The following is a 288358-nucleotide window of genomic DNA, read 5'->3' on the forward strand; positions in this document are numbered from 1 at the left end:
ATTATTCTACAACGTAGAAAATAGTAAAAATAAAGAAAAATCCTTGAAAGAGTAGGTGTGTCCAAACCTTTGACTGGTAGTGTATGTGTTGTTATAATTACATTGTTTGCTCTATCACCTGTTAGTTCATATGCCTTGTGACCTCGATGTATGCCTAAGGTCGAGACAATAAGAAGACACAGTGGCAGAATAAATTCAACCACACCTTTGTTTCATCACAAAACCGAAGAGCAACCTCTGTCCCGTGAAGTCAACAAAGCATAGGCCTTATTGCATGTAACAAACAGTTACATGACCTACAGCATGGTCAAGAAAGTTCATGTTTCCGACATCTTCGGAATTTTAAACAACTATTGATTTCAAAACACGCAAAAAAAACAGGAGCTGCCTCCACTATTCCAGCACAATTTCAACTTCAACATTTAAACATCATCAAATCCCCTATGCTTAGTCTAATACAGTGACAACTAAAAGATACCAAAAACAATGTAGTCCAATCAACATAAATATGATGTGGCTTTCTATGGTTCTGATTTGTGTATGTGTTCGTTCGTGCAAGTAGAAAAACATGTTGACTCCCCCTACTTGTAGAGAAATGCCGATGCCATCCTCCTCGCTTTCATGTTGACAAAATTGTCTATGAATCTGTCATACAGTACACGCTTACATGTTTTGTTGTCCTAGGCTAGCTGGCTAAAATGCTTGCTCGCTAGCCTTACTTCCTTTCATGGGTAACGTTAGCTAGTTAGCATTAGCCTTCTACATCTAGCTACATATTGAACTTCCGTCCTCTCAGTCCAGGGGCACAATGTATTTTATGGTTGGATCAGAATAGCCGTTATAATCATTGGCCAGTACAGAGAATTAAGTAAAACCACAAGTACAAATCCCTATCTCCATCCATGGTTAATTTAGGAAAAGGACAATTTAGCTAGCTAGCTTGCCACATAAGGACAAGAACACAACGAGATACAATATTTCAAGTTGTTTCTATCGATTACATATTTCTCTGTGATAGGAGTGAAGCCAAATCCAAACTGGCTTCCCTTGACACTTTTTTTTGGTGCGCCAGGACCATTCACAGTTGAGCTCACTCAACTGATTGGCTATTATTTTATACTTTTGTTATCAAGGGAGGCCAAATGCGAGATTGTTTCCCTTGCATTCCTTGCTAGGAGCAGCAACAATGTCATACTCGTTACGACAAGACCGCATCAGATAGATGGCCTAAACATACAGAGACAGAGGGGCGCTGTTTCTATTGATCGGATGCTTTCTCTGGTGAGATACATTCAGCCTCGTGCGAATTGAAGAAAAATTCTGAAAACACAGAGAGAGAAAGATACATTTTTTAATGTTTTTTTCTTGGTCCATTTTTTGGGGAAGCCTGGCTTCCCTTGGCATCCATGAGTACACACCACTGGAAAGGACAGCAACGGTAATACCAGTGCACTCATGTAGGAGAATGCACTTTTTGTAAAACACAAAGGGCAAGTGGTGTTTTGGAGGCTATATGCATGTATTCGCCGTATACCCACAGTGGACATTGCGTATGCTCACTTCTTAATCCCCACTGATGCTTATTAAAGTAGTGTAGTGTAGGTATACGACTTACCAATTATGTAGTACAATAGTGAAATCCAGTGGTGGAAAAAGTACCCAATTTTCATACTTGAGTAAAAGTAAAGATACCTTAAAAGAAAATGACTCAAGTAAAAGTAAAAGTCACCCAGTAAAATACTACTTGAGTAAAAGTCTAAAAGTATTTGGTTTAAAATATACTTAAGTGTCAAAAGTAAAAGTATAAATCATTTCAAATGTCTTATATTTAGCAAATCAGACAACACGATTTTCTTGTTTTTTTATTTACGGATAGCCAGGGTCACAGTTCAACACTCAGACATAATTTACAAACGAAGCATTTGTGTTTAGTGAGTCCACCAGATCAGAGGCAGTAGGGATGACCAGGGATGTTCTCTGTTTAGTGAGTCCACCAGATCAGAGGCAGTAGGGATGACCAGGGATGTTCTCTGTTTAGTGAGTCCACCAGATCAGAGGCAGTAGGGATGACCAGGGATGTTCTCTTGATAAGTGCATGAATTAGACAATTTCCCTGTCCTGCTAAGCATTCAAAATGTAACGAGTACTTTTGGGTGTCAGGGAAAATGTAAGGAGTAAAAAGTACATTATTTTCTTTAGGAATGTAGTGGAGTAAAAGTAAAAGTTGTCAAACAAATAAATAGTAAAATAAAGTACAGATACCCCAAAAAACTACTTACTTTACACCACTGGTGAAATCATGCACAAAGTAGCCTACAAAATCGCAAAGCACATGACATATACTCACATGCGCGCTACACACCTAGTTTGAACGGAATATAATCTGTAGGCAGCAAGAACACACAGCTCTCAACTGGTTTTGGCATGGAGCAGCTCACAGAACAATGTAATCAGTAGCCGGTAGGTAGGAAAGACGTTTCAACATATGATCTAGTAGTAAATGCTAGCTAAGGCAACAATGGGTATGCAAACCAGGTATTGAAAAAGTTTGGTCCGAAGTCTTGGTTTAGTAGGCTATTTGTGATGTGCAATTCAGTCAACATGTGCTGTTTGCATCAGGGGCGTAGACATGGATGGGCCTGGTTGGACAAAGGCCCACCCACTGGGGAGCCAGGCCCTGCCAGGCCCACCCAATCAGATTGAGAAAAACCAAAAAATAATACATTATTATTACAAAAAACACAGTTCCTCTCACCAGATGAGGGTAATGACCAAAACCCCCCTTGGCCTCATGAGTAGAATATATTCATATTTTTTAAAATAATTAATCAAGTTTTTTTTAAATTATGAAAATGTGTTATTTCTATGTCAAACAGTTTTGTTTTATTTCAGTCTTCTGAGATATATGAAGTGTAATATTGGGATGCTAAGTAAACAACAGTACAGGGCTTGCTCACTGAATTAAAGGGCAACAAACTACAGAATCTGAATTTCTTTGATTTTTCCCAGACCTCAAAAGTCATCCCCTGATGTGGTTTAAGCATTGTTGTGAACACAGAACATCCAATTTAGTTGTTTTTCTATTAAAAAAGTGTGAAAAAATGGGGTGAACCAGAAGTAACGGGGGGAAATCCGAAACCTGGAAAAAGAAAATAACAAGAAAATGGAATTTGTGAAAAAACAGCAGTAGTCAAAAAATACAAACAGATTCTAAAAGGCCCTACCAAATTAACCCTTTATAAAGCAACGTATACGGTTATAGATTATTTGTAACACATTTATCTAGTGTTTATGAAGGCTTTATGAAGCCTTTATAAGCTGTATGTCATTTAAAGCCGGACTGTTTATCAAACACAGAAGTGTTTTGTCAGCACAGGACCTTATGTATTTCTATATTTATTTTAAATATTTGTCGCTCTGTCCTTGAGCTGTTCTTAGTCTATTGTTGTTCTATATTATGTCACGTTTTGTGTGGACCCCAGGAAGGATAGTTGCTGCTTGTGTGTGTGTGCGTGAGAGAGAGAGAGAGAGAGAGAGAGAGAGAGAGAGAGAGAGAGAGAGAGAGAGAGAGAGAGAGAGAGAGAGAGAGAGAGAGAGAGAGAGAGAGAGAGAGAGAGAGAGAGAGAGAGAGAGAGAGAGAGAGAAAGGTAAGGCACGTAGGCGGTATGTATGGGCCTCAGAAGAACAGGTAGAGGGACATGAATGATAACGACTCTCAACTTGAGCTTCTCCAACTTGATACTGTCTGGATGATTAGATGATCAATTTTCCAATCATTGTGTACTAGTGAGGAATATTACAAATGTGTGTTTATTCTTGCACATAAGAGTTGACAGGGATAATAATTGAATTACTGTCATTCTGGTTATACTGCTGTTTAAGCGCAGTTGCCACAGCAACCTTTTACGCTCATCATCTAGATCCTTACTTTTCCGATTCAGTCTTTTCCGATTCAGTCTTTTCCGATTCAGTCTTCTTAGAAATGAATAAGGAGGGTTTGAATACAGTACATTTATGTATGTTTGCTCAGGGATCCAAGATGGCGTAACAGTCAGACGTCTTTGTCCTTCATCTTGTCGTGTCCCATGTATATATTTTTTGATATATTTTTCTTTGCATACGTTTTTTAAATATTTTTCTAAACCTCAACTTCAAAATACTCTCCTGCAACCCGCCTCACCCAATGTGGTGTGGATCTGCTTTTTTCTAAATTATTTTTCTTTACCTCTGAATCGGAATCCCCCAACAGAGGCTAGCCAGCTAACTAGCTACTAGCTAGTAGTCAGCTAACCACTGCTAGCGGTCATCAGCTACCTTTAGCTCAGACGCGATTCAAACCAGAGCATACCGGACCTATTTTCTCTCCATATCCCCGGATTCCTACCGCAAGCTCTGAACCTTCTCACCTGGATCATCGCAGCTAGCTAGCTGCAATCTGAGTGACTACTCCTGGCTAACGTTTATGTCCCGAAGCAAGCACCAATTTGCCTGGAGCTAGCCCATGCTAGGCCCATCTCCCGGCTAGCTGAAGAGGTCCATCAGCCACTCCTGGACCCCTTTTACTGCCGGTACGATGTACGGAAACCCGCCGATTCTTCACGACTGGACTACCGACGTAATCTGCTCGAGGGGGTTACTCAACTGGCTCCTACGTCACGACGTCCCCTGAATGCCCATCTGCTAGCCTGCTAGCCGCAGCCCGCTAGCTGTCTAGAGCATATCGGACTGTTAGCTAATAGGTTCATCGGCCAATTTCTCGTGCCACTATTCCTATTTTGCTAATCGGCCTGGGCCCCTTTTACCACACGAAGCCCTGCTTATCCATCACGACTGGACTACCGACATAATCTGCCCAAGTGTTTTTTTTCCAACAGGCCCCTGCGTCGCGACGTCGCCTGAATGCCCATGTGCTAGCTGGACTGTTAGCTGAATAGATCCATTTGCCAATTGGACTGGAACCCTCTGCTACACAGAACCCTACTAATCCGTCATGACTGGTCTATCGACGGAACCACACGAGGAGGCTAAAACAAACTTTCCTCCGTCGCGACATCCCTCTAAGGCCCTTCTGCTAGCTTGCTATCCCTGGCCTATTAGCTGTCTGAATCGCCGTGTCTCCAGACAGCCCAACCATTCACTGGACCCCTATAATCACCTGGCTATGCTTGCCTCTTCCGAATGTCAATATGCCATGTTCAGTACTGTTCTGGTTATTGTTTATTGTTTTATTTCACTGTAGATCCTTTAGCCCTGCTCAATATGCCTTAACCACCCATTTAGTTCCACCTCCCACATATGCGATGACATCACCTGGTTAAATGTTTCTATAGACAATATCTCTCTCATCATCACTCAATGCCTAGGTTTACCTCCAATGTACTCACATCCTACCATACCTTTGTCTGTACATTATGCCTTGAATCTATTCTATCGCGCCCAGAAACCTGCTCCTTTTACTCTCTGTTCTGAACGTACTAGACGACCAGTTCTTATAGCCTTTAGCCGTACCCTTATCCTACTCCTCCTCTGTTCCTCTGGTGATGTAGAGGTTAATCAAATCAAATCAAATATAGCCCTTTTTAAATCAGCTGATATATCAAAGTGCTGCCTAAAACCCCAAACAGCAAGCAATGCAGGTGTAGAAGCACGGTGGCTAGGAAAAACTCCCTAGAAAGGCTAAAATCTAGGAAGAAACCTAGAGAGGAACCAGGCTATGAGGGGTGGCCAGTCCTCTTCTGGCTGTGCCGGGTGGAGATTATAACAGAACATGGCCAAGATGTTCAAATGTTCATAAATGACCAGCATGGTCAAATAATAGTAATCACAGTGAACAGGTCAGGGTTCCATAGCCGCAGGCAGAACAGTTGAAACTGGAGCAGCAGCACGGCCAGGTGGACTGGGGACAACAAGGAGTCATCAGGCCAGGTAGTCCTGAGGCATGGTCCTAGAGCTCAGGTCCTCCGAGAGAGAGAAAGAAAGAAAGAAAGAAAGAGAGAAAGAGAGAATTAGAGCATAATTAAATTCAGACAGGACACTGGACAAGACAAAATAAATACTCCAGATATAACAGACTGACCCTAGACCCCGACACATAAACTACTGCAGCATAAATACTGGAGGCTGAGACAAGAGGGGTCAGGAGACACTGTGGCCCCATTCGATGATACCCCCGGATAGGACCGAACAGGCAGGATAAGGTTAATCCAGGACCTGCAGTGCCTAGTTCCACTCCTATTCCCCAGGTGCTCTCAGTTGTTGACTTTTGTAACCGTAAAAGCCTTGGTTTCATGCATGTTAACATTAGAAGCCTCCTCCCTAAGTTTGTTTTATTCACTGTTTTAGCACACTCTGCCAACCTTAGCCGTATCTGAATCCTGGCTTAGGAAGACCACCAAAACCCCTGAAATTTCCATCCATAACTATAACATTTTCCGCCAAGATAGAACTGCCAAAGGGGGCAGAGTTGCAATCTACTGCAGAGATAACCTGCAGAGTTCTGTCTTACTATCCAGGTCTTTACCCAAACAATTCGAGCTTTTAAAAATCCACCTTTCCAGAAACAAGTCTCTCACCGTTGCCGCTTGCTATAAACCACCCTCTGCCCCCAGCTGTGCCCCGGACACCATATGTGAATTGATTGCCCACCATCTATCATCAGAGCTCGTGCTGCTACGTGACCTAAACTGGGACATGCTTAACACCCCGGCCATCCTACAATCTAAGCTTGATGCCCACAAATTATCAATGAACCTACCAGGTACAACCCCAAATCTGTTAACACGGGCACCCTCATTGATATCACCCTAACCAACCTGCCCTCCAAATACACCTCTGCTGTTTTCAACCAAGATCTCAGCGATCACTGTCTCATTGCCTGCATCCGTAATGGTGGTCAAACCACCACCCCTCTGTTGTCTGTGGTCAAACAACCACCCCTCATCACTGTCAAAAGCTCCCTAAAACACTTCAGCGAGCAGGCCTTTATAATTGACCTGGCTGGGGTATCCTGGAATGATATTGACCTCATCCCGTCAGTAGAGGATGCCTGGTTATTCTTTAAAAGTGCCTTCCTCGTCATCTTAATTAAATAAGCATACTCCATTCAAAAATAATTGAACCAAGAACAGATATAGCCCCCGCGATATGCAACTTTTAAGGGAAGTTAGGAACCAATGACAGGCATTTAAGAAAACTAAGGCTAGCTTTTTCAAAAAGAAATTTGCATCCTGTAGCACAAAGCAAAAAAGTTCTGGGACACTGTAAAGTCCATGGAGAATAAGAGCACCTCCTCCCAGCTGCCCACTATACTGAGGCTAGGAAACACTGTCACCACCGATAAATCCACTATAATTGGAAATTTCAATAAGCCTTTTTCTATTGCTTGCCATGCTTTCCACCTGGCTACCCCTACCCCGGTCAACTGCCAGGCACCCCGCACAGCAACTCGCCTAAGCCTCCCCATTTCTCCTTCACCCAAATCCAGATAGCTGATGTTCTGAAATAGCTGCAAAATCTGGACCCGTACAAATCAGCCGGGCTAGATAATCTGGACCCTTTCTTTTTAAAATTATCTGCCGAAATTGTTGCAACCCCTGTTACTAGCCTGTTCAACCTCTCTTTCGTATTGTCTGAATTTCACAAAGATTGGAAAGCTGCCGTGATCATCCCCCTCTTCAAAGGGAAAGACTTTAGACCCAAACTGCTTCAGACCTATATCTATCCTACCCTGCCTTTCTAAGGTCTTCGAAAGCAAACAGATTACCGACCATTTCAAATCCCACCGTACTTTCTCCGCTTTGCAATCTGGTTTCAGAGTTGGTCATGGGTGCACCTCAGCCACGCTCAAGGTCCTAAACGATATCATAACCACCATCGATAAGAGCCATTACTGTGCAGCCGTATTCATTGTTCTGGTCCAAGGCGTTCGACTCTGTCAATCACCACATTCTAATCGGCAGACTAAACAGCCTTGGTTTCTCAAATGACTGCCTCGCCTGGTTCACCAACTACTTCTCTGATAGAGTTCAGTGTGTCAAATCGGAGGGCCTGTTCTCTGGACCCCTGGCAGTCTCTATGGGGGTGCCACAGGGTTCAATTCTCGGGCCGACTCTCTTCTCTCTATACATCAATGATGTCGCTCTTGCTGCTGGTGATTCTCTGATCCACCTATACGCAGACGACACCATTCTGTATACTTCTGGCCCTTCTTCGGACACTGTGTTAACTAACCTCCTGATGAGCTTCAATAACATACAACTCTCCTTCCGATGCCTCCAACTGCTCTGAAATGCAAGTAAAACTAAATGCATGCTCTTCAACCGATCGCTGCCCGCACCTACCCGCCCGTCCAGCATCACTACTCTGGACGGTTCTGACTGGGCAACTACAAATACCTAGGTGTCTAGTTAGACTATAAACTCTCCTTCCAGACTCACATCAAACATCTCCAATCCAAAATTAAATCTAGAATTGGCTTCCTATTTCGCAACAAAGCATCCTTCAATCATGCTTGCTAACATACCCTCATAAAACTGACCATCCTACCGATCATCGACTTCGGCGATGTAATTTACAAAATAGCCACCAACACTCTACTCAACAAATTGGATGCAGTCTATCACAGTGCCATCTGTTTTGTCACCAAAGCCCCATATACTACCCACCATTGCGACCTGTATGCTCTCGTTTGCTGGCCCTCTCTTCATACTCGTCGCCAAACCCACTGGCTTCAGGTCATCTACAAGTCTCTGCTAGGTAAAGCCCCACCTTATCTCAGCTCACTGGTCACTATAGCAGCACCCACTCGTAGCACACGCTCCAGCAGGTATATCTCACTAGTCACACCCAAAGCCAATTCTTCCTTTGGCCGCCTTTGCTTCCAGTTCTCTGCTGCCAATGACTGGAACGAACTGCAAAAATCACTGAAGCTGGAGACTCATATCTCTCTCACTAGCTTTAAGCACCAGCTGTCAGAGCAGCTCACAGATCACTGCACCTGTACATAGCCCATCTGTAATGTAGCCCATCCAATTACCTCATCCCCATACTGCATTTATTTATTTATCTTGCTCCTCTGCACCCCAGTATCTCTACTTGCACATTTAGCTTCTGCACATCAATCACTCCAGTGTTTAATTGGTATATTGTAATTACTTTGCCACCATGACCTATTTATTGCCTTACCTCTCTTATCTTACCTCATTTGCACACACTGTATATAGATTCTTTCTACTGTATTATTGACTGTATGTTTGTTTATTCCATGTGTAACTCTGTGTTGTTGTATGTGTCGAACTGCTTTGCTTTATTCTAGGCCAGGTCGCAGTTGTAAACTTGTTCTCAATTAGCCTACCTGGTTAAATAAAGGTGAAATAAAATAAACAAAAATCAAATAGAGCAGCTGAGAGCTTTATGAGTGGGACTGGTGCCGAGTGTTCAGATAGGGTTTACAGTGTAATACGTGGCTGTGTAATTAGAGTGTGTTTATGTTTGTCTGTCTGTGTCTGTGTGTGCAAGCGTGTGAGTGTGTGTGTGTGTGTTTTTGTGTCAGACAATCAGACATTCAGCTCTCCCGTGAAGCAGAGAGAGGGGAGATGCTGCCCTGTCCTGTCACTTCAGAAGAGGTACTGGCTAACTGGGAGGGAGGTGGTAGGTCGATTGGTTGGTTGGTCGTGTGGGTGATTGAATAACAACCTCCAGTATTGTACCGTACAGCCTCTCACAATACATCCCCCTCAGGCCAACTCCCGCGCTACGTCTCAAATGCATCCTATTCCCTATACTACACTTCGTAGACATTTCATAATTTTAACACGTCACTTCACACTGGGCACACATTTCAACATACATTATCTCTTTATTTAGGTTGACAGCATGACATTGAAACAATGACGTTGATTCAAACATACAATTCTACTATCAACATTGAAACAAGGTGTCACGCCCTGACTTTAGTTATATTTGCTTTCTTTATTATTTGGTTAGATCAGGGTGTGACAAGGGTGGTTTGTTTAGTTTTTGTATTGTCTAGGGTTTTTTGGTTATCTATGGGGATTTTGTATTGTCTAGGGGTATGTAGGTATATGGTGGCCTGAATGGGTTCCCAATCAGAGACAGCTGTTTATCGTTGTCTCTGATTGGGGAGCCTATTTAGGTTGCCATTTTCCATGTTGGTTTTGTGGGTAGTTGTCCATGTTTAGTTGCCTGTGAGCACTACGTTGGCGTCACGTGTCGGTCGGTTGGTTGTTTATTGTTTTGTTGGCGACATCGTTAAATAAACAAGTATGTACGCTCAAAACGCTGTGCCTTGGTCCACTCCTTTAAACGGCCGTGACACAAGGTCAAATAAAATATGTCTAATCAAATATAAAAATCTATGTAATTTCAACCACCCAACAAGATATCTTGAATATTGAAAGTTTTTTTTGTTTTTATGTGGAATGATCTATGAAATTTAAATGTATGTTGAATTTAGATTGATATAACAACCTGTTATTCAGGTTAAGTCAATGTAGTTTCAAATCCAATGTATTTTCCGCGTTGATTCCATGTCACAATATGATGACAAATTACGTTGAAACAACATTAATTCAACCAGTGTGTGCCCAGTGGGTTATCATTTGGCACAAAAGCCCTGAAATTATTAGACACTTTTCTGTTCACTACTCTGTCAATAATGCCTTTAATGGAAAAAGGCTCTTCAGAATGACTAGCAGTGAATGGCATGCTAATTCAGAATTAAACAGGGTTGTGTCCAAAATGGTGCCCTATTCCTTATATAGTGCACTACTTTTGACCAGGGCCTATGTAGGGGATAGGGTGCCATTTTGGATATAGCGAGGCTTTCACATTCATACACTTGGCTTCCGCAGTGTGTTCAGCCTGCTTTAAATGAGCCACTTTATTGATAAAACGTTAAATTCACTAAAGTGAGAGGGATGGAAATCCATCTCGGTCCTGATTGCTTCATCTGGGAGAATGCACAAATGTATAGCTGTGTGTTGTGTGAGAGGAATCCCAATGAGGTGATGATGGAGGACAGAAGCTCTCGTCCCTCAAATGCCAAATTAGATGCCTTTTTTCCAAAATTATGTTTGTTTTATTTCCCTTCTGGGATAAATAAAGTATATCAAGCTATTTTCCTTTTGGAGAGAATACTGTGTGTAAAAGCAGTTCAGAAGAGGCAGTACATCTCCTTGACTCAAGAGTGAGAGGTCCACTGGACACTGGGTAGGCTTGCAAAATTGCGGTAACTTTCCGAAAAATCCAAGCTTTTTCAAAAATCCAGAAAGTTACCGGAATTTTGCAACCCCACTGCGATGTCAAACAATACTTTAACAGAGCAATATTCAATGTGGGTGACAGGCTATGGCTGCCCTTCCCATTGTCCCCAAGTGGATGTTTTGTGCCCACAGACAGATAGACAGAGTTAAACCTTTCTTCTGTAGATAGACAAGTGGAGGAGTGATGTGACCTTTCCATCTGCCCCTGGGGACAGGAAAATGAGGATCTTTCCCTGACAAAAGATTGAAAAACGGCAGCCGGTAGGCTTCTGTTGCTAGGCAGCAAGGCCTCATAGTGACAGTGTGTCAACAATAAAAGACAAATGAAAAATAGGTTGCATTTCAGTGCATTTGAGAATGGACACAATGGAATCAGCGATGTCGAGGCTCGTACTGTATGTATGACTGCATGACTTTGTAACCATTTTGTAACCATGGTTGCAACATAGCTTTTTAGAAGACATGAGAGCTGGTAGTAAAGGCTAAGGATGCATCCCAAATGGCAGCCTATTCCCTATTCCCTATGTAGTGCACTACATTGGGAACAGGGTGCTATTTGGGAAGCACAACCGTTAGAACATGGCTATACACATCATGGCAAGACAGCAGCCAATTGTCACCTTTGGTATGCGTCAATAGACAGACATTATTATATCTGACTCATACATCCAGCAGTCAAAGGCAATGTTAGGATTGGAATCAAATACTAGGGATACCTCCCAAATGGCAAACCTATTCCCTATTATACTGTGTCACACCCTGATCTGCAATTCCGCGGGTTGTCTGTCAGGTAGCCTACCACGATGGTAACGTCCCAGCCCCTCAGTAACCCGGTGTTAAGGCTGTCGCTTTCCTCATCCTCAGATGAGGTGAGGAGAGAAGGATCTTCAGACCAAAATGCGGAGTCAGGGAAATAAGCCATCTTTATTACAAATACGACGTCGACTAAACAAAACAAAACACTTTCAAAACTTACAAAATAACAAAACGTAACGAACGGAACCTGAACATAAACTTACATCGACAAACGTAAACTCACGAACAGGAACGTACATCGAAACGTACGAACAGCCAAACAGCCCCGATAGTGAATAACATCGAACACAACGAAGACATCACAGGAGACAATCACCCACAAACAAACAGTGAGAATGCCCTACCTAAATATGACTATTGATTAGAGGAAAACGCAAACCACCTGCCTCTAATCAAGAGCCATACCAGGCAAACCAAAACCAACATAGAAACAAATAACATAGACTGCCCACCCAAAACACATGCCCTGACCATAAACACATAAAAAACAACATAAAACAGGTCAGGACTGTTACACCCGGCTGTTAGCAGCGCGGGCTCCCCGGCCGCGCTCGGGAACCTGTCGGGCAATTCTGGCGCATTGTTCTCTCATCATTGAGCTGCAGCCCTCCTCCTTCCCCTCTGTCCGCTCGACGACTGCATACCTCATCATGCTGATGTCCGGAAGGGCTCTCGCATGGGCTACGGCTGTGTGGGAACAACAGTCGTATGCTTCAGTCTGGAGGAGTTGGTGGCGGAGGTGAAGAAGGTTTTCGATTCTCCATTGTCATTGAGAGAGGCTGCCCGGAGGTTACTCCAGCTTCGGCAAGACTCCCGCAGTGTGGTTCCGGGTTCCAGGCACTTTCCCTCTCCGCCGTCTCATCGACGGCCCCCCTGTTTTTGGAATAAACTTTTGTTACTTCGAAACTGTCTGCATCTGGGTCTTCTCCTGAGCCTTGACAGTACTGCACTACTTTGACCAGATTCCTATGGGCCCTGGTCAAAAGTAGTGCACTATATAGGGAGTAGGGTACCATTTGGGATGCACACTAGGTCTACTTCAAATTGACAAACTGAACTGATAGTATTGAGATGGAATTTAATTACGCAGTCTATTCCAAATATGTTGACTTGTTATTGGTGGATTGACCTCAGCAGAGGGTTGTGAATGAATCCATACAGCATTATCATCATGTGCTATTCAACAACGACTTTTATTGCCCCCAGTCAGAACACTTTACCCTTGACGATGCTGTCATGACAATGTAATCACCGTGACAATGTTGTCACGCCCGCAGGGTCCTAAGGGATTATTGAGCTCATGGTCAGGTGAAACAGGAGCTTGGGGCTGTGCCACAAATGGCACCCTGTTTCCTATATAGTGGGTAATCTGGTCACAAGTAGAGCACTAGGGTGCCATTTGTGATGCAACCAGGATCCTATAGACTCTGGGGATTCAGGAGTTGCGTGTGACAGAAAGAAACCTTGATGATGATGGCAATAACAGCAATATTTAAACTGGTCAATAGACCATTTTAGAACAGCATGGGCGAGACAGCTGAAGCAGGACATAGAGAGAGAGAGAGAAGAGAAGGAGATGGAGGGATAGAGGAAGAGAGTTGGCAGGCAGGGAGGCAGGGATTCACACATACACCTGTTTCCTAGTGATGGTGAGAGTGTGAGAGGGTTGAGAGTGGAGGAGGAGTGAAGAGACTGAGATGACCCACAATAGAGTCCCTGTTCCTCAGCACCTGCCTCTCCCCACCCTCCCTCCCTCCCTCCCTCCCTCCACAACCCACAAAACAGGCCCCCTCTTAGAACAGGCTTCAGTGGCTTTAAAGGGGGTGGTATATCCTCTCTCTCGCACTCTCTCTATCTGCATTTAAAGCTCTGACTCAAACCAACAAAGAGGGCTTTTTACTGTTGAGTTTAAAGCCAAAATCATCTCTCTAATATCTGCCAGGTAAGCTACTTCCTCCCACCAGTGGTTTCTGAGGTTGTCTGTCTCCCAGTTCATAAAATGCCACCTGCATGCTGCCATTATCTAACATCTCTACATGGGCTCCACTAGTCTACTAGAGATGGCATCTACATCCCCTTTCCTGAAAAAAGACACACAGTTCTTTAAGGGCGTTCTTTCTGTGAAATCCACTTTGCTTCCTCTTAGGAAATCAATGAAGGATAAAAGAAAAGAAAACATGGGAAAATTCTGAAAAGCAATTTTCTACAAGAACACACGTTTCTCCCCGTAAATGGTCATTCTCCCCGCCTTGAAATACAGCATGCAGGTTTGAACATAATAATTACCATGATTGTATTGGTTTATCTGCTGTCTTTGCTGCCATTTTTTTTGGGGGGGGGGGGGGGGGGGGGGGTGTTGCCTACAACTATTGTAAAGTGCTTTGCATCACCTGTTTATCATCCTGTTCAAGAGTTCTTACATACTTAAACAATAAAACGAAAATAGAAGAAAACTCAGATAAACTCAGCAAAAAAAGAAACGTCCCTTTTTCAGGACCCTGTCTTTCAAAGATAATAACATCACAGATCTTCATTGTAAAGGGTTTAAACACTGTTTCCCATGCTTGTTCAATGAACCATAAACAATTAATGAGCATGCACCTGTGGAACGGTTGTTAAGACACTAACAGCTTACAGTGGCATCCTCACAGTGGCAGACCACGTGTAACAACACCTGCACAGGATTGGCACATCCGAACATCACACCTGCGGAACAGGTACAGGATGGCAACAACTGCCCGAGTTACATCAGGAAGTACAATCCCTCCTGTTGTAAGGCAGGTCCTAACCAGACGTCACCGGCAACAACATCGGCTATGGGCACAAACCCAACGTCGCTGGAACAGACAGGACTGGCAAAAAGTGCTCTTCTCTGACGAGATGCGGTTTTGTCTCACCAGGGGTGATGGTCAGATTCACGTTTATCTTTGAAGGAATGAGCATTACACCTAGGCCTGTACTCTGGAGCGGGATCAATTTGGAGGTGGAGGGTCCGTCATGGTCTGGGGCGGTGTGTCACAGCATCATCGGACTGAGCTTGTTGTCCTTGCAGGCAATCTCAACGCTGTGCGTTACAGGGAAGACATCCTCCTCCCTCATGTGGTACCCTTCCTGCAGGCTCATCCTGACATGACCCTCCAGCATGACAATGCCACCAGCCATACTGCTCGTTCTGTGCGTGATTTCCTGCAAGACAGGAATGTCAGTGTTCTGCCATGGCCAGCGAAGAGCCCGGATCTCAATCCCATTGAGCACGTCTGGGACCTGTTGGATCGGAGGGTGAGGGCTAGGGCCATTCCCCCCAGAAATGTCCGGGAACTTGCAGGTGCCTTGGTGGAAGAGTGGGGTAACATCTCACAGCAAGAACTGGCAAATATGGTGCAGTCCATGAGGAGGAGATGCACTTCAGTACTTAATGCAGCTGGTGGCCACACCAGATACTGACTGTTACTTTTGACCCCCCCCCCCCCCCCTTTGTTCAGGGACACATTATTCCATTTCCATTAGTCACGTGTCTGTGGAATTGTTCAATTTATGTCTCAGTTGTTGAATCTTGTTATGTTCATACAAATATTTACACATGTTAAGTTCGCTGAAAATAAATGCAGTTGACAGTGAGAGGACGTTTCTTTTTTTGCTGAGTTTAGAACTAATCCCATTGTATATAGTGTATATAAATCCAACTACTTGGATTTGGGATACCTGAATTATTCACTATTTAGTGCACAAATTTTGACCTACGGTATGGACAGTAAATAGGGAATAGGCTTGTCATTTGCGATGCTTTGATACGTTCTGTGAAGGTGGTGGACCGTGGCTTGTGGCATCATGCAGGGATGAAAGAGCCATTACAACACATCTGGGGCATGGCGTGTGGCTACACATGCAGGCACATGTCGAGCAGGTTGACGTTTATTGTCATGAGTCTTGTCCTGGAGGCTGAGTGATTTCTCCTTGTCGGACATTACATTTAGTGTTAGATGAATTGCATGGCTGTCTAGCACCATTATCATATTTACAGTTAGAAATCTAGCTAATGTGTTTTGAGTTCTCGTTTCCCCAGGTGGTAAATAGCCTAGGCCATTATGCACAAACAACATGCAGGCAAATTAATCTCTAAAGAGCCCAAAATAAATGTTGCACATCAAAATATATCTAGCATGTATTGTATGAACTAACAGATAAAGTAGCTAACTTTTTTCACGTCTTGCTTGGCACTGGATAAAGTCAGTCTCGAGCCCTTCCGCTTAGCTACCTTGCTTCAAAGTATAGCCATCTAATATCTGATTCCCTGAATGAGGGAATTGTTGTTGTTTTTTTACAACTTTTTGGTTGTAGTCCAATGTTACAGCGTCATATCTCCAGGAGAGCTACTGGGTGTGTCGACGTTTGTTCCAGCCCCACTCGAACACACCAGATTCTACAAATCAATTGCTCAACAGGACCTCGTTAAGCTGACTCAGGTGTGTGTTGAGCAGTGATGGATCAAACGTCTGCACACCCAGTGGCCTAGCTCTCCAAATGGAGAGTTGACCACATGTGTTTAATACAGTAACCGTGTTGTATATTTGACTTGAGGGCATTTTTTCCACAGTGGTATCATTATGATATTGAGTAGCATTAGTTGTTGTTGGTTTTGAGTCAAAGCCAAAATTCTGAAAACCTGGAGTGATCTAGCTAATGATTAGCCCATTGGGGTAGCCTAAATGCATATGATCAACCCCATGCTTCAGCCATCTATAGCCTAGCCACTATGCTACTACATCCGTTAGCTACAGGAGAATGTACAATGCTAATGCTCATTGCTAAGATAGCGCACCTGCCTGATAATATGAGCCATGTAGGCTATAGCCTGTTGTGAAAGAGCCAGTCCTAAAAATTCTACTTTTTGCCAACGTGGGCTCATTTCTGGAGGGGAATATTAGCAGGTGTGTGGCGCACAGACTTCAAAATGTGTATCAAATTACATTCCAAGTGGCATTAGAAAGGTCTTAAAAATTAAACTTCATGGAACCTGCAGATACCCTGTAGATAGCCCAGCTGCAAAGTCAAAATTAACTCTATTGTAAAAACTCATAAAAACAAAAACTAGCTTTTCGGTCTTAATTAAGGTTAGGGTTAGGCATTAGTGTTAGCAGTGTGTTTAGGGTTAGGTTTCAAATCTGATTTTAGAACTTTGTGGTTGTGCCTGCTAGTTGTGCCACTCTGCAGAGCTGCCTCAAGAACATGACGAAAAACACTAACCTGCATGTGTCGACAAGGATCACCTATTCTGTGGCCCTCCAAATGTCATGGTAACAAGGATACACTCCGATCAATAAGGTTACAAAGGTTGTACTGTTCTGTTTGGTTATTTCAGTTAATGTTCTTCAAATCATAATAGACCTAAATGAATAGTATAAATCAGAGGGCCATTCAATTGAACTTTATACCTATGAAGCAGTTTGGTGCCATTGCCAATAAGCAATGAACAGGAGAAATGAATGGCAGCTTAAGTCAAAAGTATGAATCTTGCCAAACTGCCTCCAAATTCACACAGAAACGCTATTTATAGATGGTGACACAAAGGTTTTGTTTGTGTGTTTGTTACACCGGTGCAGCGTGTGTGTGTGAGTATGTGTGTGTCTGTGTTACACCCACGTAGTTTGGCACAGAAGCTGAGGAGTGTGTGTACCATATAGACTACCGCTGTGTGACTAAACATCTCTGGCTTTACTCATCTTTCTATTCTATTCCTTCACAAGATTCTATTCAATTTCCTCTATTACTTATGCATCTTTACTGACAGCTAGAAGTAAATAATAACACCATGGCTGTTCTATTAGTTATTTACATATATCGTGGGGAGAACAAGTATTTGATACACTGCCGATTTTGCAGGTTTTCCTACTTACAAAGCATGTAGAGGTCTGTCATTTTTATCATAGGTACACTTCAACTGTGAGAGACGTAATCTAAAACAAAAATCCAGAAAATCACATTGTATGATTTTTAAGTAATTAATTTCCATTTTATTGCATGACATAATTATTTGATACATCAGAAAAGCAGAACTTAATATTTGGTACAGAAACCTTTGTTTGCAATTACAGAGATCATACGTTTCCTGTAGTTCTTGACCAGGTTTGCACACACTGCAGCAGGGATTTTGGCCCACTCCTCCATACAGACCTTCTCCAGATCCAGCTGTCGCTGGGCAATACGGACTTTCAGCAAAATTGTCAGTGTTTGTTCTCCCCACTGTATATGCTGCATCCCTTACAGAAAAATCACATGAATTTCACGTGATCTTATGTGAAGTTAATGTGATAACATGAAAATCAGCGACACATGGAGGGGGTGGAGACAATCACAAGGACAGGTGAACCAGATTAGGGCGTGACAATGTGGGGTTTAGACATGTGACATGTGAAAGTGCAATTTCGATTTTCACGTAAAAAAAAATAAAAAATTCTGAACATGTGAAAACAGCTATTTCACATATAAAACTCACTGACAGACATGGGGGTGTAGCGGGAAGATTGGAATACTGTGGACTAAGATGTGAGTTCAAATCCCAGGTGAAGACGTGTTGAATAATACTTACTGTTTAAATAAACCAACACAATGTAATCATGTATGTCAAAGTGTGCCAGATATGTATGTTGAAAATATTATGTTAAAAGCACTGTTTGTGTGTATCCTAATGACACATGTGTTTTTGCAGGGCATCACCTGTGAATTCTCATGTGAAAAATATTCACATGAAAAAATGTGAATCCACATGTGAAGGGTTATGTGATCACGTGAAAATATTATCACGTGTTCCAAAAACACATGGTTTCACATGTGAAAATCCACATCAAACTTCATGTGAAATATCATCACATGTGAAGTGTTCCAAAAACATGTGAAATAAAATATCACATGGAAAACAATGATACATACATACATACATGTGTTTCAATGAATGATTGCCTGTGTGTTTCACCACTGTGTGACTGTTTGTTCATCAGAGTGTTTATGCTATGAAAATGGACACATACAAACCAGCTGTGTGTGTCTCTAATGATCGCTGTAGTGTGTGTGGTTACTGACGTATGACTAGAATTGCCTGCAGTCCTGGGGGAGAATCCCCCTTCGCCACACACACACGCGCGCACACACACACACACACTGCCAGCTGGTGCATCTCACACTCGCATAATCTCTCCTCAATTTGTCACCCCTCTAAATCGCATTCATCTGGCTTCCTATCCATTGTGTGTGGTGTGCTGTTTACACAACTCTCCTCTCTCCAGTAGAGTTGATGTCTCTGTCTAAACCCCTGGTCCCTCAGGAGGATGACATTTATTCATGAGCAGCTTAGATGCCCCCTGTGCTGTTCGTAGCTATTATTTGTAGTGTTGTTTGGGGTTTGTGTGAGGGTGGGGTAACCATGAAAAAGAGGATTTGGATGTTTAAAATAGCCACACAGGCCTCGTGGTAGCACACAACACTGGGATGGCTGAGGCAAGGTGGTTGGTTGGATGATCTAGGTATCACAGTCCCTGATCGCCCCTAGCTTTGTTTTGGGTGTTTGGCGCCCCCTACGATGAAGTAACGCTCAAGACATGAGCATGAGGGAACTGACTGAAAGTAACACCATAACTAGTGTCCAATATTTAACCAAGCTATTGGTAAAGGTATTAGAAGCCTGTTTTATTAATAACAAGGGGTCTTATTGTGCGATTCAGTTCAAGCATTTGTGGAGTACATCAATCTCCTCTGCCTGCACAGTGCTGGTAGTGTTGTCTATTCAGATTTAACCGCTGAGTAAAGTACATTTTAATCCGTTAACCAATGTCTTAACAAACCGCTTAATGCTAATCTGGAGCAACCTTATGCTAACCGTGCTAAACGAGACTACGGCACTAGCACAAATTATGCCCTGACCAACACTCTAGGCCTTAGGGTCCAATGACCCAGACCTGCACGGAGATTAGGCGTGAACTCTGTTGACCTTTTACCAGATTACACCTGGTTATCCCATTCAGAAAATAAGATTGACAAATTACCAATCTGGTTCCCTAGTAACCCCCTACGACATGGCAACAATCGCTATTGTTATTACGTGCAGCCCTCATACTTAGAGTCACAGTATCTTGAGGATAGATTACATGAATAACATGATGCCTTTTCATGGATTGAGCCACATTCAAAGACAGAGTACACAGTCCCATCGATTTTATAGTCTTCTTTTACATTGTTCCTAATGACAATGAGCACGTCTGGGCGAGTGAGAGTGGATCCCCATCTTTGCTGTATTGTAGGCTGATTATTGATCCATCCTGAGATTGAGTGTTTATCTGAACCTTTCACTTCACTGGTTACATCTCATGCATATCTCTCAATGAAAAAGAGAACTGTGTACCAATCCGAAAGCTTCTCTTCCACAATATGTAGATTGTTTGGTTCTGGAGTCGTGTGACCCATATTACAGTGGAACTGTTGTGATAATCTTCACATCAAAGCTTGTTTAGAAAGGAGTGGAGTTATATTTAACCTGTCTTCTGGTTCACAGTGGGTTAGTAGCCTTGCGGCGGCAGGTAGCCTAGTGGTTAAAAAGACAAGCCAGCAACCGGAGGGTTGCCAGTTTAAATCCTGGGTCCGACAGGAAAAATCTGTCTGGAAGTGAGCTGGTATCAAATCCTATATGCCGTTGCGGCCTTGTGTAAGGCACTTAACCCCCCCACAACAACATCTTCCTGGGCGCCCAGTGTGACAGATCCTGCACTTCTCCAAAATCTGTGAGTCTTCTGGAGGGGTTGGGTTGAAAGTGGATGTAAAATTTGACTTTGACCTTGTGTGAAATTGACCAATAAAGTAAACTTTGTGCTGGCCCTTTTTTTGCCAGCTTTTGGAATTATGTGTGAACTGATAACGACAAAAGCTGATATGGAGAATAACATCATCTTCCTCCCCCATCGTTGAATGTGTTCCCTTTAAAAAAATAAGGATCAGTATCATATGGACACCCAGTATGACACCGACAGAGATGGTCGACTCGCTTCAGGTCCTTAGAAAACCATGCAGTTATTTGTTTTTTTACTGTATTATTTCTTACATTGTTAGCCCAGAAAATCTCAAGTGTTATTACATACAGCCGGAAAGAACTATTGGATATAAAAGCGATGTCAACTTACCATCATTACGACCAGGAATACGTCTTTCCCGAAGCGGATCCTTTGTTTGGACCTCCACCTAGGACATTGGATCTAATCCCAGAGGTCGACCGTAAACAACGCAGTCGCCGCAGGAGAGGCAGATGGAGCGACGACTGGTCAGACTCAGAAGGCGAGCACCCCGTCCACCGCTTCCGAGCATATTACTCGCCAATGTCCAATCTCTAGATAACAAGGTGGACAAAATTTAATTAAGGCACGAGTTGCCTTCCAGAGAGACATCAGAGATTGTAACATTCTCTGTTTCAATGAAACATGGCTCACTTGGGATATGGTGTCAGAGTCGGTACAGCCACCCGGTTTCTTCAGACACAGAAACAAACATCTCTCTGATAAAAAGGAGGGTGGATGTGTGTATGCCTTATGATTAACGACTCATGGTGTAATTACAACAACATACAGGAACTCAAGTCCTTATGTTCACCCGACCTAGAATTCCTTACAATCCAATGCCAACCGCATTATCTCCCAAGAGAATTCTCTTCGATTATAGTCACAGCCGTGTAAATCCCCCTCCAAGTAGATTCCTCGTCGGCCCTGAAAGAACTTCACTGGACTCTATGTAACCTGGAAACCATACATCCTGAGGCTGCATTTATTGTAGCTGGGATTTTAACAAAGCTAACCTAAGAACCATACTTCCAAAATTCTATCAGCATATCAAATGCACAACAAGAGCTGGTAGCTTTCTGGATCATTGCTACTCGAACTTCTGCGATGCATACAAAGCCCTCGCCTGCCCTGCTTTCGGCAAATCTGAACATGACTCAATTCTTTTGCTCCCAGCCTATAAACAGAAACTAAAACAGGAAACACTGTGCTCAGGTCAATACAACGTTGGTCTGACCAATCGGATTCCACGCTTCAAGATTGCTTTGATCATGTGGACTGGGATATGTTCCACATAGCCTCAGACAATAACATTGGCGTATACGCTGACTAGGTGAGCGAGTTTATTAGCAAGTGCATCGGAGATGTCGTTCCCTCTGTGACCATTAAAACCTTCCCTAACTAGAAACCATGTATTGATGGCAGCATTCGCATGAAACTGAAAGCGCGAACCACCGCTTTTACTCATGGCAAGGCGACCGGAAACACGACCGAATACAAACAGTGCAACTATTCACTCCGCAAGACAATCAAACAAACAAAGCGTCAGTAAAGAGACAAAGTAGATTCGCAATTCAACGGCTCAAACACGAGACGTATGTGACAGGGTCTACAGTCAATCACGGATTAGAAAAAGAAAACCAGCCCCGTCGTGGACACCGACGTCTTGCTCCCAGACAAATTAAACAACTTCTTTGCTCGCTTTGAGGACAATACAGTGCCACTGACATGGCCCGCTACCAAAGCCTGTGGGCTCTCCTTCTCCGTGGCCAATGTGAGTAAAACATTTAAACGTATTAACCCTCGCAAGGCTGCCGGCCCAGACTGCATTTCTAGCCGCGTCCTCAGAGCATGCGCAGACCAGCTGGCTGGTGTGTTTACGGACATATTCAACCAATCCCTATCCCAGTCTGTTGTCCCCACATGCTTCAAGATGGCCACCATTGTTCCTGTTCCCAAGAAAGCTAAGGTAACTGAGCTAAATGACTATCGCCCCATTGCACACACTTCTGACATCATGAAGTGCTTTGAGAGACTTGTCAAGGATCATATCACCTCCACCCTACCTGACACCCTTGACCAACTCCATTTTGCTTACCACCCTAATACGTCCACTGACGATGCAATCGCCATCACCCTGCACACTGCCCTATACCATCTGGACACGAGGAATACCTATGTAAGAATGCTGTTCATTGACTACAGCTCAGCATTTAACCCCATAGTACCCTCCAAACTCGTCATTAAGCTCGAGACCCTGATTCTCGATCCACCCTGTGCAACTAGGTCCTGAACTTTCTGACGGGCCGCCCCCAGGTGGTGAAGGTAGGGAACAACATCTCCACCCCGCTGATCCTCAACACTGGGGCCCCACCAGGGTGCGTTCTCAGCCCTCTCCTGTATTCCCTGTTCACCCATGACTGCGTGGCCATGCGCGACTCCAACTCAATCATCAAGTTTGCAGACGATACTACAGTGGTAGGCCTGATTACCAACAACAACGAGACACCCTACAGGGAGGAGTTGAGGGCCCTCAGAGTGTGGTGTCAGGAAAATAACCTCTAACTCAACGTCAGCAAAACAAAGGAGATTATCGTGGACTTCAGGAAACCGCAGAGGGAGCCCCCCCCCCCCAAGTTTTAAGTTCCTAGGCGTAAACACAACACAGACAAACTGAAATGGTCCACACACAAAGACAGCGTGGTGAAGAAGGCGCAACAGCGCCTCTTCAACCTCTGGAGGCTGAAGAAATTTGGCTTGATATCTAAAACACTCACAAACTTTTACAGATGCACAATCGAGAGCATCCTGTTGGGCTGTATCACCGCCTGGTACGACAATTGCACCGCCCTCAACCGCAAGGCTCGCCAGAGGGTAGTGCGGTCTGCACAACGCATCACCGTGGGCAAACTACCTGCCCTTCAAGACACCTACAGCACCCGATGTCACAGGAAGGCCAAAAAGATCAAGGACAACAACCACCCGAGCCAATGCCTGTTCACCCCGCTATCATCCAGATGGTGAGGTCAGTACAGGTGCACCAAAGCTGGGACCGAGAAACTGAAAAACAGCTTCTATCTCAAGGCCATCAGACTGTTAAACAGCCATCCCTAACATAGAGAGGCTGCTGCCAACATACAGACTCAAATCTCTGGCCACTTAAATAAACAGACTTAATAAAGGAATCCCCAGTCACTTTAAATAACGCCTCTTTAATCATGTTTACATATCCTACATTACTCATTTCATATGTATATACTGTATTCTACACCATCTACTGCATCTTGCTTATGCCGCACGCCATCGCTCATCCATATATTTATATGTACATATTCTTAGTCATCCCTTTACATTTGTGTGTATTTGTGTGTACACACAAAGGTAGTTGTTGGGAATTTGTTAGATTACTTGTTAGATTTTACTGCATAGTCGTAACTAGAAGCACAAGAATTTCGCTCCACTCGCATTAACATCTGCTAACCGTGTGTATGTGACCAATTTGATTTGATTTGATTTGATAGCACAGTTATGTAAAAACAAAAGTTTTTATTTTGAGTCCATTTTTCCTTTTCCCCGTGCACAAAAAGGGATCAAAAAGAAGAGTGAGATGTGGGAATGATGTGAGTCTCACTTTAAAACATATCACTTTCCTGCTAGCTACTACCATTGCTTTAGGGCAATTTGGTGGGGAGCATGTCATAGGAAGCAAAGATTAAATGACCATCCTCAATGAATGGGAGTAATACAGGCACGACACATGTCACATTTATTTCGTGCCAATTCAATTCATGTTTTATCCTGCTTTAGTATATTCCTTCCTTTCTGGTTGCCTTGGATCATTTTTTTTTACAACTTTCAAATTGCCTCTTGAATCAATCTGATTGAATGGTTCGTGTGGTTGAGGACTGAGTTCATTCATACTCTCTCTTTCTCTCTAACTCTCCATTCACAAGGACTGTATGAGCACTGGAGTGTGGCCCTCTGTAACCCTTTGACCCTCATCTCTTTGTATCCTATCCATCGTTCTGAGAGTGAATGTGTGTGTGATTTCCAGCCCCGCGTGTAACCATCGCCAAGGAAATAAGTCAGTGTAATGTCAATGCTCATTAGTGGATACAGTCTCAACATCACCCTGGGTGCTGCGGCGCGACGTGTACGTGGCTCAGAGACTGTGATTAAGGATGGAGAAGAGAAGAGGGTTCAGCGGGTTGGTCGGCTCTGTGCTGGACCAGAAACCACATGCACGCACACAAACATACACAGAAAATCCCCATTTTCTCCATCAAAATGCACACCAAAGGGTCTCACTTTTGTTGCTGCATCGCTTCATCCAGACTGCCTTAGCTCAGAAATGATAGTGTGACAGTATGGCACAGACGTATCAGTAGCCTATTTGTTATTATTGGCCTTTGCAGTTATTTTGGTTTGCTGTCTCTTTCCTGTTCTTGTTAATTGTATCATTGTAGTTCCCTCCTCCTTGTCGGTCACCATGGCAACCATCACACCTGGGAGCTGCCACACCTGAGCCTGATGAGCTTAACAAGCCTTTGCACCATATAAGAAGGAGCTCCCAGCTCATTTCTGTCTCTCTGGCTTCTAGAGAAGCAACATTGAAAGGAGAGGGGGAACTTGGGGCTGGAGTACTTTAAAAAATGGCGTCCCTCGAGAGGGAATGAGATCTATGTCAGGAGACATACAATATTATCATAAGGAGACATACACTTGGAATACGGAGGAGGAATGGAGGGTAAAAAGATAGGTGGAGGAGGTCAAAGAGAGTGAGGGAGGTAGACGGTGAGCTTGAATCGGTTCAAGGTGGTAGGGAAAAAGGGAGATGGTTTGTCGAAGAAGAATGGTGGAAAGTGTGAACAGAGTGAGCCGTACGCCAGATCCCGATCTGGAGGTGAAATGGAAGTGGATGAGGGTGAATTATCTGAGATGGCAGGTGTGGTGAAGTTCTCGGAGTCCGAAGCTAGCACCGATGGTCAGGATAAAGATGAGTCTGTGACAGGGAGTGACACTTTGGGAGAAAGTGGACCCCTGCCTTTTAGCTAATCCATATATGATTTCAGGGTTGGTTAAAACGCCGTTGGGTGCTGTGGAATAGGTGAAGATAAACTGAAGTGGTCTTGTGATAATTGTTTGTTTTTTCTGGTCAGAGGGAGCAGGCGCTCCGCTCCAAAATAATGGAGACAAGGGCTGTGAAGTGTTTTGTTCTCAAGAAAAGGGCGGCATTGAAAAGGAGTGATTACTGGGGTAGCGGAAAATGTGAAAGTGGACCAACTGAATGGGAAGATTCCCTGTGTTTTTGATGCTTGTCGTTTGGTGTGACTCAGACCGGTTGCGTGAGTGGTGAAACAGAAGTCGCTGTCTGTTCTTTTGAGTTTTGATGTTGAGTCTTTGCCCAACAAAGTGACGTTAAGATATTTCAGTTATCCAGTACGAGCTTCTGTGCCAAATCCATTGTTACAGGTGTCAAGCTTATGGTCATGTGTGCAGAAGGGCATGAGACAAAGGAATGTGTAGTATTGGGGAAAGAAGCGGTATGTGTTAATTGTGGGGGTGCCCATGGGGCTGGGGATCAGAAGTGTCCGGTGCGAGAGGCAGGTTGAGATCACCAGGGTTAGAGTAGTAGAAAGTAGAGGTGAAGAAAGTAGAGGAAGATGGGTCAGGGGGGAAGGATCCTGAGAGGATTCATGTGAGTTGTAGGTCTGTGCCGGGACAGAGGGACAGGCCAACGAGTGATATATGCTTCAGTGAGATTGGCTTTTTAGCGTTCATAGCAATGGTTATTAACTGTACCGCAGGGATGGAATATAAGTCGCAGAAAATAAAGGTTGTGGTGACAGCTGCAGAGAAGTATTTGGGTGTGCGAGAGTTGACGTCAGAAGAGTTACATGGTGTGTTGAGAGGTGGTGTCCCGTCTTCCCAGGCTGTGAGTGGCAGGGTATTTTTATTTATTTTCAAGAAAAGTATAAGGGATTTATACCCCGGTCTAGTTGATGGCGCTAAAGTAACATTTATTGGATCACAACCGCAATTAAACCTCATCGAAGAAGACACTGCTGCTGGTGAGAACATCGACCACAACTGGGTGTGAGGTCGCCATGCTATCGTCGCCGACTCTGCAACCAAACCATGCTGCCGTCTGGAGGGGGATGGAGGACAGGGCCGAACGATGAGTGCTACGATGCACAACACCTGCTATTGACCAGATAAGAGATGGTCAATTTCCTGGACTGAGAGACTGCGTGTTTCTGAGATTGCGCCCCCTGACCCCTGATTTTTCTTTCCCCCTGTGCCGGTGGCGAGGCAGCATGTGCCGACGGTGACCCAAAAAGCAGCCGGATGGGCAACCTACTGGCGGCAGCCATCTTCACCTCACCCGCACCAGGGACTAAATCTAGGTACTGAGTTGTATGTTTGTAACTTGCCACCGGCACAACTTGAGTTGTATGTTTGTAACTTGGGATTTTTTTCATGTTTGTAACTTGCCCAAGTCTTACAAGTAAAAATGGTTGCCTTTCAAAAACTCTGTGGTGGCCTGGGATCCGTAGAACCTGTTGTGACATAAAACAGTTCTAAATTGGCTGGTAATTACTGTAGACCCAGGCAGAGCAGGTGGGTTAAAGAATGAGATGGCTCTAGTCAGAGGTAAAACATTTCAGCCAAACTGACTTTTTAAAGGGTTGGCAGAAGACATTTTCTCAGAACCTGATTTCAAGGCATGAGAATGAGTCATAGTTCATTGATAATATTGTTTCTAGAGTTCAATGATAAATTCAGTGTAAATCAATAGAAAGAGCTTGCTTGTTCACAAAAAACACATGGTACAATTCTACCTGCTACTAATTGAGATTCTACATAATACTGTAGGGTCTGGGTCAAACATTGTTAATCTTACAGAAAGGGTTACACAGAATTGTAAGCCTACCCAGCATCCTCAGACTAGAGCTCCATCTGCCATCTAGTGGCCAAAAGGAATACGTTGTACTATTCAAGAAGGGATGATTAAAAAATGAATACTTTTCTGACACAATGTTTGCCGCTGCCTATGCTTAATACTCAGTCAGTCTTTTATTTCAGATGTCTCCAATCATAATATTCTTTGACTGACATTTTGATTTGTATTTTAACATCCATTGATTGAAAAGCATTAACTAAGCAAATGTTAATTATTTGAGAGGTGAAAAGATTGCAATGTGTTCTTCACGATTCCAATTGACACCAGGCAGTCCCAGACTGACAAGTGTAGTGGCATCGTGGCTGTCAATCGTGCTGCTGTGTGTCTGATGATACCCTTTAGGTCAAGTAATTAACCTACAACAAATTGGAAGCAACAGTAGAATTCCAAGAACACCACAGCCACCATTACCACAGAAACTTTAGATGAATTCAATGGCTTCTGATGCTGTATGGTACGTGGTGCCCACATATTCACGTTTTCTGCATGTGTGGGTGGTGGGTTGTTCCTTGCGAATGTACAAAACTAAAAATACATTAGGCATACACAAGTCTCAAGTAAATTCCACTGTACATTTAGAATATTATGCAATAAAGTACAACACAATTCAGGTGACAAACTCCCTCTTGTAGACAATCATCTTGTAGTTAGCTGGAAGCTCGTAGAGTGGTGGGGATGGATTCTGTGAGAACTCGAAGTGAACCGTTAAAAATGACAGTGACCAGCAGAGCCTACCCCATCGTTCGGGTTCTGAGATGTACAGTATGTTCTCTGAACCTGTAAAACCAGAATGACTCATCTCTCAGACAGATACCCTTTTAGTTCTCTAACTGTGATGACAAGCCTCTTTAGATGAAAGTCTAGAACATTCTCAATGCCATCTTTTACTTTATGAATAGCTCATATGAATAGCAAGGTGACTGTCTACCATATCTCTTTGAATCATCCATTTCAATCATCAGCACATTCCGTTTTCATCTTTTGAAATATTGTGAATTAAAGAATAAGAATCTGCTCTGTTTAACAGCAATTGTGTATAACATGTTGTTTAGCATTGTATACATGCACAGTGACGATGAATGAAGAGAGAATGTGTTTGTGTGCAGCCAGTGTAATGACAGCGTGGTTTGTGTTGTAGTCATTATCAGTGTAGTTTGTATAATTAAGACCATTGGGACTGCTACACTAATTGGCTGCCGCAGAGGCCCCCCATAATTAAGAGGCTGTTCTGCTGGGAGACGGACAGGACGACATTCTCACAGACAAGGAGTGTGTGGGTTTTGGAAGAAGCTGGGCTGAAGCGCATTTGGGTATGTTTTCAATCTAGTGTGTGTGTGTGTGTGTGTGTGTGTGTGTGTGTGTGTGTGTGTGTGTGTGTGTGTGCAAGTTAAACAATCAACATAAGAATGTCATAATTTCATACCAGGTTTAGGTTTCAACTGGGTAGCTGGGGTGGCCCTCGATCTCATTACCATACCTCAGTGAAGGACTGATCCTAACCACAAGGAGGCAGTGTTTGATAGTCCTGGTTTGTGTGTTGACAATATATTTTCCATGGGGTTTACCTGGATTCTATATCAGTTCATCTCCAGAACAGACAGTCTAAAAACCCATTTCACCTTCCCAAAGTGATGCCAAAAAATCTCCTATAATCCCCATGTAACCCTCTCCATTGCAGCAGGAAGCAGCTCTCTCCAAGAAAGCCATGGGATGCATCCTAAATGGCACCCTATTACCTACATAGTGCCCTATTTTCACCCAGATCCCATAGGATTTATATAGGGAATAGGATGCCATTTAGGACAGAACCATGGTTGACATGAGTATCTATCTGGGGACGGGGACCACCTGTTCAGTTGGGCTGGTGCCCATACCCCTGTCAACATAGGGCTGGGCACACACTTCAGAGGTGTCAGATGAGAGGGATGCTAATCTAGCTCTCAGATAACAACTGGCTCCATTGATCTTTTCTTAGACTCTCGTTTGTTACCTAAACATTAACATGCACCTTGGGAGGTTGTCTTTGGACAGCCGCACTGTGTGTGTAAAGGTGTACTGGACAAATCTGGGGTGTACAGAGACAGTGTACAGCACATGGCTTGATGTGTAGAATGTCTTTTGGCAGTACATTCTTCCATTACCTTCAAAGAGCCGGCCCAGGGCCAGGTTTGTATGTCAGTCCTCTCTGTCTAAGGTACTGTGTACAACTCAATCTCTGCATAAAGAACCAAACGAGAGGCTACAGTGTAGTTAACATGCCTATGCTTTTATATCACCAAGTAAAGCCACTGGAATGGATATTTTAGATGTGTAGCTAGTATATTACTTGAGAAATAGACACACAAACACAGGCACAAATGCATTTACTGTCACTTCCTGACCATAGAGAGGGTGTGACTAGGGGGTTAGTCTAGTTTATATTTTCTATGTGGGGTTCTAGTTTTGTTTTCTATGTTGATGTTTGGTATGATTCCCAATTAGAGGCATCTGGCTATCGTTGTCTCTAATTGGGGATCATATTTAAGTATAATTTTTCCAACTGTGTTTTGTGGGATATTGTTTATGTGTAATTGAATGTCAGCACGCCATTGTCGTTTCGTTATTGTTTTGTGGTTCACTTACTTTAAATAAATAAAGATGTGGAACCCAGATCACGCTGCAGCTTGGTCCGATATTTATTCCAGCAAACGTGACATTTACACACACGCATCAAGCGCACACATCACATACAAACAGGCGTGCACACTCACAACACAAGCATGCCCGCGCATTAGGCAGAATTAGGCAGGCAGAATTAGGCAGGCAGATTGACGAGGGCTGTAGTTTCTGAGCTGAATTGACCAAGACGCACCAACAACAAACTTCACATAATCCTGCCCCAAAATAATGGCAATTTCTCTCAACCAGTGGCATGTGGGCTTTCTAGATGAGCGCTGATGCCACCCTGTGATATTAAACCTTTATTTAACTAGGCAAGTCAGTTAAGAACAAATTCTTATTTACAATGAAGGCTTACCCCGGCCAAACCCGGACGACACTGGGCCAATTGTGCGCCGCCCTGTGGGACTGCCAATCACAGCCGGATGTGAAACAGCCTGATAAGCAGTGCCCACTTTGTCAAAGGCAGGGAGGGTGCTGTTGGAGAGACGCATCTCTGCAGTGCTCCACCAATGTTCCGTGTAACAGAAAATCACCTAACATAAATCATGTGGCAGATATAAGATATGGTAGAAAGAATTTGTGGCATTTTCTGTAGCCTTCAGGCTGGGGATCCAATGTATGACAATGTAATGAGACAGACACTTTTTACCTCATGCAGGTTTCTCCGATCAAATAGTCTAATCCAATACAAAATGCGCTGTCATGTTAACAACAACATATCCTAAAATCTTGACAGGTCAAAGTAAAATGGACAATATGGAATGGACAATCACAGCTGTTGTCCAGGAGTTTCATCCCATTGTCATGATCAGTGGTTTCAAGTTTGTATCCTCAATATTTGACAAGCTGATCATGGCGAAACATATAACACTAGTGCATTTTCTGTTGTGTAAACACATTGCAAATAGGCTCACGATAACTCCTGATCAAGTTGGGTAGCTGATGTAGAGAGCTTAAATAGCAAAATTGATTAGTCAGGAATCAGGACAAATAAAGCCAATGCAATGGCCTATTTTACAAATGGTGGGCCTACCACATGGATGGGCATTCATAAAATTCCATTGCAGGCCACATGGTAGGCTACACCCCAGTAAGCACGAGCCAATGTCTTTTGGGCGTCTTTTTTGGTCCTGGACATGACGTCTTTTTTTGTGTTTTACAAACGGTAGCCTTACCACATAGTTGGGCATTCATAAAATTCAATTTCAGGCAACACAGTAGGCTACACCTCAGTTAGCACGGACCAACATCGACGCCTTTTGGACGTTCTGGACCGGCCTTGATTTCCACATCCACAGACATTGGTTTTTGGTCTGGTCCAGACCAAATCTAAACCATTCATAGACGTCTATGTTTGGTTCAGATTTTGTCCGGTCTGGATCAGCCTTGATTTGGCCCAAACATAGACATCTGTAAATTACTTATTTTCAACTTTCATTCAGAACCAAAAACGAGCCTGGTTTCAACATCTGGAAAATATATATTTTGAAGGTCTGGAAAATACGAATTTTAAACATCGGGGAAAAAAGTATTATCAATTTTTATTCAGAACTGAAAATGAACCTGATTTCAATGTCCAGAAAAAGTTTGGACACAACTACTCATTCAAGGGTTTTTCTTATTTTTTTTTACTATTTTCTACATTGTGGAATAATAGTGAAGACATCAAAACTGTGAAATAGCACATATGTAATCATGTAGTAACCAAAAAAGTGTTTAAAAAATCACAATATATTTGATATTTGAGATTCTTCAAAGTAGCCAACCTTTGCCTTGATGACATCTTTGCAGACTCTCGGCATTCTCTCAACCAGCTTCACCTGGAATGCTTTTCCAACAGTCTTGGAGGAGTTCCCACATATGCTGAGCACTTGTTGGCTGCTTTTCCTTCCCTCTGCGGTCCAACTCATCCCAAACCATCTCAATTGGGTTGAGGTCGGATGATTGTGGAGGCCAGGTCATCTGATGCAGCACTCCATCACTCTCCTTCTTGGTCAAATAGCCCTTACACATGCTGGAGGTGTGTTGAGTCATTGTCCTGTTAAAAAACAAATGATAGTCCCACTAAGTGCAAACCAGATGGGATGGCGTATTGCTGCAGAATGCTGTGGTAGCCACGCTGGTTAAGTGTGCCTTGAATGCTACATGAATCACTGACAGTGTCACCAGCAAAGCACCATCACACCTCCTCCTCCATGCTTCACAGTGGGAACCACACATGCGGAGATCCGTTCACCTGCTCGTTGGAACCAAAAATCTCACATTTGGACTCAAAGGACAGATTTCCACTGGTCTAATGTCCATTGCTTGTGTTTCTTGGCCCAAGCAAGTCTCTTCTTATTATTTGTGTCATTTAGTAGTTGTTTCTTTGCAGCAATTTGACCATGAAGGCCTGATTCACGCAGTCTCCTCTGAACAGTTGATGTTTGTATTTGAATTTATTATGGATCCCCATTAACTGTGGCCAAGACAGCAGCTACTCTTCCTGAGATGTGTCTGTTACTTGAACTCTGTGAAGCATATGTTTGGCTGCAATCTGAGGTGCAGTTAACTCTAATGAACTTATCCTCTGCAGCAGAGGTAACTCTGGGTCTTCCTTTCCTGTGGCGGTCCTCATGAGAGCCAGTTTCATCTTTGCACTTGATGGTTTTTGCGACTGCACTTGAAGAAACGCTCAAAGTTCTTGAAATGTTCCGCATTGACTGACCTTCAGTTCTTAAAGTAATGATGGACTGTCATTTCTCCTTGTTTATTTGAGCTGTTCTTGCCATTATGTGGACTTGGTCTTTTACCAAATAGGGATATCTTCTGTATACCACCCATACCTTGTCACAACACAACTGATTGGCTCAAATGCATTAAGAAAAAAAGAAATACCACAAATTAACTTTTAACAAGGCACATGTGTTAATTGAAATGCATTCCAGGTGACTACCTCATGAAGCTGGTTGAGGATGCCAAGAGTGTACAAAGCTGGCATAGCAGTCAGACGTCCTTTTGTCCTCGTCTTTGTGTCCCGTATATATATATATATATATATATATATATATATATATATATATATATATATATATATATATATATATATATATATATATATATATATACACTGCTCAAAAAAATAAAGGGAACACTTAAACAACACAATGTAACTCCAAGTCAATCACACTTCTGTGAAATCAAACTGTCCACTTAGGAAGCAACACTGATTGACAATAAATTTCACATGCTGTTGTGCAAATGGAATAGACAAAAGGTGGAAATTATAGGCAATTAACAAGACACCACCCAAAACAGGAGTGATTCTGCAGGTGGTGACCACAGACCACTTCTCAGTTCCTATGCTTCCTGGCTGATGTTTTGGTCACTTTTGAATGCTGGCGGTGCTCTCACTCTAGTGGTAGCATGAGACGGAGTCTACAACCCACACAAGTGGCTCAGGTAGTGCAGTTCATCCAGGATGGCACATCAATGCAAACTGTGGCAAAAAGGTTTGCTGTGTCTGTCAGCGTAGTGTCCAGAGCATGGAGGCGCTACCAGGAGACAGGCCAGTACATCAGGAGACGTGGAGGAGGCCGTAGGAGGGCAACAACCCAGCAGTAGGACCGCTACCTCCACCTTTGTGCAAGGAGTAGCACTGCCAGAGCCCTGCAAAATGACCTCCAGCAGGCCTCCAGCAGGCCACAAATGTGCATGTGTCTGCTCAAACAGTCATAAACAGACTCCATGAGGGTATTATGAGGGCCCGACGTCCACAGGTGGGGGTTGTGCTTACAGCCCAACACCGTGCAGGACGTTTGGCATTTGCCAGAGAACACCAAGATTGGCAAATTCGCCACTGGCGCCCTGTGCTCTTCACAGATGAAAGCTGGTTCACACTGAGCACAGGAGCACATGTGACAGACGTGACAGAGTCTGGAGACGCCGTGGAGAACGTTCTGCTGCCTGCAACATCCTCCAGCATGACCGGTTTGGCGATGGGTCAGTCATGGTGTGGGGTGACACTTCTTTGTGGGGCCGCACAGCCCTCCATGTGCTCACCAGAGGTAGCCTGACTGCCATTAGGTACCGAGATGAGATCCTCAGACCCCTTGTGAGACCATATGCTGACACATGCACATTTGTAGCAGGGATCGGACCAAAGCACAGCATGGTTTTTGTTCATCATGTTTAATAACGACGAAAACCGTGAACACTACAAAATACAAAAACAACAAATGTGAAAAAAACCGAAACAGTCCTATCTGGTGCATAGACACAAAGACAGAAGACAACCACCCACAAAACCCAACACAAAACAGGCTACCTAAATATCGTTCCCAATCAGAGACAATGACAAACACCTGCCTCTGATTGAGAACCATATCAGGCCAAACAACAAACCCAACATAGAAACACAACACATAGATAACCCACCCAAATCACGCCCTGACCACACTAAAACACAGAAAATACAAAAGAACTATGGTCAGAACGTGACACACTCGACTAAACATGCCTCTCCTTAATGTCAATATGCCTTGTCCATTGCTGTTCTGGTTAGTGTTTATTGGCTTATTTCACTGTAGAGTCTCTAGGCCTGCTCACTATACCTTATCCAACGTTTCAGTTCCACCACCCACATATGCGAATGACCACCTGGTTTCAATGATGTTTCTAGAGACAATATCTCTCTCATCATCACTCAATACCTAGGTTTACCTCCACTGTATTCACATCCTACCATACCTTTGTCTGTACATTATTCCTTGAAGCTATTTTATCGCCCCCAGAAACGTCCTTTTACTCTCTGTTCTAGATGTTCTAGACGACCAATTCCTATAGCTTTTAGCCGTACCCTTATCCTACTCCTCCTCTGTTCCTCTGGTGATGCAGAGGTGAATCCAGGCCCTGCAGTGCCTAGCTCCACTCCTATTCCCCAGGCGCTCTCTTTTGATGACTTCTGTAACCGTAATAGCCTTGGTTTCATGCATGTTAACATTAGAAGCCTCCTCCCTAAGTTTGTTTTACTCACTGCTTTAGCACACTCTGCCAACCTGGATGTTTTAGCCGTGTCTGAATCCTGGCTTAGGAAGACCACCAAAAATTCTGACATTTTCATCCCTAACTACAACATTTTCAGACAAGATAGAACGGCCAAAGGGGGCGGTGTTGCAATCTACTACAAAGATAGCCTGCAGAGTTCTGTCCTACTATCCAAGGCTGCTCCCAAATAATTTGAACTTCTACTTTTAAAAATCCACCTCTCTAAAAACAAGTCTCTCACCGTTGCCGCCTGCTATAGACCATCCTCTGCCCCCAGCTGTGCTCTGGACATCATATGTGAACTGATTGCCCCCCATCTATATTCAGAGCTCGTGCTGCTAGGCGACCTAAACTGGAACATGCTTAACACCCCAGCCATCCTACAATCTAAGCTTGATGCCCTCAATCTCACACAAATTATCAATGAACCTACCAGGTACCACCCCAAAGCCGTAAACACGGGCACCCTCATAGATATCATCCTAACCAACTTGCCCTCTAAATACACCTCTGCTGTTTTCAACCAAGATCTCAGCAATCACTGCCTCATTGCCTGCATCCGTAATGGGTCAGCGGTCAAACACTTCAGCGAGCAGGCCTTTCTAATCGACCTGGCCGGGGTATCCTGGAAGGATATTGATCTCATCCCGTCAGTAGAGGATGCCTGGTTATTTTTTTTAAATGCCTTCCTCACCATCTTAAATAAGCATGCCCCATTCAAGAAATTTAGAACCAGGAACAGATATAGCCCTTGGTTCTCTCCAGACCTGACTGCCCTTAACCAACACAAAAACATCCTATGGCGTTCTGCATTAGCATCGAACAGCCCCCGTGATATGCAACTTTTCAGGGAAGCTAGAAACCAATATACACAGGCAATTAGAAAAGCCAAGGCTAGCTTTTTCAAGCAGAAATTTGCGTCCTGCAACACAAACCCCAAAAAGTTCTGGGACACTGTAAAGTCCATGGAGAATAAGAACATCTCCTCCCAGCTGCCCACTGCACTGAAGATAGGAAACACTGTCACCACCGACAAATCCACTATAATTGAGAATTTCAATAAGCATTTTTCTACGGCTGGCCATGCTTTCCACCTGGCTACCCCTACCCCGGTCAACAGCACTGCACCCCCCACAGCTACTCGCCCAAGCCTTCCCCCTTTCTCCTTCTCCCAAATCCAGTCAGCTGATGTTCTGAAAGAGCTGCAAAATCTGGACCCCTACAAATCAGCCGGACTAGATAATCTGGACCCTTTCTTTCTAAAATTATCTGCTGAAATTGTTGCCACCCCTATTACTAGCCTGTTCAACCTCTCTTTCGTGTCGTCTGAGATTCCCAAAGATTGGAATGCAGCTGTGGTCATCCCCCTCTTCAAAGGGGGGGACACTCTTCACCCAAACTGCTACAGACCTATATCTATCCTACCCTGCCTTTCTAAGGTCTTCGAAAGCCAAGTCAACAAACAGATTACCGACCATTTCGAATCCCACCATACCTTCTCCGCTATGCAATCTGGTTTCAGAGCTGGTCATGGGTGCACCTCAGCCACGCTCAAGGTCCTAAACGATATCTTAACCGCCATCGATAAGAAACAATACTGTGCAGCCGTATTCATTGACGTGGCCAAGGCTTTCGACTCTGTCAATCACCACATCCTCATCGGCAGACTCGACAGCCTTGGTTTCTCAAATGATTGCCTCGCCTGGTTCACCAACTACGTCTCTGATAGAGTTCAGTGTGTCAAATCGGAGGGTCTGTTGTCCGGGCCTCTGGCAGTCTCTATGGGGGTGCCACAGGGTTCAATTCTTGGACCAACTCTCTTCTCTGTATACATCAATGATGTCGCTCTTGCTGCTGGTGAGTCTCTGATCTACCTCTACGCAGACGACACCATTCTGTATACTTCTGGCCCTTCTTTGGACACTGTGTTAACAACCCTCCAGGGGAGCTTATATGCCATACAACTCTCCTTCCGTGGCCTCCAATTGCTCTTAAATACAAGTAAAACTAAATGCATGCTCTTCAATCGATCACTGCCTGCACCTGCCCGCCTGTCCAACATCACTACTCTGGATGGCTCTGACTTAGAATATGTGGACAACTACAAATACCTAGGTGTCTGGTTAGACTGTAAACTCTCCTTCCAGACTCACATCAAACATCTCCAATCCAAAGTTAAATCTATAATTGGCTTCCTATTCCGCAACAAAGCATCCTTCACTCATGCTGCCAAACATACCCTTGTAAAACTGACCATCCTACCAACCCTCGACTTCGGTGATGTCATTTACAAAATAGCCTCCAATACCCTACTCAATAAATTGGATGCAGTCTATCACAGTGCCATCCGTTTTGTCACCAAAGCCCCATATTCTACCCACCCCTGCGACCTGTACACTCTCGTTGGCTGGCCCTTGCTTCATACTCGTCGCCAAACCCACTGGCTCCAGGTCATCTACAAGACCCTGCTAGGACAAGACCCTTATCTCAGCTCGCTGGTCACCATAGCAGCACCCACCTGTAGCACGCGCTCCAGCAGGTATATCTCTCTGGTTACCCCCAAAACCAATTCTTCCTTTGGCCGCCTCTCCTTCCAGTTCTCTGCTGCCAATGACTGGAACGAACTACAAAAATCTCTTAAACTGGAAACACTTATCTCACTTATCTCCCTCACTAGCTTTAAGCACCAGCTGTCAGAGCAGCTCATATATTACTGCACCTGTTCATAGCCCATCTAGAATTTAGCCCAAACAACTACCTCTTTCCCTACTGTATTTATGTATTTATTTATTTTGCTCCTTTGCACCCCATTATTTCTATCTCTACTTTGCACATTCTTCCACTGCAAATCAACCATTCCAGTGTTTTACTTGCTATGTTGTATTTACTTTGCCACCATGGCCTTTTTTTGCCTTTACCTCCCTTATCTCACCTCACTTGCTCACATTGTATATAGACTTATTTTTCTACTGTATTATTGACTGTATGTTTGTTTTACTCCAAGTGTAACACTGTGTTGTTGTATGTGTCGAACTGCTTTGCTTTATCTTGGCCAGGTCGCAATTGTAAATGAGAACGTGTTCTCAACTTGCCTACCTGGTTAAATAAAGGTGAAATAAATAAAATAAATAAATAAAAGGCAAAGGGTAGCTACTTTGAAGAATCTCAAATCTCAATTTGTTTAACACTTTTTGATTGCTACATGATTCCAAATGTGTTATTTAATAGTTTTGATGTCGTCACTATTACTCTACAATGTAGAAAATAGTAGGTGTGTTCAAACTTTTGAATGGTACGGTATTTTTCAACGCCATTTTATTTACGAGGACTATTCTGCCTAGGGCAGTATAACTAACCTTGTGGGGACACACAATTCAGTCGCATTCAAAATCCTATTTTCCCTAACACTAACGCTTGCCCTAACCCTAAATATAACCCCAGAAAACTGACCTTAACCCTAACCCTAGCTTCTAACCCTGAACCTAATTCTAACCCCAACACTAATTCTAACCTTAACCGTAAACCCCCTAGAAATAGCATTTGAACTTGTCCCCAGTTTGTCCAATTTTTGTTTATTTACTTTTCTTGTGGGTACTTCTGGTGCCCACAAGTAGTTAAACACGTCCACACACACCTAGTGAGTAATACAGGTTTTTGGTTTCATTAGTCCTTGAGATGTTTGCTTTTCTCTGTGCTTTGTCAAGGGCCACACTGATAATCAGTGGTGTAAAAAGTACTCAATTGCCATACTTGAGTAAAAGTAACGATACCTTAATATAAAATGACTCAAGTAAAAGTGGCAGTCACCCAGTAAAATACTACTTGAGTAAAAGTCTAAAAGTATTTGTTTTTAAATATGCTTAAGTATCAAAAGTAAATGGAATTGCTAAAATGTAAAAAGTAAAAGTATAAACCATTTCAAATTCCTTGTATTAAGCAAACCAGAAAGCACAATTTTCTTCTATTTTTTTAAAAATTGATAGATAGCCAGGGGCACACTGCAATACTCCTTTACAAACAAAGCATTTGTGTTTGGTGAGTCCGCCAGATCAGACGCAGAATGACCAGGGATGTTTTCTTGATAAGTACTTTTGGTTGTCAGGAAAAACGTATGGAGTAAAAAGTACATAATTTTCTTTAGAAATGTATTGAAGTAAATGCCGGCAAAAATATAAATAGTAAAGATACCCCCAAAAACGAGTGAATTAGTACTTTAAAGTACTTTACACCACTGCTGATAATTAGGACATCCCAGAAAAAGAAGGGTGTATTCTCAGCAGGTAGGTAGCCTAGTGGTTAGAGCATTTGGCTAGTAATTGAAAGGTTGCTAGATTGAATCCCGGAGTTGACAAGTTAAAAATAGGTTGTTCCGCTCCTGAACAAGGCAGTTAACCTACTTTTCCTAGGCTGTCATTGTAAATAAGAATTTGTTCTTAACTGACTTGCCTAGTTTAATGAAGGTTAAATAAAAAAAGGTAATTCTCAAATTAAAATATAGTAGTGTTTTGTGTGTGATGTCATATGAATTAGTATTTGCACACCACTTAGGCAAATCCCATTGAAATTTGATTATATATCCTACCCTAGTGGATTGGAGTTAGGCCCCTCTGAAGTTTGGCCTGCCTAAAGCACATGCAACAGTTGTGATAAGCATTCCTACATCATGAAATATGTTCAGTGTGACCACTTGTCTGAGTGTGGTAGTAGCCTACAGTCTAATAGAACAGGAATAGATTGCATGTGAAGAAAATAATCCAGTATAGTCAGTGACACTGTCCAGATTAGTAATGTCAATTAATTAAAGGTGGCGTGTTCTACAAACTGATCCTGACAAAACCCATTGGTTGTAGTTTGTTAATAATTTATGCCGCGTTCATGTACTATTCGGAACTAGGAAAATAGGAAATTCCAGAAAGTCGGAAATATCCGAGCATGTGAACACGGCAGTAGGCTTTAATGCCACGTTCAAGTGCTAGTCGGAACAAGGAATCTCGTAAATGTCCCACTTGCTAACTGTTTGAAGTTACACACGTGCCGCATTCAACGAATCAGCAAATTGGACATTCCAGAGTTTCCTAGTTCCGACTAGTATAATAACTCCGCATAACTGCAGAGGTGACGTCACCGGTTTATTCAGACCACAGGTAATCCGTTACATTGACCAGATACTCTAGCGGCCGCTCTAACAAGGAAAATAAATGTATCCAAAAATGGAATGCAGTCTGGAGGAGACAAGATCAGGTGGGACCATTTTAGCCAATGAGAGTGTAGATACGTGAACAACAGGCACAACAGTTTCCAGTCAAAATTGGTTATATTGTAGTAATTACAAACACTTGCTTGTTGGTTTTATTTAGGCGTAAGGTTAGCAATGTGGTTAGGGGTAGGTTTAAAATCACACTTTAAGAAGATACATTTAGAAATAGGCGGGGTTTATAACTGTGGCTGAGGTAATAGTGACGGCCAGGCATTACTCCGAAATAAAGTGTTTTTTCTCAAAGTTTCCGGGATGTCACGTGTCCTACTTATATTAGTACACTGGTAATAACCGAATCCTTACGAAACTTCTATTCGATCAAATAAGATACACGTAGCAAATAAGCAATTTGTGTTTTTGTTAACCAAATTAGACACTCTCTCGTTGACCTCCACGCAAAAACTCATCGCTTGGTGAGCGAAAAAAACGCCATCTGCTGGTTAAGACATATTTGGGTCTAGTTATACCTCTCGCTTCGCTTCTTCCTCTCTGTTCAGACCCGCATACACAGAGGGGTCCCTCCTGACTCGAAGAGCAAGTCAGAGTACAGTACTTTACAGCCGGGTCGTCAACATGACTTCCATCTTTTGAATGGATGTCCTTTTAAAATAATATGTCTGATGAATAGTCGACTTGCTACATTTTACGAGGAGGGAAGAGATTGACCAAACTAAACAAGCATTCACTGGGTGCGGCATCTCTTTGCCTCCCAAAGGGGTGATCGATCGGGCGCTTCTTCTGTGGTAGCAGGTAGCTAGCTAGCAGCCGCAGGAGCTTGTCTGGTGTGACTCCATTCATTCACAGCGGCGGCGAAGATGGTGGACCCGGCGGAATGCACCATCAAAGTGATGTGCCGTTTCAGACCATTGAACAAGTCAGAGGTGGAGAGAGGGGATAAATACATACCCAAGTTTACAGGGGAGGATCAAGTGTCTATCTCGGTAAGTTGGCGTTCAAACACGGCAAACATTGGCCTACGAAAACAGTCCCCCGGCCTTTGTAATGCTAGCTAGGCTAACGTTAGCTAGCCTAACGTTAGCTAGCTAAGCACTAACTAGCTAGCTAACGTTAGCTTGCAAAGCCACACCAGCCAAGGGCACTTTGTTTACCCCTTCTCATAATACCTAGCCATATTGATGTTTACTGTATCAAATTCAAATAGCTACAATTTCGCATGAATCTCGAATCGATTCGGAACACATGACGCCCGCAACACCCTTGCGCGCCAGCTAACGTTAACTCCGCTAACTAGCTATCTGTTTGTTTTGCTGTCTAATTTGAACTAGCAGCTAACTAGTTAGCTAAAGTAAGTTATTTCCGCGGCCTACTTTTATTCATTGACTTGAATTTAAAGAAGTGTAATTATCTTGGGAGGGGATGGCCGTACAACTGATTTGGCTATCAATCCTGTATCTTAACTCTCAGCCCTATTTTCGAAGTTGGCTACCTACTTATGATCGCACAAATGTGGCTAGGTATCTAACTATCCGTCCCTTGTGCGGTATTGAAATAGTAGCTAGTTACTAACGTTAGCTACCTCGGGATAGCCACGTCGCAGATGCCATCGCCTCATTGACAGCTGTCATTTTTAGGGCGTATTGAATGGGGAATGGTTTAACTAACTAGGCCCGACAATTTACTGCAATTTAAATTTTCCCATAACTGACTTCAGATACGGTGGTATAGAGCCGGTGCTTCGTTCTGGAATAACAATTTGGGGTGCAATACTAGGATAGAACTTGCAGTCAGGTGATCTCACCTGCTCAGTACACTACCCCACCCCTCCCATTGCCTTGTAAAAAGGAAAATGACAACGACCATAACTGCTGGGACAAAATGTATGGACTTCTAAGTTACAAGAACTTACCACAATAAAAGCACAAACACTTCCCTCAATTCTGTAGCCTAATGATGTTCATTTCATAAATGAAAAACAGTTTTTTTTACAATTCCCAAAGAGATGTGGATGAATAGAATTTGAAAACTGGAGAAAGAAGTCCCAACAACAGTGTCAACTGTACTGTAGAAGCCAAGGGTGTGGCATCTGGTCATAGTGACTGAATACACGTTTGTTATGTCATGTGGTTAGGAACAAAACTTTTGGCCCCAAGCATAACATATGATCCACAGCAGCTTAACTTTCTTCATCTTTGAAAGATAAATTGTCAGGCTTATTTATACTAAACTAAGAAATAAGATTTTCCTTGTCTTTCCTATCTCTCTGGAGCGGAAACCATGTGTCCTAATGACACCCTATTCCCTATATAGTGCACTACTTTTGACTGGGTCCATACCCAATATAGAGCATGGGGTGCTGGGTGCAGTGTGTCCCACAACATTCCTCCATATGAGAGAGACAGAAAGAGACTTATGTTGTCATTGGCACATTCTATTTTACAATGTAACTGGGAACAGTTGAATGGATGGATGAGGGGTGTGGTGTTTTTATGGGGGAGGGATGTCATGTCATTTGAGTAGGCAGTGACTACTGGAAACATTTCTTTGTCCAGATTTCTTTTAATAGAAGCTCACTATGCTTAGTCTACTTCCTAGTACGTCCACCCAGACCTCAGGGTATGAGGCCCAAATGGCGCACTCTTCCCTACTTTTGACTGGGGCTCTGGTCAAAAGTAGGGTTGGACTCACTAGTAGTATTAGCAAGGGCGGGCATCCCTGGGAAGGATACATATTTTGTTGGTGTTGACCAGTCTCTGCCTTTGCATTCATTTGAATAACGTTGACCTAACGTTGACCTTTGGTGAGATGTCCAGCTACTGCCACAGGGTAACCTATAATCCCATTGGCAACCCTAGTGTTACCCATGGCAAGACTACCCAAATACTGTACATCAGTCATGGCCCAGAGACTGACCCTGATGTGCTGGAAGATTGGGGTGTGTGTGTGGGGCTTGCCTAAAACCTGACATTCCAGCAGTTTCTACCAGTCAGCATCATGCTCATTCTAGTTCAACAACCCTACTCTTCTCTGCTAGGAGCGATGGATTGTGCTTTCCAGAGAAGCAGGCACACAGAGACAAATTGGACAGTTTATAGTCCAGTAATGGAGGACAGCAGGGAGACTGTGGTATAGTATTCGATCCACAATCTAAGAGGTTGGCTGGCTGCAGGCACTGGCAGGAATCAAAACTGTGGAATAAATCTGTGTCACAAATGGCTCCGTATTCCCTACATAGTGCACTACTTATGACCAGAGCCCGGGGGATAGGGTGCCATTTTTGTCGCAGTATTGAACTACTTATGACCAGAGTAAGAGGAATAGGGTGCCATTTGGGACACTGACATATAAAAGCCTGAGTCAGTCTGATGATGAAGTCATTTCCTTTATGGGTGGTTCCATCTCATTTCAGCAAGCCATGACACTCACCATCTCAGATTATTCTAAAATCATTTTTGTAGTTAGAAATGGATAAGATTAGCATTCCTGCAACATTATTTTGTTGAGTTAGCTTGGTTTCTCAGAGATCAAATTGTAACTGATTGCATCCAAATTGCCCGTTTTAATGTATAGGATTCATCTAATATTACCTAACAGCTGATTTGGACCACACTTTTTTTCTTTCTAACAATGAGTAAGACATGAGGAATCCAAAGAAATGGTCAAAAGCCATGTCCCATCCTACATCCTGTTAGTTCCATGTTCTGACCGCTAGACGGTGCTGTTCCTGCTATTAGGTTAACTTTTTTAAAGAATCCCCCACCCTCAATGTTATTAAAGGGATAGATCACCCAAATTACAAAATTACATTTGTTTCCTTAACCTCTAAGCAGTTTATGGACAAAGTATGACAGCAACCCATGATTTGGTTTTGTTTACCCGGCACTGTTTTACAAATCCAATGTGTGGTATCTATATTAGCATTTTCGTGCTTCATATCCACATCCTCTAAGTAATATCATTGAGTTACACAATACATATTTACATACTTTGGATAATTTAGCCATAAAGTGTCAAAATGCTAATATACACTGCTCAAAAAAATAAAGGGAACACTTAAACAACACAATGGAACTCCAAGTCAATCACACTTCTGTGAAATCAAACTGTCCACTTAGGAAGCAACACTGATTGACAATAAATTGCACATGCTGTTGTGCAAATGGAATAGACAAAAGGTGGAAATTATAGGCAATTAGCAAGACACCCCCCAAAACAGGAGTGATTCTGCAGGTGGTGACCACAGACCACTTCTCAGTTCCTATGCTTCCTGGCTGATGTTTTGGTCACTTTTGAATGCTGGCGGTGCTCTCACTCTAGTGGTAGCATGAGACGGAGTCTACAACCCACACAAGTGGCTCAGGTAGTGCAGCTCATCCAGGATGGCACATCAATGCGAGCTGTGGCAAGAAGATTTGCTGTGTCTGTCAGCATAGTGTCCAGAGCATGGAGGCGCTACCAGGAGACAGGCCAGTACATCAGGAGACGTGGAGGAGGCCGTAGGAGGGCATCAACCCAGCAGCAGGACCGCTACCTCCGCCTTTGTGCAAGGAGTAGCACTGCCAGAGCCCTGCAAAAGGACCTCCAGCAGGCCACAAATGTGCATGTGTCTGCTCAAACGGTCAGAAACAGACTCCATGAGGGTGGAATGAGGGCCCGATGTCCACAGGTGGGTGTTGTGCTTACAGCCCAACACCGTGCAGGACATTTGGCATTTGCCAGAGAACACCAAGATTGGCAAATTCGCCACTGGCGCCCTGTGCTCTTCACAGATGAAAGCAGGTTCACGCTGAGCACATGAGCACATGTGACAGACGTGACAGAGTCTGGAGACGCCGTGGAGAACGTTCTGCGGCCTGCAACATCCTCCAGCATGACCGGTTTGGCGGTGGGTCAGTCATGGTGTGGGGTGGCATTTCTTTGTGGGGCCGCACAGCCCTCCATGTGCTCACCAGAGGTAGCCTGACTGCCATTAGGTAACGAGATGAGATCCTCAGAGCCCTTGTGAGACCATATGCTGACACATGCACATTTGTGGCCTGCTGGAGGTCATTTTGCAGGGCTCTGGCAGTGCTACTCCTTGCACAAAGGCAGAGGTAGCGGTCCTGCTGCTGGGTTGTTGCCCTCCTATGGCCTCCTCCACGTCTCCTGATGTACTGGCCTGTCTCCTGGTAGCGCCTCCATGCTCTGGACACTACGCTGACAGACACAGCAAACCTTCTTGCCACAGCTCGCATTGATGTGCCATCCTGGATGAGCTGCACTACCTGAGCCACTTGTGTGGGTTGTAGACTCCGTCTCATGCTACCACTAGAGTGAGAGCACCACCAGCATTCAAAAGTGACCAAATCATCAGCCAGGAAGCATAGGAACTGAGAAGTGGTCTGTGGTCACCACCTGCAGAATCACTCCTTTATTGGGGGTGTCTTGCTAATTGCCTATAATTTCCACCTTTTGTCTATTCCATTTGCACAACAGCATGTGCAATTTATTGTCAATCAGTGTTGCTTCCTAAGTGGACAGTTTGATTTCACAGAAGTGTGATTGACTTGGAGTTACATTGTGTTGTTTAAGTGTTTATTTTTTTGAGCAGTGTAGATACCATTGACTTGCATTGGATTTGTGCCACAAATGCAAAAAAGTTAACATTTGAAATGGTGGACAACAAAACCAAAGCATGGATTGCTGTCATAAGGAAACCAACATGTAATTTGGGTGAACTATCCTTTTAACATGGGGGGGTAAAAAAAGTACCCAATTATCATACTACTTAATTAAAGATAACTTAATAGAAAATGACCCCAGAAATTGTCAGACTCCAGTCACCCAAGTCATAGACTGTTCTCCCTACTACCGCACAGCAAGCAGTACCGGAGCGCCAAGTCTAGGACCAAAAGGCTCCTTAACAGCTTCTACCCCCAAGCCATAAGACTACTGAGCAATTAATCAAATGGCCACCCAGACTATTTACATTGACCCCCCCCCACCCCCACTGTAGCTCTGCCTGAAGCTCAGTATAATTGATATGCTTTTTGTTCTACTTTAGAAGTAGAAGTACTTCTTCCCCTTTAGAGTGGCTCTGTTTGGTGCCAGCCCAGGAGAATCAAGTCAGTGTCCCAAATGGCATCCTATTCCTTATGTAGTGCACTATGGGCCCTGGTCAAAGTAACACACTACATACAGAATAGGGTGCCATTTGGGACACCACCAAGGCTTCCTAATAGAATGGCGCAACCCATCACTACTACCAAAAAGCCTAGTCCTTGGCTGGCATTTTGGTGGTGCTCACAGGCACATAATCAGAGTGATCATTCAGAATGAGAACACCCCACGTCGGTGTCAAGGCAGCAGAACCATAGATAAAGACTATTTTGGAAGAGCTCAGTTATGCACAGTCCATAGCAGCACAACACAAAGGTTGCGTCCCGATTCTCCACCCTTCTCCTGAAGTGTGCCCTTGCACACGTTCCGTCATGGATTTAAAAGCATTGGATTGGTTCAAGCATTGGCTGGAGGGAGTTTCCACCATTGTTATTCCATGTGAGAAAGTGCACGCTTCGGGAAAAGGGGGAGAATCAGAATGCAAACAAAGATTAGGATCGAGGTAGTCAGACTATTGCCAGGGTTGTAGATGGAGGAACTGTAGTGGATAATTTTGTCCTACTCAGACTAGTCTCAGACTAGACGTAACATAGTAAATGTAAATCCGGGTCACTCAAATTAGGATGATATGTTACGTTTGGTATGGTTACATAAGACAGAAGGTTACTTAAGGCAAAAACAAAAGTACGGTTGCTGGTTCGGGGTGGGCATATAATGTGAATGTCTAGCAACCCAAAGGTTGCGTGTACGAATCTCATCACGTACCACTTTAGCCTTTTTTGCTACTTTGCAATTACTTAGGTTAAAGGGTTAAATAAAATGCTAACGGCTAACCTTAACGCCTAGAGCTAGCTAGTGTTAGCCACCTAGCCAATGTTAGCAACAACAAATTGGAATTTGTAACATATCATACAGTTTGCAAATTTGTGACATTGTACATTTGAGCAAATTTGTAACATATGAGATGGAGTGTCTCGGATTTATACAGAATAATAGGAAATGCTTGGAGACCACGTTGCTGCTCTAACACCATCACTCACACAGAGCATACAGTATGAATGTCAGCAGCACACAACTTTTCATCAAAATAACCTTACAGGTTGTTTCTATTTATGCTGGCAGATATGAACATAATGTTACCCACAAGGAAAGCTTCTGTATGTTTTAATTCCCAAACTTTAATGCACTGTAGTTTGACTATTCCATTTTATTTCCCCATATTTTTTAATGACATTCATTTGGCCAAGGAAAGTAGATATTTTCTCTTTCAATGCACCGTTTTTAAAGTAGGCTAACTCAATAAAAACAATTGTTCTCAAACAAGGTAAAGTAGGCTTCTAGAGATCCCGCCTCTACAATGATGGAGGGAACGCTGTGTCATCCTAAAGAACTCCCTCTGATGTAAGCTGTAATGATTGATGTTGGCTGCTGCTGTCAAATGAATAGCCTGAAGTGCCCTGCTGATCAGTTGCTAGTCAGTAAAGCCCTTGCATCTTCCAGAGACACAGAGGGAGGATGCTGATGTTTCTGAGCTGTTTCTGGCTCTTAGTCACACTGAGAAGGGAAAGGCCAGGGCTACATCCCAAATGGCACCTTATTCCCTATATAGGGCACTACTTTAGACCAGGTCCCATCAATTGCACTGTATAAGGAATAGGGTGCCATTTGGGACTCAGCCTTGGTCTAGTGTGCAGTGGATCTCTTTACAAAGGAGTCCATTAGTGGACACAAACCTAATGTTGAAAAGGCTGAGTTTGGACTGAGTTGGTCTGGTGGTGAATACCGTATACTGTAGTGTTTCTCATTGACCTGCTGGACGGCTAATGTAATCTCTTGTGCCTGTTTTGAATACCTGTCTACCGGTATTTCAATTGTTGGTTGATTTGTTCATTATAGAATAATGGTCATTGGTAAAGTATTAAAATGGAGGTCAAGTGTCTAATATATATATATATATATTAATGCTACCACAGAAAATAGGCCTCAAGTAAATGTCAACATTACAACAAGTTTCTGTTTAACTTTTCTTGTCATTCCTGCTTTTCTTGTACTCTAGGTATCCTTTGTTGCTGATTCACTTTTACCTATTGTCCTACAGGGTAAACCGTTCATGTTTGACCGAGTGTTCGGGTCCAATACGACACAGGAGCAGATGTACAAAGCCTCTGCTCAAAAGATTGTTAAAGGTAAGGAAGGATGGATACAGCGTGCCCAGGGAGCTAGCTCTGGTGCTGTGCTAGCAGTGTGAACCTTTTGGCAGTTTAAAATGATGCTTTAATAAGTTCTCCATGTATTTTCCTCTGTACACAGATGTGCTTGATGGCTACAATGGGACTATATTTGCCTTTGGGCAGACATCGTCTGGAAAAACACACACCATGGAGGTGAGTGAAGGGCCTATACTATACATGCTTAATGTGTTTGGTCAAATGCTTTCAACCAGCGTTGGGGTCAATTCCATTTCAATTCAGTCATATCAGGAAGATAACACATTCCAGTTCCACATTTTTCTCATAGGAGGGCATTAAGAAATATTGGAATTGGAATTTAAGTTTACTTCCTGATATGACGGAATTGACCCCAACCCTGCTTTCAACTGTTCTATGATTGACGGGAACCTGTCTCTGTCCTGTAAAGGGTAGCCTCCATGACCCGGATGGTATGGGGATCATCCCCAGAATAGTCCAGGACATCTTCAACTACATCTACTCCATGGATGAGAACCTAGAGTTCCATATCAAGGTATGGAGCACTTCAACCACACAGCTGGCCTCAAGTGCTTCTATTGCGAATTGGACATTTTTAATAAACTTACGACCGAGTACATTCTGCCCGTCCGTCCCTCACTGGGCGCTGATCAGCTAGTTATTTCATATCGGCTACATAATACTAATTAAAAAAACACTGCACAGTAGGATTGTTTCTAATCGGAGGTATCTCTGTTGCAGGTTTCATATTTTGAGATTTACCTGGACAGGATCAAGGACCTACTGGATGGTATGTACTGTTTGTTGTGGCGCAGCAGGCGTCCTCATTTGACCATTCTGGAGATATACAGTGCCTTCAGAAAGTATTCATACCCCTTTGACTTATTCCACATTTTGTCTTACAGCCTGAATTCTAAATGGATTTAAATCGATTTGAAATACAGAAATGTATTCACACCCATAAGTCAATACTTGTTTATCAGCTTTGCACATCTGGATTTGGGGATTTTCTCCCATTCTTCTTTGCAGATTTCCTGAAGCTCTGTTAAGTTATATGGGAAGCGGTGGTGAATAGAAATCTTCAAGTCTTTCCAACAAAATCCAACAGATTTTCAATGGGATTCAAGTCTGGGATTTGGCTGGGCCGTTCAAGGACTATCACATTTTTGTTCTGAAGCCGTTTCAGCGTTGCTTTGGTTGTATGCTTGGGGTCATTGTCCTGTTGGAACTTAAATATTCACCCCCAGTCTAAGGTCGTTTGCACTCAGAAGCAGGTTCCCATTAGGGATTTGCCTGAATTTGGCACCGTTCATTGTTTGCTTTATCCTTACCATTCTTCCCGTCCCTGCCGCTGAAAAGCATCCCCATAGCGTGATGCTGCCATCGCTATGCTTCACGGTAGGAATTGTGTTAGAATGGTGATGAGCTGTGCCTGGATTTCTCATTGAGGCCGAAAAGTAATCGTTTTTCTCTCATTAGACCACAGAATCCTTTGCCTTATGCTCTCTCACATGCCTTTTTGCAAACTCCAGGCGTGCTGTCTTGCCTTTTTCTCAGGAGTGGCTTCCGTCTGGCTACTCTCCCATAAAGCCCAGATTGGTGAACAGCACTTCTGGCAGGTTCTCCTGGCTTAGCCAAGGAACTCTGTAGTTCTGTCAGTTTGGGTAGTTACATATTCTTTCTCAATTTACCAATGATGGTCACTATCAAACGTTCAACACTGTAGAACTTGTTTGATACCTTTTCCCAGATATATGCCTCCTAAATGATATCTCTGAGATGTTCAGACAGTTCCTTTGACTTCATGGTTTAGTTTCTGCTCTGACATGAACTGTCAACTTTGAGACCTTATCTAGATGGTTGTCTCTTTCTAAATCATGTCCAAACAATTTAATTGGCCACAGGTGGACTCCAATCAAATTGTAGTGAAATCTCAAGGATGACCAAAGGAAATTGGATGCACTTGAGCTAGTGCTGTGGCGGTCATGACATTTTGTCGGACAGTTATTGTCATGCAAAAGTCTGCCGATCTCGAGGTAATTGACCGTTATTTAACATAAACACGTTTAGTATATCCGGGACACCACGCAATCAAGCTGCATGCTAGCCGGTGATGCGCATCGTTGGAACATCTACATAAAAAAATTGAATATACACAATCACAATAAACCCATTATTTATTTTAGTCAGGTCTAAAGAAACATTATGATATGAAGAAAATGTATTTCAGAAGATGAGACTGAGTTGACAACATAACTATATGTTATCTAGCTATGCTCCATGCCATAAGCTGTAGGCTTGTTCATTTAGCAGACCAGATGTGCCATTATTTAATATTATATGATTTTATAGTGAGAAGAATATAATTGAACTTAGCTGAATGAAATAGAACAGATATTTTTCCCATTCCGGAGCCAGTGCGCTATGTTGAATGTGAAACGCTAGATTTAGAGTTATTTGGCAACTTTAGTTGTGAATGATACAAACCATAGAATGTCTTAGAAATGAAAACATATATGGGCTACAAGATAGGCTATTTCATTAAAAAAATAAAATGTTTTAAATATTAAATAAACACAATCCCAACCGCCAGGCCACCAGCCCTCCAGGATCCCCCCCCCCCACACAGTTCCCTAAGAGCTGCCGTCTAAACCATCCGAGACCCTCCGCCACAGTCCCTGAGAAAAATCAAATATTTCCATTCCCCAAGCCCCTGTCCCCATTGCACCAACAACTAACAAAATGAACAAAAGGAGAGAGACACAGAAAACCAGAAAACAACAATGCAAAAGACATCAAGGACAACAAAAATCAGAACACCAAGGCCAACTGAATATGTTTGAGTGCATGTATGGCACTATTTACATGTGTGTGTATGTGTGCATTTGAATGAGAGTGTGTGTGCACAAACACCTGCACGGCATCAGCCTCAGACATACCAGAATTAAATGCAACATCACTGCCCCTCAGTGTCATTTAAACTTACTTTTTATGTTTTATTTGTATTCTATTTGTATTTTTTTAACTTTTATCTTTGACCGTCATTCAATCCCCCGCCCAGCAACTCCACTCCCACTTGTCTCCAATTCCACATCTCAACCCTCAGCTTCCCTCAGCTCATCCCAACTATCTCTGCTGGCCACCCTCTTCGGATTTCTACGCACCATATATCTTTCAACTATGCTGTGATGTTTAACATACAATTTCAATCTATCTAATTGAATAGAATCCACAGATTGCGAGTTGAATATAAATACTTTTACTAAGAGTATTAGTAATTGACTGACCCGGTCTCTCCAGATCTCCCAACAGTACTATTTATTATTATTTTTTTACCCCTTTTTCTCCCCAATTTGTATCCAATTGGTCTTGTCTCATCGCTGCAACTCCTGTATGGACTTGGGAGAGGCGAAGTTCGAGAGCCGTGTGTCCTCCAAAACCCAACCAAGCCGCACGGCTTCTTGACACAGCACCCATCCAACCCGGAAGCGTAGGAAACACGGTACACCTGGCGACCGTGTCGGCGTGCCCGGCCCACCACAGGAGACGCTAGTGCGCGATGGGACAAGGACATCCCTGCCAGCCAAACCCTCCCCTAACCATGCTGGGCCAATTGTGCGCTGCCCCGTGGGTCACCCGGTCGCGGCCGGCTGCGACAGAGCCTGGACTTGAACCCAGAATCTCTATTGGCACAGCTAGCACTCCGATGCAGTGCCTTAGACCACTGCACCACTCGCGAGGCCTCAGGTTAGGCAACAGTACTATTTCTAGGGTAAATTTTTAGATTGATTTACTTTTTCTTTTTTTCTTTTCTTTTTACCCCCTTTTTCTCCCCAATTTCGTGGTATGCAATTGTTAGTAGTTACTGTCTTGTCTCATCGCTACAACTCCCGCACGGACTCGGGAGAGGCGAAGGTCGAGAGCCATGCGTCCTCAGAAACACAACCCAACCAAGCCGCACTGCTTTTTAACACAGCACCCATCCAACCCGGAAGCCAGCCACACCAAAGTTTCGGAGGAAACACCGGGCACCTAGCCTAGTACCTGGTCAGCGTGCACTGCACCCGGCCCGCCACAGGAGTCACTAGTGCGCGATGAGACAAGGATATCCCTGCCGGCCAAACCCACCCTAACCCGGATGACGCTAGGCCAATTGTGCGCCATGCCCCATGGGCCTCCCGGTCGCGGCCGGCTGCGTCAGAGCCTGGGCTCAAACCCAGAGTCTCTGGTGGCACAGCTAACACTGCGATGCAGTGCCTTAGACCACTGCGCCACGTGGTAGGCTGATGTTAAGCATTTTCAGTCATCCCTGAACCTGAGACCAGAAACAGGCTACCTGAGGGCAATACCAATATAAATGGTCTATTGATTCTGTATACTCACAACAAAATCTGCAGAGCTGCGATGATTGTATGCCCCAAATATTCAAAATGTTGTTGTTGGCAAGAATTCTATATAATAATTTTAGCTGAAAAGCATGAATTTTGCGTCATTTTATATATCAACTCATACCATGGAATCGGTACATCAAAAATCTCTTCCCAACTATTTTGCAATCTGTATGGCACAGCTGTCAACATCCTGGTCCTCAAATTTAATTGCTACAGTTTCCTATTTTTATTCCTCCGCCAGTTTTGATCCTTTTATATTGGGCAGACAGACCAGTTCGCTACCTCCTCCCGCTGCCACCTGCCTCCTCCATTTGTGTGGTAATGCAGTAATCAATTGGTTGTAATTTTTGATTGAGCATACCTTCCCCATACAATTCTGATAACTCCATGAAAGACAAAATACCCCTTTCAAACATCTTTCCCATAAATACAGGTATTTTATCAACCAGCACATTTGAGGTCAGCCATAATATTTGTTGTAATATAAGTTCCATCTTTTCAGGGAGATGAAATTGAAATGATAGGCTATTGATGATTTGATAGTCCCTCTGCTCCTTGCCTGAGGCTGCACAGAATGGCCCTGCACAGAATGGGCCATTATTAAATGTGCAGGGGGGGAAAGACATATCTGTATCCACTCTATTAGCAAATAGAGGCGGCACGCAGGTAACCTAGGTGTCAAAGCGTTGGGCCAGTAACCGGAAGGTTGCTGGATCGAATCCCCGAGCTGACAATGTAAAAATCTGTCGTTCTGCCCCTGAGCAAGGCAGTTCCCCGGGTGTCGAAGACATGCCGATTTAAGGCAGCCCCCCGCACCTCTCTGATTCAGAGGGGTTGGGTTAAATGCGGAAGACACATTTCTGTTGAATACATTCAGTTGGACAACTGACTAGGTATCTCCCTTTTCCGCTGGAAAACCGTTATTTCACTCCACACACAAACCACTGTTTGAGGAGCATGCCTACGCTGTGTGACCGGTGATATACTGCCCAAACTCTTTATGCCCATTATCTACTCCCCCAGAGCCAGATGAACTCGTGGATACCATTTGTGTGTCTCTGTGTCCAATATGGGGGATGTTAGGTTGTTTTGCGAGCCAATGCTAACTAGCATTAGTACAATAATGGACGTTTATGCTAGCAGATACACATAGACTTCGTCATTGCGCTAGCTAGCAATTGCTAGCAATTAGTTAGCAACTTCCTTCAAACTGCACGCAGAGACATACAAATGGTATCCATGAGTTCATCGGACTCTGCAGAAGTAGATTATTACATTTTTAAAATTGAACCTTTATTTAACTAAAGTCGGTTAAGAACAAATTCATATTTTACAATGACGGTCTACCCCGGCCAAACCCTCCCCTAACACGGACGACACTGGGCCAATTGTGCACCGCCCTATGGGACTCCCGATCACGGCCGTTGTGATACAGCCCGGGATCGAACCAGGGTCTGTAGTGATGCCTGTAGCACTGAGATGCAGTGCCTTAGACCGCTGCGCCATTCGGGAGCAAGTAGATAAAGGGCCTCCGATGCCAAGTATCCCTTTAAATGCAGGCGCTTGCCTGGTGATGATTCCTTGTTACAACGTTGGTCAACAACCTGAAATAATAACATTTTTGTTTGTTCCCCTCTCTGCAGTAACAAAGAACAACCTGTCTGTACATGAGGATAAGAACAGGGTGCCCTATGTCAAGGTGAGGCACAGGTTTATTTATGGTCAAGTGAGCCAAACATCTATAATGGTACCATAGATAGATTCATGAACGTTTGGTCAGGGGGATGAATCGATAATACAGTTCAGTAGATGAAGAGAATGATGGATTGCCTATAGATTCATTGGAAGAATGGTTGTGGGTCACATGGCACCCAATTCCCTTTGTAGTGCACTACTTTTGATATATGGTCGCTGGTCAGAAGTAGTGCACTATAGGGAATAGGGTGCTATTTCGGATGAGTTGTTTGGAGAAAGTTAAAGGACTTAAAATACCGATCTAACTTCCGGATTGTCCTCGACTTTAATGCCAATGTTAACAAAAAATGTATCCATAATCGCCTCTTTGTCTATGAACGTCTACTGTGTCAAATGAAATTGTTGTTCCTTGGTTCTCTGTGTGTCCCTAGGGGTGTACCGAGCGCTTTGTGTGCAGCCCCGACGAGGTCATGGATACTATTGACGAGGGCAAATCCAACCGGCACGTTGCCGTCACAAGTGAGTCAGTACAACACAGTCCCTGCTGCTTCTCATGGGTTCATCATCCTCCTCAATGGATCTCCTGATCAACCAAGACAATCTCACACAGCAGTGCCAGGCTACATCCTAAATGGCACCCTATTCCCTTGATTGTGACTACTTTTGACCATGGCCCATAAGGGGATAGGGTACCATTTGGGATGCAATTACACATCCATTACATAATTATTACCGGGAGTTTTTCTGACCAGGAACCAGGAAAAACTGTAGACCGTAGTTATGAATAAATGTTGCTGTTGGCATTAGCTTTGTGTGTTAACGCTTGTGTGTGTGTTCCAGACATGAACGAGCACAGCTCCAGAAGTCATAGTATCTTCCAGATCAACGTGAAGCAGGAAAACACTGCTACAGAGCAGAAACTCAGCGGCAAGCTCTACCTCGTCGATTTGGCCGGGAGCGAAAAAGTACGTCTCCATCTTATTTTTCTCTCTGTGCCTTCCTTCCTCTGTGCCTGTGTTCCGGTCATTCACCCTTTTTCAGAAGTGTTTTTTTTGCATGGATTTTTACAATGGCTGTAACTCATTACAGTCTGTGCTTACGTCAGTCCTATGCTTTTAAAATGCATGACGGTGAGATTGCATGGTCACACTTGTGGAAAATCAGGACGTAGCATAAACCAGGGATCATCAACTATATTCGGCCGTGGGCATTTTTTTGTGGATGGAGTGGATGGTTAGGGTTCCAGAACATAATTACAAATTTGTGTACTAAAAATTGACAGCAAGAAGCCCAAACAGATATAGTACTTGACTGAAACATAATCATTTCAAACCTTGCTTACATTTCATATACAGTCGATCTCTTATGTGTGGGAATACTTTGGAACAGATTTCCAAAATTAAAATCACTTGGCTGATTTGCAGGTGTTTATGCAGTCCTATGTCCAACAATAAAAATGAAATAGAACTTTTTTACTTGTGGGGCCAACTAAAATCGCCCCGCGGGCTTCCAGTTGGGGAACCCTGGCCATAAACTTTTCTTTCTCTCAGTCTAATTTTCCTCTTGTTTCCTCCCTTTTCTTATCTCCAATCTTAGTGTTCAAGTTCATCACATTCACTTTTGCACAATGCCTGCTTTCTCCTACTGGCCCTGTACTGTACATTTAGCCTAACATGCTGCTATTGATTTGAACATTTGGTCAAAATTAACTAACTAGCCTAGAGGTCGACCGATTATGATTTTTCAACGCCTATACCGATTTATTGGAGGACCAAAAAAGCCGATACCGATTAATCGGCCGATTTTAAAAATAAATAAAATATATAATTATTTTTTTTAATGTATTTGTAATAGTGACAATTACAACAATACTGAATGAACACTTATTTTAACTTTAATATAATACATCAATAAAATCAATTTAGCCTCAAATAAATAATGAAACATGTTGAATTTGGTTTAAATAATGCAAAAACAAAGTGTTGGAGAAGAAAGTAAAAGTGCAATATGTGCTATGTAAGAAAGCTAACATTTCAGTTCCTTGCTCAGAACATGAGAACATATGAAAGCTGGTGGTTCATTTAAACATGATTCTTCAATATTCCCAGGTAAGAAGTTTTAGGTTGTAGTTATTATAGGAATTATAGGACTATTTCCCTCTATACCATCTGTATTTCATTAACCTTTGACTATTGGATGTTCTTATAGGCACTTTAGTATTGCCAGTGTAACAGTATAGCTTCCGTCCCTCTCCTCGCTCCTCCCTGGGCTCGAACCAGCAACACAACGACAACAGCCACCATCGAAGCAGCGTTACCCATGCAGAGCAAGGAGAACAACTACTAGAAGGCTCAGAGCGAGTGACGTTTGAAACGCTATTAGCGCACGCTAACTAGCTAGCCATTTCACTTCGGTTACCCCAGCCTAATCTCAGGAGTTGATAAACAGAGCAATGCTTGACGCACAACGAAGAGCTGCTGGCAAAACGCACGAAAGTGCTGTTTGAATGAATGTTTACGCGCCTGCTTCTGCCTACCACCGCTCAGTTAGATACTTAGATACTTGTATGCTTGTATGCTCAGTCAGATTATATGCAACGCAGGACACGCTAGGTAATATCATCAACCATGTATAGTTAATTAGTGGTTATGATTGATTGTTTTTTATAAGATAAGTTTAATGCTGGCTAGCAACTTACCTTGGCTTACTGCATTCGCGTAACAGGCAGTCTCCTTGTGGAGTGCAATGAAAGAGAGGCAGGTCGTTATTGCGTTGGACTAGTTAACTGTAAGGTTGCAAGATTGGATCCCCCGAGCTGACAAGGTGAAAATCTGTCGTTCTGCCCCTGAACAAGGCAGTTAACCCACCGTTCCTAGGCAGTCATTGAAAATAAGAATGTGTTCTTAACTGACTTGCCTAGTTAAATAAAGGTATTAAAAATATGTTATGAAATAATGTTAATGTTATAATGTTATTATGAAATAATGTTAATAATGTTATGAAAACTTGAAATTGGCCCTAATTAATCGGCCATTCCGATTAATCGGTCAACCTCTAAACTAGCCTACCACATCGACGGCCATGGATTAGCATCCTGTCCATGGGGTGTACTTGTACGTCAAGCTGCGTCACGCTACAGAAATAGGTGATAGGCTTCTGCACTATAGGCTGTTCTGGCTTGGACAAGCCCACGTACTTGTACCACCACATCTTGGATCGCCTCGAGTGTTCAGCACATCTGTTACTCATCACTCACACGACAACCGCAGTAATCTGTGTATTATTAATCTGATGATAATCCACAGCATGGCATTAAGATCAAGCAAAGCCATTAACATGCTTTGTGGCCCTCTTTCATAATCAGTTTTTGTTACATCAATGTTTGTTGTGGTCTTCTGTGGTCTCCTGTATCTTCTTTGTTAAGACTAGTGTGTTTTGGCAGCATTATCTACCTTAATCAGATATGGGCTGCGAACCAAAATGTCACCGTATCCCCTACATAGTGCACATAGCACCCTCAGTGTTTCCCCTAGGATTTGCGGGTTACCTTTTTTAGAAGGACTGTGAGAAGGTCACTTCTGGGGACTTTTTAAAAGCACATTCTACTCAAATGCTTGAAAATGTAATTATGTTGACACCATCTGAAATGTAATTGATGGTCGCTGCTGCACTGTAGGGAGATAAGGAGGAAGGGATGGCTGTACGCTCGTGGCTCTTATTTGCGCCACTGCTCACTCATTTTGCAACAAATATACTTTTTAATTTGTCACTCTGACCTTAAAGGGATAGTGTGAGATTTTGGCAGTTAAGCCCTTTTTCTGCTTGCCCAGAGTCAGATGAACTCATGGATACCATTTATTTTAGGTGGCAGGTAGCGTTGGGCCAGTAAAGGTCGCTGGTTCGAATCCCTGAGACAACTAGTTAAACTCTTGTCTGTGTCCTTGAGCAAGGCACTCATCCCTGATTTGTCCATTAAGTCGCACTGGGTAAGAGCATCTGTTAAATGACTGAAATGCAAATGTCAAAATGTTATGTCTGCATGCAGTTTGAAGGTAGTTTCGGGAAGCCATTCATTGCACTTCCGCTAGTTAACAATTGTCCTAACGCTAAGTAGCAACTTTATTCAAACTGCATGCAGACTTACAATTTGTATCCATGAGTTAATCTGACTCGGGTAGAAAAGGGGTTTAATTGCAAAAATCGTGCACTAAAAGCACCTCTGGAAGAAATATTTAAAGGGGCCGTGCAGTTAAACCTGACTTCCCGTTTAAAAATAAATACATTTAAATTATGATATTTCCACACAGGTTGAAGTAACACTGAAAATGATAATGCCCTTTTTTGTGTAAAAGCTATTTGAAAAGAAATACTGGAATTTCAGCTTGTTCAGGTTGAATAAACCTTTTTGTCCCACCTCATGATGTCACAATGTGAACGGATTTATGATACCCAGATGAACAGTCGTTGGTCTAAGGTGGTGGCTCTACACATCCTATTAGCCAATCAGGGCTGTGTATGTAAATATCTTCAAACTTGTTTCCTAACACCCACACGATCAAACGGAGCATTTCAAGGGCCAAAGGAGGCTCAGGGAAATAAATTGTGAAAAATATATTTTGGATTTATTTTCATTAAATAAAAAGTGATTTGTTAGACATAGTGATTTAAACATACAATTATGATGACTGCATGGGGGATTTAATTAAAAATATTATTATTATTATATATTTTGAGTGACGGCAGGCGCTGCTGCTAAATGAATATAGGGGAAAACACTGGCACCCTTTTCCCTATTAATTATATATATATATCTCGTGTACCACTAAATCGGGAATAGGATGCCATTTTGGTAGCGATGTCTATGTTTATCTTGATCTCAAGTGATACACTCTTGTGCTAGTGTTGCCATGAGGGTGGATTGTGTGCTGTGGTGGATTGTGATCTCCTACATTTTGTGTGTGTAGGTGGGTAAAACTGGAGCGGAGGGTGCGGTGCTGGAAGAAGCTAAAAACATCAACAAGTCCCTGTCTGCACTGGGCAACGTCATCTCTGCTCTGGCTGAAGGCTCGGTGAGATGACCGTAACGCTTCACTTGGCTCCCTTGGTGCTGGGGAGAATGGGTGCGTCCCAAATGGCACCCCATCCCTTACGTAGTGTACTTCTTTTGAAAAGTTGTGCAGTATATAGGGAGTATGGTGCCATTTGGGACTCAGATGTCAACAAATAGCTGTTTTAGCAGTAGGGGAGGAGATGGAGTACATATTGGATGAGGACATTTTGGAATTATGAATAGGGTGGGGGGGGGGTTATGGGTGGTGGGGTAAATATGCATGTGTCTAGCACAAAAGCACCATACCAATCTTACCGTGAGTCAAAGCTGTGGCACTTATAAAATGTATGTTTTTAGTACATGAGACAATGAGTTGGCTAGATGGCACACACAGATCTGGGACCAGGCTTTAATGTATTACCCTCCAGGACAAAGCGATTAGTATTGAAGAATGACAGTGAAGCTAATGTTGCTCCCCCCCCTCCTCTCTCCAGACCTATGTCCCATACAGAGACAGTAAGATGACCCGTATCCTGCAGGACTCTCTGGGTGGTAACTGTAGGACCACCATGGTCATCTGTGCCTCACCTTCTGCCTACAACGAGGCTGAGACCAAGTCCACACTGATGTTCGGACAGAGGTATGCTCTCAGCCCCTGGACTGTATATTTTTTTGGGTTACTGTACCCCCAATAACATTTTAATCTGCCCGGACTACCCCCTCTATACAACTGATCATTAGGCCTATGTTTTTCGGTCATGGCTAGAAGGCATCCAGCTTTTTTCAAATTAACCCATTACACCTCTTAGTTTAGGATAATTCATGTAGCAGGTTTGGAGAATTAGGTTAGGGTTAGCTAAAATGCAAAAAAAAATATATATGTTTTACGTTAATATGACAAAAGCTGGATACCATCTTGCCATGACCATGTTCTTCTGAGTCTTCCCAAGCACCCTGGTGTGGATTGGATAGGTACCCCCATGTCTACTAGTAACTGAGTTGAGAAACAATGCTGTAAATGACTCAGAACCAATAGTGTTAAAGTCAGTCAGTGGACGGAAGTGTTATAAATGTCAATTGAATGAAGGTACCACAGAATTAAATAGAACGGGTGAATTATTGGTTCTCTATGCTTAGTAGGATGTTAGCAATGGCATGAATGCACTACAGTCAAGTCTATATGCTTTGAGTGGTCGGAAGTGGTTGACTTGTCAAACGCACTCCCACTCTGAAAGGTAACCGTTGTTGTAACTGTTTTGCTGTTGTTGCTGTTATGTTACCTCAGAGCAAAGACCATTAAGAACACAGTGTCTCTGAACGTGGAGCTGACGGCAGAACAGTGGAAGAAGAAGTATGAAAGAGAAAAGGCGAAGAACACGACCTTGAGGAGCACCGTGACCTGGCTGGAGAACGAACTCAACCGCTGGAGAAACGGTGAGAGAAAAAAATAAGTAGATATTCAGTTGGTGTTCTAGGATAATTGATTATATCATGAATAACGCTTGTGTCCTATTAGGATTGAACAGGGTAGTGTTCATTAGTGCCCTGCACACCGTAGCAAAACGTTTTGCAACGAAATCACGTTTAGAGTAAACCGTTTCCGTTGCAATAATACATAGGACACAGAAAATGGTCTGCCTGTTGAGTAGGTACTACAGAAGCTGTCTTCTCTAACCAGGGCCTACAATATACTTTAAGGTCCACCAGCCACTGTGGCAAGTAGATTTTAAAAAAATCTACCAGCCACTCAGATTTTTTTAACAGCCAAAATATTTTTTTGCCATAATTACATAAAAACAAAAAAATACAATTAAAATAAACTGATGACTATGCTCTGTAATGTTTCTAAAACATGACATGTATTTTTAAGAAGTAATGTGGTATATTGCTACATTTTATTACCTTTTTCGGAACCTAAGTCTTTTAACCAAAATATCAGATGAGAGAAAATGTTCAACTGCCCCTTTTAAGGGGGGGGTTTACTGTGGTAACAGGGCCACTTGAGTCCTAAAGTCGAAAAACAACTGAACTTGTGAACAAAACGATTCGCACGTGCTCTGTATTAACTTTGTACTTTTCACTTGCTTGTATTGTAGAGCACTGCAAATTCACCACCCGCAAACATGGCTGGTAAAATAGATATTCTTACGCACCAATACCTAAATCTACCCGCTTTTGGCGGGTGTTAATTTTACGCCATGTCTCTAACCCTGTGTTGTCTCCCTCTCCATGGCTGCATCCCTCCCCCCCTCCCTTCATCCCTCCATCCCTCTGTGCTGCGTCCTGTAGGTGAGAGTGTGCCGGTGGAGGAGCAGTTTGACAAGGAGAAGGCTAATGCTGAGGTCCAGGCTCTAGACAACGTGGTGAATAATGAAAAGATGACCCCCTCGCCCAGCATCCCAGGGGTTAAGCTGACTGACGCAGAGAAAGAGAAGTGCGAGGCTGAGCTGTCTAAACTCTACAAGCAGCTGGATGATAAGGTAAGGGAGCAGAGCAGAGCATCACACTGCAACCCTAGTGTGCCATAAGGATTTCAATGACGTAGTCATTTAAAATATGTTTTACTGACGATATAGGTTTCCTTGACAACACTTTGGTCTCAAAAACACCCTTACTATCTCTCTCTCTCCCCCCTCCTTTCTCTCTCCCTCTTCTCTCTCTCTCTCCCTCCAACAGGATGATGAGATCAACCAGCAGAGCCAGCTGGCAGAGAAACTGAAGCAGCAGATGCTGGACCAGGAGGAGGTGAACCCCCCCCCCACCCCCCCCCTATTTTGCACCCCCCCTGCCGTGCATCTACTGCCCCCCTGCCGGGCCATTCTGTTAACTATGCCATCAATCTGCCTGTATAGGCTCATCGGGGCCCAGAGAGGGGGTCAAGCTGTTAGCTGACTGTTAACCCAGACACAGCGGCGTTAAAGAGGCACATCTCAGCCTGCTGCTCAGCCTGGGGAGAATCTGACATCCTAAAGCATGAAACATAATGAGAATCTCACTACCGATAGACTGCCGATATGTACTAATCACAGTGGGAGGCCCTCCCTTCTCTTGCTAGAACAGAAGTGGTACCTGCTGCATGCTGACCCGGTAGCGATGAACCTACCGATTCTACTTGTAGAACCGCAATGCTTGTCAGTTGCCAACATCTTGTCTTTGACCAAATCAAAGAGCACAAACCCCCATATAGCAAAGTACACGGATGCAATGCACAAAACACTAAATACTTCCTCCAAACTAGCTAACCACTGTAGCTAGTATAGACATAATTAAATCACAATGGATTAGCTAGTTTCCATGAAACAGCTGCCTGTTAGTGCAGTGTCCTTAGCTAGCTAGCGTTGTACAAAGTAGCAACATTAGCGCAGATAGCTTGGAATCTAGACCAATGTGCACGGATAACGCTACTGCCACCTTCTGGTTTGGAGTATTTTAACAAGGCTGAGTGGCTGACGACTTCCAAGGTCTTTGCGGTGTGAACACAAAAGAGGTTGACTTCCGACACTCAAACGTTTGACAATCCTACGATGTAGCTGAGCTTTAACACTCTCAACTCAGCCTTCAGTACACTGGATTTTTTTTATTACAGATGAATGTTCAGGGTCTTATTAATGGTTACTCCCAGGCCTGGGTTGTGTTCAGTAGGCCACATAGTATAATGTTCTGCAACAGAAAGCATACATCCATCTTATTGGCCAAGTAAATACGTATTGGACAAGGTAATACCTCCCACCTACCTGTTTCAAAACGTTTTCTCCCTACTGAACAAAACTCTGTTCCTTCTCTAGCTGCTGGCCTCGTCACGTCGCGACCACGACAACCTGCAGGTGGAGCTGAACCGTCTGCAGTCTGAGAATGAGGCGTCTAAGGAGGAGGTGAAGGAGGTGCTTCAGGCCCTGGAGGAGCTGGCTGTTAACTATGACCAGAAGAGTCAGGAGGTGGAAAACAAGACCAAGGAGTTTGAGGCTCTCAGTGAGGAGCTCAACCAGAAATCGGTTGGTTTTATTTTAAGTTACATGTTACACAATGTTACATGTTGGAAATTTGGTAACTTTTATTTAAAAAAGGAGAAAGAACAACGTCATTCACAAACATAACTCACCTTTGTTGATCACTATGTGCCAACTATCGCAGGTACAGCATATTTTTTTAATATGTATATATTTTTTTAATTGACCCTTTATTTAACTAGGCAAGTCAGTTAAGAACAAATTCTTATTTACAATGACGGCCTACCCCGGCCAAACCCTAACGACACTGGGCCAATTGTGCGCCGCCCTATGGAACTCCCAATCACGGCCGGTTGTGATACAGCCTGAAATTGAACCAGGGTCTGTAGTGACGCCTCTAGCACTGAGATGCAGTGTTAGACCGCTGCACCACTCAGAAGCCCTTTAAAGAAATAGATAAATGGAAAATAACGACTGAAAATATGATATGAAGTGAATAGGAAATTCTAGGAATTTGAAGATTGTACCCTGTAACCCTGATTAATCAATTAACAATGTCATTGATTAGCTTGTCCACTCAGCTAATGTCCCAGGTCAGCTGTTGAATCATTAAGTCCCTGATTAGAAGAAAATAACGAAAACCAATAGTGTTTTGGCCCTTCAGGCATGGAGTTGAATAGTGTGTAAGAGTTCACTGCATTGTGAACAAAGTTGGTTGGCATTTTGTGAAATCAACCTGTCCTGTTTGTCCTCCTCAGAGTATCCTGGTGTCCATTGACTCTGAGCTGCAGAAGCTGAAGGAGATGACCAACCATCAGAAGAAGAGGGTAACTGAGATGATGTCATCGCTGCTCAAAGACCTGGTAGAGATAGGCATCGCCGTGGGCAGCAACGACATCAAGGTACACCTCATTCAGTGCCACACCAGCCAGTCATGGAAGGGAAGCCCAGGATTGGGATACTTTTGTGGAATTCCAGGGAAGAGGGGGAGTCTGTGTGGCTCTTATATGTACCATTTAACCTCATCCCAAACCATACCTCACCTCATCCCAAACCATACCTCACCTCATCCCAAACCATACCTCACCTCACCTCATCCCAAACCATACCATACCTCACCTCACCTCACCTCATCCCAAACCATACCATACCATACCTCACCTCATCCCAAACCATACCATACCATACCTCACCTCATCCCAAACCATACCTCACCTCATCCCAAACCATACCTCACCTCATCCCAAACCATACCTCACCTCATCCCAAACCATACCTCACCTCATCCCAAACCATACCTCACCTCATCCCAAACCATACCTCACCTCATCCCAAACCATACCTCACCTCATCCCATACATCACCTCACCTCATCCCATACATCACCTCACCTCATCCCAAACCATACCTCACCTCATCCCAAACCATACCTCACCTCATCCCAAACCATACCTCACCTCATCCCAAACCATACCTCACCTCATCCCAAATATACGTAACCTCCTCCTAAACCTTGCATTAGTTAAACTGTCTGATGCATTAGTTAAACTGTCTGGTGTATGTCTTTTGCACGGTGACATTTGAGTCTAACATTTGTGCCTTTACGTCGTCTCCTCCCCCTTTCTCCCCCTCCCAGCAACACGAGGGCAGTGGTCTGATAGACGAGGAGTTTACGGTGGCTCGTCTGTACATCAGTAAGATGAAGTCGGAGGTGAAGACCATGGTGAAACGCAGCAAACAGCTGGAGAGCACCCAGGCCGAGAGCAACCAGAAGATGGACGAGAACGAGAAGGAGCTGGCCGCCTGTCAGCTACGCATCTCCCAGGTAACCATCGTTGACGTCATCTGGAACAGAGGGCTCGGGGAGGGTGTCACAGGGTGGCTGTCACTCAAATTAAATTCTAATCACGTCTATTTCAATTAATTGAATGAAAAGCAATGAGGAAAATTTGGATTTGGGAATGTGATTACAGTTTACCTCCTGAATTAAATGGAATGGATTCAATCCTGGTTCCATTTATTGCTCCCTTTTCACTTTCTCTTGCTGTCTCCTCCTCAAGCACGAGGCTAAGATCAAGTCCCTGACAGAGTACCTTCAGAATGTGGAGCAGAAGAAGAGACAGCTGGAGGAGAACGTAGACTCTCTGAATGAGGAGCTGGTCAAGATCAGCACTCAGGGTGACTACAACTTTACATTTTTTTTATCATTTATCGTCCTTTATTCAAATAGGAAGATCCCTCTCAACCGAGGAAGACCTGTCCCCAAGATGGCACATCACACATTCGTTATTGAAATGTGTATTTTTAAATATTCTTTTTACAAACCGGACACATTTGGCTACAGGTTGACACCCAGCTTTTCAACAGCAGGGCTTGACATTCAGGTAAATTTGCTAGTTGCACACCGGGTCAGTGCCAACTGAAAGCTACTGGCCCGATTTTAAAAATAGTAATAATACCGGGTCAAGATCTGACAGGAAAGCGAATGATGTGTTCATAATTTCAATAGCAGGTGATTTTATCTTTCATTTGTGGGCTGAGCAAGGAGCCTATACAGGGTTCATACAGACATGAAGTCAAATTCAAGGACTTCATTGTAATTTTCAACGACCTACATTTTATTTGTAATTGTTGTAATAGCCTATAGAAAAGAAGAAAATGATGCAGAAAAAAAGTATGCGTTACCACTAAGAATAATACTTTCTTTAATAGGCCTATCCAATGGCATTATGTATTGAGATTCACATTATTTTTATATGCTAAAATATGTCAATGTGGGCATGGGCTTACTAAATAGACAGCATGCTCCCGACACAAACGTTCTGATGAAGCCTGTCCATGTGGTAGCTAGTCACTCGCCATTTGAGATGTTATTGCATCATGTTTTAAAATGAAGCGACCAAAAAAGGTGTTCCTTTGTAATAGAACGCTTTGTATGGGAAACCAAAGCCAAAGCTGCTACATCTTGCTGTTTCGAGCCCTGAAATGAAATGACAGAATAATTATACTGAACAAAAATATAAACGCAACATGCAACAATTTCAACGGTTTTGCTGAGTTACAGTTAATTTAAGGAAATCAGTACATGTATATAAAAAAAAAAAAAAAAAAAAAAAAAAGTTATTTATTAGGCCCTAATCTATGGTTTCACATGACTGGGCAGAGGCACAGCCATGGGTGGGCCTGGGAGCGCGTAGGCACAAACACTGGGGAGCCAGGTCCGGCCAATCAGAATAGTTTTTTTCCCCACAAAAGGGATTTATTACAGACACAACTACTCCTCAGTTTCATCAACTATCAAGGTGGCTGGTCTCAGCTGATCCCGCAGGTGAAGAAGCCGGACGTGGAATTCCTGGCCTGGCGTAGGTACACGTGGTCTGTGGTTTTGAGGCCGGTTGGATGTACTGCCAAATTCTCTAAAACAATGTTGGAGGCGGCTTATGGTAGAGAAAAACTTTTTTAATTATCTGGCAACAGTTCTGTTGGATATTACTGCAGTCAGCATGCCAATTGCACGCTCCGTCAACACTTGTGGCATTGTGCTGTGACAACTGCACATTTTAAAGTGGCCTTTTATTGTCCCCAGTACAAGGTGGACCTGTGTAATGATCATGCTGTTTAATCGTATTATTGATATGCCACACCTGTCAGGTGGATGGATTACCTTGGCAAAAGAGAAATGCTCGCTAACAGGGATATAAACAAATTTGAGCACAATTTAAGACAAATAAGCTTTCTGTGCATTTGGAACTTTTCTAGGGTCTTTTTATTTTGGCTCATGAAACATGGGACCAACACTTTACATGTTGCTTTTATGTTTTTGTTTAGTATATATTGGAGCTGTAGAACTTCTAAATCGGCTACCATAACTTCAATGTCTTTTTCAAGGACCAAATAGCCTAGAGAAAATGTCACATTTTCAAGGTAGGCTATTCCAACATGACTAAATTGCGCATCGCAAATATTCAACCAATATTTTGAACTTTTTAAATACCTGGTTTGCTTTCTTGCCTTAGCATTTGCTGGTATATATCATAACTTTGAACATCTTTCCTGCCCCTACCGTTGTCGGTCTTTGGTGAGCTGCTCCACACAACAACCAGCTGTTTGAGAGCTGCACACTCTCTGCCCGACAGATTATAGGCTATATGTGTGCAGTGCCCGTGTGATAAATAATCGGAATAACAAACCGCTTCGGGAATCCATCTGTTTTTGAATACATTTTATAGCTTAGATTATAGATGGTATTATTTCAATATTTTTTTTCACTAGCCTGAGCGGACCACGGACAGGGATGATCAACTGGCCCGGGGCGTTTCCCCAAACCTTCCCGGGCCAGCGGGCTGCCCTGTATGTCAAGCCCTGAACAGTATATCACTATCTAGTGGTGAAATGATTGCTGACGCACACCTACTTTTCTCCCCTCACAGAGAAAGTCCAGGCTATGGAGAAGGAGAACGAGGTCCAAACTGCCACTGAAGTAAAGGTATGACCAACAGTGGATTTTTCCTGACAGGCTATTCTTTCCTCACTTGATAACTGGTCATTCAGATTATTCAAACTTTTTGTGTTTGTAATCAGTTGCATTTGTCTACAAGATTCTCCATGATTGTATATTTGATTCCTGTATGGGATAAATATACCAAATATATACCAAATATACTAAATGTCTGTTGCTCCTAGGAGGCGGTTGAGCATCAGATCCAGTCTCACCGTGAGGCCCATCAGAAACAGATCAGCAGCCTGAGAGACGAGCTGGACAGCAAGGAGAAACTCATCACTGAGCTGCAGGAGTAAGAGAACACGCGCGTACAAAAAATCCTTGAGGCCCATCGGACACAACGACGACACATGGAACAACTGTTATTTTGTAGTTAGATTCTGTCTCACTTTGTCTGTATCTGTCTCTCTCCAGTCTGAACCAAGAGATCGTGCTGGAGCAGAAGCGTCTGAGGGTGGAACACGAGAAGCTCAAGTCCACCGACCAGGAGAAGAGCCGCAAGCTGCACGAGCTCACGTGCGTAAACACCCATCCAGTTGCCATCGTACACACACAATCAGTATTCACACACTATCATTTGTCCTTAGCTGATTTCTCTGCATAAATGAGAAGAAATAAATGACTGTCTGCAGCCATATGAACAGCGGTGACGTGGCAATGGGGAATCACCGATCTGGTTGTGTGTGTGTTACAGGGTGATGCAGGACAGGAGAGAGCAGGCCAGACAAGACCTGAAGGGACTGGAGGAGACTGTGGCTAAGGAGCTCCAGACCCTACACAACCTCAGAAAGCTGTTTGTTCAAGACCTGGCTACCAGAGTCAAGAAGGTAAAGCACACTGTGTTAGCTTTTTACAAGCGAGAGATGCGCCCCCCCCCCATATTAGCATTTTAGAAACACCTAGAAGGAACCATATGAATCAGCTACTTTATCAGCCCTATGTAATGAACAATGTTCACATAATAATGCCCTTACATTGCACAGTACCATCATCACCTGGACAGTGCGGGAGCCACGTTCAAATCCAATTTGATGTTACATGCGCCGAATACAACAGGTGTAGACTTTTCCGTTAAATAAAACTGTTCCCTTCCAATCCTGGCCTGTTACCCTGTTGAATGTTTAATGAACCTCCGCACCAGACAAAAGAGGGAGGCTTTGGTAACTAGGTCAGCCTGTAGTTCTCTTCTTCAAAGGTAAAGATTTAAATAAGATGCTGTCTGTGTCCCAAATGGCACCCTATTCTCTTTTATAGTGGACTGCTTTTGACCAGGGCTGATAGGCTTAAAGGTAGTGCACTATATAGGGAATAGGGTGCCATTTAGGACACAGGCGCTATGCTGCTGTGATTCAGAGACTATTATGAGGTTCTTCACCAACCCTCGGGCTTCAGGCTCTAGCTGGCTCACATAGATAAGATGGAGAGGAGAGAACGCGTGACCCTGGATCACTTCAATAAGTTAGATTAAAAGTCCTATTTATCAGCTCTGAGTCACAAATGTGATATTTGTGGTATTTTATAATTGTGATGAGCTTGTGGTACCAACATTCCGACCTTGAAAGTCTATGGGTCAGTGAAAGGCATATTAATGTGGTATATTAATTTACTGCTTCCCAGTGCTCATTTCAAACTCTGAACTTGTGGCTTTAATGGTGCCTTTCACAGAAAATGGAGAAGCGTGTGTCTCATAAATGATAAATAGATGGAGAGTGAATGATACATGTGCTGTTAAACGAAATGTTCTGCAATAATGTATGTTTTCTGCAGAGTGCTGAGATGGACTCTGATGATACAGGGGGCAGTGCTGCTCAGAAACAAAAGATCTCCTTCCTGGAGAACAACCTGGAACAGCTTACAAAGGTCCACAAACAGGTAAACAAATGCATACATCTGATGTTATGAGTTCTTCCATGGCAGAGAAGTATCCTGCTATGATCGAATGGTATGGTTCACTGAAGTCAGTAAGCAGGTACAGACCACAGAATTAGAATGAGCACAATGCACGTCCCCATTCATTTCAATGATGCCGTAATGGGCTCTATGCCTGTTCATTCTGTGGCACAGATCAGAGCCCTTTATTGTAATGGAAGGCTCTGTTACAGACATGCCAAATTACTCCAAGATACAAGTACTCTTCTGTCAACACAAATGTTCGTCACACATCGAAAAGATACCAAGGACCACTGCAATGTGACTGAAAGAAAGAACAAATGAATTAGTGAGTGAATCCTGTATGATTGGCCTCTGTCCATTTCGCTCGCTCACTATACACCCCCCCCCCCCCCCCCCCCCCCACCCCCCCAGCTGGTGCGTGATAATGCCGACCTGCGCTGTGAGCTTCCTAAACTGGAGAAGCGCCTGCGTGCTACAGCTGAGCGGGTCAAGGCCCTGGAGTCTGCCCTGAAGGAGGCCAAAGAGAACGCTGCACGCGACCGCAAACGTTACCAGCTGGAGGTGGACCGCATCAAGGAGGCCGTCAGGGCTAAGAACATGGCCAGGAGGGGCCACTCGGCTCAGATCGGTGAGGAGCATAAACACGTGTATTCATACACACACAGTCATTCATATTCACACACACACTGATTTTAAAAGTTTAACGCTCGTTTTTCCCCCCTGAGAGATCTGTCCTTTGTTCTGCCTGACATCATGTTTTGGTCTATAATACTATAAATACACTTACATTACAGTCTGGTCTTTTCAGATGCTAAATAGTGATGCCATTAGTGTTCCTTTGATGGTATGTAAACTTTGCTGTGCCTCTGTCCTCCCCAGCCAAACCTATCCGGCCTGGCCAGCCCCCTGTGGCATCCCCCACCCACCCCAACGTCAACCGGTCTGGGCTCTTCAACAACCAGCCCACTGCCATCAGAGGAGGAGGGGCCACGCAATGAAGGAGCAAGAAGTAAGTCGAGGCCTCTCAGAAGACTTTACTGAGCCAGTCGGATGTTCGGTTGGGTAGGAAATGTTTTGAAACCGGGAGGCACTACCTGAATTTGTCCAATAAGAACACAGATACTCTTTTTCCGTTGCAAACAGATTTGCTACTGAACACGACCCTGTTTTTTTATAGACCAGCCAAAGCTTAAACAAGTCTTGCTTTACCTCCACTCATTTTGTCTTCTGTCTCTCTTTGTCCTTCAGTTGCTGAAGAAGATAAACAACATTCACAGTCAGACTAAGATGCAAAGATCACCCACAGGAGCTGGCATTCCACTACACAGAACTTGTCACATGACATGGGACGATTCATCCAGTATCAACGTTTATAATCTATATATATATGTGTAAGAAATAGACACAGGCTGTACAGTTCTTTTTCCTGATCCTTTTTGTTTGAATGAAATTGATTTCCTTACAAAACAAAAGACAAAAATCAAACAATCGAATAAAAGTGCGATCTTGGCGCCTGGCGAAATGAACAACATGTAACTAATAATGCGTACTCGTAGCTCTTCCATTTGATCTGTCGCACAGCAGTTTGTCCATTTAATGTCCTAAAAGGTTTTAGTCTGCACTTTGCCATGTTGAATGTATGCTGTCGCAGGTTCTCCCCCAAAAAATATTATAATAATAAAAATAAAAAAAAGACAAATTTTGGAAAATCTGCTGAGAAGCATCCTAGCCTGATTATCCATGTACAGTATATCATCAAATTAACCCTCCTGTCTAGATTAAAATAAGCTTTATCAAAGGTATACAAATACACTACTGTCCTATTGTACAATTAGATTGAGCACTGACATTTTTACTTTCTCTTTGACGTTTGTTTCTTACGGGACTAAAATGCTGTAGTAGAACACATCTTCAGGACCATGCACTTGTGATTGACAGAAAATGACTCCCAAATGGCATCCTATTCTCTTTCTAATGCACTACAAGAGCTTGGTCAAAAGTAGTGCACTAAATAGGGAGCAATTTGAAATGAATCCTGTTGGATAGGACAACTGTGGCAAAAAGTGAGATTTTGTCTCATTAGAAAATGAAGCTGCTTCAGTGTCACGCCTATCTAAGTCCAAGCTATTCACTCCATATTAATGTACTGTATGATGACATTTTAGAATGGTTGAACTGCAATGTTCCCGAATCAATGTATATCAATACCAGCATATGCAAGCGCTGCGTATCCCCTTTGGTAAAATGTAAGAAATGCAACACATCTTTTCCTACTGATGTCAATGTTATCACTGAAGAGAAAAGTACTTCTCGGACCACAAAAAGATTGTTCTAGATGCTTGACTGTCCTGATGAATTTGTCAAGTTCATGATGTGTCACTATGCCAGCTTATCCCTCTACTCCGCCTATCATGAGGACATGTTAGATAATGGTCTATATAGAAGATGATGTTTAAAGAAATGTTCTCCGACAAAATTGTAGAAATTGGTTTTTCTTTGACTTTTTTAATTTTATTTCCCATTGGTTAGTGTGTAGTAGTTTGTTTGAGAACTCGTATGAGCCCCTCACTTTAGACCAATCATGAGTTTCATAGTGTCTTGTTTCTGTGCCTACTGCCTGTGTAGTTGTGTGGTTTGGGCATACATTTTGAGTGATTCTGTTTTTCTCTCTGTATTCAACTTTTTTTCATCGGTGTCTGATTCTGTCATCAAAATTCTTCAGCGGCCCAACTTTTTCATTTTATGACTCTGCACACCTTTCTCTTGTATGTAGGCTAACGAGGCAGGGGTTTGCTTGGGGGATTGGTGAATTGGGATCTGCGTCTACACTCGCATGTCCAAACTAGCCAATGCATTGCTTCATTCTAAGTAACCTTGTCTGCTTCTTATAGTGTCTAGTGAACAAGATTACATTCTAAGTGGGATGCTAATGTGGATGTAGGAACGGAGCCTGTCTTGTCCACGCAGTCACCAATCTTCATAACACCATCCTCCCCTAGCTACAGTCGATAGATGGCATCTGAGTTATTTATTGGTGTGTAGGCAGGATGAAAGCTTTAGACGCTGCCATTTTTTTAACTACCTAAATAGTTTTTTTTGTTTACCGTTATTGATTTGACTATTTGTGTCCATCTCTCAGAAAATGAAATGATCCAAAACATTGTCCTTCCTTCCCCATACTGTGTGTAAAACTGAAGCATCTGCAAAGACTGTCTGGTATAGCCCAGTGCTGTACAGACCTGACTATAGTGAGTGCAATATGGATCAGTTATTGTGAAGAAGATTTAACTACACAAGGTTTAAGTGAGGGAGTGGGACCTGCATAAAAAAAAAAAGTAAAACAAACTAAAACTAACGAATCAGTCTCCTGACTTTTGGTTTGTCATGTGTGATATCTGAAGTTGAAATGTAGCCTGAAGCACTTTTTGCAATGTATCTTGGATTACAACTGTAAGTGTCGTAACTGTACCTGCCATAAAGGACCGCTCAAATACCGATGCTGCTCCTTTTCTGCAAAAGGAAAAACACAAACAAGCGAAGCATAACCGGAGTTGTTCAGTCTTTGGGTTGTAAACTAATAATAAAAAATATTGTCTGAGAACTCGTGGTCTGGCCAGGTTACGATGGTCTGCACTGTCTGTGTATGATGCAAATTGTGTGTGTATATTTTATATATAACCCTAGGGAGATCTTTGCAGTGTTCTGCACATCGTTATCCTCAAGTGCTTTCTGTAGCCTTGGTTCCCAAGATTTTACCCTAGAGTTGAAACCAATAAAGTCTCAAAGAGAGAAGTCCGTGCACTGCTTACTCATTTATCGTGGTCAACTTTTTTCATCAGGAATGGGAAGGAAACGCTCTCCAACCTTGCTTTCCAAGGTCAATGAATTGAGAAGCTAAGTGGAGAGGAAATTCAGCAACTCGGAGGCGAGTGGAAGTTGATAAACCTGCTTCTTTGTTAAAAGTGAATGTTGCCTCTTGGTTGGAGTTTTTACTCACAATCATATCCATTCTGTATCACATGGAAAGGATGGGGTCCATATATCATACTGACTGAGTCAAGACTACACCCTTGTCTGATAGAATAGTACATGTAGTTTAAAAATGCTTGTTGCCCAGCCCTACCAGTAGATTACCTGCATTCTGTAGCAGGTAATGGGCCGTTGGATGCACTGGCCCATTCACACCAGCAGAGCACGCTATGGTATTGTCACACACGATCAAATAACGGAATGAATGAAAAACAAGCTATTGTACATTTTGGTGATATGGTTTCAGTAATTGCCTTGCCAGGACTGGCTTTTAGAAAGACTGACTTTTCTTAGAAAGAATACTGATTTATTTTTGGTGCAGATAATTTGGACAAAACCAAATCCTAATTTGGCAACTCCAAATCCCCCGTAATCTATTATTAAATAATTAGATAATTGTGGGGCAGTCTTGAAACGTCTGTCACAGATTTGGCTTGAGATGGTAACCGATGGTGACTCAAGAAACCGAGACGGTAAATTAGGAGCTCTTTCTTTATGGAGCTGTCTTGATGATCACCAGACCATTGTATTTGAATTGTCAGATCATTGCAACAAAAAGATACCCATATCAACCCCATCACGTTACACATGTGGCATGGGATATAGTAGCCCATAGGCTAAACCAATAAACCACATTTGTTCAAATTAAACTCTAATTTTGAACAAATAACCTATTTTCAAAATTAAGACTGGTAGAATAGCTTTCGAGGAAAGCCAGTGGTAGCCTACTACCACTAGGTGAGACTATTGACCACCAGATGGCATGCCAGGAGTAGCCTATCGTCCATCAAAGTTGGCTGGCAGGCAGGGTGGGAGAACCGACCAACCAACCCAGCGCTCACAAACGATAGCACCACGGCAGAGTGAAAACGAGGCGGGGGATTGGGAATACAGAGCTAGCGTACTCGAGTCGCATACTGGAGCAGCTAAGATCACTGTAATACCTGGAGGAAAAGTTCCGCACAAAACAACCGCATTTGGCCAGTTCTTTGAAGAGAAAGAAGATACCGTTAAAAAGGTGTGTAGGCTTACGTTACATCATTCATCGCAAGACCGCAGATAGTTATTGGTTGCTTCCAGAGTTACCTTGTAATGCATAGTTGCAAAACGACTGGCTACTTTTGTTTCTTCGACCTCGAATTCCTTCACAGAGGGGTGCATTGGAACCTACTGTTGTGGTGCAGTAACATAACTATATTTATAAACGTGAGCTCTGTTTAGATATTTAGGCTATAACGCACACAATCATGGCGGGGGTTGTTTTGTCGTTGGGTGATATTGGGGTGCCTGTATTGTTTTGGTTGTACGGGGTTTTTCACGTGATACACTGGCTACATTTTTGTACAACGCATTGCTTTCTTAACATAGGTAGCCTACAACTGGTAAGCAAATTATTCCTAACAGTTCTAATAGTTTGATATTAATCACATCTGTGTCAAATGTTTCTTAAAGGGATCATTTTTCCCCAGCTTTGTCTGCACCACAACTAACGTTAGTGGCTATTAGCGGCACTAGCCAGACTTTCCTGGTTTGGGAATGAGCGTTTCTGTCTAGTCGGGGTCTTTTGTTGAAATTGAATATGGATTAAACTCCTTTTGTTGTATTTCAATGGTGCTTTTCCATCTAGACTTAACACCACACCAGCGTGTCGCCAGTGTTTTATGTTAATGTTAGCTCTAGTGTTATTGTGTTTCCATCGGAGTTATGGAATAAAAGACTGGCGAGCAGAATCAACAACCTCCATCATTCAAGACTGTTGCTTTGTGAAACGGTGTTAAAGTTCACAGTTAGCCATTGTTGTGTAAATGAAAGCTGAAAAGTACCCAAGACCTTGCCTTGGCTCCAAGTCAGAGCAGGTCTGCTAGAGCCTAGTTTCATGATTTTTGGTGTCCATTACTGGGCGTTACAGGAAAGCCCCATAGAAACCACCGCCATAGATTTATAAACTAACCATTTCTTGGCGATACTTTTTTCGTTTTTGATTCGGTTAAATGTCCGTTTCCAGTTGCAGGTGGTTCTACAAAAAAACAACCAAAACTCAAAGATATTAAATCCATGTTTTTGCTTTGACAAGTTGTTGAATGCGATGCTTCTTTACACCATTTACTTATCCCCATCCACACACCAATTTACAACTACAATTGGACAACATTTGAACAGCAGTGGGCCTATATGCACATGTTGTTGGCTACCGCACAGCCTTGGTGACATCTGTTATTCTGTTTCCAATAGAACCACTGGGACAAAGGCATGTAGAATCTCAGTGTTGTGGTTCTTGTGTGGCCAGCGATGCGCAGATGTGTGAAAATGAAAACATAGTTAATGTTCCTTACAGAATGATAATCCATCCATCATCCTCAGACCGTAGGACAGGTCCCCCAGTTTGTCCGATCCATTTAGTGTGTGGCTGTGGATGGATGGAGAGATCGTCACAATAAGCAGATGCTTAAGATCAGGGGTGTCAAACAGATTTTGCCCCTCGGGCCGCATTCAGCCTTCAATGAGTTCCCGGAGGGCTGCACTGATCACGGGTTATATTTCATCCCCTTCAAAATTTGGGGGAAAAAATGGTCTTCTAGCCATCGTTTTTCGATTTTTTGATGTTCCCTGACTGTCTAGCTTTCATTTCGGTGATTATTAGCGGGCTCTGGACACAGTCAAGAAACTGTATGAATGTATGCCCCATTGGCCATATGTTTGACACCCCTGCTTTAGATCTTATCATGGGGTGCTTATAGATCTTATTGGTGCATAGCTTACAGGTGAACTGAACGTCAAGATAAGCATGAATAATACCCTATTATGTGCGGTATAAAAGAGGGTAATCAACAAGTACCCTAGTATTTTGGAGCTCATTCAATAGGGTGAGACCTCCCAAAGGTGAGCCAATGCCATTTTGAACGGCATTTTTACTTGTTTGCCGTTTTGATTTTAATCAATAACAGAGCAACTAGTTGGCTTATATTGCTTAAGGACTGACTGTATTTTGTTCTTCTTAGAGCAGAGAATTTATCTGAGTTGGATTGCAATTCCCTGTTTCCTGTTTCACAGCCTGCCACAGAAATTAACGACACATCAGTCGGAGTTTGCGTCCCAAATAGCACCCTATTCCCTGTATACTGCACTACTTTTGTCCAGGGCCCATAGGGGAAATAGGGTTCTATTTGGGATGCAGACAGAGAGACGGGGAGTCAGCCTTCAAAAACACTGTTACTCAAGCTGTCAGTTCATTGTTTCCCAGAAGTCAGCTGTATTTACAGTTAGCTGTAGTTCAGAATGGGTTGATTTATGTGTCGGAAGTAATGCTTCGGCTCCATCACCAGAGTTTTCTTATCTGGGTTTTGAGGTTTGATTGACACCTCTTCCATAAAAGTCATCCATTGGTTCAATTCAGTTGCCATGGAAATCTCAGACCAGGAATATTACGGTGAACATCATTTTTGCAACTTTTTGTTAGAACTGTGGATTAGTTATAAGCATAATATTAACAGTCATAAGGTTGTTAGATATAATGACACTGCCTCCTTGGGGAAAAGGAGCCTAATGTATAATATAACAAAAATAGTGCCTTGTCCCATTCTCTGTCTACTTTAGCCAACACTTACTGTATATCACTAATGTATATCATGCAATACATTACAAGGAGCAATATACCATTTGGTTACAATGTGTACAGTATGGATGAGGCTACAGAGTGCCCAAACAAAATGAATTATCCATCTTAGGAGATGGTGGCATGAGGAAAGGGTATGTGAGCCTGTTAGGGAGTGATTGCTGTGGGTATGCAGCATCACTCGTGTTGCGGTTATCGGTATTAATGGCAGTCGCCAGTCTCCAGTCCCACCTCTTTACACCATGTGTGTCTGTCAGTAAGTAAGTCAGTCTCCCCTCTTCACACCCCTAGATGTGCTGGGGAATGTAAGCTGAAGAGGGAGAGCTCTGGTTCCTGTGTGTGACACGAGAGGACGTGTGACAGAAGTACACATAAGGCGTCCACATGCTTCCCAGGCGGAACAGTTTGGACGTTTTGGACTTCGGGCACACAATTGTTTTCTCTGGGCCAACCGATGTTCGGGAGCCAAAGTCTACACCCCTTCTTCCATGATAAGTCAACTGTAGGGATTCTTCAATAAAGTATTTTTGTTGTCATTCAACGAGAGCTTGTTTTCATGCACATTTCTTCATTGAGAAATACTGCACCAAACATGTTAGTAAGATGTAAAATTGCGCGTCGAAGATATACTCTGCAAAAAGCTCAAAATGAATAACCAATTTTTGATTCCGGGATGCTGGCTTTCATAGCAGAGTTTCTGTGTCTGTGTTCTTTTGCCCATCTTAATCTTTTATCTTTATTGGCCAGTCTGAGATATGGCTTTTTCTTTGCAACTCTGCCTAGAAGGCCAGCCTCCCTGAGTCGCCTTTTTACTGTTGACGTTGAGACTGGTGTTTTGTGGGTGCTATTTAATGAAGCTGCCAGCTGAGGACTTGTGAGGTGTCTGTTTCTCAAACTAGACACTAATGTACTTGTCCTTTTGCTCAGTTGTGCACCGGGGCCTCCCACTCCTCTTTATTCTGGTTAGAGACAGTTTGCGCTGTTCTGTGAAGGGACTAGTACACAGCGTTGTACCAGATCTTCAGTTTCTTGGCAATTTCTCACATGGAATAGCCTTCATTTCTCAGAACAAGAATAGACTGACGAGTTTCAGAAGAAAGTTCCTTGTTTCTGGCCATTTTGAGCCTGTAATCGAACCCACAAATGCCAATGCTTCAGATACTCAGCTAGTCTAAAAAAGGCCAGTTTTATTGCTTCTTTAATCAGGAAAACAGTTTTCAGCTGTGCTAACATAATTGCAAAATGGTTTTCTAATGATCAATTAATCTTTTAAAATTATAAACTTGTATTAGCTAACAGAGCGTGCCATTGGAACACAGGAGTGATGGTTGCTGATAATGGGCCTCTGTACGCCTATGTAGATATTCCATACAAAATCAACCGTTTCCAGCTACAATATTCATTTACAACATTAACAATGTTTACACTGTATTTCTGATCATTTTAATGTGCAAAAAATGTGCTTTTCTTTCAAAAACAAGGACATTTCTAAGTGACCCCAAACATTTGAACGATAGTGTATACACACTGTCAGAAGTTTACATACTCTTAGGTTGGCGTCATTAAAACTCGTTTTTCAACCACCACAAATTTCTTGTTAACAAACTATTGTTTTGGCAAGTCGGTTAGGACATCTACTTTGTGCATGACACGAGTCATTTTTCCAACAATTGTTTACAGACAGATTATTTAACTTATAATTCACTGTATCACAAATCCAGTGGACCAGAGTTTACATACACTAAGTTGACTGTGCATTTAAACAGATTGGAAAATTCCAGAAAATTATGTCATGGCTTTAGAAGCTTCTGATAGGCTAATTTACATAATTTGAGTCAATTGGAGGTGTACCTGTGGATGTATTTCAAGGCCTACCTTCAAACTCAGTGCCTCTTTGCTTGACATCATGGGAAAAGCAAAAGAAATCAGCCAAGACCCCAGAAAAAATTGTAGACCTTCACAAGTCTGGTTCATCCTTGGGAGCAATTTCCAAACGCCTGAAGGTACCACGTTCATCTGTACAAACAACAGTACGCAAGTATTAACACCATGGCACCACGCAGCCATCGTACCACTCAGGAAGGAGATGCGTTCTGTCTCCTAGAGATGAACGTACGTACATCATAATTAGAACAACAGCAAAGGCCATTGTGAAGATGCTGGAGGGAACAGGTACAAAAGTATCTATATCCACAGTAAAAGGGTCCTATATCGACATAACCTGAAAGGTCGCTCAGCAAGGAAGAAGCCACGGCTCCAAAACCACCATAAAAAAGCCAGACTACGGTTTGCAACTGCACATGGGGAGAAAAATAGTACTTTTTGGAGAAATGTCCTCTGGTCTGATGGAGAAAAAAAAAATAGAACTGTTTGGCCATAGTGAACATCGTTATGTTTGGAGGAAAAAGGAGGAGGCTTGCAAGCCGAAGAACACCATCCCAACCGTGAAGCATGGGGGTGGCAGCATCATGTTGTGGGGGTGCTTTGCTGCAGGAGGGACGGGTGCACTTCACAAAATAAATGGCATCATGAGCCAGGAAAATTATGTGGATATATTGAAGCAACTTCTCAAGACATCAGTCAGGAAGTTAAAGCTTGGTCGCAAATGGGTCTTCCAAATGGACAATGACCCCAAGCATACTTCCAAAGTTGTGGCAAAATGGCATAAGGACGACAAAGTCAAGGTATTGGAGTGGCTATCACAAAGCCCTGATCTCAATACTATAGAAAATTTGTGGACAGAACTGAAAAAGCGTGTGCGAGCAAGGAGGCCTACAAACCTGACTCCGTTACACCAGCTCTGTCAGGAGGAATGTGCCAAATTCCAACTTATTGTGGGAAGCTTGTGGAAGGCTACCGAAAACCTTTGACCCAAGTTAAACAATTTGAAGGCTATTACACTCAATTAGTATTTGGTAGATGTAAACTGCTGACCCACTGGGAATGTGACGAAAGAAATAAAAGCTGAAATAAATCATTCTCTCTACTATTTTTCTGAGATTTCACATTCTTAAAATAAACTGATGATCCTAACTGACCTAAAACAGGGAATTTTTACTAGGACTAAATGTCAGGAATTGTGAAAAACTGAGTTTAAATGTATTTGGCTAAGGTGTATGTAAACTTCCGATTTCAACTGTACATGGCCATTAAGGCCAGATCATTCTTCAAGATGTTCAAACGTTCATAGATGACCAGCAGGGTCAAATAATAATCACAGTGGTTGTTGAGGGTGCAAAAGGTCAGCACCTCAGGAGTAAATGTCAGTTGGCTTTTCATAGCCGAGCATTCAGAGGTCAAAACAGCAGGTGCGGTAGAGAGAGGGAGAGAGAGGCTGGAAAACAGCAGGTCCGGGACAAGATATCTGTCTGGAGAATAGGTCAGGGTTCCATAGCCGCAGCCTGTTGCTCAGGTGGCTGAGGTCCTGTGCATAGTTATATGGATTGTTAAACTTTGAAATCAATGGTTTTTGTTTGGCATGCATTTTAAAGTGAAAAAATACTTCTGTTAAGTTTTTCCGTTAATGTGGAATTGCTCTGTAGTAGATCATCCTGATTGGTGTACAGTCGCTGCTCTGTGATAGCCTATTCTCTGTCACTCACACTCTTTCCCAGACCACTGTAACTACCAGATATCTATTCCTGGTGGGAGGCTGTTGTGTGTATCCTCTGCCACTGTGGCTAAATGTGTGCGTTCATATCCCTTTACATACGAGGGACCATCCTCTATATAGATACAGCATAGACTCACGCCTCAGAAAAGCACCTGCTTTTTCCTGCCTCTTCGGGATGTCAGACAGACTGCAGCGGATTCTATTTAAAAGAGCATAAAGATAATCTGACACGAGGGAGTTATGGATGGAAGCTACTCTGGCAGGGGAGCCCCTGAACCGTGCGTTGATGTTGATGGGTATTTCTAGGTGATATGTCAGGGGATTTTCAATGTCAGATACTGCAGATCACTGACAGTGCTTCCAAACCAGAGGTAGACCCAGTTCCCAGTCAAAAAAACAAGGGGAGGAGGGTCTTGGCTGTCACTAGATGCAGTAAAATGTGAATGAAGTAAGGGATTTTGTGTCATCTGAGAAACCGAAGGGAATAGCTAGCTCCAGTCAGAGCCTTAAATATTCCAAATAAGGCTGTGGTGCCAGCAGGCTACTGTTTTTGCTATATTTATAGTAGACCTATATTAGTAATACTATATGCAACTCTGGCCATTTTAGGCTTTATTTAGGACAAGTGTTTCTCTCTGCCATTGTCATCTGATCACAAAAGCTCTGTATGTCCGTGGGTTCAGGTGATTGGGGTCAGGCTGGCCTCACCTGTGTTCCTTTGAGGTTAGTTGAGGTTTCTGCTGTGGATTTCCTATCCAGTCATATCTGTAACCGCAACCATCTCTTTCTGTTTCTGATCCTGTGGGTTTAAAGCTGGTTTTGAAAATGAGTGAATTGGCACCTGTATGATCTTCACTTACTGAAAATAGCTTGTGACATCATGCTAGTGTTGTCTGAGAGAGACTTGTGGGAAGCTGTCCGTAATAAAGTAGGATTTAAAGGCGATTGTTGTTGTGGTGAGTAGTAGTGTCTGTTTGAGATGGATTGCGTTAAAGGTTAAATCCCATTCAGACAGAGGGCTGTAAAGTACCATCTTTATGCAGGGTCAGGGTGATCGGTAGGGGGTAGAAATGAAGTCCTTAGCCTGTGATAAAAGAAGGTACCAACCTTGGGGAACAATAATAGTCTTTGGTAGGTTCAAGTTTGAACTTGATTTGTCCCAGAGGTCAATTGGCTTTGGTTTAGCATAAAACCGCTAAATAATGCCGTCGAAAATGAAACCCAAACTGAAACCTTCCTATTTTCTTCTCCCTGCAGTCTAGATGATCCCCAGTGAGAGATGTGGATACCCCCAGCCCTCCAATGCTGAGCACCAATAGAGGTCAAAGGTCGACAAGGTTAGAAGGGGTCAACACCACCATGGCTGACAGAGATGGGCATGGCGGCGGGGTGGATGTGCCCACCATCGCACCAGGCCAGGTGTACGTGGAGGTGGAGTACGACTATGAGTACACGGCCAAGGACAAGCTGATCTCCATCAGGCAGGGGGAGTGCTACATGCTGGTCAGGAAGACCAACGAGGACTGGTGGCAGGTGAGGAAGGAGGAGGGGATGAAAGCCTTCTATGTCCCAGCACAGTACGTCAGGGAAGTGCGCCGGGCGCTCATGCCCCCTCAGAAGCCTCTCGTCTCGTGCGGGATTGGTGGGATGAGTGGGGCGGTCCGTGTGAAGCCTACAGTTCTGGATATATGCAGAGCGTCCAATGAGAACCTCAACAACAGGCCGCCTCAGGAGATGTCTAGTTTTGGGCGTCCGTCGCCCTCCTCCACGCCGTCGCTCTTTCCGGTGCACGTCACCCCGCCCGCTCTGCCCAAGGACGCCAACCAGAACCCGGGCAGCCCGCGGCACAGCAAGCCCCCTGGTGTAGCCGAGCTGGTGCTCCTACACAACAACAATAACCATCACCACAGCAACAACTCCACATTACCACGGATGCGGGCAGACTCTCCACCCCCCAGGGCCCCTTACAACGACCATAAAAACCACCAGGGAAGTGATGATACAGACCAGACCCCCTCCTCTTCTGGCGACTCCCCGGGGGAGGGGTCGGAGACGCTCCGGAACGACTCGGAGTCTGGAGACGACCTAAGTAGCAGCTCTGCTGAACACATGCAGGTAAGAGACAGTATGATGAACATGCTGCTGTTAAATGGGAACCGACACACCCATGATTATTACAGCCCTTCCAGCATCCTCTTTTCTCCCTTGCTCTCTTTTTCATCCATGTCCCTGGCCAGCTTGCTCCTTTCTCCTCTCTCTCTCCCTCCTGTCAGATTAGATTTTGATTGATTGAGGGTCTCTCCTCCACTGTCTCCTACGGAGCTGCCTTCATTCATCAGCCCCCATGGACAATGCTGTTTTATTCCACCCCATTGCCTTGAATACTCTTGGCCTCCTTTGCCAGATCTGACAAGAGCAGCAACAGTTGCTGCAGGTGCTTATTAATTAAGGCGGAGGGTAGATGCTCCTCTGTACGTGTTGGGCCATTTAAAGACTAAATGGGGTGTTCACAGCACCACTGTTAAATCTGAAGGTCCTGTAATTGAGTGTGGTTGTCGGACCTACACGGGACACACACTGGAGTGATATGCTGATCCATGAAGCAGGTGTCTGGTTTTGGATGTAGTTGCCTATGAGGGCAACTTCAACAGTGGAATATAGTGCTGATGAGTTTGGAGCCTAAACTTTCCTTTGTACCAACAGGTCTCTCTCTCTCAGCAAGAGGGTAGAATGGCTCTGGGAGCCTCCAAGTCTAGAGCAGAGGGCCATGGGAGTCTCAGTTGAGTGTCCACCTCAGCAACAGCATGTGTATAACTCACAGACCTCACCAAGGTTGATCATGTAGGACTCCTCCTCCCACCTCCATTATGACTCATTATCATCATCAGACGTCATCAGGAGAGGCCCGGATCATTCGGTCTGTCTCTGTCTGAGGTGTAAATTAATGAACCTGTGAATAAAATGACAAGCGGAGTCCCTCCTGTGAAGGAGGTGGTGGTCTACGGAAGGAGCAGATGGATTTGGGAGCATTTGGTGGGTTCTTTATAAATTCAGGCTGTGGGTAGATTATGTGAAGGTTCTTTGTCGAGAAGGAGGCAGAAGGCGGCTGAGGAACAAAGAGAGGGTCTGGGCTTGAATAGAAACTAGGTCATATCAGCTGAGGATCAGTCTTCTCTGCTCTGTCGCCCCACTGTGTGTGTGTGTGTGTGTGCGCGAAAAGAATGAAAGCCATGTGCTAGGGGTTAGAGGAGAGAGAATGGAACCAATGGTTTGCAGACCATGACAACAAGATTTGAATGTGTTTTGTTGTTGTAAAACAATGATGAAATCCCAACCAGCTGCATGCTAAATTATGTTCTGTCTAATTCACCAGAATTAATTTCATGCTTGTCAAATTGGTGACCATAATCATACACATTTTCCGCGGTCATTTACATGTTACTTGTGCATCAAGGGGTTTTTGTCATAATTCTTTTGACAGATCGTAGTGGGTAGTGGCAACTGAGCGTATGCCTAGCCCACGGCAAATTGGCTCTGCCAGTGAACCGCAGAGCTCGCTCACTGTCTGGTCAGGTGAAACCCGCTCCATGTCATTTCGTGGCCAGTTGCCATGCAGGTGATTGGCCCTGCAGTGCAACCAACCAACACTTTCAATTCCTGTGTCATTGCAGGGTTACAGCAAAGAAGTGTGTATGCGAAGCAAAGCACTTTGAGCTGAGACATTTACTAGAAGCCTCTTTTCCTGTTTTCCTCTTTTTCTATCCACCCCTTCCCGCTCCTCTCCTCCCTTGCCTGTATCCCCTCCTTCCCGCTCCTCTCCTCCCTTGCCAGTATCCCCTCCTTCCCGCTCCTCTCCTCCCTTGCCTGTATCCCCTCCTTCCCGCTCCTCTCCTCCCTTGCCTGTATCCCCTCCTTCCCGCTCCTCTCCTCCCTTGCCTGTATCCCCTCCTTCCCGCTCCTCTACTCCCTTGCCAGTATCCCCTCCTTCCCGCTCCTCTCCTCCCTTGCCTGTATCCCCTCCTTCCCGCTCCTCTCCTCCCTTGCCTGTGTCCCCTCCTTCCCGCTCCTCTCCTCCCTTGCCTGTGTCCCCTCCTTCCCGCTCCTCTCCTCCCTTGCCTGTGTCCCCTCCTTCCCGCTCCTCTCCTCCCTTGCCTGTGTCCCCTCCTTCCCGCTCCTCTCCTCCCTTGCCTGTGTCCCCTCCTTCCCGCTCCTCTCCTCCCTTGCCTGTATCCCCTCCTTCCCGCTCCTCTCCTCCCTTGCCTGTATACCTTCCTTCCCTCTACCCCCCTTGCCTTTATCCTTCTCCCTCCATAGGACAGAGAATCAGGGAATGTGTGTGAGGATTTGTCAGTGACAAGCTAGCCTGAGCCTGTGCCAGTGCCAGCTCGTCTCCCTAGCCTAAATTGATTTGATCAGATCAGTGAAGGATAGTAAACCTCTGTGTGTTACCATATTCTCCCTACCCTAATTCCCTTCTCTGTAGGGCACTGTTAGGCCAGTAGTAGCTATAGGATCAGGTGGCCCACATTTCTCTGGTTGATACACAGCTTTGGTCCGATGGGTTCGTTGGCAATGTCACCCCTGAATCCCATTTAGATTCCGCCAACAACCCCCCCCCCCCTCCCCTTACCCCTTCCTTGCTCTTCTAAAAGCACAGCTCCTATGCTCTTAAAGGATTGTCAAAATAAACCTCTTTCCTTACTGCTCAAGACCCTGACTGGCATCCGTACGGAGTGGTATTTCAGTTCTTTAAAGGACATGATGTGGGCCACCCTGTACTGCGGCCAAGCTGTACCATTTTTAAAGCTTGTTATTTTTCACTTGTCCATACTAGGTTATTTTTGTAGCACATTGTGTGTCATGTGTATCATATACGAGACCCAATAAACATCATATATCACTATCTGTAGACAGCCTAGTGGTTAAGAGCGCTGGGCCAGTAACGAAAGATCGCTGGTTCAAATTCCCGAGTCGGCAAAACTGCCTTTCTGCCCTTGAGTAAGGCAGTTGGTTCAGAGGGGTTGGTGTTGGTTCAGAGGGGTTGGTGTTGGTTCAGAGGGGTTGGTGTTGGTTCAGAGGGGTTGGTGTTGGTTCAGAGGGGTTGGTGTTGGTTCAGAGGGGTTGGTGTTGGTTCAGAGGGGTTGGTGTTGGTTCAGAGGGGTTGGTGTTGGTTCAGAGGGGTTGGTGTTGGTTCAGAGGGGTTGGTGTTGGTTCAGAGGGGTTGGTGTTGGTTCAGAGGGGTTGGTGTTGGTTCAGAGGGGTTGGTGTTGCTTCAGAGGGGTTGGTGTTGGTTCAGAGGGGTTGGTGTTGCTTCAGAGGGGTTGGTGTTGCTTCAGAGGGGTTGGTGTTGCTTCAGAGGGGTTGGTGTTGCTTCAGAGGGGTTGGTGTTGCTTCAGAGGGGTTGGTGTTGGTTCAGAGGGGTTGGTGTTGGTTCAGAGGGGTTGGTGTTGGTTCAGAGGGGTTGAGTTAAATGTTAAATTAGGTTGAAAGCATTTAGTTGTGCAACTGACTAGATATCTCCTTTTTGTTCTCTCTAGGTATGTGAGGGTTGTCATTCTCTCTCTTCCTTCCCCTCCCCCCCAATGTGTCATTGAGTAGAGAGAGAATGAGGTAGACATTGCTTCATGGCGCTGTTGTTTGTCTGTGGCTTTGCCTTCTGGTGCCAGCCAGGCAGTGGAACTTGTTGGCTGCTTGCCTTGCTCTGCCTGAGACAACCCCCACGCTTTTCTGCCCATCAGACAAAACAATCTCTGAGAGGTGTGAGCGTATGTACACCGTACGATGGCAAAATTTTACTCTGTAGCCCAGCATTCTTGATTGGACTATTCTGCAAGATGCTCTTTGGTTCCCAAATTTGTGATTGTATAAATCTAATTATAACAATGCATAACTCTGCGATGCTTTAGGCTACAAACAAGTGGTCAAATGCCAGAGGAAGACTCGACTCTGCACATGGGGATATCTTTGACCTTCTAATGTCGAGGAGTCTTAACTTTTTTTTTTACTGTAATAAAAAAAGGGGTGGGTGTGAATGGGAAAAGGGGGGCCCTGGGAATTGTTTTTGGGGAACTGCTGCTCTAATATAGAAGCCATACCCCTGCCATGTGCACCACCATGTGTAGCTAATGCAGGGATAGTAAAGGGACCATATTGAGAAGCATGTCTATTAGCCCTGAAAATAACCACATATCGCATGTCTTTATGACAGCAACTCCCAATGGAAGGGGCACCATCACTTTGTTGTCTATCGTATGTCCTCCACTTCCAGGCTTTGCTCAGCAACACAAATGGTGTATGTGACATAACTTGAATGAAACTGTATACAGGAGTAAGTCTGTGGAAAAGGAACAACTGGTCTGAGTTGTCCCAAGGTCAGATCTATGAATTTCCACCTGCCTTTACGTATGCTGTGTTAATCTGCTAGCGGCACTCTCATCTGATCTGGGTGCTTCCCAAGTGGAACACCATTCCCAGGGATCCCAGGGATGCACCCAGATCAGATCAGATGAACACAGCATATATACTGTATGTAGTGCACTGCGTTTGACCAGCACACTATGTGTGCACTACTTAGGGAATAGGGTGCATTTCTGAGACCGAAGGCCAGACAGACATGGTTGTTTCAAGTAATCGATATCAGTAGTACTATAAAAAACGAAATGTAGAACAAAAACACACAAATTAGAAATAAGAGGAACACGAGATCGTAATTTAGCTATATACAGTGCGTTTGGATAGTATTCAGACCCCTCGACTTTTTCCACATTTTGTTATGTTACAGCCTTATTCTAAAATTTATTAAATATTTTTTCACCCTCATCAATCTACACACAATACCTCATAATGACAAAGCGAAAACAGGATTTTATAAATTTTTGTAAATTTATTGCAATCAAAACTGAAATACCTTTTATTTACATAAGTATTCAGTCCTTTTTCTATGAGACTTGAAATTGAGGTCAGGTGCATCCGGTTTCCATTGACCATCCTTGAGAGAATGCCAAGAGTGTGCAAAGCCGTCAAGGCAAAGGGTAACTACTTTGAAGAATCTGAAATATATAATATATTTTGTTTTAGCACTTTTTTTGGTTACTGCATGATTCCGTTTGTGTTATTTCATAGTTGTGATGTCTTCACTATTATTCTACAATGTAGAAAATAGTAAAACATAAAGAAAAACCCTTGAATGAGTAGGTGTGTCCAAACTTTTGACTGGAACTGTATATATCATTATTTTTTGAGGGGACGCACAAAACAATTTAGGCAACTGGGATCTTGATCCAAGAGGGGATTGAATGTCTCTGCTTTAACCCAGAAGCTTGATGTTGACATATAGCCACTTAGCTAGCAAGTTAGCAAACCAAATGCATAGCTGGAGCCCTGAGCTGGATATCATTTATTTGACACATCTTAGATTTCTTATAGTTATACTTAACTTCTAGTTATAAGCAGTGGCGTAGCACGCACCCAGGCAGCCCCAACAAGGTATTGAAAATCATTTTGAAATACCCCGGTATACGGCATAAACGGTGTATCGTCCAAGCCTTGTCTTAGTGGTCTGGGATGATGGAGTTGTGTGCCATAACCAGCCTTTCAAAGCACTTCATGATTTACAGATGTGAGTGCTACAGGGTGGTAGTCACTGTGGCAAGTAGCCTTCAAGTTCTTGTGAACAAGTATGATGGTGGTCAGCTTGAGACGTGGGGATTACAGACTGGGAGAGAAAAGGACCGTGAATATACCTGCCAGCTGTTCTGCCCATTCTCTGAGAACTCGCCCTTGAATACCGTCTGGCCCTGTGGCCTTGCGAGTGTTGACCTGATTTAAAAACCTTACTCACGTCAACCTCGGAGAGCGAGATCACCCAGTCCCCTGGGTCGGCGGGAGTCCTCATGCATGGCTCTGTTGTTTTTGTCGAACTGTGCATAAAATGCATTGAGTTCGTCTGGTAGGGAGGCGTTGTTGGGCAGATCACGGTTTGGGTCTTCATTTGTAATCCGTAATGGACTGTAGCCCTGCCACATGCAACGGGCGTCAGAGCCTCTGTAATAGGATTCCACGTTGTTCCTATATTGTCCTTTTGCTTGTTTAAAGGCTCTGCAGAGGTCGTAGTGGGACTTCTTGTACTTGTTTGTAGCCGTAGCATCGGGGTTGGCTGCGATAGCCCTGTGTGCTGTAGCCCTGTCCTTTAGTTTAGTGCCAACATTGGTGTTAATGCAGGGCTTTTGATTGGGGAAGCAGCAAACCTTCACTAATGACGCCGGTGACGGAGGTGGTTAGCTCGACAACGCTATCGATGGAGTCCCAGAACACATTCCAGTTGTCTCTAGCAAAGCAGTCCTGTAGCATAGCCTACGGAGGACGCTAGAGCTCGCACACCATTTGCTGTACCACTCTCTCGATTTACCTGAATTCAATGTCCTGTCCGCTCGGTGAATGGAGACTCCATAGAGTTAGATAGCCATGTGGAGTATCTTGTCCGAAAGCCATGTTTCAGAAAGGCAGGGAATATTGAAATTACGAGAGTCCCATTGATAGCAATTATCAAGTGACTTTACCTTCAATAAACGAACATTGGCCAATAGAATGAAGGGAAGAGATGGCTGGTTTTCCCTTCGACATTCATCTTGCAAGGACTCCCCTTCTCCTGCCACTTTTTCGCTGGTGTTTCCTCTTGGGGACCCTGAAACTTGGGTCGGAATTAACTTTGGTCAACTCGGCATAACCGCTCATACAAAAGGGACTCGCCTTTCAGCCAGGTAAATGTCTATGGCAACACATTTTTCAAAACTAACCTACTACAGGGCAGGCTAACTCACGGTTAACTCCACTTACCCTGAATGAAATTACTCAGCCGTGAGTTGAGGACCAATGAAATCAGATTCCCTCCCTCTCGCAAAGATTACATCATTATGCCCTTCATTTGAGGAAGACGACTGATTCAGTATTTCATTGTATTAATCAAATCAAAATGTTCATGTTAAAATGTGTCACATTACACATTTAGTAATGAAAGAATGCATTTTAAACTTCACGCAATATGACAATTCTGTATGAATAATATCAACAGGAGTGAGAAAACAGGTGCTTGTGCATTGATAAACACATCAAAGCATACCAAAGATGGCATTAACGATAAGTAATAAAATAAAGATGGCACTTCTAAAAGCCTATTTCACTTCATAGCCTGCTTTCAATATGATTTTAAATCTAATTGTATTGGTCATGTACACATATTTTGCAGATGTTATCGTGGGTGTAGCGAAATGCATATGTTTCTAGCTCCAACAGTGCAGTAATACCTAAATATACAAAACAATACACACAACCCCCCCCCCCCCCCCCCCCCCCCCCCCCCAAAAAGGAATTAAGAAATATATACATTTTAGAATGAGCAATGTCACCCGAGTCCGGAATATATATGTATATGATGATGTGTATAGACATTATGGACAGTATAGAAAAGGTGTGTACAGTAGTAGTTATATAGGATGAGCCTTTACTAGAATACAGTATATACACTGAGTTTACAAAACATTAGGAACTCCTTCCTAATATTGAGTTGTACCCCCCTTTTGGCCTCAGAATGGACTACAAGGTGTCAAAAGCGTTCCACAGGGATGCCGGACCATGTTGACTTCAATGCTTCCAACAGTTGTGTCAAGTTGGCTGGAAGTCCTTTGGGTGGTGGACTATTCTTGATACACATGGGAAACTTTTGAGTATGTGAAACCCAGCAGCGTTGCAGTTCTTGACACACTCAAACTGGTGCGCCTGGAACCTACTACCATACCCCGTTCAATGGCACTTAAATCTTTTGTCTTGCCCATTCACCCTCTGAATGGCACACATACACAATCCATGTCTCAATTGTCTCGAGGATTTAAAAATCCTCCCTGTCATCTACACTGATTTGAAATGGATTTAACAGGTGACATCAATAAGGGATCATAGACTGACCAGGTGAATCCAGGGGAAAGATGTGTCATGGAAAGAGCAGTTCTTCCTAATGTTTTGTACACTGAGTACATATGATCTGGTTTAAACAGTATGTACATAGGGAAGGAGTCTTGAAGGTGCAGGGTTGAGTACAAGATGGTAACTGGCTAGTAACTGTGATAAAGTTCAGAGCAGGGTACAGGGCTTAAGCCAGTTAGTGGTGACTATTTAACAGTCTGGTGGTCTGGAGAAGCTGTTTTTCAGTCTCTCGGTCCCTACTTTGATGCACCTGTACTGTGTCCGCCTTCTAGATGGGAACGGGGTGAACAGGCCATGGATCGGGTAGCTGAGGTCCTTGATGATCTTCTTGGCCTCCCTCTGACAACAGGTGCTGTAGATGTCCTGGAGTGTTCCCCCGTTGATGCGTTCCCCCGTTGATGCGTTTGGCTGACCACACCACCCTCTGTAGAGCCCTGCGGTTGCGGACGGTGCACAACAGGCCTACTGTTGTGTCTTCTGCAAACCATATGATTGAGTTAGAGACCTGCATGGCCACGCAGTCATGGATGAACAGGGAGTACAGGCGGGGGCTGAGCACACGCCCTTGTGGGGCCCCCGTGTTGAGGATCAGCATAGCAGAGGTGCTGTTGCCTCCCTTGACCACCTGGGGTCGGCCCGTCAGGAAGTCCAAGACTCAGTTGCACAGGGCAGGTTCAGACCAAGGGCCCCAAGCTTGGAGGGCACATTGGTGTTCAAGGCTGAGCTGTAGTTGATGTACAGCATTCTTACATAGGTATTCCTCTAGTCCAGATGGGATAGGGCAGTGTGCAGTGCGATGGCAATTGTGAATCCATGAATGACTGGATAGAGAAACGTTACAACAATGTCATGTCATTAAAAATGTATGCACTCTATTGTAAGTTGCTCTGGATAAGAGTGTCTGCTAAATGACTAAAATGTAAAATGTAAAATGTCATTAAAGGTTCCAGAAGAAGCATCTTGTGAGGGGATGGAAGTCTGCTAGCTAGTGTTGTGCTGTCTCTCTGTGTCTCCTCTCTTTTTCTCACGTGACTTATTTAGGTTTACACATTTGGGTTTACACATTTATCTCAGTCTGTTAGGCGCTTGTTTACAAACTTGTGCAAGGGGAGGCAGGAGAGCAAAGGTTGTGAATGTGTAACAGGTTACTGACTGACAGCTCACAATGTTGTGTGTGGCTATGGGTAACAGACAGTTCTTCATATTTCACCTTTGAAACAATATAACCTCAAAAATATGAATTGCTGTTGTGATAAAGTTTCTGGATACTTCTAGAAACCAGGTTGATTTGTCTGTTAAAATTTGCCCACTGTTCTGTTTGAGCTGGGCTGCCTGTCTTAGCTACTTCCCAGGCGCTGGCTGAAAAGGAGGCCCTTGCTTGTTTTCCAGTGCATACTCGTTATTCCTGCCCCCCCCCCACACACACACACACACAAACACACACTTGTAACCTACTGTACAGACCTGGCTGTGGGTCTAGTTCATGGGTAGTGCCCTCTCTCCCTCTGGTTCTCTTTGTGTCTCCCTCTGGGTCTCTTTGTCGCTCCTCTCTCTGTTGTTCTCTCTCTTCTATTTCTCTCTCTTTCTCCATCTCTTTCAATATATATTTTTTACATTTTCTCCCATCTCTCTCTCGTGATGATGATGAGTGCTGTTGATGGGTTGTCAGAGGTACTATATGTGAAGGACATGATGCTACTCATAGTAACTGAAAACACCTCCGGCACCAGGCAGCCTTTACGGTAGGTAGCTAACCTGTTTGAACTTGAATTCATCCTCTCCCAGAGATTTGTGGTTCTGTGCTGAGACGACGGGAGTATAGTCTACAGCGTCCTGGGGAGGTTGAGCATCTCCTCTCCTTTTGCGTGTGTGCGCCTCCTAGAAGTGGAGCTGATGTATAGATCCCCTGGTTAGCAAGAATCCTGTCTGTTTCGTAACCTGGGATTTCTGGTAATCCTTCGATAAGGTAGGGGAAAGGTTGGAGAGGAGGAGAAACGCTCACTGTGGGACATTTCTTCACCTTTGAACGATTGCAGCGATGAATCTCTTCTACTCATTCTCTCTCTCCTACACTCCCTCTCTTATTCGGTTATTCACTCCCTTGTCATTCACTCCCTCGGACTCCCTTTGCTTGCTCTCTCTCTCTGTCTCTCTGTCTGTCTCTGTGTGTGTGTGTGGGGAGCTGTGCTGGACTGACTGGGACAGCATGTACCCAGAGGACAAGGTAAGTGCCAGAAGGAATGAATGAGTGAACAAGAGTCATTCCTGATTTTTATTTATTATGTATATATTTTTGAATGCTTTTTCCTCACCTCTTTCCTTCCCGCCTCCCCCCCCCCCCACCTTGCCTTCCATCCCACCTTCCCTTCCTCTGTTTCAGCCACACACCTGATTTAAACTAGCTGAGACTAGTGTGTCAACTAGCTAGCGTTCCAAAATCAACGCACTGCCTTGCCTTGGTACCACTGCTGAAATCCTGCTTGCTACTAGCGTTGTTATTTTGGTTGTTGTGTTAGGAAGACTAGAGTGTCCCTCATCTGTGCAGATTGACAGCCACCAGTGCCTTTGAGTGTGTGTTTACTGTTTAGTGATGGTGTAAGAAACTGACACATATATGACACATTTCTGTTGCGATAGACAGTATAGCTAGTTGTATGTACAGTTGAAGTCGGAAATTTACGTACACCTTAGCCAAATACATTTAAACTCAGTTTTTCCCAATTCCTGACATTTAATCCTAGTACAAATTCTCTCTCTTAGGTCAGTTGGGATCCCCACTTTATTTTAATAAAGTGAAATGTCAGAATAATAGAGAATGATTTATTTCAGGTTTATTTCATTCATCACATTCCCAGTGGGTCAGAAGTTTACATACACTCAATTAGTATTTGGTAGCATTTCCTTTAAATTGTTTAACTTGGGTCAAACATTTCGGTAGCCTTCCACAAGCTTCCACAAGGGTGAAGTTTGTCAGGTTTATAGGTCTCCTTGCTTGCACATGTTTTGTCAGTTCTGCCCATAAATGTTCTATAGGATTGAGGTCAGGGCTTTGTGATGGCCACTCCAATACTTTGACTTTGTTGTCCTTAATCCATTTTGCCACAACTTTGGAAGTATGCTTGGGGTCATTGTCTATTTGGAAGACTCATTTGCAATCAAGCTTTAACTTCCTGACTGACGTCTTGAGACGTTGCTTCAATATATCCACATAATTTCCCCTCTTTCATGATGCCATCTATTTTGTGAAGTGCACCAGTCCCTCCTGCAGCAAAGCATCCCCACAACATGATGCTACCACCCCCGTGCTTCACGGTTGGGATGGTGTTATTCGGCTTGCAAGTCTCCTCCTTTTTCCTCCAAACATAACGATGGTCATTATGGCCAAACAGTTCTATTTTCGTTTCATCAGACCAGAGGACATTTCTCCAAAATGTACGATCTTTATCCCCATGTGCAGTTGCAAACCGTTGTCTGGCTTTTTTATGGCGGTTTTGGAGCAGTGGCTTCTTCCTTGCTGAGTGACCTTTCAGGTTATGTTGATATAGGACTCGTTTTACTGTGGATATAGATACTTTTGTACATGTTTCCTCCAACATCTTCACAGGGTCCTTTGCTATTGTTCTGGGATTGATTTGCACTTTTTGCCCCAAAGTACGTTCATCTCTAGGAGAGAGAACGCATCTCCTTCCTGAGCGGTATGATGGTTGTGGGGTGCCATGGTGTTAATACTTGCGTACTATTGTTTGTACAGATGAAGGTGGTACCTTCAGGCGTTTGGAAATTGCTCCCAAGAATGAACCAGACTTGTGGAGGTCTACAATTTTTTCTGAGGTCTTGGCTGATTTCTTTTGATTTTCCCATGATGTCAAGCAAAGAGGCACTGAGTTTGAAGGTAGGCCTTGAAATACATCCACAGGTACACCTCCAATTGACTCAAATTATGTCAATTAGCCTATCGGAAGCTTCTAAAGCCATGACATAATTTTCTGGCATTTTCCAAGCTGTTTAAAGGCACAGTTAACTTAGTGTATGTAAACTTCTGACCCACTGGTATTGTGATACAGTGAATTATAAGTGAAATAATCTGTCTGTAAACAATTTTTGGAAAATGTCTTGTGTCATGCACAAAGTAGATGTCCTAACCAACTTGCCAAAACTATAGTTTGTTAACAAGAAATTTGTGGAGTGGTTGAAAAACAAGTTTTAATGACGCCAACCTAAGTGTATGTAAACTTCCGACTTCAACTGTATGTATTATTTTTATAGGGTGCACCAGATATTATCTTGATGTAAGGATTCAGGAGACTCCTGTCCGGGCGGAGTTAAAAAGGTCTTTTGGCTCTGTCAGCCATAGTGTGGCAAGCGAACGGTGCTGTGGTATCGTAGCTACGTCTTCTGATTCCTCACGTTACAGCTGATTTGTACCTGGATGAAGCAGAGCGTTCAACAGGAACACTGTCTGTCACTCCTCACAGAGACAGTCGTTGTGTTTCTCTCAATGATATCACAACTCCAGGTTTCAGAATGGGTAAAGGTTTCCCCCACGAATTATCTTCTTGCCTGACACAATATCTGGCACTAAAATCTTGGACTGCCTATCCCATCATTTTTAATTAATCTCAGCCCAGGGCATGAATAATATCTGGTGATTTTACTATAGATGTGTCTCAAATGGCAACCTATTCCCAATGAGCCCTACATAGGGAATATAGTGCCATTTGGGACGAACCCTATATTACATGTAAAGTCATGTTCCTTCCTAATCTGCCTTGTTCGTCCTCTGTCTCAGGAGTCAGTCTCCTGTGGTTTGAACTATTTGTTTTTTATGTCTGAGCTCTGTTCAGTCCAGGGGTGGATGCTGTTTAAAAAAGAAAAGTATAGTTCGGGTGTCCAACCATGTTTTATGGTGAGTGTTTTTAATTTCTTATATGAACACACAGTGGTGTGTGTCAGTGTTTTATCTTTTTGATAGGGTTGTTTTAGCCAGATTGCTCTTGTGTAGGCAACATTTAAACATTCAATAGAATTGACACTTCATTGCCAATCAACAACAACATACATTTTCCCTGAGCAACACAACACGGTGTAACAGTACTGTTAGCCCCTGAGGTTTCCATGCTTTAGGCTGCCTGCCAATATTGTAGATATGTGCGTGGGCACTGGAGTGTGGGCGTCTAGCGTCAAGGGCACATTGTCACTGTCATATGACATCTCTAATGCTTATTACTGAACATAGCTGCCAAGGAGACTCCTCATCATCAACCTATCACACAGCAGAGAGAGCAGGGAGCCAGCCAGAGGGTAAAATTTCTATTTTGTTCTGTATGTGGATGGAAATTAGTTGGTGTTGGATTTGTTCTGGCATTGTGATGGCTGTTGATTTTAATGCTCTGAACTTGAAATGTATTGTGTTACTATACAGTAAAACAAAACAAAAAAATGGATGTATAGATGTGTTTTCCAAAAGAGACTGATAATTCAGGAGGTGTATCAAGGTCTTTCATGTACAAACACACACAGACATGTTATGAGGTTAGCCAACTCTTCTACCATGCCATACATGTATGCATATCCAGTGTGGGACCAGGCTATATGTTAGGAGGTGTGGATCAGCTGCTCAGCGGTTCTGTGGTCCGGCTGGTCCCGTGACAGACCAGGCAGCATTATGCTCTGCTGGTCAATCAATGGACTTTCCAGAGAGACTCAGCTCTTTGTCCTTAGAACTTTCCACAACAAGCCACTGTTGCTGAAGAGAGAAAGAGAGAGAGACATGTTGCATGGCATGGGCAAAATGTTCAGAGAGGGTCACTGTCGAATGTTCCAGCACCTTCTGCTAGTTTTAGTTGCTCTGTGTCTAAACAAACTTTCAAACCGCACCTAGCTACAACAATCCACATTTAGGTTGACACAACAGTACAGTGCCTAAGTAATTGTTACCCGAGTGAGGCTGGCTTCCTGCGCAGCAGGGGGTCCCAACACAAACTTGCACAGACTACCCTCACATGCACCTCTGTGCCTTCTGGGAATGCCCTGTCAATAAACCTTGGGGAGGCTTCAGAGTAACTCCAGGAATAACTTGTCAGCACAGGGAAAGGAAGGTGGAAGCTGGGGTGGTTTTCTGTCCAATGTGTGTCCCAAATGGCACCCTATTCCATATGTAGTGGACTTCTTTTGACCATGGCCCATAGTACACTATATAGGGACTAGGGTGCCATTTGGGGAGCATCCCAGCTTTCCCCCTGGCAGCAGAGAGGAATAAAGCAAGGCCAAAGGCTGCAAGTGTCCTTGCCTCTTGATTGGAGAAGAGCCATTAACTAGTGTCCATTCACGAAATGGATGTTCCCGTGGTAACAGATGTCTCGATGTTCTGTTCACGCTCCGCCGGGCCCTGGAACGCCATTGGCTGTTTGATCACCTTGTTGCTGCAGTGATTGACGTGTTGTTGACTACCTCTGTCAGACTGATTTAGAGTTTCCATCTTAATGGCTAGACCATCGGCCTTCTACTCGTGCACTTCTAGTAGCAGCATCCTTCTTCTTATGCACTACTCGTAATATTAGGAGCATCCTTATGCACTACTAGCACTGTTACAATAGTATGTTGATGAAACCATTATGGATGGATGTCCTCAGTGTCTCTAAAAGACAATTTATGCTTGATCCTAAAATGTGGTCGAGGGCTCCGTATGGAGGGTGTGACGCAATTGTGTGAGCTGATGGGAGGGTGTAGCTTGGGTCATCCCTCGTGCGTGTGTCTTTGCAGATGAAGTCAGTGAAAAATGTAAACGATGGAAAGGCGACCTTGTGGTGTTCTTTGTACTGGGAACCCTGTGCCAGCCACTTCTCCTGCAGACTTTAGGGCAGTTTCTCAACGATGGGTCAGACACCTCTCTCGGGTATCCAAGTAGCAGAGTTCAGGCAGGTAGCCCTCTTTCTTTGCAGACTCTCGTTCACCTTCTGGTGTGGGCCTCCCAGGTGGCTGTGCCTTCTGGTCTTCTTCGCACATTGTGTGTGAAGCTTTTGTATCAGGGGATTGCTCTTGACCAGTGGAAGAGCTGGGATGTTGCGGCCTATCAGGTGTGGGATCTCTGTTGAGATTGCAGAGAGGCTGTAGAGGTTGGTGTGTAAGACTCGAGACCTGAAGGTGACCGAGTGCTGTTGGGATTGATATTCTAAACTCAAAAAAAGAAACGTCCTCTCACTGTCAACTGCGTTTATTTTCAGCGAACTTAACATGTGTAAATATTTGTATGAACATAACACAACTGAGACATAAACTGAACAAGTCCCACAGACATGTGACTAACAGAAATGGAATAATGTGTCCCTGAACAAAGGAGGGGGGGTCAAAATCAAAAGTAACAGTCAGTATCTGGTGTGGCCACCGGCTGCATTAAGTACTGCAGTGCATCTCCTCCTCATGGACTGCGCCAGATTCGCCAGTTCTTCCTGTGAGATGTTACCCCACTCTTCCACCAAGGCACCTGGTGGCATCTTACTGGCAGCAATATCCTTGCCTGTGAAGCCCTTTCTGTGCAAAGCAATGATGACGGCACGTGTTTCCTTGCAGGTAACCATGATTGACAGAGGAAGAACAATGATATCAAGCACCACCCTCCTTTTGAAGCTTCCAGTCTGTTATTCGAACTCAATCAACATGACAGAGTGATCTCTAGCCTTGTCCTCGTCAACACTCACACCTATGTGAATGAGAGAATCACTGACATAAAGCCAGCTGGTCCTTTTGTGGCAGGGCTGAAATGCAGTGGATATGTTTTTGGGGGATTCAGTTCATTTGTATGGCAAAGAGGGACTTTGCAATTAATTGGAAGTCGTTTGATCACTCTTCATAACATTCTGGAGTATATGCAAATTGCCGTCATACAGAGGCAGCAGACTTTGTGAAAAATAATATTTGTGTCATTCTCAAAACTTTTGGCCACGACTGTAGATAGCCAGTGTGAATTTACGAATGCACCTTTAGTTTGAGATTCGAGTCTAGCAACTTTTGATAGACTGGTTTACTCTGGACAAACAATGGTTGCTTAGCAACCGGATACCAAACGTTTTTAAAAAAGTGAGTAATCGTTGTGATTGGAGGATGGCTGTGAGGGTTATCGAATCAGGATCAACTCCCGTGTTCTCACTCATTAATGATATAATATTCCTATTTGAAGATTTCAGAAAGGCTAGTCTCTTTGGTAATGACAAGGAATGGAATGTTAGCTAAAGAGACTGGTACTCAGGCCAGAATGTGTCTGCTGTATCCCAGAAGCTTGATGTTGACATATAGCCACTTAGCTAGCAAGTTAGCAAACCAAATGCATAGCTGGAGACCTGAGCTGGATATCATTTATTTGACACATCTTAGATTTCTTATAGTTATACTTCTAGTTATAAGCAGTGGCGTAGCATGCAGCTGCCAACGGTATTTTGAAATACCTCGGTATACTGCCTAATGAGCAGTAAACAATCCAAGATCTTTCCTTTAGGCACTTTCTTTTGCGTGGGTCTTGCGCAAGGCCAATATTGGGCAGGTCAGCTTGGTCTGTGCTGAAGTACAGAGGAAACATATGGGACACACTGTGTGTGGGTGCGTGCACATATTGTTGTGTGTGTGCGCTTCCTCTAGCCATGACCTGACTGGCACTAAAATGCTTATTAGAAAAGTAAACTTCTCACAACCATTGAAGTCCAAGGGATGAATAGTTTACCGTCCTTACTGTACATTCTACAACAGTAGGGTTATGATTTATGAAGACGAGTGGTTAGCTGCTGGAAATATGAATGTGTCCCAAATGGAACCCTAATATAGTACACCACGTTTTACATGGTCAATACAAAAGGTAGTGCTATAAAGGGAATAGGGTGACATTTAGAACCCGTAATAGATGGAGCATGGTTATCCACCAGACACAGCTTTTACAATTACATTTACATTACATTTAAGTCATTTAGCAGACGCTCTTATCCAGAGCGACTTACAAATTGGTGCATTCACCTTATGATATCCAGTGGAACAACCACTTTACAATAGTGCATCTAAATCTTTTAGGGGGGGGGTTAGAAGGATTACTTTATCCTATCCTAGGTATTCCTTAAAGAGGTGGGGTTTCAGGTGTCTCCGGAAGGTGGTGATTGACTCCGCTGACCTGGCGTCGTGAGGGAGTTTGTTCCACCATTGGGGTGCCAGAGCAGCGAACAGTTTTGACTGGGCTGAGCGGGAACTGTACTTCCTCAGAGGTAGGGAGGCGAGCAGGCCAGAGGTGGATGAACGCAGTGCCCTTGTTTGGGTGTAGGGCCTGATCAGAGCCTGAAGGTACGGAGGTGCCGTTCCCCTCACAGCTCCGTAGGCAAGCACCATGGTCTTGTAGCGGATGCGAGCTTCAACTGGAAGCCAGTGGAGAGAGCGGAGGAGCGGGGTGACGTGAGAGAACTTGGGAAAGTTGAACACCAGACGGGCTGCGGCGTTCTGGATGAGTTGTAGGGGTTTAATGGCACAGGCAGGGAGCCCAGCCAACAGCGAGTTGCAGTAATCCAGACGGGAGATGACAAGTGCCTGGATTAGGACCTGCGCCGCTTCCTGCGTGAGGCAGGGTCGTACTCTGCGAATGTTGTAGAGCATGAACCTACAGGAACGGGTCACCGCCTTGATGTTAGTTGAGAACGACAGGGTGTTGTCCAGGATCACGCCAAGGTTCTTAGCACTCTGGGAGGAGGACACAATGGATTTGTCAACCGTGATGGCGAGATCATGGAACGGGCAGTCCTTCCCCGGGAGGAAGAGCAGCTCCGTCTTGCCGAGGTTCAGCTTGAGGTGGTGATCCGTCATCCACACTGATATGTCTGCCAGACATGCAGAGATGCGATTCACCACCTGGTTATCAGAGGGGGGAAAGGAGAAGATTAATTGTGTGTCGTCTGCATAGCAATGATAGGAGAGACCATGTGAGGATATGACAGAGCCAAGTGACTTGGTGTATAGCGAGAATAGGAGAGGGCCTAGAACAGAGCCCTGGGGGACACCAGTGGAGAGAGCACGTGGTGCGGAGACAGATTCTCGCCACGCCACCTGGTAGGAGCGACCTGTCAGGTAGGACGCAATCCAAGCGTGGGCCGCGCCGGAGATGCCCAGCTCAGAGAGGGTGGAGAGGAGGATCTGATGGTTCACAGTATCAAAGGCAGCCGATAGGTCTAGAAGGATGAGAGCAGAGGAGAGAGAGTTAGCTTTAGCAGTGCGGAGCACCTCCGTGACACAGAGAAGAGCAGTCTCAGTTGAATGACTAGTCTTGAAACCTGACTGATTTGGATCAAGAAGGTCATTCTGAGAGAGATAGCAGGAGAGCTGGCCAAGGACGGCACGTTCAAGAGTTTTGGAGAGAAAAGAAAGAAGGGATACTGGTCTGTAGTTGTTGACATCGGAGGGATCGAGTGTAGTTTTTTTCAGAAGGGGTGCAACTCTCGCTCTCTTGAAGACGGAAGGGACGTAGCCAGCGGTCAAGGATGAGTTGATGAGCGAGGTGAGGTAAGGGAGAAGGTCTCCGGAAATGGTCTGGAGAAGAGAGGAGGGGATAGGGTCAAGCGGGCAGGTTGTTGGGCGGCCGGCCGTCACAAGACGCGAGATTTCATCTGGAGAGAGAGGGGAGAAAGAGGTCAAAGCACAGGGTAGGGCAGTGTGAGCAGAACCAGCGGTGTCGTTTGACTTAGCAAACGAGGATCGGATGTCGTCGACCTTCTTTTCAAAATGGTTGACGAAGTCATCAGCAGAGAGGGAGGAGGGGGGAGGAGGGGGAGGAGGATTCAGGAGGGAGGAGAAGGTGGCAAAGAGCTTCCTAGGGTTAGAGGCAGATGCTTGGAATTTAGAGTGGTAGAAATTGGCTTTAGCAGCAGAGACAGAAGAGGAGAATGTAGAGAGGAGGGAGTGAAAGGATGCCAGGTCCGCAGGGAGGCGAGTTTTCCTCCATTTCCGCTCGGCTGCCCGGAGCCCTGTTCTGTGAGCTCGCAATGAGTCGTCGAGCCACGGAGCAGGAGGGGAAGACCGAGCCGGCCTGGAGGATAGGGGACATAGAGAGTCAAAGGATGCAGAAAGGGAGGAGAGGAGGGTTGAGGAGGCAGAATCAGGAGATAGGTTGGAGAAGGTTTGAGCAGAGGGAAGAGATGATAGGATGGAAGAGGAGAGAGTAGCGGGGGAGAGAGAGCGAAGGTTGGGACGGCGCGATACCATCCGAGTAGGGGCAGTGTGGGAAGTGTTGGATGAGAGCGAGAGGGAAAAGGATACAAGGTAGTGGTCGGAGACTTGGAGGGGAGTTGCAATGAGATTAGTGGAAGAACAGCATCTAGTAAAGATGAGGTCAAGCGTATTGCCTGCCTTGTGAGTAGGGGGGGAAGGTGAGAGGGTGAGGTCAAAAGAGGAGAGGAGTGGAAAGAAGGTGGCAGAGAGGAATGAGTCAAAGGTAGACGTGGGGAGGTTAAAGTCACCCAGAACTGTGAGAGGTGAGCCATCCTCAGGAAAGGAACTTATCAGGGCGTCAAGCTCATTGATGAACTCTCCAAGGGAACCTGGAGGGCGATAAATGATAAGGATGTTAAGCTTGAAAGGGCTGGTAACTGTGACAGCATGGAATTCAAAGGAGGCGATAGACAGATGGGTCAGGGGAGAAAGAGAGAATGTCCACTTGGGAGAGATGAGGATCCCAGTGCCACCACCCCGCTGACCAGAAGCTCTCGGGGTGTGCGAGAACACGTGGGCAGACGAGGAGAGAGCAGTAGGAGTAGCAGTGTTATCAGTGGTAATCCATGTTTCCGTCAGTGCCAAGAAGTCGAGGGACTGGAGGGAAGCATAGGCTGAGATGAACTCTGCCTTGTTGGCCGCAGATCGGCAGTTCCAGAGGCTGCCTGAGACCTGGAACTCCACGTGGGTCGTGCGCGCTGGGACCACCAGGTTAGAGTAGCAGCGGCCACGCGGTGTGAAGCGTTTGTATGGTCTGTGCAGAGAGGAGAGAACAGGGATAGACAGACACATAGTTGACAGGCTACAGAAGAGGCTACGCTAATGCAAAGGAGATTGGAATGACAAGTGGACTACACGTCTCGAATGTTCAGAAAGTTAAGCTTACGTTGCAAAAAATCTTATTGACTAAAATGATATAGTACTGCTGGCTGGTGAAATAGGCTAGCTAGCAGTGGCTGCGTTGTTGACTTTGTTTGAAAGTGTAGCTGGCTAGGTAACCTCTAACTGGCTAGGTAACCTCGACAATTACTCTAGACTACACAATTATCTTGGATACAAAGACGGCTATGTAGCCAGCTAAGATCAAACAAATCAAACTGTTGTACTGTAATGAAATGAAATGTAATACTACCTGTGGAGCAAAGCGGAATGCAACTACTCGCTCCAACCCGGAAGTGCGTATCGTAGAGGGAGAGGCAATCACATATAGACTTGATAGACTGGCCAGGCTCGGCCCAACACATGTAGCAGTCTTAAACGGGTCATTGCTACTGTCACTGACAGTTCACTGCTGATGACCGGCTACAGGGAAGGGGGGGATAACTAGTTAGTTGCACAACTGAATGCATTCAACCGAAATGTGTTTTCCGCATTTAACCCAACCCCGCTATCAGAGAGGTCATGTCGTGTGTGTTGGTGTGATAACAGAATCAGAGCTACGATGGAGTGTCAGGCAGTGTATGGCACGAATGCTGTGATTGCTTTGTGTGTGTGTGTAGTGAGACGTGTGTGTGATGTTGACAGGCACCCAACTGTCGCATTGATAGTCACCCCACTAGCAGAGCCACCGACTATACACCCAGCGGTGACAAGATTTGAAGGTTGGGTTACACAAAAAATCGTCCATATCTATTTTCAATATGCAGTATATGCTCCAGCTAATGTTGTAGAAATTAGACAATATGGTAGTTATAGTAGGATAATGTTTTAGGAAAGGGATGTGATTCCCCAAATTACTTTGACCTAATTAATTAATGGCATGATTAAAACATAATTGCCTCAGTCTGTCCCTGTTCCCGTAGGCTGTTGCTCGTCTCTCTCTCGCTCACCCTCTCTCTGATTTCTTTGGTAATGTCGTTTTTCTCATCACAAGCAATACATATTTGAAGGAAAGTGGGGTTTGTTTTTTGGGGTCTGATCTCAATATTGCAGTAGCCTACATTTTTTAGGGATTACACCCTCCTCACTGTTCACTGTTTGACTTGATTGATTCTAGGAGCTCTTTTTAAGAGCAGTTATCTCTGTGTGTGTGTGTTACTGTTTGAGTCCTCTGAGTGTGTTTGTTACTGGTTGGGGACTTTGTGTTCATTAGGGCTGGTAAGAATAGGGAGGGAGTGGTCTAATCTACTGGGTGGTGAGGTTCAGGGTAAGCCACTCTGGTGGTCAGTCAGTGTAGGACAGGGGGGCTTACAGGTCTGCTGCTATGTGCCGGGGCCTAGCCCAGACACCCCAACCCCCACACCCCTCCCTGCCCCTTGCACTCTGGATCCAATCTTCTTACATCGCTGACAGTGGGTACATAGATAAACCAGAACTGGATTAATGGTTAGGGCTGTGTAGCTCCCTGCCCCCCCCCCAAATCCCACCCCCCACCTCTCTTTGTCTCCTCCAGCCCATTCCCTTTGAGTTTGTTGTTTTAGTATTCTTCATCTCATAAGACAATAGCTGTGTTCGAAAGTCATACTATCCGCACTAACCGTACTATTTGAGATTTGAAGTCAGAAGTTTACATACACTTAGGTTGGAGTCATTAAAACTCCTTTTTCAACCACTCCACATACTTCTTGTTAGCAAATTATAGTTTTTCCAAGTCAGTTAGGACATCTACTTTGTGCATGACACAAGTAATTTTTCCAAAAATTGTTTACAGACAGATTATTTCACTTATAATTCACTGTATCACAATTCCAGTGGGTCAGAAGTTTACATACATATGTACCTGTGGATGTATTTCAAGGCCTACCTTTCAGCTCAGTGCCTCTTTGCTTGACACCATGGGAAAATCAAAAGAAATCACCCAAGACCTCAGAAAACAATTTGTAGACCTCCACAAGTCTGGTTCATCATGTTGTGGGGGTGCTTTGCTGCAGGAGGGACTGGTGCACTTCACAAAATAGATGGCATCATGAGCCAGGACAATTATGTGGATATGTTGAAGCAACATCTCAAGACATCAGTCAGGAAGTTAAAGCTTGGTCGCAAATGGGTCTTCCAAATGGACAATGACCCCAAGCATACTTCCAAAGTTGTGGCAAAATGGTTTTAGGACAACAAAGTCAAGGTATTGGAGTGGCCATCACAAGCCCTGACCTCAATCCTATAGAAAATGTGTGGGCAGAACTGAAAAAGCGTGTGTGAGCAAGGAGGCCTACAAACCTGACTCAGTTACACCAGCTCTGTCAGGAGGAATGGGCCAAAATTCACCCAATTCATTGTGGGAAGCTAGTGGAAGGCTACACAACATTTGACCCAAGTTCAACAATTTAAAGGCAATGCTACCTAATACGAATTGAGTGTATGTGAACTTCTGACCCACTGGGAATGTGATGAAAGAAATAATAGCTGAAATAAATCATTCTCTCTACTATTATTCTGACATTTCACTTTCTTAAAATAAGTGTTGATCCTAACTGATCTAAAACGGGGATTTTTAGTCAGATTAAATGTCAGGAATTGTGAGAAACTGTGTTTAAATGTATTTGGCTAAGGTGTATGTAAACTTCCTACTTCAACTGTAAATTGAGTATGTAGTATGCTTTTTGGTCATAGTATGGATATAGTTAGTATGCCAAAAGATCCCGGATGTCGTACTAAATTCAACAAATTACGAATTATACAAGCAGTGGACACTATTTCTGTGCTTTTAGGACCCATAATGCAATACTTCAGAAAATGTACTTGGCCTCACAACATTTTCAGATTTTAAGAAAATAGCAGAATATATGAAGCCTAAGTATACTTAAGCCTAAGTAATAAAGTAATGACTTTTCAAATAAGTTCAAATAAATATGTTGGTTGACAATTTGTAGTTTGTAGTCAATTTGTAGTTCTTATTAACCTCATAGCATTACAGCAGTATGTACCGGTATGTTGGCTACTGATACATCGAACTTGCCAGGCAGTATATTAACTGTATTCGAACAAACCACCCAATGTTTATTGACTTGATTAGTCATGTAATTTTTAGCTTAGTGATATAGTTGTTGTGCGTTCCTAATGGACATTGTTAAATCTACTCCGATTTCAGAGCACTCTCATCTGTGTGCCAGAGCCAGAATAACTGATGAATTTACGAATGCTCAACACCTGTTGAATATATGGCCGGTGTCAATAAAAGTTGCAAAACAATGCGTAATTAAATTGTTGCCAGCAGCACAGTTAGTCACCAATGCTCAGGATAACATGAAAACAGCCTAACCAGCTCTGCTAGGGCGAATACATGGTCAGAGTGGGGTGTTCTCTCATTTGTGTCTGGAAATAGCTAGCAAGCTAGCCAACGTTAGCTTGAGTGTTTGACTGCTGTTGTGATGTCAGAACACAGGATCAATCCTACTTCTCTGCCAAAACGTCCAGTGACGCGCTCCGGGAGCGTAACGCTCTGAATTTACGAATGGACAATCTGAAAACGCTCTGGATTTACGAAGCCCAGAGCGCGCTCTGGCACTCACATTGAATTTACGAACTCACCAGTACTCGTAAAATGTCTGGCTAGTCATTTGTTATGCTAACAAGCTAGCAAGTGGTTGCATAGCAACAGCATCAACTTCCGGTAGACAAGCGAAGCGCTAGTACGCTCAAAATAAAGAATTCCTTTCGTTTACAGTATACTAAAATGAACTAATACTATGTAGTAAACTCAGCAAAAAAAGAAACATCCCCTCACTGTCAACCGCGTTTTTTTTCTATTTTATTTTGTAAATATTTGTAAGAACATAAGATTCAACAACTGAGAGACAAACTGAACAAGTTCCACAGACATGTGATTAACAGAAATTGAATAATATGTCCCTGAACAAAGGGGGGGTCAAAATCAAAAGTAACAGTCAGTATCTGGTGTGGCCACCAGCTGCATTAAAACTACTTCGGGATTGGTGTCCCTTCCACTGGACGGTTGAGCTAACGTAGGCTAATGCGATTAGCATGAGGTTGTAAGTAGCAAGAATTTCCCAGGACATAGACATATCTGATATGGGCAGAAAGCTTAAATTCTTGTTCATCTAACTGCACTGTCCAATTTACAGTAGCTATTACAGTGAAAGAATACCATGCTATTGTTTGAGTATAGTGCACCATTTTGAACATGAAAAGTTATTAATAAACAAATTAAGCACATTTGGGCAATCTTGATACAACATTTTGAACAGAAATGTTATATTCTACTACATTCCTTACAATTCCATAAACGTCAACGTGTTTCCTTTCAAATGGTACCAAGGAAATGCATATCCGTGCCTGAGCCACAGGCCCTGAAGGGGTTGGGTATGTCATTTTAGGCGAACATAAAAAAAAAAAAAAAAAGGGCTAATTCTTTTAAGTACTGCAGTGCATCTTCTCATGGACTGCACCAGATTTGCCAGTTCTTGCTGTGAGATGTTACCCCACTCTTCCACCAAGGCACCTGCAAGTTCCCGGACATTTCTGAGGGGAATGGCCCTAGCTCTCACCCTCCGATCCAACAGGTCCCAGACGTGCTCAATGGGATTGAGATTCGGGCTCTTTGCTGGCCATGGCAGAACACTGACTATCCTGTCTTGCAGGAAATCACACACAGAACAAGCAGTATGGCTGGTGGCATTGTCATGCTGGAGGGTCATGTCAGGATGAGCCTGCAGGAAGGGTACCACATGAGGGAGGAGGATGTCTTCCCTGTTACGCACAGCGTTGAGATTGCCTGCAATGACAACAAGCTCAGTCCGATGATGCCGTGACGCACTGCCCCAGACCATGACGGACCCTCCACCTCCAAATCGATCCCGCTCCAGAGTACAAGCCTCGGTGTAACGCTCATTTCTTCGATGATATACGTGAATCGGACCATCACCCCTGGTGAGACAAAACCGCGACTCGTCAGAGAAGAGCACTTTTTGCCAGTCCTGTCTGTTCCAGCGACGTTGGGTTTGTGCCCATAGGCAAAGTTGTTGCCGGAGATGTCTGGTGAGGACCTGCCTTACAACAGGCCTACAAGCCCTCAGTCCAGCTACTCTCAGCCACTTACCAGTCTGTAAATGTTTATTTTAGTCAGAGTGCAAGAGGGCATTGGAGGTGTTCTGGCTGCATATCAGTCTTCCTGTCTTCATTGAATTACTGCACTCACAGCACCCTTTTTTTCATTCTCTTCCCTCCTTCCCCTCTTGTGTCTCTTCACTCAAACTCCTTACGGTAATTGAAAGGGGGATAATCTTTATCTCGGCTGGCAGGGCCAGAACCCCTCATGATGGCCATTGGAAGAGCTTGTTGTTGGCCAGGACCCCTCCTGGTTGCAAATGGGGAAGCTTGTAGTTGTAGCCGGCCAGTGAATCCCCAGGGTCTTATTGATGGGAATGCGGGAAGCAGAAACCATGACAGCGAGTGTGTTTCACCACCATTTCTCTCTGTAGAGGCAACATAACCAACTGAAATCAGCTAGCTACAGTTGATAACAGTGGAACTCCAACAAACTTTGGCTGGTGTCATTCCACCCACCCAGCATGCCCTTGTCCTTGGCCATCCCCTCCCTACAGTGGATATGCAGTAAAACCCAAACTGCTGCTAATGCTACCTAGCAAAAAAAAAAGACCCCCCCCCCCCCCCCCCCCCCCCAAATCAATACTTGGAATCAAAGTATCGATACTATATAGTCCAAAAATGATATTGCGACATGCAACGTTATTGATCCCCCATCACGAGTGATTGGCCCAAAAATGTGGATATGTCTGTACATGCCGCTGTGTTGGGCCGTTCAGGACAAAGGTCTAGCTGATGTGGCAGGACGTCCCCACCTGGCCGGGGGAAAGGGAATTGTTTCGTACAGAAAGGCTGCCTGTGTCGATCAGTTATCTACCCAGGACTGATCACACGCAGGTCACTGAAAGGACGAGGGAGGGAGAGAGAGAGTAAAGAAGCGTGCAAGGGAAAAGTGTGTTTGGGAGTTGGATAATGTGTGTGTACTGTATGTCATATAGTTGGAGAATGATGTGTGTTTTGTGTATCTAACTGTTTAGAAAACGGCAAAGAAATAGCTTTGTATCTTTTTATATGGTCCTGCTATCCTTCTACAGCTAAATGTTTTGATGTCCAAAATGTTATATCACTGGATTGGTCTGAGCTTGAGCTTTGTGTCAAACAGTACAGCGCCTTATCAAGGCTACGGGGTTCAGCTTGTGGTCATGTTATTGTGTGTTTTCTGTGTGACAGGCATGGCAGCTGTGTGTGTGTGTGTGTGTGTGTGTGTGTGTGTGTGTGAGGCAGGCAGGCAGGCAGGCAGGGCAGGGCAGGCCTGCCTTAAAGCTGGTTATGTCGTTCCCTTTTGAACAAGCCTCCCATGTGAATGCAGCAGCACAGTATGGATGACAGGACAACACTGCTCTGGCCCTAGACTGGGACTGGACACAGCAGAACAATGACCTTTTCTCTCTGTTCTGGGGATGGATGGATGGATGGAGGGAGTGCTGGTGGCGGCTGGGCCATGGGACGACTGGATGACCTATGGCCCAGATGAGCAGGACACTGTGCCTTCCTCCATCAGCACAATGCACCTCTGTCACACACACACCCTGAGTCATGCTAGGGGGTAATGTTGTAGCTGCCAAGGACAGACTGAAGCAGGCGGAGACAGGACAGGGGGTCCATTCTTCCTCATCTTGTTGGATGCCTAGAACTATAAGCTACAATGTTTCATAAGGCATCATGTTTCAGTTGAGAATCCATTATTAAGGAACATCCATCAGTTTTGAGATTGAAGATCTAATATACATCATGTCGTGTTAGAGTGCAGGGCACTACAGTGGGTAGTGCGAATGCCTCAGTACATCACTGGGGCCAAGCTTCCTGCCATCCAGGACCAGTGGGCCAAGCTTCCTGCCATCCAGGACCTCTATACCAGGCGGTGTCAAAGGAAGGCCCTAAAAATTGTCAAAGACTCCAGCCACCCTAGTCATAGACTGTTCTCTCTGCTACCGCACGGCAAGCGGTACCGGAGCGCCAAGTCTAGGACCAAGAGGCTTCTAAACAGCTTCTACCCCCAAGCCGTAAGACTTCTGAACATCTAGTCAAATGGCTACCCAAACTGTTTGCATTTCCCCCCTCCCCTCTCCACACCACTGCCACTCTCTGTTGTCATCTATTCATAGTCACTTTAATTAACTCTACCTACATGTACATACTACCTCAACTAACCGGTGTCCCTGCACATTGACTCTGTACCGGCAAACCCCTGTACATATTGTTATTTTTTACTGCTGCTCTTTTATTACTTGTTACTTTTATCTCTTATTCTTATCTGTATTTTTTAAAACTGCACTGTTAGTTAGGGGCTCGTAAGTAAGCATTTCACTGTAAGGTTTACATCTGTTGTATTCGGCCCATGTGACTAATAAAATTGGATTTGATTTGAGTAGGCAATTTTAACTCTCCCATTATACCAATTTGACAAAATATGGCAAGATGGAATTGGGTTGTATTGTATTGTACAAGGTTGAAAATCAAATTTCCCCAGCATGTCCTAAACCGTGTGTCCTGGATTCACACTGGCTCCATCCCTCCACCGCGATAATAAAATGTTCTGTCTGTAAAGGGCAGAGCTGAATGTGTGTGTCGGCTCTGCGACGGGTCTCTGCTATCTGCCTGCGCCAAAAACAGATGTTGCTTTGGTCTCCAGTCTACTACTATACTATCGGTCTCTGTTCTATACCAACCCATGCTTTGTCTATCCATCTTCTCCTCCCTCCTCATTCCCTCCTCTCCGCCTCAGGCCTCCTACATCTATCTCTCCATCCTTTCCCAGTCACAGACGTCTGTGACATCTAGTCTAAATGGCATTGCCCAAGCTTGTGAATGTTCAAAGAAAACCTTTTATGGCAGTTGTTATCCAAATTTTCCTGCTTAGCTTTTTACTAGTATGTTCATGTCAAGGTTGAACTGTTAAAGTGAAAGGATAGAGCTTTTTAACATCCTATTGATTCTTTTTTTTAATCATTTCAAACATCACTTATCAGAAAAAGGTTGCTTTTGCCATTCCTCTTAAAAGCCTTCCTGTTTCGCTTGCTGAAGGCAGTCTTCTGTTTTTCCTATACTACTAGTGTCTACTAAATATGCTAAGTAATCAATGCAACAGGAAATCGCTGCAACCAGTCTCTCGCCGCGCCTCTACTCAAGACATCAGATGCTGTATCACGTCCTCTCTGTTCTAAAAATGACTGCCACAGTGGCAGTTTGGGGTTTAGTCTTGCCAGATGCTGCCATTTCCCTTTGGGGTGTCTCTCTCATGTTCAAAGGAGCCCAGACCTAGCCTAGTCCCAATACTGTCAGCAAAATAATGAGAGAAGAGATAGTTACAACAGATAGCGTATGGAACCGGGCTAACCCAGGTCTTACTGGCTACCTTATGTGCCCACCATCTCCGTTGTCTGTCAACGTATGAGCCTCAGGGAAATCATTGGCTCAGTCAGGTTTTCCAGGTATGAAACCTCTGTGCGGCCGAGCCCTAATTCTAGTGGGGTTTCAGCCAGCACCATGGGGAAGTACTCAGAGAGGGTTAATACCAACCGGAGAGCTGTGAATAATTCAGTCAGTTTGGAGGAGCTGTTGCCACACATACCCTTACTGAGGGATCCTATAGCACTGTGCAAAGGGTGAAGAGGGCCCCTCTCTGTTTGTGTGTGTGTGAAAAATGTGCCACTTCAACCTCACACAGGCACCAGGGTGGCAGGTATCTGGGTCACACTGGAAGAGGATCATTAAAATGTCTCTTCGGAATCCACACACATAATTCACTCAATCTGTGGCGTGCCATCCTCTCAGGTATTTCCTGCCTGTGCTTAAAACAGAAATTAAATTGTAAGAGATGAAAGCACAATTTTCTCAGTGTGTTTGCGTTTGCAGCCGCTCCTAGGCTCTTCTGAGGTAATGACTTGTGTGTTTGTATGCTGCGGAGAGGGAGAGACTGTTAGTACTGCATTTGTCTCTGGCATTGAGGACATTATGAAAGATTTAACTGGTTGAATGTCGGCCTACTCTCTCCTACTCCAACACTTTGCCTAATGTTGACCAGTATTGAGAGATCCTCAGCCCAAGGCTCCCTACGACTGGGTAAACATAGAGTTGAGGTGTGCTAGTACTGACAGAAAGACACCCTTCCTAGCCGGTAAGGAGAGCAGGAGAACAGCCTTTTTTCTGGCTAAAGCCTTGTCCTGCACCGTTCAACAGAGAGGTGGTGGGGTCAGCATCGATCTGGCCTGCTATCCACACATCTACCGAGAGGAGAGACGTATTTTAATAGGACCTCTCCTTATCTGAATCAGACAGAATTACCATATTACCTTTTTAGCACTCTTATAATTGCCTTCCTTTTCGCTGCTCAGTATTCATGTGTCAATAGCTTTGAAGGAGTCATGAATCCTAAATGAATCCACCACTCTACTGAAACACTGTGCTGTACGTCAATGAGCTACTCTAGCTGACAGATCCACATTATGTGCTGGTTAAACTGCCAACTGGTTGTTTGGTGTATTCTATTCCATACTTCCTGTTTTGTATGTTGACAGGCTAGAGGGAGGGTGTTGTGGGAGTGAAACAGTGGTCTCAATGTCTTTTCGGGGACTTCGGAATTTCTGGTTTCCCACCTCCGGAATGTGACCGCCATTCCAAAGATGGACAGGGATAGAACCTGGGAATGAATGGCAAGTGTCGCAGTCGGGATGTTTAGATGTCATTTTCCTGAGTGGACATTGTTTGATAGACACAGCCTGGTTAGTCAATCTGTCAGATAAGCTTAACTGTTTAGTAAATGTTGGTAATGCATGTAGTCTATCGTCAAAGTTCTCAGTGTGTAGGTCTTTTTTCCTGGACAGATGATCCATTTAAATGGGTGCCAAGCTCAGCCACAAGGCTGGTTCACTGTTGACAGTAGTATTACACAAATGCCACTGCTAATCTTGATAAGCTTCTCCAACAAACCACTAGATTTCTTCCCAATTTGATTGCTGTTTCTGGATGTTATTTGTTAGAAAGGGAGTGAAATGAATAACTTGTTTTTATGACTGCTGTTCTTTTGTATGATTGTGGAAACACCTTTAGAGGATTTATGAGAGAGCTATTCTTGTTTATCAAAGTTCAATTGACAACATTATAAGACATATATTCCTAGAGTAACATTAGCAGCATGTACGACCACACCCTTAGATTATGCCTTTTGCTCTATTTCTATTTTGTTGAATTTGAAGAAATAACGATCAATAATTGAACAGATTATTCCCAGTTACATTAGGAGGAGCATGTAGATGTGTGCAAGTGATCAAATGTCCTTCTGTATACCTAGAGCATGTGAACCAGTAACTTCTACCACCCAGGGGTCATAACTTCTGACCTTTTGTGGCCTGCTGGCTGACCACACAGTATGACTACCCGTTTAACTTCTCTCTGTCTCTGTTGCTCTCTCTCGCTGTTGCTCTCTCTCGCTGTTGCTCTCTCTCGCTGACGCTCTCTCTCTCTCTCGCTCTCTCTCTCTCTCGCTCTCTCTCTCTCTCTCTCTCTCTCGCTCTCTCTCTCTCTTTGTCGCTCTCTCTGTCGCTCTCTCTGTCGCTCTCTCTATCGCTCTCTCTCTCTGTCGCTCTCTCTCTTTCTCTGTCGCTCTCTCTCTGTCTCTCTCTCTCTCTCTTTTCAATGGGCTTTATTGGCATGGGAAACATATGTTTACATTGCCAAAGCAAGTGAAATAAACAATTAACAGTAAACATTACACTGACAAAAGTTCCAAAACTGTCATATTAAGTCTGTGATGGCATTGCATGGAACTTCCTTCCATCTCATATTGCTCAAATAAACAGCAAACCTGGTTTCAAAAGACAGAAAGCAACACTTCGCGGCACAACACCTGTCCCCTATTTGACCTAGATAGTTTGTGCGTATGCATTGATATGTAGGCTACGTGTCTTTAAAAAAAGTATGTAGTTCTGTCCTTGGGGGGATCCTAATAAACTCCCATATCTTTGGTATTAGTATTTTATCAAAATTGGGTTTGTTTTTTGTATTCCTTGTGGGTCTGTTTTATCTGAGGAAAATATGTCTCTCTAATATGGTCATACATTTGGCAGGAGGTTAAGAAGTGCAGCTCAGTTTCCACTTCATTTTGTGGGCAGTGTGCACATAGGCAGACCTGGCCCTCAAGAGAAGACAGGCTATGGCGGCCTTTCTCAATAGCAGGGCTATGCTCACTGAGTCGGTACATAGTCAAAGCTTTCCATTAGAGGTCGACAGATTTATGATTATTCAACGCCGATACCGATTATTGGAGGACCAAAAAAAGCCGATACTGATTAATCGTACGTTAAAAAAAAAAAAAAAAAAAAATCAGGTCGGAAGTTTACATACTCTTAGGTTGGAGTCATTAAAACTTGTTTTTCAACAACTTCACACATTTCTTGTTAACAAACTATAGTTTTGGCAAGTCGGTTAGGACATCTACTTTGTGCATGACACAAATAATTTTTCCAACAATTGTTTACAGACAGATTATTTCACTTATACATCCCACTGGAATCACACAATTCCAGTGGGACAGAAGTTTACATACATTAAGTTGACTGTGCCTTTAAACAGCTTGGAAAATTCCAGAAAATGACATCATGGCTTTAGAAGCTTCTGATAGGCTAATTGACATAATCAATTGGAGGTGTACCTGTGGATGTATTTCAAGGCCTACCTTCAAATTCAGTGCCTCTTTACTTGACATCATGGGAAAATTGACATAAACAATTGGAGGTGTACCTGTGGATGTATTTCAAGGCCTACCTTCAAATTCAGTGCCTCTTTACTTGACATCATGGGAAAATTGACATAATCAATTGGAGGTGTACCTGTGGATGTATTTCAAGGCCTACCTTCAAATTCAGTGCCTCTTTGCTTGACATCATGGGAAAAGCAAAAGAAATCAGCCAAAACCTCCACAAGTCTGGTTCATCCTTGGGAACATTTTCCAAACGCCTGAAGGTACCACGTTCATCTGTACAAACAATAGTACACAAGTATAAACACAATGGGACCACGCAGCCGTCATAACGCTCAGGAAGGAGACGCGTTCTGTCTCCTAGAGATAAACGTACTTCGTTGCGAAAAGTGCAAATCAATCCCAGAACAGCAGCAAAGGACCTTGTGAAGATGCGGGAGGAAACATGAACAAAAGTATCTATATCCACAGTAAAACGAGTCCTATATCGACATAACCTGAAAGGCCGCTCAGCAAGGAAGAAGCCACTGCTCCAAAACCACCATAAAAAAGCCAGACTACATTTTGCAACTGCACATGGGGGCAAAGATCATACTTTTTGGAGAAATGTCCTCTGGTCTGATGAAACAAAAATACAACCGTTTTGGAGGAAAAAGGGGGAGGCTTGCAAGCCAAAGAACACCATTCCCACTGTGAAGCACGGGGGTGGCAGCATCATGTTGTGGGGGTGCTTTGCTGTAGGAGGGACTGGTGCACTTCACAAAATAAATGGCATCATGAGGCAGGAAAATTATGTGGATATATTGAAGCAACGTCTCAAGACGTCAGTCAGTAAGATCAAGCTTGGTTGCAAATGACTCTTCCAAATAGACAATGACCCCAAGCATACTTCCAAAGTTGTGGCAAAATGGCTTAAGGACAACAAAGTCAAGGTATTGGAGTGGCCATCACAAAGCCCTGACCTCAATCCTATAGAAAATGTGTGGGCAGAACTGAAAAAGCGTGTGCGAGCAAGGAGGCCTACAAACCTGACTCAGTTACACCAGCTCTGTCAGGAGGAATGGGCCAAAATTCACCCAACTTATTGTGGGAAGCTTGTGGAAGGCTACCTGAAACGTTTGACCCAAGTTGAACAATTTAAATGCAATGCTACCAAATACTAATTGAGTGTATGTGAACTTCTGACCCACTGGGAATGTGATGAAAGAAATAAAAGCTGAAATAAATCATTCTCTCTACTATTATTCTGACATTTCACATTCTTAAAATAGTGTGGTGATCCTAACTGACCTAAGACAGGGAATTTTAACAAGGATTATATGTCACGAATTGTTGAAAAACTGAGTTTAAATGTATTTGGCTAAGGTGTATGTAAACTTCCGACTTCAACTGTGTGTGTGTGTGTGTGTGTGTGTGTGTGTGTGTGTGTGTGTGTGTGTGTGTGTGTGTGTGTGTGTGTATGTATATATATATTTGTGATAATGACAATTACAACAATACTGAATGAACACTTTTATTTTAACTTAATATAATCCATAAATAAAAATCTATTTAGTCTCAAATAAATAATGAAACATTTTCAATTTGTTTTAAATAATGCAATAACACAGTGTTGGAGAAGAAAGTAATAGTGCAATATGTGCCATGTAAAAGTTCCTTATGAAAGCTGGTGGTTCCTTTTAACATGAGTCTTCAATAGGTATTATAGTGGCCGATTTTAATTAGGGCCGATTTCAAGTCTTCAAGTAATGGTCTTCACACAGTAAGCAACGAGCCAGGTGGCCCAAACTGCTGCATATACCCTGACTCTGCTTGCGCAGAATGCAAGAGAAGTGACACAATTTCCCTAGTTAATATTGCCTGCTAATATATTTAATTTATTTTAACTAAATATGCATTTTTTACTTGTGTATTGATTTTAAGAAAGACATTGATGTTTATGGTTAGGTACATTTGTTCAACGAATGTGCTATTTTCACAAATGCGCTTGTTAAATCATCACCAGTTTGGCGAAGTAGGCTGTGATTCCATGATAAATTAACAGGCACTGCATTGATTATATGCAACGCAGAACAAGCTAGTTAACCTAGTAATATCATCAACCATGTGTAGTTAACTAGTGATTATGTGAAGATTGATTGTTTTTTTATAAGATCATTTTAATGCTAGGTAGTAACTTACCTTGGCTCCTTGCTGCACTCGCGTAACAGGTGGTCAGCCTGCCACGCAGTCTCCTCGTGGAATGCAATGTAATCGGTCATAACCGGTGTCCAAAAATGCCGATTACCGATTGTTATGAAGTCTTGAAATCGGCCCTAATTAATGGGCCGACCTCTACTTTGCATAAGTTTGGGTCAGTCACTGTGGTCAGGTATTCGGAATTCTGCATGCAGTTTCAATTTGATGTTTATCCCATTTTGTGAATTCTTGGTTGGTGAGCGGACCCCAGACTGCACACATTCAATTGTATTTGTCACATGCGCCGAATACAGTGAAATGCTTACGCCCTTAACCTTAACCAACAATGCAGTTTTAAGAAAATAGCTAAAAAAAGAAGAGCTAAGAATAACAAATAATTAAAGAGCAGCAGTAAATAACAATAGCGGGGCTATATACAGGGGGTACCGGTACAGAGTCAATGTGCGGGGGCACCAGTTTCGAGGTAATTGAGGTTACATGTAGGTAGTTGTTAAAATGACTATGCATAGATAATAACAGAGTAGCAGCCGCGTAGAAGGGGGGGGGTGGGGGGGCGGCAATGCAAATAGTTTGGGTAGCCATTTGATTAGCTGTTCAGAAGTCGTATAACTTGGGGGTAGAAGCTGTTTAGAAGCCTCTTGGACCTAGACTTGGTACTCCGGTACCGCTTGCTGTGCGGTAGCTCTCTCTCCCTCTCTCTCACCCCCCTCTCCACCCCTCTTTCTCTCTCAGCCCCTCTTTCTCTCTCTCCCTCTCTCTTACCCCCCCCTCTCCACCCCTCTTTCTCTCTCAGCCCCTCTCTGTCATCCCTCTCACTCTCTCTCACTCTGTCGCTCTCACTCTCTCACCCCCTCGCTTTCTACACCTCTCTAACCCCTTCGCTCTCTACACCTCTCTAACCCCCCCGTCTCTCTCACCCCCCCGTCTCTCTCTCATCCCCCGTCTCTCTCTCATCCCCCCTCTCACCCCCTCGCTCTCTCTCGCTCTCACCCCCTCCTCTCTCGCTCACCTCTCTCTCTCACCTCCTCTCTGTTTCTTAAACAAACCCCTGTGGTGACTGAGGTAATTTTGCTAATGAGAACTCCTATTTAAAGAGAACACAGTGGCTGTAAATAGAAATCTTAAGATCCTTTAATCAGTGGCCGACAGAGGCCCCTTCAGTCTCTGAAACAGTACGACACGCTGGTCTCATGCAGGACTGGAGTACTGTTATTGGACTGTGCGAAAAAGACCTGCTGCCTTGGACCCAAATAAGTCTGTTTCTATGTTCGAAACCATGTTCTCCTACCTTAGGACTCCACACTACATAGTAAGTACATACTATATGCTGTCAGCTGTACCTCTGTCGGCAATGTACAATCTATTGGGGCTTAGTTGGTGGAGGGGAACAAGAGTGAATGACTCGCTATAGGGCTGGCCATTGCATTGCAAGCCTATAGGGCTATTTTGTGTGTTGACAGTGTAAGGTATAGGATCTTTCCAATGATATTTGTATACTTTTTGAATCCTTTTCTGACGATATGATAGTTCTGGTATGCGCATGATGAATAAGACTGAGTCATGCCGCGCCTGTTATTTCACCAGACGAGGGCTATCTGAGGTGAGACTTTATTGTCAGAATCCTTCTCAACTTCCAAAGGAATCCTTGTATGATACAAAGAGAGTGGTAGAGAAGAATGACCTTCATTTTACCTGGGGGCACAATGCACTTCAACCTCCAGTAGCTCACTGACATTTATAGGTTTTGTCAGTGGGCAGAGTTGCTGTGTGACTTGACTGTGCCTCAAGGTGGTGAATGTATGTATGTATGTATGTGTGTGTGTGTGTGTTTTTTCAGAAGACTCATCTTGAATAAGTATGTATTCCCTTTCTATCCATATCCCCCCCCCCCCCCCCAGTATTCTCCATTTCCTTTCCTCCACACTGACACACCTGCCATGTGAATACGGTTTGAGGAGAGAATCTATAAATGTGTGCGACCATAGATGTCTATAGATATATCTACATAGTATAATGTCCCCTGGTCCTAGCAGCTGTCAATGAAAACTAGCAGCGTACCCACTGAGGCTTGATAATACCCCCCCCCATACACACACTATTCTCTCCAATTAGGAACAAAGTGACTGAATGAATGCGTGACACTTTCTCCTGACCCCTCTCCTCCCTCCATCTCTCTTCTCTCCCTTGTCATTGTCATGCTTTCTCCCTCTCCTCTGTCATGGGCAGCTGTTCCTCTAGGCAGTCAGGGCTGAATGGCCGTTGTTTCCTCTGTACCAAGAGCCCTTGTTCTCCGGAATGTAGTTGATGTGCCATACAATCAATAGACCTTTGCCCTATTGCCATAATGCCACCATTGCCTCATCACTCCCCGAGTGTCTACTTGGACTGCACCCCTGGTCCCCTGCCACCCAGCTCCACAGTCCGCTTTTGGATCTATCAAAACGCCCAGCATTTTGTGAATAATACTCTTAGGAACTGTAACTCAAATCAACAGACGTCTCCGACAAGCTCAATAAAGATATCAATTATTTAGCAGCAACTAGTAGGCACACCAGAGTCTCAGTGAGAGAACCGTTGTTTTACTCTGCATTTACCGTTTTGCCACTTTCAATGTTTGTTTACATGATACGAAATGTGGCAGGATGTAGACTTGTAATAACGGGTGGAGGTTCGGTTAGCAGATCCCACAACCCTGGTCTGGTGATTCACCACACTGCTGGTGGAAGCTGTTTTACTAACCTGGCGTCTGTTTGTGGTGAAGCCACATCTGACACTGATGTAGGGGGAGTCATTCAGTTAGGCGTCAATGTCAGGCTACACATCCTCAGGGTACCAGTTAGGCTGCTGCCTCAACCAACCCAACAAATATAAACAGCCAGAGTCACGGAGGAGAGTATTGCCAAGCCTCACTATTGTGCTACACAGACGCAAATCTCCTTGTTCAGAGAGTTTAGTGTATAAGACACAGGCACAACCACATTCCTGCCATTTTGTGGAGACTTGTTTGATGTTTTAAAGTGGAACTGACAGCGTTTTAGCAACATGAAATCGTGTTAAAATCTGTTCATATACACCCCCAGGAAGAATATGATGCCTTTGTTTTCCATTTTCTGACAAGCGACCACATGGGTATGCTCATGTTCACGTTGTCATATTCTCATTGGATGTTTGGGAATGACGTAGAGTAAGGCATTTGTGATGATTCTATAGCGGTATAGAGTGGGGAAAGCGGCCATGCATTTGGACAAGTAATAGACACTGCAGTAAATAAAACCGAATAAAAAAAACTTGTCCAGGCCCCGACTACACACACCGGTGCGCCATAGCCAACCAGAGCAACAATAGACCTATTTGCAAATAAGCCATTTGCCACAAGGGCCTGCCATCATTCACTTTGAACTGGACATTGTTTTACAAACAGCAACAGCGCGACTTTAGATTAATTACAGCGCATTCTCCAGAAGCCAGAAAATCCACCTGATTTCTGTAAAGAACCTGACCAAACAACCACGAGCAGGCAGGCTCAGTTCTGCACATCAACAAGATCGACAACTACTGTTAGCCACAGCGAGATTAGCTCAAATCTAACGAGGCAACAGTGGTTAAAACTCTCAAACTTTTTGAGCTTGTAGTTGTGCCGGTAAAAATCGCAACTGATAAACGATGGGGGAATAGTAGCCTGCTCGCCCTTCTGCAGCTTGCCTGCCTACAAATGCATGCATTCCCCAACCCACGTTTTGACAACTGAATGAGAACTTGCCTGCCTGCCCATTTGATCGATGCCATATACATTTGATTGACAACTAAGAGATATGTCGTTCAAGTTCAGCGTAGCTAGCTATAGTAGCAAAGTGATTGACAGCTAACCAAATGACACCCGCATCTCTAGCTGTAGCCACCGAAAAACAATATGGGGAGGGGGGGTCAGTCAGTCACCCATTCATCCAATGACATCCAACATAAAGTTGGTTTTGTAGCATAAACTGAGAATTTGGTATTTTTGATTAATATTATGATTGTCTGTTAGTTTCATCTCGGCACAATGTGAAGGAAGTCATGAAATGAGTGCATGTTTACTTTTAAGCTCTTGGATCGCTGTTTGGCTCGGGTCGATGCCAACTATTCTGTTGTAGCATGTCATGTGCTTGTGTAGGATTCATACTTGATAAGGCTTCCACCAGAGGTTTGAACATCCAAACAGACGAGATGAGAGGCATCAGTCCACCACGCTCATTCTTGGTCTTGAAGAGATACGTTGGTACTTTTATCTACTTTCCCAGATGAACTTGTGGATACCATTTATTATGTCTCTGTCCAGTATGAAGGACGTTAGAGGTAGTTTCGCAAGCCAATGCTAACTAGCGTTAGTGCATTGAATGGAAGTGAATGGCATACAAGTAGTTACCCATCGACTTCCAGTCGTTGAGCTAACGCTAGTTAGCAGTGGCTCGCATAACATCCTTCATACAGGACAAAAATGGTATCCACTGGTTCATCTGACTCTGGGGAAGTAGATAAAGGGCCTCATTGCCAAAATACCAAAGTATCCCTTTAACGCTGATGGATTATAGGAGCTAAGAGTTTCAGCATAGGGAATCATCACACTGTTGACTGTAGTCAAATATCTGAATGACCATAAGATGAATGCACTAAATGTAAGTCGCTCAGAATCTGCTAAATCACAAGTGTAAAAATGTATGGACAAGGAGGTATATGGACACCTTCACAAGTAGACACAAATAAATAGAGATGTGTATGTGGTGTGTTTGTGTGTGTGTGTGTTTGGAGGATGTGAGGACATGCCTGGATTCTTCCATCCGTTCTGAGCCAAAGGGGTTCTGGGAAATCCTTTTGATGTATGTACAGAGCAGACTGAGGTCACAGGACCGATTTTAGGATAAAACCGATCGGTAGCACATTGTTACAATAAAGACTTTTTGAACTGTGCTAGAAAATGGAAAGGATTGCTTGTGTGTTAGGGGGCTGTGGTTAGCTTCTAGATTAGGCCATGGTTATGGGATATTCGGAAGGGCAATTCCACGGTAACAGAATTATGCTTTGACTCAGTTATTTCACTTAAAAATGTACAAGTTTAACAAACCATACAACTCTATCACAAGGACTACTTTTACCAATTTCCGCTGAATAATTAACAAAAACGAATTTAGTGGAAGAACTGTGCAGATGCAAACGTTGGCAACTATGGTCAAATCTCCCTCAGGTTTTTATGTGTCCAAGTTTTCCAAAAACTCTGTTAAATATCTGCTCTGAATTAAAAAGATTCAAAGATGTCTGCAGAAAGAATGGTGTCAGCTATAACATGACACCTTGAGTTTGAAAAAAAGTAAGTGAAGTGGATTTACACCCAGTAATGGAATTACTGTAATGGACTTACATCATGGGTCCCTGATCACAACGCAGCCCAGCAAAGCACAGTAGAGTTCAGTACAATACAGCAGAGTAGGATAGAGTTCAGTACAGTAAAGCAGTGTATAGGACAGTACAATATACTCCACTCTACTTTTCTTTACTATACTGTATTGTGCTGGACTGTACTATATTGTACTGTACTCTACTCACTATACTGCACTGTACTGTCCAAACTTGTAAAACAGGTTTATGATATACACCTTTCAAGCCAAGACGTTTTTCCGGCAACTTCCGCATCCCTACAACTTTTTGCCGTCTTTATATATGAAAGGTTTTGCCGGCGACAAAGCCTCTACTTTTTATTTCCGCCAACCGAGTCATGATTGCGTTAAAGTTCTGCCTACAGCTTAGTATGAAATGTAGCCATAATACATTGGCACGCACTACGCTCTTCAGCTCTTGATGGTTGCTAGGCAGCGCCCGTTACTACTATCCTCCTGGCACTAATACACTTTGCAAGGAATGTCACTTCACCCATCTCTTCGCGTAGCCCACCACATGCACTGTTTTCGAAAGCACAACTGGATGAATAAATAAAGAATTACTGTGGGAATAAATATAACTGAATTATGAAAATATTGGAATAAAGTAGGACGCAATTGAAGGCATCAAATTGTTGCTTACTTAATCTCCCAAGTCATCCACTTGTTCTAATACATTTGAAGCAATAGCCTACAAGTGTGTGGTCAACTACACTGAACTAAAATATAAATGCAACATGCAATAATGTTGTCCCACTCCTCTTCAATGGCTGTGCGAAGCTGATGGATATTAGCGGGGACTGAAACACACTGTCGTACAGGTTGATCCAGAGCATCCCAAACATGCTCAATGGGTGACATGTCTGGTGAGTATGCAGGCTATGGAAGAACTGGGACATTTTCAGCTTCCAGGAATTGTGTACAGATCTTTGTGACATGGGGCCGTGCATTATCATGCTGAAACATGAGGTGATGGAGGTGGATGAATGGCACGACAATGGGCCTCAGGATCTCGTCACGGTATCTCTGCGCATTCAAATTGCCATCGATAAAATCCATTGTGTTCTTTGTCAGTAGTTTATGCCTGCCCATACCATAAACCCACAATCACCATGGGGCACTCTGTTCACAACGTTGACATCAGCAAACCGCTCACCCACACGATGCCATACACGCTGTCTGCCATCTGCCCGGTACAGTTGAAACCGGAATTCATTCTTGAAGAACACACTTCTCCAGCGTGCCAGTGGCTATCGAAGGTGAGCGTTTTACAACTGCAGTCAGGTCAAGACCCTGGTGAGGATGACGAGCACGCAGATGAGCTTCCCTGAGACCATTTCTGACAGTTTGTGCAGAACGTCTTCGGTTGTGCAAACCCACAGTTTCATCAGCTGTCTGGGTGGCTGGTCTGACGATCCCGCAGGTGAAGAATCTGGATGTGGAGGTCCTGGGCTGGCATGGTTACACGTGGTCTGCGGTTGTGAGACCATTTGGACGTACTGCCAAATTCTCAAAAATTAACATTAAATTATCTGGCAACAGCTCTGGTGGACATTCGTGCAGTCAGCATTCCAATTACACGCTCACTCAACTTGAGACATCTGTGGAATTGTGTTGTGTGACAAAACTGCACATTTTAGAGTGGCCTTTTATTTTCCCCAGCACAAGGTGCACCTGTGTTATGATCATGCTGTTTAATCAGCTTCTTGATATGCCACACCTGTGAGGTGGATGGATTATCTTGGCAAAGGAGAAATGCTCACTAACAGGGATAGAAACAAATTTGTGAACAAAGTGTTAGAGAAATAAGCTTTTTGTGCATATGGAACATTTCTGGGATATTTTATTTCAGCTCATGAAACATGGGACCAACACTTTACATGTTGCGTTTAAAATATTAAGCATGCAATACAGTCTAGACCCAGTGAAGTCCAATTATTATGCTTGACCGCGTAAAGGCAGCCTTATAAGCCAACAGAGGTTGTGAAATATGAACACGAGACTCGCATGCTAGGCCGGCTCCCTAACAAAGCGGCATGAGGGTAGGAAAGAATTTAAATGTGGATCTAAAAAGCACGGGCTTGTCTTGGACTGTTTCAAAATATCAAACATTTTGAATGACAGTTGCTGTGAAAATATTATTTGTGTTTTATATTTCATTCTATTCTATAGGCTATTATAAACTGGGTGGTTCGAACCGTGAATGCTGATTTGGCTGAAAGCCGTGGTATTTACAGTACCAGTCAAAAGTTTGGGCACACAGGGGTTTTCTTTATTTTTTATTATTTTCTACATTGTAGAATAATAGTGAAGACATCAAAACTATGAAATAACACATTTGGAATCATGGAGGAACCAAAAAAGTGTTAAACAAATCAAAATATATTTGAGATTTGAGATTCTTCAAAGAAGCCACCCTTTGCCTTGATGACCGCTTTGAAAACAGTGGTTGGTCAACAATAGGGATTCGTCAATTGTCTTTTTAAAAAATTAGAACAATGTTTTCATTGTCTCTGTCTGTTATTTTTTGGGGGGGGAGGACGCTGGCCAGCTAACTGTTGTTGGCAGTTTGGAACTCGCTTTTGTTATTGGTCTATTAATCAATTTACTGGCTGCGAAACTCCCGCCCATACAAACCTCCTGATGAGAAGATTGTGTGTAAATTGTAGCATGAACTAACACCGATCAAAAATGTTCCCACTTTTCATCAGCGGTTGTACAATATGAAGGACAACTGAATTTTTACTGCACTGGGCCTTTAAGCTAACTTCAAAGACGGGAAGTGTTTTTCTAGAGTACATCACAATGTTCTATCCCGCTGGGCACAGGCGGCAATTCATTGTTGAAATGACGTGGAAACCACATTGATTCAACTAGTGTGTGCCCAGTGGGATGTTCCATTATTACCACTGAGAAATATTATCAGAGACATTAAAGGGGCTTTGGTGGTGTGCTCTCGGAGAAGAGTTGGAAGTTGGGGCTCGCTCTTCTCTCTCAAACCCCTTCGGAGTGTCGTTACTCTCTGTGGGTCTTCATAAACATGCTAGATTACCATAGAAGACTGTGTGTGCTGTGGCTGTCCATAAACAGGCTAGATTACCATAGAAGACTGTGTGTGTTGTGGCTGTCCATAAACAGGCTAGATCAGTGAGGATGTTCATAACAGAGTTAAACCAGGGCCAGATGCCACCAGCAGATATCTATCATAATATTATACAGGCAGGCTGGAACTCTGCCTTCATATAGGCTAGGTCCCAAATGTCAGAAAATGTCCTATTATAGTGCACTATTTTAGACTAGTTGAGTATCTGGAGCATCAGCCATTGTTGGTTTGATTACAGGCTCAAAATGGCCAGAAACAAAGAACTGTTTTCTGAAACTCGTCAGTCTATTCTTGTTCTGAGAAATGAAGGCTATTCCATGCGAGAAATTGCCAAGAAACTGAAGATCTCGTACAACGCTGTGTACTACTCCCTTCACAGAACAGCACAAACTGGATCTAACCAGAATAGAAAGAGGAGTGGGAGGCCCCGGTGCACAACTGAGCAAGAGGACAAGAACATTAGTGTCTAGTTTGAGAAACAGAAAGGTCTTTGTTTCTGGCCATTTTGAGCCTGTAATCGAACCCACAAATGCTGATGCTCCAGATACTCAACTAGTCTAAAGAAACACAGTTTTATTGCTTCTTTAATCAGGACAACAGTTTTCAGCTGTGCTAACATAATCGCAAAAGGGATTTCTATTGATCAATTAGCCTTTTAAAATGATAAACTTGGATTAGCTAACACAACATGTCGTTGGAACACAGAAGTGATGGTTGCTGATAATGGGCCTCTGTACACCTACGTAGATATTCCATAAAAAAAATCAGCCGTTTCCAGCTACAATAGTTATTTAAAACATTAACAATGTCTACACTGTATTTCTGATCAATTTGATGTTATTTTAAAATGGACAAAAAAAAGTGCTTTTCTTTCAAAAACAAGGCCATTTTTAAGTGACCCCAAACTTCTGAACGGTAGTGTACATACTGTACACACCAGCAGTGCAGACTACAGAACACATGGAGAACACATGCACAAAGCATGAACAGCTACTAAGGCTGCGCCCCAAATGGCACCTGATTTCCTATAGCGCATTACTTTTGACCCGGGCCAGATGGGCCCTCCAGCTACAATAGACATTTACAACATTAACAATGTCTACACTGTATTTCTGATGAATTTGATGTTATTTTAATGGACAAAAAAACAGCTTTTCCTTCAAAAACAAGGACATTTCTATGTGACCCCAAACTTGGGAAAGGTAGTGTAATGTGCATTGTATAACCTCAACATATGAAGATTTGAATTGAGTTCATCTACCGATTTAATGCAAAAAGTTACTACGGTAGTTAAATTACTTGTAGTGGGACTGTTGGTCACCATGCTGACCCCTGACCCCTGGTTGATCATTGGGGGACCTGGGCCGGTAATCATGAAGTGTCTGAGAGTAGGAGTGATGATCTGTGACCAGATCCTTCCTCTCCATATAATCTTATTCATAATGATCTAAAAGGCAAAACTGATGCTAGATCAGCACTCCTACTCTGAGACCCTTTGTGAATACAGGCCCTGATATCTTTACATAAACCTGATCCGCCATGTCACCCAATAACCACCACGCCCTTCGACGGAAGCCCCAGATTGGCCTGGCTGAAACAGTGTAATTAGCCTGAACCAATCACAACAAGGGCATTAAGAGCGGATTACCCATTAGCTAGCAGCTTAGCTGTCAGCTGTCAGCCTGCCCTGACTGGGAGGAATGTTGGTAATTCCAGCTGAAGGCTTTCCTCCTCATGTTGTTAGAGAAAAAAATGCGCGGCCGGGAGACATATCCAGGCTTAAAGAATTTAGTGGCACTAGCTATATCCGGACTGGGTGGATACGATTACTGTGTTCTGTTGGCACATATAGGCGGCATCCCAAATGGTATCATATTCCCTACATAGTGCACAACTTTTTACCAGATAGTGCACTACTTTTTACCAGAGCCCTATAGGCCATTGTCAAACGTAGTGCACTATATATGGAATAGGGTGCCATTCAGGACGTAGACTTAATAAAGGCTATCATGAGCCGTCCAGATCTCTCAGTTCTGAATGTGTCCATGTGTTGTGTGGCCTACAGATGTAAATTCCTCAGTGTTAGCTTCTCCAATCTGGTTCTGTGTGTGGTGTGCAGACTGAACCGCAGACCTAGGCCTGACGGTTGTGTGGTTTAATGGTCTGTACTTTCCACATGGGAACTTGAGGTGGGGAGAGAGAGAGAGAGCTTTGGCTATATGCTGAATCCATTAAAGAAATTGGATTATTTGTCCCTGTACCATCAGTTCTCGATGTTCTCTCCTCTTGTAAGAAAAAAGAAGAAGCCAATGTCACGAGCTGGAATTGCAAAAGCAAAACTAATTGATCTTGTCATGGTTTTGGCAGGTCATCTGACTCCTTGAGCCAGTAGCCATTTATTAGCCCCTGTCCTTTCTGTCCCTTTTAAGGAATTCAACCTTAATCAATCACATATTCCTGATAGTTCAGTACGTGTGTGAGTAACTGATACTGGCATGTGTATCTCTGTACTCTCTGTACCTGTCCGTCTGTCTGATGGGCATTATGAGTTATGGTCAGACGATGCAGGGTAGATCACTGAGGCTAGTGCCTGGGTCGTGTTCATTAGACACAAAAGAAAAGGAAGCTTGTCCATTTAGGAAATTCTCATTTTAGTTTTGCTACGTTGTGCCCAAATACAACCATGGTTCAAAGTGCAGTGGATGGATGGGACCTATGGGTCCTGGTATCGTGACAAGCACTATAGGCTTGTCACGATACCAACATTTGACAAACGATATGTTACCAGGCCAAGTATCGCAATATCGTGATGGGGGGGGGGGGGGGGGGGGGGGAATCAGTGCCCTAGGATCCTGTTCACCCTGTCTCCCTGATGCTTGTTCACGTTTTCTATACGTCCTCCAAAAACCTGTCACTGAAATTCACACTTTTCTACTCAATACAACACATTTAATTCACCTTCACACTGTGTATAATGTTGTACTGCATAGAATGGTTGATTTGCTCATATTTGCAAAGGCCTATCTGTGATTTGGCTGGTGAAATATATACTTAAGAGGAGGCTGCTGAAGGGAGGACGGCTCATAATAATATCTAGAACGGTGCAAATGGAATGGCATCGGACACATAAAAAACGTTTGTTTGATACCATTCTACGCATTCCGCAACAGCCATTACCACGAGCCCATCCTCCCAACTGAAGGTGCCACCTAATTATCTGCATGTCATTGTGTCAGTGAGGGGAAAACACCGCGTGAAACCATCTTTACTCTTCGGTTAACACTGACACTCACACTCTCCCTTCCTCATACACTCTCTCTGTTCCCCTCACTCTCATATACACACACACACACACACACACACACACACACACCACTCTCTCTACCACAAACACACATACACACACTGCTCCCAATTTTTTAAAACATTAGGCACCAAACAGAATTTAAGGAGTATTTGATATAGTTTAGGCTTACATTAGGCCTATATGAATCCTACCTTTTTTAAAGCACATCTCATGAGTAGCAGACCTTTTTCCTTTCGTCCTGTGCCAATCAAGTTGCTTAAACCTACTGTTACCAGGTTGTTAGCTAGCTAGGTAACATGACTGAACAACGTTGTTTGTTATCAAACCAATAATTAGCTACCGGGATCAGTTTGAAACGGCCCGCGACATGGTTTGTACAATTTATATCAAATGCGCGCAAATCCCGATAGAAAGAAAATAAGGCATCTCTGGTAATATGGGTCATACTTTTTTAAGCTCGAGACAAGCCATTTTTTCTTTGCTGCAAATCTGCAAGCATGCCTGTCACCAAGCGATGCTCCATTTTCCCTCTCTGACACTCAGAGGCGGCATGACAGTGAACTTGCAAAGTCTACACGGACTGGTCTGTACTCTTGGTTATAACAGACGATGAAATGATGCAATGTATTAACATTGCTCCAATGTAACAAATGTACAAATCTAACAGAAGCCTCATCAGGGTCTGGAGCTGCATCCCCGCTCGCCACCACAGCTAAATTATATATATTTTTTTAAATGACGGAGGTAGTATCATATCAAAGGGTACTTACTACTTGTTCTAAAATGTTGGTGTAATAAGTTTCATGATGTTCTGGCACCGTGATATTACCGTGGTACCGGTATACCGTGCAACGCTAGTGCTCTATATAGGGAATAGGGTGCCATCGCTGAAGGACCCAGGCGGCATCTGTCTGGAAGGCAGACTCTCTGGCCTGCAGCGAGTTGGGTACCATACAACACACAATACGCGTGAGGACTTTTTGGGGAGCAACAATTGATTCCCATTCAAAATACTATTTCACCTAAACGTAACTGTGTTCTAACCATAAACCTAAGCCTAAAATAGCATTTTTCCTTATTAGGATTGGCCAAATGTCCTCACTTGTCCAAATTCTCCTTGGTTTACTATTCTTGTGACGACTTCAGATCCTCACAGGTATAGTAAAACAAAAAAACACACACATATTCCTCTAGACTCCAAACATGCCTCTCTTTTTGTTTTGTCATTTTGAGAGAGAAAGAGATTTTAATTTCTCTCTCTGCTCATCCATCCAGTGTTTGCTTTCACGGTTCATACTCCGATTCTAAAATCCAAACCAAATACAAACTAATCCATTTAGTGAGCTATTTCTGTGTATAAAGTAGCATGGATGTGTTGTCCCAGATATGAATGGAATGCAGTCTGATCTTCTTTCTCTAGTTAAGCCTGTGCACTACTGGAGCACACACACACACACACACACCAGACACACACACCGAGACACACACACTGACACACACACACACACACACCACAAGGCTCTCGTTAGCAGCCTAGTAACAGGGACTGGTTTGGTTTTTGGAAGGCACCACTGTTCCCAATGCACACAAGCACATATGAGCCCGGACAGAATGGGGGAATTTCGCTCCAGGCGTTCCTCCATACCTCCCTCGTCCTCTCTCCCTTCCACACCAGACGTTGGTTCTCTCCATCCCTCAAACCATCCTTCATTAATGTTTCACTACGTGGCTTTTGAGAAGTGAAGTGAAAAGTCCAATGATCAGACAGAGTGTGGTTTGAGCCAATGGTTAAATGGATCATTGTTCCTCATGTCGTGTTGAGAAAGCATTACTCGGGTCTCTTAAAGCAACACAACGACATATAGCACCCTATTCCCTGTGTAGTGCACTACATTAGACCTGGGCCCATAGGTATATTCACTACGTAGGTTATAGGGTGCCATTTGGGATGTGACCAGTGTGATGAGAGAGCGCTGCTCTTTTTAACGATAGCTCGTCGAATTCAGTTGTTGGATTTATTACCATTATGTTGTCCAGTTCAGACCGCCGAGGCTTACACGCTTTCATTTCAAACCTCAAACAGCCAAGGCTGAAATGAATTGACTGTGCCACATTGTCTGTTTGTGTTCCAGACTGGTCAGTATGGTTATCTTGGCTTCAGTCTCTCTAAAACTAGTCTCTTGCCGACAGACATTGTGTACGGATGCATTGTATGGAGCACCCTATTCCCTATATTGTACACTACTTTTGACTAGGCTCTGGGTATACAGGGAGTAGGGAACCATTTGGGACGGAACCTTCTCTACTAGCAGAGAGAGGGGTTGGGGGAGACGTTTGTGTAGTTAGTATTTCTGCAGACAGACAGTTCTCACAGGAAATGTAATCACTATCAGCTCAGGTTTGAAAGGTTAATTGGCTGCTTCTCTGTCAGGACGTGAGACTAGCTAGACTCCATGATCTATGAAATGGATTGAAATGAATGTCCCAACATGGAAAAACACACTTTCATCCTCAGATGGGTTCCTCAGAACTTTCCCTTTTAAAATCCCACCAACCTTGTTACATTAGGTCAAATATTCTCGCTCTCTCGCACTCCTCGCTCTAGCCCGCTATCTCTATCGCTCTTGCGCTCTCTCACACTCACTCTCTCACACTCACGCTCGCTCTCTCTAGCCCGCTGTCTCTCTGTGTCACTGATTAATTAATACCATTTAACATGGTGACCTTTTTAAAAAATACTTTCCATGTTTTATACTTCCCAAGCTGGACAAGTTGCATGGTTTATTACAGGGTTCCCCAACTGACAGGCGGACCACGTGAAATTTTATTTGGCCCCCTTCAGTTTTTTTTTTAAGGATTTTGCTTTAGTTTGAAATCTGTTCCCAAGTATTCTCACACATAATAGAGATATATGTGAATCCAGACAAATGTAATCAAGGTTTGAATTGATTATGTTTTAGTCAAATATTAAATCTGTTCAGGCTTCTTGCGGTCAATTTGCAGTTTACAAATTATTTGTAATTTTGATCCGGCCTCCTAACCATTGCTGCGTGTCTAGTTGATGATCCATTGTGTATTATATACTGTAGTCAGTTTTCTATCTCACACCTCCTATAGGTGAGATGACTGAAGTACATACAAAAATGATGGGGAGGGAGTCGTGGGCTTAAGCTGTCGCTATGGGAAAAAGGGGAGGTTGGGGTGTGTGTGAGATTCAGAGAGAGGGAGAGCGTGAGTAATTGAGAGGGGTAAAGAGGAGGTGGGTGGGGGTGTTATATGAAATGTCACAGATGTGATGATGGGGGAAATGAGTGAAGTGGTCTGATTGATACCCAGTGAGGTGGAAATGTAGGTTAATCTGGTCATATTGCACCATACCTCCCTCCAGACCTCTGTACAGTCCTGTGTGTGTGTGTGTCCAGTAGCATGGGAAAATGAGCAGAACAGAGGGGCGTTGGCTGAGCATTTGAAGGAGGGGGTGAATGGGGGGGGTAAATGATGGAGAGGAGGAAGAATGAATGAGCAAGCTGAGAGATGGAGAGGAGTAGAAGAGATTTGGAGAGAGGGAGTGGATGGATGTGCAATCAGCAGAGAGAAGATTGGATCAATGTAAAGGAGGTGTGGAGGGAGACTGGGAGGGAGGGACCCTGTACATCATCCATCGCTACTACTCTACACATGTGATTTAATACTAGGTGTGTGCGCGTATGCATTCGACGAGTGTGTGTGTGCTTGCTTCCTTGTGTGTGTCTGTATTGTCATGGCCACCGAGCGAGAAGCAAATCAGCAGCCCTCTCCTCTGTCCCCTCAGTCCCCCCTCTTCCCTCAGTCCCCCCTCTCCCCTCAGCCCCCCCCTCTCCACTCTGTCGCCTCCACACTTCAGTGACTTTAATTATCCTGCTCGACTCTAATTGAATGACCTAGTGGATCTCATGTAACTTGCGTCACAAAGACATTCGGCAACATACTGATCTATCCCCGTTTTACATTAGTTGACCCTGTGGGACTGAAGTTCAATATGAGTGATGCCACACCCCCATTTTGCACCAGTGACATTATATGATCCACTCCATCCCTGAGAAAGAGTGTCTGGGTAATGGAATGGACTCACTTCTTGTTCATCTGTGCGTGTGTCTCTTCACTCGTGTGGCCAGTCCACGTTTGTCTCTGTGAGTGGACATAAATGGGGGTGACAGGAGCGTTATGTTGAGGTGCGGCTGGATGATGTGCAACAGAGAGGAAAGAATGTGCTGGAGTGGGTTGCCATGTGTTCAGCCAGTGATAGACCCCTCCCCCTTCCCCTCAAGCTGCCTTCCTCATGGTCCTAGCTCTGATTGACAGATAGCCCCCCCCCCACAACCCACCCAGGGCTCCTCTGTAGCCTGAGGGAGACACCAAGTGGTCACAGTGGAGAACTGCAAGAGGGTCTCTCACTGGTCTCTGTCCTTACTTTAACCTGCACGGCATGTCAGTGAGATTGATGACTTCATTTATTTTACAGATTACATAGGCTACTACTATGCAACGTGATTGGAACAGCACATAGTACAGTGTCTCTGCTGTAAAGGTTGGGGAGAGAGATGGAGCGAGACACCTAACTGTAAGTCCCTCTGGATAAGAACTGCTAAATGACTACAGTGGAGATGAGAAAAATATACATGGATGGAGATGAGAGGGAGGAAGAGTGAAAGGAAATGTAGTCTGACATCATGCTGTACCTCATTGAAAACCACAGTGGTCGTTATTAGGCAGATATTGCCCCTATCTCCATATAGGCTGCCATATTGCAACATAGGGATTGACTCTGTTCAACTTCTACCAAATTCTCAATTAACCTCCGACCTCAGAATGAATTAATCATCCCATATCTCCTCCCAGGTGCACCTTGCTACAGCTTGCATCCCAAAAGGGCACCCTATTCCCGACATAGTGCCTAAAGTAGTGCACTATAAAGGGAATAGGGTGCCATTTGGAATGGAACTGCCGTCTGCTACAGTTACAGAGCTGCATAATGCATTCTAATCTGCCTTGCTGGGCCAGTACCGTTACTCACCCTGACTGGAGAAGAACTCATTTATCAGGGTCTGGGCTGGCAGACGGAGAGACAAGCCAATATCACTCTGCATAAACAGCAGAACTCTGTCAACTAAGTCCCCCCAGTCATGAGAGTTAGAGGTCCTATAGAGGTCCACACCCTCGGTCCCTCTAGCAGCCAAGGACCCCTTACACAGATTACCCACTCACTCTGTCTGTCACATCTCTTTTAATTTCGTATTCATCTAGCTTGGAGGAATCAGAGTCTGCGACAAGCTGTTAGAGAAGTGAACTCTGAATATGTACAGACAGAACAGTGAGACCTGGGTTACAGAGTGTAGTGCGTATGACCCAATACATCACTGGGGCCAAGCTTCCTGCCATCCAGGAACCATATACTAGGCGGTGTCAGAGGAAGGCCCAGAAAATTGTTCGACTCCAGTCACCCAAGTCATACACTGTTCTCTCTGTTACCGCATGGCAAGCAGTCCACCATAGTCACTTTACCCCTACTTACATGTACAAATTACCTCAACTAACCTGTACCCCGGCACATTGACTCGGTACCGGTACCCCCTGTATATAACCTTGTTATTGTTATGTGCATTTATTGTGTAACTTTTTATTTTGTTTTTTACTTTAGTGTATTTAGTCAATATTTCCATAACTCTATTTCTTGAGCTGCATTGTTGGTTAAGGGCTTGTAAGTAAACATTTCACGGTAAGGTCTACACATGTTGAATTCGGCACCTGTGACAAATATCATTTGATTTGACTCCCTTCAATGTGGTTCAAAAGAAAAGGAGTGGATTGTCTTCCTCACAGAGGATAGAGATTCTAAATGATATGCGGCGGTGCTCATCAATGATTGTAGTTGCCTTGATCCTATCACTAGGGGCCACAATCTTACTATGCACCAGGGCTGGAACAGTAAGGCTACTTCAGGTTAACTGACTGCACTCTGCAGATGCATCAGGTCTCTCAATCTACCCATTAATTGTCTGAAAAGGTGAATATCTGACCTCTCTCTCTCTCTCTCTGACCCACTTCATAGAGGAGCTATGGCAGACTGGCTGACTGGCTGGGCAACAGCAGCTCAATGGATGGTGATCAGGGTCTTTATCTCCCCTCTGCACATGTTGTTTCCCTCACCCTGTTGTGAATGTAGAGAGCAGGATAAATATAGTATCTATAGTCCCTCCCGAACAACTAGTTCATCTGTCAACGCTCTACACTGTGACCTCTCTGGACTCATTGTGACCCAACGTCAGGGCATAGAGAGCCAGTTTAACTGCCCGCACACACACGCTGTCTGTCAGGAAAGGGAACTCTCACCACCACTTCCTTTTGTGGTCGTGTGTGCGCGAGCAGTCATGTGTGTCCGTCTGGCAGAGGGAGAGATCTTATTTCCTCTGGCTTTCTGACCCTGCCAGTATCTCAAGTACCCCTCTACCTTTCGGGATGGACTGATAGAGCGAGTGAGATAGCAAGCGGGGATAGACTGATAGACGGACAGGAAGAGAGGGGTAACCAAGGGGGTCAGTGTATTTGGGGGGGGTTGCAGCCGTCAGCCATGGTCCCTTTCAGTACATTTAAAGCCTACAGCCGGACAGAAGAGGAGGATGACGAGGTGTTTCTCCGCACCCCAGGATATAAGGTGACAGACTGAATCCGATATATCTGCAAAGGTCTTTTAGTTTGTCGTAGTTGTGATCTAGTAGGTCATACTTGATATATAGTTTCAGCTTTTACTTCAACATGTAAGATGAAAATGTTTGCATGCTAAACAATATACTACGTAGGCTATTGTCTATTGCTTCTTGAAGTATCTTCTTTCATGTGGCTTAAATTGCTTTAAATTGCCTATTTCTCCACTGTGTGGCAAACCTTCCAAGAGCTAAAAACTTGACTGAACTTGAATTAACTCTGACTTCATCCAGTCCATCCCATTTAGCAAACGAGGCCACCTCGATTCTCTTGGCCTTCTCTTGGCCTAGTAGTCGGTCTATTTCTGAGTTTGCTTGCTATAGAGAGAGACCTCTTATTTTCCTTCTCGACAGAAAAGGGAGAGACGGGTCAAATAGAATGCAAAACAACTTGTTAGGGGTGTTTGTGTGTTAAGTACCTTTCTGGAGTCCTTCCCTGCGGATGTGGAGCTCTCAAAATGTTGAGGAGAGCAATACTCTCCTTTTAGAAATCACAATGATGTGGTACATGTATGCCTGGTGAGCGCTCTCCAAAAATGGTATTGATTTCTTCCATCCATGGACAAAACGCTGTCTGCATGCTCAAGTCTCCTCCTTCCCTCACTAAAACCTTCCTTCTCAGGAAAACACCACTACAGTTTGTATTGCCAATCATTTTACATGTGTCACTTAGCAGAGGCGCTCTTATCCAGAGCGACATACAGTTAGCGCAATGATCTTAAGAGGCCGAGGTGAGACAACCACATATCTCAGTCGTAGCAAGTACAATTTCCTTCATTGAAGTCATTATCAGCAAAGTCAGTGCTAGTAGGAGAAGACCGGTAAACGGTCCATGGAGTTTATCTAAGATGCATTTTGACCCCCTAAGCTTTCCTTGGGGTACTTCATATCATTCATATTGATTTCTATAGATTCTTATCATTCAGTTCTCGTTCTCAGTTCCCCTACTGAGTTTGGCCTTTGACAGCTGAGTTTCAATGTAGAATTAGCCATGCTATTATTTGTGCTTGGGCCTCTTTGACTGACACCCAGCTGCAGGAAATATAGTAGGTCCCCACACAAAAAGATGTAGCAAAGACCTTCTTTTTTCTTTTTTTTTTTCTTCTTTTTTTTACTGTTCACTAGAATCATACACAGACGTTTCGGTTAAGAGCCTGCTTCATTGTGTCTTTACTCCCAGCTGCCGACGTCTTCTACCAATGCTACAGTCAGAACACTGAATGGACAAACAACGGGGCCTCTCCCGGTGCAAACTTCACTCTGTTCCAGCGCAGCTCTACAGGATATTAAATAATTATTTTGGATTATATTCCTATTATTCCAGGCCCAGCAGGAAGCCCCATCTGTTTCCATTCTAGGGAATGTCTGTCTGGCTGTGCTGTCCGGTGTTTTTACTCAAACTACCTCCCTCCCTAATCTCTGTTGCATTTCCTCTTGCATTCCTCACCTGCACTTTTGGGACTATTCTATTGGTTCCATTGTAAAGTACACACAAAATCAACTATTTGACATACTGACAGTATGTGTTTGACCCATGGGGTCTAATCAGGTGCTTTTCTATCGAGGTCTATCTACGTGATGACTATGGCCACTTTACACGTTGGTTTGACCCTTGGCCCACACCAGAGACGGCAGTCTGGTTACCACGACTGTACCTCAACCTCGCTATCTTATTCCGAACCCAAAATATTATTCTGCAGTAATACATTTGATTCTCAGTAGTCATGGAAATCCTGTCTGTGTTGTTGTATGGGCCAGACTGAGTGGCATATAAAACTGTTGACAGAGCCAACTTTCAGTTTCCCCCTAACCTTAAATATACTAGCGTTTTGCACATTTCCTCAAAATACAGGTTCAACAGCACTATGGCACCACTATTATGCAACATGCCGTCTTTCGTTTCTTGTCTCGACAATATCATAAACGACAGCTCAGCCAAAAGCCTCTTTTGTGTGTCCAGTGTTTAGTCTGAAAGTAGTATTTAGAGCTTTTGTAGCCTGGAATCCAAATGGAATATCACTCTTTAACTATTGTTTCAACGGAGCAATATTCCGTTTAAATTCCAGGCTGAGAGGTTTGTTTATTGTCTCCTCTCCGTTGTCAGTGAGTACTTTGGTTTCGAGATTGACGGTTGATATCCCTGCAGACGCTTCGCTATTTAAGTGATGGAGAGACGCACAGCACTAGAAGGAGGGTTTTCTATCTGCCTACACTTCCTCTTTCAAACACCCCTTAATTCCTTCATAAGGGTATGGACCCTCTGCTCTTCTTGGAATCATTCTCTCGATCTCCTAATGTGGGCATTGTATTTAAGCCAATTATGGCCAATCAATGTCCAGTAATGCTAAATCTTGAATTGTGTTGTAATGCACAGTAGTTTTTATTTATGCGAAGTGTATGGATTTTGCATCAAAGGAGGGCATTTGACTGGCCTAACAATGAATAGCTTGACTACAGTTGGAAGTATGTAGAGTACATATTGGATACCATGCAGCATTGTTTTGACACTGGGCTAGGAACAGATGGCTAGAGTATGTTGCAACGTCCATCCGTACCACATGTTTCTGATTTGCCAAAGCTGCCCATGCATCCTCTTTCTACTTCCTGCTTTGCCGTGGAGATTATATCACTGTATCTGTGGTCTGAAACGACCCTCTCCCCTACTTCTCCGCTCTGTAATGCACCTCCATAGTTCTCCATTAACGGAACCTCTCCAGCCAGTGCGCGCTGGCCATGTTACTCTGTTAGAGAGGAAAGGATAGTCGCTTGTGAAAAACTCTTATCTCTTCCCCCCTTCCAGGCGACGTCTCCGGCGGGGCAGGGCAGGCCTGAGTCCCCTGTCTACACCAACCTCCAGGAGCTGAAGATCTCCCAGTCCAGCCTGCCCCCCCTTCCTTCAAGCTCCCCACTGCATGTCCTCGGGGACTGGGAGACCCACAAGGACCTCACCGGCAGACACTTCTACTATAACAGAGCCAGCGGCGAGCGCACGTGGAAACCGCCCCGCGTACGGGATGCTAGTTGCAGTACCAGTAGTAGTCGGGGAGACCCCCATGGCACGGGAGAGATGGAGGTAGGTAACACACCCCTTGTGTGCCCCATCAAAACAGACCCTCATTCCATTGGCTGTCTTGCTGTAGCATACTGTCGATACAGTCTGAGCTGAAGTTGAGCTGTAAAGAGAGGGAGAAAAGAATTTGGTTTGGATCAAACTGAGGAAGTTTAACCCATCATGTTGACCCCTGCCGCTGATCTCCAGTCTACCTAATCTATCTGTCCCCCTAACGTATCAACAACTGCTCTGAAATGGTGGCCCTGGGGCCTATTGATTATATTTTAGACATTTAGCAGACATTTTCCTTCAGCAAAGTAGTTATCAGTAGGAAAAGACAAGTGCATTTCTTAGTTTTTTGGGGGGGGGTTTACTCCTTGAAGAGGTAGGATTTCAGATGTTTTCGGAAGATGGGCAGGGACTCTGCTGTCCTGATGTTAGGGGGAAGCTTGTTTCGCCATTGGTGTTCCAGGACAGAGAAGAGCTTTGACTGGGCTGAGCGGGAGCTGGTGTAGGGTTTGAGCATAGCCTGATTTAGTGAGGGGCAGTTCCCCTTGCTGCTTCGTAGGCAAGCACCAGGGTCTTGGAAGCAGATGCCAGTGGAGTGTGTGGTGGAGCGGGGTGACATGGGAGAACTTGGAAAGGTTGAACACCAGGCGGCTGCGGCGTTCTGGATAAGTTGCAGGGGTGGACAAGCGGGAACCCCAGCCAACAGAGTTGCAGTAGTCTAGACGGGATATGACAAGTGCCTGGATTAGGACCTGTGTCGCTTCCTGTGTGAGGTAGGGTCTTACTCTACGGATGTTGTAGAGCATGAACCTGCAGGATCGAGTCACTGCTTTGATGTTGTCAGAGAACAAAAGGGTGTTGTTCAGGCCAAGGTTCTTTGTACTCTGGGAGGGGGGACACCATGGAGTTGTCTACCCGTGATGGAGAGGTCTTTGAGCGAGCAGGCCTTCCCTGTGAGGAAAAGCAGCTCCGTCTTGTTCGAGGTTGTGCTTGAGATGCTGGGCCGTCATCCAAGCTGAGATGTCTGCCAGACACGCAGAGATGTGTGACGCCACCTGGGTTTCTGAAGGGGGAAGGAGTTCAGGTGTTGAGGCTTAAGGGAGCGGTCTCGTGACTGGTCTGGTTGGGCCAGTGGTAGTCCCCGTCCTATTGCAGCTCTCCCTGGGTTTTTGAAACGGGGCGAGTGTGACTCTGTGTTAAATGAAACCAGGTCAGGACTGAAGTAGGTTTCAGGCCGACGAGGCCGTACTATATTTAAGTACCAGTTAGAGTGATGCTCTCCAAATATTTATGATTCATTTGATGTAATGCCATAACTGACTGAAGCGCAGATGGATTGCGTCCCAAATGCCACCCTATTCCCAATCTAGTGCTATACATTTGACCAATGTCTATAGGGCTCTGGTTAAAATTAGTGCACTAAATATGAAATAGGGTGCCATTTGGGACACTGTCTGTGTCTACTCGGCATGTTACTTTCATATGTTACTACCGTTGGAAACATGAGGGAGAATGTACGGAGAGAAATAGATGATTTCCAACAACTGTAGAAGTTATATTGTGTTAACTGTGAGCAGTGAAACAAGCTGTTGCTATTTTGATGAGGGCTAGGTAGTAAAATAAACTGCGTATCCTCAGTTTAGATTTCATGTAGTGTTAGTGGTGCAACACTGCCCCCATGAGGTGGTTGAATGTATTGTAACCAGGCAGGAACTATTAGAGTGAGTACTCCGTTTGCAACATGCCAAATTAAATGCTGGTAAATAAACACTTATTTCCGTAGCTGATCAAGGTCTCCTTTTCCTGGGGATTTAAGCCTTTATGGTGGTGGGATGCATGAATGCATTGTTGGGTGTTTTCGTTTTACAAAAAATTTTCTTATTATGGGTACTCTACAGCTGCGTCATTGATCATTCACTAATAAATCAAATCAATTGGTTCCGTACAATATTTTGTAAATCTATTGATCTATCAATCTCCCGGGTGGCGCAGCAATCTAAGGCACTGTATCTCAGTGCTGGAGGCATCACTACAGACCCTGGTTCGATTCCAGGCTGTATCACAACCAGCCGTGATTGGGAGTCCCATAGGGCGGCGCACAATTGGCCCAGCGTCATCCGGGATAGGGTTTGGCCGGGATAGGCCGTCATTGTAAATAAGAATTTGTTCTTCACTGACTTGCCTAGTTAAATAAAGGTTAAATAAAATAAACATGACTCTGGAAAAAAAACTCTGTTCTCCCCGAATCACAGTGGTCTCTTTCTCTCCCTTTCGCCCTTCTTTTGTTCCGCTGCCTCCTCTTCTCCTCTTCCCTGCTGCCCCCATGCAGCCCCTGTCTTCCGAGGAGAACTGTCACAGCAGCACCTACTCCAGTCAGTCGGACAGTCAGTACGGCTCGCCCCCTAGAGGCTGGTCAGAGGAACTGGACGAACATGGGCACACCCTCTATGTCTGTGAATATACTCATGAGAAGGTACTGGGGCTCTCCTCTCCTCCTTTGGTTTCACTATCTCTGTTTCTCTGTCGCTTCTCCCAGGGCTCAGGGTATTGTCCCGGGTTCATAGGGGATGGGTCCTAAATCAATAAATAATGCATGTCTATGATCATGTACCCATGGCAGGACTGGCTTTGGGAATTTTGGTTGAGAGAAGTTGTTTTTGTTCAAGTTTCTTTGCCTTTATTTTTGAACATTTTACCCTGCTGTTCCGTGACAAGCAGTGTGTTTATGAAACTGTGATCGGTGCTGATTTAGTATATGTGTTTGTAGTGGATAAAGCACGTGGACGAGCAGGGAAGGCCGTACTACTACAGCGCTGATGGCTCCAGGTCAGAATGGGAGCTACCCAAAGTAAGTAAACATATCAATATATTGTATTACGTTGTGTTGTGTTGTTGTGCTGGTTCTGGTATGACCTCCTATGCAGTGTTTTCCGTACATGGAGTAGGCAGCCACATAGAAAAAGTAGCCAGCAAGGGAGTTCCGGGTTGGGAGGGTCCGGGTGGCATGCCCCCCGCATTTTTTTTTTGCAGAATGAGCTCTATTTTGATTCCACCCGAAATACACAGCTAAATTATTGAATACTTTAACCACTTTACCTCCCAGATTGGTCAAATTTGTTGTGGTATTGAGTAGAAAGGCATGACTTTACAATTAAAATGACTGAAAATGTATAAATTCAGTGTGTTGTTGTTTTGGATATCATGTAGGCCTATATGATCAGAACTATTTTCTAAGTAAGAACATCTGTTTTTAACATTAAACCCATATTCTCTTGAGATTAAAGTCATGTTTTCAGTTTTACTGAAATTTATTATTTTTGTTCTTCAAATTATGCATTTGATTAGCTCTGCTGCTGTGGACACTTGGGGTAGGAAAACAAACCTGTCAATCAGTCACTGTGGGTGGGACTTTGAGGGAAGGCGGTAGATTAGTAATGTAGTCAGAAACTAATTTAGTCTACTCTTTCAATTTCATTTATTGTGGAAAAAACTAAATCTAGTCTACTCTTTCTATTTAGTTTATTGTGGTAAAAGCCTATGAAAAAGGTTTGTTCTGTCAAGTAAACATGAATTCCCTGTTAAGAAACAATATAGAATTGTAGGAAAATGGTTTTAAAATGCACAATGTTCAGTGGGAGGATGGTTCTCACCGATTCGGTTCCGTTCAGCTTAAAGATTCTCTCCAAAATAACCGTTAGTTCACAAACTACCTATCACTAGGCTACACTGACAAGTCACTTTAGCAGCACTGGTAAGTCTGGACATGGGCCTCGAATCCTAGGAAAATACAAACTAGATTTTTGGCTTACTTGCTCCGATGCGATACCATGGGCATGTAGACTGAATGTACAAAACACTAGGAACACCTGCTCTTTCTATGACAGACTGACCAGGTGAAAGCTATGATCCCTTATTGATGTTACTTGTTAAATCCACTTCAATCAGTGTAGATGAAGGGGAGGAGACCGGTTAAAGAAGGATTGTTAGGCCTTGAGACAATTGAGACATGGATTGTGTATGTGTGTCATTCAGAGGGTGAATGGGCCAGACAAAACATTTACGTGCCTTTGAACGGGGTCTGGTAGTAGGTGCCAGGCGTACCGGTTTGAGTGTGTCAACAACTGCAACACTGCTGGGGTTTTCATGCTCAACAGTTTCCTGTGTGTATCAAGAATGGACTACCACCCAAAGGACAACCAGCCAACTTGACACAACTGTTGGAAGCATTGGCGTCAACATGGGCCACCATCTCTGTGGAACGCTTTTGACCCCTTGTAGAGTCCGTGCCCCGACGAATTGAGGCTGTTCTGAGGGCAAAAGGGGATGCAACACAATATTAGGAGCGTTTTCCTAATGTTTTGTACACTCAGTGTAACTACGTTGTATGATTTATGAATAGCAAAGGGATATAGGAGATCGACTTTATTCAGTCAGTTCGACACCTTTTTATAAACTAGTCAACACTTGCTGTTCGGTCGTCAATCAAAGCACAGGAGCCTAAATAGCCTATACTCCTGACTCTGTGGCTCGGCAGGAAGCATGGCGGGTAGGTAAAGTACAAATCTGTCGTTCTGCCCCTGAGCAAGGCAGTTAACCCACTGTTCCCCGGGCGCCGAAGACGTGGATGTCGATTTAAGAAATCCCTCCGCACCTCTCTGATCCAAAGGGGTTGGGTTAAATGTTGAATGCATTCAATTGTACAACTGACTAGGTATATTCCCACTTTCCCTTTATAGGCCTATGAAACACACAAAAGAAAATAAATGAATTTTCCACAAAACAATAATTAAGTGGATTTCAACTCATCGTTACCACTTACATTGCTTGGAACGTGTAAATTCGCTCACAAGGAGATGATGAAGAAGCATCACGCTCTCCCTCCTCTGTGAAAATACATTTGACTGCAGCCAACCACAGCACACAAAAATAGCTACTGAGAGGCGGGACAGACAGCAGACTGGCAAACCAGCAGTGTCCCTGTCATCGCTCTCTTTGTTGACTGTCAGGGACCTGTCCTAGGAATAGATCACTAGAAGATGCATGTCGTTCGTTTTAGCGGGAGAATCCTATACGAAGGCTTTTCTGACTAGCGAATTGAAACTTTTAAATGAAGATAAGCCTAGTTAATTTATGAAGTGGAAAAAGTAGCCGGCGCACAATGGGTCTTATCAGCTTTTTAGCCGGTGGCCGGTGCTTATGGAAAACACTGCTCTGACACTACGACCAGCACACTTCCTACTGCCTCAGTCTATTTTTTCCCCGGTGATCTACAGTAGTCTTCGGTCTCTGCCACCTGTGGTCCATTGATGGCGTGGAGGTTGTGGCCTAATGTACTTGACAGGGACTATTAGTGGCTAGTGACTCTCCTGTAATCTTGTTGGTTTAGCAGGGATCAGAGTGGTAAAGAATAGGCATTAGCTTTCATTTGGCTGGCCAACCGGCGGATACAGGGATACAGACACACACACATACTGTAGATACAGATAAGCTGGGTGCAATGGTATCCTTTAGCAATCTTGGATGAATACACATGCGGGGAGCTCCTTCTCTCTGAGAGGGTGCCTTCTGATGGGTGACTGATGATGCGCTGGGCCATGAGAGGAGAGGTATGAAGAGGAGATACTGGATACATGCCAAGCCATAGCTCTTCTAGGACCTTTACTTTGTCATCTGATCAGTGGAGGATAATGAGTTAACCCTGGACCTCTATTTCTCTCACCCTCACCCACCCTGTCTCGCTTCTCTCTCTCTCTCTCTCTCTCTCTCTTTCTGTCCTCCTCTGACTTTCTCCACCGTCTCGCTCTCCTGTCTCCCTCTCTCCCTCCCCTCAGTACAACTTGTCTCCTCCCCAGCCAGGCGATCCCCCCAAGAGTCGTAGTCTGGAGCGGAAACATCCAGACCCCATCGTCCTGACCAAGTGGAGACACAGCACCTACGTACTAGACCTCAACGACAAGGTAAGACCACATGCTCTCTGTCTATGTGTACAGTAACCTTCTTTCAGAAACTCCATGTTTACTGTTGTCAATTCCATTGAAATTGTCAAATCCGGGACTAAACTGAAATTACAATACCAATTTTCCTCACTGATTTTTTTATTAATTTAAAGAATTGAATGGAACGTCCCCCAACCCTGGTTGTCACCAGCCACCACTTTTTTTAATGCTGTAAATACGTTTGACGCTGCTCTGTAAGAGTGTTCTTGAACCCTATCGAAGTTGTCTGGTCAGTAGTTTGTCTGGTCAGTACCACAGGTGGTCAGTCTGTCCAGCATGTGGTCACTTCACATCCTCTTGGCTTTGTTTGGGTCTCAGCGAGTTTTTATCCCTGAATACCTCATTGACAAATCCCAGTCACATGCGATGTAGGCTAAGCTATGCTCTCCAAACATTCTCCTTGGGACTGGTCCATTGGTTCCATTGTACCTGGAAAAGTTAATCAGGTGCAGCCTTAGTATTTCAACATATTTGACGGATGTATTTGACCCAGGTCTTTGTGGTTCTGTTCCAGTTCTCTGTCAAAAAACTCAGGCGCTTTGAATCAAGCCATCACATGGGGAGAGCTGGTCGCTCTCTTTTCTGTGGTAAAGTTAGTATCTCCCGCTCTCACACCTCCCCTCTTACTCTGCCTCCACCAATCCAGAGTGGAAATGATCAGATACCTACCTATTGCCGATTTAAGCCAGAAATGCAATGGATGAGGCTGCCTCGCAAAACCTTAACTCGATCTTGATCCTGAATCAATTCTTTTACTCAATCAAATACGCTATGTTGATCTCTGTCTGTCTGTGAGTCAAACCAAATCATTTAGAGAATACCTTTGACTATACCCTGACAGTGAAACAAAGCCTTTAAGCTAACTAACATTTTTCCTTTTTAGTTGACACAACCACTTCACAATAACCTAGTTGTATGTTGGCGTAACATGTTCAAATCCATTGGCAGTTTGACGTCAGGTAATCTGCCCTAAGTACCCTAGGGTGCGGTGCATCACTCTAGCTCACAGGTGTCAAACTCATTCCACGGCGGGACGAGTATCTGCGGGTTTTCGCTACTCCCTCATACTTGATTGATGAATTAAGGTCACTAATTAGTCAGGAACTCCCCACACCTGGTTGTCTAGGGCTTAATTGATCGTAAAAAACAAAAACCTGCAAACACTCGGCCCTCCATGGAAGGAGTTTGACACTCCTGCACTAGCTATTATGGAAGATTTCTGCTCCAGATTCTTGATACATTTTCTCTTCCTCACCAACTAACCCTAATCTGACCATTCTCTTCATCCAACCTTCTCTAGTCTCCATCATCATCATGTTGACCTTGTTCTTTATCACTCTGTCTCTGTCATTGTGTAGGAGTGTGGCCCTACAGCCCCCAAGCACAGTACTCCTGACTTTGACTCCTGTTAGTTTTCCCTGGCTTTGACTCCACAACATGCAACATCCATCTAACATGTTATATCTCCTCTCTCTTGACACAATTGGTGCCTTCGTAAATTCCCTCTGGCTATCTACTAGAGTGCTCTCGTCTGAGTGTGCCAGAGTGCAGAATAATTGATGAATTTACGAACGCTCAACACCCATTGAATATATGGCCGGTGTTGGTAAACGTCGGCAAAAAAGCGTAATTAAATTGTTGCCAGCAGCACAGTTACAGTCACCAAAGCTTTGGTTAACATGAACAGCCTGACCAGGTCTGCTAGGGTGAGTAAAATGGTCAGAGTGAGGTGTTCTCTCATTTGTGTCTGGAAGTAGCTAGCAAACTAGCCAACATTAGCCAATTAGGTTGGGTGCTTGACTGACTGAGGTCAGATCGCTCGGATCAACCCTACTCCTCGGCCAGAGCGTCCAGTGTGCACTCTGAATGCTCCAAGAGCAAAACGCTCTGAATCTACAAATGGGCAATCTGACAACGCTCTGAATTTACAAACACCCAGAGTGCACTCTGACTCCCGATTTTGAATTTACAAACACACCCAATGTCTCACCAATGTGACATCACCATCTAACTGAACAACAGCAGTTTAGGGAGAGCTCCTCCTAAAATGTGCTTCATGTCGTGAAATGAATTCGTTTTTAGTGAACAGTTTGGTTGTTTCAATGCAGTGCTGTGTTCTCCACATCTGTTTTTCCTTTAAAGAAGATTGATAAAGATTTTGAGATTGATCAACATGGACCTGAAAGCCAACTAGTCTACTAAAGCCTTGTTCACATTGGCAGTTTGAAGTGACTCAACTCCTATTTATTTGCGTATCTGATTCAAATCTGTTGTTTTTCCTGCAGTCTGAACAGCCAAAAGGACATGGAATCAGATATTTCAAGCCACATTTCATACCGCCTTCGTAGGTGGTTTGAAATCAGATACAAATATGATTCCTGGTCATGTGACTTGTGTCTGAATGGTCAAATCTGATTTATTTGCCCTCAAGTGGTTTTTAGACTGTTATTCAGCATATCTTGTTGCTCGCTAGCTACTCTTCTGACAGCTTGACAAGAACATGTGGTAGCTAACTAATGTTAGCTTGTTAACTGTTTACAAGCAAATTAGTGAATGTTCTAGAAAGCTGAACAGCTAGCTAGTTGATTGCTGCGGCTAGCCAAAAAGGACTTGTTTTGAAAGTTGGATCATGTTATCTTTTGAGGCTTTAAAGCGTTCTTACCCTATGATTTTGAACATTCAAAGCAACTGGGAAACGTCCGTGGCAGGCATTGTTGTCAGCTTAGCTTGTTACATCACTTCTGAGTGATAGGAAGCACAAGCACCACCACCGACAGTCAGTAGAACAAATTGGATTTGAAATACAAAACTGATTGGAGTACTAAGGCCTGCAGTGTGAACAAGCCTTAAGTTGTCTTGATCATCTAGCAAGAAGCAACAAGAGCAGGATTGAGGGACTAGGACACAAGGACAATGAGAAGGAGGGAAAATAAAGGATAAAACCAACAGAAAATGAATTGATTTGGAGGATTTCTAAAAGAAAGAAAAGGGAACGAACCAACATTAACAAACAAAAAAGCAAATAAAGTTGAGGATTGTTCTGGACATTAGAATTTGTGTACAGTGTTAATTACACTAAATTACACATTCAATAGCTTTATATTTTCATTACAAAAAGTGCATTATTTCAAATGTTGCATGCTTCAGCGCTCAAATTTGAAAAATAACAATGGCAACAGTAGGAGGAGCTTGGCCCATTCTATTTGATCCGCCAGCAGAACAGAACTCTGAACATTCTAAACAGCATTACAAGAAAAAGCTGCTGAGGGAAAATCCAGAGACATTGTTTGCTGATTATACCCTAATTGGAGACAAGAAAACAATCTCTGACCTTCTCTTCTATAGAGAGCATACTGCTGCTTGGTGTTCTGCCTCATGTAGGCACTTTTGCCATGTCAGAAAGAGAGAATCACTAATGGTCAACATATCTTGGTATTTGATGTACAGGACTAGTAATCAACTCTTAACCTACAACAATGACACTGTAAAGATTCAAGGCTTAGAAGCTGCACTTGTCCTCCATACAGTGCCTTGCAAAAGTATTCATCCCCCTTGGTGTTTTTCTTATTTTGTTGCATTACAACCTGTAATTTAAATGGATATTTATTTGGATTTCATGTAATGGACCTACACAAAATATTCCAAATTGGTGAAGTAAAATGGAAAAATATCTTGTTTCAAAAAATTATCCAAAATATAAAACTGAAAAGTGCTGCGTGCATATGTATTCACCCTCTTTGCTATGAAGTCCCTAAATAAGATCTGGTGCAACCAGTTACCTTCAGAAGTCACATAATTAGTTAAATAAAGTCCACCTGTGTGCAATGTAAGTGTCACATGATCTCAGTATATATACACCTGTTCTGAAAGGCCCTAGAGTCTGCAACACTACTAAGCAAGGGGCACCACCAAGCAAGCAGCACCATGAAGACCAAGGAGCTCTCCAAACAGGTCAGGTACGAAGTTGTGGAGAAGTACAGATCAGGGTTGAGTTATAAAAAAAAATCTGAAACGTTGAACATCCCACGGAGCACCATTAAATCCCTTATTAATTTTTTTTAAGAATATGGCACCACAACATACCTGCCAAGAGAGGGCCACCCACCAAAACTCATGGACCAGGCAAGGAGGGCATTAATCAGAGAGGCAACAAAGAGACCAAAGATGACCCTGAAGGAGCTGCAAAGCTCCACAGCGGAGATTAGAGTATCTGACCATAGGACCACTTTAAGCCGTACACTTCACAGAGCTGGGCTTTACGGAAGAGTGGCCAGAAAGTGGCCCAAAGAATTATCCAACACGTTTGGTGTTCCCCAAACATATGGAAGAAGGTACTCTGGTAAAATGAGACTAAAATTTAGCTTTTTGGCCATCAAGGAAAACGCTATGTCTGGCACAAACCCAACACCTCTCATCTCTCCGAGAACACCATCCCCACAGTGAAGCATGGTGGTGGAAGCATCATGCTGTGGGGATGTTTTTCATCGGCAGGGACATGGAAACTGGTCAGAATTGAAGGAATGATGGATGGCGCTAAATACAGGGAAATTCTTGAGGGAAACCTGTTTCAGTCTTCCAGAGATTTGAGACTGGGACGGAGGTTCACCTTCCAGCAGGACAATGACCCTAAATCCCAGTGGCTAGATGTGCCAAGGTTATAGAGACATTCCCCAAGAGACTTGCAGCTGTAATTGCTGCAAAAGGTGGCTCTACAAAGTATTGACTTGGGTGGGTGAATAGTTATGCACAGTCAAGTTTTCTATTTTTTATCTTATTTCTTGTTTGTTTCACAATAAAACAGATTTAGCATCTTCAAAGTGGTAGGCATGTTGTGTAGATCAAATGATACAAACCCTCCAAAAATCTATTTTAATTCCAAGATGTAAGGCATCAAAATAGAAAAAATGCCAAGGGGGTAAATACTTTCACAAGCCACTGTATACATGAGTTTACATCACTGAAAGAGCTAGCAGACACCTTGTAAGAGAACGGCACTCTTACACCACAGCCCAGAACAGCAGCACACAGGCAGAGCATCACATGGCCTTCATTTTATGTGACTCCAATGGGACATTTCTCAGAGTGAAACTGCTATTCCCTGGCATGTCAGTCAGAACGCTATGGTGCCCAACAACAGCAAGTGCCTTGAAAAGTCTGTCTAGCAACAAATTAAATGTGGCCAAACATATTATAATTCCCACGGGTACTAATAATTGGATGGCAATGAGAGGACATTTACATTTGAAGTTGGAAGGTTACATACACTTAGGTTGGAGTCATTAAAACTCGTTTTTCAACCACTCCATACATTTCTTGTTAACAAACTATAGTTTTGGCAAGTTGCTTAGGACATCTACTTTGTGCATGACACAAGTAATTTCTCCCACACTTGTTTACAGACAGATTATTTCACTTATAATTCACTGTATCACAATTCCAGTGGGTCAAAAGTTTACATAAACTAAGTTGACTGTGCCTTTAAACAGCTTAAAAAATTCCCAAAAATGATGTCATGGCTTTAGAAGTTTCTGATAGGCTAATTGACATCATTTGAGTCAATTGGAGGTGTACCTGTGGATATATTTCAAGGCCTACCTTCAAACTCAGTGCCTTTTTGCTTGACATCATGGGAAAATCAGAAAATCAGCCAAGACCTCAGAAAAAAATGTTTATACAAGTTTGGTTCATCCTTGGGACCAATTTCCAAATGCCTGAAGGTACCACGTTCATCTGTACAAACAATAGTTTGCAAGTATAAACACTATGGGATGACGCAGCCGTCATACCACTCAGGAAGGAGACGCGTTCTGTCTCCTAGAGATGAACGTACTTTGGTACGCAAAATGCAAATCAATCCCAGAACACCAGCAAAGGACCTTGTGAAGATGCTGGAGGAAACGTGTGCAAAAGTATCTTTATCTACAGTAAAACGAGTCCTATATTGACATAACCTGAAAGGCCGTTCAGCAAGGAAGAAGCCACTGCTCCAAAACCGCAATAAAAAAGCCAGACTACGGTTTGCAACTGCACATGGGGACAAAGTTCGTACTTTTTGGAGAAATGTCCTCTGGTCTGATGAAACAAAAATAGGACTGTTTGGCCATAATGAACATCGTTATTCTTGGAGGAAAAAGGGTTATGCTTCCAAGCCGAAGAACACCATCCCAACCATGAAGCACAGGGGTGGCAGCATCATGTTGTGGGCATGCTTTGCTGCAGGAGGGACTGGTGCACTTCACAAAATAGATGGTATCACGAGGCAGGAAAATGGTGTGGATATATTGAAGCAACATCTCAAGACATTAGTCAGGAAGTTAAAGCTTGGTCGCAAATGGGTCTTCCAAATGGACAATGACCCTAAACATACTTCCAAAATTGTGGCAAAATGGTCAAGGACAACAAAGTCAAGGTATTGGAGCGGCCATCGCAAAGCCCAGACCTCAATCCTATAGAACATTTGTGGGCAGAACTGAAAAGGCGTGTGTGAGCAAGGAGGCCTACAAACCTGACTCAGTTACACCAGCTCTGTCAGGAGGAATGGGCCAAAATTCACCCAACTTATTGTGGGAAGCTTGTGGAATGCTACCAAATACTAATTGAGTATATGTAAACTTCTGACCCACTGGGAATTTGATTTAATAAATAAAAGCTGAAATAAATCATTCTCTCTACTATTATTCTGACATTTTACATTCTAAAAATAAAGTGGTGATCCTAACTGACCTAAGACAGGGAATTTTTACAAGGATTATATGTCAGGAATTGTGAGAAACTGAGTTTAAATGTATTTGGCTAAGTGTATGTAAACTTCCAACTTCAACTGTACATTTAACAGTATTAAATCATATCGTCGGTAATTTGAAATACCCCGGTATAAACAGTATATCGCCCAAACCTCTCTCTTTCTCTCCTGCATGTGTTCTTTCTGTCTCTATCTGCTACCATGGCCAACGTCCTTTTCTACTGTCCAATCTCCTTTTAAGTTTATGTTGTGTTTCTCTGTTACGGTATTGTCTTTCACCTTGTGGGACCATTGATAACGAATCGTTTGAATCAATAGATTGTGTGTCTGTGTCGTAGCACAGCCTATTGGTGGTACAATGAAACATGTCTGTTTGCATGGGCATCACTCCCTTTACTGCCCCGTTTCTTCTTTGTGTGTGTGTGTGTGTGTGTGTGCATCAGTACATGTGTGTGTTAGTGTGTGCTCAAGGCATGAGCCTCATTATGTTCAAATCCTTTTTCTGTATCTCACTGCCACTGGCTGTGTTTTCCTTTTCCCCTGCTGTGTGGGTGGGTGGGTTTTTGTGGGGTGTGTGAACTTCTTGGGTCTTTTTTTCTTTTTTCTATTTAACTAGGCATGTCAGTCTGACTTTGTTAATGTCTCCTGTCTGTCTCCCTCCACAGCCCTCTGAGAAGTGTGGAGTCCTCAATGTCACCAAAATCACTGAGAATGGCAAGAAAGTCAGGTAAACCATACTGTACAAAGATCATATAGATTAGAAAACATTGTCATTATCTTATGTGGAAGTAAGAGGACAATACAGCATCATACAGACAAACAAAACAATGCCATTGATTCTTTGTTGATATAATAGACAGACTGATGGTTGATAAATGCTTGTGTTGGAGCTAGGGTTGCAGAGGGAGGGTATCTCACTGGACACGTTTTAAGTTTGCCGGTAAACTACCAGAGTTTTTGTATCTTTCAAAGATAGATTACATTCAATCACAAGACATCTAGTGGCTGTTTTGAGTAATTTAGATTATCACAGGTGTATGTAGTAATATCTAAAATAGATTACATTCAATCACAAGACATCTAGTGGCTGTTTTGGGTAATTTAGATCATCACAGCCCAACGCTCTAACCACTAGGCTACCTGCCACCCCTAAGGTCTATAGGTTATTGACTAACTGTTAAATGTGCCTGGCTTCATAAATCACCCATATACAGTGCATTCGGAAAGTATTCAGACCCCTAGACTTTTTCCACATTTTGTTACAGCCTTATTCTAAAATAGATTAAATTAATATATTTCCTCATCAAGCTAAACACAATACCCCATAATGACAAAGCGAAAACATGTTTTTAGAAATGTTTGCAAATGTATAAATACTAAAAAAACAGAAATACATTATCTACATAAGTATTCAGACACTGCTACGAGACTCGAAATTGAGCTCAGGTGCATCCTGTTTCCATCTTCCTTGAGCATTTCTGCAACTTAATTGGAGTCCACCTGTGGTAAATTCAATTGATTGGACATGATTTGGAAAGGCACACACCTGTCTATATAAAGGTCCCACAGTTGACAGTGCATGTCAGAGCAAAAACCAAGCCATGAGGTCGAAGGAATTGTCCATAGAGCTCCGAGACAGGATTGTGTCCAGGTACAGATCTGGGGAATGGTACCAAAAAACTTGTGCAGCATTGGAGGTCCCCAAGAACACAGTGGCCTCCGTCATTCTTAAATGGAAGAAGCATACATGTCACGTAAAGAGAGCAAGGTTTGAGGGAATAGGGAATGTTTTTCCTAAACAAATGAAGGATTTTGGTAACATAACTATTCCATCAGAAATGGCTGTAATTATGTTGCAGCTTCAGCAACACAGACAGCACTATACACACTGATGTTCTGTGGTGGTCCCTGCAGCCGGGAGGAGAGAGAGACGACAGGTGCTAGTCACACAGTCACTCAATTAAAAAAATTAAAATAAAAATTAACAGTGCAGCAAGTCTGAGCCAGGCCTGGCACAATCAATTGCGGTCGGACTCCCTCTCGCCATTTATGCGTCTTAATTATTTAATCAAACAGTTCGCTTAAAGTATCAGACAAGCCGAGTGCATATAGTTGATTTGATTAAAACACATAGGATGTGTCTATATATGGAAAAATACACTAAATCAAGAACAGACGACTCTTGATCAACATTTTTTTTAGTTGGACAGCCCTAGTAAATATACACCATTAACTTAGTGAATATCATTGGTGTTTAATATGAGGGTACAAACATGGAGTACAAACATGTATCCACTCACTACTGTAAGTGGCTCTGGATAAGTGCCTCTGCCAAATGACAAAAAAAAAACATTTTAAATCATGGAAATTATTCCATAACTTTCTTTACATGGTGGGGAATGTTTTTATCTCAAAGTTGGGTCGCGGGCCAAAACGATTTGGGAAGCCCTGGTCTATCTACTAGAAACTCATGGATAATATGTTCAGGTATAAAAACTGAAGACTATATATTCATCTTTTTTTTAAATTATTATTATTATTTTTTATACAAGTTATTCAAGTAAACATGACCAAAGATACGATAGATTATCATATATTTTCTGTTAATTACCAAAATGTTTGAAGATTCCGGTAGCTTTACAACACTAGTTGGGACTGGTTGATAAATGGTTGTGTTGTGACGTGGTTGATGGTTTTATAAAGGGTTGTGTTGTGATGGTTGATAAATAGATGTGACGTGGTTTATGGTTGATAAATGGTTGTGACGTGGTTATAACAGGAAGAACTGGACATCTTCGTGGACAGTACTCCAGGGCTCCTCACTGCTCTTCGCTAAAGGACAGGGGAGTGGCACCAGCTGGGTACGTACCCCATCAGCCACCTTGTTAGGAACCATCTTGGGTTAAAACAAATGTGGCAGAGTTTGTACAGTGGACTTCAGTTAATTTTTTTGAAATAAAATTAGAGCTGAATACCTCCCCTACTTTTCCAATAACCTGCAGGAGTTTTTCACCTCAAAAAGAGGGTGGGAGTTTTAGTGCCTAAGAACTACCTGGTTGGCTGTCTCCATTTAGTAGTAGTGCTAGTGCACCATATGTCTTTCTATCTGTTCTTTAGTTTCCCTTGTCCCTTCTTCTTTCATCTGTCTGTGACTCTATATTTCTCATTTGCCATCCTTCTCCTCTCCTCTTACTCTATTATTTTCCTCTCGTTCTTCCTTTCCTCTCCTCATCCAAAGCCGCACTACCGTAGTGGCTCCATCCCTGAGCTGCTGCTCACTCTGCTGGCCAACTGGAAGCGTTCGGTCAAGCCCTGCCCAGCTGTCTCCTATGTCCACTCTGTCAATGGGCGTGCCCCAGCTGCCACTGTATGTCTCCTCTGTCCCTGTGCATGTGTTCCATTTGTCCCCCTGCCTGTCCGTTATGCTCACACTATCCCCTGCCTGCTGCTCATAACCTAGCCTGATTGGTTGACCAAGGGATGTAGAGGGATGTGTTTCCTCTGGGTCCCCCGCCCCCCTATTTCTATGGGCACCATCACTGTTCATGACACAAACTGTTCACACCCCTCTTGTTGGCGGAGATCATTTTGAAGGTTTAAAGCTTCTTTTTTTTTGCAATTCTATACATTTTGCCATGTCTAATGTGTATTCATATGATATTTGAGTGATTAAAAAAGAAATGTCAACAATATCTATGGGCTTAAAAAAAACGAAATGAAAAAAACTTAACCTGACATGGGCTAGTTAATCTGAACATTTCTGACAAGTTATAAATAGCTCTCTAAGGTACGCCCCCTCCTTTGTGCCCCACAGTTTGGGAACCACTGGCCTAGATAAAGGTGTTGTTGATATGCATACAATACTAACCTACTGAGTACAAAACAAATTGATAACAGTTGAACTTCCCCGTACAGTACTAAATGTCCAGCTTGCAACACAGTAGTGTGAATATGATCAGCCGTGGTTTATCTTCAAGTCAACGTAGCGGTTAATAACTATGTGTAACTATAACACAGTAACTTGTAACAACACTGCTTTGGTTGTTTTTAATGCAACTTGAAATAACAACTGTGTGAGAAATACTCATGAAAGATTTACCACTATTACTATCCTTGAGTTGGAACCCAGCTCTCATCTGATTTGTCTGAATGTTGAATTATTTCCTTGTAGAAGTTTGTGGGTAACCAGTCGAAGCCGGAGTTCACTGTGGATCTCAGAGGGGGGTCAGTTGATTGGGCATCCAAGGATAAGTCCAGCAAGAAGCACGTCATTGAACTGAAGACCCGTCAGGGGACGGAGCTGCTGATCCAATCAGAGATTGACAGCGTCATCAACGACTGGTACCGAGCCCTGACAGACACCATCAGCACACATGTGAGTGGACCTCTCTCTTCAGTCCAGAGCTTAGTAACTACCACACCTATAACATACTATTTCCCAAGTCATAATCAAATCCTGCACTAACGTGCTCTGTTTAGATGTCTGTCAGAGGGACTAGTAAAGTACAGTACAAGCCAATGACGCTCTAGAATCTCTGTAATGAGGATCTTCTGAATATTCATTTATTTTTATCTGTTCAGTTCCACATCCCTCCATTAGAGGGTAGAACTGGTCCAGGTTGACTTCCCTAATGGAAGGTGTGTGTGTGTGTGTGTGTGTGTGTGTGTGTGTGTGTGTGTGTGTGTGTGTGTGTGTGTGTGTGTGTGTGTGTGTGTGTGTGTGTGTGTGTGTGTGTGTGTGTGTGTGTGTGTGTGTGTGTGTGTGTGTGTGTGTGGGGACAGGCATGGGAGTCAGATGAGGCCATAGAGGAGGACATGCCTGAGTCCCCCGGTGCAGAGAAACAAGACAAGGAGAAGGACCACCGAGACTCCAAGAAAAACAGAGGTGCCTTGACTAAATACGCCTGTGAGAGGGCGTGCGTGTGTTTTAGTGATCTTAGAAGGTATTGTCACCAAATGCCCTCTTGGTACCTGTTTAGACATTTTCCTTCCATATGGTTTCAGCGATGAAGACGTCTATCAGTATGGACTCCACTGACCAGAAAAAGACTAGAGTGAAGCTGAAGAAGTTCCTGACCCGTCGACCCACCTACCAGGCCGTCAAGGACAAGGGATACATTAAAGGTATGGATGGAGATTTGGTTATGGGTTCCCGAGAATGGACGTACTGTTGTCCTCAACTAGAGGAAGCTAAACGTAGTGATAAAACCCTTGATAACGAAACATTGTAATTTGACGTCTCTCCGTGTTGTTTCTCAGACCAGGTGTTTGGCTGCAGTCTGAGCAGCCTGTGTCAGAGGGAGAACACGTCAGTGCCCAACTTTGTCACCACGTGCATCGACCACGTGGAGACCACAGGTACGAGCCATACATCTCTGTTCCTTTATCTGTTCCCTCTCTCTGTCTTTTGAGTTATGATTCAAATTTTTCCAGTGATGAGATGTCAAGATTTTTGTAATGATGATTGTGTGCTGAGTCACAAACACGAGTTCTAATGCTGTTTCTCTCTCTCTCTCTCTGCCTGTCTCGATCTCTCCATCTTCCTCAGGTCTGAGTATAGATGGCATATACAGAGTGAGTGGGAATCTAGCTGTGATACAGAAGCTGCGCTTCGCTGTGAATCACGGTAGGACTTAACTCCCTTCAATTATATAATATGATGTTATAGCTTTTTCCAGTAGCTTTGGTACATGGTTAGTGACGAAGGTACTGGAGGTATAGTCATTTTGTGAAGAGGTTTGGGTGTCAGTCAGTCCAACATTAACTTGTGTTGTGACTCAATTCTTGAACAGAATATGATCTCTTGCCTTAAAAGCTCTGTCTCTATCTCCTAGATGAACAGTTAGAGTTGGAAGACAGTAAGTGGGAGGACATCCACGTCACCACGGGAGCCCTGAAGATGTTCTTCAGAGAGCTGCCTGAACCACTCTTCACCTATGACTCCTTCAACGACTTTATCAACGCCATCAGTGAGCAGTAACACACTTAACTACACTGTAACGCACTTTACTGTGTTGTATAACCCTTTACTTTACTGTATGCTTGTCCTGCTGAGCCACTGTTTCTAATAGTTACATTAAGGTTTGATGGTTCACCTAAAGACAATGTCCATTAAGACATTGACTTCACGCTCAATTTACCACTTGGTTTAAGCGATTCCAAATACAGTATTTGCTGTTTGAAATGTGTCCACAAGATGGTGCCCTTATCATTTGAATTCACCCTATTCAATTAGGATCATGTAAATCAGGGTTCTTTTTTTATTTGGGGGGAGAACACAAAAGACTGAAAACACCAGCAAATCAGCTCCAAGTGATTTTAATTTTGGAATCTGTTCCAAAGTATACCCACGCATAATTAAGCAACAAGAGAGGTATCATGAGTACAGTCACGAGTAAATGTCATTGTTTTATTTACCTGTGACTGTCTGTATTCATGATACAGCACTGCCCCGCCTGCTTTATTGGTTTTACAAAACTGTTACCAACATATTCAAGTTAGTTGTTTTGGTCATGTTGCTACAGACATGATCCAGTCCTTAATTGTTTTTGCATAGTTGCGATGCAAAAGGACAGGTCGTCCGTTCTAAACAAAATGTTTGCTATGCAGGCTGGGTAACGTTATTGTCACTAGCCAACTTCAGCTAACTGAGTCACGCCAAACATTGAACCTGGAATGACAGTACACTAGCTGCATTTTAGTATGTTTGATTTTTTTTTTTTTTTGCATTTACTTGGATGTGTCCAGGATAATTGTCTCGTGTGGGCACTCACTCTCTATGGTGGAAATTCCAAAGTGAAACATTGTTTCTGTGGTCGGACAGGGAGACAGCAAGGCTAATATTAACCCCTGATGTACCAACCTAAATGTTAGTTTGGAAGCAAGGGGGAATCATTTGCGAGTTGAGATCAAGAGATGATTCATACAGAAACATGAACATGATATTAATATTATGAGATGCGGTGATAATTGTCAGATGGAACTGTAAGCAGGCATAGTGTGCCTGTGATGGCCATTACAACACGACTAGGAACGTTGCTTGTCCAATCAGCATCCAGGGTCCAAACAACCAGCTTTATAATGGAGAGATACAGTACCAGTCAAAAGTTTGGACACACCTACTCATTCAAGGGTTTTGCTTTATTTTTTACTATTTTCTACATTGTAGAATAATAGTGAAGATATCAAAACCATGAAATAACACATATGTTATCGTGTAGTAACCAACAAAGTGTTAAGCAAATCAAAATATATTTTAGATTTTTCAAAGTAGTCACCCTTTGCCTTGACAACAGCTTTGCACACTCTTGACATTCTGTTAACCAGGTTCACCTGGAATGGTTTTCCAACAGTCTTAAAGGAGTTCCCACATATGCTGAGAACTTGTTGGCTTTCCTTCACTCTGCGGTCCAACTTATCCCAAACCATCTCAATTGGGTTGAGGTCGGGTAATTGTGGAGGCCAGGTCATCTGATGCAGCACTCCATCACTCTCCTTCTTGGTCAAATAGCCCTTACACATGCTGGAGGTGTGTTGGGTCATTGTCCTGTTGAAAAACAAATGATAGTCCCACTAAGTGCAAACCAGATGGGATGGCGTATTGCTGCAGAATGCTGTGGTAGCCACGCTGGTTAAGTGTGCCTTGAATTCTAAATAAATCACTGACAGTGTCACCATTAATGCACCGTCACACCTCCTCCATGCTTCACGGTGGGAACCACACATGCGGAGATCATCCGTTCACCTACTCTGCGTCTCACAACGACACGGCGGTTGGAACCAAAAATCTCACATTTGGACTCATCAGACTAATGGACAGATTTCCTCTGGTCTAATGTCCATTGCTCATGTTTCTTGGCCCAAGCAAGTCTCTTTTTATTGTTGTCCTTTAGTAGTGGTTTCTTTGCAGCAATTCGACCATGAAGGCTTGATTTACGCAGTCTCCTCTGAACAGTTGATGTTGAGATGTGTCTGTTGCTTTTTATTTATTTGGGCTGCAATCTGAGGTGCAGTTAACTCTAATGAACATATCCTCTGCAGCAGAGGCAACTCTGGGTCTTCCTTTCCTGTGGCAGTCCTCATGAGAGCCAGTTTCATCATAGCGCTTGATGGTTTTTGCGACTGCTCTTGAAGAAACTTTCAAAGTTCTTGACATTTTCCACATTTACTGACCTTCATGTCTTAAAGTAATGAAAGACTGTCGTTTCTCTTTTCTTATTTGAGCTGTTCTTGCCATAATATGGACTTGGTGTTTTACCAAATAGGGCTATCTTCTGTATACCACCCCTACCTTGTCACAACACAACTGATTGTCTCAAATGCATTAAGAAGGAAATAAATTCCACACATTAACTTTTAACAAGACACACCTGTTAATTGAAATGCATTCCAGGTACTACCTCATGAAGCTGGTTGAGAATGCCAAGAGTGTGCAAAGCTGTCAAGGCAAAGGGTGGCTACTTTGAAGACTCTCACATATAAAATATATTTTGATTTATTTTTAATACGTTTTTGGTTACTACATGATTTCTACAATGTAGAAAATAGTAAAAATAAAGAAAGCCCTGGAATGAGTAGATGTGTCAACTTTTGACTGGTATTGTAATTGTGATAGTTTACAACTGTAAGCAAGGTTTAAAATGATTGTTTTAGTCAAATGTTATCTGTTTATGATTCTTGCGGTCAATTTGAAGTCTAACAATTATTTGTATTTATGTTCTAGCCCCCTGACCATCCTCTCAAGAAAAAATTGGCCCGTGGTTGAATCTAGTTAATGATCCCTGATGTAAATTATGTGTTTTTCCTTATGCAATGAAACTAATGGTGTAGTTTTACTTTTCCCTCTCTTCCAGAATGCTCGGATTACAAGCAGCGAGTAAACTTAATAAAAGACTTAATCAAGCAGTTGCCAAAACCGAATCACGACACAATGCAATGCCTCTTCAAACATCTCAGAAGGTAAGCAAAACGCATGCTACATTTCGGCTAAGCTGCGATATTAACCAAAGTATGTTTATCGCATTTTGCATATTATGTTTTTCAAATACTAGCAGTAGCCTACATAATACATGTAAAGTTTTGTCTGTGCCTGAAACCTTTGTTGACCAACCAACATATGAATTGTGTTTCCTAAATGATATCTATCTCTATCGATATCTAGCCTATCTCACCATAATGGATCAAAGGGCAGTTTGGGAAAAATAACAGATGTGCTGGTCCATCTTTAGCCCAGTGGCCTGTCTAAATTGGGGAGGGGATTACTCCTTCTCGTCCATCTCTGTATCTCACTCTGTCCTCTCCTTCCTGTCTCTCCAGGGTGATTGACCATGGAGAGGCCAACCGAATGACGACCCAGAGCGTAGCGATCGTCTTCGGCCCTACCCTGCTCAGACCTGAGACCGAGACTGGGAACATCGCTGTTCACATGGTATATCAGAACCAGATTGTTGAGCTCATCTTGCTGGAGTATGAGAACATCTTCGGCAGGTAGAAAATAAACACCTGATGAAGAGACCTGTGAGAGAAAGAGGATGGTCTGGTGACTGGTCGGACCCAATACTGCTTATTTTTGTGACTGAAACATTGCTGCTGTGGACCAAGCAATTAAAGAAAGAAAAACAAAAATGTAATTATTGTTCATTTGATAATAAGATTAATAAAGGAAGCTAGTGAATGACTTTGCACTTAACATTTTGAGAGAGCTAAGTATGATGTAAATAAATACAGATTTCATTCATTTTGGTTACAATGCCTGCTGCGAGTAGCAGGGGGGAGCCATTGCTTCAGGAGGAGGGTGTTGATTGGTTGGTTGGTGAGCTGGCTGGATCGTGTCGTCATTGCAGTGACAATGGACAGAGTGCAGTGTGAATGGCGTGGATGGATCTCCCTTGATGTGATGTGATCCAGTGGATTTGAGTATTCAGGGTATAACTGTTTTACACTGGATTCCTATGGCCAGTATTAAGTACATACAACAAGAGCTTGGTGAATAAGACTTTCATTGTTTTGGACTGGAGTGGAACTGAAGAAGAGTATTATGGGATACATTCATGTGCCCCGCCGGAGTGACTTCCTCCTTTCTCTGATGACGTCGCGACACATCAGCCGGGCACAGCCCACTCCAGATCCTTCAAACAGCAACAACTACCCACTGAATGACTGGCTGGGTGGGTGGTCTCTCTGTCAAATCAATGGAAGCCCAGATCCTGCTACTACCATGTGTTATAGTAAAGACCAAGCTTGGTTGTGTGTATTAAGACTACTCTCATTGCTTTGTGTTGGAATAATATTACGCTGAACCTCTGAACTGTATATTCTCAGTTTTGTGGAACATTGACCTCTGATAGGGCTGTCGTGGTGACCATATTACTGCCACACCTGCAGTCATGACCACAGTAAAATTCAACGTGACAATTGAGTCACAGTAATCTCCTTTTATGCACTCTGGACATGCTTTAGTAGTAACCTACTTGCTAACTACCATCTGATCCTAATGGCCTGGTTTTCTGGGCTCTATTTCCCTCTAACCACTCTGACATTAATGCAAATGAAATCGAAATATCACATCAAACACTTATCATCAAAACAGCAGGCCTATACAGTGTAAAACTCACCTCACTGTGATGATCAATTTGAAGAAACAAGTTCAACAGCTGGTTGAAACATTGTAAAACATGGTTGGTGTGGATGTTGTTTCAAAGCCTAACACAATGAAATGGCCACCGCTTTCAAAGGTGATGATTCATTCTAAACATCCATATGCATATTAGAGCTTATGCATATTCTTATGAGCCCAAGCCCCCCCCCCATTCAAAAATGTTTTACGGAATAAAAATAATTATTCTAAAATTATACAATTCATAGCCTACCACATATTACAATGGCAGAAAAACAGAAAACAAAAGTGATTTAAGATGTATTTGGTACATAATTGGTCTAGCCTTTTGAGTGTGGACTGTATTATTATGCAGAATAATACAGAATATCTCACCACCATGCATTTCCATCTCCTCTCTCTTAATTTTCTCGAGCGCGCAGACAGTTTAGGGAAATATGTTTCGTTGCGATGTTCCCGAACCGATTTCAGTTGGTTTACAAAATGATGCACTAGGTAGCTGCAGGAACAAGATTTGAGACCCAATGCCATACAGTGTTTGGGCGGAATGTCACCTATCGGGCAGCGAGAGCATGCTCCTCAAACAGTGGTTGATGCGTGCAGAGGAATAAGTGTTTTTATTTGTTTCTCAGCTGCTCATAGTAAGCACAATTCCGCTATAAAACCGAAGTAGCCTACAAAACGGACCGTGGGGAATGCGCGCTGCCTCCATTCGCTGTTCAAGTGCAAACAGATGACATGTATTGTTCTCCCTGTTCCTGTTCCTGTTCCTGACCATTTAATAATGGGCCATTCTAAATCGGAACTAATTTGACATATTAGTCAAGACAAGATTAAACTGAGAATAGTCTGATGGGTGAAAATATGAGCACTTGATGGGAGAACAGCTGTGCAGTCTGAGGCAAGGAAAAGAGCAAGCTTTTTTTTGGTACTTTCTCCAATCATCAATTAGTCGCATCATGCAGCCCATACATGTTTTGATTTCTAAGTAATTCTAAGGTTTGTATCATTCACAGCTAAAGTTGCCAAATAACTCTAAATATAGCATATAGGAAAGGGTTCAAATGATCACTTTTATGCTCAACATAGACATTTCATATGCGCACTCGCGCCGTAATGGGAAAAATATCCTTTCTATTTTATTCAGCTAAGTTCAATTATACTCTTACTATAAAATAAAATAATAGCATGGGACTTATAACCGTATATTGTCAGCTAATTGGACAAGCTTACAGCCTATGTCATAGAGCATAGCCAGATAACTAAAATATATTTTCTACATATATTTCTTTAGAACTGACTAAATTAAATAATGGATTTGTGATGGTGTATATTACATTGATTTATTAGGCTTTTTTTTTTTTTTTATGTCGACGTGCCAAAGGCATGCATCAGCCAGCGGCTTGTATGCTGGAGGCCTGGAGATACTAATTGAGTTTTATGTTATTTACCGGTCAATTACCATGAGACGGGACAGTCTTTTGCTTGATAATAACCGGCTGACAAAATGTCATGACCGCCACAGCCCTACCTCTGACTTCTGTGATGTTATTGTATGTGCCGTATAAAGCCCCAGTGGTATGGATGAATACAGAATCAGTATTAAATATGGGGTCTCTTGGAGGTGACCCTTGGATCAACTGGATGGGACATTACTCATATGTATTGTTTATATTTCCCCTACTTTTATAATGACAAAATAATTCACCATAAAATTCATTCCAGGGAAATGAACTGGACCCCCCCAGCTCTACCCTTTGACCCCAGTGAAATCAACAGTGGTCAGTATGTCACATGACTGGCTTTGGGAAACATCAAAACAAACCTGTGTTTGGTGGGATTAAACAGTAAATAAACTGCTTTACGTTATGATGAACAATGAGCTGAAGTTTGTGTCCCAAATGGCATCCTATTCCCTATGTAGTGCACTACTTTTGACCAGGTCCCATATGGATCTGATCAGATCAAATGTAGTGCACTATAGAGGGAATAGGGAACCATTTAGGATGTAGCCTAAGATCTTCCCTAATGTGTACAGATGTGTGTCATTGTGAAGTCTAATGTGCTTGGTATGGTAGGCCTCTGCTAGTGACAGACCTTCATATTTGTAAAGTGGACATGTAAGTAAAGTGTTGAGTGGCGATTCCCTCCCTTTCCCCCCCTCTTCCTTTCTTCCCTCGTGTCATGGAGTTACTGCAAACAGGACAAGAGAGATGAGGATGCCAGGGAATAGCAGTCAACCCTAGCATTACTATTTCAGATCAATGTGTGGTCCCAAATGGCACTCTATTCCCTATTTAGTGAGCTAGGCCTCAGTGCCTGCTTTATAATCCCTCTGCTTACCTATGCTAATATGAACTGGACTGGGACTAGAGAGAAAATTGTACTGGAAAAATAGTATTACATTAAATTAAAGTTGATTGCAATGGAAGGTAGAATGCAAAAAAAGACTCTGTGAATATTATGTACAGCAACCTACATATAAAAATTGTCATTGTTCAAAGTCCCTTATAGTAATTCAAGTATGTATGCTTTGATGGTGAGTGGTTGGTTCAAGTGAAATATCACTACATGATTTTGTAAATCTGAATTGTCCACAAGATTGCATATTGATCCTTACAAAAGAGGAAGTTGTTTTGAAAGTGTATCTGTATTTTGGCGCATGGTCAGCTGCACACTTTGAATGTACTTTTCAGACCAACTGCTGTTTGTGACATTGCTATGTCTAATTAAAAAAACAACTAAATGGGACAGACTCAACAGTGTAACTTTTTCACTTTCTGTTAAGGGTGGCAAAGTAACTCACTACTGTACAGTCGTATACGTAACAAGTCTGTCCGATTCTCTGCCTTCTTGGGACAGGTCTCCCACGTACGAGATTTTTCTTACCTCAATGGGATTGACCTGTATAAAGGCTAAATAAATCCATTGCAGGTAAACTGGGCCAGAACTGGACTAATAAACACAATGTGCCGACGAACGTTTGAAAGCAGCAGGTGGACCTTCTATATCGGCTCTGACCAGAACATCAATCGATAAAGAAACATGTGAGTCTGCCTTCTAGGCGTCTCAATTCGCGTCCCAATCAACAGCAGCTAATTGTCTCTATGCTACAGTGAACATCTCATTGACAGCTAATGAGACTTCACACAATTATAATTTAACCATGACTCATGAATCACACATTTAATAACCATTATGTCTGTGCCCCAAATGAGACCCTATTCCCTATGTAGTGCACTACTTCTGACAAAGCCCAATAGGGCTCTGGTCCAAAGTAATATACAGAATAGGGTCTCATTTGGGGATACAGACTGTCTTTTTCAAAGATTTTCTGCCAGAGGCCTGTAATGACAACACACAGTTAGTGCTAAGTGATTATTTTATTTAGTTGCAGTAGTCTATGCCCCTGGATTTTTGCAACTGCAGTCATTCAGTCTTTGAATGTCATTACTCGTTAGGTCAGTGTTTCCCAAACTCGGTTCTCGGGACCCCATGTTTTGGTTTTTGCCCTAACACTACAAAGCTTGATGATTAGTTGATTATTTGAATCAGCTGTGTAGTGCTGGGGCAAAAACCAAAACGTGTACCCCTTGGGGTCCCAAGGACCGAGTTTGGGAAACCCTGCATTAGGTCAAATCCTCAAGGATGTAGTAGGATAATTGACGTCTAATTAGATAATTGCACTAATGACAGCTTTGATGAAAAAGTACAAGTCATAATATGAAGTGCTGCTGCGGCACTGAATGAGTCACACAGAAAGACTATTTAGCAGGATCCCTTCCCCTGCAGTGTGTGTGTGTGTATTTCAAGTTTTTTTTTATTGTCACATGCACTAGTACTGTGAAATGTCTTTCTTGCTCTTTCCCAACAATGCATTAATCAGTATCAGTAGTACTATAAATAAATAAGTCAAGTAGAACCAAAAACCCATGAGAACAAACACTGCCAGGTCACTGACCTCTTCCCTGTAGGCTGTCTCATTGTCGCCGGTGATCAACCGGTGATGGTGTTAGTCGTGCATGGCCACGCAGTCGTGGGTGAACAGGGAGTACAGGAGGGGACACCCCTGTGGGGCTACGTGTTGAGGGTCAGCGTGGCAGAGGTGATGTTGCCTACCCTCGCCACCTGGGGTCGGCGGGTCAGGAAGTCCAGGATCCAGTTGCAGAGGGAGGTGTTTAGTCCCAGAGTCCCAAGCTTGGTGATGAGTTTGGAGTGGACTATGATGTTGAATGCTGAGCTGTGGTCAATAAATAGAATTCTCACATGGGCATTCCTTGTGTCTAGGTGGGTGAGGGCAGTGTGGAGTGCAATTGTGGTTGCGTAGTCTTTGGATCTGTTGGGGCGGTATGCAAATTGGAGTGGGTCTAGGGTTTCTGGGATGATGGAGTTGTGTGCCATAACCAGCCTCTCAAAGCACTTCATGATTACAGATGTGAGTGCTACAGGGCATTAGTCACAGTGGCAGGTAGCTTTCGTGTTCTTGGGAACAGGAAGGATGGTGGTCAGCTTGAGACACGTAGGGATTACAGACTGGGACAAGGAGAGTTTGAAAAGGACTGTGAATATACCTACCAGCATGTTCAGCGCATGCTCTGAGAACGTGTCCTGGAATACCATCCGGCCCTGCAGCCTTACGAATGTTGACCTGATTAAAAACCTTACACAAGTCGGACTCAGAGGGCGAAATCACCCAATCCCCTGGGTCAGCGGAGGCCCTCATGCACGACTCGGTGTAGTTTTTGTCCTAGCGTGCATCAAATGTATTGAGTTTGTCTGGTAGAGAGACATCGTTGGGCAGATCACGGCTGGGTCTTGTGCCCCAAATGGCACTCTATTCCCTATGTGGTGCACTCCTTTTGACCAGGGCCCATAGGGAATCGGGTGCTATTTGGGATGCAGACATACTCACAAAGGCTATTACCTCAGGCTAGCTAACGCTGGTAATTCCAATATGTATGGAAAACATAACATAGATTATGGGTGTAGGACAATAACTTAAAAGTACTATCATTAAACGAGTTGTATTTCAGTAATTGTCTGAGAGGAAAGTGAACAGTTCACAGAGATTAATTGGGCAATCTTTTCTCACAGCAGTCTGCCCCTTTCTTCCTCAACCATCTCTCCATCTCCTCCATTTAGTTTTTCCTTCCCAGCCCCACAGTCTATCTTTATGCGCCTCATCAATCTGTCAGTGTGTTTGATTTCCCCAGATCCCTGTGTGTAGTACCTAACTCCAGCCTTCTCAGGGGGTAAATGGGTGCGTAGGCTACTACAGTAGCCCATGTCTGGATGATGACGCTATTTTACCATAGGCCTACCAGACACTGTCATAGCCCTACCAGGAACAAGACTGCCTGCCTGCTGAGGGTAAATACATGTATATCTGGAGATCTAGTATTATTTGTCAGGGGCTACTGATACATACTGCCTTGTATTTATTGCCTATTTAATAGACTTAATACGATTACTGAAAGGAGAGAGAGAGAAAAATCTATGTCACTAGCCCCACTATGGTACTTTCAGCATTCTGCAATTACCTTATGTAAATCCTGGCCTGGAATAATGCGGCTGCCTGCTATTTAAAATGCATTGAATTTCCATGGAAAATGATCCACTACTGCCGCTTGAACCTCGTTAATAACGGTGACAAGCCGGATGACATTTGGAATACTTACACGCTTACATAGCATCGCAAACACTTCCTTCGGCACCTTGCTTCCTAATTCTCTCTCCCGCTTCCACACTGTGACCAGACATTTACAAAAAGGATAACTTTGAATGAGGTACTCCGGCAAATTAGTTATTTCTTTAAGTGAATGGGTTTTCCTGCAAAAGACAGACTAGGAAGTGTTCAATCTTTGATCATGTGGTGAGCTTGAAGTGGAGTGCACTGGCTCTAGCAAACATCAATGAAATAGGTTTAAATTCCACCTTCTATTAGCTCCTAGACTATTAGCTTATAGACTGCACTATTGTTAAAGTCAGATTGAAAAGGCAGTGAATTCCTGTATGAACTAAATCACTGTGTGGTGCTGACCATTGAATATGGATCATGCAACATCCAAAGGTGTATGCTGTAGACAAAAATATTACTCAGTTCCAACACAGTAATTGATGGATCTTGGCCTAGAAAAAGTTTTGACTGGTTATTTTGATGCACAAATCAAATCAAATCAAATGTTATTGGTCATATGCGCCGAATACAACAGGTGAAGACCTTATAGTGAAATACTTACTTACGAGCCCCTAAAAATGCAGTTTAAAAAAAACAGATAAGAAATTAAAGTAACTAGTCATTAAAGAGCAGCAGTAAAATATCAATAGCGAGACAATGTACATTTACATTTACATTTAAGTCATTTAGCAGACGCTCTTATCCAGAGCGACTTAATGTACAGGGGGGTACCAATACAGAGTCAATTTGCGGGGGCACCGGTTAGTTGAGGTAATATGTACATGTAGGTAGAGTTATTAAAGTGACTATGCATAGATGATAACAACAGAGAGTAGCAGCAGTGTAAAAGAGGAGGGGGGGGGGAAATGCAAATAGTCTGGGTAGCCATTTGATTAGGTGTTCAGGAGTCTAATGGCTTGGGGGTAGAAGCTGTTTAGAAGCTTCTTGGACCTAGACTTGGCGCTCCGGTACCGCTTGCCGTGCGGTAGCAGAGAGAACAGTCTATGACTGGGGTTGCTGGGGTCTTTAACAATTTTTAGGGCCTTCCTCAGTAAGCTTGGCCCCAGCGATGTACTGGGCCATTCGCACTACCCTCTGTAGTGCCTTGCGATCGGAGGCCGAGCAGTTGCCATACCAGGCAGTGATGCAACCAGTCAGGATACTCTCGATGGTGCAGCTGTAGAACCTTTTGAGGATCTGAGGACCCATGCCAAATCTTTTCAGTCTCCTGAGGGGGAATAGGTTTTGTCATGCCCTCTTCACGACTGTCTTGGTGTGCTTGGACCATTTTAGTTTGTTGGTGATGTGGACACCATGGAACTTGAAGCCCTCAACCTGCTCCACTGCAGCCCCTTCGAAGATAATAGGGGCGTGCTCTGTCCTCTTTTTCCTGTAGTCCGCAATCATCTCCTTTGTCTTGATCATGTTGAGGGAGAGGTTGTTGTCCTGGCTGATGCGCTCATGCATGTTTCAGTGTTATTTGCCTCGAAGCGAGCATAGAAGTGGTTTAGCTCGTCTGATATGCTCGTGTCACTGGGCAGCTCTCGGCTGTGCTTCCCTTTTTTTAGTCTGTAATGGTTTGCAGGCCCTGCTACATTCGACGAGGTTCAGAGCCGGTGTAGTACGATTCGATCTTAATCCTGTATTGACACTTTGCCTGTTTGATGGTTCGTCAGAGGGCAGAGTGGGATTTCTTATAAGCTTCCGGATTAGAGTCCCACTCCTTGAAAGCTGCAGCTCTAGCCTTTAGCTCAGTGTGGATGTTTCCTGTAATCCATGGCTTCTGGTTGGGGTTTGTACGTACGGTCACTGTGGGGACGACGTCATCGATGCACTTATTTATGAAGCCAATGACTGATGTGGTGTACTCCTCAATTCCATCGGAGGAATCCCGGAACAATACTACACCCATAATGACACACTACCTATCAATACAGAGAGAACATGTGAGAGAACATGTGTCCTCTTATTTATCTACAGTACCCTGAACAAATGGTGCTTCCTGTTCCTTTGCAGTTGATCACACCTGTTCTGTACTTATGCAGTCAGAGTGAGCTGGTGACGTAGATACCATCAGTAATGTTATTGGAGTCCAACACAAGGTAAATTATATCACTTTGCCCATCTCCCGCTCCCTCTCCCCCTCCAAGCACCAGGCATGGCTAATGTTAGAGATGGATGCATGGGGGCCAGTGGCACATCGCACCTCGTAACTGTCAACTAACCTGCTCCTCTGGTGGGAAATACAGCCCTCTGTTTGCTGTTATGTATTGGTCTGTTAAAGCAGTTAATTTGTCAAATAAAATGTCCTCTGACTTGGTAGGCAAGTGGTATTTTTATGCTCTTGTCAAACAAATGTCATGGAATTTGGACGGTTGACATGTATGAGGCATGCCATCTGTCATTCCTGAAATTCTTCATTTTTTGGGGTATAAATCAAACAGAATAATTCCGTATTGAAGAAGATCCAGGGAACAGGAGGGATGAAGCCAATATTTTCCTGAGCACAGAGATTAATTATGCTAATTAATGCCTATCCATCGCTATTTGAAAAAACATAAATATTAACTGAGAAAATGTGGGTAACAATGCAGTAGGGAAACGTCCACACTGACTGACTCAAGCAGCCCAGAAAAACCTCTCCCAACCCCCCTGCTCCTGTCCTGACACTAGCAGCCCACCTGCATAAAGAAAAGACTAAAACACTGAGGTGACATCAATGATTCATGGCTCTTAATGGACAGCCCCATACCTCATCCCCTGCAGGCCCTGTGAGAGGGAGATCAGGGGCTGTTCTGGAAACACACAGGACCTGATAGAAAAACACCAGCAGCATATGGCGCATTTCACTTCAAACACTCACCCTGGGACTCTGGGGTTGCATCCCAAATGGCACCCTGTTCCCTACATAGTGTGCTACTTTTGACCTGGCGCCATAGGGCTCTGGTCAAAAGAAGTGCACTATGTAGGGAATTAGGGTGCCAATTGGGACACTGCCTTGGCTTGTATCCTTCCACACTGTGGTCTGCTAGTCATGAATTATAGAAATGAGCTAATTGTTTTCTCATTTGGAAATTCAGGGGCCTGGCCCTCTATTCTCCACCCGTTTTTTAATAGCCTCTGTGCAGTGGTTGGTACATGATTCAATAGGACCTACTGGTACGTCATTCTGACATTTTTTCCAAATCAGGGGTGGTCCACTTTTTATCAAAACGGAGCAGGGGCAAAGTTTAAAAGCGGACCTCAGATCGTAAATTAACACATACAGGTAACTGCCAAAATAAAGTAAACACCAACATAAAGTGTCTTAATAGGGTGTTAGGCCACTTAGAGCTGCCAGAACAGCTTCAATGCACCTTGGCATAGATTCTAAAGTGTCTGGAACTCTAGTGGAGGGATGCGACACCATTCTTCCACAAGAAATTCCATAATTTGGTGTTTTGTTGATTGTGGTAGAAAACACTGTCTCAGGTGCCACTCCAGAATCTCCCATAAGTGTTCAATTGGGTTGAGATCTGATGACTGAGACACACACACACACACACACACTTTAAACCCCCTATGCTCCTTTGAGACCCCTCTTGCAAAGTCACAGAGATCTCTTCTTCTAGCCATGGTAGCCAAAATAATGTGCAGCTGGGCATTTTTAAACACTATATATACACAGGTATGTGTACAAGCCTTCAAATTAGTGGATTCAGCTATTCAGTTGCTGACAGGTGTATAAAATCGAGCACACTACCATGCAATCTCCATAGACAAACACTGGCAGTAGAATGGCCTTACTGAAGAGCTCAGTGACTTTCAACATGGCACCATCATAGGATGCCACCTTTCCAACAAGTCAGTTCATCAAAATGATGCACTGCTAGAGCTTCCCCGGTCAACTGTAAGTGCTGTTTTTGTGAAGTGGAAACGTCTAGGAGCAACAACAGCTCAGCCCCGAAGTGGTAGGCCACACAACCTCACAGAACGGGACCGTCCGTCCTCGGTTGCAACATTCACTACCGAGTTCCAAACTGCCTCTGGAAGCAACATCAGCACAAGGACTGTTCGTCGGAAGCGTCATGAAATGGGTTTCCATGGCCGAGCAGCCGCACACAAGCCTAAGATCACCATGCGAAATGCCAAGCATCAGCTGGAGTGGTGTAAAGCTCACCACCATTGGACTCTGGAGCAGTGGAAACGCGTTCTCTGGAGGGATGAATCACACTTCACCATCTGGCAGTCTGACGGACGAATTTGGGTTTGGCGGATGCCAGGAGAACGCTACCTGCCCCAATGTATAGTGCCAACTGTAAAATTTGGTGAAGGAGGAATAATGGTCTGGGGCTGTTTCATGGTTCGGCCTAGGCCCCATAGTTCCAGTGAAGGGAAATCTTAATGCTACAGCATACAATGACATTCTAGACGATTCGTTGCTGCCAACTTTGTGGCAACAGTTTGGGGAAGGCCCTTTCCTGTTTCAGCATGACAATGCCCCTGTGCACAAAGCGAGGTTCATACAGAAATGGTTTGTCGAGACTGGTGTGGAATATCTTGACTGGCCTGCACTGACCTCAACCCCATCGAACACCTTTGGGATGAATTGGAACGCCGACTGTGAGCCAGGCCTAATCGCCCAACATCAGTGCCCGAACTCACTCATGCTCTTGTGGCTGAATTGGAAGTCCCCACAGCAATGTTCCAACATCTAGTGGAAAGCCTTCCGAGAAGAGTGGAGGCTGTTATAGCAGCAAAGGGGGAACCAACTCCATATTAAAGCCCACAATTTTGGAATGAGATGTTTGATCATTAAGTGTACATGACCCTAAGCATGATGGGATGCTTGCTTAGCGAGTACCACTTCCTCACAATTCGGTCCATACCTGGCTGGAACACGTGACCGCCCTCCTCAAGCAACTTAGCCGATCAAAAGCTAGCTAATGAGGCGACGGGAGCGGGACACTTAAGTCTGAGGAGTACGTTTCACACATCCCCAGGAACAGAGAAGAAGCCATCTGACATTAGAGGTAGCACGTTAGCACGAATGTGATCTGACAATTCCCGCAGAGTTTGTGTGTGTGGAGGAGAACAAGGTGTTCTGATTAATTCGGGAGATGGAGGAGAGAGCTGTTTTACAACCTCTCATTCATTTTCTTCTATAGAATCTAGTATAGTAGCTTGCACATACACATGCGCGTGCACACACACACACACACACACACACACACACACACACACACACACACACACACACACACACACACACACACACACACACACACACACACACACACACACACACACACACACACACACACACTAGAAAAACCTGTTAGCATGAATTCCCCTGATGGAGTCCCTGGCTCTGGTGAGTTAGATACTAATTAGGCCATCTTGATGAGCGTTTTGAACATGCTGTTTAGGAGAAACCTATTTAATAATTAATAGTGTGTCTGTGTGTGTTAGCTAGCCGGGAACCTCAAATAAACCCAAAACAAAGCTGAGTAGATCAACTATCTAGTAATACTTCAACAATCACTGCACCTGGTACTCTACTTCAATCTCTCCTGCCCTCTATGCCGCTCCTTGATTCAGAAGCAAGACAATATTGATTCCAGAAAAATGCAGAAGCACTCTCTCTCAATTCCCTGGGCTTGTATCCTGCTATCCTCTCTCTCCCTCTCTATTCTCTCTCTTTCGGCCTCCCCTCCCGCTCTCTCTCAGCCACAGGTAGGCTATTCTCTTTTGAGGCCACATGCGCTGCTTGCCTTGCCAACTCTCTCATAAGCTCATTGCGTTTTGCCTCCGTGTCGTCTTAATTCATTAGCTCACACATTTTTACGGACATATATAAATTGCTTTTACATCACTGCCAGGGAACTACGCAGGCAAAGTGGGTCGATCTTATATTATGTTGATCCTCCTTGGCTCCAGTTAAACCTATACATTACATTTGAGTTTGTCGAAACGCAGTGCAGCATTGGCAGAGCCTGGTATAAGAGGTATAATTCTTCTTTGTTGTGCTGTCATGAATCTAATCTCTCCACAGGGACATCAGCTCTGCTGTCACTGGCTGTCTGCAGGGTGGATGGAGAGATGGAGAGATGTGTAATAAAGGGGTAGTATGAGGAATGCGGGGATAGAGGGATGAGTAATCGAGGGATATGAGAGCTACTGAGCTAGAGTACCCACACATTGTTCTCTACTTCTTTCCAGAGACAGAGAGACTTCCACTACATTTAGGCCTATACTATGTGCTTTTAGAATCTGCCACCACCGTCACAATGACATCGCCCAGTTTTTATATCCTCTCTGAATCCAAACATTCTGCATCCCACCCCCTTCTTCCTCCTCATCCCGAATGGAATGTTTCTAAACTGAATGCACCACAAACCTTAAGATGGCTACTAATAAGGAAAGGCCATGAAATCGTTGGACTGAGTCAGTATGTCATCACTCCGTTTCTTTATTACTGTACAAGCAGGGATGTTGCTTAGGACATGAAAAGATCAAATACAACCACTTCATTCTCGCTCAATATGGTGTAGGTTTATCTGCGATTGATAAAGAACTTTATTGGTCACAACAACAACTTCCTAAAAACCTACCAGGGAACAACCTTTTATCATCGGTCCTCCTCCCTGCAATGTCTTAACCTCACCACTAGGGGGCAGTGAATAACACATTTAGCCATCATCTCCAGTCAGATGCAGATGCTTCTTTCTCAATACCTGCCTCGGGCTGTGCTGTTGTTTATTCTCCACGGATTAAGTTCCTCAAACCTCCGTCCTCCTCCGCAACTGAGACAGAGTCTGCGACCCAAATTGCACCCTATTCCATACATAGTGCACTATGTTACACCTGAGCCCAAGGGGTGCACTAAATATGGAATAGGGTGCCATTTGAGACACCACCAGAAAGAGATGGCAGCAGTGCTCTCCAGCTAAATCCTTTCTGGTGTAGCCATGTGGGTACACAACACACCCCCTCACTGCGGTTAGGTTCAGTTCTTCCAGCTCTCCATGTAAGTCAGCCATATTGATGCCAGGCGATTCATGTGATGCCAGGCCCTGACTATTGAAGGCAGGAGGAAGAGGAGGGGGGTTTGGTCCCAGGGTGGAGGCGGTGTACATGGGGAGGTTTGTTAGTGAAGTCCCTCTGGCTGTCTCTGAGGTGGAGCCTCAGCCTGCGGTAATTGATTTGTCAATCTGGGACCATCTGGTGCTCAATCTGCTCTCCTGACAGAGAGAGGGACACCAGGCCACTCTAAAAGAGCAGGGGTAGGACAAATAATAGGCACAAACACACACCCGCAGACACACCATTTTGCTTTTAATGCCCACCACCAGAGCTGCTATTGGTGAATATATGCCCTGTGAAGGGATGCCCTGTGCTTTGAGATCCCCCTCTACATGCCCATGCTGGTATTGTGACCATTGTTAACAACAAGCTGCCTAATTGTCCGCCAGCTCCTGTCAGCCCTCTGTAGTGCGCATCACTGCACGCTCCCTGTGACTGTGACATGGCTGGGAGGGTGACATACGGTGAGACAGGGCATGGAAGGGTATCGGAGAGAGCACCCAAACGGAAACAAACAAATGCCTTAACTCCACTACAGGCCCCTGGGAGTCTGAGGTTAGAGCTGGTCATGTGGACGCTGTGACAGGGACAGGCCCCACGTGGCATAATGATTAGGGTTAGCTTGAGGGGACAGAGTGATATACATTGAGTGTACAAAACGTGAAAGACACCTTCCTAATATTTAGTTGCACGCCCCCTTTTGCCCTCAGAACAACCTCAATTCGTCAGGACTCTACAAGGTGTCAAGAGTTCCACAGGGATGCTGGCCCATGTTGACTCCAATGCTTCCAACAGTTGTGTGAAGTTGGCTGTATGTCCTTTGGGTGGTGGACAATTCTTGATACACACGATAAATCCTTTAACCTGTCTCCTTCTTTTCATCTACACTGATTTGAAGTGGATTTAACAAGTGACTTCAATAAGGGATCATAGCTTTTACCTGGATTCACCTGGTGAGTCTGTCATGGAAAGAGCATTTGTCCTTAATGTTTTGTTCACTTAGTGCCTTGAAAAACTATTCAGACCCATTGGTTTTTCGTCACATTTTATTTTGTTACAAAGTGAAATTAAAATAGATTTAATAGAAGAAAAAAAATGTCAATAATATACACAAAATACTCTGTCAAACTGGAATAAAAATGTGTAAGATGAATAAAAAAATTCAAATTAGATAAAAAGTTACATGGACTCTGTGTGAAATAATAGGTGTTGATATGATTTTTGAATGACTGCCCCTTCCTCTGTCCTCCCTATTTACAACATCTGTAAGGTCCCTCAGTCAAGTATTGAGTTTCAAGCACAGATTCAACTACAAAGACCAGGAATACCTAGATGCAAAGCCTTATGTTTGGGGCAAATCCAATACAACACATCCTCCTAATTGTTAAGCATGATGGTGGCTGCATCATGGTACGTGTATGCTTGACAATGGGGAGTTTTTAAGGATAAAAATAAACAGGATAGGGCTAAGCACAGGCACAATTCTAGAGAATAACCTGCTTCATTCTGCTTTTCACCAGACACTGGGGGAGAGGAATTCACCTTTCAGCAGGACAATAACCTACAACACAAGGTCAAATCTCACTGGTTGCTTACCAAGAAGACACTGAATGTTGCCATACTAAGTTGCCAAGTTACAGCATTTTATTTAAATGTTTTTTTTAATTTCACCTTTATTTCACCAATTAGGCCAGTTGAGAACAAGTTCTCATTTACAACTACGTCCTGGCCAAGATGAAACAAAGCAGTGCAACCAAAAACAACAACACAGAGTTACACATAAACAAACGTACAGTCAATAACACAATAGAAATCTTTTTACAGTGTGTGCAGATGTAGGGAGGTAGGCAATAAATAGGCCATAGAATTTATTTTATAATAATGATTACAACTTAGCATTAATACTGGAGTGATAGATGTACAGATGATGATGTGCAAGTGGAGATACTGGGGTGCAAAAGAGCAAGAGGGTAAGTAATAATATGGGGATGAGGTAGTTGGATGTGTTATTTACAGATTGGCTGATACAAAGTGCAGTGATCGGTAAGCTGCTCTGACAGCTGATGCTTAAAGTTAGAGAGGGACATATAAGACTCCAGCTTCAGTGATTTTTGCAATTCGTTCCAGTCATTGGCAGCAGAGAACTGGAAGGAAAGGCGTGGTTGGCTTTGGGGATGACCAGTGAGATATACCTGCTGGAGTGTGTTACGGGTTGGTGTTGCTATGGTGACCAGTGAGCTGAGATAAGGTGGGGCTTTACCTAGCAAAGACTTATAGATGACCTAGAGCCAGTGGGTTTGGCGACGAATATGTAGCGAGGGCCAGCCAACGAGAGCGTACAGGTCGCAGTGGTGGGTAATATATGGGACTTTGGTGACAAAATGAATGGCACTGTGATAGACTACATCCAATTTGCTGAGTAGAGTGTTGGAGGCTTTTTGTAAATTACATCGCCGAAGTCAAGGATCGGAAGGATAGTCAGTTTTACGAGGGTATGTTTGGCAGCATGAGTGAAGGAGGCTTTGTTTGCGAAATAGGAAGCAGATTCTAGATTTAATTTTGGATTGAAGATGCTTAATGTGAGTCTGGAAGGAGAGTTTACAGTCTAACCAGACACCTAGGCATTTGTAGTTATCCACATATTCTGGATCAGAACCGTGCAGAGTAGTGATGCTAGTCGGGCGGGCAGCAATCGGTTGAAGAGCATTCACTTAGTTTGACTAGCATTTAAAAGCAGTTGGAGGCCACGGAAGGAGTGTTGTATGGTGTTGAAGCTCATTTGGAGGTTTGTTAGCAGTGTCCAAAGAAGGGCCAGATGTATACAGAATGGTGTTGTCTGCGTAGAGGTGGATCAGAGAATCACCAGCAGCAAGAGCGACATCATTGATATATACATAGAAAAGAGTCGGCCCAAGAATTGAACCCTGTGGCACCCCCAAAGAGACTGCCAGAGGTCCGGACAACAGGCCCACCGATTTGACACACTGAACTTTATCTGAGAAGTAGTTGGTGAACCTGGCGAGGCAGTCATTTGAGAAGCCAAGGCTGTTTAGTCTGCCGATAAAAATGCATTGATTGACAGAGTCGAAAGCCTTGGCCCGGTCGATGAAGACGGCTGCACAGTACTGTCTTTTATCGATGGCGGTTATGATATCGTTTAGGACCTTGAGCGTGGCTGAGGAGCACCCATGACCATCTCGGAAACCAGATTGCATAGTGGAGAAGGTACGGTGGGATTCTAAATGGTCTGTGATCTGTTTGTTAACTCTGCTTTTGAAGATTTTAGAAAGGCAGGGCAGGATGGATATAGGTCTATAACAGTTTGGGTCTGGAGTGTTTCCCCCTTTGAAGAGGGGGATGACCGCGGCAGCTTTCCAATCTTTGGGAATCTCAGACAAGACGAAAGAGAGGTTGAATAGGCTAGTAAGAGGGGTTGCAACAATTTCGGCGGATCATTTTAGAAAGAGAGGGCCCAGATTGTCTAGCCCGGCTGATTTGCAGGGATCCAGATTTTGCAGCTCTTTCAGAACATCAGCTGTCTGGGTTTGGGTGAAGGAGAAGCGGGAGGGGTGGGCTTGGGCAAGTTGCTGCAGGGGGTGCTGAGATGTTGGCCGGGGTAGTGGTAGCCAGGTGGAAAGCATGGACAGCCGTAGAAAAATGCTTATTGAAATTATCGATTAGCGTAGATTTATCAGTGGTGACAGTGTTTCCTATCCTCAGTGCAGTGGGCAGCTGGGAGGAGATGCTCTTATTTTCCATGGACTTTACAGTTTCCCAAAACATTTTGGAATTAGTGCTACAGAAAGCACATTTCTGTTTGAAAAATCCTTAGCTTTCCTAACTGACTGAGTATATTGGTTCCTGACTTCACTGAAAGGTGCATATCACGGGGTCTATTCGATGCTAATGTAGAACGCCACTGGATGTTTTTGTGCTGGTCAAGGGCAGTCAAGTCTGGGGTGAACCAAGGGCTATATCTGTTCTTAGTTCTACATTTTTTGAACAGGGCATGCATATTTAAGATGGTGAGGAAAGCACTTTTGAAGAGCAACCAGGCATCCTCTACTGACGGTATGAGGTCAAAATCCTTCCAGGATACCCGGGCCAGGTCGATTAGAAAGGCCTCCTCGCTGAAATGTTTTAGGGAGCGTTGGACAGTGATGAAGGGTGGTCGTTTGACCGCGGACCCATTACGGACACAGGCAATGAGGCAGTGATCGCTGAGATCCTGGTTGAAGACAGCAGAGGTATTTAGAGGGCAAGTTGGTCAGGATGATATTTAAGAGGGTGCCCATAGTTACGGATTTAGGGTTTTACCTGGTAGGTACCTTGATAATTTGTGTGAGATTGAGGGCATCTAGCTTAGATTGTAGGATGGCCGGGGTGTTAAGCATGTCCCAGTTTAGGTCACCTAACTGTACGAACTCTGAAGATCGATGGGGGGGCGCTTAATTCACACATGGTGTCCAGGGCACAGCTGGGGGCTGAAGGGGGTCTATAACAAGCGGCAATGGTGAGAGACTTTTGCTGGTAAGTTGGATTTTTAAAAGTATAAGCTTGAATTGTTTGGGCACAGACCTAGATAGTATGACAGAACACTGCAGGCTATCCCTGCAGTAGATTGCAACTCTGACCCCTTTGGCAGTTCTATCTTGGCGGAAAATGTTATAGTTAGGGATGCAAATTTCAGGATTTTTGATGGCCTTCCCTAAGCCAGGATTCAGACACGGCTAGGACATCCGGGTTGGCGGAGTGTGCTAAAGCAGTGAATAAAACAAACTTAGGGAGGAGGCTTCTAATGTTAACATGCATGAAACCAAGGCTTTTACGGTTACAGAAGTCAACAAATGAGAGCGCCTGGGGAATGAGAGTGATGCTGGGGCCTGCAGGGCCTGGAATAACCTCTACATCACCAGAGGAACAGAGGAGGAGTAGGATAAGAGTACGGCTAAAGGCTATAAGAACTGGTCGTCTAGTGCGTTCGGAACAAAGAGTAAAAGGAGAAGATGTCTGGGCACGGAAGAATAGATTCAAGGCATAATATACAGACAAGGGTACGGTAGGGTGTGAGTACAGTGGAGGTACACCTAGGCATTGAGTGACGATGAGAGAGGTTTTTTCTCTTGAGGCACCATTTAAGCCAGGTGAGGTCACCGCATGTGTGGGAGGTGGAACAAAAGGGCTAGCTAAGGCATGGTGAGCAGGGCTCGAGGCTCTACAGTGAAATAAAACAAAAATCAATAGCCAAAACAACAATAGACAAGGCATATTGACATTATGGAGAGGCATGTGTAGCCGAGTGATCATAGGGTCCAGTGAGTAGCTAGGTGAGCTGGAGGCACGGCGATTCAGACAGCTAGCAGGCCTTAAATCTGCTTGAAATACTATGGCAAGACTTCAACATTCCTGTCTTGCCATGATCCCCAACACCTTGACAGAGCTTGAAGAAATGGAGAAAGAATAATAGGCAAAATGTGCACAATCCGGGTGTGGAAATCTCTTAGAGACTGAACCAAGAACACTCACAGCTGTAATTGCTGTCAAATGTGTTTCTTACATGTATGTACTCAGGGAGCTGAATACTTATGCAACGACTATATTTGATAAAAATAAAAAGAGAGAGATGCTGGGACAGATTCAGATCATTCTGTTATTTCACATGTAATCCCATGACCACACACACACACACACACACACACACACACACACACACACACACACACACACTCACACACACACACACACACACACACACACACACACACACACACACACACACACACACACACACACACACACACACACACACACACACACACACACACACACACACACACACACACACACACGTCTACAACCTTCTCATAAGGTGAAACCACAGAGACTGGCCTTACTCCCAGACACAACAACAGATAGCTCATATCCAGCCATGCCTCTCTGCTCTATCAGCAAGAAGAGTGGGAGGAAGACTGAAACTCCAGATAATGTACAAAACAACAGGTGCTGCCTTAGTGCATGGTTGACATGCTTTGATAAATGTGCAAATTCTTTCATATCTAACTGGATGGTGGTGTGCTAAACGGAGAAGAGAGAGAGCGAGGTAGAAAGAGAGCGCTAGAGAGAGCGAGGTAGAGAGAGAGAGCAAGAGAGGCAGGCCTCAGTAGCAGCAAGGAGGACCTCTGAATGTTGTAGTTTGAGGAACCCCTCCCCCACGGAGGAGTTGAGACAAAGGCCAGGGTCAGAGTTCATATGTCCGAGGCGTGATTACCAAGGGAGAGTTCAGGGGTCACCCATAGCGAGAGGAGAGAGCATGACCAGAGAGGAAGAGGTGAAGCTAGAGGGTTTACTCTGCCCAAAATCTGTCCATGAAAATAAGACCAAGAAGTGAGGAATTTTTGTATGGAGGTCAATGAGAGTGTGTCAAATTTAGTCAATAAAAACGTGAATTGCTATGTCGCTACATGGGACTTATTTGATCAAATATACGTTTTGTTATGGTTATGAAGGCACTGATATAAGTGGGTGCACGTGGCATTTCGGCAACTTTATATCGAAGTGTTCATACGCAAATCTGCCCTCTCATTGGCTAGAAAGGTAACGCCTGAAATCACCTCCTCTCTCCTGCCTTCCATCTTTAAGGACATTTCGAGCGGTCGCGCGACCATCTTGTCAATATAATAGATCATCTTTGGCATGACACAACACCAACAAGAGGAGGAAGGAGGGGAAGGAGGAACAATAGGAGGAGTACAGGGAGGAGGAAGAAGATGGGGAGGAGGAGGAGGGGGAGGATAGGAAGAAGGAGAAAAAGATGTTCCCGGTCAGGCTCTAAGGAAAAATTGAAGTTTGAAACACGCCTGGAAACATACTACAGAAATACATATAGTGTGTGCAATACTCCTATAATGTGAAGAATGGATTAGTTTGGCTAGGGTCAGGGTTGGTGTTCCTCAGGGTTTTGTTGTGTCACCACTGGAGGTCTCTGTGGTGCTGTCTGTCCAGAGAGGTGTTACAGTAAAGAGTCTGTTGCTCTTTTTAAAAACTACAAAGAACTTCTTTTACATTGAGTCAAAATGATTGGGATTAGTGTATGGGAAGGGTCCACTTAAACACAGCTGAACGACGAGCAGAAAGATGTCTGACTCTGAATGCATATGAAAAGGTGTCGATCTTCTCTTGAATTGGGATAGACCAAACCTTCATGACACGGATACCGTAGCTGGGTTTTGTTTTTGTATGACTCTCAGGCGTGAGTTGGGATATTGTTTCCAAGCTCCATTGAAAACAGGTGCTGAGTCTCACCAGTTGTTCTTTGTCCTAGCAGGACTTTGGGGTTTTGAGAGGGGAGCCAAGCCAACACCTGCCCACATCTCTCACTGCTTCCACAGGAAAACACAAACCAGCCATTAAGAAGAATAACAACACATATAACTGTAACTTGAAAACAAAAAATGCAAATTCCACTTTATACCGTTGATAATAGTCCTTTATCTTGACAGTGATATATGGCCTATACTATAATCACAGCTAGCTGAAACTGTGTAAATTATGGAGGGTGGAGATGAGATGTGTGCGTTTGGTTTAACTCTGGGCACAGCTGTGCAGGGGGGGGGTCTGATGTCATGTTTAATGGGGGTCCGTAGGGATGTGGAGGGGGGAAACAGACGGGGGAGACGAAACCAGATCCCTGGCCTCCTCTGCCTTGCAACTCTGAGAGGACGACAGCGTGCAGCCACCTGCTGCATACATAGCACAGATCTGACCTCTCAGTTGGAGGAGAGAAAGAAAGAGGAGAGAGAGCGGGAGAGAGAGAGCAAGAGAGATAGGGAGAGAGAGAGCGAGAGAGAGCGAGAGACAGAGAGAGAGAGAGAGAGAGAGAGAGAGAGAGAGAGAGAGAGAGAGAGAGAGAGAGAGAGAGAGAGAGAGAGAGGAAGACAGAGTAGCAACGGGTCATCAAAATTGTTAAACGTTTTTAAAAACAATTCTAATAAATACATTTTTTTGACAATGGATGAAGATACTCCAAACTTTTTAAAAAAATCCATCAGATATTGACTGAATTAGAGCGCAACACTATTTACTGGCATGGACACATAACGGAGTTTAAGGACTTTGGTGGGAATTCAGGTATTACATTTATTGTACAATGTAACTTTGTTTTATTAGAATGCACTCATATATACATGTTGTAACGGTATCTGGTATTTTCTTTTTAAATATATTTTGCGCTAAAAGAAAGACAATTATGTGCCTAATGTGTGGGTGTATTTGCATATATGAAACAACCATAAAGGGTGGGACGAGGCTGCACCAAAAACCTGCTCTGTCTGGGCCTACCTGCACTCACCTGCGCTGTCTAGACTGCCGCATTAATTACTGTTGTTGTCATACGTTCTGTTGCATAATTAAACAAGTGTGTCAACAGCAGATACCCTTGGATGAAAAATGTACACGCTTGGCTCTAGATTACACCTATCTACAGTGCTTTCGGAAGTATCCAGACCCCTTGACTTTTTCCTAATATTGTTACGTTACAGCCTTATTCTAAAATGTATTTTAAAAAATTCCCCTCATCAATCTACACACAATACCTCATAATGACAAAGCAAAAAAAAATATATATATATATTTTTGCAAATGTATTCAACTTAAATATGACATTTACATAAGTATTCAGACCCTTTACTCAGTACTTTGAAGCACCTTTGGCAGCGAATACAGCCTCGATTCTTCTTGGGTTTGACACTATAAGTTTGTCACACCTGTATTTGGGGAGTTTCCCCCATTTTTCTCTGCAGATCCTCTCAAGTTCTGCCAGGTTGGATGGGGAGCGTCACTGCACAGCTATTTTCAGGTCTCTCCAGAGATGTTCGATCGAGTTCAAGTCCGGACTCTGGATGGGCCACTCAAGGACATTCAGAGACTTATCCCGAAGCAATTCCTATTTTATCTTGGCTGTGTGCTTAGGGTTGTTGTGAGGTCCTGAGAGTTCTGGAGCTGGCTTTCATCAAGGATCTCTCTGTACTTTGCTCCGTTCATCATTCCCTCGATCCTGACTAGTCTCCCAGTCCCTGCCACTGAAAAACATCCCCACCGCATGATGATGCCACCACAATGCTTCACCGTAGGAATGTTGCCAGGTTTCCTCCAGATGTGATGCTTGGCATTCAGGCCAAAAAGTTCAATCTGGGTTTCATCAGACCAGAGAATATTGTTTTTCATGGTCTGAGAGTCCTTTAGGTGACTTTTGGCAAACTCCAAGCAGCTGTCATCTGCCTTTCACTGAGGAGTGGATTCCGTCTGGCCACTGTACCATAATGGCCTGATTGGTGGTGCTGCAGAGATGGTTGTCCTTCTGGAAGGTTCTCCAATCTCCACAGAGGAAATCTAGAGCTCTGTCAGAGTGACCATCGGGTTCTTGGTCACATCCTTGACCAAGGCCCTTCTCCTCTGATTGCTTCTCCCTTTACACAATCTCAGAAGCTTTAGCGTTCTTATAGATGCAACGGTAAGGCAATGTATTCCATAGAGTACCACAGTATGAGTCATAATACCCATAAAACCTAGCAGTCAAATAGGGAAATGATTCCAATCATTTTTCAACCGTCAATTTTTCCCATAAGGGATTTTAGAAACACTTAAAATAAGTTCTGTGTTTCGTGTAGACTTACCCTGGTGTGACATTTTGATAATCGTGTAAATCTATCTAGGACAAGGTGACTTTTATCAATATATTCACCCGCAAAAAATGTAATCCTAATTAGCTGCTAATGTGGCTATCATAAAGAACTACAAATACCATGATAATCTGGTCGAGCCTGCTGAATCGAGGCAAAGAACTATCTAATGTTAGCTAAATGCAGTAATGAATAAAGTGGCTAAAGTTCTTTAAATTGACAATTCTGTGAACTGTCTTGTACAAGTTTTAAATTGACACAATACCTGTTTAGCAAATGTTTCAGCTAGAGATGACGTGCAGGAGCTTGTTGACAGATGTGGTGGCTCAATATTGCTTAGAGTCTTTTGACGCGTCATTCTAAGTAACATAATTAAAAAATCCCCATCAAAATCCGTCAGTTTAAACTAGAGATATATTTTTTGTATGTGCTGCGTCTCAATACACACATCTGCCTATGTTGCCCATCCGCATATGCGATGGAAAGTGGCAGAGCTACAGCGCTGTTTGTCAGACCAGAAGACATCCCAAAAATGTGTTATTCAATGCGTTTCTATGGGCTATAGTAGTAAAGGCCAAATTCAATATTTTATATTTTCATATTTTTGGGGCATACCCAAAAAGCTTAACGATTCATGGTATGACCTTCTTAAAACAATTCCATACATCAGAACCCCCCTCATCCCAGCAGCTTAGATTTTTAAGAATTCATATTTCATTGGTGGTGGACTGTGGTCTCCACTACCTCCTTTATGTCATTGTGGTGGATTACAATATTATGCTAGAAAAATGCTAGAAAAATAGCTGAATTATGTAATATACTGTACAGAGAGATTTCTGTCCACTTACAGGTGGGGCTCACTGCATGGCCTTGAGAAACTTCTAACAGTTGTTACGTGTGTAGCCGGTGTCGTACGACGCCATGAGATGTACAGTGTGCAAGAAATGACATAGGCTACTGCATATATGGATTATTCACTTAAAACGTGTACACATTATTGGAGTGCAAAAGTGAGAGACATTTGATATTTGGGTTGGTGGTAGATGTAAGGAGCGTAGAGGATGGGTTGTGAACGTGAAAGAAGATAGGGCATGATTGGGGGAGTTTGGAGGGAGAGATGAGAGATGAGAGAAGAAGAAAGGGGGGAGCAAGAGCCATTAGGGTAGAAGAGGGGTGTGTTTCCTCCCACTCCTGCTGTCCTGGGTTCATCACTAATGCCATAATACACCCAACTTTATGGGCCAGGGGTCCATCACGGGCTGTAAGCTGACTCTGTGGGGCAGGGGTGTGTGTGCGTGCACATATTGTATGTCTAAGTGTGTAGGTGTGTGTCTGAGTGTGTAGGTGCGTGTGTATGAGGGGATACAGGAGGAAGCAATGAACCTGCACCTCTGTGTGTGTGTTTTATGCCAACATGGTCTCAGAGCATTTCGTATTATTCTGTACGTAAATCTGAGACACTCCATGTAGTATGATATGTTACGTTTCTTATAGTATGTATTCATTTGTTGATTGCTATCATCCATTTTGTGTGACTTGTTACGAATTACAATTCGTACAAAATGTTGCGAATTTGTAAAATGTGTGATATGGTATGAATACCAATTTATTGTGGCTAACGTTATCTTGGTGGCTTAGTGGTTAAGACTAAAGTTAGCTAGCTCTAGGGATTAAGGTTAGGGGAAGGGTTAGCTAAAAGGGTTAAGGTTAGGGTTATGGGAAGGGTTAGCTAAAAGGGTTAAGGTTAGGGTTATGGGAAGGGTTAGCTAAAAGGGTTAAGGTTAGGGTTATGGGAAGGGTTAGCTAAAAGGGTTAAGGTTAGGGTTATGGGAAGGGTTAGCTAAAAGGGTTAAGGTTAGGGTTATGGGAAGGGTTAGCTAAAAGGGTTAAGGTTAGGGTTATGGGAAGGGTTAGCTAAAAGGGTTAAGGTTAGGGTTATGGGAAGGGTTAGCTAAAAGGGTTAAGGTTAGGGTTATGGGAAGGGTTAGCTAAAAGGGTTAAGGTTAGGGTTATGGGAAGGGTTAGCTAAAAGGGTTAAGGTTAGGGTTATGGGAAGGGTTAGCTAAAAGGGTTAAGGTTAGGGTTATGGGAAGGGTTAGCTAAAAGGGTTAAGGTTAGGGTTATGGGAAGGGTTAGCTAACATTCTAAGTAGTTGCAAAGTATCTAAAAAGTAGTATGTACTGTAGTTGCAAAGTTGCTGAAATGCTAAAGTTGTCCGCGAAGAGATTCGAACAAGCAACCTCTGGGTTGCTAGACGTTTGCGTTATACTCCCACCCTCCCACCTTAAGTAACCTTCTATCTTATGTAACCATGCCAAACTTAACATATCATACTAATTTGAGTGTCCCGCATTTACGTCTATGAGACCAGTCTGGTTCTGCAGGAGAACAGAATAACAGGGACAGCGCATCTCCGTCCGCACAAACCAATGTCTGCTTTCCCCCTTAATGGATGGTATCAGGTTTTCCTCCCCCTGCTTCTCCTTTGAAATGAGCACGCTTGCATGTGAGTCTTTTTCCTCTCAACCGCTGTACAAAAACCTAAATATGGAAACCATGATTGCAAATTGTTTAGACAACCTGAAATGGTTTATCCTGGGGCTTTTCAAACAGAGTTCCCAGATCAAAGCAGAAGAAGCATGAATCATACAGTATTTCTGTAAAGAAACTATGCTTTTTCCTCCCTCTGACATACAGTGCCACAAACAAGAACGCAAAGAAAACAGAAAAGGAAACAGTGCAACTTGGTGAAGGTGCTTGTATCAGAGAGCTCACAGATCCCAGTGAAACTCTTGATCATAACAAGGCCTCAATGAGATCATTAGGGACTGCATTGCCGTGTTTCTCTCTTCACCAGAGAGCGATAGTGTATCAGCGTAGGCAGTGCTCCAAGGTTGCGTCCCAAATGGCACGCTATTCCCTATAAAGTTTACTACCGGTTCTGGTCAAAAGTATTCCACTAGAAAGGGAACGGGGACACATTCTAACTGGCCTGTCCTGTTAATATCGCTGGGGCTAACAGGACTCTATGCCTGACGGTAGATACTCCTGAGAGACATCATATCACTCTTCTACAGCTCTCTCACTCTCTTCTCTCTCCTCTCTCCTCTCTCTTTTCTCTACTCTACACCTCCCCAGTGGTCAGTAGCATCTATCAGTGGTGTCGCTTCTCTGCTACAGCAGTAGGCAACTAATCGAGAGGGTTAGCCTAAATTCTCCCAGGAGAAATAGTCTCCAGATTGCTAATTGGTGAAAATATCTATTGCTTTCCCTTCCTTTTATTCGGTGTCAAAGGTGCTTCTCATACCTTAGCCAAAAATATCTTCTGGTTTACCAGACAACCATATATTTTTGCTAATCGTTCCTACTTTCCCTTCTGTATTATCTGTTTTAAAGCTTACAGCTATGCAGTACAACCAAGGTGTCCACGATTTCCGAATTATTTTGGCGTTCAATTCAACCTTTAGGATTTTATTTTAAGCTTTTAAGTCCCTGCAACGCCCTCTTCCTCAACTTTTCTTCCTTTCTATGGCTCTGTCATGAGTTCTCTACAGAAGACTTCTTGAGAGAAGTGAAGCTGTGGTGATGATGATGTCGATGTCTGCTGTGATGATGTAATCTGGGATGGTGTCAGTTTGACGTACACATGCTCTATGAGGTGTTCCAGTACACATGGGGGGTGATGTCAGTGTGTGATGTCACCAAAAGTTCCATCATAAGTCAGGCATTACAAGGCACGCTGGTACCTGTCATTTCCCCTATTAGAAGTGTTGTGAAGCAAGGAGTTATGACCAAATCAAGTTTCAAGTTTTATTAGTCGTACTTACAGGATACACATGGTATACTATACACCGTCGAGCGAAACTCTTACGAAGCATTTACTGCTGACTCTCTACTGCAGTCCGTCGATGTGGATTGGGGCGTGTTCCATCCTCTGCTTCCTGAAGTCAACAATCGACTCGGGTGACAAGCCCGACATAAAAAATACCTGACATCACTTGGTGTATCCATTACCCACACCTCACCTCACACTTTGCAGGCATCACACATTCCCGTGCCGCATGGTGGCCTCATGCACGTCACTAAGTTTCTCCTCAGTAGAAAAGGCTGATCTGTAACACAGATCTTCTTCAAGCTGTCATGTAACCCTTTAATTTAACCCAGCCTGCATGGTTTGCTTCATGGACACTTGAACTCACAGAACACGTAGGACCTGACTGCTGATTGTGCCGTTTTTTGTTGAGCGGGGGAAGCGACACAGGCACCTTGCTCCCTATATAGTGCACTACTTTTGACCAGGAACCATAGGGCTCTGATCAAAAGTAATGTACTATATAGGCAATAGGGAGCCATTTGGGACGCAGACTGTGCTACTAACAGGTTTAGTGTGGAGGATAATTCCTTCTTTGTTTCCTCACGGTTAGCTGGTTGTTATGGCTGAGCCTTTAGGACTCCTTAGCCACCTTGACCCTGGGCAGGTGTGCAACCCACCCCTAGACACACACTCACTCACACTCATGCACATACACAAGTATGCATACGCACAAACATATACGCGCGTACTCATGTAGACGTGTGTGTGCATGCGTGCATGTATGTGTGTGCACAAATGCAGCCAAGTCAGCCCCTTGCTCCCCTTGTGATCTGCAGCCCCCCCCTACGAGGTACACCTCATTTGCTTCATGGTGAAGGGGCTGATTAAATATTGAAGGTATGGAGTACATTCTCTGGCATCAGGTGTAAAACACTCCTATAATCTTAGATAGCTGAGCTGCACTGTGCTGTGGAGAGCAGTAATTACACCGGAGTTAACTGCCTGAAAGAGAAAGGGGTCGCAACACTAAGAGCCACCCACCTCTGTTCTTCTTCTCTCTCGCACGCGGACGCACACACACACACACACACACACACTGATCTCTTCCATACCAACCCTGCATTCCAGCTCTGCTGTGTTTCTCTGTATTCTCCCCAAATGTACTGCCTGGCCCTTTGAGGCCTTTGTTAGCAGCAGCATCATAACGGAGAGAGGAATCATTTTATTTTTGTATTGAATAGATTCAGATCGGGTGAAGTGAAATAGTGATTCACCTTTGGGTGAAATGAAATAGTTGTCTGGTTTGAAAAGGGTTAGAGAGTGCCCTTTATCTGTGCAATGACACATATTGTCTCTGTAAGAATGGGACAGAAAAGACAAAGGAACAGTAGGCACTCCTAAGCACCTCCATATGTTTGACACTCTAATGACAATGCCAAAGGAATCTTAGCACTGTATTATGGGGATTCTCCAAGTCACTATTTAGTCATTATTGATGTAGGAAGTGAAGGGACTAGCTTTAAGGCAATTTTAAGACTTCGTCATACCTCTACCTCGCTCCTAATCCACAGAGCCTAATTTTTTGTAGCTAGTCTGAGACTTACATTCATTCTTTCATTACCTGAAGTCACCTCCTTTATAGGAATTCCCCTTCTATAATGGTGACTATACAATGCTCTAGCTCTGGTTTCAATGTGATGTGGCGCGTTCCCTAAGGAGGCTCTGGTTATCTCACAACATAACCAAATACAACACATCGTCTTTAGACACACAAAGAAGTGACATGCTATCTTAAGTGAAGGCATATGCCTGAGCTTCAACTCCTATAACCCAGTGAGTTTAAATCCCAGAATAAAGCCTTTGGTTTTCTGACTGAATATATTAATGGTTCAGAATATCCTTCCTCCCTCCAGACATCAATGGAAGAGTCACACAATTACCCCTTCGCAAGGTATAATTTTTAGAGTTTGTGGATGACAGTAATAACCTGTTTGTTCTGTGGCACTCAGCATGGTGCTGCTGGGGAACAGAAACAGACAGGAGAGCTGAGCAGTTAATGGCTCAGTTAAATGGAATGGCAGCTTGTTTTTCTGCATATTCAGGGACTGTGGTCAAAAGTAGTGCACAATATAGGGAATAGGGTGCCATATGGGACAAAGTCAGAAACAGGTTACTGTATACTGTACATCAAATCTTTTTTATTTGGATGTACATTACAGTGATGCACATGTCTCAGCATTTGATGATAGGGACTACTCTATATTAATGCCAAAATAAATCACAACGATTTAAATGTAATTTAATTTCTTTTGGCACTAATATTGCTCCATATTTCACTCCATTGTTTTCTAATCCAGGGATGTTTGTGCCGTGACGTGTCGTATTAGATTCAGCAATCCTTTGACTGTTACCACAACAGCAATACCTCTGCAGTGGAGTAATGATAAGTGAGCTTTTCAGCATCATTCTGACTATCTACCTAGTTAGCCTTGTCATGGAAAACACACACACACACACACACACACACACACACACACACACACACACACACACACACACACACACACACACACACACACACACACACACACACACACACACACACACACACACACACACACACACACATTACACACACACACACATTACACACAGATTACACACATACACATACACACACACACACACACACACACACACACACACACACACACACACACACACACACACACACACACATTACACACACACACACACACACACACACACACATTCCACCACACCATTAATTTCATCCCATATGGAAAATGTGTCATTTGTTACACGTGTCTGCAGTTAGAATGCGTTTCAGTCAAGATCAGTTCAGTGCAGCTGAAACAATGCCTCAGGTACACATCTAGTGTTGTTTCATCAATTTGATACAGAGGATGGGAGCACTTATCTCTTCAGTGTTGATTGACAGGTTGGATGAGATCAGAAAGAGACTCACGTTTGATCCTAATACTTTTAAATCCAGAGGGAATAACGAATGGAATCAATCTGACAGTTTCTTCACTTCATTCTCCGCTTGTTGTTTGACCAAAATGTAAGTCTTAGTTTCCCATAATCTCTCATGTGCAGATTCTGCATGTAGACCGAAGAATCTGTCGGGACTGAATGGGATGCATGAGATCAGGAGTGGTAATAGTTCCAGTTTTGGGGTTTCCGTCACTGGTTATTTGGACGTATCAGGGCGAAGGCGGTGCTCAAACAGGTTTGCCTCGGGTGCGTTGCAGCGATCTGAAGGGGCTTTCCTTTCGCCAAGGTGGAGACTCAACATTTTTCCCATAGCTCCCTGGAGGATTCAGCCCTTTTGGCCTGCAGTGAAACACGATGCTTCACTTCATCTCTCTTTTGCTGATCTGACGGACAGGCCGGCTCTACTTGGCAGGTCCTAGTTCTTGGCGTCTCCCGTTGCCCGCAGCGATGCCATGGAACTAGCTTTCAGGTCAGGGTCGGAGGGTGGCAATGGGCAGCATGCCTCCTTCCAAGAACATTTATTTTTCGCATTATCTCAGAACAAAAGGTCATTTCCTGTGAGCTCAATCCTGCAAAGCAGTGAAAGTTTTGCCAAGCTCCAGGAATCAGGCAGAGAGTGTAGCAAGAGACGTTAGCGTCACGCAATCATACACACACGCACACACAAACATTGGCCTCAGAGAGGCCTAGCGTTGAGGTGATGGATTGGTATGGCAAGCAGAGGTTTTCCATCCAGGCACCATTAAGTCTCTCACACAGTACCTAATCTGATCTGCCTTGAAGCACATTAGCCAGAGAAGATCGGTAACACTTTACTTGAACCCATCTCTATAACACCTTCATAACAGTGTTATGAAGCTTCATAAGTGTCGTAAAGCTTCATAACATAGGAGATTCATTATTACTGGGTAATTATTCTAGGAAGGAGGAAGCTACATTTACGGTCCTAATATGCCAACCTCACCATTCCCTATAACTGGCTATTGTCCGCCAGCCACTCTACCACTGCCAGAATTGGCAGTGAGTTGATTACTAAATCATTGAGGTTGCTGCCTGGTTTCTTTTCGGCCAGCGTTGGTGGTAGTTTTGATGGTGGTTTCAGTGATTTCTCAACACCGTCTGACGAAACACAGGATATTAAAAACACAGTAACCACAAAGGATATTAGAGGAGGTCAAATGAGGAGAGGTAGCCTCACAGTCAATCTCACCCCTTTCAGAGATCAAAAACCATTTTGGCAAATGTACCAATTAACATTTCACAATCACAGCAGAAGCTTTTGAAATACCTCTCAGTAAAGTGAGTGAGTGGGCAGGCTGACTGACTGACTGACTCTCTCTCAGTGTTGCGTAACAACGCTCGGTTCCGGTGTTGTATTATTGAAGCATTTGGCTCTGATTATCAGGCGAATGAAACATTGAGATGTGAGTGTGATTTCCCCTGGGAGCTTATTGTGTATGTGTGTATGTGTGTGTGTGTGTGTGTGTCTCCAGGGAGGTTCGCTAGCTGTGCTTCATAAAGCTGCTAACAGGTGTTTACTGGGAGGAGGAGATATTTATTAAAGCTACAGTCTGGGATTCAACAACAAAGCACACCTATAATTGAAATGACTATTGAACAAATTCCCAGATCCCAGTCTGTAGATTTAAACAGCACCGATGCCAATTATACTCAGACTGCCTTATTGTTTCATCTGCCTGTTTTATGTACTGTTGGTGTGTATTCATTTAATCCGAACAGGTAGCTAGCACTCCAGGTTTATAATAGCTTTCAATGTGCTTTAGAGGCCCTCGCTCGCCCGTTCTCCTTCGGCACATGGTTGGTGAGATGGTGTAACATCCCCCAGAGTGTATAAATGGCGTGCTATAGCGAGGCGTGGTAGAGAGCAGTTAAAACCAGTCAGCCATTTAATATGAGGAGCGCTCTAAACAGCAGTTCCTCGTTTTCTCTCTGTTTCTGTCTCTCTCTTTCTCTCTCTCTCTCTCTCGGTCTCTTCCTCTTCCTCTCTCTCGCTCTCTCTTTCTCTGTCTCATTTTCTCTCTCTCTCTCACACTCGCTCACTCTCGCTCACTCTTGCTCTTTGCTCTGCAGCATAACATGGTATTGATTATGTTGATGGACAGACAAAGTGTTGCATGTCAGACCTGTGTAAGAAGGAGCACTCTGTAGTAGGTCACTGTTCTATTATCTTCTATTCAGTAGGACCCATGCAGGCAGGATGGAGATAGAGGTGTTTTGGATTCGTGCCACCACACGGGGAAGGTACTGTCTGTTGAGGGGATTATTACCGGCGAGTGACTGCTACAGTGCCTTTGGAAAGTATTCAGACCTATTGACTTTTTCCACATTTTGTTACGTTGCAGCCTTATTCTAAAATTGATTAAAGAAATAAAAATCCTCAGCAACCTATACACAATACCCCACAATTACCAAGTGAAAACAGGTTTTTAGAAATGTTTGCAAATGTATTTAAAATAAAAAACAGATATAGTTGATTTACCTTTACAAGTATTCAGAGCCTTTGCTATGAGACTCGAAATTTAGCTCAGGTGCATCCTGTTTCCATTGATCATCCTTGAGAGGTTTCTACAACTTGATTGGAGTTCACCTGTGGTAAATTCAATTGATTGGACATGATTTGGAAAGGCGCACACCTGTCTATATAAGGTCCCACAGTTGACAGTGCACGAGAGAGCAGAAACCAAGCCATGAGGTCGAAGGAATTGTCCCGCAGAGCTCCGAGACAGGATTGTGTCGAGGCACAAATCTGGGGAAGGGTACCAAAACATTTGTGCAGCATTGAAGGTCCCCAAGAACACAGTGGCCTCCGTCATTCTTAAATGGAAGAAGTTTCTAACCATCAAGACTCTCCTAGAGCTGTCCACCCGGCCAAACTGAGCAATCGGGGGAGATGGGACTTGGTCAGGAAGGTGACCAAGAACCTGATGGTCACTCTGACAGAGCTCTAGAGTTCCGCTGTGGATATGGGAGAACCTTCCAGAAGGACAACCATCTCTGCAGCACTCCACCAATCAAGCCTTTATGGTAGAATGGCCAGACGGAAGCCACTCCTCTGTAAAAGGCACATTACAGCCCGCTTGGAGTTTGCCAAAAGGCACCTAAAGACTCTCAGACCATGAGAAACAAGATTCTCTGGTCTGATGAAACCAAGATTGAACTCTTTGGGCTGAATGCCAAGCATCACGTCCAGAGGTGAAGCATGGTGGTGGCATCATCATGTTGTGAGGATGTTTTTCAGCAGTAGAGACTGGGAGACTAGTCAGGATCAAGGAGAAGATGAACTGAGCAAGGTTCAGAAAGATCCTTGATGAACACCTGCTACAGACGGCTCAGGACCTCGTACTGGGGCGACGGTTCACCTTCCAACAGGACAATGACCTTGAGCACACAGCCAAGACAGCACAGGAGAGGATTCAGGACAAGTCTATGAATGTCCTTGAGTGACCAGCCAGAGCCCGGAATTGAACCTGATCGAACATCTCTGGAGAGACCTAAAAATAGCTGTGTTGTCGACGCTCCCCATCCAACCTAACAGAGCTTAAGAGGATCTCCAGAGAAGAATGGGAGAAACTCCCCAAATACAGGTGTGCCAAGCTTGTAGCACCATACTTATGTAAATTAGATATTTTTTAAATAAATTTGCAAACATTTCTAAAACCTGTTTTTGCTTTGTCGTTCTGGGTTATTGTGCGTAGATTGATGACGGGGAAAAAAACAATTTAATAATTTTTATAATAAGGCTGTAACCTAACAAAATGTGGAAAAAGGGGGTCTGAAGACTTTCCGAAGGCACTGTATGTCCACATAAGGGGTTGTGAATTGGGTGCCGTTTGGAAGGAGAGAGAATATATCCAACAGAACCCCTTCAGGATCATCTGTCCAGGGGCGCAAAGTGACTACCCTCTTTCACTGTCTCTCCCTCCCTCTCTCTGTCCCTCCCTCAAGGACTGTGCACGTTTCTGCTGTGCTGAGCAAACGAGCAGCAGCAAGCCTCAGCTTTCCCCTCCCTCCCTCCCTCCCTCCCTCCCTCCCTCCCTCCCTCCCGTCAATTTCATTTTCTCTACATCACTGTAGATTCATCACCTCTCTGCGTTTCTCTCCCGAAAGCAGTGAAAAGGAGGGGAATTATTCCTGGGCACTGACAGGAGGAGCACGGAAGCCCCCAGGGGCGTTGGGGGGGGTAGAGAGGTGTGCAGTCAGGGGAGTGTGGATTGAGGGAGTGAGGAAGAGGGGGAGGGAAGGAGGGAGAGAGGGCTCGATGAGCCTGAAAAAAATGTGACTCATCTAAATGCTGCAGAGAAAAATTGATTCTGACTACTCTGGTCGTATGGACGGTGCATGAAGCCCAGTTAGAGCTCACCCGCGTTGGGGATGAATGGGGCTAGGTTTGGGGGGGTGACTGGAGGTCTGGAGGTGGAGGTGTGGAGGATTACATTACTTGTTAGTCATACATACATGAACACACACACAGTAGTGCACAAAAGAACAGTCATACTTGTGAAGTGGCGTTTGATTGGTTAATATCTAGCTACCTGGTTATATTATCTTGTCTAACACACACACTTGTCTTAGTGAAATTAATTCAAGTGAATTATGACAGATTGAAACGACGAGAGTGTAAATGGATGATCCTGAATGCCACCTCCCCCTCCTTCAACACCTCCTTTATCCCTGCCATCATCATCGTTATTCAATGACACCATCACATGTCCTACTATATGCAGGAACTAATTAACCTATCAAATCAGCCAGGGGAATGTCCCAGCTTGTCTGTGTTATGGCAGGTGGGGGTTTTGAGGGATGAGGGGGGAGATGGGCGTGAGGCGGAGTTTTTCCCTGCTCCTCCATCAAAGACACACACACGCACACACACACACACACACACACACACACACACACACACACACACACACACACACACACACACACACACACACACACACACACACACACACACACACACACACACACACACACACACACACACACACACACACACACACAAGCACACACGTACGAGCACACCGATGCTTTACGTAAGGCTGGGCAGAGGGCCATGCCTGCAACCATACAGTAGCTACCTTAATAAATACATTACCTATTGAGATGCAGCAGTGCCTGGCTACACACTAACCTTGCTAGTTTTGCGCCACAGCAGACAGGGCCCTTTGTGTGTGTGTGTGTCCATCCATCCGTCCATCCATCCTCCTGCAGGGTTATTTCATTAACCTTATTTGTAAGATTGCTCAGTAAATGTAGGTTACCACTCAGGCAGACATAATTCCCCAAAGGCAGAGAGACATTAGAATCCCGTTATCTCTGTAGAGTCCCTGGAGCGGAGTGGAGCATCGCTCGGACTAGGGAAACATTCTCCACGTCTCCTCTGCTTTACAGAGGACAGCCGGACGCATTGGTGGCAGAGGGGTTGAAATAGCTGCAAATAGCTGTTTATCTGGCCTGAGAAAAGAGATGGGTAGCTAGAGAGGGAGGGATGGGGCTGGACAGAACAGAACCCTTCAGGGCTGTCATGACTTGAGACACAGTCGTAGCAGCCCTGTGTAGCCCCTGTGTTAAGTGAGTGACCTATAGATCAGGGCTCAGGGATATTGAGTTATGTGTCTCACTCTGAGGACCCTGAGCAGATAGTTGAAGTCCCACTAAGAAACATACAGTACTGTTCACTGGTTACATCTAACCCATCCATAGGGGGATAATACACTGCTCAAAAAAATAAAGGGAACACTAAAATAACACATCCTAGATCTGAATGAATGAAATATTCTTATTAAATACTTTTTTCATTACATAGTTGAATGTGCTGACAACAAAATCACACAAAAATGATCAATGGAAATCAAATGTATCAACCCATGGAGGTCTGGATTTGGAGTCACACTCAAAATTAAAGTGGAAAACCACACTATAGGCTGATCCAACTTTGATGTAATGTCCTTAAAACAAGTCAAAATGAGGCTCAGTAGTGTGTGTGGCCTCCACGTGCCTGTAGGACCTCCCTACAACGCCTGGGCATGCTCCTGTTGAGGTGGCGGATGGTCTCCTGAGGGATCTCCTCCCAGACCTAGACTAAAGCATCCGCCAACTCCTGGACAGTCTGTGGTGCAACGTGGCATTGGTGGATGGAGCGAGACATGATGTCCCAGATGTGCTCAATTGGATTCAGGTCTGGGGAACGGGCGGGCCAGTCCATAGCATCAATGCCTTCCTCTTGCAGGAACTGCTGACACACTCCAGCCACATGAGGTCTAGCATTGTCTTGCATTAGGAGGAACCCAGGGCCAACCACACCAGCATATGGTCTCACAAGGGGTCTGAGGATCTCATCTCGGTACCTAATGGCAGTCAGGCTACCTCTGGCGAGCACATGGAGGGCTGTGCGGCCCCCCAAAGAAATGCCACCCCACACCATGACTGACCCACTGCCAAACCGGTCATGCTGGAGGATGTTGCAGGCAGCAGAACGTTCTCCACGGCGTCTCCAGACTCTGTCACGTCTGTCACATGTGCTCATGTGCTCAGTGTGAACCTGCTTTCATCTGTGAAGAGCACAGGGCGCCAGTGGCGAATTTGCCAATCTTGGTGTTCTCTGGCAAATGCCAAACGTCCTGCATGGTGTTGGGCTGTAAGCACAACCCCCACCTATGGACGTCGGGCCCTCATACCACCCTCATGGAGTCTGTTTCTGACCGTTTGAGCAGACACATGCACATTTGTGGGCTGCTGGAAGTCATTTTGCAGGGCTCTGGCAGTGCTCCACCTGCTCCTCCTTGCACAAAGGCGGAGGTAGTGGTCCTGCTGCTGGGTTGTTGCCCTCCTACGGCCTCCTCCACGTCTCCTGATGTACTGGCCTGTCTCCTGGTAGCGCCTCCATGCTCTGGACACTACGCTGACAGACACAGCAAACCTTCTTGCCACAGCTCGCATTGATGTGCCATCCTGGATGAGCTGCACTACCTGAGCCACTTGTGTGGGTTGTAGACTCCATCTCATGCTACCAGTAGAGTGAAAGCACCGCCAGCATTCAGAAGTGACCAAAACATCAGCCAGGAAGCATAGGAACTGAGAAGTGGTCTGTGGTCACCACCTGCAGAACCACTCCTTTATTGGGGGTGTCTTGCTAATTGCCTATAATTTCCACCTTTTGTCTATTCCATTTGCACAACAGCATGTGAAATTTATTGTCAATAAGTGTTGCTTCCTAAGTGGACAGTTTGATTTCACAGAAGTGTGATCGACATGGAGTTACATTGTGTTGTTTAAGTGTTCCCTTTATTTTTTTGAGCAGTGTATGTTCCACATACAGGACAGTGTCATTAGTATTTTGTATCACATGGGTAATAGTTTAATTTCACTTTAACATGCACTTTGAATTATCTGTATGCACTGTACCAGAATATGAATCCTGGTTCTTCCTGGAATCAGACATTATGTATTTTCCGCCCACCTAGCACATCGCCATTCTGTCATGATCAAGATTTTTCTGCTCTGCTTTTGTTCTTTAGTTAACATCAATTTCTCATTTGTTTGAGTATATAGTAGCCTACAGCTTCCGTCTCTCCTGTCTCCCGTAACTGCTCTTAATTGAGACACATACATTATCAGGCCAAAGCTCTGTGCTAATACGATATTCTCTTGTAGCTACTGTACCGTAGCCTACCTGTACCGCCAGTGTCCATCTCTCGCTCTTTATCCAACTGAGCTTCATTTAGACACGGGGTAGAAGGATTTCTTTCTCTCCATCTTCATCTCTTTTTCACCAGCCTCTCTCTCACCATCCCTCTCTCTCTCTCTCCATCCCACTGTCCATCCGTCTCTCTCTCATCCACCCTTTCCATTTCTCTCACCATCTCTCTCTCTCTCTCTCTGTTCAGCCTTTCCTTTTCTCTCTCTCTCTCTCTCTACATCCAGCCTTTCCATTTCTCTCTCCAACTCTCTCTCTCATTCTTTCTCTCTCCCTCTCTCTCTCTCTTTCTCTCTCCATCTAGCCTTTCCATTTCTCTCTCTCATCTCTCCATCTTTCTCTCTCTCTCCATCTCTCTCTCCAGTGTCCCGTCCGTCATCTATTATTTACGCTGGTCTCTCTTGCTGCTCATTAGCTGGATGATATGGGAGGGTGTGGAGAGCAGAGAGCCCAACAGCTTTGAAACATGAGAAGACCAAGAGGGAGCAGAGCAGACTAGAAGGAAAATTAGACCCTTTCGTGGGCTCCATAAGTGTGTGATCTCTGTGAAATACTGGAGCAGTTTTACAAAGCCACCATACGTCCAGTTATGAAAAATCTTTTAGAGAAACCAAAGACCTGCTTTGATTATGACAGACTGATTGATCCAACTTGTGCTTGTGCACATTGGTGTGTCACAGATGTTAAGTTTCGAGACAAATATGAGGCTCATAATCTAGTAAATATACTGAACAAAAATATAAACGCAACATGTAAAGTGTTTGCCCCATGTTTCATGAGCTGGAATAAAAGATCCCAAAAAGTTTCCATATGAACAAAAACATTAATTCTCAAAATAGTTATACACAAATTTGTTTACATCCCTGTTAGTGAGCATTTCTCATTTGCCAAGATAATCCATCCACCTGACAGGTGTGGCATATCAAGAATCCGATTAAAAGCATGATCATTACACAGGTGCACCTTGTGCTGGGGACATAAAAAGGCCACTGTAAAATGTGCAGTTTTGTCACACAACACAATGCCACAGATGTCTCAGGTTGAGGGAACGTGCAATTGGCATGCTGACTGCAGGAATGTCCACCAAAGCTGTTGTCAGAGAATTTAATGTCAATTTCTCTACCATAAGCCGCCTCCAACGTTTTTTTAGAGAATTTGGCAGTACGTCCAACTGGCCTCACAACCGCAGACTAAGTTTAACCAAGCCAGCCCAGGACCTCCACATCTAGTTTCTTCACTTGCGGGATCCCTTGAGATCAGCCACCCCGACAGCTGAGGAAACTGAGGAGTATTTCTGTCTGTTATAAAGCCCTTTGTGGGGAAAAACTCATTCTGATTGCCTGGGCCTGGCTCTCCAGTGTGTGGGCCTGGCTCTCAAGTGGGTGGGCGTTTGCCCTCCCAGTCCCACCCATGGCTGCGCCCCTGCCCAGTCTTGTGAAATCCATAGATTAGGGTCTAATGGTGTTCAAATTGACTGATTTCCCTATATGAACTTTAACTCATTCAACTCGTTGAAATTGTTGCATGTTGCTTTAATATTTTTGTTCAGTATATATCAAGATCTCGCGCGAGAGCATGAAAGGAAAACTTGACAGAAGGCCTGTCCAGTCCAAGGGTTGGGTGTTTTCATCAGGTTTCACCCCTCTACCTTGTTGGCCAGGACATCTGTGGTCAGTACGGGTCACATTTTACTAGCCCATAAATCTGTCCCTGTGCTCCCCTGGTGAGGTCAGCTTCGATAAGCCAGCCCAGGACCCCTGGGTGGTGTTTAAGGGTTCACATTACTACTCTACTGGCTCCTTCCAGTCACGTCAGTCTCACTTTTCAACCAAGCTTACTACTAGGGATCGAGACCAACTCCTTACCCGTTGGTCCTACATTTGAGAGCCATAAAATGGGGCACCACAGTTAGCAAAATGTATTTCTGAACACTTTTGAGTCCATGTTCTCTTTTCTGATAGGGGTGCTTACAGACGTTGAGGTGATGTAGCAGGAACAGGCAGTCCCCCGATACCTCTAGTGGTGTGTGTGGTACCTCTATCTATCCGACTGATCCTGTTAGAAGTGGGGGGGGGGGTTGAATCTTTGATCTCTTCCCTGTGGAGAGGCTGCTCTCCTGTAGAGGTGGGAGGAGGGAGGTTGTCAGTGTGACGGCTGTGGTACATGTTCACTCTGATTAAAGAGAAATATGCATCACCCAGCGTTATAGAGCTTTCCTTTTTATCTGCTCCTCTCACCATGACGACAGTATGTAGATTGGGGTTGATAGCATTTTCAGTCGTAACACTGACTGAGGTGTTACACAGTAAAGCTGCAATGCTGTTTAAAACATGGGCTGCACTTGATGTGAACGTGGATGTTTTTGTATTGTGTATGTGACAGACATTGCTCTCTCGGTGTAATTAATGTTGTCAAGTTTGTCCGCGAGCACCTGAAATCACACCAGAGTTCACCTCTGACCCTTTAACCTGAGGTCATGTTCCCCCAACACAATTAGAGCAGAGGGCCCGCATTCCACAAGGCAGTGATGAAAGCACTACAGGAGGGTATCATGCTTGAGTTTAGAGAGCGAGCAATGACCTTTCTTCATTGGAAGAACCGGAACCAGCTCTGGAGTAAGTAAATTTATGATTTCAAGAACTAAGTGATCCATTGTAATGGAAACACAACAGGAACTAGGAATTTCCAGAAGTTTCCCCTGGTTCGGCATCCTAGCGGAGAAAGGCCGTATGACAGAACAGGAGAGGGAGCGGTACAAAGAGGGGGTGTAAAGAGAGAGGGAGAGGTAAAAGCAGAGGAGATAAACTCCACGGTTGAATTATCCTTCCGATCCATTAAATATGAATCCATCATGAGGTATGTGATTATTTTGATTCACATCTCATTCATGCACACATCTCTGCTAAACCTCAATTCTTCTCAAGTCTTCTGGAAAATGGCTCCAATGGGTGATGGTTTGATGTAGCAAGAAGACATGTTATTCTTAGTAGTCAGATGATTGTCTCTCTGTGTGGGAAGTGGGCAAGATAAATTCAAAGAGATTACCAAGGTTACATGTTTATGTGACCATACCTTTCTCAGATTCATAATGCAACCATTCCAACATATTCCCCTCCCGGCACACGCTCATTCAATCATGGGGCGATTGGAAGTTACAGTAGGAAGATGCCCTCTGTCAGACAGATGGGAGGGTACCTCACCGTGAAGGTATTGAGGTAAGGCATATGTAGGCGCTTGATAACCCTCTGGCAACTCCACTTAATGTGGTCCAGACACAAGCACTCCTCCCACCACTAGACCCCTCACTGCACAGTCACTCAATTAATCCCATTCCAAGCATCTTTTGACGGATACGCACGCACACACCTTCTCCCACATCCTCCCGGTCTACGATGGGGTTATCTGCTAGAATGGAGCGCCAGTGCGGTGTGTGTGGAGAATAGGGACACGACAAGACGTATGGAAGAAAATAAATAGGACACAACATGAGCATGGATTCATCCTCCAACTTTATTGTTACGTACAACAGGGTTGGTTTTGCGGTTACCTGAGCAGGGAAAACATACTGTTACTGGAAATAAATATACATTTATTTGTTATCTCGTTACATACGTCCCACAGTCATTGTCATATTCAATAACGCATATGTTTGTTTTATTCTGAGAAAGGTAAGGTTTTTAGGTTCACAAACAGCCCCCAAAACAAACACTTTCAGACAGTCAACACAGTCACCATTTTGTGAAAGACATATTAGCTATGTGATTACTTTTCACGCCATTGATTTGTACGTGCTGCAAGTCTAGCCTAGTCTCACTAAGGGAGGGGAGTTCTTTCTCATTGTTGCTTCTTCCTGATATGTGTCCCAAATGGCACCCCATTCCCTACAAAGTGCACTACTTTTGAAGAGAGCACTAGGGGCCATGGTTAAAAGTAGTGCACTTCAGTATATAGGGAATACAGTGTCATTTGGAATGCACCCTGGTTTGTGTCAGACAAGCAAGGAGAGCTATACTCAGCTTAAGTTGCCGGTTTGATGATAACAAAATCCTAACTAGTTTGTTTCCTCCATTGGAACAAAGCAGAATATTCACTATATTCTATGCAAATATATATTCTCAATATACTGTATTTATAGATGGCTATATATAATCTATAATCTAATCTATAGAAGTCTATATTCAATATATATGTATATTGAGAGAATTTGGTAGGGTTTTGAAACATTCAAGGTACATTCACTTAACTTACCCTGTGATTTGTTTTGTATGAAAAAGGTTACACAGTCTGACAAATGTATCAGTCTGACAAATGTTTAAACCACATCTACTACCCCTTTACAATTTACTCTCCCAACCAGGAAACAACACTGAACCATTTGTAAGAAGCAAACAGAAGAGAAAACAGGCTTTTCTGCTGGGTTTCCAATCACAAACAGGCATAAAACATGCAAGTTTACTTCAGTCTCTATAACATTTTTCAATGTTTTAATCACAGACCTCAGGTGCCCCAATTCCACAGGTTCATACTGAATAGCTAGCAGCATTAGTTCAATGCTTCCAGAACTTCTTCATAATGTAATAGTAACGAATAGATCTAGTTTTGTCAGTGGTTACCAATCATTCACCCGTTCCATTACCACAGAGTACACAAACAAAAATACACATGACAGACTCACCAGGTGAATCCAGATGAAAGCTATGATCCCTTATTGATGTTAAATCCACTTTAAGCCTCGAGACAAGTGAGACATGGATTGTGTGTTACGTGCTATTAAGAGGGTGAATGAGCAAGACAAAATATTTAAGTGCCTTTGAACGGGATATGATAGTAGGTGCCAGGCGCACCGGTTTGAGTGTGTCAAGAACTGCAATGCCTCTGGGTTTTTCCACGCTCAACAATTTCCCGTGTGTATCAAGAATGGTCCACCACCCAAAGGACATCCAGCCAACTTGACAACTGTGGGAAGCATTGGAGTCAACATGAGCCAGCATCCCTATGGAACGCTTTCAACACCTTGTAGTCCATGTCCCGACGAATTGAGGCTGTTCTGAGAGCAAAAGGGGATGCAACTCAATGTTAGGAAGGCGTCCTTAATGTTTGTACACTCAGTGTATATAATAATATATAATCGGTTTGAAAGTCGATGTTGGTTATGAGCCAGATGTATGGGTAGATCTCGAGACTAGAATTTTTCAGAAGGCCTCAGGCGTTTCAGTCAGGTGTTGGTGTACTGAGAAGGTTTTCCTTTCTAGGTCAAAATAGCTAGATCCTGCTACTGTAACACACAGTTGAATTGGAAAGTTCTGTCCCTAAATCCACAACCTAGACTTTAGACTTCAGTCAATCATTTACCATAGCTGAGATGACTGTTTTCAAGGCCAATAGATTTTAGGTACAATATGCCTGTGTTTCTACCAGTATTATGTTTATTTACATAGTTTTAACAAACACATATATATATATATATATATATATATATATATATATATATATATATATATATATATATATATATGTTTATTTACATAGTTTTAACAAACACATATACACATATATATACATATATATATACATACATATATATATATATATATATATATATATATATATATATATATATATGTATTTACACACACACACACACAGGCTCAGTCAAGTGTGAACACACCTACTCCTTCAAGGGTTTTTCTTTATTTGGACTATTTTCTACATTGTAGAATAATAGTGAAGACATCAAAACTATTAGATAACACATGGAATCATGTAGTGACCAAAAAAAAGTGTTAAACAAATCAAAATATATTTTTTATTTGAGATTCTTCAAAGTAGCCACCCTTTGCCTTTGACAACTTTGCACACTCTTGGCATTCTCTCAACCAGCTTCATGAGGTAGTCACCTGGAATGTATTTCAATTAACAGGTGTGCCTTGTCAAAAGTTAATTTGTGGAATATCTTTCCTTCTTAATGCATTTGAGCCAATCAGTTGTGTTGTGACAAGGTTGGGGTGGTATACAGAAGATAGCCCTATTTGGTAAAAGACCAAGTCCATATTATGGCAAGAACACCCTAAATAAGCCAAGAGCAATGACAGTTCATCAAGACACGAAGGCCAGACAATTCGGAAAATTTCAAGAACTTTGAAAGTTACTTCAAGTGCAGTCGCAAAAACCATCAAGCACTATGAAGAAATTGGTTCTCATGAGGACCGCCACAGGAAAGGAAGACCCAGCGTTCCCTCTGCTGCAGAGGATAAGTTCATTACAGTTAACTGCACCTCAGATTGCAGTCCAAATAAATGTTTCAGAGTTCAAGTAGGAGACACATCTCAACATCAACTGTTCAGAAGAGACTGCGTGAATCAGGCCTTCATGGTCGAATTGCTGCAAAGAAACCACTACTAAAGGACACCAATAAGAAGAGACTTGCATGGGCCAAGAAACACGAGCAATGGACATTAGACCGGTGGAAATCTGTCCTTTGGTCTGATGAGTCCAGATTTTAGATTGTTGGTTCCAATCGCCATGTCTTTGTGAGACGCAGAGTAGGTGAACGGATGATCTCCGAATGTGTGGTTCCCACCGTGAAGCATGGAGGAGGTGGTGTGGGGGTGCTTTGCTGGTGACACTTTCTGTGATTTCTTTAAAATTCAAGGCACACTTAACCAGCATGGCCACTACAGCGATACACCATCCCATCTGATTTGGGCTTAGTGTGACTATAATTTGTTTTTCAACAGGACAATGACCCAACAGACCTTCAGGCTGTGTAAGGGCTATTTGATCAAGGAGAGTGATGGAGCGCTGTGTCAGATGATCTGGCCTCCACAATCACCCGACCTGAACCCAATTGAGATGGTTTGGAATGAGTTGGACCGCAGAGTGAAGGAAAAGCAGCGAACAAGTGCTCAGCATATGTGGGAACTCCTTTAAGAATGTTGGAAAAGCATTCCTCATGAAGCTGGTTGTGAGAATGCCAAGTGTGCAAAGCTGTCATCAAGGCAAAGGGTGACTACTTTAAAGAATCAAAAATATATTTTGATTTGTTTAACACTTTTTGGGTTACTACATGATTCCATGTGTTATTTCATAGTTGATGTATTCACTATTATTCTACAATGTAAAAAATTGTCAAAAAAAAGAAATACAGTACCAGTAAAACGTTGGATGGTTTATACTGTACATATGCAATACAAAACAACCAAATCCTTTCCATTTTATTAAACAAAAATATTAAAACATAGAAAAAACTAAACACAAAATCAACACTGACACAAAACAAAAAAAACAGTGCAGTCCACAAAATACCAAAATAATAATTTGTAATGTATCCAGTGGATTCTCTAACAAACTAACCTGTGCTATAACTGACCTCTGTATGGACTAATACCCATTCACCATACTGAGGTGAGCTATACTTGCATGGTTAGTGGTTACCCAGCCACCATAGTTGCTGGAAATGTACTGCATGGTCGGGGTCGGCTGGATAGTGTGAATAGGGACTAACTGGGTGTGTTTGAGAGCATGATTGGATCAGACAGACACAAATAGTGGGTACGTTCGAGGGCATATTGATTGTAGTCAGCCCGCCCCGATTATAAGATCTCACAATGCCTGGAAAGTGTTTAACACCTCAGAAACCACATTGATATGATATTTCAATCTTTTAAATGCACTGTTCTGGCAATTCGCTTCTTTAAAGGCTAGAAGGAATAAGTAAAGTCAATATTCTGAGATGTGCAGCGTGACTGCAACAAAGACGACCTGGAACGTGTCCAGTGCAATGTTAACATGTGCTGTGGTCGGGCAAGTCCATCTCCCTTTCTCCCGAGTAGGAGCCGAGGGCCTCCCAGAGTACCTGGGTCTCCTCACAGTGGTGGTGGCCCCTCCAGTGCTCCATCACCTCCTCTTTACTGTCCAGGACCTGGCTGCACAGTGCACAGTTAAACACCAATCCCTGCCGCAGGACCCCACTCCCTCCCCGGGCTGAGGGGCCGGTCGGCTCCCCCTCTCCATCATCTTCCGGTCCCCCCTGGTGGTGGGAGAGGATATGACGCTTCAGCTTGGAGAAGGAGAAGAACTCTTCATCACAGCTCCCACACCGGACTAGGTTCCTCTTCTCATTGAGCTGGCGCCAGTAGTGGGCGGCGTGTTTCACCAGCTCATCCTCTGCCTCCCGGCCCCCCCGCAGTGACCTTCCCACCCCCCCAGCCCCGTCCCGCAGGCACACCTGGACCTCCTCCCCATGCACATAGAGCAGGTGTAGCTTCATGTCGGCGAAGGTGGGGGTGATGGCCTGACAGCGGCTACACTTGATCTGGAGCTCCACCGGGTCCTCACGCTCCTCCTGGCCCTGCTTGTCCCCCAGGTCTGGAGACATGGCCCTGGAGACACGAACAACATGGAGACATATGATGGGAGGAAGACCTGGTGTTTTATGAAAAGTGAAGGGCCAGAATGTTCTATTTTGATGTGCTGAGAAGCTAACAATATTCTAAGACAGGTATTTATATGGGGTATTTCTCTTTTCAAACAGTCCATTTATATTTTCCAACAGGGCTATACATTTGGGCAAGTTTTTTTTCTCCTCACCTGAGTAGCCGTTGGCTCAAAAATTGATAAATGGTTAAAAAAAAGTAAGGCCCGCGTCCATAGAGACACATACCAGCTCTACTGGTAGTATTGCTACTATCAGTAGTACTACACCTGCACCTTATTTATTTCACCTTTATTTAACCAGGTAGGCAAGTTGAGAACAAGTTCTCATTTACAATTGTGACCTGGCCAAGATAAAGCAAAGGAGTTCGACACATACAACAGCACAGAGTTACACATGGGATAAACAAACATACAGTCACTAACACAATAGAAAAATAAGTCTATATACAATGTGAGCAAATGAGGTGAGATAAGGGAGGTAAAGGCAAAAAAAGGCCATGGTGGCGAAGTAAATACAATATAGCAAGTAAAACACTGGAATGGTAGATTTGCAGTGGAAGTGGAATGCAGTGGAATGTGCAAAGTAGAAATAGAAATAATGGTGTGCAAAGTAGCAAAAACAAATAAATACAGTAGGGGAAGAGGTAGTTGTTTGGGCTAAATTATAGATGGGCTATGTACAGGTGCAGTAATCTGTTAGCTGCTCTGACAGCTGGTGCGTAAAGCTAGTGAGGGAGATAAGTGTTTCCAGTTTCAGAGATTTTTGTAGTTCGTTCCAGTCATTGGCAGCAGGGAACTGGAAGGTGAGGCGGCCAAAGGAGGAATTTGCTTTGGGGGTGACCAGAGAGATATACCTGCTGGAGTGCGTGCTACAGGTGGGTGCTGCTATGGTGACCAGCGAGCTGAGATAAGGGGGGACGTTACCTAGCAGGTTCTTGTAGATGACCTGGAGCCAGTGGGTTTGGCGACAAGTATGAAGCGAGGGCCAGCCAACGAGTGCGTACAGGTCGCAGTGGTGGGTAGAATATGGGGCTTTGGTGACAAAACCGATGGCACTGTGATAGACTGCATCCAATTTATTGAGTAGGGTATTGGAGGCTTTTTGTAAATGACATCGCCGAAGTCGAGGATCGGTAGGATGGTCAGTTTTACGAGGGTATGTTTGGCAGCATGAGTGAAGGATGCTTTGTTGCGAAATAGGAAGCCAATTCTAGATTTGACTTTGGATTGGAGATGTTTGATGTGAGTCTGGAAGGAGAGTTTACAGTCTAACCAGACACCTAGGTATTTGTAGTTGTCCACATATTCTAAGTCAGAACCGTCCAGAGTAGTGATGCTGGACGGGCGGGCAGGTGCAGGCAGCGATCGGTTGAAGAGCATGCATTTAGTTTTACTTGTATTTAAGAGCAGTTGGAGGCCACGGAAGGAGAGTTGTATGGCATTTAAGCTCGTCTGGAGGGTTGTTAACACAGTGTCCAAAGAAGGGCCAGAAGTATACAGAATGGTGTCGTCTGCGTAGAGGTGGATCAGAGACTCACCAGCAGCAAGAGCGACATCATTGATATATACAGAGAAGAGAGTTGGCCCAAGAATTGAACCGTGTGGCACCTCCATAGAGACTGCCAAAGGCCCGGACAACAGGCCCTCCAATTTGACACACTGAACTCTATCTGAGAAGTAGTTGGTGAACCAGGTGAGGCAATCATTTGAGAAACCAAGGCTATCGAGTCTGCCGATGAGGATGTGGTGATTGACAGAGTCGAAAGCCTTGGCCAGGTCAATGAATACGGCTGCACAGTATTGTTTCTTATCGATGGCGGTTAAGATATCTTTTAGGACCTTGAGCGTGGCTGAGGTGCACCCATGACCAGCTCTGAAACCAGATTGCATAGCGGAGAAGGTGCGGTGGGATTCGAAATGGTCGGTAATCTGTTTGTTGACTTGGCTTTCAAAGACCTTAGAAAGGCAGGGTAGGATAGATATAGGTCTGTAGCAGTTTGGGTCAAGATTGCCCCACCCACCTTTGAAGAGGGAGGTTGAACAGGCTAGTAATAGGGGTTGCAACAATTTCGGCAGATAATTTTAGAAAGGGTCCAGATTGTCTAGCCCGGCTAATTTGTAGGGGTCCAGATTTTGCACCTGTCGACGACACTAGTTGTTCTGCTTCCATGAGCACATCCAATGCTAGCATCGGTAATTCTACATTTGTTGTTAGCCCAGCATGGACACTGACACTTGTGAATCTGATGCATCCGAAGAGCTACAGCCCCCTTACCCGGGAAAGCACCGAACAACAGAGAGGGACGTTGGACCATTGAAGAGTTTTTTTCTCGTCTGAATGATCTGAATCTAGGACTACAGGGACTCTCCACAACTATATTCAATATGTGGGACAAAACTGAGGTTATGATTAATAAGTTGGAACTCTTCTCTGTCTGCATTAACAAGACACAGGTCTTTCCATCATTGTATGATTTTTGTGTGCAAATGAACAAGCTTACGGACAATGTCAAATGTGATATAGCGAAGCACCTGAGTGAGTTTGGTGCACAATTACGCAGGTACTTCCCTGAAACGGATAACACAAATAACTGGCTTCGTTATCCCTTTCATGCCCTGCCTCCAGTCCACTTACCGATATCAATTTCGAAGAGAGCCTCATCAAAATTGCAACAAGCGGTTCTGTGAAAATGTAATTTAAATCAGAATCCACAGCCAGATTTATGGATTGGGCTGCGCTCAGAGTATCCTGCCCTGGCAAATCGTGCTGTTCAGACACTGATGCCCTTTGCTACCACATATCTACAGTTGAAATCTCCCCCCCCCCCCCCTTAAAAGATTTAGATGCACTATTGTAAAGTGGCTGTTCCACTGGATATCATAAGGTGAATGCACTAATTTGTAAGTCGCTCTGGATAAGAGCGTCTGCTAAATGACTTAAATGTAAATGAAATCGGAAGTTTACATACACCTTAGCCAAATACATTTAAAATTGGTTTCTCACAATTCCTGACATTTAATCAGAGTAAAAATTCCCTGTCTTAGGTCAGTTAGGATCACCACTTTATTTTAAGAATGTTATATGTCAGAATAATAGTAGAGAATTATTTATTTCAGCTTTTATTTCTTTCATCACATTCCCAGTGGGTCAGAAGTTTACATACACTCAATTCGTTTTTGGTAGCATTGCCTTTAAATTGTTTAACTTGGGTCAAACATTTTGGGTAGTCTTCCACAACCTCCCCAAAATAAGTTGGGTGAATTTTGGCCCATTCCTCCTGACACAGCTGGTGTAACCGAGTCAGGTTTGTAGGCCTCCTTGACCTTTTCAGTTCTGCCCACAAATTTTCTAAAGGATTGAGGTCAAGGCTTTGTGATGGCAACTCCAATACCTTGACTTTGTTGTCCTTTAACCATTTTGTCACAACTTTGGAAGTATGCTTGGGGTCATTGCCCATTTGGAAGACCCATATGCAACAAAAGCATTAACTTCCTGACTGATGTCTTGAGATATTGCTTCAATATATCCACATAATTTTCCTACCTCATGATGCCATCTATTTTGTGCACCAGTCCCTCCTGCAGCAAAACACCCCCACAACATGATGCACAACATGACCCCTGTGGTTCACGGTTGGGATGATGTTCTTCAGCTTGCAAGCGCCCCCCCCCCCCCCCCCCTTTTTCCTCCAAACATATCGATGGTCATTATGGCCAAACGGTTCTATTTTTGTTTCATCAGACCAGAGGACATTTCTCCAAAAAGTACGATATTTGTCCCCATGTGCAGTTGCAAACCGTAGTCTGGCTTTTTTATGGCGGTTTTGGAGCATTGGCTTCTTCCTTGCTGAGCGGCCTTTTAGGTTGTCGATATAGGACTTGTTTTACTGTGGATATAGATACCTTTGTACCCGTTTCCTCCAACATCTTCACAAGGTCCTTTGCTGTTGTTCTGGGATTGATTTGCACTTTTCACACCAAAGTACGTTCATCTCTAGGAGACAGAACACGTCTCCTTCCTGATCGGTATGATGGCTGCGTGGTCCCATGATGTTTATACTTGCATACGATTGTTTGTACAGATGAACGTGGTACCTTCAGGCGTTTGAAAATTGCTCCCAAGGAAGAACCAGACTTGTGGATATCCACAATTTTTTTTCTGAGGACTTGGCTGATTTCTTTTGATTTTCCCATGATGTCATGCAAAGAGGCACTGAGTTTGAAGGTAGGCCTTGAAATACATCCACAGGTATACCTCCAATTGACTCAAATTATGTCAATTATCTCATTGCTTTAGATCAGAAGCTTCTAAAGCAATGACATTTTCTGCACTTTTCCAAGATTTTTAAAGTCACCAACTTAGTGTATGTAAACTTCTGATCCACTGGAATTGTGATACAGTGAATTATAAGTGAAATAATCTGTCTGTAAACAATTGTTGGAAAAATTACTTGTATCATGCACAAAGTAGATGTCCTAACCGACTTGCCAAAACTATAGTTTGTTAACAAGAAATCTGTGGAGTGGTTGAAAAACTAGTTTTAATGACTTCAACCTAAGTGTATGTAAACTTCCGACTTCAACTGTATGTGAGAGTGGATTCTCAGTCCTCACTAGCATGAAAACTAAATACAGGTACAGACTGTGTGTGTAAAATGATTTAAGACTGAGACTCTCTCCAATACAACCCAACATTGCAGAGTTATGTGCATCTTTCCAAGCACACCCGTCTCTGTGGTGAGAAGTTATTCACAATTTTTGATGAACAAATAAAGTTTTATATGTAAGATGGCTAAATAAAGAGCAAAATTATTGATGATTATAATATTATTATTTGTGCCCTGGTCTTATAAGAGCTCTTTGTCACTTCCCACGAGCCGGGTTGTGACAAAAACTCAATCATTCTTGTTATAAATGTAATAAATGTATCGTATAGTGTGTGTGTGGCAGGCTTACAATGATGGCAAAAAACAAAATTTGAGAGTGCGCTGACCCTGGTAATAGAGGGGGTACACAGCTGACCCTGGTGCTAGAGGGGGTACACAGCTGACCCTGGTGCTAGAGGGGGTACACAGCTGACCCTGGTGCTAGAGGGGGTATGCAGCTGGAGGTTGAATGTTTGAAGAGTTACGGGACTATACAAAGTTTGGGAGCCACTGTTCTAAGACATTCAATGGTCACAGTGAATAAACGTCAAGACTCAAGAGTCCTATTGATGAGATAAATATACCAGTATTGTTAAGATATTCTGCTGATTATTCCCTATCGGAATTTGGCCTCCAAGTACCCTCTCTAAGGCCAGAGGTCACCATAAAGCAGGTCTTAGTAACTGATATCTGGGCCCTTGAGACACAAAATAAAATAAAAATCGGCCATGGGTGTCCATAAGCAGTTAAGACATTTCAAATGTATAGTCTATTCAACCTCTAGGTCCCAGCCGTGATTGAATGTTTTGACTCAGGACAGGAAGGATGAGACAACCAACAGATAAGGAGTATTTAGGTTTGCTCTCCCCGCTGGAGGGGGTGAGATTTTCTGCGAACCTCTTAGAGGAACATGTCTGTCTACATCTGTCTACATCTGTTAAAGTTCTATTACGTTGCTCAACTTATTTTCTGCATCTAGCATTTCTCCACACGTTGACTGGTTTTCAACTCCTAACAGTATGTAGGCACTGTTAATAATGCTGAATATTTAGGTACCCACCCCTCCACAGGCACGTCGTCTTCATGCTGGCTGACGGACGGCTCCACGGTCAGGATGACCTTATGCACCTCCCGCAAATGGCCGAAGTACACACCCACGTAGCCAAACGCCTTCTCACAGAAGTCACAGCGAAGCGTCCGCCGCGGTCTCCCGTCAGAGTGATGCAGCTTCATGTGGGTGCTGAGGGAGCCAGAGTGAGCATAGGCCTTATGACACACAGGACACAAGTAAGGCCTGCTGTTGGTGTGGCTGTTCATATGGCTCTGGAGGTGGTGTTTGAACTGGAAGCAGCGGCTGCAGGTAGGGCAGCGGTGGAGGGGCTGGCTACTGCCCAGGTAGACCCTCTGAGAAGGGCCCCCTTTCAGGTATAGCGGGGTAGAGGCTGGCTGGGGCTGGGCAGGACCGGGCTCCAGGACCTCGGCAGAGAACTGATGCCCCACGAGGAGCTCTGAATCCAGGCTGTCAGAGGAGGTGAGGGAGGGCAGGCTGACCAGCTGGGGTACAGTCTCCATCAGCAGCATGTGGTGAGGCTTGGGTCTGATGCTGCGGTACTTCTTAGAGATGTCCACCTCCCTCTGCTGTTTAGACAGCGGGGAGGAGATGACGGCTGAGAGAGAAGGCTTCTCTGGCACCCTCCTCCGAAAGAACGACAAGGACCTCTTTTTCCTCGCCTCAAAGGCCAGAATGTCCTCCATTGTCTTCCTCTTCCTCCCCCTCTTCTTGCCTGATAGTTTCTGGATCTGTAGCGTTCCCAGCAGCGACAGGGTGCCTGTGGTCTTGGCCTGAGGCTGACTCTGCAGCAGGGAGTTTGGCATGTGGTTCTGACATAGGGCCTCAGCAGTCTCCGGGGTCTTGGACTGGGGATCAGAGGGATAAGGGGAGAGGTCAGGCTGGCTAGGGAAAGCCTTCTTGGGGGACATGGCATTGAGGTTGAGTTTGGCGGTGGGTATGAGGGTGCTTTTCATCTTGGAGTAGGGCAGGATGGGCAGCTTGCCCTTGGGTGGGGAGGAGATGATCTGGACAGCTTTGCTGAAGATGGCTGGAGAGAGGACAGTGATGCTGCTACTAGCTGGCTGTGGATGGGGCTGTTGGGCTACAGGCTTGGGTTGGCACGGCCTGATAGCAACCTTACCGCTGCTCTCATCCTGTGATGGTTCGACCGGGGAACTTTTAGTAATGCCACCAGATGGGTAGTGGAGGTTCTGCAGCATGCTGGTGACAGGGCCGGGGGCGTAGGCAGGAGTGGACCGGTGGTCGGGGGTGGTGTCCACCACTGATATTCGCTCCAGAGGAGAGCCAGTGTAGAGCATGGCGTTGTCTGGGAGCAGGGCTGTGAGGGCAGAGAGCTCAGAGGAGGCTGAGGAGTCGATCAGTATGACCTGTTCTGATGGCTCCTCCTTGGGCTCAGCCAATGACAACTTCTTCTTTACGGCTGCTATTGACCGATGGTCCCGAGTTGTCAAGGCAACCTTGGCGAGTGTCCTCACCCCCCTGGCGCTGCCACCGGTGGGCGTGGCTGATTTGACCTTCTCCGGGGTGTTCTTGGTCCTCATTGGCTGGCACCTGGGGATGGGCAGCTTCAGGTTCTTCTGGATTGGCTGTTGCTGCTGCTGTTGTTGCTGCGGCGACTGAGGGGATACGGAGGGCGGCAGGGCCACCAGAGAGAAGGTACCCTCCTGCCCTGCCACCTGCATCAGGGCATAGTTCTGGGCCGGGACCAGGATAGACTTGGGGCTGACGGCTGTGGAGGCTGCCTCCGGGAGGGCAGAGGGGTGCTGGCAGGACAGGATGGCGGCTGGGGAGGGAACCACCGCTGCTGGGGCCTTGGGGGCGATGCTTCTAAACTGGAGGCTCTTCATCATCTGGCCTGGCATGGAGGTCTAGACCTAGACCTGTCTCAGTCTGTCAATACAACAACAGTCAAGTTAGAGAAGTATTCCCCAACATAACATTGTAGCATTTTTGGTCACAGTCCCCAATTATTATGTTCTCAGCAGGAGGGTTGACCTTAGTGTTGTTAATGGGGTCGTTACACAGCGGTTCATAGTCTAGATCACAGGTGTCAAACTCATTCCACGGAGGGCCGAGTGTCTGCGGGTTTTCGCTCCTCCCTTGTACTTGATTGATGAATTAACATCACTAATTAGTTAGGAACTCCCCACACCTGGTTGTCTAGGGCTTTATTGAAAGGAAAAACCAAAAACCTGCAGACACTAGGCCCTCCGTGGAATGAGTTTGACACCCCTGGTCTAGATGAGACACAGGCTGCAATCCCAAATGGCACCCTATTCCCTATATGGTCCACTACTTTTGACCAGGTTCCATAGGGCTCTGGTCAAAAGTAGTGCACTATTTAAGGAACAGGATGCTATTGATATACATCCTGAGTTGAGAGACAGACAGAGGTAGGCAGACGTTGTCACTTACACAAACATGTCTAAGGCTTCCACAATAACTATTATCCCCCCCCCCCCCCCCCCCCCCCCCCCCCCCACACACACACGCACACACACACAACCTACCCCCAGGAACAGATAGAGTGCCCCCTTTGATTTGGGCCCAGCGTGCAGCCTGGTTACCATTGTGGCTCGGCGGGGTGCTCCCTGTACCCCCCACCACCCTCCCGGTAGCCCCCCCGCACTTCCTGGACGGATCAGTCAGTAGAGTGTGAAAGCTGCCCTAGGGCAAGACAGGCAGGAGCTTTACCACCACATTAAGAGGGGTTACTCTGTGTGTGTGTGTGTGTGTGTGTGTGTGTGTGTGTGTGTGTGTGTGTGTGTGTGTGTGTGTGAGTGTGTGTGTGTGTGTGTGTGATATTCACTCCTCATTCTCTCCTGACCAGCATTAGTAAGGCCTGGCTGTGGGGCTAAAACAGCCTTACTGACAAAGCCCCCCATTCTCAGACCCTAATGTCCCATACTGGGTAATGATATTTCACAGTACAACACCAGGGATTATGATTTTAAAGTAGGCTTGTAATTCTGGACGTCGAAGATAAAAATCCCAAGAAAGGGTTGAACAAGCTTTAAGTGGTGTCCAGGTAAATGGTTAATACTATTTAATAAAAGGTGAATGAACTTTATCTGAGGTTTTTGACATCTGTACTGTAGTTCCATTTCAGTAAAACAAATATCCACATACCTGCTTAAAAAAAAAGATTTACAGCGGAATGTTTCGACTGGACGTGATTGTAAACTAATGATTTTGACAGGAGTTGAATATACCCCCAAAAATGTATCCAACTTTCAATACCAGCCTTTCCATGGGTTAATGTGTCCAAGTTCTGTGCAACATACCAGCCACATTCAGAATAACCACCAGGCTCTAGATTTAAATAAAAAGGGAAACATTTCACAGTATCATTTCTCTCACGTAACCTACACCCAACCATTATATCGACTTTCAAAGGACATGGGCTGAACCAAAGGTTGCTTTCATTTCAAAAGAGGGAAACAAGAAAAAAACAGTCAAAAGCACATTGTTCAACACCTGGAAGTATTTCTGAGTGAGAGCAGAAAATGTATACAGTGTCCACACAGCACCTTAACTCCATGCAACTGAAAATATTCCCTCTCTGTTTGGATAGTCGATTCCAATTCAACTGTGAGTTTGGCTGTTGGGCCGGGCGTTCAGTAGAGTAGTGCGGTGGGATATCAAGGATGCTCCCAGGACATGAAGGGGGTACAAATGGTGTCTGTGTGTGTGTGTTCGTGTGAGAGTGATTTTGACAGTGGCAGGCTAACCTTCCTCCCATCAACTCTGAGTTTACAGTTGAACCCCAAGAGAAAGAAAGGGAATAAAGGGAGGGAGTGTATAAAGGGGGGCACGATATAGACTCACCCCTTTACTTTCCCCCATTCCCTCTCCCTCAGTTTGGCACAAAGCAAAGATGTCTGTTGACACCAAGCCTACCCCCCACAGAAAGGAGAGTGGGGCCTCACACCTTCCCTCCCGAAAACTCCTTATAGAACTATGAAAGCTATGCTGCCGAGACGAAGCAGAGCAACCAACCACAGGCAGCGTGTGGGCCTGCTGTCTGCTTGAATCAGACTGATGACTTCTCACAGGAAAGATTGTTCTCACTCAGTCTTGCGACCCAAAGACAACGATGAGATGGAATGGAGAATGAGGGAGAATAAAATGAGTAGACACTAACTGTTCAGTATTCTGAGTTGATCAGAATTGATAGCAGTGTTACACCACTTCAGCTGCTGTGTTATAACTGAGGAGTAGCTGCAGCTACGCTCCTAGAGTGCGTGCCAAATGACACCTTATATAGTGCACTACTTTTGACCAGAGTTCTATGGACCAAGGGGCCAGGGTTCTGGTCTAGAAGCACGGTTTCGACCGTTTCTACAGTCTTGCTTCGGTACTGCAGTTTAACTGACGTCCGGTCCAGAAAGACTATTTCCATAGACGGCCACATAGAGAAGTCAAATTAGAAAATTCCTAATAAGACACTTTAGTCATCATCTTTGTGCACAAAACATCCATTGAATTATTCAAAGAATTGTCGCTGAGGACAATTTCCCCCCCCCCATCACTCACAGCCGAAGATAACATTTTAAATTCATCCAATGTTTACCATGTTTTTGGATGGCGTGACGACGTCGTCGCTGCTCCCTGTGCGCACTGAATGCTAGTGCGCAAGTGAAGTCGGGCCGTGTAAACCGGATGCAACCCGGATATAGACGGTGCATGAAATCGGCGTATGCAAACGCGAGTAGATTACGTTGAAAACAACAGTCGGACATCTTGGACGCAGTCGCCAGTTCTTTTGTACCTCAGTGCTATGGACCCTAGTCAAAAGTAGTGCACTATATAAGGAATAGGGTGCCATTTGAGACACAGCCCTAGTCTCCAGAGGATGTGTGTGCTGCTTTAAGAAAACCCATCAGATGACCTTCCAACCCAGGCCCAGGGCTGCCACAGGAAGTACACTGGTGGGACAGACAGACAGGAGGACTGGAGAGGTGTTGATGAAGACTATAGCCTCAGGCTAGCTACATCCTGTTGTCCAGTCAGTGTGTGTTTAAACCACAAATTCAAGATCCAAATCTAAATACAAGAACTGCCTCCTTCCATCTCTCCCCTCTGCCTTCTATGTCTTGCTTGCACCCTGTTCCTCGCCCCCCTCAATAACTACCTCTCTCTTCTGTCCATCATGTATCTCCCTCATTTCTTCTCCTCCTCTGTCTTTCTTCAGGACCCCCTCTCTCTCCTTCTGTTTCCCTCTCTCTCTCGTATAGGGATTCTCCTCAGTGTGCGTCCCTATCTGCAGAATGAGGATGCCAAAAACCCTCCCTCCTCCCCCCATTAGCCACATGTCGACCTGCCCTGGGGGGAGGGGCCTCACTGTTGAGGTCCCCAGTGTCAAACACATTATAGCGACGCAGATGATGATGAGAAAGAAAGAGCAAGCAAGAAAAAATTTGAAAAAAAGGAGAAAAACAGAGGGAGAGAGAAAGATAGTGAATAGGAAGTAAACCCCTGTAACAAATCGTCCTCTCTCTCAGTTCATGGTATGGGGTATTAGTATGGTGGTGTAGTGGTGAATTGGGGGTAGTGTATTGTGAATTAGGGGGTGGTGTAGTGGTGAATCGGGGGTAGTGTATTGTGAATTAGGGGGTGGTGTAGTGGTGAATCGGGGGTAGTGTATTGTGAATTAGGGGGTGGTGTAGTGGTGAATCAGGGGGTAGTGTATTGTGAATTAGGGGGTGGTGATATAGTAGTGCATTAGGTGGGTCTCCCCTGCACACCTGCGTCAGATGATAATGACATGAGCACAGCATTGAGCAGCAGCAGACATAAACACGGGGTCGGGCCCAGAGGCAAGCTGGTGGGATTAACTGGAGCGAGAAAGCAGGAGGAGTTTTACCAACATGAATCCCACCCCACAGATTTCTGACTGCTCCTCCCAACATGGACTCATATCAGACAGCTTCGTTGTTGTTGTTTCTGCTGTTGTCATTCCTTTGGAGGGCATTTTGATTACGTGAGCACACATACAAGGATGAGATCAATGTTAATACAGGGCAGGTTAGCAACATGAGTATGAGCAGTGGCTAACATAAAACAAATTTGCCAGCAATCCATTTATTTGTATCTGATAATGTGTTTATACTGTATGAATTAACCTCAATATACTACTTTTTTATTTAACAAGCTTTCTACATCAGCATCATATTCCTCGTCTTTCCCTGTAGGGACGTCTCTACCCAAGTCTCAAAGGGAACATGAGGTCACAAACGGAGACACTTAATCTAGTGCAAGGCTTCAAAATCTACCAGGGTTCAGGGGTCAGGGATGGGCTGAGGACAGATGGACAGGGCTTCCCTGGCAGTAGAAGAATATATAAAGAGTGAGAGAGACAGACAGATAAACAGAAAGCGAGACAGAAATACCAGGAAACCGTGGCTATGTCGTCCGGGCCAGACCTTCCCAGGGTTACCCAGATAAGTAGGTAAGGCTGAGAGGTGAAAGGTCAGGCCTGGTGTTTATGTTAACAGCCAGGTCGCCAGGGTTACGGTAGGGCCAAGGCAGTGCTCTAGTCGGACCGGTTCACTTGACGTATCCATCCGCGTGGAATGGAATGTGCTGAGGAGGCTGGATGGATCAGATGGATGGTGGATGGATAAGGCCCAGCGGTCAATTGGTCATGTAAGCATGGTTGTGCTGCAGACAGATAGACAGAGGCTGAGTCCCCAATGAGCTCCAAATGAGCCCTGGTCAAAAGTATTGCAATATATAGGGAATAGGGTGTCGTCGGAGACACAGCCAGACAGGGAGAGCAGCCAGTCGCCCAAACAATACACAGACCGGCCGCTGATCTGATGTCTCCCTGATTGGTTGACATGTGGGAACATAGGCCTATAATTTGTTGTAATGACAACCCAGTTAAGAACGGGCATATCAAGCACAATGTTGTGGTCTAGGAGCATGCACTTCCTCTTGCTCTCTCCACTGTTTTGGCCCTTGTTCGTATTATGGTTTTGGCCCTACTTACTTTGTGCTTGAAGGTTTCAGTCAGAGTGTGGAGTCCAGTCTTCAGTCTGGCTCCAGACTGGTCATGGCTCTGTCCCAAGGCAGATGTCCTGAATAAACAAGAACAAACAGTACAAGCAATTACAGAGAATGAAATTAACTGAATTGTGTTAATTCTATCTTCATCCACTTCCACAAGACAACCGATAAATAGGGGTAGTGTGTATGGAGCGTCTCAGAGTAGGAGTGCTGACTTAGGATCAGCGTTTCCTTTTAGATCACAATGAATAAGATTAGATGAAGCAGATGGAGCAGTGCTGGTCTTGTCTCAGTCAGTGGAACAAAGAGAGAGGAGGCTTCTCTTGATTCTCTGCTTCTTTTCGTAGTAAAAAAAAAAAAATCTATCAAGAAAACCTGGTGCTTCACGCAGAGCTAGAACAAACAGAACCTTCAAACAGCAGGAGGACTTACAGGGAGAGAGCCGTACAGCAACCACACAAAGAGACAGGCCTGGTGAGAGACATGTAATCCCGCCTGTAGGTGAGAGTGCTCATCTGGGGCTGAAAGATAAGAGCTGCATCCCAAGTGCCACCTTATTCCATACATAGTGCACTACTATTGTCTGGTCAAAAGTAGTGCACTATATAGGGAATAGGATGCCAGTTGGGACGTAGACACAGGCTGGAGGAAGACGGGTGGAGGACGGAGGGGGGTCTGGAATGGAGGGTCAGGGGGAGAGGGAAGGGGGGGGGGGGACAACAGCAGCAGCCGGCCCAGTGGAGGCCAGGCCAACCTCCCCCAGGTCTTAGCCAGGATGAAAGCTCTGGATCTCTGCTAGATAAGGGCAGGATGCGGGGGGGGGGGGGCATGTCCAGCAAGCATGTTCCCAGCCACCTTTCCATAATCACGGTACTCTCCTCTACAACACCTCACAGCTAAAGCTCTCTGAGTGTCTGTGGTACCAGAGCCTCAATTATATTAGGACCTGTGTGGTATTTAGTATGAGTGTGTACACTAGGTATCGGGAATTATCTACACTAAAACCGATCTGACAGCACATGCCATTTCAATATCAAAACACAGAGCTGCATTCTACGTATCCACCAAGCGGGAAGGAATCAGATAATTCCATATTTGTTTGTGTCGTGAGTGCACTCAAGATGCATCTATGCTCGATTGCTTTTTCCTACATGCGTACTAAACACTAACTTCTCCTGTGGAGGTTAGGGATTCGTCCAGGACGTGGAGGTGTGTCTGTGTGTCGAGCAGGATCTCTGCTGTCTCTCTGAGGAGCGCAGGGTCGGTCAGGGGGGAAATTAAAATCAGTGTTTGCAGAACTACTTGTTTTATCCCAGAGCAGATGGAGGGAGGGAGGGAGGGACAAGGAGGTAGCGACCGCATGGGGAGGAAGAAAGGAGGACGGAGTTCTTCAGCTTCAACTCTTACAAGACAGACACAGAGGTGTAGTGCAGTGGGGGAGGGCAGAACATACCGAGTGTCCCAAATGGCACCCTATTCCCTATATACAGTACACATACAGGTAACTGCCCAAATAAAGGAAACACCAACATAAAGTGTCGTATTTGATGATTTCTTCTAGACATGGTAGCCAAAATAATGGGCAACTGGGCCTTTTTATACACGACGCTACCTATGGGATGGGATGTTAATTTCCTCCTTAACTCAGGAACCACACCTGTGTGGAAGCAGCTGCTTTCAATATACTTTGCATCAAAAGTAGTGCACCACATATGAAATAGGGTGCCATTTGGGACGCAAGCCCATGGTATTCAGCGCCACGCAGAGTGGACACACAGGAACAGGAGCACACCACCGTATGACGTTAGCTGGCACCTGTCCTGAACAGATCAATGAAAGAAATCAATTCCAATTACGATCTAGCCGCTTGGCTCTAAATAGGGATGTGGATCAATCAATAGCCATCTCAAAGGGAAAAAAAGAGTGTTTGTTTGTGTGTTTGTCAGCGTTCAGATTTCCCCCCCCAAAAAACTAGCAAGGATTCCATTCAGCTAATTTGTTAATTAAGCAAAATCTTGCTTAAATGTAGATTCACCTAAATGACATTACCGCGAGAAGCACCGCAGATATTGGGATGAGCAAGATGCAAGACTTCGCTCTCACACAGTATCTGCGCATGTGCATTGGTTTGCATCACTCTGTTACAGCATGGTAGCCAGGGGCCCAAAACAGCGGAGAAGTTGAGCCTTCCGCTTTAACGCTCTTAGTTGTTGCAGAAATTGATCCTCTATGCCGTTTTCTTTCTGCATCTAAGTCATATCGCTGAGCCTACCTTTAATTGTTACAGTAGTAAAGACGGGATATTCTGGCTACTTTGTGATAAAATCGGATCAGTTTCTGCCGATCTCTGTATGTGATTTTTTTTACAACATTCTCAGGCCAAATATGGCTGTAGACTTCCGTAGAGTGATAATTCTGTCGGAAGGAGCCACCGTGGACAGAGCTTTCCTGTGTTGAACAGAGTGGAGGAGAAAGGCACAATGCTGTAAACCAGCCAATCACCTTTGACCTGTCGTAGCTGTTGACGAGGCTGAGTGTGCATGTCATTTCCATAACACTACCAGGGTTCTGCCACAGCTACACACACACACAAAGCCGTGTGTGTGGGAGCGAGCGCGTGTGTAGCTGTGACAGAAACCTGGTAGTGTTATGGAAATGACATACACACTCACAGCCTCGTCAACAGCTACGCCAGGTCAAAGGTGATTGGCTGGTTTACAGCATCCTGCCTTTCTCTCCTTTCTCTTCAACACAGGAAATGAATACCTCTCTGTCCACAGTGGCTCCTTCAGAATGATCACTCTACGGAAGTCTACAGACATATTTGGCCCTGTCTGTCACCGGGCCTAGGTGATGTCACTGTCACCTCTGGGTTAGAGGTCAGATAGAAGCGCTTGTGACCGTGTAGTGTTCCCGTCTCAGCTCTCTGGGTGTGTCCCAAATGACACCCTATTTCCATACTCTATAGGGCACTAGTCCCTGGTCAGAACCCTATGGTCAGAGCCCTATGGTCCCTGGTCAAAATTAGTGCACTGTAAAGGAAATAGGGTGCTATTTTGGGACATACCCTTTTGGATGAGACATTCCCAGAGAGTTACGGAGAAGGAAGTGTGTGTTCGTCATCTTACTATGTTCCACACTAAACCTTTACCTGCCCTTTCATTTCGCTGGTCAAAAGTTGTGCACTAGGGAATAGGGTGCCATTTCAAATCAAATCTAGTTTTACTGGTCACATACACATATTTAGCGGATGTTATTGCAGGTGTAGCAAAATGCTTGTGTTCCTAGCTCCAACAGTGCAGTAATATCTAACAATTCACAACAATACACACAAATATAAAAGTAAAATAATGGAATTAAGAAATATATAAAAATTTGATTGAGCAATGTAGGAGTGGCATTGACAAAAATACAGCAGATTAGCGTATATACACATATGAGATGAGTAAAGCAGTATGTAAACATTATTTATACATTATTAAAGTGGCCAGGGATGCCAAGTCTATGTACACTGCTCAAAAAAATAAAGGGAACACTTAAACAACACAATGTAACTCCAAGTCAATCACACTTCTGTGAAATCAAACTGTCCACTTAGGAAGCAACACTTATTGACAATAAATTTCACATGCTGTTGTGCAAATGGTATAGACAAAAGGTGGAAATTATAGGCAATTAGCAAGACACCCCCAAAAAAGGAGTGATTCTGCAGGTGGTGATCACAGACCACTTCTCAGTTCCTATGCTTCCTGGCTGATGTTTTGGTCACTTTTGAATGCTGGCGGTGCTCTCACTCTAGTGGTAGCATGAGACGGAGTCTACAACCCACACAACTGGCTCAGGTAGTGCAGTTCATCCAGGATGGCACATCAATGCGAGCTGTGGCAAAAAGGTTTGCTGTGTCTGTCAGCGTAGTGTCCAGAGCATGGAGGCGCTACCAGGAGACAGGCCAGTACATCAGGAGACGTGGAGGAGGCCGTAGGAGGGCAACAACCCAGCAGCAGGACCGCTACCTCCGCCCTCAAAATGACCCCCAGCAGGCCACAAATGGAATGGCTAGGCCACTCCAGGACCTTGAGATGCTTCTTACGGAGCCACTCCTTAGTTGCCCTGGCTGTGTGTTTCGGGTCGTTGTCATGCTGGAAGACCCAGCCACGACCCATCTTCAATGCTCTTACTGAGGGAAGGTTGTTGGCAAAGATCTCGCGATACATGGCCCCATCCATCCTCCCCTCAATACGGTGCAGTCGTCCTGTCCCCTTTGCAGAAAAGCATCCCCAAAGAATGATGTTTCCACCTCCATGCTTCACGGTTGGGATGATGTTCTTGGGGTTGTACTCATACTTCTTCCTCCAAACACGGCGAGTGGAGTTTAGACCAAAAAGCTCTATTTTTGTCTCATCAGACCATATGACCTTCTCCCATTCCTCCTCTGGATCATCCAGATGATCATTGGCAAACTTCAGACGGGCCTGGACATGCGCTGGCTTGAGCAGGGGGACCTTGCGTGCGCTGCAGGATTTTAATCCATGACGGCGTAGTGTGTTACTAATGGTTTTCTTGAGACTGTGGTCCCAGCTCTCTTCAGGTCATTGACCAGGTCCTGCCATGTAGTTCTGGGCTGATCCCTCACCTTCCTCATGATCATTGATGCCCCACGAGGTGAGATCTTGCATGGATCCCCAGACCGAGGGTGATTGACCGTCATCTTGAACTTCTTCCATTTTCTAATAATTGCGCCAACAGTTGTTGCCTTCTCACCAAGCTGCTTGCCTATTGTCCTGTAGCCCATCCCAGCCTTGTGCAGGTCTACAATTTTATCCCTGATGTCCTTACACAGCTCTCTGGTCTTGGCCATTGTGAAGAGGTTGGAGTCTGTTTGATTGAGTGTGTGGACAGGTGTCCTTTATACAGGTAACGAGTTCAAACAGGTACCGTTAATACAGGTAATGAGTAGAGAACAGGAGGGCTTCTTAAAGAAAAACTAACAGGTCTGTGAGAGCCGGAATTCTTACTGTTTGGTAGGTGATCAAATACTTATGTCATGCAATAAAATGCAAATGAATTACTTAAAAATCATACAATGTGATTTTCTGGATTTTAGATTCCGTCTCTCACAGTTGAAGTGTACCTATGATAAAAATGACAGACCTCTACATGCTTTGTAAGTAGGAACACCTGCTAAATCGGCAGTGTATTAAATACTTGTTCTCCCCACTGTATATACTGTACTCTATACCATCTACTGCATCTTGCCTGTGCCGTTCGGCCATCACTCATTTATATATTTTTATGTACATATTCGTATTCATTCCTTTACACTTGTGTATCAAATACTTATGTCATGCAATAAAATGCAAATGAATTACTTAAAAATCATTCAATGTGATTTTCTGGATTTTTGTTTTAGATTCCGTCTCTCACAGTTGATATGTACCTATGATAAAAATGACAGACCTCTACATGCTTTGTAAGTAGGAAAACCTGCACAATGGGCAGTGTATCAAATACTTGTTCTCCCCACTGTACATATGAGATGAGTAATGTAGGGTATGAAAACATTATATGAAGTGGCATTGTTTAAAGTGACTAGTGATACATTACATCAAGATGGCAAGATGCAGTAAATGGTATAGCGTACAGTATATACATATGAGATGAGTAATGTAGGGTAAGAGAACATTATATAAAGTGGCATTGTTTAAAGTGGCTAGTGATTCATTTAATTACATCAAGATGGCAAGATGCAGTAGATGGTATAGTGTACAGTATATACATATGAGATGAGTAATGTAGGGTAAGTAAACATTATATAATATAAAGTGGCTAGTGATAAATTGATTACATACATTTTTCCATTATTAAAGTGGCTGGAGTTGAGTCAGTATGTTGGCAGCAGCCACTCAATGTTAGTGATTGCTGTTTAACAGTCTGATGGCCTTGAGATAGAAGCTGTTTTTCAGTCTCTCGGTCCCCGCTTTGATGCACCTGTACTGACCTCGCCTTATGGATGATAGCGGGGTGAACTGGCAGTGGCTCAGGTGGTTGTTGTCCTTGATGATCTTTTTGGCCTTCCTGTGACATCGGGTGGTGTAGGTGTCCTGGAGGGCAGGTAGTTTGCCCCCGGTGATGCGTTGTGCAGACCTCAATACCCTCTGGAGAGCCTTCCGGTTATGGGCGGAGCAGCTGCCGTACCAGGCAGTGATACAGCCCGACAGGATGCTCTCGATTGTGCATCTGTAAAAGTTTGTGAGTGTTTTTGGTGACAAGCTGCATTTCTTCAGCCTCCTGAGGTTGAAGAGGCGCTGCTGCGCCTTCTTCACCACGCTGTCTGTGTGGGTGGACCATTTCAGTTTGTCCGTGATGTGTACACCAAGGAACTTAAAACGCTCTACCCTCTCCACTACTGTCCCGTCAATGTAGATAGGGGGCTGCACCCTCTGCTGTTTACTGAAGTCCACGATCATCTCCTTTGTCTTATTGACATTGAGTGTGAGGTTATTTTCCTGACACCACACTCCGAGGGCCCTCACCTCCTCCCAGTAGGCCGTCTCGTCGTTGTTGGTAATCAAGCCTACCACTGTAGTCTCGTCTGCAAACTTGATGATTGAGTTGGAGGCGTGCATGGCCACGCAGTCGTGGGTGAACAGGGAGTACAGGAGAGGGCTGAGAACGCACCCTTGTGGGGACCCAGTGTTGAGGATCAGCGGGGTGGAGATGTTGTTACCTACCCTCACCACCTGGGGGCGGCCCGTCAGGAAGTCCAGGACCCAGTTGCTCAGGGTGGGGTCGAGACCTAGGGTCTAGAGCTTAATGACGAGTTTGGAGGGTACTATGGTGTTAAATGCTGAGCTGTAATCGATGAACAGCATTCTTACATAGGTATTCCTCTTGTCCAGATGGGTTAGGACAGTGTGCAGTGTGATGGCGATTGCGTCGTCTGTGGACCTATTGGGTCGGTAAGCAAATTGGAGTGGGTCTAGGGTGTCAGGTAGGGTGGAGGTGATATGGTCCTTGACTAGTCTCTCAAAGCACTTCATGATGACGGAAGTGAGTGCTACAGGGCAGTAGTCATTTAGCTCAGTTAGCTTAGCTTTTTTGGGAACAGGAACAATGGTGGCCCTCTTGAAGCATGTGGGGACAGCAGAATGGGATAAGGATTGATTGAATATGTCTGTAAACACACCAGCCAGCTGGTCTGCGCATGCTATGAGGACGCGGCCGGGGATGCCGTCTAGGCCTGCAGCCTTGCGAGGGTGAACACGTTTAAATGTTTTACTCATGCTGGCTACAGTGAAGGAGAGCCCGCAGGTTTTGGTAGCGTGCCGTGTCAGTGGCACTGTATTGTCCTCAAAGCGAGCAAAAAGTTGTTTAGTCTGTCTGGGAGCAAGGCATCGTGATCCGCGACGGGGCTGGTTTTTCTTTTGCAGTCCGTGACTGACTGTAGACCCTGCCACATACCTCTCGTGTCTGAGCCGTTGAATTGAGACTCCACTTTGTCTCTGTACTGACGCTTAGCTTGTTTGATTGCCTTGCGGAGGGAATAGCTATGCTGTTTGTATTCGGTCATGTTTCCGGTCACCTTGCCCTGATTAAAAGCAGTGGTTTGCGCGTTCAGTTTTGCGCGAATGCTGCCATCAATCCACGGTTTCTGGTTGGGGAATGTTTTAATAGGCGCTGTGGGTACAACATCACCGATGCACTTGTTAATAAACTCGCACACCGAATCAGCGTATTCGTCAGTGTTGTTGTTCGCCGCAATGCGGAACATATCCCAGTCCATGTGAGCGAAGCAATCTTGAAGCGTGGAATCCGATTGGTCGGACCAGCGTTGAACAGACCTGAGCACGGGAGCTTCCTGTTTTAGTTTCTGTCTATAGGCTGGGAGCAACAAAATGGAGTCGTGGTCAGCTTTTCCGAAGGGAGGGCGGGGGAGGGCGTTATACACACATCGTGGAAGTTAGAATAACAGTGGTCTAGGGTTTTGCCAGACCTGGTAGGACAATCGATATGCTGATAGAATTTAGGGAGCCTTGTTTTCAGATTAGCCTTGTTAAAATCCCCGGCTACAATAAAGGCAGCCTCAGGATATGTGGTTTCCAGTTTGCTTGGGGAGGAATATACACGACTGTGATTATGATCGAAGAGAATTCTCTTGGTAGATAATGCGGTCGGCATTTGATTGTGAGAAATTCTAAGTCAGGTGAACAAAAGGACTTGAGTTCCTGTATGTTGTTATGATCACACCACGTCTCATTAATCATAAGGCATACACCCTCTCCCTTCTTCTTACCAGAGAGATGCTTGTTTCTGTCGGCGCAATGCGCGAAGAAACCAGGTGGCTGTACCGACTCAGATAGCGTGTCTCGAGTGAGCCATGTTTCCGTGAAACAAAGAACGTTACAGTCTCGGATGTCTCTCTGGAATGCTACCCTTGCTCGGATTTCGTCTACCTTGTTGTCAAGAGACTGGACATTGGCGAGTAGTTTACTCGGGAGCGGTGCACGATGTGCCCGTCTACGGAGCCTGATCAGAAGACCGCTCCGTCTGCCCCTTCTTCTACGGCGTCGTTGTTTGGGGTCGCCGGCTGGGATCCGATCCATTGTCCTGGGTGGTAGGCTAAACAGAGGATCCGCTTCGGGAAAGTCGTATTCCTGGTCGTAATGTTGGCGAGTTGACGTTGCTCTTATATCCAATAGTTCCTCCTGACCCTTATGCAATAAAACCTAAGATTACCTGGGGTAACAATGTAAGAAATAATACATAAAAAAACGAAATACTGCATAGTTTCCTAGGAACGCGAAGCGAGGCGGCCATCTCTGTCGGCGCCAGAAGTTCAAAGTTCTGTGCTCAGTCTGATTACCACAGGACAGTGCTCATCCCCTTCACTCAAAATTCAGTTTCAGCAGTAGCCGGACAAGGGTAGATTATGATAGATATGGGGACTCTTTAATTCCAACAGCTATTAGGCTGTATAATAGATTGTCTGTTGGTCCTTCGAGTACACAGCATATTGCGCTTTCACTTTAAAATGTATAGCTATAGCGCTCTGAATGAATTATTTTGTGTAGTTTCTGTGTCATGTTTTATGTACTGTCTTTGTAAGCCCATGACCAAATTAATTTCCCCCTGGTGGGATAATAAAGTGGATCTGAATCTGATCCACTTGGTAGAAGTCTAGTGAATCCCATTTCCAATTCTTCTTCTAATCTGTAATTAAAAGTAATTAAAAAGATACTCGTACAGTATGTCATCAGTATTGTGTTGATTGATTCATTCCAGTCAATAATTGTGTATTAAAAAGGCCTAGGTAGCCTAAGCAACCGAAGTGTATAAACCACATTAGATCACAATCACAATTTCTCAGAACATAAATAAATTGGCCTATTTTAGGCTACAAATACATAGCTTAGGCTATAAAAACATGATGTTTCCGCTGGTCCAGATGAGATCAGAGCGCATAGGCTTCTCTAGGCTACCGGCAGCTGTGGTAATCAGACTGAGCACAGACTAATTGTCCACTTTGACAAATCATGAGGCATTTTTGTTTGGAGGGGGTGGGTGGGTTTCCATACAAAACAGTTGATCACGGTGAACTCACATGATTTGCATGATATTGATAAAAATGACGCCGGGTTTGTTGTAATGTTGTAAGGTAGGCCTACTGTACTTTTCTATTCATATGAGAGGGTTAATTGTTCATTTTTGATAGGCTAATGTTGAAGACATGCTGATATAGCAACTCTGTGCTTTGTACTGAAGCTAAAATGTAATGAATGTAGCCTACAGACGAGAAAATAAACCCTTTAATTGTCAGCACATACAGTACATGCTTGTGAATTGTTGCATTATTCAATTGTGTAACACGTTTTAAAAGGAAAGTTTCTGTCATTGTTGAATAGTTTGTGCTTACTGGCTACTGTGATATTTACGGTCAATTTGAGCTGCTGAGTAGGAATGGCACGTTGCCAGCCAACATAAAAGACACGGCAAGGATGTACTGTAATGTGAATTGAAAAGGAGAATTCTCTTTCATCACCCCGCTCCTCAGACTCTCCTTCATGTCTTGTAGTGGGAATAGGGCCTAAGAAAACACCTGCTTCTCTAGTCCCACCTAAATGACAACACAGAACATCGCAGTGCTATGGGAGAACTCGTTTAATGGGGCTCCTCCGCTAGGAAGGAAAGGATCGTGTGGCTTTCTAATTTTTAGGCACCATGTACTGCATACACAGGGCAGACGAAACGGTAGAACGTAGGGCGCAGTCAGAGAGGTGGGGAAATTCTCTTTCTGTCTGTGTGTGTATAAAACACAGCTCTGTCTGTGTGAGCCGGTTCAGGGACGTGACGAACGGAGAGACAGATAAACAGAGAGGAGAAAGGAAAGAAAGAGTAGGAAAACAACCCCTCTATCCAAGGGCAGTGCACCTCCATCACTGGACTGGGTGGTAAAGGACAGAGTGGCTTTGACCGCACCTCAAGGAGCTGTTTGAAGCGAAGGGCAGCTTCATGCTTCAGAGAAGGGCGGTCTTACGGTGGAGGAGTGGTAGTGCTAGCAGCATCAGGTATAGGTAGCAGAAGGGCTAGCGTAAGAGGCACCCAGTCTGTTTGGCCATCCTTTTTTCCTTTAATGATGACTGTTCCCTGAGACCTGGTTGATGGAGATCAAAGGAATATGCAGATCGTCCCACAGGTTCTTCTCCTCTAAGAGGTGATATGAAGTTTCTAAAAGCAGGTCAAGGCAACACCCTCTTAATTTACATAAAAGTACTGTAGCCTGGAGTATTAGTACTTAGAGCCTGATGCTAGTATAAAAATGGGTCTTGTGGCTCAATTTAAAAAAAATATTTGTCACATGGTTCGTAAACAACAAGTGTGGATTAAGAGTGAAATGCTTACTTACGGGCTCCTTCCAAATAATGCAGAATTTAAAAAATTTAAATAAACAAGGAATAAATAAACAATGAGTAACGATAACTTGGCTATATACCCGGGGTACCAGTATCTAGACGATGTGCTGGGGTACGAGGTAATTGAGGTATATAGTGCTTTCGTAAAGTATTCAGACCCCTTGACTTTTTCCACAATTTGTTACGTTACAGCCTAAATCTAAAATTGATGAAATTGATACCTCATAATGACAAAGCAAAAAGTTATTTTAGACATTTTTGCAAATGTATAAAAATAGGATCTTGGTCACCTCCATGATCAAGGCCCTTCTCCCCTGATTGCTGGGTGGCCAGCTCTAGGAAGAGTCTTGGTGGTTCCAAATTTCTTCCATTTAAGAATGATGGAGGTCACTGTGTTCTTGGGGACCTTCAATGCTGAAGAATTTGTTTGGTACCCTTCCCAAGATCTCTGCCTCGACACAATCCTGTCTCGGAGCTCTATGGACAATTCCTTCGACCTCACTGTTTGGTTTTTGCTCTGACATGCACTGTCAACTGTGGGACCTTATATATACAGATGTGTGCCTCCCAAATCATGTCCAATCAATTGAATTTACCACAGATGGACTCCAATCAAGCTGCAGAAACATCAAGGGTGAGCAATGGAAACAGGATGCACCTGAGCACAATTTCAAGTCGCATAGCAAAGGATCTGAATATTTATGTAACGAAATGTACTTTTAGCAAACATTCCTAAAAACCTGTTTTCGCTTTGTCATTATGGAGTATTGTGTAGATTGATGAGGATTTTTCTTTTATTTAATCCATTTTACAATAAGGCTGCAAAGTAACAAAATGTGGAAAAAGTCAAGGGGTACTTTCCAAATGTATGTACATCTAAGTAGGGATAAAGTGACTAGGCAATACGATAGATAATAAACAGTAACAGAAAAGTATGTGATGACTCAAAAGAGTTAGTGCAAAAAGGGGTCAATGCAGAAAAACTTATCACATTCCCAGTGGCTCAGAAGTTTACATGCACTCAATTAGTAGTTGGTAGCATTGCCTTTAAATTGTTGAACTTGGGGCAAACGTTTCGGGTAGCCTTCCACAAGCTTCCCACAATAAGATGGGTGAATTTTGGCCCATTCCTCCTGACAGAGCTGGTGTAACGGAGTCAGGTTTGTAGGCCTCCTTGATCGCACATGCTTTTTCAGTTCTGCCAACACATTTTTTATAGGATTGAGGTCAGGGCTTTGTGAAGGCCACTCCAATACCTTGACTTTGTTGTCCTTAAGCCATTTTGCTACAACTTTGGAAGTATGCTTGGGGTCATTGTCCATTTGGAAGACCCATTTGCGACCAAGCTTCAACTTCCTGACTGATGTCTTGAGATGTTGCTTCAATATATCCACATACTTTTCCTGCCTCATGAAGCCATCTATTTTGTGAAGTGCACCAGTCCCTCCTGCAGCAAAGCACCCCCACAACATGATGCTGCCACCCTTGTGCTTCACGGTTGGGATGGTGTTCTTCGGCTTGCAAGCCTCCCCCTTTTTCCTCCAAACATAACGATGGTCATTATGGCCAAACAGTTCTATTTTGTTTCATCAGACCAGAGGATATTTCTCCAAAAAGTACGATCTTTGTCCCCATGTGCAGTTGCAAACCGTAGTCTGGCTTTTTTTAATGGAGGTTTTGGAGCAGCGGCTTCTTCCTTGCTGAACGGCCTTTCAGGTGATGTCGATATATAGGACTCGTTTTTTAACAAAACATTTGTGGAGTGGTTGAAAAACGAGTTTTAATGACTCCAACCTAAGTATATGTAAACTTCCGACTTCAACTGTAATTAGCAGGCAGCACGTGTTTACTGTCCTGTTGCGTTTACTGTCCTGTTGCGTTTACTGTCCTGTTGCGAACAGTGCATTCTGACATCGCGTACATAAAACAACTCACACTGGGGTGACCGTTAGATATATTTGGAACTAACGTATGAAAAGGTTAACTGTAAAATTCCAGGAAGATTTTTGAATTAGAGATGATTACTGTAATTTTACTAGAATTTGTTCATTATTCCAAAAAAAAAAAGGAAATTACTGTAAAATGTTAGTGAAGTTTGTCAAATGACATGTATTTTTTTTTTTTTTTTTACAGTGTACCAGCACTGAGTCAATATGCAGAGGTACGAGGTAGTTGAGGTAATGTGTAGATGTAGGTAGCTGTAAAAGCAACTAGCCAATCAGGATAGCTAATTGACAGAGTAGCAGCAATGTAAGTGGTGTGAAAGTACGTGTGTGTTTGTGTGTGGCATCAATATGCATGTGTGTGTGAGCGTATGTAGTGCGTGTGTATGTGTGTGTTGGCGTGTCAGTGTGTGTGAGTGTGTGGGTAGAGTCTGTGCAAAAAAGGGTTAATGCAATAGTCTGGGTGATAATCAAATAGTCATTTGATTAACTGGTTAGCAGTCTTATTGCCTGGGGATAGAAGCTGTTCTGGTGCCTTTTGGTCCCAGCCTTGGTGCATCGGTACCTCTTGCCATGCGGTATCAGAGTGAACAGTCTATGGCTTGGGTGGCTGGGGTCTTTGGCAATTTTCTGAGCCTTGTTGTGCTGGCACCACACAGCCAGATCTCTGACCTCCTCCCTGTAGGCTGTCTCGTCGTCGTCGGTGATCAGACCTACCACCGTCGTGTCATCAGCTGGTGGTGTTGGAGTTATGCATGGGCACACTGTCATTGGTGAACAGGGAGTACAGGTGGGGACTAAGCACACACACTGGGTTCAAAATTGATTTTCAATCCTTCAATGACTAACTGTGCTTGTTTGAGCTAACCTGGCACAATGGAACCAATGGAATAGTCCAAAAACTGCAAAACCCACACGTCTAGGCACTCCAATCAAATGCTGTAAAGTATTTGAAAATAAATCAAATACCACTTGAACCCAGGTCTGGTTAGTTAGCGCCAAACTGAAAAACACAGTGCTCATTCCTGAGGTATAGAGAGGGAAAGGTGAAAGCCTGCCTGTCTCTCTCTCGTCTCAGCAGAGTTAGAAAAGGTTACTGCACAAATTGAGCAGCTGCTCCAGAGTCTTTGATGGGCATTAGAACCTGGGAAACATTGTCTGGCAGGATCAAAGGGAACCCTGGGTAATTACTGTAGTTACCTTCAGTGATGCTGTTAAATTAACCACACACACAGACAGACACAACCTTACCCTCACTAGCTAGTTTTAATGGGCCTCGAAAGAGGAGGCATAAAGCAGAGGGAACACAGTGGCAGTGTCTCAATCGAGGCAGATAGCTTCCTTTCCTTGTGTCCTTTCCTCCATGACCCCCAACCTGTCATGGCCAGGACAGGAGGCCATTCAGGATTAACTCATTCAGTCCTGTCAGCTATTATAGTACAGAGTTGATGAAAAGAGAAAATGGAGGAAAGGGGAGAGATGGTAAAAGATGTGATGGCGGAGTTAGATTATCTATTTCTATAACGAGGTCAATGATAGTTGAGGGATTTGACTCTCCTGGGAGGAGGAGAGGAGGATCACACACAGGAGATGAGATGTGGATACGTTCGTTTGGCGCTCTTTTGCTCTGGCTGTCTGTGTAAACAGGACATGATAAGAAGCGAGGAGAGGAAACGGTCATCTTTGATTCCTGGATATTCGAGGCAGGCTTTTGGGAGTTTCTCCCCCTTTACAGAGAAGCTTTTAATCTTTCAATTTCCTATGACAACAATATTCTGTGCAAGCCTGCGCAGGTTTATCTCAAACTAGGGCTGGGTGGTATACCGTTTTTTTGCGATATACCGGTATTGATGCACGGACTGGTTTGGGTTTTTACTTTACCTTCTATAACGGTATTTGAATGTTTAGTTTGTTAAATATAGTTTACTCTGCCACTTGAGTCCTCTCTCTCCGCTCTCTCGCTCCATGCTGCTTTCCACACAGACCTAGCCCCGCCCCGGTCACTCAAGGAGCGCATTCATTGTTGCTCGACCATGAGACACTTGCTTTCAGTCTCTGCATGGTCAATGCAGCACATGCAACAATGTTGATGACTACGATGCATTTTCAACTTTGCTTCCTAATATAAATCCACCAGCGTTCTACAATTACACTATTAGTTTGTGTTTCTTACATCTGCAAACAGCTAGTCCTGTTGGGCCGCTACCTGGGGAGGCAGGTAGCCTAGTGGTTAGAGCTTTGGGCCAGTAACCGAAAAGTTGCTAAATCGAATTCCTGAGGTAAAAATCTGTCGTTCTACCTCTGAACAAGGCAGTTAACCCACAGTTCCTAGGCCGTCATTGTAAATAAGAATTTGTTAACTGACTTGCCTAGTTAAATAAAAGGTTAAATACATTTTTCAAATGCTAATCGCTAGTTAGCTGGCTAGCTAATAAAATGTACTGAGTCACATTAAATGTAGCACAGCCTAGTACCAGTAAATGTTATACAGCCTGGTACCAGTGATGGTTTAGCCCTAAATCAGCATGTTGTTTGTGCAACAGTATCTTTTAAATCAAAGAGGAATAGGCGAAGTGGCTAAGAGAAAACATTTATATGTAGCCAAAGATTATAGGGTCCCCTAGAAGTTTTTTTTAACTGAACAGTATAAAACAATCAGAATGGAGAGAGACCCATTGAAATCACTTAGAATGTGTTTCCACCCTATGGTCACACACTACTCATAAAGCAAATTTAGAACTTTTATTATTCAACAACATAAAAGACAGTCCAAAATGTAAAAAAATATTGTGATATTATATTTTTGTCATATCGTCCAGCCTTATCTCAAACACACAGCATAAATGAAAAATGTTTAAAAAAACTGTATTACCAATGGCATTGTTCCGTCCTCCTTCTGTTGTGGACCCTTCTCTCTATGAGGTGGTCCCTCCTCTCTTCCAGGGTCGGTGCCAGAGGTCTGCTCCTCTCCCTGAACCTCTCCACGGGCCCCTGGAACACAAACAGTAGATATAGGCTGAATTAACTAAATATACTACTGTAAAATCACATTATTTCTGATAGTATTTTTAAGGCATCCATTAGACACACAGATTGTGGTGCTCTGCCCAAACATTAGAAGCCCCTGCTGCTCTGCCCAAACATTAGACAAAGGAATGTTTCGTTTAACACACCAGGCTACCAGCCAGGTGGGTGGTTGGGGACCCCTGGCCACTCTGTCAGGCTCTATATTAAATAAATCAAGAGCATTCTACTGTGTAAATTATTCAGTTAACACACCTTATCCTCTTCCAACAACCTTGTTGGAGAACCTCAAGAGTGAAAAGCAAAAGAAAGGGAGGGGGAAAAAGACAAGGGAAGGAAAAGAAGAAAAACAACTCATTCACCTGCAACTCAGCAAAACTCTGGGTACATCTCTAAGCACTCAGCCAGAGAAGAGAGATAATTCACCCTGACACCTCCATTGTTTCAGAGTAACGGTAACACACGCACATATACACGTGCGCATACACACACACACACACACACACACAGAGAACAGTGTTTTCAGTACATATTTATAGAAAAAATGGCTCTAGATCAGGGATGGGAAGTTTGATGTGGGCCACAAAAAAATTGAACTCATGAGGGGCCGCAGTGGCTCGTGGGTCTGTGTACCCACATCCATACACTTTTTATTGGTCCGCGGGCCTACAAAAGGGAATGATGCCTCTGTTCTTCTGCAGTTTTAAACACATAAAGAAATGCTTAAGTCAACCCATATGCAACATATGCACAGTATATAGGAAAGGAACACTAAACTCTAAACATACAGGGCCGGTTTCCCAGATACAGATTGAGCCTTGTCCTGGATTCAAAAGGACGATCTATGGAGAATATCAATTAAAGGTGCTTCTTAGTCCAAGACTACGGTTTAGGATTGGGCAGTATACAGATTTCCATACTTTCATACTGTGCCTCTGCCATCCAGGGTTATACGGTATTACCGGTAGTGCACACAAGGATGCTATTTTTTGCAGGGAAACACACACATAAAACATCCCAGAACCAGAATTTTAACAAAATTCTAACAAGTACTAAGGAATTCTCATAGTGGATGCTAGGTAAATGCTAACGAGTGCATGCAAACATTTACTCCTAGGACAGAGAACCAAGCTCATAAAGTATCTCAAAACACAGTTTGCAGCACACAAAAAAACTAATATTAGGCAGCTTGGATCTTAATCCAAGAGGGGAATGTCTCTGCTGCTATTACAAAGAAGCTTGACATCAGCCACTTAGTTAACGTTAGCAAAACCCAGCTGGAGAGAACTTATTTAGATAGTTAACTTAATAGTTAAGATATATAGCTGGCAAACTGTAGTAAATTTCACCTCACTTAATTTGCGCTGCAGGAGTGACTCACCTCACGAAGATCCCACGAAGCTCCCTCGTTGTGCTTCTTCGTAAACAAACACATGTAGCTGGTTCAAACCTCTGTTTTGGGAAAATAGTACCGGTAAACTTCATAATGAACAATTATCTAACGGGCAAAATGATGAACACAATCTTCTGTATCTATTACCTAGTGCACAAGTTGACTGCAGGTATTTATTTTAAAAATACATTTTCAGGGCCCCCCGAGTGGCGCAGTGGTCTAAGGCACTACATTATAGTGCTAGCTGTGCCACTAGAGATCCTGGTACGAGTCCAGGCTCTGTCGCAGCCGGCCGCAACCGGGAGACCCATGGGGCGACGCACAATTGGCCCAGCGTCGTCCGGGTTAGGGGAGGGTTTGGCCGGCAGGGATATCCTTGTCCCATCACGCTCTAGCGACTCCTTTGGCGGACCGAGCGCATGCACGCTGACACATTCGCCAGGTGTATGGTGTTTCCTCCGACACATTGGTGTGGCTGGCTTCTAGGTTAAGTGGGCACCCACCAGTGATTGATTTCCGGTCACAACTTGCAGACTTGTTTACGTGTTGCTGTGCATTTTGTTGCCAACCTTACTTTGCTACCTGACAACTTTACAGTTTTTACTTTTTAATTTACCGTTTATATTTTTAGTTTTTCCCCCTCACTCAACCTTTTTTCATTCAACTTTTTCCAGTCTGGACGCTTTATCTGGACATGGTTCGTCAGGACTTCCAACAGCCGAAGCTAAGTAGTAACATTAACATGATGCCTTCTAATTGCAGTCGCTGTACTCATAATATACAGGAGAACGATCGCCTTACGGCGAGGATAGCTCTGCTGCAAGGCCAGCTTCAGACGCAATCGTTAGTCAAGGGTAATTTCAGTGTAGGAAAGGATGAAACAGCGTCTGTGCCGTAAGTACAGATAGTAACGTTAGTACAAATCCCCTCGCACGGTCAAACTAGGGCAGCCGGACAACTTTCTCATGGCTTCTGGAGGGAAATGCTGTAGGAACCGGTGTCGCTCATTCAGCCGACAGAAACTTTCAACCGGTTTCCCCCATTAAGCAGCGAGTCGGGGTCTGAGGCCGAGCCTTCTCTGGTCTCTACTCCTCCCGTTACGGGGTCTGAGACGCCGAAGCTTCCCACCATTAGCTCTGACAAATTGAAAACCCTAGTCATTGGCGAATCCATTAGCCGCAGTATTAGACTTAAAACGAATCATCCAGCGATCATACACTGTTTATCAGGGGGCAGGGCTACCGACGTTAAGGCTAATCTGAAGATGGTGCTGGCTGAAGCTAAAACTGGCGAGTGTAGATAGTATAGAGATATTGTTATCCATGTCGGCACCAACGATGTTAGGATGAAACAGTCAGAGGTCATCAAACGCAACATAGCTTCAGCGTGTAAATCAGCTAGAAAGATGTGTCGGCATCGAGTAATTGTCTCTGGCCCCCTCCCAGTTAGGGGGAGTGATGAGCTCTACAGCAGTCTCACAACTCAATCGCTGGTTGAAAACTGTTTTCTGCCCCTCCCAAAAGATAGAATTTGTAGATAATTGGCCCTCTTTCTGGGACTCACCCACAAACAGGAAAATAAAAAAACTAATCGACCTATATCGAATATTCCATTCCTCTCAATTTTTTTTGAAAAAGCTGTTGCGCAGCAACTCACTGAATTGCTGAAGAGAAACAATGTATATGAAATGCTTCAGACTGGTTTTAGACCCCATCATAGCACTGAGACTGCACTTGTGAAGGTGGTAAATGACCTTTTAATGGCGTCAGACCGAGGCTCTGCATCTGTCCTCGTGCTCCTAGACCTTATTGCTGCTTTTGATACCATCGATCACCGCATTCTTTTAGAGAGATTGGAAACCCAAATTGGTCTACACGGACAAGTTATGGCCTGGTTTAGATCTTATCTGTCGGACAGATATCAGTTTGTCTCTGTGAATGGTTTGTCCTCTGACAAATTTACTGTACATTTCGTTGTTCCTCAAGGTTCCGTTTTAGGACCACTATTGTTTTCACTATATATTTTACCCCTTGGGGATGTCATTCAAAAACATAAGGTTAACTTTCACTGCTATGCGGATGACACACAGCTGTACATTTCAATGAAACATGGTGAAGCCCCAAAATTGCCCTTGCTAGAAGCCCGTTTTTCCCGACATAAGGAAGTGTATGGCTGCAAACTTTCTACTTTTAAACTCGGACAAAACAGAAAAGCTTGTTCTAGGTCCCAAGAAACAAAGAGATCTTCTGTTGGATCTGACAATTAATTTTGATGGTTGTACAGTCGTCTCAAATAAAACTGTGAAGGACCTCGGCGTTACTCTGGACCCTGATCTCTCTTTTGACGAACATATCAAGACTGTTTCAAGGACAGCTTTTTTCCATCTACATAACATTGCAAAAATCTGACATTTTCTGTCCAAAAATGATGCAAAAAAATGTATCCATGCTTTTGTTACTTCTAGGTTAGACTACTGCAATGCTCTACTTTCTGGCTACCTGGATAAAGCGCTAAATAAACTTCAGTTAGTGCTAAATACAGCTGCTAGAATCCTGACTAGAACCCCAAAATTTGATCACATTACTCCAGTGCTAGCCTCCCTACACTGGCTTCCTGTTTAGGCAAGGGCTGATTTCAAGGTTTTACTGCTAACCTACAAAGCATTACATGGGTTTGCTCCTACCTATCTTTCCGATTTGGTCCTGCCGTACATACCTACACGTACGGTACGGTCACAAGACGCAGGCCTCCTAATTGTCCCTAGAATTTCTAAGCAAACAGCTGGAGGCAGGTCTTTCTCCTATAGAGCTAAATTTTTATGGAATGGTCTGCCTACCCATGTGAGAGATGCAGACTCGGTCTCAACCTTTAAGTCTTTACTGAAGACTCATCTCTTCAGTGGGTCATATGATTGAGTGTAGTCTGGCCCAGGAGTGTGAAGGTGAACGGAAAGGCTCTGGAGCAACGAACCGCCCTTGCTGTCTCTGTCTGGCCGGTTCCCCTCTCTCCACTGGGATTCTCTGCCTCTAACCCTATTACAGGGGCTGAGTCACTGGCTTACTGGTGCTCTTCCATGGTGTCCCTAGGAGGGGTGCGTCACTTGAGTGGGTTGAGTCACTGACGTGATCGTCCTGTCTGGGTTGGCGCCCCCCCTTGGATTGTGCCGTGGCGGAGATCTTTGTGGGCTATACTCGGCCTTGTCTCAGGATGGTAAGTTGGTGGTTGAAGATATCCCTCTAGTGGTGTGGGGGCTGTGCTTTGGCAAAGTGGGTGGGGTTATATCCTGCCTGTTTGGCCCTGTCCGGGGGTATCATCGGATGGGGCCACAGTGTCTCCTGACCCCTCCTGTCTCAGCCTCCAGTATTTATGCTGCAGTAGTCTATGTGTCGGGGGGCTAGGGTCAGTCGGTTATATCTGGAGTACTTCTCCTGTCTTATCCGGTGTCCTGTGTGAATTTAAGTATGCTCTCTCTCTCTCGGAGGACCTGAGCCCTAGGACCATGCCTCAGGACTACCTGGCATGATGACTCCTTGCTGTTCCCAGTCGACCTGGCCGTGCTGCTGGTCCAGTTTCAACTGTTCTGCCTGCGGCTATGGAACCCTGATCTGTTCACCGGACATGCTACCTGTTCCAGACCTGCTGTTTTCAACTCTCTAGAGACAGCAGGAGCGGTAGAGATACTCTTAATGATCGGCTATGAAAAGCCAACTGACATTTACTCCTGAGGTGCTGAATTGTTGCACCCTCGACAACTGCTGTGATTATTATTATTTGACCATGCTGGTCATTTATGAACATTTGAACATCTTGGCCATGTTCTGTTATAATCTCCACCCGGCACAGCCAGAAGAGGACTGCCCACCCCTCATAGCCTGGTTCCTCAGTAGGTTTCTTCCTAGGTTCCTAGGCCTTTCTAGGGAGTTTTTCCTAGCCACCGTGCTTCTACACCTGCATTGCTTGCTGTTTGGGGTTTTTGTACAGCACTTTGAGATATCAGCTGGTATAAGAAGGGCTATATAAATATATTTGATTTGGCACTGTGTCAAGAAGCAGTGCGGCTTGGTTGGGTCGTGGTTTGGAGGACGCACGGCTCTTGACCTTCGCCTCCCAAGTCCGTACGGGAGTTGCTGCGACGAGACAAGACTAACTACCACTTGGATACCACGAAATTGTTAAGAAAAAGGGGTTAAAAAAAGCCTAACATTCAAAGACCAAAAATCGTCACACCAGAATGCTAATAAAATGCTAACAAGCCAATTACTAGAAACCTAATAGAGAATGCTAACGCATTGAGAACATTTTGTACAGTTTCTGACCTAAACTACACAAGTAACTCAAAATGTTACTCAGTTTGCTGCACACACAAAACTAATATTAGCCATCAAGGCCCTTGATCCAGCGGGGATTCTCTGCTGTTACCAAGCAAATGCTTGATATTGGAAGAAGCTAGCTAACCACTTAGCTAGAAAGCTAACTAAACTCCGCAAAAAAATAAATGTCCCTTTTTCAGGACCCTGTCTTTCAAAGATAATTCGTAAAAATCCAAATAACTTCATAGATATTCATTATAAAGGGTTTAAACATTGTTTCCCATGCTTGTTCAATGAACCATAAACAATTAATGAACAAGCACCTGTGGAACGGTCGTTAAGACACTAACAGCTTACAGACAGTAGGCAATTAAGGTCACAGTTATGAAAACTTAGGACACTAAAGAGGCCTTTCTACTGACTCTGAAAAACACCAACAGAAAGGATCCTGCTCATCTGCGTGAACGTGCCTTAGGCATGCTGCAAGGAGGCATGAGGACTGCAGATGTGGCCAGGGCAATAAATTGCAATGTCCATACTGTGAGTTGCCTAAGACAGCGCTACAGGGAGACAGGACGGACAGCAGATCATTCTCGCACTGGCAGACCACTTGACCACCTGCACAGGATCAGTACGTTGGAACATCACACCTGCAGGACAGGTACAGGATGGCAACAACAACTGCCGGGTTACACCAGGAACGCACAATCTTTCCATCAGTGCTCGGACTGTCCACCATAGGCTGCGAGAGGCTGGACTGAGGGCATGTAGGCCTGTTGTAAAGGCAGGTCCTCACCAAACATCACCGGCAACGATGTCGCCTATGGGCACAAAACCACCGTCGCTTGACCAGACAGGACTGGCAAAAAGTGCTCTTCACTGATGAGTTGCGGTTTTGTCTCACAAGGGGTGATGGTCGGATTCGCGTTTAACATCGAAGGAATGAGCGTTACACCGAGGCCTGTACTCTGGAGCGGGATCGATTTGGAGGTGGAGGATCCTGTAACGGACTGAGCTTATTGTCATTGCAGGCAATCTCAACGCTGTGCGTTACAGGGAAGACATCCTCCTCCCTCATGTGGTACCCTTCCTGCAGGCTCATCCTGACATGACCCTCCAGCATGCCACAATGCCACCAGCCATACTGCTTGTTCTGTGTGTGATTTCCTGCTAGACAGGAATGTCAGTGTTCTGCCATGGACAGTGAATCGCCCGCATCTCAATCCCATTGAGCATGTTTGGGACCTGTTGGATCGGAGGGTGAGGGCTAGGGCCATTCCCCCCAGAAATGTCCGGGAACTAGCAGGTGCCTTGGTGGAAGAGTGAGGTAACATCTCACAGCAATAACTGGCAAATCTGGTGCAGTCCATGAGGAGGAGATGCACTGCAGTACTTAATGCAGCTGGTGGCCACACCAGATACTGACTGTTACTTTTGAATTTGACCCCCCCTTAGTTCAGGGACACCTTATTCCATTTATGTTAGTCACATGTCTGTGGAACTTGCTCAGTTTATGTCTCAGTTGTTGAATCTTGTTATGTTCATACAAATATTTTTGCTATAGTTTGCTGAAAATTTGCAGAAAATAGTTTGCTGAAAATAAACGCAGTTGACAGTGAGAGGACGTTTCTTTTTTTGCTGAGTTTAGCTACTAAATTAGCAAACCAATTGCACAACTGCAGAGAATTTAGCACATTTAAGACAGTTAACTTAATCGTTGTAAGATATCTAGCTGGCAAACATTTAGTTGTGAATTCCATACTGTAGATCACCTGGTGCATGCTGCATGACAGTGAGTGACTCACAAGGCTTTGGTCTCTCGTCGTTGTGTGCTTGTAAACAAACACCACATGACTGGGGACTGCCGTAAGCTACATAATAATGTGACAGGAGAAATAAAGAACAATGTTCTTTATCTCCTGAAGTATTGCCCAAGTTGACTCCCGGACTTATTTTTATTCAAGCATATTGGATGACTGTCATTCATATTCCATTCACCCAGTTCAATGTAACCTCGATAGGTTTAGGCTACTACATGTTCCTCAAATTTCCCCGAAACACATCATGAGGTTGCAACAACCTGGCCTATTAATGAAAGTTCACAACGTAGGTGCACACAGGTCGAGATAAAAATTTGAGGTGACAGACTCTGACACATTCAATACCGCCTTGCACACTCTTGCCTGCATCTAGCTGATCTAGGGTGTAATCATTAGTCCAACAGTTGCAAACAACTGTTTGTCTATTGTATGTTTATTCCCATTTCGTTTGCTTCCATTTTTCAACAGAATTGGTAGAATGAATACACCACTGATCGCGCGTAAACACAGTTCACTTTCAGAGCAGCCACGTTGTATTCCTTCTAGCATCTATGCACTCTCCTTCTCTCACCTTTTCCCTTCACTTGTGGACTTCTATAAACAACACATCAGCTGTATGTAACCAGGCAAAAAAAAACTTTCCAAGCCAAACTATATCATAACCGCTACACAAAGCCTACATCGTTGTCCCCATATTAGCTAAAGTAACGTCAGTCAACATAGCTAATAGAACTAAAGCATTAGTAAACTCACTACAATCATGCAGTAACATTACAGTGTACAGTCAGTAAGCAGTTTAGCACTTACACCGGCGGGCCCCGCTGGCAATACATTTGTAAAACCAAACGCTTACCTTGACTTGGAAGAGTTCCAGTGTTGGTCATAGCTAACATAGCATCCCTCTGTTTGAGCAGGGGTTAAACTAGCTAGCTGCATTTGGACGGAAGCTAGCTATCCTCTGGCTACACCGTAGTGCTACCCTACAGAGTGCTGCTGAGGCTACTGTAGACCTTCATTGCAAAACAGTGTGTTTTAATAAATAATAACAGAAAGTGCTTGAAAAACGCAGAGTAATATGCATGTTCTTTCCAGAGAGAGAGAAAGAGGGCGAAAAAAGAGCAAGGAAGGAAGAGAGAAAGTAAGAAAGAGAGAGAGAGAGCTAGTCCCAGGGCCGTGAGGCTTTAAGTCAACTGACCGACACTCCTCATTATCAACTCACACAGTACGAATTGGAGCTAACAGGCTTTGGCCCTGGCAGATAGGCCCATGAGAGTGTGTGTGTGTGTGTGTGTGAGTGAGAGAGACATTGTGCTGAGGAGCAGTGAAAGGGGTCAGTTCTTAAACCACAATTCTTTCCAAATATCCCCACAGGCTTTGTAGGCTGACCGGAGCATTCTTCTGATAGCTACTACCCAAGTAGCTAATCTAATTTTCACACACTAAACTACTGCTGTGTGTATTTTGCTATTGGTTAGTGGCGCAAGGTTGCTACAGTATGTACAAAAGGAGGTAAAAGGTTATGCTACTGGTGGTTTATATATTCTATGACATTACATTTTATGTCCCAAGATTAGAGGTCGACCGATTAAATCGTAATGGCCGATTAATTAGGGCCGATTTCAAGCTTTCATAACAATCGTAAATCTGTTTTGTTTTTTTACACCTTTATTTAATCTTTATTTAACTAGGCAAGTCAGTTAAGAACACATTCTTATATTCAATGACGGCCTAGGAACGGTGGGTTAACTGCCTCGTTCAGGGGCAGAACGACAGATTTTCACCTTGTCAGCTCGGGGGATTCAATCTTGCGACCTTACAGTCAACTAGTCCAACGCTCTAACCACCTGCCTCTCATTGCACTCCACGAGGAGACTGCCTGTTACGCGAATGCAGTAAGCCAAGGTAAGTTGCGAGCTAGCATTAAACTTATCTTATAAAAAACAATCAATCAATCAATCATAATCACTAGTTAACTACACATGGTTGATGATATTACTAGTTTATCTAGCGTGTCCTGCGTTGCATATAATCGATGCGGTGCGTATCGTTGCTCCAATGTGTACCTAACCACTAACATCAATGCCTTAAAATCTTAAAATCAATACACAGAAGTATATATTTTTAAACCTGCATATTTAGCTAAAAGAAATCCAGGTTAGCAGGCAATATTAACCAGGTGAAATTGTGTCACTTCTCTTGCGTTCATTGCAAGCAGAGTCAGTGTATACGCAACAGTTTGGGCCACCTAATTTGCCAGAATGTTACATAATTATGACATAACATTGAAGGTTGTGCAATGTAACAGGAATATTTAGACTAATGGATGCCACCCCTTAGATAAAACACGGAACGGTTCCGTATTTCACTGAAAGAATAAACGTCTTGTTTTCGAGATGATAGTTTCCGGATTCGACCATATTAATGACCTAAGGCTCGTATTTCTGTGTGTTATAACTAAGCCTATGATTTGATAGAGCAGTCTGACTGAGCGGTGGTAGGCAGCAGCAGGCTCGTAAGCATTCATTCAAACAGCACTTTCCTGCGTTTTGCCAGCAGCTCTTCGCAAGCACAGCGCTGTTTATGACTTCAAGCCTATCAACTCCCGAGATTAGGCTGGTGTAACCGATGTGAAATGGCTAGCTAGTTAGTGGGGTGCGCGCTAATAGCGTTTCAAACGTCACTCGCTCTGAGACTTGGAGTAGTTATTCCCCTTGCTCTGCATGGGTAACGCTGCTTTGAGGGTGGCTGTTGTCGTTGTGTTCCTGGTTCGAGCCCAGGGAGGAGCGAGGAGAGGGACGGAAGCTATACTGTTACACTGGCAATACTAAAGTGCCTATAAGAACATCCAATAGTCAAAGGTTAATGAAATACAAATGGTATAGAGAGAAATAGGAACTTAAACGTTAGCTATCTTACATGGCACATATTGTACTTTTACTTTCTTCTCCAACACTTTGTTTTTGCATTATTTAAACCAAATTGAACATGTTTCATTATTTATTTGAGGCTAAATAGATTTTATTGATGTATTATATTAAGTTAAAATAAGTGTTCATTCAGTATTGTTGTAGTTGTCATTATTACAAATAAATGTACATTTAAAAAATGTTTTTATTTTATTTTAAATCAGCCGATTAAAATCGGTATCGGCTTTTTTGGTCCTCCAATAATCGGTACCGGCGTTGAAAAATCATAATCGGTCGACCTCTAACCAAGATGTTCAAATAAACCTTCAGATCAAACTTCCATTCTGTTTTTCCTCCCACCCTCCCATGCAGCTATCAGGTTCATATTCCCTCCATAAGGCTGGGGCTGGCATTTACATTGGCCTCTCCCTCCCTCCGCCATCACCATCCAGGCCAGGACTGTAACCAGTAACCGCCTTGCAATGTAAATTATTACATTTGTGAATCAAGCTTTCTACCTCAAACAGGCTGTTTATACATGCCCTGATATAGAGGGAGATAAAGAGCAAGTGTGTTTTCCTGGGGGTGTTGAATGTCATTAGCCTACGCTGAGGCTTTGTGTGTGTGTATGTTATTCATAATGGCATTCTATCTACATACTACGTGGCTACGCCTCTCGTTCTGCTACTTAATAAACTCAACGTCAACTCAGCTGCAGGGCAGGGGAATGGCGATGGATTAAACATATTATGTTTCTTTAGATGGAGGTGACAGAGGAAACGGGTTGCCTTTTGTTTTATATATGAAATTCATCTAAAAGCTCCTGAAATCATTTTCACTTCAGTTCCATTTTACTCACAAATGTATATTGGTTAACTGTTTGGTTTACCATCTCTGACTGCATCCCAAATGGAACCCTATACCTAGCCCCTGGTCAAAAGAAGTGTACAATATAGGGAATGGGGTGCCATTTGGCACACAGTCTCTGGCTATTAAAAGAATAACTTGGTCCGACCTTAGTCCCCTGATGTTAGTTTTATGCTATAGCACAGAACATTTCATCTTGTCATTGTTTTCACTATAAAACAAAATGGTCGATCAGCAGGTGGTCCAAGTTCCCTTCCCTCACCTGTCATGCTAAAGTCTTAAACTTGGAGACAAAAACAAAGAGCAATGTGTATTTTTGTAAAATCACATACAGCTGCATCGTACCACTGAATCACAAAATTAACCTCGACCACATGAAAACCTGCTGTCTCCATTCCGGGTAGGGCAGGAAAATTACACCCCTCCACTCCATGCCTTGGTATTAAACCTATTAAACCTATTATAAACTGGGTGGCTTGAGCCCTGAATGCTGGTTGGCTGACAGCCATGATATATCAGACCGTATACCACAGGTATGACAAAATATGCATTTTTACTGCTCTAATTACGTTGGTAACCAGTTTATAATAGCAATAAGGCATCTCTGGGGTTTGTGGTATATGGCCAATATACCATGGCTAAGGTCTGTATCCAGGCACTCCGCGTTGTGTTGGGCTTAAGAACAGCCCTTAGCCGTGGTATATTCAAATAAAATGTTTATTTGTCACATGCGCCAAATACAACAGGTGTAGAACTTACAGTGAAATGCTTACTTACAAGCCTATAAATCAACAATAAGTAAAAAATTGTTTTATTTTCTAACAAATAATTAAACAGCAGCAGAAAAATAACAAGCAAGGCTATATACACAGCTGTACAACTGTGCATTTTGATGAAACATGGTGAATCCCCAAAATTGCCCTCACTGGAAGCCTGTGTTTCAGACATAAGGAAGTGGATGGCTGCAAACTTTCTACTTTTAAACTCGGACAAAACAGAGATGCTTGTTCTAGGTCCAAAGAAACAAAGAGATCTTCTGTTGAATCTGACAATTAATCTTGATGGTTGTACAGTCGTCTCAAATAAAACTGAAGGACCTCAGCGTTACTCTGGACCCTGATCTCTCTTTTGACGAACATATCAAGACTGTTTCAAGGACAGCTTTTTTCCATCTACGTAACATTGCAAAAATCTGACATTTTCTGTCCAAAAATGATAGAGAAAAATTTATCCACGCGTTTGTCACTTCTAGGTTTGACTACTGCAATGCTCTACTTTCCGGGTACCCGGATAAAGCACTACAAACACTTCAGTTAGTGCTAAATACGGCTGCTAGAATCCTGACTAGAACCGAAACATTTGATCATATTTCTCCAGTGCTAGCCTCCCTACACTGGCTTCCTGTTTAGGCAAGGGCTGATTTCAAGGTTTTACTGCTAATCTACAAAGCATTACATGGGCTTGCTCCTATCAATCTTTCCGATCTGGTCCTGCCGTGCATACCTACACGTACGCTACGGTCACAAGATGCAGGTCTCCAAATTGTGCCTAGAATTTCTAAGCAAACAGCTGGAGGCAGGGCTTTCTCCTATAGAGCTGCATTGTTATGGAATGGTCATCCTACCCATATGAGAGACGCAGACTCGGTCTCAACCTTTAAGTCTTTATTGAAGACTCATCTCTTCAGTAGGTCCTATGATTGAGTGTAGTCTGGCCCAGGAGTGTGAAGGTGAACGGAAAGGCACTGGAGCAACGAACCGCCCTTGCTGTCTCTGCCTGGCCGGTTCCCCTCTTTCCACTGGGATTCTCTGCCTCTAACCCTATTGCAGGGGCTGAGTCACTGGCCTACTGGTGCCCTTTCATGCCATCCCTAGGAGGGGTGCATCACTTGAGTGGGTTGAGTCACTGACGTGGTCCTCCTGTCTGGGTTGGCGCCCCCTCTTGGGTTGTGCCGTCGCGGAGATCTTTGTGGGCTATACTCGGCCTTGTCTCAGGATGGTAAGTTGGTGGTTGAAGATATCCCTCTAGTGGTGTGGGGGGCTGTGCTTTGGCAAAGTGGGTGGGGTTATATCCTGCCTGTTTGGCCCTGTCCGGGGGTATCATCGGATGGGGCCACAGTGTCTCCTGACCCCTCCTGTCTCAGCCTCCAGCATTTATGCTGCAGTAGTTTATGTGTCGGGGGGCTAGAGTTAGTCTGTTACATCTGGAGTATTTCTCCTGTCTTATCGGTTATCCGGTGTCCTGTGTGAATTTAAGTATGTTCTCTTTAATTCTCTCTCTCTCGGAGGACCTGAGCCCTAGGAACATGCCTCAGGACTACCTGGCATGATGACTCCATGCTGTCCCCAGTCCACCTGGTCGTGCTGACCTATTGCACCCTCGACAACCACTGTGATTACTATTATTTGACCATGCTGGTCATTTATGAAAATTTGAACATCTTGGCCATGTTCTGTTATAATCTCCACCCGGCACAGCCAGAAGAGGACTGCCCACCCCTCATAGCCTGGTTCCTCTCTAGGTTTCGGCCTTTCTAGGGAGTTTTTCCTAGCCACCGTGCTTCTACACCTGCATTGCTTGCTGTTTGGGGTTTTAGGCTGGATTTCTGTACAGCACTTTGAGAAATCAGCTGATGTAAGAAGGGCTATATAAAAACATTTGATTTAATGTGATATACAGGGGTTACCGGTACAGAGTCAATTGGGGGCAAACCACCCAGTTTATAATATTGGCCATATACCACACCCCCTCGGGGCTTATTGCTTAATTAGAGTACGGCAGTTATGTCACCAGTGAGATAATAAGGGGTTCCATTGTTGCCAAGGCAGGGTGCTTCATGAAATAGACTCACATCTAAAAGCACCTCTAAAGTCAGTTTGTTAACTTTGTGTGGAGAAGGCTAGGGTAGGCCAAGCCTTGGCTTATGGGTAGTACAAAGAAAGTTGTTCATCCCATCCAACTGGAAAGTACCGGGCAGTCATGCTGCCTCACATGGTGGCACAATGTACAGTTCGAATGTAGTCAATCATTCAATCACCCCCATTTGGAATCGTACTACAGGACCTAGCCTACATGTTTAGCCCTGTGTATATAAAAGAAAGAAGAAAATAAAACTTGGTAAGATATACAGTGCCTTCGGAATGTACTCAGACCCCTGGACTTTTTCCACATTTTGTTAAGTTACAGCCTTATTCTAAAATTGATAAAATGAAACTAATTCCTCAGCAATCTACACACAATACCCCACAAAGACAAAGCGAAAACAGGTTTTAGGAAAGTTTAGCTAATTAATAAAAAAAAAATAGAAATAGCTTATTTACATAAGTATTCAGACACTTTGCTATGAGAATCGAAATTGAGCTCTGATGCATCCTATTTCCATTGATCATCCTTGAGATGTTTCTAGAACTTGGAGACCACTTGTGGTAAATTCAATTGATTGGACATGATTTGGAAAGGCACACACCTGTCTATATAAAGGTCCCACAGTTGACAGTGCATGTCAGAGCAAAAAAAAACAAGCCATGAGGTCGAAGGAATTGTCCGTAGTGCGCCGAGACAGGATTGTGTCAAGGCACAAATCTGGGGAAGGGTACAAAAAATGTCTGCAGCATTGAAGGTCCTCAAGAACACAGTGTGCTGCATCATTCTTAAATGGAAGAAGTTTGGAACCACCAAGAGTCTTCCTAAAGTTATAGCAAGATGATGCCGACAGAGATGGTCGCCTCGCTTCACGTTCTTAGGAAACTATGCAGTAATTTGTTTTTTTTATTTGTTAGATTACTTGTTAAATATTACTGCAGCGTCGGAACTAGAAGCACAAGCATTTCACTACACTCACATTAACATCTGCTAACCATGTGTATGTGACCAATAAAGTTTGATTTGAAGTTGGCCGCCCGGCCAAACTGAGCAATCAGGGGGAGAAGGGCCTTGGTCAAGGAAGTGACCAAGAACCCCATGCTCACTCTGACAGAGCTCTAGAGTTCTTCTGTGGAGATGGGAGAACCCTCCAGAAGGACAACCCTCTGCAGCACTCCACCAATCAGGCCTTTATGGCAGTGGCCAGATGGAAGCCACTCCTCAGTAAAAGGCACATGAAATCCTGCTTGGTGTTTGCCAAAAGGCACCTAAAGACTCTCAGACCATGAGATTCTCTGGTCTGTTGAAACCAAGATTGAACTCACTGGCCTGAATGCCAAGCGTCACATCTGGAGGAAACCTGGCACCATCCCTACGGTGAAGAATGGTGGTGGCATAATCTCGCTGAAAAGCTACCCCACAGCATTAGGGACTGGGAGACTAGTAGGTATTGAGGTAAAGATGAATGGAGCAAAGTACAGAGAGATCCTTGATGAAAACCTGCTCCACAGTAGGGCTGGGAGGTATACCGTTTTTTGCGATATACTGGTATTGATGCACGGACCGGTTTGGGTTTTTACTTCATCAAACTGACAGAGATTGAGAAGATCTGCAGAGTATTTGGGGAGGAACTCCAGATGTGCCAAGCTTGTAGTGTTATACCTAATAAGGCTCTTGGCTGTAATTGCTCCCAAAGGTGCTTCAAATTACTGAGTAAAGGGTCTGAATACTACGTACAGTTGAAGTCAAGTTTGCATACACCTTAGCCAAATACATTTAAACTAAATTTTTCACAATTCCTTACCTTTAATCCTAGTAAAAATTCCCTGTTTTATGTCAGTTAGGATTACCACTTTATTTTAAGAATGTGAAATGTCAGAATAAAAAAGTAGAGAGAATTATTTCTTTCAGATTTTATCAAATTTTTTCTTTCATCACATTCCCAGTGGCTCAGATGTTTATATACACTCAATTAGTATTTGGTAGCATTGCCTTGAAATTATTTAACTTTGGTCAAATGTTTTGGATAGCCTTCCACAACCTTCCCACAATAAATTGGGTGAATTTTGGCCCATTCCTCCTGACAGTGCTGGTGTAACTGAGTCAGGTTTGTAGGCCTCCTTGCTCGCACACACTTTTTCAGTTCTGCCCACAAATTTTCTATAGGATTGAGGTCAGGGCTTTGTGATGGCCACTTCAATACCTTGACTTTGTTGTCCTTAAGCCATTTTGCCACAACTTTGGAAGTATGCTTTCGGTCATTGTCCATTTGGAAGATCTATTTGCGACCAAGCTTCAACTTCCTGACTGATGTCTTGAGATATTGCTTCAATATATCCACATAATTTTCCTACCTCATGATGCCATCTATTTTGTGAAGTGCACCAGTCCCTCCTGCAGCAAAGCACCCCCACAACATGATGCTGCCACCCCGTGCTTCACGATTGGGATGGTGTTCTTCAGCCTGCAAGCCTACCCCTTTTTCCTCCAAACATAACGATGGTCATTATGGCCAAACAGTTATATTTTGTTACATCAGACCAGAAGACATTTCTCCAAAAAGTATGATCTTTGTGCCCATGTGCAGTTGCAAACCGCAGTCTGGCTTTTTTATGGCGGTTTTGGAGCAGTGGCTACTTCCTTGCTGAGCGGCCTTTCAGGTTATGTTGATATAGGACTCGTTTTACTGTGGATATAGACACTTTTGTACCCGTTTCCTCTAGCATCTTCACAAGGTCCTTTGCTGTTGTTCTGGGATTGATTTGCACTTTTCGCACCAAAGTACATTCATCTCTAGGAGACAGAACAAGCCTCCTTCCTATTAATACTTGCGTACTATTGTTTGTACAGATGAACGTGGTACCTTCAGGCATTTGGAAATTGCTCCCAAGGAAGAACCAGACTTGTGGAGGTCTGCAATTTTATTGTCTGATTTCTTTTGATTTTCCCATGATGTCAAGCAAAGAGGCACTGAGTTTGAAGGTAGGCCTTGAAATACATCCACAGGTACACCTCCAATTGACTCAAATTATGCCAATTAGCCTACCAGAAGCTTCTAAAGCCATGACATCATTTTCTGGAATTTTCCAAGCTGTTTAAAGGCACAGTCAACTTAGTGTATGTAAACTTCTGACCCGCTGGAAGTGTGATACAGTGAATTATAAATCAAATAATCTGTCTGTAAACAATTGTTGGAAAAATTACTTGTGTCATGCACAAAGTAGATGTCCTAACCAACTTGCCAAAACTATAGTTTGTTAACAGTACATTTGTGGAGTGGTTGAAAAACGAGTTTTAATGACTCCAACCTAAGTGTATGTAAACTTCCGACTTCAACTGTAAATGTGATATTTCAGATTTTTTTTTTTTAAATAAAATTAGCAACAATTTCTAAAACACTATTTTTGCCTTCTCATTATAGGGTATTGTGTATAAATTGATGAGGGGGAAAAAAACATATAAATCGATTTTAGAATAAGGCTGTAACCTAACAAAAAGAAAAGAAAAACTCAAGGGTCTGAAATTAATACTTTAATACTTAATTAATACTTTCCGTACACACACTTACGCACACGCACACACACACACCCTTTGACCAGCTCTGGAGACGAGTGGGAGGGTCCTGGCTGGCTCCTGTCCAAACATTGACTGTCTGTCTCTCCTCTCTACTTCTGCCCCCATTCTAAACCTATATTAACACATCCTAGAATACACACACACAGGCCTTATATCAGTAAGGCCTCTCACACTGTCTACCGTGCTGTACTGTGCTGGGCTTTCAGATATTTTTATTTTCACATTGCATTTTCCAGCACAGCTTGGCTCTCTAAAAGCGAGCAGAACTCACCCCATAACATATCCCGTCCCATATGTGTGAGAGCTATATGAGAAAAGAAGGCAGGGTGTCCCTATTTCGTATCATACTAACTGAATAGTGCATGGCTGCGTCACAATTGCAACCAATTAGTGATGGGAAGAAGAAAATAAAAAAAAGATAGTCACATGTTGCAATATTATTTTTGTATATGGATTTATAAAAAAGGTAGCAATTGGTAGCGCTAGTCGACTGTGCCGGAGCCAAAACGCCAATATTTTTCGTCCTGAAGCTTGTTCTCCATCATCTTTTTATATAGGGAGCCAATTTGTTTTCAGAACTTTTATTTCCATGACAGATCAGTTCTCATGACTCCCTTGTCTCTCTGCAGCAGACATATATAGTGAGCAATATATTTGGAACTTCAAATCGCAATACATACAGAATCGAGAGAAATCGCAATACGTATCTGCACCTAAGTGTCGAGATAATATCGTACTGTGAGGTCCCTGGCAGATTCCAGACCTGTCCCTATGGTCCACTACATTTGACCAGAGCTCTTAGGGTCCTCCTGCCATGGTTGAGCTAGGCACAACACCGTGAAATCACGCAGACTAGTCACTCACCATCCCAATTCCCTGTGAGATGGGGCAGGCGAAGCCTCCAGCATTCTCCCCCTACAAGCCTGTCTGTCCCAGGTCGCTCTACTTGTTCGTACATTAGGGTCACTGGTAATTCATGTCTTACAAAAGAGACACAGTTCAACTGCTCAGCCAGGGACAGAGACTGCTCGCAAGTGCCAGCAGCGTTCCTTTCCTTCTCTTTGTGACCGACGGGAGAAAAGCAGATCCACTATGAGTGAATACATTGGAGCTGCGAGACACTTCTAACCAGAGTAGCATTACTGTGTGTCAAGAAGCAAGCTGCTCAGTGCCTACAGAAGTCAACCAGGGGGAGGCATTTTATTTTTACTTTGAGAAACTGCAGTAGATTCACTAAAGATGGTACAAAAAAATGTTGAAAAGATTGAAACAACATCTCACACAGGTGCAAACCCAGAGACACAGATACTCGGTAAAGTGGAACAGAAACCCTGTTGGATTATGAAGACAAGACTTTGAGCACCAAGCTCCCAAAACTTAACGAGGGAGAGATCAAAAGCCTGTGTGTTCCTGGCGAGCGGAACCAATCAGCCAGGAGGGCCCGGCCAGGAGAGGAGAGGAGGATGAGAGGAGAGACAAGCGCTTCCCTTTTAAATTGATCCCACAGAGACCCTGGTGGTGGTTACCCTTGACTCAGGAGAGATAACAACTCTCCAAGCCCCACGGATCTGAGGAGACTCGGTGAAGAGAAACCGGAGTGGGAGGGATAGAGAGAGAGGGAGGGATAGAGAGAGAGAGGGATAGAGAGAGAGAAAAAAAAATAGCGAGAGAAGACAGAGTTGAGGCTAGGATAGAGAGCAGGGTGGGGACGGAGAACAGAATAAAAAGCTGATCTCAGTCTCTGGGGCAGTCAGTCAATGTGTATCCAGACAGCATCTGATCCAAGCCCTCCCTTGACATGATGCCAACATAGATGGATTCTGGAGTATCAACTATCAAAACTAACCGATGTTACATGTCCTGATGATGTACTTTAGCAGCAGTGTCTATTTACTCTGTCCTGTTCTGGCAGATTAAGCCTTGGCTCATTAAGGTCTGAGATTAGACTCTAGACCACACCAGTCTGTTTAATCCCCCTGAGCATGGAGCTCGAGGGAACAATGGTATCACTTCAGCCCAGAGACCCAACATGCTGCCAGACTCAACACACAGCCTTCCCAGTGACCAACACATCAGCTCAGACACACTTTGCTGTGTGTGTCCTATCCCTTTATTGCATTAATAAAAGGTGATTCAGTACTCAGTTGATCTCTCTAGCTGCTCGCTATAAAGATCTTCTCGCTCTCCCATCCTCCCTCCCTCGCTTTCTCTCTCTCTGTAGACACATGAAGCCTACCTTTCAGAGATGAAGGGTAAAAATCTAGTAAGTGTTGTAACTACATCGTGGTGGGGGCCCTTTATACGTACAGTGCCTTCAGAAAGTATTCACACCCCTTGACTTTTTCCACAATTTGCTGTCTTTCAGCTTGAATTTAAAATTGAATAAATTTAGCTTTTTTTGTCACTAGCCTACACACAATACCCCAAAATGTCAAAGTGGAATTATGTTTTTAGAAATTTGTACAAATTCATTAAAAATGAAAAGATGAAATGTGTTGAGTCAATAAGTGTTCAACTCCTTTGTTATTGCATGCCTAAATAAGTTCAGGAGTTAACACAAAGACATAGTTAGAGTTTAACATTGTAGTTACTCCACAATACTAACCTAAATGACATACTAAAAAGAAAGAAGCCCGTACAGAATAAAATATATTCCAAAACATGTATCCTGCTTGCAATAAGGCACTAAAGTAAAACTGAAAAGATTTGGCAAAGAAATTAAATACTTATGTCGTGAACACAAAGCGTTACATTTGGGGCTAATCGAACAAAAAACATCAAAGTGCCACTCTTCATATTTTGAAGCATGGGAGTGGCTGCATCATGTTATGGGTATGCTTGTCAGTGGCAAGGACTAGGGAGTTTATGATAAAAAGAAACAATAGAGCTAAGCACAGGTAAAATCCTAGTGGAAAACCTGGTTCAATCTGCTTCCAACAGACACTGGGAGACAAATTCACCTTTTAGTAAGACAATAACCTAAAATACAAGGCCAAATCTACACTGAAGATGTGGCCTAGTTAGTTTTGACTTAAATCATCTTGAAAATATATGGCAAGTCGTGAAAATGGCTGTCTAGCAATGATTAACAACCAACTTGACAGAGCTTGAATTTTTTTAAATAATAGTGTGAAGATATCACACAATCCAGGTGTGCAAACCTATTAGAAACTTACCCAGAAAGACGAACATGTATTGACTCAGGGGGTTGAGTACATATGTAATCAAGATACAGTATATTAGGGGGGGTTAATTTTTTTTTATTTTTATTTTTTTACAAATGTTAGGATTTAATGTAGATTTAATGTAGATCCGACTTTGTAAAGCAGGAACATTTGGAAAAAGTCAAGGGGTGTGAATACATCCTGAAGACACTGTAAAGGCTTTACATGCCCTCTCCACACTAAAACACATGCACTCTCTCCACAGGCCTTAGATGTGCCTCTGTGATGTAGTCTCCTTACAAGAGGAGAAGATGTGTCCCGGGGGGAGTTAAGGTGAGAAGCAAAAGTTGAGGTAAGGGGGAGCTAGCAAAAGTAATGTAAAGCGGATCTATAGCATTCCAACTCGAGGTCGACCGATTAAATCGGCATAGCCAATTAATTAGGGCCAATTTCAAGTTTTCATAATAAATCGGTAATCGCCCTTTTTGGACGCCGATTATATTGCAATCCATAAGGAAACTGCGTGGCAAGCTGACCACTTGTTACACGAGTGCAGCGTCAAAAGAACCTTGTGGCTGCTATGAGCCATTGTAAGTTGCTAGCTAGCATTAAACTTATCTTATAAAAAACAATCAATCTTCAAATAATCATTAGTTAACTACACATGGTTGATATTACTAGGTTAACTAGCTTGTCCTGTGTTGCATATAATCAATGCGGTGCCTGTTAATTTATCATCGAATCACAGCCTAATTCAACTTCGCCAAAAGGGTGATTTAACAAAAGCGCATTTGTGAAAAAAGCACATTCGTTGCACAAATGTACCTAACCATAAACATCAATGCCTTTCTTAAAATCAATACACAGAAATATATATTTTTTTAACCCTGCATATTTAGTTAAAATAAATGCATGTTAGCAGGCAATATTAACTAATTGTCTCAATTCTCTTGCGTTCAGTGCAAGCAGAGTCAGGGTATATGCAACAGTTTGGGGCTGCCTGGCTCATTGCGAACTGTGTTTCTTCCTAACAAATATCGTAATTAATTTGCCCGAATTGTACATAATTATGACATAATATTGAAGGTTGTGCAATGGAACAGCAATATTTAGATTTTGGGTTGCCACCCGTTCGACAAAATAAGGAATGGTTCCGTATTCCGCAGAAAGATTAAACATTTAGTTTTCGAAATTATAGTTTCCGGATTTGACCATATTAATGACCAAAGGATCGTATTTCTGTGTGTTTATTATAATTAAGTCTATGATTTGATATTTGATAGAGCAGTCTGACTGAGAAGTGGTAGGCAGCAGCAGGCTCGTAAGCATTCATTAAAAACAGCACTTTACTGTGTTTGCCAACAGCTCTTAACATGTTTGAAGCACAGCGCTGTTTATGACTTCAAGCCTATCAACTCCCGAGATTAGGCTGGCAATTCTAAAGTGCCTTTCGGAACATCCAATAGTCAAAGGTATATGATTTACAAATAGGGAGAAATAGTCGACAGGTCATAATTCCTAAAACAACTACAACCTAAAACTTCTTTACTGGGAATATTGAACCACCAGCTTTCATAATTTTTTTTAACAAGTCAATCATCCTCTGTGGCCAAATCATGCTTTCTAGTGTAGTAGCCTATTTTGAATGATTTTATTTCTGTATAGACCGGAGTAGGCTAATTAGGTTACATCATTTTGCCAATTTTATTTTACTTTAGGGGAAGCTTAGCTTACGGACACGCCGCCTAGGTATGTAGTGCACTTGTGATGAAGTTTTCAAAACAAATGACCACTGGATTGATGCAAATCATAATGATGCTGCCAGGTAGGCAGAGGGTACTTTGTAGTTACCTGTTCATTTCCATTTTCATCGACGGTACAGCTATACAAAGTGGTAGACATTTGGCCCTACGTACACTGCACACACACAGACTGGGGCATTCCCGTGCCGTTGTTTCCTCCTCAGAAAGTTGGTAAATTTTTGGTCAATTGCACATTACTGTTTGAATTAATCATGATAATAAAAAAGCTAATTGTGAAACTAACGTGACCAGGTAAAAAAATAAAAAATAAAAGTGTGTCGGACTGCCAAGTCAAATGGTCGCAAATGTGACACTTTTGGTCGCAGTATCGAACCCTGCACTTGTAGAAATACGGAGTCCAATGGAGCATCTCTAATTGGACAATATCAGGTAATAAATGTTTCCTCCCTACTGAACACCCCCCTGGTTGTAGTACTTAAGGCCATCACCATGGGCAGAGGGGTGAAGAAGACACTCAAGACAGTAAATAATTTGAAAGACTTTGAAGTACCGCAGCGTTGCGGCCGCCAGTATTTAGCCAGACTATAATTGTCTCCAGTCAAAGCACTCAGCTCAAGCTGTGACAGATAGCCAGCACGGGGCATGAATAACTTACAGCCTCATAAATAACTAGATCACTACTAATATCATTAAAGTACCCCCTGGTTGGCACAGCCACTCCTAATTCCTCCACACAGCTACGGCCTGCCTGCCTCCCTACCTGTCGCTCCCCATAACAAACGCGCTAAAATCACATCAATATTTTGACATTTCATTCAGCTCACTCTCCAGGCCGATGCAATTTTTTTAATTAGTTGAATAGAAAATTGGCAGGAGAGGCAGGATTGGGGTTTCGTAGCTGCCTGGGTCTCTATTGCCACAGGTAACCTTCTTTTGAGGGACTTAGCACAGAGAATTGATTGCTTGCAAGAGCAGACTCATCATCTCGGCTAATTTTCAGTGCGAAGCAGGCAGAGCAGGGGAGAAAAAAAAAGAGAAAGAGACCTATTTATAATCGGTGGAGGAGAGAAGGAACAGGAGAGGGGGATTAGTCTGTCATTAGGATGAGGAGCGGAGGAGAGTAGAAAACATTTCTGGGGTTTAAAAAGCTGACAAACACAGTTTACTCTCTCCCTCCCTCCCTCGGACGCAAGCACGCCTCTTCTTGACATCCCCAAAGTACCACAGAGTACAGAATGAGGGGAGGTGGAGAAGCCAGGTATGATACTGTATGTATCACATAATACCCTATTGTAAAAATAGGGCGAGGAATGTTCGCTCGTCAGATGTTGCAGGGCTTGCAAACTATCACAGATTACAAAGATAAACCTAGCAGCGAGTTGCCCAGTGACGTGAGCCTACCAGACGAGCTAAATGCTTTTATGTTCGCTTCGAAGCAAGTAACACTGAACCATGCATGAGAGCACCAGCTGTTCCGGACAACTGTGTGATCTCGCTCTCCGTAGCTTATGTGAGAAAGACCTTTAAACAGGTTAACATTCACAAGGCCACAGGGCCAGATGGATTAACAGGATGTGTACACATGTGCTGACCAGCTGGCAAGTGTCTTCACTGACATGTTCAACCTCTCCTTGATCCAGTCAGTGTTGCAAGCAGACCACCATAGTCCCTCTGAGAAAGAACACCAAGGTAACATGTCTAAATTACTATCGCTCTGTAGCACTCACATCTGTAGCCATGAAATGCTCACAACACCATCATCCCAGACACCATGGACCCCACTCCAATTCGCATAACTCCCCAACAGATCCACAGATGACTCAATATCAATTGCACTCCACACTGCCCTCTCCCATCTGGACTAGAGGAACACCTACATAAGAATGCTGCTCCTTGACTACAGCTCAGCATTCAACACCATAGTGCCCTCCAAGCTCATCACTTAGCTCAGGACCCTGGGACTGTACACCTCCCTCTGCAACAGGATCCTGGACTTCCTGACTAGCCACCCCTAGGTGGCGACGGTAGGCAACAACACATCCGCCACACTGACCCTCAACACGTGAGACTGTCAGGGGTGCGTGCTTAGTCCCCTCCTGTACTCCCTTTTCACCCACAACTGTGTGGCTGTGCACGACTCCAAACATCAAGTTTGCTGATGACACAACGGTGGTAGGCCTGATGACCGACGATGATGAGACAGCCTATAGGAAGGAGGTCAGTGACCTTGCAGTGTGGCGCCACAAAAGTACTTAGAATACAGCAATTAGGTAGGAATCAATATGGTAGGGATAAAAACACAGCAAACAGAGGACATAGAATGCAAAGTATGTGGGTATGTGTGGGTGTATTGTGATAGAAGGTGGGGTGTATGTTTTTGTGTTAAGTGAGTGAGAAAGGAAAATGGTTACATGGGCTCTGGCATTTGCGTGTCTAAGAGCTAGAGTTGTGACAGAGAGAGCTTTCAATTTTGTGCAGATATAGGATATACATTTTAAAATAAATAAGTCATATTTATAATCTATTGTCTTGTCATGATGGAGCGGTCCCCAACCCTGTACACTACACTAGGCACCCACCAAAGCCACCTACACACGAAGGACAGAAAGATAAACATGGTCAGAGACCCACTAAAGCAGCACTACCTATTCAAAAGTCTGAGTCTGCCTGGCAGGGTTGGTCCAACAAAGTCAAAGCCCCCGGTTGGGGGGGGGGGGGTTCACACTCGGTCAATCATAGAGGGGGAAAATTTTTGTGGCCCTGGTGGCACAAAATAATAAAAAGATCTGACTGCACAGAGATGCTTGGAAAAATGGTCACAACGGGGGAGCCCTGTGTGGGTGTTTCAGGGTAGAGGGGTGTATCTGAGCGCCATCAGCTAGAACTTGACATTGGTTAATCAAATCTCCCCATTCTTGCTCAATTTTGCATGCCTTCTAAAACAGCTATTACTGCATATAAATTCACACATCACGTCTTCTCTTGAGTTGGGCTCGGGATAGAACAACTGTTGAACATCTGAGCTTGTGGTTATTGTGGTTATTGTGGGAAGGGTGGGGAGTGTGTGTGTGTGTGTGTGTGTGTGTGTGTGTGTGTGTGTGTGTGTGTGTGTGTATCCCACATCTGTTGCTATGGGGAAATGAAATTAGGGACAATACAGGATAAATTACAATAATTGGTTTGCCAAAATAATGATTGGTTTCCATAAATGTAATTTTTGTAATGCCAATCCTGGTTATAGGTAACAATCATTCATATGAACTGCCAACATTATTACACAAATTATTTGTTAAATGTGGAGATAAATTAAGATATGCAAGATTTTTCAATATACAGTACCAGTCAAAAGTTTGTACACACCTACTCATTCAACGGTTTTGCTTTATTTTTACTATTTTCTACAATGTAGAATAATAGTGAGGTCATCAAAACTATGAAATAACACATATGGAATCATGTAGTAACCACAAAAAAAAGTGTTTAAGAAACCAAAATATATTTTAGATTGTAGATTCTTCAAAGTAGCCACCCTTTGCTTAGATCACAGCTCTGCACACTCTTGGCATTCTCTCAACCAGCTTCACGAGGTAGTCACCTGGAATGCTTTTCCAACAACCTTGAAGGAGTTCCCACATATGGGGAGCACTTGTTGGCTGCTTTTCCTTCACTCTGCAGTCCAACTCATCCAAACCATCTCAATTGGGTTGAGATCTGGTGACTGTGGTGGCCAGTTCATCTGATGCAGCACTCCATCACTCTCCTTCTTGGTCAAATAGCCCTTACACAGCCTGGAGGTGTGTTGGGTCATTGTCCTGTTGAAAAACAAATGATAGTGAGAATAAGTGCAAACCAGATGGGATGGCATATTGCTGCAGAATGCTGTGGTAGCCATGCTGGTGAAGTGTGCCTCGAATTCTAAATATATCACTGACAGTGTCACCAGCAAAGCACCCCACCTCCTCCATGCATCACGGTGGGAACCACACATGCGGAGATCATCCGTTCACCTACTCTGCGCCTCACAAAGACATGGCGGTTGGAACCAAAAATCGAACATTTGGACTCATCAGACCAAAGGACAGATTTCCACCGGTCTAATGTCCATTGTTTCTTAGCCCAAGCAAGTCTCTTCTTCTTGTTGGTGTCCTTTAGTAGTGGCTTCTTTGAAACAATTTGACCATGAATCTTGTTCTTGCCATAATATGGACTTGGTCTTTTACCAAATAGGGCTATCTTCTGTATACCAACCCTACCTTATGCCAACAACTGATTGGCTGAAATGCATTAAGAAGGGAAGAAATTCCACAAATTAACAAGGCACACCTGTTAACTTCTTATGGCTACAGGGGCACTATTGAGTAGCTTGGATGAAAGGTGCCCAGAGGTGCCCATAGTAAACTGCCTGCTCCTCAGTCCCAGTTGCTAATATATGCATATTATTATTCGTATTGGATAGAAAACACTCTGAAATTTCTAAAACTGTTTGAATGATGTCTGTGAGTATAACAGAACTCATATGGCAGGCAAAAACCTGAGAAATAATCCAAACAGGAAGTGGGAATTCTGAGGTTGTTCGATTTTCAACCAAGACCCTATTGAATACACAGTGGGATATGGATGAGTTTGCACTTCCTACGGTTTCCACTAGATGTCAACAGTCTGTAGAACCTTGTCTGATGCCTCTACTGTGAAGTGGGGCCGAATGAGACAGGAATTAGTCAGGTCTATCATGACCTGACCATGCTCTGACCATGCGCGTTCACATGAGAGGGAGCTCTGTTCCATCGCACATCTGAAGTCAATGTAATTCTCCGGTTGGAACGTTACTGAACATTTATGTTAAAAACATTCTAAAGATTGATTCAATACATCGTTTGACATGTTTCTACTGACTGTTATGGAACTTTTTGACATTTCGTCTGCTTTTAGTGAACGCGCTTCCTGACTTTGGATTTGTTTACCAAACACGCTAACAAAAATAGTTATTTGGACATAAATGATGGACATTACCGAACAAAACAAACATTTCTTGTGGAAGTGGGAGTCCTGGGAGAGCATTCCGACGAAGATCAGCAAAGGTAAGTGAAGATTTGATCTTTTATGAGTTTTGTTGACTACATAATTTGGCGGGTAACTGTATGGCTTCCTTTTGTTGCTGAACGCTGTTCTCAGATTATTGAATACAGTAATCCCTCGTTTATCGCGGGGGTTACGTTCCGAAAATGACCCGCGATAAGTGAAATCCGCGAAATAGAATTTTTTTTTTTTTTTACAATTAGCAACTATTACATGTATACAAATACAGTGACTCACGTGTAGGCCGTTTCACTGCTCTTCAGACTGGGCCGCTGCATCCTGACTGCGCTCTGCAGTGTTCTCTTCTTCTGAAGCCCGCGGTGCAGGTGTGTTTGTTCGGGAGAAGAACATAGTGATAGGCAGCTGTTGTCGCTCTTTTTTCTTCTTTGCAAAAAGATCCTTGTACACCGACATGCCACCATCGATTACGTTGGAGAACTGTAATGAACGGCTCATCAAAGGGTCCCATTCCTCAGCTACTCGCTTAAGTTCAGTGGCCATTCGCACCATGGTTGTTAAGCGACCAAGCGTTAGTCCTTCCTCCTCATCTCTCGTGTCCTCTTCTCCCTCTTCTCTTTCATCGTCGCTTTGTGGCTTTGTCATTTCTGCCAGCTCTGCATCGGTCAGCGGCTGTGCGTCTCCATCAATCAGGGCGTTTATGTCATCCGGACTCAGAGCACAATGCACCAAAAAAAAAAAAAAAATGCATTATGAAAATCCGCGAAATAGCGAATCCGCGATAAGTGAACCGCGAAGTGGCGAGGGATCACTGTATTGTGCTTTTGCCGTAAAGCTTTTTGCCGTAAAGCTTTTTGACACAGCGGTTGCATTAAGAACAAGTGTATCTTTAATTCTATGTAAAACACGTATCTTTCATCAAAGTTTATGATGAGTATTTAAGTTATTTGACGTGGCTCTCTGCAATTTCTCTGGATATTTTGGAGGCATTTCTGAACATGGCGCCAATGTAAGGTTTAAAATTAACAGCTGTAAATAAAGACTCATGTGAAGACCAAATTACAGAAGGGGAATGTCTTGTTGCAATTAAAGCCTTTAATTCCTGGAAAACTCCAGGGCTGGATGGCATACCAGTTGAGGTATACCAAACCTTTTTGATGTACTCAGAGGACCATGTTTTAACCACTCCTATAAAAATCATAGATTACCAGACACTCAACAAGGTCTGATTTCATTATTACTGAAACCGGTCTCAAGTGGTAAATATACAAATCCAATCCACTTAAGAAATTGGATGCCCCTTACACTTTAATGTTGTGATGCAAAAATTCTAGGAAAGTGCATAGCGCTTAGAATTAAAAAAGGTATTGTCAGATATTATTCATCCTAAATCAGACAGGTTTTTTACATGGACGATACATTGGAAACAACAGAACACTATGAAAAATCTGGCAAACCAGGCCTGGTATTCATAGTTGACTTTGAAAAGGCTTTGATGAAGTACGACTGGAATGTATATATAAATAACTGGAATATTTACATTTTGGCCAATCTCTTATACAAAGGTTTAAAGTTATGTATAGTAACCCTAGGTGTGAAATAGTAAATAATGGCTACTTCTCAAAAAGTTTTTAAAAAACTGTCAAGAGGAGTAAAACAAGGTTGTCCACTATCGGCATAATTATTTATTATGGCCATTGAAATGTTAGCTATTAAAATCAGATCCAACAATAGTATCAAGGGCCTAGAAATCCAGGGCTTAAAAACAAAGGTGTCATTGTACACTGAAAATTAATGTTCTCCCTCCACAGCCTCATAGATGATCGAGATACTTTTTCTAACCTCTCTGGATTAAGACCAAATTATGAACTACCAAAATGACACAACTATTAATTTCCAAAGTTTGCTGCTTCAGTGTCTTTAGATATTGTGTCAGATGGTACAATGTAATACTGAAGTATAATTACAAGTATTTTATAATTGTCAAAGGCTTTTATTGACAATTACATGAATTTGATGCAAAGAGTATATTTGCAGTGTTGACCCTTCTTTTTCAAGACCTCTGCAATCCGCCCTGGCATGCTGTCAATTAACTTCTGGGCCACATCCTGACTGATGGCAGCTCATTCTTTCATAATCAATGCTTGGAGTTTGTCAGAATTTGTGGGTTTTTGTTTGTCCACCCGCCTCTTGAGGATTGACCACAAGTTCTCAATGGGATTAAGGTCTGGGGAGTTTCCTGGCCATGGACCCAAAATATCGATGTTTTGTTCCCCGAGCCACTTAGTTATCACTTTTGCCTTATGCCAAGGTGCTCCATCATGCTGGAAAAGGCATTGTTCATCACCAAACTGTTCCTGGATGGTTGGGAGAAGATGCTCTTGGAGGATGTGTTGCTACCATTCTTTATTCATGGCTGTGTTCTTAGGCAGAATTTGAGTGAGCCCACACATGAATGATCTCAGCATGCTTTACTGTTGGCATGACACAGGACTAATGGTAGCGCTCACCTTGTCTTCTCTGGAACAGCTTTTTTTCCCGGATGCCCCAAACAATCGGAAAGGGGATTCATCAGAGAAAATGACTTTACCCCAGTCCTCAGCAGTCCAATCCCTGTACCTTTGGCAGAATATCAGTCTGTCCCTGATGTTTTTCCTGGAGAGAAGTGGATTCTTTGCTGCAATTCTTGACACCAGGCCATCCTCCAAAAGTCTTCACCTCACGGTGCGTGCAGATGCACTCACACCTGCCTGCTGCCATTCCTGAGCAAGCTCTGTACTGGTGGTGCCCCAATCCTGCAGCTGAATCAACTTTAGGAGACGGTCCTGGCGCTTGCTGGAATTTCTTGGGCGTCCTGAAGCCTTCTTCGCAACAATTGAACCGCTCTCCTTGAAGTTCTTGATGATCCAATAAATGGTTGATTTAGGTGCAATCTTACTGGCAGCAATATCCTTGCCCTTTTTGTGTAAAGCAATGTTGACGCCACGTGTTTCCATGCAGGTTACCATGGTTGACAGAGGAAGAACAATGATTCCAAGCACCACCCTCCTTTTGAAGCTTCCAGTCTGTTATTTGAACTCAATCAGCATGACAGAGTGATCTCCAGCCTTGTCCTCATCAACACTCACACCTGTGTTAACGAGATAATCACTGACATGATGTCAGCTGGTCCTTTTGTGGCAGGGCTGAAATGCAGTGGAATTTTTTTGGGGGGGGGATTCAGTTCATTTCCATGGTAAAGAGGGACTTTGCAATTAATTTGATCACTCTTCATAACATTCTGGAGTATATGCAAATTGCCATCATACAAACTGAGGCAGCAGACTTTGTGAAAATCAATATTTGTTTCATTCTCAAAACTTTTGGCCATGACTGTATATTACATAATGATCACAAAAAAATACAGCTTTTATATTACTGTGTAGTTTACCAATAAAATGGTCTGACGTGGACATACTCTGTATTCATATCCCAAAAGAAAGAAATTATCTCATTACAAGAAATGTTTATAGAAAGTTAGCAAAAATAGATAAGATCTTGCTACCGTGGAAAGGAAGATACCTGTCTATTTGTGGAAAAATCACCCTGATTAACTCTTTAGTCATATGTGAGCTAAAAATATTCCATTTGATTTGGAACAGAAAGCCAGACAAAATGAATGCTGTTATATAATGAATATAAATTCAGAGGGCAGAACTTATTAAATATTACACCATTAGGCCTCTCACTAAAGGCTTCAGTTGTTCAAAAGTTTGGTTTAAATCTGAACTGGCTCTCTAGCAGATTAGTAAGAATGTTTCAACACATGTTCAAAAATGGCCGTTTCCCCTTTATTCAGATTATAACCTCTCACTTTCGCTTATTTGAAAATGAAATCATCTCCAAAATATCTATTTTTAAAACAAGCCGTAGAAAGTTGGTTAGAATTTCAGTTCAATCCACCAGAAAAGACAGAACAAATATTATGGAAAAACTCAAATATTCTAAATTGATTTAAAAATATATATATTATTGGAGTACATTTTTTTAAATAAAAAAGGTATAATCTTTGTAAATTATATCATAAATAGGATTTGTGGAGTTGTCACACATGCAGGTAACAAAAATATAAATGTATGCTCTACTCAAAATTACAACCCACTCATTGCAGCATTAACGCAGAAATGGAAGAGGCAAGTGGAAGGGGGAGAATGTAAGGAACTTGTATGGCAAAGACCAAAATCGACAAAAAAAATTGTGATAAGTAAAAAAAAGTATACCAGTTTCATTTAAGGACCCCAAAAAATGACAGCTGTGCCATATAGATTGCAAAATATTTGGGAAGAGATTTTCAATGTACCGATTCCATGGCACATGGTTTATGAACTGATACACAAAACAACACGGTATTCAAAACTTAGAGGTTTTCGATTTAAATTATTATACAAAATTCTTGCAACCAATAGAATGTTACATATGGGGGATACAACCATCCCAGCTCTGCCGATTTTACTGTGAAGAGAAAGAAACATAAGAAAATGTATTTTGGTACTGTTCATATGTAGCTTGTTTTTGGTCGCAAGTACAGGAATGGCTGAAAAATTGCAACATTTACCTGGAGCTAACTATGCAAATAGCACTGCTGGGTGATTTAAAGTCATAGTCAACCGATTAATAAAATAATACTACTCTTAGCAAACATTTTTATCTTTAATTTACAATATGTAGAATCTATGAGAATAGAATGTCTCAGAACTTTTGTGAAACAACACAGTTGAAAAATATATGGCTAATAGAACGTGTCCGTAAAACTATAACGTGTCCGCAAAATGTATATAGTATGTACAGTTGAAGTCGGAAGTTTACATACACTTAGGTTGGAGTCATTAAAACTCGTTTTTCAACAGCTCCACAAATTTCTTGTTAAAACCTCTGTGTTAGGGGGTGGTATTTTCACGTCCGGATGAAAAGCGTGCCCAAAGTAAACTGCCTGTTTCTCAGGCCCAGAAGCTAGGATATGCATTTAATTGATAGCTTTAGATAGAAAACACTCTAAAAGTTTCTAAAACTGTTAAAATCGTGTCTGTGAGTATAACAGAAGTTATTTGGCAGGCGAAGCCACGGGGACAAACCATCCAGGAAAAAAAAATTGAGATGACTGTGTTTTCAATTAATTTTCTATGGGATACTAGATTTATCAGGCATCTGGTTGCAGTTCCTATGGCTTCCACTAGATGTTAACAGTCTTTAGAAATTGGTTGATGTTTTTCCTTTGAGAAATGAGGAAGTAGCCCTTTCCTTTCTATGTGTCGAGCCAATTGGACTGTTTTGTTTAGAGCGCACGAATAGGAACTCGCTCCACTTTCATTTTATCCGCTATTGAACACAGTATATTCCGTCTTAAATTTGATCGATTATTTACGTTTTAGGATATCTAAGGTTGGATTAGGAAATATGTTTGAAATGTTTGGACCAAGTTTGCAGATAACTTATTAGATACATTTGTAGTCATGTTGGGCGATTTGGAACCGGTGTTTTTCTGAATAGAACGCGCCAAATAAATTGACATTTTGGGGATATAACGAAGGAATTAATCGAACAAAATGACCATTTGTGATGTTTCTGGGACATATTGGAGTGCCAACAGAAGAAGATCTTCAAAGGTAAGGCATGAATTATATTGTTATTTCTGAGTTTTGTGTCGCGCCTGACTTGTTGAAAATGCATTTGTATTATGGGGCGCTGTCCAGATAATAGCATGGTTTGCTTCGCCGTAAAGCCTTTTTGAAATCTGACACGGTGGCTGGATTAACAAGAAGTTAAGCTTCCTTTTGGTGTATTGCACTTGTGATTTTATGAAAGTTAAATATTTCTAATAATTTAATTTGAATTTGGCATTCTGCCATTTCACCGGATGTTGTCAAATCGTTCCCGCTAACGGGATTTGAGCCATTAGAAGTTTTAACAAACTATAGTTTTGGCAAGTCAGTTCGGACATCTACTTTGTGCGTGACACAAGTTATTTTTCCAATAATTTTTTACAGACAGATTATTTCACTTATCATTCTCTGTATCACAATTCCAGTGGGTCAGAAGTTTATATACCCTAAGTTGACTGTGCCTTTAAAACTTCTTATGGCTGCAAGGCAAAGTGTTGAGTAGCCAGTGAAATCGTGCCCATTTCAAACGGCCTCCTACTCAAATCTTGCTCGTACAATATGAATATTATTATTATTATTTTTGGATAGAAAACACTTTCTAGTTTCTAAAAGAGTTGGAATTATTTCTCTGAGTGAAACAGAAGTCCTTCTGCAGCACTTTTCCTGACCAGGAAGTGAAATGTCAGAAATCGATGCTCTTTTCAACTTGATGCCTATACATGGTCTTGACACTTAGGAGTCTATTTACACTCTATACGCCTTCATATTGGTGTAAAGAGGATGTCAGAGAAGACATTTTTGTGCTCATCTTGTTCTGTGGTGGAAAAAAACCTATTTCTTTGACGTGACCGTCCACTTCCGGTACTCTGAAGGAAGTGGGATTGACTTCTGTTTTGCTGCCGTAAGAAGGACTAACGTCTCCAGCTCGAATTTTTTTTGATACATGTGACCATATCATCGTAATGTATGTTTTTTCAATATAGTTTAATCAGATTATTGAAACTTTATTCGGGAGTTTTGCCGTGTTCCGTCCTCTGACTGTGTTTACGTTGGAGAAATTTGTGCCACTCGGCTAGTGCCAATGCTAATTGAAGAGGGAAATTTGCCATTCTGAATCGAAACAACGACTCATCTGGACAGAGGACACCTTCTTCAACATTCTGATGAAAGATCAGCAAAAGTAAGACCCATTTTATGATGTTATTTCATATATCTGTCGTGCATGTGAACTGGCCGTGGGCGCCAAATTGTGTCTGTCTATTGTAGCTACGCTAATATAGCGATACATTTTGTTTCGCTGTAAAACATTTAATAAATTGGAAGTATTGTTTGGAATCACAAGATGCCTGTCTTTCAATTGCTGCAGACTATGTATTTTTCAGAAATGTCTTATGATGAGTAATTAGCTATTTGACGTTGGTGTCTGTAAATATTATGGCTGCTTTCGGTGCAATTTCGGATTGTAGCTGAAATGTAAACTATGGTTTATACATAAAATATGCCATTTTTTCGAACAAAACATATGCTATACAATAAATATGTTATCAGACTGTCATCTGATGAATTTGTTTCTTGGTTAGTGGCTATTTATATCTTTATTTGGTCGAATTTGTGATAGCACCTGATGGAGTAAGAAACTGATGGAGTTAGAAAAGTTGTGTCTAGCTAATAGATTTACATATTTTGTCTTCCCTGTAAAACATTTTAAAAATCGGACATGTTGGCTTGATTCACAAGATGTGCACCTTTCACCTGGTGTCTTGGACTTGTTAATGTGTGAAAGTTAAATATTTAAAAAAAATAGATTTTGAATTTCGCGCCCTGCACTTTGAGCTGGATGTTGTCATAAGTGTACCGGTGTCGGGCTGCCCCCCTAACAGGTTAAACAGCTTGGAAAATTCCAGAAAATTATGTCATGGTTTAGAAGCTTCTGATAGAATAATTGACATTATTTGAGTCAATTGGAGGTGTACCTGTGGATGTATTTCAAGGCCTACCTTCGAACTCAGTGCCTCTTTGCTTGACATCATGGGAAAATCAAAAGAAATCAGCTAGGACCTCAGGGGAAAAAATTGCAGACCTCCACAAGTTTGGTTCATCCTTGGGAGCAATTTCCAAACGCCTGAAGGTACCACGTTCATCTGTACAAACAATAGTACACAAGTATAAACACAATGGGACCACGCAGCCATCATACCGCTCAAGAAAGAGACGTGTTCTGTCTCCTAGAGATGAACGTACTTTGGTGTGAAAAGTGCAAATCAATCCCAGAACAACAGCAAAGGACATTGTGAAGATGCTGGAGGAAAAGGGTACAAAAGTATCTATATCCACAGTAAAACTAGTCCTATATCGACATAAACTAAAGGGCCGCTCAGCAAGGAAGCCAATGCTCCAAAACCGCCATAAAAAAGCCAGACTACGGTTTGCAACTGCACATGGGGACAAAGATCATACTTTTTGGAGAAATGTCCTCTGGTCTGATGAAACAAAAATAGAACTATTTGGCCATAATGACCATCGTTATGTTTGGAGGAAAAATTCTTGCAAGCCGAAGAACACCATCCCAACCGTGAAGCACGGGGGTAGCAGCATCATGTTGTGGGGGTGCTTTGCTGCAGGAGGGACTGGTGCACTTCACAAAATAGATGGAATCATGAGGTAGGAAAATTGTGTGTATATATTGAAGCAACATCTCAAGACATCAGTCAGGAAGTTAAAGCTTGGTCGCAAATGGGTCTTCCAAATGGACAATGACCCAAAGCATACTTCCAAAGTTGTGGCAAAATGGCTTAAGGACAACAAAGTCAAGGTATTGGAGTGGCCTTCACAAAGCCCTGACCTCAATCCTATAGAAAATGTGTGGGCAGAACTGAAAAAGCGTGTGCGAGCAAGGAGGCCTACAAACCTGACTCAGTTACACCAGCTCGGTCAGGAGGAATGGGCCAAAATTCACCCAACTTATCGTGGGAAGCTTGTGGAAGGCTACCTGAAACGTTTAACCCAAGTTAAACAATTTAAAGGAAATGCTACCAAATACAAATTGAGTATATGTAAACTTCTGACCCACTGGGAATGTGATGAAAGAAATAAAAGCTGAAATACATCGTTCTCTCTACTATTATTCTGACATTTCACATTCTTAAAATAAAGTGGTGATCCTAACGACCTAAGACAGGGAATTTTTACTAGGATTAAATGTCAGGAATTGTGAAAAACTGAGTTTAAATGTATTTGACTAAAGTGTATGTAAACTTCCGACTTCAACTGTATAAGCTGGAAGTAGAAGCCTAAGAGTTGTTGTCCATTAGTTTACTCCAACTAGGGGAGGGGTGGTAGGGTTAGGGAAAATATATATTTACATTTTTTTTAAATGGGGGATTGGAAATTATGCAGACAATTACATTGATGGAAGCCACAATATGCAATATTAAAGCTGACCTAACACCTAGGGAAAAAATGACAACAACCTCTCCCTCAACGTTAGCAAGACAAAGGAGCTGATCGTGAACTACCAGAAACGGAGGACCGAACATGCCCCCATCCACATCGACAGGGCTGTAGTGGAATGGGTTGGAGTGTTTCAAGTTCCTCAGTTTCCACATCACTAAGGAATTAACATGGTTCACACACACACCAACACAATAGTGAAGGCATGACAATGCCTCTTCCCCCTTCGGAGGCTGAAAAGATTTTTCATGGGCCCTCAGATCCTCAATCTTTTTTTACAGCTGCACCATTGAGAGCATCTTGACTGGCTGTATCACCATGCATCATGGTATGGAAACTGCTTGGCATCCGACCGCAAGGCGCTCCAGAGGGTAGTGTGTACGGCCCAGTACGATCACTGGGGCCCGAGCTCCCTGCCATCCAGGACCTCTACAGCAGGCAGTGTCAGAGGAAGGCCCTAAAAGTTGTCAAAGACTCCCTCCACCCAAGTCATTGACTGTTCTCTCTGCTACCGCACGATAAGCGGTAACAATGCACCAACTCTGGAACCAACAGGACCCTAAACAGCTTCTACCCCCAAGCAATAAGACTGCTACTGTAAATAGTTAACCAAATAGCTACCCGGACTATCTGCATTGACCCTTTTTGCACCAACTCTTTTAACTCATCATATACGCTGCTGCTACTGTTTATTCTCTATCCGGTTGCCTAGTCATTCTACCCCATACCCATATGTACATGTCTACATCAATTACCTAGTACCCCAGCACATCGACTAGGTACTGGTACCCTGTGTATACAGCCAAGTTATCGTTACTCTGTGTATTTATTCCTTATGTTATTATTTTTCAATGTCTCTCTCTGCATTGTCATCAAGTAAGCCCTTCACTGTTAGTTTACACCGGTTGTTTACTAAGCATGTGACAAAAAGTTTTATTTCATTTTAGGCATCCAATAGTAATGGAAATGCCCATGGAAAGGCCTGGGAGCCACAGGTTTCCCCAGAGTTCCTGTGAGAGAACAACCAGGAAGGAAAGCCTCTTTCCTGGGGCTTTAGAAGGCTCAAGGCAGGGCCGCTCAGAATTCTCCCTATCCGCTCTTCCTACCACAACTCCTCACCCCCTGACCCTGACGATCATGTGTCCGCAGCTTCACCGGGGCGAGAGCGGGGACAGGAACCACACAGGAAACAGAGCTGTAACCCAACACATGGGGGGGGGGGGTGAAAAAACCTGGAGCGGTAAGTAGACTTTGCAACCAGAACCAGCACACCACCATACTGCCCCATACTGCCTGGCCTGGCCTACAATCAGTCCTAATGGAGCCCACTTGGTGCAGCTATCCTGTGGATGGGAGATGCTTCCTGTGTGAAAGCTGTGATAGAGCTTTGTGGGTTAGTGCTGCTGGCAGGTGCTGGTACAGTTACAGTGTATTTCACTGGACTGGTCTGTTGAAGTATACCTATAGTCTGTAGTGCTGAGCGATAATGCTTTTTGAGGTTGGTTTGGTTTCGGTTCGACTCTATAAAAGGATCACCGTTTTCGGTTTTGATCATTTGTTTCAACATGAATGATTAGAGCTTTTTTATGGAAACTCCAAAGCCCAAAATAGTGAACATTCAATTGCCAGGTCAACATAAAAAATTGGAAATTACAATGAAATAATAAAATATTTCAGTTGGGTATATTACTTATTTATCTTTGAGGGGGGGAAAAAGACAACAAAAATGTGTCATAAGGAATAATTGTTTGAACTGTCTGTCCTATATCTAGGAGATAAAAGAAAGCTCAGGAAATATTATTGCTTTTCTGGACACATATTTAACCCCTTATTTTTGTTGGCACAAAATTACCTCCATACTTCCATTCTTTTGTATGGGTTAACTTCGAAACGAGTCCCGTCACACTTGTGGGGTCGTAGATCAAAACGGAGAACACCATCAGGTTCGAGAGACTCCCATTTCCAGCAGTGTCATATTAGTTTGTAGCGCAAACAGTTCGGACGCTACAGATGTTTTCGTGAGAAGACGGGATCTCTAATGGTCTGACAAACACCGCTGTAGCTCGGCCATCGTCCACCGCAGGTGCGGAAGGCCGACATAGGCAGATGCGGTGAATTGAGATGCAGATCTTTCTATCTTAAACTGATGGGTTGATGGGATTTTTTTTTTTACAATGTTACTGAACAAAAATATAAAACGCAACAATTTCAAAGATTTTACTGAGTTACAGTTCATAGAAGGAAATACATCAATTTAAATGAATTCATTAGGCCCTAATCTATGGATTCCACATGACTGGGAATACAGATATGCATCTGTTGGTCACAAAAAAAGGCACGACAATGGCACATCAATGGGATCTCATCACAGTATCGCTGTGCACTCAAATTGCCGATAAAATGCAATTGTGTTTGTTGTCTGGAGCTGCCAAATTGGTGGCTTATGGTAGAGAAATTAACATTAAATTATTTTAATGTGGACATTGGACATGGACATTCCTTGAGACATCTGTGACATTGTGTTGTGTGACAAAACTGCACATTTTAGAGTGGTACTTTATTGTCCCCAGAAAAAGGTGTACCTGGTTAATGATCATGCTGTTTAATCAGCTTCTTGATATGCCACACCTGTCTGGTGGATGGATTATTTTAGCAAAGGAGAAATGCTCACCAGCAGGGTTGTAAACAAATTTGTACACAATTTTGTGCGTATGGAACATTTCTGGAAGCTTTCATTTTAGCTCATGAAACATGGGACCAACACATTACATGTTGCGTTGATATTTTTGTTTAGTGTAGTTGTTAAATAACCAAATAAAAAGTGACATTTCAGTTAATCGCTCAGCACTAATAGTCTGTGATCACACATGGCACGATCAAGATAATCACAATCAGCCGATTTTTTTTTGAGGGGGGGCCATGCTCCCGGACACCCGCTGAAAAGTCACTTCTGGTGACTTTTTAAAAAGGACATTCTACTCCAAAATGCATGAAAATTGAATTATGTTGACACCATCTGAAGTATAACGCCACTGCACTGTCGGGAGATAAGGAGTAAGCGGTGGCTGTACGCTCGTGGCTCTCGCTGCTCGCTCTGCTACAAATATACATTGTAACTAGTCGCTCTGATCTTAAAGGGATAGTGTGACATTTTGTCAATTAAATCCCTTTCCTACTTACCCAGATTCAGATGAACTAAAAGATACCATTTGTATCTGCATGCAGTTTGAAGGAAGTTGAAGGTAGTTTCGCGAGCCATTGCTAAGTCTTTGCGCTAACGCTAGCTAGCATTTGCACTGACGCTGGTTTGCAACTTCCTTCAAACTGGACGCAGAGACATAAAATGGTATCCATGAGTTCTTTCTGACTCTGGGTAAGTAGAAAAAGGGATTAATTGCCAAACTCTTAGACTATCCTTTTAAAACCACGTCTCCGCAGAAATATATATATTTTTTAAATGGTTTTTTTTGAGTGGCGGCAACACGGGTGTGTTACGTTCCCCAGTTTCTGTGTTCTGTTTTGTATTTGAGTGTGTGTTTCAGGAGATGGCTTCCTGAAGTACTCCACAACCAGCTGATTTGTCAACCCCAGGCTAATTGGTGATTGGAGCTGACCCCGCCCCCTCGTCAAGAAGCAGCTGACACTAATCACCATTGCCACCTGAAGATAAAAGCCAGTGTTCTGCCCAATTGAGAGAGAAGATTGAGAGAGGAGAGATTGAGAGAGATGAGATAAGGAGTAGAGATTTGGAGATTGAGAGAGAAAAATTAGATTGTGATATAGAGTGGGTTGTGTATCAGAAAGTGTGGTATGTACTGTTGTTGTTGGTAGCAGTTTTTCTATGTCCTGTGTTTGTGAGTGTTTGTGAAATCATTAATAATTACTCTGTTTCATTTGTTCCCAGGGGGGAAGGAGAAGGCACTTTGGGAGTGTTTAGGCAAGAGGCCCGAGGGCATACATATACCCGTAGTATATTTACTGTCTAGGCACACTAGGTAAGACCTGGGCGGACCACCCCCTGTATTTTGGTTAGGGCACCAGGCGGTGTTAAGTTAGGTAAGTTAAGTGGGTAGGCAGGTTAGATAGGAGAGGGGGAACTTTGATATTTACTTTCTTTGCTTTGGTTCCGTCCAGCCCCTTTTCCCCATATTACCGTGTAAGAAAATAAATCCAAGTAAACGGTAAAATCTGCTTTTGTGTCATCCTTGCTCGCACCTACAGTCCATACCTCTTGCACTTCAGAGAGTTGAGTTGTAGCAGGGAGTTGCGTTCCCTCTTCTCAGAGGCGTGCGTAACAGGGTGCCGTCGACAAATGAATATAGAGGAAACACTAGACAACAACGTTGGGACGTATGTAAAGTAGGAGTTTTGCAGCTAGACTCAGATCCAAGATGGAAGATGGGCTAAAGACCACCATAATTTGCTTCATGTTTGCAGAGCCCTGAAATCACAGTTGACGTTGGGAACTTAACATCAGGGTAGCAGTCAGTGTTCTGGCTTCTGCAATCATTTGTTTGCTGCTCTGGGAGCCTGGAAATGATTAGGCCTCATAGGACAATTAGCAGGAGCATCACTGGGCTAAATATAGGGCTTCCTTGGCAGGTCTGATCCTGCGTCAGGTCCATGACAAGAAGTCCCTCCTGTTGTTTATCTAGTCTGGGCTTGATACAAATCACATGAATCACTAGACGTTCCATTCAGTCGGACAAGACAACGTGAACGCAGCCCAAACATGTCCGTCGGTCTGTCTACCAGGTGTCGAGAGAGAGAGATGGACCGGTGTGGGGGAAATGCGGTGGGAGAAAAAAAAAAAAAAAAAAACATGGGAATGAGACTGCAGGAAATTTTTGGGATGCAGAATTGTTTTTGTTTGCCAAACAATAACTGTCTCAAATTGCAGAGAAGCAATCTCAGCTTGTAAATTCTCAAGGATGATCTGATTTTTAGTTCCATTGGAATAGATCATCTATTGTAATTTAGCATAGCCATACCTCATGCTTATACGTTTGACAATTTTCTACTGATGGACATATGCAAAATTGTGTTTCTGCCATGTCAGAAAAACCTCTCAGCAAGGCTAGTTAAGGTAGTCAATGGAACACATTCTTCATTTTGACAGCTCTTGGCTGAGTCAATGAGTGGCCTCCATCATTGGGCTTAGCTACCTCACCAACCATAGAAGTTCTTTAACCTAACTCTTAGAGCAATGTATAGGCTACTGCAGGGATCATCAACTAGATTAAACCGCGGAACAAGTTTTTCTTGAGCGGATGGCCAGGGGGCCGGAACATAATTACAAATAATTTGTAAACTGCAAATTGACCGCAAGAATCCCAAACGGATATAATGTTTAATTAAAACAATAATTTCAAACCTTGCTTACATTTGTATGCGATCACATAATGTATCTCTACTCTCTATTGTGCGTGGGAATACTTTGGAACATATTTTCCAAAATTAAAAATCACTTGGAGCTGATTTGCTGGTGTTTTAACAGTATTTTACAAAGAACAATAAAATACATTTAAAAAAAATTTGCTCAGAAAACTTGGTGGGCAAAATCAAATTTGGACGCGGGCAGGCAGTTGGGGAACCCTGGGTTACTGTATCAGACAGTGTAGGCTACAAGTGAAATTCGGCATTGCTTGTTTCCACTAAAATGTAAGGGTTGCATACATACAGAATGTTTATTTTTATTTTTTAGATCTTAGCCAATTCAACAAACATGATTCAGGAAACATGCTTTCCCATGGCGTGGTGCTAAGGAATTAATGCAAAAAGAGAGAATGCTTTCCCAACCCTCCCACCTCCCACCAAAAAAAGACATTAAAAAAACGGAAGAGATATTATCCTTAAAAAACAGGAGGTTTGCCCACTTGTTCACCTGGGATAACTCTTGGCCGGTGCAGGCTAACTAGAAGGTTATAGAAGCCTGGGAATGTTTAACATCAAGAAGGCAATCAGAACATAGCAAGAGCACTGGGAATACCGCAGGAAACATGGAGAGTAACCCTTTCCTGTCTGCCAGAGGAAAGAACGGAAAACCAGGAGGAAGACTATTGGGAATTTGACTTATTCCTGATCCAAACTAATGTGAGTGAAAGTATTGTCGGCATTTATAGGTACAAACTGTAGAGAAAAAAAAGAAAATAGGATATAGAAATTGAGGCAAGTTAGCACTTTAAGTTAGACGTATATATTAAACAGACCTCTACCTACATCAGAGGATGTCTTAACATTTGCAGATGCCATTTAAAAAAAAATGTATACCGAAAAACAATATAAAACGCAACATGCAACAATTTCAAGTATTTTACTGAGTTACAGTTCATTAAAAGAAAATCAGTCCATTGAAATAAATGTATTAGATCCTAATCTATGGGCTTCACATGTCTGGGAATACAGATATGCATCTGTTGTTCACAGATACCTTAAAAAAAGGCACGACAATGGCACATAAATGAGACTCAGGATCTTGTCACGGTATATCTGTGCATTCAAATTGCCATCAATAAAATGCAATTGTGTTCATTGTCCATAGCTTTTGCCTGCCCATACCATAACCCCACTGCCACCATGTGGGGTGAGCAAACCGATCGCCCACGCGACACCATACGTGGTCTACGGTTGTGAGGCCGGTTGGACGTATTGCCAAATTCTTTAAAAACAACGGAGTCGGCTTATGGTAGAGATATTAGTAGAGAAATTAACATTAAATTCTCTGGCCACAGCTCTGGGGGACATTCCTCTAGTCAGCATGCCAATTGCACACCCCCTCAAACCTTGAGCCATCTGCAGCATTGTGTTGTGTAACAAAAATGAACATTTTAGAGGGGGCATTTATTGTCCCAATCACAAGGTGCACCTGTGTAATGGTCATGCTGTTTAATCAGCTTCTTGATAGGCCACACCTGTCAGGTGGATGGATTATCTTGGCAAAGAAGAAATGCTCACTAACAGGGATGTAAACAAATGTGTGTGTGTATGGAACATTTCTGGGGTCTTTTATTTCAGCTCATGAAACATGGTACCAACACTTCACATGTTGAGTTTATATTTTTCTTCAGGATACATAAAGCGTTTCAGGAAACAGAGGTTTTCTTTGTAACCCAGGCAGAGAACACTTATCCCCAGTAAGTCTTGCTTTAAGTAGCCCTATGCTATGGAAGTCACGTGACTGTGCTTACTGTCAGGGGGAGCTTGACAGACAAGAAAACCAAAACAGAATCATATTTAGAAATTGGCGGTCACCATGATGAATGCTCCAGTCTAGATGAATTTAACAGACTTCAAAATAAAGACGAACGAACTAGAGGATCAAGTTGAACTATGAGAAGGTCAAACCACTCACTAACTGTGATGTCAAATATAAACAACCTAACTGAGTGTACATGGCACATTTCAAAGCAACACACACTGGATGCTCCAAAAAGAAGCCAGAACGTATTCACTTTGTAAGGGAGAATTTACCTGTTTTCCGTCAATACTATAGACTAAATATGAGGAATTCTGCTTGCCACGCCAGAACAAAGATGTTGCAGATTTTCTAAATCGCATTGCGTTAGACAACATCACAACAAAGATCATTTGCGTCATCACATTTTGCATCATTGATGCCATCATGCCAAACACATAGCGTTGCATACACTTAGTTTACATGTTGCGTTTATATTTTTGTTCAGTGTATATTGAAGTGTGTCCTTGGGATGACATCATTTCTTGAAATCAAATTCAGTCGAAATATGTATAGCGAATGCATAATGAACAGTCAGAGTGCATAGAGGGGATTTTTTACTTGGCGTAACATTGCGCTCTTCAACAGATGTCCCGGGTGACGCAGGAAAGGGCAGAATATAAAAAGAGAAAATGTGATTGTTACGGTTTAATTCTGCCCCCTTTCATGAATGGAGCCGGGATTTCCTTTTGAAGGTTGATTTGAATATAGACAATTTGGGGCTTTTGCTCTCTGTCTCTGCAAAGATTACAATCTTAATTACTTTCTTAATTAGCTGTGATTCTCAGGGAAAACGTGAGTCATGTCGCTTTTACACAATCTCAGGACATTGAAAATGTAGCCTAGTTCTACATCCTCACACTGATTATCAAGTCTGTCTTTTGCTGACATTTGGAGGAAAAAGCCCACCTTCAGCACATACAAGCTCTGTAATAATAGCCCATCTCTAATTCCAGTGGGTAGAAACGTGAACTGATCAGCTTTTACTTGTTCAGTATTGCAGACTTATAGGACGGTCACATTCCCTGGATTTACGTTGATCGTTTTCTGATGAAAAAGGGCCGGCTTGTGGCAGAGAGAGGCAGACAACATCCTTCCTGTATGATGCTCCCTAGTGGCGCGGTGTTCTAAGGCAATGCATCTCAATGCTAGAGGCGTCACTACAGACCCTGGTTAGATTCCAGGCTGTATCACAACCGGCCGTGATTGGGAGTCTCATAGGGCAGCACACAATTGGTGCCGGGGTAGGCCGTCATCGTAAATAAGAATTTGTTCTTAACTGACTTGCCGTGTTAAATGAGGTTTAAATAATATACATCTAAAAATTCTCAGGAAAGCTTGTGATAAATATGGTTCCTCCATGGAGCTTCTCACCTGGCGGATCAATGAAGCATTTAGCTAATCAAGAGGAAAGCGGCCGTAGGAAGAATAAGGATAGATGTAAGAGACCATGAAGAAATCGGTGTTAAGTAAATCCAAATGGGTTTATTATTCATTGGATAAATGGACCAGATGGATCGGTTGAGTTACCTTTCTCAGGCCATCACAACGTCACTTGTCTCAGTAAATTGACCATGTCTGTTGGTCACAGACTAGCAGCATACACCATAGCATGAGAGAGGTGTTTATTACCTTCATTTAAACAGGAAGGTTATTGAGAAAACATTCCCTTTTCTAATAAAGACCTGCCCAAGGAGTGTCACGCTTGGTCACATGGCCTGCTATGGTGAGAGCTAGCAACGACTGGAAAGACTGAGAAGGACGAGAGCAAGAGAATGAGGAGTAAGAGGGGATTTCCACATAACACGATCATTCGCATAGCCACTCTAGCTTCCCCTTCATGTGGGTGCTAGCAAGCAGGCTAGGTAGTGCTAGTATCAACAGCCAATCCAGTAGCGTCTGGAAGTTATAATGAGCTTCGATTGGTCAATAGTGTCACGATATCACTGAGTATTTGCATAAAGTTCAGCTTTCCCCTACTTTGGTCCTGCCCTGTTCATGCTCCCTCGCCCATGCTCGCATCGCCCCCCGCTCACTTCACTTCCCTCCATTGAAAATGAAATGGGGCTCCGTTGATTCATTGCCCCCAACATGTTATGTGGAAATGCATTGTGAGAGAGAGAGCGATAGAGAGTGCAGGAGAAGGTAAGGTCCAGCTGAGCCAGCTGCATGCTATTACTCCATTCTCCCTCCGCAGGAAATGAGCAATCATTTAACACTGACAGGTACATGCTGAGCCTCGCCATCTCTGCTCTAAAACATACCAAATAATGTATTCCAGCAGTTTAACATTAACCCTAAGGCTCGCTGTACCTTTTTCAAGGTTGGTCTCATACCCTTACAGTGTGGTGTGTGTGCATGTGTGTGTGTGTGTGTGTGTGTGTGTGTGTGTTGGGTCTGTTGCCTCTAAGACAGGAAAAACACAACAACAGACAAAAACTCCTAAAACATTGGAATCACTTTTCTGGTCATGAAAAGCAGTAATTTAGAAGTCTCATGTGAGCTGTAGAAGGCTTAGCGTGTCCAACTTGAACTGGGGTGTAGCTGAAGGCCTGCCTTAATGCACTGCCAGGTCTCTCACTCTAAGGAGGGAGAGGCTGAGCCATCATGCCAGGTACTGGATCTGAGGGAATATTCAGTCGCTCTCTCCACAGTGCTGGGTGAATGAGTCGAACTACAGCCAGGGAGTGATCATACTTCATCACAACAAGAGGCCAAGGGCCTCACCTAAAAATATTGCGTAGAAACGAATCTAAAATACTACTTACGAATGGAATTTAGAATAGTCGTACGTATGCATAGAAAAAGTATGATTATTCCAAAAAATCCTACGAGCATCATACGCATACTGAAAGGAGATAACAATTGTTATTTACCAATGGTTCTCAGCCTCAGTGCTTGTGCACGACCTTAACCATATATGGTCAAAATCATTCCTTTAACCCGTTGGGAATATACAATGCCGTACCATGAAATTCAACTGCGCATCCAAAGAAAGCGAAGAAAAATTTGAAATTCCAAAACTGAAAGAGGCAGTGGTATAAAGTACTTAAGTAAAAAGACCCCAAAAAACTACTTAAGTAGTATTTTAAAGTATCTGTACTATTTATATTTTTGCCAACTTTTACTTTACTACATTCCTAAAGAAAATAATGTACTTCTTACATTTTCCATGACACCCAAAAGTACTCGTTACATTTTGACAGGAAAATGGTCCAATTCACACACTTCTCAAGAGATCATCCCCACTGCCTCTGATCTGGCGGACTCACTAAACACAAACGCTTCGTTTGTAAATGATGTCTAAGTGTTGGCGCATGCCCATGGCTAGCCGTCAATAATAAAAAAAAATTGATATAATAATTGTGCCATCTGGTTTGCTTAATATAAGGAAGTTAAAATGATTTATACTTTTACTTTTGATACTTAAGTATATTTCAGCAATTCCATTTACTTTTGATACTTAAGTATATTTAAAACCAAATACTTAGACCTTTACTCAAGTAGTATTTTACTAGGTGACTTTCACTTTTACTCAAGTATGACAATTGAGTACTTTTCCCACCACCACTGAATAGAGGTGCTAGTGTCAGAGATTGAGTACAACCAAAAGGTTTTATTTGGCTCGATCAGTTGTGGCTTGACCAGTAAAAATAAAAACATAGCTACAAAGAGAGGACCAATTCAATCAAGTTGCTTCAGCAACGGGAAATATACTTCAAATAAGTAGACAACATTCATCAATAAGCCATCCATTCTCAACAGCTCCCTCCTGTAAGAGTATAGGCCAACATTGCTGTTCTGCAGAATGAAGGAATCATAGGTTCCACCCGGCCACCGAATTCATCAGCGTCTTTTGCGCATCACCTGCACAAAAAGAGTGGAAGCCTTTTCTGTTCACATAATTGAAATGGTTTTGTGATGGTGATTTTATGGAGATGTGGGTGCCGTCTATTGCTCTGCTCGTATTAGAGAACCCATTGATGGCATCATGGCAAAGAAATACCTCTTGACTTCAACCTGTTGTGCCATGGTGTATGGAAATTGTATGTGTTACTGTTTGTTTTGCTGATGATTGCATCCAAAACATTGGCTCATCGAGGGCTGAGAGATGACGGTCAACAAGCTCCTGCTGAAAAGGGCCCGTTGCCAAATACCTGAGGGTGGATAGCACTTAGATGTGCACCGAAATGGCATTTGTTCACCTTTTTAAACTAGGTATTTCTTAAATCCTCGCAAAAATCCTATAAAAATTGTTTTTTGGAAACGATAGCTGATGAGCAAATCTGTACTTTCTGCAGAAAATGTCCCACCGGTCTTTAAAAACATGCTCTCTGCAAGATGCAGCGTTGGCCAAATCTTTAAACAGAGCAAGATCAGGCATCTCTCTGTCTAGTTCCCATTATCTCAGTCCTTTATAGTATGTCAACAATGGTTTCACTTTCACACGTACCTCTCATTTAACAAATTACTGTACTTTATATGGATAATTATTGTAACAAATGTACTGATGATGTGGTCAAATTATAAAGCATGCCAAGATACAGTATGTTGAATTCACAATGGAAATACAATGAAATCAAAAAATTTGATAATTATTACTCTCACAATTTCAACATATCATTTCCCCATTCTATGCTTGACAAGCAGTTCCCTTATTCCACCACTTGGCACTGTGCTACTCATAGTCATGGCTGTGCGTACATTTACGTGCACTCTCAAGCAAACGTTCATACTGATATTTCACACTTTGCGTGAAAATCATCCCATGCATGGTTTATGCGTACGCCCGGTTGAGAAACGAGGCCCCAGGAGTGGGATCTCCCCCTTCTAACAAAACAAGGCAAGGGACTATTCATCTCAAAATTCAGCCCCAAAATGTCCAGATGCAGCAGTTTGTATCTATTAAACTGTCCGCTTCATTCCTAGTGATATTAACAGCCTGATTTCAAAACATCAGCAGAACGATGCACCGTAATCAGAAAGACTTTCTGGAATAAGATCACAGAAACGGAAGATCTCCTTGCTTCCTATGAATTCTAAGATCTGAGAGAGAGAATAATCTTCCTGCTGTCTAATTGAACTCTTCGGGGCAAAAAAGACACCCTGGAGCTAGGTTGTCCTAAATATTCCAAACCCCATCTATAATTCTACAAGACAAAAAATCACATAAAAACATCTCTCCTGTGCAAATAATGCTGCTGTGCCATACATTATGATGCATGAATGCACACACACACTGCACACAGTGGAAGGCAACGAAACAGGCTGCAATAAACAAGAGACTGTCTGCAGCCCCGTTGTTTTGTCTGTGACAGAACCGACAACCCCTCAGGCACAGGACCCGTCTCTTGCTCCCTTGGTACTAGACAATTATTCCCAAGCACAGATGTCTAATTACTAGAAAAACAACTATAGAGATGAGGAATGAACAGATCACCGCCCCGAGCCATCCGCCTCCCCGACGACATGGCTTCCCTTCTCAATTACACTGGATTACCTTCCATAGGCTGGCTGACCTGTATCATCAGATGCTGCTGAAGCTACTGTGTCTTGTGATGCTGTTGGCTCAACTTGGCTGTTGACATAATGCATATAGTCTGGTGAACCCGAACCTAGGTAACCGTCTGCCCAGGGAAACTATTATGCATAGGCATTTGTCGATCATAGACTAGAATAAGGAATGGAGGAACGGAATGGCCCAGGTCTAGTCTGACCTGGAAGTCTTGTTAGTAACACACACAATCGCGACGTGCAAGCAAAGACACACACACACACACAGCAGACATCCCACACACTACAATATCTCACAGGACAGCTTCTCAGATATTTGGTTTCATTCAGCATCCATTTATCAGCCAATAAAGATCAGCCAGTGATCATGCATTGACCAAGAAGCCTCTGTCCAGACCGACCACGCACATCGCTTCCCAGTTCCCACATCCCCCAGCAGCAGCACTACAGCATGGCCATCCTTAACAGAGTGGCAGGAAGGCCCGCATCTACGGCCTACATCACTCACTTTTATGGGAGTAGGGTGGTGTAAGGTTTAACAAGACATTTTACTTGTCAAGAGACCCGACATTACGCAACCATAAAACGATGAGGTCCACAAATCTCTGTGTGACGTTGTGAGCAGGCCTTGTTGTGCGGTCGGACTTCCATGGACGGCATTTCCTCTAAATAGAATAGTGGAGTCAAGATTCTGGGTTGCCTTGCCTACACGAGCTGCAAAATATCTTGCAAAATAACAAAATACTTTCTTAGGAGTTATAACAATGTACCCAGAATAATTATATTCAAGCACAAAAAGTATATTTAAAATAAAACCATCTAAGAGATCTATGATCATCATTTCTCAAACTGCTGGATGAAAGAACCTAGCTAGCTCCTAGGTCCACATCCTACTCTGTAACAGAGCATGAAATACAGCTCTGGGGTTTATAGAGAGCCAGCTGAGCCACCATTCACCCGACTGTGTCATTTTCCTCGGAGCCTGTGCCATAGCTGGAGCGGCTCCACTGACCAGGGGCGTCTGTGGTCTGCCCTGTGCGCCAGGCAGTCGGCCTGGTCTGGTAGTGGACCGGTGAGACACTGCGGCAGGGCAGGCTCCCCACCCCTGACGCAGAGTACCCACGCTGGGGAACGTCTGAGTAATGGCAGGGTAACCTGATCCAGCCAGAGAGAAGGAGGTAGGGAGGGGGAGTGAGCTAAGCTGACGCCTAAATCATAGCAGGAGGATGAGGGAGAGAGGTAACGAGAGGGAGAGAGAAAGAAAGGGAGGAGGCCTGGAGACAGGAGGTTGAAAGTAAACTAAACTTCCCCCTCCTGCCTCTGAGCACAGGCACGTGCCACACCCACTGCTGGGCTAGGGAGTTACATAGAGATGACAGGGAGTGGGCATGGAATTCAACCTTACTGCATGCCATGTCATATCATGTCACGGACATATTTCAAAACAAAATGCCTACATGAAACAAACTAGATGTATGTTTTCTCCAATGCTTGTGCAAGTAAATGACTTAGCAGGCATAGATTTGAAAAATATGAGTAAATAAATTGGAGTATTTAGAGGGGAAAAGCCCAGCACATGTAGGCTATCAATGTGCATCTCTACCAGCCTATATGGACCAACGTCGACTTGAATCTAGACCACAGCGTCTTTCTTATCATATCCTAACTAAACACAGTATTCTCTTTTCTGCCTCTCCTCACCGGTGACCCAGTCATCACTACAGCATTTCCATTGACTCCTTCCTTACTAAACAGAGCTTCGAGTTCACATTATGAGAGAGGGTTTCATTTCACGTGCTCTCTGCCTTTATGACTGAAACAGGATGTCATGAGGTCGTGAGTCGGCGTCATTTCAGCTTTCTCATGTTGTTATTACAACTTCATTACTGAACACCGGACACACGGTTTCCTCTTATCA

General features: G+C 43.7%; 3 protein-coding genes across 13 annotated transcripts in view; 2 read left to right on the forward strand and 1 right to left on the reverse strand.

The window, feature by feature from the left end:
• Positions 1-41250: 41250 nt before the first annotated feature.
• On the forward strand, positions 41251-74351 carry LOC129822830 (kinesin-1 heavy chain-like). The gene is made up of 25 exons (XM_055881264.1): positions 41251-41759; positions 48974-49061; positions 49186-49259; positions 49513-49617; positions 49824-49872; positions 55117-55172; positions 55600-55687; positions 56009-56133; positions 60133-60237; positions 60713-60858; positions 61504-61652; positions 62508-62698; positions 62895-62963; positions 64004-64210; positions 64924-65067; positions 65802-65990; positions 66226-66343; positions 68596-68651; positions 68849-68958; positions 69081-69182; positions 69361-69493; positions 70434-70538; positions 70971-71187; positions 71439-71568; positions 71808-74351. The coding sequence occupies exons 1-24, from the start codon at positions 41634-41636 to the stop codon at positions 71555-71557; spliced, it is 2871 nt and encodes a 956-aa protein (XP_055737239.1). The 5' UTR covers positions 41251-41633; the 3' UTR covers positions 71558-71568; positions 71808-74351.
• A 1047-nt stretch (positions 74352-75398) lies between these two features.
• On the forward strand, positions 75399-165646 carry LOC129822831 (rho GTPase-activating protein 12-like). 4 transcript variants are annotated; one of them, XM_055881265.1, is made up of 18 exons: positions 75399-75606; positions 83072-83929; positions 139282-139554; positions 141872-142015; positions 142310-142390; positions 145374-145499; positions 146053-146130; positions 152946-153007; positions 155060-155141; positions 155519-155647; positions 156452-156655; positions 157063-157165; positions 157285-157404; positions 157540-157638; positions 157829-157906; positions 158115-158249; positions 161133-161238; positions 161596-165646. In XM_055881265.1, the coding sequence occupies exons 2-18, from the start codon at positions 83117-83119 to the stop codon at positions 161768-161770; spliced, it is 2808 nt and encodes a 935-aa protein (XP_055737240.1). In that variant the 5' UTR covers positions 75399-75606; positions 83072-83116; the 3' UTR covers positions 161771-165646. The 4 variants fall into 4 exon arrangements, with proteins under 4 accessions (XP_055737240.1, XP_055737244.1, XP_055737243.1 ...); XM_055881267.1 differs by lacking the exon at positions 75399-75606 and adding an exon at positions 75877-75970; XM_055881269.1 differs by lacking the exon at positions 155519-155647 and having other exon boundaries at positions 75401-75606.
• A 37711-nt stretch (positions 165647-203357) lies between these two features.
• Positions 203358-288358, reverse strand: part of LOC129822832 (zinc finger protein 438-like) — a 99872-nt gene continuing 14871 nt past the window's right edge. Inside the window, exons 2-7 of one of the 8 annotated variants that reach the window (XM_055881271.1) lie at positions 263165-263381; positions 238290-238360; positions 236757-236875; positions 221015-221102; positions 214009-215910; positions 203358-208247 (exon numbers count right to left, since the gene is read on the reverse strand). In XM_055881271.1, coding sequence (XP_055737246.1) covers positions 207650-208247; positions 214009-215882 — 2472 coding nt within the window. In that variant the 5' untranslated portion in view covers positions 215883-215910; positions 221015-221102; positions 236757-236875; positions 238290-238360; positions 263165-263381 and the 3' untranslated portion in view covers positions 203358-207649. Of the gene's footprint in view, positions 208248-214008; positions 215911-216618; positions 217333-219154; positions 220684-221014; positions 221103-236756; positions 236876-237163; positions 238267-238289; positions 238361-263164; positions 263382-288358 lie in introns of those variants that run through there. The other 7 variants (XM_055881272.1, XM_055881270.1, XM_055881274.1 and 4 more) reach the window with 7 other exon arrangements.

Source organism: Salvelinus fontinalis, chromosome 25 (genome assembly GCF_029448725.1).
Source record: "Salvelinus fontinalis isolate EN_2023a chromosome 25, ASM2944872v1, whole genome shotgun sequence".
Lineage (NCBI taxonomy): Eukaryota > Metazoa > Chordata > Actinopteri > Salmoniformes > Salmonidae > Salvelinus > Salvelinus fontinalis.

What these genes read in the sequence shown, in the direction of transcription:
- LOC129822831 (XM_055881265.1), top strand. Translation starts at nt 83,117, where the DNA reads ATGCTGAGCACCAATAGAGGTCAAAGGTCGACAAGGTTAGAAGGGGTC. An exon ending in GCTCTCTTTTCTGTGGTAAA is followed by an intron (nt 146,131 to 152,945) that starts GTTAGTATCTCC and finishes CTCCCTCCACAG; the next exon opens with CCCTCTGAGAAGTGTGGAGT. An exon ending in CAGACACCATCAGCACACAT is followed by an intron (nt 156,656 to 157,062) that starts GTGAGTGGACCT and finishes GTGTGGGGACAG; the next exon opens with GCATGGGAGTCAGATGAGGC.
- LOC129822830 (XM_055881264.1), top strand. Translation starts at nt 41,634, where the DNA reads ATGGTGGACCCGGCGGAATGCACCATCAAAGTGATGTGCCGTTTCAGA. An exon ending in GAAAAACACACACCATGGAG is followed by an intron (nt 49,260 to 49,512) that starts GTGAGTGAAGGG and finishes TGTCCTGTAAAG; the next exon opens with GGTAGCCTCCATGACCCGGA. An exon ending in AGGAGCTCAACCAGAAATCG is followed by an intron (nt 64,211 to 64,923) that starts GTTGGTTTTATT and finishes TGTCCTCCTCAG; the next exon opens with AGTATCCTGGTGTCCATTGA.